The 280070-nt window shown below is 33.5% G+C and overlaps 35 protein-coding genes, 3 long non-coding RNA genes, 1 other non-coding gene and 4 pseudogenes across 55 annotated transcripts in view; 21 read left to right on the top strand and 22 right to left on the bottom strand.

Annotated features, from left to right (window-relative positions):
- Positions 1-285, top strand: part of LOC133700629 (protochlorophyllide-dependent translocon component 52, chloroplastic-like) — a 2342-nt gene extending 2057 nt beyond the window's left edge. Inside the window, exon 7 of the mRNA XM_062124208.1 lies at positions 1-285. This exon is cut by the window's left edge and continues 162 nt beyond it. Within this exon, the coding sequence (XP_061980192.1) occupies positions 1-76 (76 nt within the window). The 3' untranslated portion in view covers positions 77-285.
- Positions 286-6659: 6374 nt separating this feature from the next.
- On the top strand, positions 6660-9687 carry LOC133700796 (cytokinin riboside 5'-monophosphate phosphoribohydrolase LOG8-like). Its single transcript, XM_062124455.1, has 7 exons — positions 6660-6807; positions 6898-6995; positions 7125-7155; positions 7245-7344; positions 7455-7525; positions 9134-9277; positions 9365-9687. The coding sequence occupies exons 1-7, from the start codon at positions 6712-6714 to the stop codon at positions 9437-9439; spliced, it is 615 nt and encodes a 204-aa protein (XP_061980439.1). The 5' UTR covers positions 6660-6711; the 3' UTR covers positions 9440-9687.
- Positions 9688-10531: 844 nt separating this feature from the next.
- LOC133700795 (uncharacterized) lies at positions 10532-12970 on the bottom strand (annotated as a pseudogene).
- A 2559-nt stretch (positions 12971-15529) lies between these two features.
- LOC133701180 (uncharacterized) lies at positions 15530-18168 on the top strand. 2 transcript variants are annotated; one of them, XR_009843522.1, is made up of 4 exons: positions 15530-15952; positions 16720-17034; positions 17151-17912; positions 17992-18168. It is a non-coding gene; the product is annotated as an uncharacterized LOC133701180 (long non-coding RNA). The 2 variants fall into 2 exon arrangements; XR_009843521.1 differs by having other exon boundaries at positions 15530-17034.
- A 1987-nt stretch (positions 18169-20155) lies between these two features.
- LOC133702364 (protochlorophyllide-dependent translocon component 52, chloroplastic-like) lies at positions 20156-23306 on the bottom strand. The gene is made up of 6 exons (XM_062126701.1): positions 22714-23306; positions 21800-21987; positions 21458-21547; positions 21030-21369; positions 20688-20875; positions 20156-20588 (listed from the first exon to the last, which is right to left on the bottom strand). The coding sequence occupies exons 1-6, from the start codon at positions 23233-23235 to the stop codon at positions 20333-20335; spliced, it is 1584 nt and encodes a 527-aa protein (XP_061982685.1). The 5' UTR covers positions 23236-23306; the 3' UTR covers positions 20156-20332.
- A 408-nt stretch (positions 23307-23714) lies between these two features.
- Positions 23715-29086, bottom strand: LOC133702229 (protochlorophyllide-dependent translocon component 52, chloroplastic-like). 2 transcript variants are annotated; one of them, XM_062126515.1, is made up of 7 exons: positions 28414-29084; positions 28090-28277; positions 25618-25703; positions 25356-25543; positions 24873-25061; positions 24291-24478; positions 23715-24200 (listed from the first exon to the last, which is right to left on the bottom strand). In XM_062126515.1, the coding sequence occupies exons 1-7, from the start codon at positions 28930-28932 to the stop codon at positions 23963-23965; spliced, it is 1596 nt and encodes a 531-aa protein (XP_061982499.1). In that variant the 5' UTR covers positions 28933-29084; the 3' UTR covers positions 23715-23962. The 2 variants fall into 2 exon arrangements, with proteins under 2 accessions (XP_061982499.1, XP_061982500.1); XM_062126516.1 differs by lacking the exon at positions 24873-25061 and having other exon boundaries at positions 28414-29086.
- Positions 29087-33169: 4083 nt separating this feature from the next.
- Positions 33170-36903, bottom strand: LOC133702228 (IQ domain-containing protein IQM2-like). The gene is made up of 8 exons (XM_062126514.1): positions 36660-36903; positions 35479-36000; positions 35194-35374; positions 35007-35095; positions 34818-34905; positions 34503-34733; positions 34293-34394; positions 33170-34184 (listed from the first exon to the last, which is right to left on the bottom strand). The coding sequence occupies exons 2-8, from the start codon at positions 35955-35957 to the stop codon at positions 33393-33395; spliced, it is 1962 nt and encodes a 653-aa protein (XP_061982498.1). The 5' UTR covers positions 35958-36000; positions 36660-36903; the 3' UTR covers positions 33170-33392.
- Positions 36904-56036: 19133 nt separating this feature from the next.
- On the bottom strand, positions 56037-59168 carry LOC133701018 (transcription initiation factor TFIID subunit 7). The gene is made up of 6 exons (XM_062124768.1): positions 58987-59168; positions 58331-58450; positions 57392-57525; positions 57184-57303; positions 56950-57019; positions 56037-56376 (listed from the first exon to the last, which is right to left on the bottom strand). The coding sequence occupies exons 2-6, from the start codon at positions 58443-58445 to the stop codon at positions 56213-56215; spliced, it is 603 nt and encodes a 200-aa protein (XP_061980752.1). The 5' UTR covers positions 58446-58450; positions 58987-59168; the 3' UTR covers positions 56037-56212.
- Positions 59169-60616: 1448 nt separating this feature from the next.
- Positions 60617-65303, top strand: LOC133701845 (serine/arginine-rich SC35-like splicing factor SCL33). Of its 4 annotated transcripts, XR_009843627.1 has the most exons (7): positions 60617-60762; positions 61556-61738; positions 62272-62349; positions 63171-63341; positions 63830-63973; positions 64361-64621; positions 64820-65303. XR_009843627.1 is itself a non-coding variant. In XM_062125976.1 (6 exons), exons 2-6 carry the CDS (start codon positions 61596-61598, stop codon positions 64560-64562), a joined length of 738 nt encoding a protein of 245 aa, XP_061981960.1. In that variant the 5' UTR covers positions 60617-60762; positions 61556-61595; the 3' UTR covers positions 64563-64741. The 4 variants fall into 4 exon arrangements, 3 of the variants coding, with proteins under 3 accessions (XP_061981960.1, XP_061981963.1, XP_061981962.1); XM_062125976.1 differs by lacking the exon at positions 64820-65303 and having other exon boundaries at positions 64361-64741; XM_062125979.1 differs by lacking the exons at positions 60617-60762; positions 64820-65303 and adding an exon at positions 61850-62160 and having other exon boundaries at positions 61602-61738; positions 64361-64741.
- A 703-nt stretch (positions 65304-66006) lies between these two features.
- On the top strand, positions 66007-70966 carry LOC133702312 (glucan endo-1,3-beta-glucosidase 4-like). 3 transcript variants are annotated; one of them, XM_062126629.1, is made up of 6 exons: positions 66007-66372; positions 66704-66747; positions 68115-68226; positions 68684-69928; positions 70509-70536; positions 70642-70966. In XM_062126629.1, the coding sequence occupies exons 3-6, from the start codon at positions 68172-68174 to the stop codon at positions 70793-70795; spliced, it is 1482 nt and encodes a 493-aa protein (XP_061982613.1). In that variant the 5' UTR covers positions 66007-66372; positions 66704-66747; positions 68115-68171; the 3' UTR covers positions 70796-70966. The 3 variants fall into 3 exon arrangements, with proteins under 3 accessions (XP_061982613.1, XP_061982612.1, XP_061982614.1); XM_062126628.1 differs by lacking the exon at positions 66704-66747 and having other exon boundaries at positions 66008-66372; XM_062126630.1 differs by lacking the exons at positions 66007-66372; positions 66704-66747 and adding an exon at positions 66770-67102.
- Positions 70967-71778: 812 nt separating this feature from the next.
- On the bottom strand, positions 71779-73495 carry LOC133702313 (uncharacterized). Its single transcript, XR_009843703.1, has 3 exons — positions 73342-73495; positions 72148-72188; positions 71779-72026 (listed from the first exon to the last, which is right to left on the bottom strand). It is a non-coding gene; the product is annotated as an uncharacterized LOC133702313 (long non-coding RNA).
- Positions 73496-80016: 6521 nt separating this feature from the next.
- On the top strand, positions 80017-81645 carry LOC133700685 (F-box/kelch-repeat protein At2g44130-like). Its single transcript, XM_062124297.1, has one exon. The coding sequence runs from the start codon at positions 80147-80149 to the stop codon at positions 81182-81184; it is 1038 nt and encodes a 345-aa protein (XP_061980281.1). The 5' UTR covers positions 80017-80146; the 3' UTR covers positions 81185-81645.
- Positions 81646-82466: 821 nt separating this feature from the next.
- On the top strand, positions 82467-83087 carry LOC133702043 (EG45-like domain containing protein). Its single transcript, XM_062126217.1, has 3 exons — positions 82467-82596; positions 82707-82989; positions 83081-83087. Exons 1-3 carry the CDS (start codon positions 82467-82469, stop codon positions 83085-83087), a joined length of 420 nt encoding a protein of 139 aa, XP_061982201.1.
- Positions 83088-84020: 933 nt separating this feature from the next.
- On the bottom strand, positions 84021-85639 carry LOC133702278 (probable pectate lyase 4). Its single transcript, XM_062126591.1, has 4 exons — positions 85186-85639; positions 84736-85091; positions 84476-84611; positions 84021-84369 (listed from the first exon to the last, which is right to left on the bottom strand). The coding sequence occupies exons 1-4, from the start codon at positions 85612-85614 to the stop codon at positions 84145-84147; spliced, it is 1146 nt and encodes a 381-aa protein (XP_061982575.1). The 5' UTR covers positions 85615-85639; the 3' UTR covers positions 84021-84144.
- Positions 85640-86892: 1253 nt separating this feature from the next.
- On the top strand, positions 86893-89806 carry LOC133702276 (uncharacterized). Its single transcript, XM_062126587.1, has 3 exons — positions 86893-87103; positions 88258-88632; positions 88931-89806. The coding sequence occupies exons 1-3, from the start codon at positions 86944-86946 to the stop codon at positions 89632-89634; spliced, it is 1239 nt and encodes a 412-aa protein (XP_061982571.1). The 5' UTR covers positions 86893-86943; the 3' UTR covers positions 89635-89806.
- A 3899-nt stretch (positions 89807-93705) lies between these two features.
- Positions 93706-96652, top strand: LOC133702277 (phytoene synthase 2, chloroplastic-like). Of its 3 annotated transcripts, none has more exons than XM_062126590.1 (6): positions 93706-94781; positions 94909-94980; positions 95242-95414; positions 95586-95635; positions 95764-96097; positions 96186-96652. In XM_062126590.1, exons 1-6 carry the CDS (start codon positions 94445-94447, stop codon positions 96348-96350), a joined length of 1131 nt encoding a protein of 376 aa, XP_061982574.1. In that variant the 5' UTR covers positions 93706-94444; the 3' UTR covers positions 96351-96652. The 3 variants fall into 3 exon arrangements, with proteins under 3 accessions (XP_061982574.1, XP_061982572.1, XP_061982573.1); XM_062126588.1 differs by having other exon boundaries at positions 93712-94781; positions 95586-95821; positions 95905-96097; XM_062126589.1 differs by having other exon boundaries at positions 93715-94781; positions 94909-94959; positions 95586-95821; positions 95905-96097.
- Positions 96653-98537: 1885 nt separating this feature from the next.
- On the top strand, positions 98538-100698 carry LOC133700341 (phytoene synthase 2, chloroplastic-like; annotated as a pseudogene).
- Positions 100699-102971: 2273 nt separating this feature from the next.
- LOC133701798 (serine/threonine-protein phosphatase PP2A-2 catalytic subunit) lies at positions 102972-107963 on the bottom strand. Its single transcript, XM_062125892.1, has 11 exons — positions 107666-107963; positions 106224-106280; positions 105950-106033; positions 105587-105658; positions 105228-105299; positions 105033-105073; positions 104291-104357; positions 103937-104128; positions 103751-103840; positions 103531-103638; positions 102972-103438 (listed from the first exon to the last, which is right to left on the bottom strand). The coding sequence occupies exons 1-11, from the start codon at positions 107756-107758 to the stop codon at positions 103373-103375; spliced, it is 942 nt and encodes a 313-aa protein (XP_061981876.1). The 5' UTR covers positions 107759-107963; the 3' UTR covers positions 102972-103372.
- Positions 107964-113961: 5998 nt separating this feature from the next.
- On the top strand, positions 113962-121156 carry LOC133701428 (DEAD-box ATP-dependent RNA helicase 37-like). 3 transcript variants are annotated; one of them, XM_062125340.1, is made up of 7 exons: positions 113962-114191; positions 114891-115781; positions 115875-115958; positions 117325-117567; positions 118150-118317; positions 118541-118654; positions 120082-121156. In XM_062125340.1, the coding sequence occupies exons 2-7, from the start codon at positions 115020-115022 to the stop codon at positions 120586-120588; spliced, it is 1878 nt and encodes a 625-aa protein (XP_061981324.1). In that variant the 5' UTR covers positions 113962-114191; positions 114891-115019; the 3' UTR covers positions 120589-121156. The 3 variants fall into 3 exon arrangements, with proteins under 3 accessions (XP_061981324.1, XP_061981325.1, XP_061981326.1); XM_062125341.1 differs by having other exon boundaries at positions 113962-114300; XM_062125342.1 differs by lacking the exon at positions 113962-114191 and adding an exon at positions 114262-114286.
- A 4615-nt stretch (positions 121157-125771) lies between these two features.
- LOC133702144 (F-box/kelch-repeat protein At1g55270) lies at positions 125772-129623 on the top strand. The gene is made up of 2 exons (XM_062126384.1): positions 125772-126151; positions 127775-129623. The coding sequence occupies exons 1-2, from the start codon at positions 126086-126088 to the stop codon at positions 129023-129025; spliced, it is 1317 nt and encodes a 438-aa protein (XP_061982368.1). The 5' UTR covers positions 125772-126085; the 3' UTR covers positions 129026-129623.
- Positions 129624-136116: 6493 nt separating this feature from the next.
- On the bottom strand, positions 136117-138664 carry LOC133702321 (uncharacterized). The gene is made up of 2 exons (XM_062126642.1): positions 138096-138664; positions 136117-136493 (listed from the first exon to the last, which is right to left on the bottom strand). The coding sequence occupies exon 1, from the start codon at positions 138572-138574 to the stop codon at positions 138098-138100; it is 477 nt and encodes a 158-aa protein (XP_061982626.1). The 5' UTR covers positions 138575-138664; the 3' UTR covers positions 136117-136493; positions 138096-138097.
- A 1745-nt stretch (positions 138665-140409) lies between these two features.
- Positions 140410-142104, bottom strand: LOC133700369 (uncharacterized). Its single transcript, XM_062123875.1, has 2 exons — positions 141470-142104; positions 140410-140782 (listed from the first exon to the last, which is right to left on the bottom strand). Exons 1-2 carry the CDS (start codon positions 141956-141958, stop codon positions 140738-140740), a joined length of 534 nt encoding a protein of 177 aa, XP_061979859.1. The 5' UTR covers positions 141959-142104; the 3' UTR covers positions 140410-140737.
- Positions 142105-144686: 2582 nt separating this feature from the next.
- LOC133700428 (uncharacterized) lies at positions 144687-146003 on the bottom strand. Its single transcript, XR_009843394.1, has 2 exons — positions 145496-146003; positions 144687-145370 (listed from the first exon to the last, which is right to left on the bottom strand). It is a non-coding gene; the product is annotated as an uncharacterized LOC133700428 (long non-coding RNA).
- Positions 146004-147246: 1243 nt separating this feature from the next.
- On the bottom strand, positions 147247-148224 carry LOC133701143 (non-specific lipid transfer protein GPI-anchored 14-like). The gene is made up of 3 exons (XM_062124964.1): positions 147803-148224; positions 147604-147702; positions 147247-147472 (listed from the first exon to the last, which is right to left on the bottom strand). The coding sequence occupies exons 1-3, from the start codon at positions 148143-148145 to the stop codon at positions 147342-147344; spliced, it is 573 nt and encodes a 190-aa protein (XP_061980948.1). The 5' UTR covers positions 148146-148224; the 3' UTR covers positions 147247-147341.
- A 4050-nt stretch (positions 148225-152274) lies between these two features.
- Positions 152275-156416, top strand: LOC133700617 (uncharacterized). 3 transcript variants are annotated; one of them, XR_009843447.1, is made up of 9 exons: positions 152275-152699; positions 153095-153200; positions 153546-153609; positions 153692-153762; positions 153855-154050; positions 154488-154666; positions 154895-155142; positions 155517-155670; positions 155783-155885. XR_009843447.1 is itself a non-coding variant. In XM_062124192.1 (9 exons), the coding sequence occupies exons 1-9, from the start codon at positions 152357-152359 to the stop codon at positions 155948-155950; spliced, it is 1545 nt and encodes a 514-aa protein (XP_061980176.1). In that variant the 5' UTR covers positions 152276-152356; the 3' UTR covers positions 155951-156416. The 3 variants fall into 3 exon arrangements, 2 of the variants coding, with proteins under 2 accessions (XP_061980176.1, XP_061980177.1); XM_062124192.1 differs by having other exon boundaries at positions 152276-152699; positions 155501-155670; positions 155783-156416; XM_062124193.1 differs by lacking the exon at positions 153546-153609 and having other exon boundaries at positions 152276-152699; positions 153670-153762; positions 155501-155670; positions 155783-156416.
- A 1075-nt stretch (positions 156417-157491) lies between these two features.
- LOC133700587 (uncharacterized) lies at positions 157492-162780 on the top strand. Of its 2 annotated transcripts, none has more exons than XM_062124157.1 (9): positions 157492-157635; positions 158405-158760; positions 159093-159218; positions 159332-159371; positions 159456-159538; positions 160154-160231; positions 160374-160427; positions 160672-160806; positions 161007-162780. In XM_062124157.1, the coding sequence occupies exons 2-9, from the start codon at positions 158500-158502 to the stop codon at positions 162570-162572; spliced, it is 2343 nt and encodes a 780-aa protein (XP_061980141.1). In that variant the 5' UTR covers positions 157492-157635; positions 158405-158499; the 3' UTR covers positions 162573-162780. The 2 variants fall into 2 exon arrangements, with proteins under 2 accessions (XP_061980141.1, XP_061980140.1); XM_062124156.1 differs by having other exon boundaries at positions 157501-157635; positions 158395-158760.
- Positions 162781-163418: 638 nt separating this feature from the next.
- On the bottom strand, positions 163419-165679 carry LOC133700588 (uncharacterized). Its single transcript, XM_062124158.1, has 4 exons — positions 165281-165679; positions 165099-165185; positions 163845-164017; positions 163419-163714 (listed from the first exon to the last, which is right to left on the bottom strand). The coding sequence occupies exons 1-4, from the start codon at positions 165594-165596 to the stop codon at positions 163520-163522; spliced, it is 771 nt and encodes a 256-aa protein (XP_061980142.1). The 5' UTR covers positions 165597-165679; the 3' UTR covers positions 163419-163519.
- A 1450-nt stretch (positions 165680-167129) lies between these two features.
- On the bottom strand, positions 167130-170554 carry LOC133702042 (E3 ubiquitin-protein ligase BRE1-like 2; annotated as a pseudogene).
- Positions 170555-175716: 5162 nt separating this feature from the next.
- LOC133702230 (uncharacterized) lies at positions 175717-177206 on the bottom strand. Its single transcript, XM_062126517.1, has one exon. The coding sequence runs from the start codon at positions 177012-177014 to the stop codon at positions 176073-176075; it is 942 nt and encodes a 313-aa protein (XP_061982501.1). The 5' UTR covers positions 177015-177206; the 3' UTR covers positions 175717-176072.
- A 4878-nt stretch (positions 177207-182084) lies between these two features.
- LOC133701148 (uncharacterized) lies at positions 182085-183357 on the bottom strand. The gene has a single exon (XM_062124968.1). It carries the CDS (start codon positions 183289-183291, stop codon positions 182353-182355), a length of 939 nt encoding a protein of 312 aa, XP_061980952.1. The 5' UTR covers positions 183292-183357; the 3' UTR covers positions 182085-182352.
- A 5582-nt stretch (positions 183358-188939) lies between these two features.
- On the top strand, positions 188940-189726 carry LOC133700897 (dirigent protein 19-like). Its single transcript, XM_062124628.1, has one exon. It carries the CDS (start codon positions 188963-188965, stop codon positions 189572-189574), a length of 612 nt encoding a protein of 203 aa, XP_061980612.1. The 5' UTR covers positions 188940-188962; the 3' UTR covers positions 189575-189726.
- A 2328-nt stretch (positions 189727-192054) lies between these two features.
- LOC133702302 (dirigent protein 22-like) lies at positions 192055-192816 on the top strand. The gene has a single exon (XM_062126616.1). It carries the CDS (start codon positions 192081-192083, stop codon positions 192681-192683), a length of 603 nt encoding a protein of 200 aa, XP_061982600.1. The 5' UTR covers positions 192055-192080; the 3' UTR covers positions 192684-192816.
- Positions 192817-202523: 9707 nt separating this feature from the next.
- On the top strand, positions 202524-203440 carry LOC133700696 (dirigent protein 22-like). The gene has a single exon (XM_062124321.1). The coding sequence runs from the start codon at positions 202614-202616 to the stop codon at positions 203193-203195; it is 582 nt and encodes a 193-aa protein (XP_061980305.1). The 5' UTR covers positions 202524-202613; the 3' UTR covers positions 203196-203440.
- A 5817-nt stretch (positions 203441-209257) lies between these two features.
- Positions 209258-210112, top strand: LOC133701222 (dirigent protein 22-like). The gene has a single exon (XM_062125064.1). It carries the CDS (start codon positions 209332-209334, stop codon positions 209911-209913), a length of 582 nt encoding a protein of 193 aa, XP_061981048.1. The 5' UTR covers positions 209258-209331; the 3' UTR covers positions 209914-210112.
- A 7824-nt stretch (positions 210113-217936) lies between these two features.
- On the bottom strand, positions 217937-219217 carry LOC133702041 (F-box protein At5g07610-like). The gene has a single exon (XM_062126215.1). The coding sequence runs from the start codon at positions 219215-219217 to the stop codon at positions 217937-217939; it is 1281 nt and encodes a 426-aa protein (XP_061982199.1).
- A 2261-nt stretch (positions 219218-221478) lies between these two features.
- On the bottom strand, positions 221479-225987 carry LOC133702040 (DNA (cytosine-5)-methyltransferase CMT1-like; annotated as a pseudogene).
- Positions 225268-227353, bottom strand: LOC133702038 (DNA (cytosine-5)-methyltransferase CMT3-like). Its single transcript, XM_062126214.1, has 4 exons — positions 226970-227353; positions 225685-225792; positions 225479-225577; positions 225268-225372 (listed from the first exon to the last, which is right to left on the bottom strand). The coding sequence occupies exons 1-4, from the start codon at positions 227351-227353 to the stop codon at positions 225268-225270; spliced, it is 696 nt and encodes a 231-aa protein (XP_061982198.1).
- An 829-nt stretch (positions 227354-228182) lies between these two features.
- Positions 228183-234908, top strand: LOC133701691 (casein kinase 1-like protein HD16). The gene is made up of 16 exons (XM_062125714.1): positions 228183-228963; positions 229735-229863; positions 229953-230026; positions 230123-230192; positions 230269-230324; positions 230684-230755; positions 230900-230994; positions 231081-231147; positions 231237-231366; positions 231524-231742; positions 231826-231971; positions 232495-232669; positions 232804-232894; positions 233101-233258; positions 233935-234123; positions 234638-234908. Exons 1-16 carry the CDS (start codon positions 228544-228546, stop codon positions 234695-234697), a joined length of 2151 nt encoding a protein of 716 aa, XP_061981698.1. The 5' UTR covers positions 228183-228543; the 3' UTR covers positions 234698-234908.
- A 5309-nt stretch (positions 234909-240217) lies between these two features.
- Positions 240218-243575, bottom strand: LOC133700687 (metal tolerance protein 4-like). The gene is made up of 7 exons (XM_062124305.1): positions 243242-243575; positions 242549-242718; positions 242203-242401; positions 241685-241863; positions 241445-241595; positions 241214-241344; positions 240218-240743 (listed from the first exon to the last, which is right to left on the bottom strand). The coding sequence occupies exons 1-7, from the start codon at positions 243441-243443 to the stop codon at positions 240570-240572; spliced, it is 1206 nt and encodes a 401-aa protein (XP_061980289.1). The 5' UTR covers positions 243444-243575; the 3' UTR covers positions 240218-240569.
- Positions 243576-249220: 5645 nt separating this feature from the next.
- LOC133701277 (E3 ubiquitin-protein ligase SINAT2-like) lies at positions 249221-251822 on the bottom strand. 2 transcript variants are annotated; one of them, XM_062125140.1, is made up of 4 exons: positions 251565-251822; positions 250584-250900; positions 250080-250466; positions 249221-249693 (listed from the first exon to the last, which is right to left on the bottom strand). In XM_062125140.1, exons 2-4 carry the CDS (start codon positions 250809-250811, stop codon positions 249373-249375), a joined length of 936 nt encoding a protein of 311 aa, XP_061981124.1. In that variant the 5' UTR covers positions 250812-250900; positions 251565-251822; the 3' UTR covers positions 249221-249372. The 2 variants fall into 2 exon arrangements, with proteins under 2 accessions (XP_061981124.1, XP_061981125.1); XM_062125141.1 differs by lacking the exon at positions 251565-251822 and adding an exon at positions 251460-251551.
- A 3954-nt stretch (positions 251823-255776) lies between these two features.
- LOC133700693 (serine/threonine-protein kinase GRIK1-like) lies at positions 255777-260257 on the bottom strand. Of its 2 annotated transcripts, none has more exons than XM_062124316.1 (11): positions 259758-260257; positions 259532-259606; positions 259403-259447; positions 258764-258838; positions 257685-257772; positions 257448-257572; positions 257247-257342; positions 256860-256926; positions 256409-256524; positions 256243-256330; positions 255777-256039 (listed from the first exon to the last, which is right to left on the bottom strand). In XM_062124316.1, exons 1-11 carry the CDS (start codon positions 260007-260009, stop codon positions 255939-255941), a joined length of 1128 nt encoding a protein of 375 aa, XP_061980300.1. In that variant the 5' UTR covers positions 260010-260257; the 3' UTR covers positions 255777-255938. The 2 variants fall into 2 exon arrangements, with proteins under 2 accessions (XP_061980300.1, XP_061980301.1); XM_062124317.1 differs by having other exon boundaries at positions 256252-256330; positions 259758-260256.
- A 1536-nt stretch (positions 260258-261793) lies between these two features.
- On the top strand, positions 261794-261866 carry TRNAA-AGC (transfer RNA alanine (anticodon AGC)). Its single transcript has one exon. It is a non-coding gene; the product is annotated as a tRNA-Ala (tRNA).
- Positions 261867-262678: 812 nt separating this feature from the next.
- On the top strand, positions 262679-267320 carry LOC133701628 (formate--tetrahydrofolate ligase). The gene is made up of 5 exons (XM_062125618.1): positions 262679-262927; positions 263158-263307; positions 264461-265636; positions 266284-266430; positions 266883-267320. Exons 1-5 carry the CDS (start codon positions 262766-262768, stop codon positions 267156-267158), a joined length of 1911 nt encoding a protein of 636 aa, XP_061981602.1. The 5' UTR covers positions 262679-262765; the 3' UTR covers positions 267159-267320.
- Positions 267321-280070: the final 12750 nt, after the last annotated feature.

The raw sequence follows: 280070 nt of genomic DNA, 5'->3' as shown, positions 1-280070 counted from the left end.
CGCTGGTTCAAGATGGTTGGCTCGCTTCATCTCCAAGAACTTCCACTACCATGACTATAATCATGCTTTTCTCTGAGTTCTGTTGAAAATATGGCATGGTTGCATGATTTTCCATGTCTGGGCAGAACTTTGCTCTCACATGTGCTGCTGTAGAATAAACTTGACAGCTGAATAAACTTTAGGTCAGTGTAGAGTTTTCTTGAGATTGGGGTTTGGGTTTGGGCATCAAGTTCTTGTAAGGTATTTTCTACAGACACTGTATGTTACATTTCTCGTCTTCCTTTACTGTGTTTGAGACTTGCACAAAATACAGCCGGAATCAAAATTTAGGTTGTAGAAGCATCGGCCATTCTTGTTAAACGTGGCCCGGTTTGACATGTTAAACCAATGATCTTGAACAAACTCAAAAATAGACCAGCTAACACTTGGAAGGGCATAGAAATAACTTAACAAAACCCCAAATGGCATACACAGCAAAAAGAAAAAAGAAAACAAATGGAGAGCAAATAAGGCAAGCCAAGTCCAATAAACCCCTAGGCATGCATGAAAATTGCAGGACAAAATAATGAAATGGCCGAAACACCCAAAAACCAAGCCTAAACATGGAAGTTACAGCCAGCCCACGATATACATGTAAGAGGAGCACAGTGAGTCCACAACGTTATTGTGTTTGATGCATGATGCACACCCTCAGTCAACTTTAGATGTTTTTTTTTTTTTATGAGATTTAGGGTTTGGTTTCTTTCTTTAAGTGTTGGATTTAATAATTACATAAAGTTTAATCTGTTTTCTCTAAGATGAATAAAATTAGATTTATTTAATTAAAGCTTATTAATAATTAAATCTAAATTCTAGAGCAAATTACAAACTGTATAGAAAGCAATATATAAAAATTAAACTAGCATGCCAATAAAAAATATTAAAGGCTTTAAATTATTAACAAATCAAACTATATTTTCTTGTTGAATTGTAGATTATCCGTTTCAGCAGAAAATAATAATAGTTGTAACAATTATATATATTTTTTTAAGATAGATCTTATTCGCTGATTGGTGCAAGCAAATTGCCTTTTAGAATTCTACAAGCATACAACTTGGTGGAAAAATTAAGAAAATCGACCTTTTTTTTATTTACATTAAACTCGAAAAACTACAAAAAAAAAAAAGAACAGATATTTAAGAGTTTCTCCCTTTCTAACGTGGAACATAGGCTATATACACATATATAGACATTGGAAGAGAAGAAGAATTTCTATTTTTTTTAATATGAGACATAGTTTCATGGTTGAATTTTGATATATTGCCGACTCTGTTAATTTTCTATTTATATACAACTTATTTTTTATATTTTAATACCTCATGTTATAGTTCCAACAAAATTCTAATTAAAAATGAATGTATTTAGCTTTTAATTAATTCTCAAAAATGTCTAAAAGCCAACTTTTCCACCATCTTGTTCACAGGTCCTGTTCTGATAATCGGATGACAAGGATCCACGGGAACCCTATGAACTTGGAAGATTGGCTGATTCCGTTCCCATTTTTTAATAGCGTTCTCCGATTAGATACTGGCTTGCACTCTGCATCTGATATCCAAATGAAGTTCCTGATGGAGCATTCTTGCTTGTTCACAATGGTGGCTGTGGTGCTTGAATCTTGTGTTCGATAGTTCACTGACAGCAGATTCTTTCATATGCTTCTATAATGACTTGTCCAGGAATTCCTGAGCCTAACAACCCCAATCTTCCTAACTATGGATTGCAAGCAAATATACAAATTGGGGGTTCGCATTTAGTAGATGTGAAATCAGGATCATGATATAAGAACCAAGATGGTGTTCTGCAGATTACTTTCCCATCAACCTGAGCTGGACATCCTGTTTCTGGTAGTTGTGAAAGTTCCCTCAACACATCATGGCGAGGCTCATCATTTTGTGTCTTAGCTTTGATTGCCTCTAACAGGAGTCTCTGTTGTCTTCATGTCCCTAATCAATCAAAGTGGCAAGATTAACATATGCGGCATGTTCAAGGTATCCGAGGAGTTAAGAGAGCAGTGATCAGAGTCACATGCCACAATTGCCTAGCAGAGACAAATTAGAGAACATCTAACCATCATCACATCTTTGTTTTCCATCAGTTTTGGTGATTATTTTCTGAAACTTACGACCAACAATAGCGGGGGAGTGGGATTATTGTCTGAAGTAATCTATTATTTTTCTACCTCGTACGACAACCACGTTAAAAAGTGTTTGATTTTGACAGCTGAAGTTACTTGAACTATTTCATGAACAAGCAATTATCAAATATAGTTTTGTGGCAGACCATTGAAATTTCCATTTAAAATTGTTCATTGCAATTAACAACGGGAAGCCATTAAACAAAAACGAGACACACATGATTGCTATAACTATTGTAAATCTTCCCTTTGAAGCACTCCCGAAAACCTTTTCCAAATCATGTACCTGGTAGTAAAAGTAAAATGATTAAGTTCATCTTAGGCATTTCGATATATTTCCTCCCTCTGCTGCCAGAAAATGGTTTATCGGATCCCTTTATTAACATAAAATCGTATTGTGTGTGTGTGTGTGTGTCTCTCTCTCTCTCTCTCTCTCTCTCTCTCTCTCTCTCTGAGCTAGTGCTTGCAAATTCAATTTAAATCTAATCGAGCAGTTTGGAAGTCTCCCGATTTGGTTTTGGTTTTTTGTCCTACTTTAATTTTGAATTAAATAGTATAAAAATTAATTTAAAATAAATCATTCAATTTAATAAATTTAAAGACAACTTAAATAATAAATAAAAACATATCTTAGCTTTTAAAAAATTATAAAATGATAATTTTTTAAAAAAATATTGATATGATGTCAAATTGAATTGATCTCAGTCACTCTGTGACCTGAGTCATAGACTTTAATGAGTTTAATAACTTTGTTGTTTTTGTAAATTATTATTTTTATTTTTATGATAAAATTAGATGCTTACAAAATCGAGCATCAATTCTAAAAAAAATATTTATTTGAAATCATGATAATCCTATAGAAAAAATAAAAATAAACCATGAATTCTATTTCCCAACCAATCCAATATTAAAGAAGAATGAAATAAAAAAACAATTAGAAAAATTAAAAGATCATAAACTAAAAAACAAACATATCAAGTTTGATAGGTAAACTCGCTAAACCTGTGGATCGGATAACCCGGGTCAACACGTCAAACTCGCAAACTGGGTAATGAATTCCATCAGGATTAATAACTTGTTTTTTTTAAAATTATTTTTTGTGTAACTATATGATAACAAAAATAGACGATTGCAAAATTGAGTGTCAAACCAATACTAAAAGTTTTTTTCAAGACTAAAATAACTTCATAAAAAGTAAAACGAAATAAATTATAAAACTTATTCTCAATCAGTTCAATATTGAAGAATAAAATTAAAAAAAACAGATTAAAAAAGAAAAAAAAGTTAAACTCGTTAAACCCATTAACAGGTTCATGGATTTTTCTAAAATTTAATAACATTTTTTTTTCGAAACTACTTTTTTTTAACTATATAATAAAAAGAAAAATAGACGATCATATAATCAAGTACAATTAGTAAAAAAAAAAATCACGGTCAAACCCGTCAAATCCACAAACCGGATCATTGGCTCTATAAAATTTATCATCCTAGTTTTTTTTAATTAAATCTTTTTAAAAATAGATCCGCGATGTTAAAATATATTTTTGAATACCTATAAATATATCATGATTAAATTAAAAAAAAATCAATAACCAAAGTAAGAAAGAGGCTAAAAGGTGTGTGTGTATATATATATATATATATATATAGTTATTATTATAATATTCTACGGTGGTACTGAGTGTGGGGCAAAATATTTTGTCCTATTTTTGTCCACAACTTTTAACTTAATAGTTAATAGTATGTCGGTAGCCCTGATTCTTTATGGATTTTGTTTTCTTTCTTTCTTTCTTTTCTTGATTATTTATACAGAAGATTTATTAAATCATTCGGAATGTATTAGATCGATTAATAACTAAACATATTGTTGATGTTAATTACTTTATCACATAAAGATATTTTAATAACTACACTTAATTAGTGTAAGCTTCAAGTACACAGTACCATTAGCGTACGTGGCAATTAATTGCCATGATTATCTAGAGCAATTAGATGCAATATCTCCCCAATAAAATCAGTACTTAATACACTTTTCTGGCATAAGACGAATGTCCGAGTCTCTAATTAATTCTCTAATTATTTATTAATTTTTTCTACTATAATCTTTAATTGGGGGTTCGCCTCCTATATATATATATATATATATATATATAAGTAAGATTGAGAAGATTCAACTTCCAGCGTTAAAAGAAGATTGAGAAGGCAATGTTTCTATTAGTTTAAGTAATTAATTAATGGCTTTGATATATTACCTAATCTTTAATTGTTTCTATTAATTTAGATAATAGTGGTTCCATCAAATATATATTAATTTGTTCTGATCAGGATGAAAAGAGGGTTCAACATAAAATCCTAGCTTTGAGCAGGCCGAAGCCTTTGAAAAATTCAAAGGAAATAGAAAAAGAAAAGAAAAGAAAAAAGAAATCCCTTTAAAAAGATATGGATATTGACAGCACCTTTTTCTTATTAAGAAAGAAAATAGAAAAGTTGAGTTCAAATTAAAGAATTAAAATAATGTTTGTGTCGGTGGTCCAATCATGTTTTAATTTCAAATTAATTTTTTAATAATTTTAAATTACTTTAACACAAGTGTTGATATTAAAAATAAAATTTTAAAAAATTAATATTATTATTTTAATATATTTTTAAATAAAAAATATTCACGTTACCAAAAACTTCCCCGTAGTCAATGACGCCGCCTCCTTCCGTTTGCGAGCTGTTCTTCGAGGATGTGTGTGTATATATATATATATATATATATATATATATATATATATATATATATATATAGCAAAGCTAGCTTTCATCTGTCACATATGAGTGAAAAATATTGATAATTGATGAAGTAAAAGAGAGAGCGTAATATTTATTACACTCTTGACAACTAATTCAGAAAAAGTCAAGTTAATTAGGGAAAAAGGGTTCTATATATATTACATCGATGAAGTAAAAGGTAGCATAAGTTTATTCCTTATTAGAGAAATATAGATGCAGAAATATTCTTCCATCAAATTATATATCAAGTATTAAAAAATAATATAAAATCATTATTGATTATTTAAGATTCAAATAATTAGTTGATATACTATTATAATTTAATTAACCTAATTCCATACTCTTTATCCTTCTAATTAAATTAATAAAATCTTAAAATAATACATTTGTGAGTCTATATAATTAATTTTCAAGTAAAAGATATTTCATTAGAAGAAAACGAATAACATCAAATTATAATTAAAACCTCATTTAATAATTTAATTTCTCAGACTAAAATATATTTTTAATTAATACAATATTTGGCTAGACAAGAAATTAAGCATACCCTAGTTAGTAAAGTTTGATAACAAAACTCCATTGATTAGCCAGCACAGAAGGGCTACGCAGCAAGAATTTCCTGAAATGGTCGTAGGGTATGCCTATTTTTCGATACAAACCATCCACCAAATACAAACTCAATTTGTAACTTTTTTTATATTAACATTTACGTTTGAATCAGCTTATGTATATCTCAATTAATTTTATAAATTCTAAAATTAATGATCATGTAAACTCCAATAGGCCTGAGGTTTGTGAGACTTGAACTGATAATTTCTAAAAAACAAATCTAAAATTTGACCAGTTAAACTATACCCTTTTATAATTAATTAGATTTATTTTTAATTCTAAAGAAAGAGGAGAGGAGCCTATATCTAATTCAAAGAGGGAAAAAAAAGAAAGAAAAAAGAGCAATATATATTATTGGTGTGCCCGCCAAGCAAAATGGATATACAAAACAAAATATTGGAAAGAAAGGCAGAATCTTCTCTGACTTAAAAAGAACTGCATTATTGTTTTTTGGATGGACCATGAAGCATCCATCTTGGCTCCCATGTCATAGGCCCTATCCTATATGAACAGTCGTTGATTGCTCAGTGAATTGTCTTTTTTAGTCCTGTAATTTTCAATATAGTCATAGCTTAGTCCTTCATGTTTTAAATTAGTTCCTTGACTCTTGTTGATTTATGTCTTCTTGAAATGTCAATTCGTTCTCTCTAAACACTTATAGTGTTGGTTTTCGTCTAAGGATTTAAATTGCTCAATAATAAATTTGAATAATTTAGATGTTTGAATAATACATAACAGTTTAAAAGGTTGTATTTAGTTAATGTCTAATATTATAAATAGATATAGATAATACAAAAACATATTTGGATGAAGAAACATATGAAATAAATATGTTTTTATAACAATTTTAAATAGAATTTAACAAGGAAACATGTCTCTTCTGTTTAAATTTACGTACAGTCTCCATCTTTTCTTATCCAAGACAGAGCCAAACGTTACCTTGAATAGCCAAGAGGCTCTTTTTTGTTTCTGTAGCTTTTCAAATATGAAGGACCAGGTTATAGTCCTATTGAAACTCGGGGACTAAGATATAATTAATTTGCTCTTGATTATTTAAGCACTTCTCTTGCTATATAATACAAAAAAAGTGTGTAGACTTGTTGAAGGACTTTTGTATCGTGATCAATTCTGTGGAGGTGAATAGAGAACCAATTATGGGAAAGTTCAAAAGTGTTTGTGTCTTTTGTGGAAGCAAGTCAGGGAATAAAAAGATATTCAGTGATGCAGCCCTTGATCTTGGAAGGGAGCTGGTTAGTATAGTACTCCTCACTCTCTTTCTTTCAGCTTTTTTTTTTTTTTTTTGAATTTGGAGGGTATTTTATGAAAAGGGGAATTCGCAGGTTGAAAGGAAGATGGATTTAGTGTATGGAGGAGGGAGTATTGGACTGATGGGGCTTGTTTCTCAGACTGTTTATGATGGTGAATGTCATGTCTTAGGGTAAGACACCAATATCTTGAATCATGGTAAATGCTTATATATATATATATATATATATATATATATATAGTCATTATACTCTTAATTCATTTCGTTATTAATATTTTTTTGTTTTTGTTTTTTGGATAGTGTTATCCCAAGAGCTCTTGTACCGATTGAGGTATGTGAACCCTCAACTCCACACTCACTTCACTCTTATCCTTCTCATGCACATGCATGCTTGCATGAATGATTACGATTTGTTCTCAGATTTCAGGTCACACAGTTGGAGAAGTGTTGATTGTATCCGATATGCATGAAAGGAAGGCTGAGATGGCTCGGCGAGCTGATGCTTTCATTGCTCTTCCTGGTATTTACATGTTCAAGTCTCACAAGCTTCAAGCATTTTTAGTGTTGATGAAAAGAAGATTGTTAACTGCTTACTGTTCTCACTGGGTTTTTTTGGGTCAATCAATGAAGGAGGGTATGGAACCTTTGAGGAGTTGCTTGAGATGATAACATGGTCTCAACTTGGAATCCATAACAAGCCAGTAAGTAATTAATTTTGCATCTGTTTTATCTTCATATGATATCTTCTACTTGTTACATAGAGAAATTAATCCACGTACAACTTGTAAGAATAATATGTAATTTCCTCGAAAGAAGCAGCAATGAGCTAGCTAGCTAGCAGCCTCATCTTTGAAAAGCGCCTTTAATTCCCATGGTTAAGAAATTACAAGTTTTGTAAACGATCGTATACGATATTATAAGTGGCCAAGTTGTAAGGCAAGTCAGAAGTACCCTACTAGTTAGCCTCCACTTGTTATTGTTACTAATGAAAAATCCAAGATCCAATCTCATATCTATAAAAAAAATGTATTAGTAATGCAATTTGAGTCATTATAATGCTTTTGACATTGATTAGTTGATTGGATTAAGGGGCTAATTAATCTTGAAAATATGATCAAGCTCAATAAGTTTATATGAGAAATGGAAATCGGGATCATAATATACACAATTATGGAAGATCATATGAAAGGGGTGGGGGTGTCGAGATTGGTATGGTGCTGAGAGGAATGGGATGTTTTTTGTTTTTGGTTTAGGAACACGGATTGCATCGCAGCTGTGCCCTCGTTCCCATATGAACATTAGCTAGGATTCAAGCTCCGGTAGGTAGCTGGAGTGCTAAAACTTTTAAATCCCATATTTCATAAACCTAACACTGATCAGGAAACGGGATTAAAAGGCCATGTTGATGATGTTGAAAAAGCTAATCACTTTTCTAAAAGCTATTGTTCCATTAAAAGTTATTCAAAACCATCAAATCAGGGAAGATATTAGCAGTTTGTGACTTTGTGGTTATCAGTCTGGCTATTGGCAGTAAACTTGACAATCGTCCAAATACTGAGGGGGCTAGCTGGCTGGGGGATCATGAATAAGACTTGACACCCATTTTTAGGCACGTGGTTAAAGCTTAATCTTTGCTTTAGCAAGTGTTTGTTTTCAGTGTTTTTAACTGCTCATTGTCAAAGCAATCAGTAGGAGATGCAATGTATGCAACTCAAATGAAGTTGAGCCTTAATTATTTGACAAGAAGTGATAACAGGGCAAAGGGAGGCTTGACTTTCTTAGCTTCAAGAATTTTAATTTAATGTTTAAATCAATCATCTTCACCAGCAACTAATTTGTTTCAATGCGTGAAAGATAATATAAAAATACTCTGACTGGTTAAAACCAACGTCGGTGTTAAGCTCACATGATGGTAAAGTATTTGTGACTGTCTCTTAGGCTGCTGTGGGATTTCAAAATTGACTTTCTACATTCTCTACAATTGGCTTTTAGGGTGGTGATTCATCTAAGTGTTTTTTTAAAAAAATAAAATTTTATTATTTTTTTCTTTGCTCGAGCAAATTAATATTTTTTAATAATTAATGGTGTGGCAAATTACCTCTATTTAGGTGTGACAGTATAAGAAAATGGTGTGGCAAATCACCACCCTAGCTTCTAAGAACTTACATGAGGTGCAATTGTTGTTCTAGGATATCAGCAGGGGGGTTGGTGAAATTATGTGGAATGAATTTCAACGATTTCTTTGATAAGCATTGTTGAATCTATCTCTCCCTATTTCTCAAATTAATCGGGGAAAAAAATAAATACAGGTGGGTCTATTAAATGTTGATGGGTACTATGATAGCTTGCTTGGGTTTTTTGACAAAGGCGTAGAAGAAGGATTTATTGGACCTTCAGCCAGGAGCATTGTCATATCTGCAAGGACGGCTACAGAGCTAATCCAGAAAATGGAGGTACAGACATGCACTTCTCATCTCATATGCTACAGATTATATGCCGGTTCTCTTGCTTTAACTCTTTGTTTAATGTGTTCTTTGTAGGATTATATACCTCTCCATGAACAAGTAGCACCAAGTCATAGCTGGAAAGTAGAAGGGTGCAATGGAAATTTGTAGCTGTTTGCTTCTTCAGATCTTCAAAGAGGAAAAATATTTCTCTTCTTGTGATGATAACTTTACAACTGATTTCTTGAAGTGCGTGTGCAAGCCTCCCCAACGTAAATTGAAGGATATAATGCACAAAAATGATGTATTAAATAGGAATAAGTGGTATTTATGCATGCAAAACCCTCTTGTGATGGCTATATTTTTTACTTCAAAATGAGTACATCACTTGGAAACAAAATGCAGACTAGCTTTTGTTAGTTTTTGGTGTAAACCGAGATCTCACAGAAGATGCTTTGTGGTTGAAGTGCTCATCCTGGCACTCAGGACCATGCCTGGGTTCTCACAGCAGAGTTGATTGCAAGGCAAAAGCAGAAAACATTCACTTGCTTTAAGCATACAGAAGTGAATGATAACTACTAGTTCTACTACTGATAAAATCACACGTACAGGCCATAAACATCTCAATAATCTCACATACAAGCATCACATAATTTCCTGTAATTTTCATGAGCTATGATCACTACTCATCAAAGTGGAAATAACGCTACCTGCTAGTTCTGGAATGGTACATAGTCGACACTGCATGCAGAAGCAGGTGCAGGAACGTCCTCATGAAGTTCACAACAAGGAAACAGGTAAGTTTCTCACTCCGCTTCTGTTTTGGATTAGCGTAAAAGATGATCTCTCCTGTTTCAAACCTTCTTTGAGTAGTGAGATATACAACATGCAACCAATTTCGGATGAATTAACGAAAACCTATAGAAACTCCTTCTCAACCTTTTAACAATCATTTATAAGAAATCCAGTATATTTGACTTCAAAAACATCAAATGGATACGCCACAGGAGATGGGAAACAAAAACAGCATTTGTTCACATCTTCAGAAGATAATAAAGGGGCAGGACAAATTAAATACAGATGCATGCACAGCTTGCTATCAGTGTGATGAAATGAAGAGGTTGTTGATTCACTTTGAGAAAAAAGCACAGAGCAGATAAAGACCACAAAAATGAATTTATATTTTACAGATATAGAGTTGTCATGATCAACAGGAAATTCCAATGGCCAATGAAATAAAAGAACAATCAAAGAAAAAAATAAAGGTCTAAAATGAGCTCAGTTTGTATCATTCTGTGGCTGAATCAAGAAAACGAGTGACATGAATCATTTTTATGGAAAAGAAAAAAAGTAGCACCCAAACCTCACTAGCATGTATTGATTCCATCCTTGCAGTCGCTGATCAAGTTAAAAAATGTTTCCACGCGAGTTTTTGCTCTGAAAAGAACCTCAGTATCCACAGCAACTCTCATGTATCCGTCAAACTCAACTGGGTGACCATTATTCAAAAGAATTGTCTCATTGTACCAATCACTTGTATTTGCCCACAATTCCTTGTAATCACCAATTAAATGGACCTTGAAGTGAGACCTCAATTTATCAAGTAATTGTAGAATGGCTCATTGGTTGCTATATACAGATTCCTCCAAGGTTGAATCATCCCTTGAAGCTTTGTAACAAGCTCGTAGGGTGATGTATCGGCATCCAAATGTGGCCAGAGCTCTTTATTTTGAGCTTTCTCCCCACGAACCACATGTACCAAAATCCCAGTCCATTCTCCCACTGATGTCTGTAACTATATTCATCAATCTTTTTGATTTACAAACTGCATAACACGGTCTCTGAATGTACTTTGCAACCCGCCCTTCACACATCCTATGCCAATAATTTTCTGGCTCCTGACCATCAAACTGCCTCCATATGATTGTGCTCTTAACTTTCCTTGGTTGCATTGGTGTCGTCTTATGGGCCACAACCTTCTTAACTGGAACTTTCTTCTTACGGGAGCGATTCCATTTCTTCCAATCTCTCAAAAATTCACCCTCTTCGGCAATTGACGCCGCCTCCTTAAGATGCTCAAAGTCAAAATAAAACCTAAAATCCGTCTACTCCTGATCCTTCCCATCCGGATTATAACTAACTGCCAAGCACATGCTCAAGTCCATGACAAATGTTCAAATACATGGCCTCCCCAACCCCCATAAGAACTCACACATGTACTGATTCATTCCCTTACAATAATCCCCTCCTCTAGAATAATACGAGTACTTCCCATTTCTAAAGTTCGTTTCTGATCCCAATCTTGGGATTGTCTCATTTATCTCATTGTCCTGAACCAATGGTGCAGCTTTCGGATTATTTCTACCACTCCTGGAGGAATTAACTCTAATCCTTTTGGCGTTGAAACCAGAATGCCAACCATCAGCATGCACAATTTTGTAAGAACAATTCTCTTCAATTACAAACTTAAACCTCCTAAAATCCCTATACTTCCTCTACGACTTCTCTTTCTTATTCCCAAACGTCCATGACACGTCAAACTCATCCTGCTTCGATCCATTAACCGGAGTTTGATAATGCAAAAACACAACTGACTTAAACAGCCACAAATTGAACTTCTCAACCGTAATCAAAACCCTTGGATCCGAACAATTCACTACCTCCAAATCCTCACGACCAGATGACTTGAGGGTCATATCGCTCACTTCCTCCTCCTTTCTCTTGATCACCTCCTCAGTAATTGGCTTGATATCAGCAGTAGGAGGGACAGCAGGGGCAGTCCCAGTTTGCAAATCCTCACCAGTTTTGACAACAGAATCATCAATTTTAAAAGTGGCATTCTCAGTTTGTGTGAAGAGTTTTGCGAAAGCTGGAGCTGATTCCAGCCATGGATTTGGTGGTTGGTATGTGATTGCAGTAACAGTAAATATCAAAACTGAGACCACAAACACTGAGAAGCATAAATTACTTGTCAACTTTATCAGGTTCTGCCCTATATGATCAGCTCCTAGATTGGTTTCTTTCATGGGTTTTCTCTAGCCTTTAAAACCCAAATCCAAAATCTACTCGGATCTTGAACTCAACCAAAAAACAAAAACAACCCAAGTTTTCTGAGACCAAATCCAATAATGGGTTACCTTCAAAATCCAATCTTTTCTTAACTAATAACAGAATCAAGTACAGGCAAAAACAGGAAAACAAAGCAAAAAGGAGACCGTTAAACAAGGTTTTACTTAAATTGAAATGAAGAGAGTGAAAGCAGCGGAAGAGGATGTACCGATTGATGAGGTGAATTTAAATGGAGAGAGTGAAAGCAGTGAAATTCAGTGAGATCTAATAGGAATTCAGCATAAAGTTATGAACTTCAATGGAGAGGAAGAGAGAATGGAGTGTTTGTGTTGAAAGTGTGAAGCTTTGGTTAGAAGGAAAGAACAAGACTGTCGTCAACTGTGATTTTTTCTTGTCTGAAAGTGAAGTCAGACAAGAGTGACTTGGAGACAGAAGGACGTAGAAGAATGATGATGGATTATTGGAATTTGATTGCAATAAGTTTATCAAAACTCAGATTTTGAAAATCTGAACCATCCCTATCTAATTAGAACTAGAAACAAATTAAATATTTTTTAACCACATTTATTTTCAAGTTATATCCAAGGCTAAATTAGGGTAAAATATGCAAGATGACTGGAAATTTTTGAATTTGGATATGATACTCATAAGAGTGAAGTGTGAATATTGTCGTAATTACAATTTTATTTTTTTTTATTTTTTTTATCATAATGGGTCGATATCGGGTGATCTACTGACTTTCGAAATCAAATCTCATATTTACGCTACTTTGAGGTTTTTATCTTCGTACATCCTTGTATTATTTATTTCGTAATATTTTTTTTCTCTCTTCATTTCAATATTGCGTATTGCAATTGTGTCGTCATCATATTTTCTTATTAATAGATAGAATTAAAATCGTTAGAATATTCAATCATTAACATCACAATGTGTTGATGTATCCAAAACAAAAAAAAACCAAAAAATGAATCTGTCTCATAGTAGTTGCACAAATACAATCTTCTTGATTTTGATAATGAATCATGAAATTTTTCTTTACTTATTAATAATTTTGTTAAAGAATAATAATTGGCTCAAAAAATCTTCAAAGTCTAATCTGGAGGTTTTCTAGAGCTGCTGGTTACAATGAAGCAAACCTCTTATAAAAATGAGCTTGTAGATCATCGTGTAGTTTTACATGACAAGCACCGTCAAGAGGGGAGCCTAATTCCTACAGAAAATCAATCAGTACGATCAAGAAAAAACAAAAGAACTAAAATAATACTGCAATAAACTCACATTTCTAGATAGATATTTCATATCACCTCTCGTGTGTCCTGTCGAGGGATAGAGCACTAATCAGTAGGGTGTGCCCTTGAGTTAATCTGGCCCAGTACGCAAAACAAATGCAGTGAGTTGATGGAAAATCCACAGTTTTTCAAGGATAAACTTGACAGACAGTTGAGTTTAAGATCAGCAAACCATCTGCTCGTAGCTGTCTTGCAAGCCAATTTTTATTCCCCCAGCCTCGGAGTATACCTGCAATACAAAATGAAGAAATCTACTTCACAAACTTTCGATTTCCAACAGTATAACAGTCATTTCTTGTATGCTTCAATAGCAACACTCGGCATGCCTTTGTTTTTTTCTTTCGAGTTCTCTTTTTCTTAGATGACTTGGCTGAACAGTTATTACAGTTCTCTTCTTCGAAGCCGGGAAAACCAAGAACATCCAATGTGTTGGGCTCTAAAACACTCTTAACAGAGTTATTTAGGCCTATACAATTTTCTAAGGCTTCCCCTGATGTCCGAAAAGTTATAGCATAAGCCTGTTTTAGATGAAGATTTGCATAAATCAGTGAACATTGTACCCTATAATGAAGAAGACTGTTTGATACACTTTATCAGCAGCTTGACTAATCCTTCGTCCAACGCTTCAATGTGCAGTGTGAGGGTATGTTGGAAACACCAGGCATTTGAAGAGCAAGAATTGCGTGTTTACAGAGAAAACCTCTGTATTCAAAAGAACGACATAAACAACAAATATCCAAGGCCGCTTTATTCCATGCTTACAAGAAAGTCCCGATGTTCTTCAAAATCATCAACTCGAAAGTTAATAGATGCCTCATCTTCACCTTCCTTTCGAAGATGACATGAAACTAATCCCAAAACCTCAACCTGGAATTTCTAGAAAATGGCATCTGTATGTAATGTTGATGCTTGTTTCTCAAAAGATGAGATCTTCATGCAGGCTGTTTGTTTTATGTTTCAAAATCAGCTTTGGCTTCCATCTCATACCTGTCTTCCGAATATGCTTTCTACTGCTCCATGAACTCCTTGAATGTAGCTTCCTTGTGAATAATGTACTCGTCAACAAAAAAAAAAAGAGGCAATGCTTCCAGATTGCTCAGTTGTGGACATTCCAGATTTCTCAACCATCCTGCACCATCTCTTTTCCGACTGCTCATCTGACCAAGACTGTTAAATACTTTCGTTGAATTTCAACATGAAAATTGCACTTTGACTAACAACAACAACAACAACAACAACAACAACAACAACAAAATAAAGTTGAATAAAATAGACTGGAATTGGCCATTACTACACAAATTGGAGGACCAATACGGGCAAGGCTGCAAAAGATGGCGGTTAATTTTGTCAATTAAGGGCCTAATTAATGAACAATGAAAGGTTTAAGAGTTTAAAATAGCGATTTGGAGGAGCCAAGGATTTAATTGAAAGTTGAAAGGATTTATTTGGATTGGTCATGGGTTTAATTGAAAGAATAATCAATTTTCAAAAGGAAATTTGGAAAAAAAAATTAAAGGAATTAAAAGTTTAAGGATTTGATTGAAGCCTGGAGTAGCATAATTAATTGAACCAGGGGTCAGATTGCAAGAACTTTAAGATTTAAAGGTCAATTAAGGGTCTTATTGAAGAATTTCAGAAACAAGGACTAGAGTGGAAAAGCAGCCAGACTTGGAGAAGCGAAGTTTGTTAAATCAAGGACTAGATTGCAAGCAATTCAAAGTTTAAGAGTCAATAAAGGACAAGTTGAATGATTTCGATAAGATAGACTGCTTTGCAAAAGGAGCTTAAATATAAGGATTCTAATTGAAGTACCAGGGATGCAATTGAAAGGATCTTAAAATTTCGGTAGTAATTGAGGGGTTTGAGTCGTTTGACCAACCAACATATCTCTCAAGAATAAGGAGTAAGGACTGAAAGAGAGTTGAAAACCATTAGCACATTAGGGATTACTCAAACGACGTCGTCTTGAATCCTTGTACATCGTCTTCTACCAAAAGAAAACAGAGAGGGTCTGGTTCGCTGGATGATTTCCAGACCTTTCTACGCTCTTTCCCTCGCACAAATCGAACCAACAACGACCCAGACCCTTAGTTTTGATCAGCCTCTACAAGATCAGATGGTAATGGATGGTTTATCTCATCTGCATTGCTCTCGAGAAATCCATAAAGACATCATCCCATTAGTGTTTCTTCAAAACCAGTTGAAGAAACCACCTTTCACCCTCTTTAATACCTTCACACCTCAGTCCCAAGAGTACCAGCTGGAATCGTCAAGGTCCAAGTCATTCTTGCATTAAACTTCACTATCATTCTCCATTGATCTGAAGGTATAATCCTTTCAAATCCTCCTGGGTATAGTGCATAGTGGCATACTACTCTTTTAAATTTCTGCTTGAATAAGTATGTGATGTTGATTTGATCTTGAGTTTTTGACCCGTTATTATGCCTTAGATGGTTATTTGAATATGTGTTTTCAATGGCTATACAGTATAATACCTTGTGTGTTTAGAGGATTTCTAAATGTCAAAGATATGGGTAGTCCATAGTGGCATGCTGCGGTCTTGTTCTTGGGAAACTGTTCATAATGTCTGCATGTTTCTAATGGGAATGACTCCAAATGGAAGGATAGAATAAGGCTAATCAAGCGTTCAGATGTTTATCTTGCATTTTCTGAAGTATGAATGTTTTGGAAGACCATTTTGAATAATGATCTGAAATTTTGTATCCAATGTGGACATGTCCTTGTCGAGTTGGTTTAAAAGTTTTATTTAAATTTCATCAAGAATGTTTGATTTAATCTTCAAAACATTAAAGTTTCTTTTACATTTTGTTTATGGGTTAAGTTGAGTCACATAAAATCTGCATTATCCGTATTCAGTTCTCATTAAGGATAAGAATAAGAATATGGAAATCTATTAACGTTTCGATTTTTTGTCAAAATTTAGAGTAATGTGACCATTAAAGGAAATGCAGAGAATTTTTTGTCAAATTTCTGTCATATAAAATTTATTTATCGAAACCCATCTTCTTACTGCCCGTATTCCGAGACAACAAAGTAGTCAAGATATTGAGCCTACAACGTTGAAATCTTCAGGCTCTTGAAAGACAATTACATTAAAAAGAACTGCTAGTTTTAAGGGGGGAGAATTGGAAAGAATGATGCCAATCACTGGCTCTCCTTGGGAGAAAGAGATGGTTGCCTCTACTAAGACAGATAGAATTGACAACAAAGAGATGGATAATGAATCCCTAAACGCAGATGATCATAGCGTAGAGACGATACGGAAATTGGGAATTTTTTATCCCATCGTCCCAAACACCAAGCTGCGGTGAGATTGCTGAGAGTTTACAGAAGCTACCCAACGAGGAGAATACTTGCAGATTGGGAAGTTCTTGTTGAGCAGAGATGGTATGTATCTATTGATCAGTACAAATTAATCCTGGTTTTCTTTCTTCAAACAAAAACATAAGAATACATGCATAGCCTTGTTCTAACACAAGTCTTCGTTACTTGTTTAATCACAGGTGGAAACTTTTAGACTTCGTTGAACTCCAATGGATTTCTATTTCATTCTTTGATATGAAGAAACATGAAGCTGCCATTTCTAAATGGTCAAGAGCCAAAAGGAGAGCTGGATGAGTTGGAAAAGGCTTGTCAGTTGATGAAAATGCCCAAAAACTTATTGATAAGCACTGGCTTGAAGCGGACAGTAGACTGTCAAATTTATAGGGTTTCTGCAGTTATGACTTGTTGCTCTTTATTCACTCTTAGAGCCTGGTTGTTAGTGCGAGCACTAAAAGCTTCAATTTGAATCTTTAATGCTTTTAGTGTGGTGCACCGCCCAGTCCACCACACTTGCAAACAGGGTTAAATCTCGCTTTGTGGCCATCCGCTCCCCTCGCGAATAAAGGAGATGGAGCAGCTCCTCTTCTTGCTCCCAGCTTTCCCGATGAGATCAGGTTTCCTGAAACTTACTAATTCTGTATCTGTTATGTCTTTTGCTTAAAACAGATCGATCCACGACATCGATATGGGCATAACCTACATTCCTATTTTGAGAGATGGCTTGATTCTATAAGCAGACAGCCCTATTTATACTGGCAAGTTTCTTGGATCCTTATTGCTGGACTTTCAATTTTAGACATGATCAAGATTTCGAAGCTGAACTTTCATATGCATGCTTGGTTTGGAACTGAAGGCTAGATATAGGAGAAGGCAAGGAAGTAAATCTTGAAGAATGCCCTAGATCAAAATTTCAAAAGCAGTGCATCAAGTATCTTGGTCCAGTGAGACTCCATGCACTACATTTTATTTGTATTTTAACCTAAATAAAATGCTTTCACTGATAAACATCTACCATTACAGATGGAAAGGAAGGCCTCTGAAGGTTGTTATAGAGGATGGGAAGCATCTCTATAAGGAGAGCTAAGTGGATTTTTGTCCTCAGCACATCGAAGTTGATTATTTTTTTGTCGTCGCACTTCAAAAAGAATTAATAAACATAATTTCATAACCTCAGCACATCAAAGTTGATTCTTTTTATCTCTTGATTTTATTAGCCCCACTTGGAGGTCGCAAGAATCCATGAAAGCTTCGTATTTTTTTTCGTCTCTCCTTTGTTTAACGTACCTGAGAAACATAAATGGAGAAGCGGAGAATTCTAGAGAGAGCATGGGATTGCAAGATGTTAAGAAGACATTCAGCATGTCAGAAACTCAGGATTGGTGAGAATGGTAAAAAAATAAATAAAGAAAAGTAAGGAAAAGATGTCTATTGAGGGGCCAAACAACATGAAATTGAAAGCCAAAAACATCCTCAATAAATCGGCAGTATTGAGGAATATAGGAAATAACTCGCTCGAGAGTGAGATAATCCGCACAAACTCGGGAAATACGCGAGGAAAGTGGGCGATTAATTTCCAAATCATCGGAGAAAGAACGTGAACAGAAGTAATCGGTGTTTAATTGGAAAACAATTGGCCGATTACTCTGAAGCACCGGGAACAAATATAAAAATCAGTGATTAGTGAAAGACTCGGCGAACGAAACGTGGTCACAATCGGCGATTAATTAAAAAACAGTCCGTTCATTGCTAGTCGGCGATCTTCTAAAAAATAAGAGGCGGTTTTTAACGAGGAAGGTTGTCGATTCATCGGCGATCTTTTTTAAGTTAATGATCGTGAATTCCTCGGAGATTTAGATGAAAAAAGGATCGGAGGTTACTCGGCGATCGTTTGGATTGAAGAATCGGCAGTCCCCCGCCATTCTTTTCAAGTAAATAATCGGCAACTAGTCAAGTGAAAATATCGGAAGAGGTTTGGGCTTTATAGGCTTCTGTCGCTTTGTCTTTGAGCCTTGAAAACATCACGCCTTACTCTGCCTTTAATTTTTATTTCAAGGACTTTGAAATAATTAAATTGCTAAAATGTAAAATGAAATTTTGTTATGAGCTGAACCATAAAAGAACCAGTTGAAACCGATCTCTTAGCATTAATATAAGATTTTCTTAGTATATAATAAAGATTTTTTAAGTAATGTGTTTCTTAAAGAAAGTTATAATCTAATAACTTTGTCATTTCTTAATTACTTTATAATTACAGCAAAATCAAATTATAAAATGCAATTACATCTCAAGAGGTATTTTATTTTAGGTTGAAAATCACCAAATCCTAAATCACTAGATTATAGGTGGCTCAGTATTAAAAGGTTGGGACTAAAAAGTTTGTTCTATCTATAATTTTAGGTTTGAGCCCTATGATTGCTCGTATGATAGTCACTAGAGGCTTATATAGTCATTAACTTCAGGTCTCATGGGATTAGTCAAGTTACGCGCAAGCTGGCCCGGACAAGCACATTAATAAAAAAAAAATTATAAAAATTCTAATGATATGACAGTTAGCTGCTTCAAATAAAAATTCTAAATCATGTCACGTGTAGGATTATAATATATAGAAACAATATTAAATTAATAAAAGTTAAATAAATAATTTTTTAATGAAAAAAAGAAAATTTAAATTGAGATTGGAAAAAAAATAAAAATAAAAAGGAGGCACGTATGCAATAAACAAGTCTAGCGTGAACCCGTATTTTCTTAAACTTGGTTCTATTTCACTAGTTCATAAATAAATTTATTAGGGTTTTTGCATGATCCTCTAATATCAGATACAGTAATAATGCAGGAGCATCATCTTCTTCTTGGAATGGAGATTTTGGTGGCAAGACCTGTTATGGAATATGTCTTGCCCACTGGTTATGTGACCTGTGCTTCATTTTATGGAAGCCTGGCTTCATCAAAATCACAAACTGACATCACTAGATACCACTGAGAAAACTCATCTAACTTCTCCTCTTTTTCAGCTGGTTCAGGTTCTGCTTATGCTGGGACTGTCCATGGTGATATGGTGGTAAGGAGCTTGGACTTTGATATATTTTTATATAACTAGTGAAAGTGATGAAATTGGAATTGAGAAAACAGGGACTCGTGCTCTACTTCATTCTGTTCTCGTCTAATCATGCCTTACCCTGTCCAATGCACCACAAGCACACTAATAATATCATTCAACAAACAAGTAAATATACTGTCTAGCAAGCTCTCCAAGTTTGCTCGCTCCCTATATAATTTTTTCACAAAGACTCTGTAAGTTTTCTCGTATACAATGCAATATGGTGTTTCCAACACCACGAAATTGATGTTCAAAACAATAAAATTAAAGAAGGGCATGATTGTAGTCATGAAAATGAAAATTCTTGTAAATGAAGTGAGCCAACCATCTTGAAGCTGCAAAACACAGGATTGCCATTAATACAAGCGAAGTTCTCGCGGCTGCTGACATTGCATGCTGCTTGGTTGCTGCAACAGCACCGATTGAACCAAAGGAGATCACCTGCAGCGCAACCTCAAGTGCATTAAGACTCTTGTATGCAAGGCTGCAGCTGCTGCAATTCACTACATGTGACCTGTACCTGCAAGAATCCATTGCCAATAGCTTCATATGAATTATGAAGCTAAAAATAACTAAGATGAACTTTGAGTCTAAACTTTTCGGGTTGTGCATAAGTTACCTGTCCATTAGTTGTTCTTTCGGAGGAGTTGGAGGGAGTGCTCCGCTGAACTTGCCTCCCCAGTTAATCTGACCACCTGAGTACGTCTTTAACCACCTTCTGAAAGCAACAACTTGAGCATCTGACTTTGTTGGCACAAAACAGGCCTTTTGCCAGTTGGTAGGGCCAGCTTCCATTATCCTACGCTCCTGCGAAAAACAGCAGCACAAAACAGGCCATTAGGAACCAGTTGTTCTGATTCTCCAGAACAGAACTTCACTAGATATCCGCCATACCATGATGGTTTCGCATTAGGATTGTGATATTGAGACTATACTTTTACTTTTATGGTAATGGTGTTACCTCTAAGTGGAGAAGATACAAATCGGAATCTAGAATCCGATTTTGCGACAAATGAAACACCCATCTTGGCATAATCCGGTCCATCCACACTCCAAAATTTCTTGGGAATGTGTATATTAATCTGCTCTTACCAGGACCAACTGGAACACAGAAAAAAAGAAGCAGCCCTCTTCTCTGTGGTTCATTACCTTTCTTCGGCGGCAGACTGAAAGCAGATTTATATACACAAGGTGCCATAAAATTAGTAATTCCACCAAATCTGCTGGCATGAAAACCTTCTTTATCTAACTTGTTTATGGTTATATCAATCGGCGCGCCACCTTCTCTATCGAGCTTGACTGTGAAAGAAAAGAAAATATATGGTGTTAATCAGATATACTAACCGTTTATACAAGGCAATATGAGCACAATGTAGCAGTAGTTCTTATCTGTTCTTAGCTGGTGGACCTGGCAGCAGCTTAAAATGTGCATATGGAACATGAGCTGGGTCTACTAGATTTTCAATCAAGATTTCATACCTGAAAATGATAACTTGGCTTACCTTAAAAAATCCGAGGACAATTCGTTAAGAACTACTGAATAGAACTTTAATCTTTCCTCATAATCATGAATGCTAGATGGAGATATAATTTGGAGAAGAATATATTCCACAGATTTCACCAAAAAAAGAATATATTCAACACGAGCATTAGAAAGGGTCCCAAGTTCAGCTGAGAAAGGAGGAAAATGTAAGAAGAAATCTACACATGGCAAGAGAAAATCAAGCGTACCCAAAAGGAAATTCTCTGTTTCCCATTGTTTTGATATACGATGGGTCATCCAACTCTGCAATGTAAGGGGGCTTCTTACTGGAAAGGATATCTTTGTATTCAGGACTAGAATTTGGCCAAAACCAAACAATGTCATTCTGCACAGTAGTTGGATATGCAGCTACACAAGCTTTCTTGAATGTGTGAACCTGGATAAGTAATGGCTTGGAAACGTCAGATATATCAGCTTCTGCTCAATGAACAACAAACGAAATTTCCAAATTATTATGTTCTTCGACTTTTCTTACAAGTCAAGAATGAAATCATCAATCACATAATCCAACAGCTGTGATTCACGAGTACTCAAGAATCTATTATAAAAGCAGCAGTCTCAAAGTTTAGAGGGTCAAAAATAAAATGAAAGCTACTAAGAAGTACATATTAACAGATATGGTCAAACAAGAGAGCCAGCCATGGATGAAGCCAAAGGGCTGCAGCCAAGTGATTTAAGACAGCCTTTCAGTTAGGATGAGAGTGCTCATTTATGAACTTTTCAAGTCCAGAATAAGAAGTATCCAGGCATGCCACACCAGTCACAAGTTCATCACATGGAGGAAGTAATGAAAAATGCTCCCTTGACTTCCTAGGTTTAAAGCTTGAAGCAGCGCTTAGAGGAATTTATTAAATTCCTTTGAATGTATCAACTTGATATGGGGAATGCGCCCTTAAGATCGTCCATGAAGGGACTTATTCATGGTTGACGCGCAAACTAGCATGAGAATACTTCTTGTTGTCGAAAAAAATAACAACTAAAGATACTGTAAGGGGTGCCTGAGGAAAAGAACACTTTCTAGGTTCATATCTTCGTTTTCTTTTCTTCTCAACAAAAAAGCAAGAAAAAGAATCTTATCATTCAAATTATGAGGATTCAGTACCGGAGGACCATCTGGGGGTGCCTGAGGAATAAGTTTGCAATCACCAGAGCCATTGAAACACCAGCCATGGTACACACACTGCAACCTCCCCCACTGATCAATTCTTCCTTCAGACAATGGTGCCAATCTATGAGGACAAGTATCATCAAAGACCTTCCATTCATTCTCATTCCTGTCCCACCACACCACTAAATCAAGTCCCATCACCTTCTTTGCATGTGGCACTCTCTTATCCAAGTCACAAACCGGCATTACTGGATACCATTGTGCATACCAATCAAACGTCTCTTGCTGGCTATCGGTTTCAAGTGCTGGCTCGGTTGGGTCTAAGGTATCGGTTGAAACAGATGAGGACAAGGTAGTAAGGATCTTGGAGCTTGACTTGTTTCTGTCATATGATTGAACAATTGAACTGGGTACTGAACTGAACTGAAAATGCAAGAACTGGGATTTGCGGAGTACTTGAGCTGGTGTTGCTGGAATGTGAGGTGAAGGGACAAAGGAAGCATTGAGAGCTTCCATTTCTGCTTGTGTATGTGAGTGAGGTCTTTACTGCATAATTATCTGTAAGCACTTTACATTTTGAATGGATTAGAGATTTTTTGTGGTTTAGACACAAAACAACTTATGATCTGCACCATTTTGTGTGGTTGTGAAACACTTCCTTTTTTGTGGTGGTGTGGCACTTGCTTTGCCTTCTGTGTGTGTTTTTTGCATCTGTTTTTTTACCTTTCTTATTTTTCTACCGTGGCCCTGATTTTTGACTATCATGCTTTTTAAGGATTCTCATTTCATTAGCTACGAACTTTTATCTATAGCCTTTGTCTAAAATTATCCTACAAATAAATTTATTTATGAATTTATTTTTATTTTTCCAACCAAATATGTTTTTATTCATTCCAAATATCTTTTCTATTTTAAAACACTAACCAAACATTATCGTATTTATCATTAACCCTCTTTAATCAACCTAAATTGTTGTTCAAATCCATGCAAGAAACTACAAAATTTAAGTCATATTACTTCATTATCACTAATAATAGTAGAAACTTCAAATAAGATCCTTACAGAAACTTGTCACTCACAAGCCCAAATCCCAATTTCCCACAAGAAACTAACACTGCTCCTCACAAGAAAGCTGGGGTTCTTGCATACAGAACTGCTAATGCCTCACAGAAAGTCTATCCAGCTGCCACAACTTATGAGCACATACGAGATCAGGAGAATCAAGCCATATTTCCAATACACCTTAGTGTAAAGCATGCTTGTAGTCATGGTAGTGGAAGTTCTTGTAGATGAAGTGAGCCAACCATTTTGAACCTGCAAAGCATAATACTGCCACTGCTACCATTACCTTGACATTCTGCTTAGTTGCAGTAGCAATCCCAATTGAAGCTAGAGAAGCAACCTGCAGAACGACCTCTAGTGCATTGAAACGATTATATGCAGCACTGCAACTGCGACAGCTTACAACATGAGACCAGTACCTGAAAAATCAGTTAGAAGTTTAGGAAACATTAAGAAAGTTCCCCACACTGAAATCTTGAATGCTCGTCTTTAATTGTAACAGTCATTACCTGTCCATCAGCTCTTCTCTTGGAGGAGTTGGGGGAAGAGCCCCGCTGTACTTTCCTCTCCAATCAACTTGACCGCCGGCATACTTCTTTAACCATCTTCGGAAACCAACCACAAAGGCATCTGATTTTGTTGGCACAAAGCATGCCTTTTGCCAGTTTGCAAGGCCAATATCCATTATCTTGCGCTCCTGCGAAGAAAATTCTGGGGTCAGTTAATGCTTGTGGAGTCCAAGATCCAACATTGTATGATAAATGGGTACTCCATGCAGCATAAATGTCAACCGAACAGGTTCTTTCCTATCAAATAAATTTCCATAGAGGTGCTGGATGAAATAGATTTGAAATATACCGTTGTTCCAAAGAAAGGCAAACCATAGGAATTTAGATTTCTGTTGATCCTGCAGGATGGATACCCCATTGGCAACCCATTAACTATCCACTTTGACATCTATTGACCTTTCTAAAGGGTTATCGTTCAGTTATTTCTTACAGATATAATAGGGTATTATAATAACTGAAGCTTTAATAAATCAGCTCACTGCATGCTGTAGAGAAGAACGCTTTGATAAACAGAAAAATTACCTCCAAATGAAGGAGATACAGATCTGAATCCACAACTATGTTTACTCCCAAATGAGTCAAGAACCGGGGAAAAACTTTGAAAAACCAAATTCCAAAGTTTTGTGGGAAGACCCATATTAATCTGCTTCTCCCTGGACTAACTGGAATGCAAAAAAAGACTAGGACAGCTTTCTGTTGCCTGGAAGGTGGCTGCACCAAGAAGTTTTTTATGAAATAAGAAGACAACAACAAGAGAAGTAACAAGCCTAAAATAACTTTGACTTGTGATTCTAGTACAAGCAGTGTCATTCTTGTTAAAGTAAACTACATAGTAGGCTTCTGTGACTATGGGTGATTATGCAGACAAATTCGCAGATGATCTAAAACCGGCCCGGCAAGCAATCGAATATTTAGACATGGAAACATGTGGCCTTGTCATGTGTTCCTATAAATGGCATGCTAACTATGATACCATTTCGTGTCTCTTATCATGTAAATGCTTACCTTTTCTGTTCCATCTGATGATACAATTCCTTCACCTTTGTCAACCACAGGACTACTGTATGCATAAGAGACACAGGGTGCGATAAATTTATTAGTACCATACTGATCCTGATCTCCAAGGAAACCATCTATGCCTAGCTTCTTGACACTCAATTCAACTGGGCAGCCCCCTTCTCTATCAGCCTTAACTGCAGGGAAAGTTTTAGTTTGAATCATATGAACTACATAAACAAAGAGAATGGAACACGATGCCTTAAAATACCTTTCGGTGGTCGAGTTCTGATAATTCCATAATGTGCATAGGTAACATGAGCAGGATCCATCAGGTTTTCAATCAAGATTTCATATCTGAAAGTAGTTTACAAAAGTAAAGCAAAATCATCAACGTTTTATCTTACATCAAATATTCTCCTTCCAGAGCAGGAAAGCATATTAAAAACTCTAACAAACATTACATGGAAGGTAATTCTTATCGGTATTACATCTGTAGGACCCAGATTTTCAACCAAACTCAATATCAGAGTCATTCCAAACCCAACATAAATTAATCTAAATATATAGAAAATATCATAAGAAAATTGTTTTTCTTTTTTCTAATTCTTGTGGCTGTCGTAATTTTAATTTTTTATCTTGAATTTTGAGTTCAAGAAAAGTGAAAATAACAAGTAAGTAGTTTCCTCTCATGTTACTTTTAATTATGATTTTTTATGGAAAAATTAAAGAAGAGATTAAGGTTTATAAGAATTTAAAGTTTATGTTGTTAAGATTAATTCATGATTATTGTAGGTTTAAAGTTAAGTGATTGATTTTGGGTGTGTTGTTAAAAATAAAAATTTGTAAATTGATTTGTTATACATTAAGAAATTCATTTCAACTTTGCTGAAAAATCCGGAAAGAATGACCTTGAGTTTGAAGATGATGAAATTTTATTTTGGTCTTTAATTTATGAAGATTATAGTTTAGTTCCTAAACTTTTAAAAATTATAATTTAAACCCTAAATGTATTTTGAGAATCTTAGCGGTATTATCATGAGGTTAGGATGATGAATCTCAATTTGATAATTGATTTGGAATATTTTCAGTTTGGTCCCTCAAATTTAGAAATTTACATTTTAGTCCTTGGACTTTAAAAAATTACAGTTCGGTCTTTCTGGCCATGATTGAGGATGGTTTATGAGTGAAATTTCAGTATGGTTATGTATTTACAGTTTGGTCCTCCAATTTTGGTAAAATTATGTTTTGGTCCCTATTTTTAGAAAATTATCATTTTAGTCCCTAAACTTAGGAGACTAAACCTGGTTTTCTGCTATGTATTGGAATCATTTATTTGGGTTGTTTTTTAGTATATTCTGTATATTTGTTGTAGATTCGCATAATAATACTCAATAGGATTTTCGGGTCTTTTATCTGATATTTCTTTTAGTTTATATTTTCTAGGTGAGTGAGATAATCTTTAATATGTATATAATATAAATAAATATGAATGTTGATTATATGATGAGTACGACTAGTTAATTTCTTGAATATTTATATTTATTGTTTAATTTTTTGAGTATTTATATATTCTTGAATTTGCACATGTATTTTGTTAAACTAAATTTTATTTAATATAATATATATTGCATTAATAATTAGCGTGAGGGTGTGTGCCTACTTAACTCCTTCACTGACGCGTCACCCATAGTCTAGCTTCGTCCTCCTTAAGCTTCGCTTCAATTCTTCGCTAACCTCCCCATCTTTCAGTGCTTCAAGGCCCTAGAATTCGCTGGACATCTCAGCGGTGGGATTGAATACCCGCATCCTTTATAGATTTCATCTTCGTTAAAAGAGCAATCTAGCTTTTTCAAGCAAAGGTAAGCTTGTTGACTCAATTAAAATGACCTTCGACCACACGGAGTTCTTCAATCTTTATAAAGTCAAGTCCATAAGATACCACAGCTTTTAGTTACTTCAATGAGTTCTCTTAACAAGTTTTCCCACACTCTGTCTCCCATTGGTATGGTGGGGAAGCCTTAGTTAGACATCTCAAGACTTTCAGAGGAAGAAGAGAAACTGGAGGTCACAATCCAGCGTTTGATTGCTAAAAAAAATAGTATCATTTTGAGTAGTATGCCTTCATATAGAACTTATCAGTAACTATATACTAATACAGAGTAATTAATTTATATGTATATAATATTATGTATATTTAGTTGGTAAGAGAGATATCAGTCTATGGCAACTAATCTTTTCATAATAGTCACTTTCGAATGTTATCTGGTCTCTGACATATATTTCATTATTTTATGATAATATACTTAGTATGTATATATGTAAATTAAGATAAATTGACTTACAAGATATATATATATATATATATATATATTAAATGTTATTTTCTCACTAAATTACCTTTTATTTTTAATATTATTTAATGAGGTTCTTAGTTTTTTTTAGTAGGTGAATTTGTTGAGTTTTCCTACTTATTCAATTTTAAATTATCATTTGATTTTATGAAATGCTGCTTGAATTTTATACAATTTTGTTTATAATATGCATGTTCTAAAGCTTAGCATAGATGAGATGTACTTGCAACACTTCTAAGTCATGATCCCATGATTCGGTTCTGTGACAATTTAATTATGCCCCAAAATCTACATGCCGAAACAGCAAACTAATGTAGCCACATTACATCAAGCCAAAAGGAAAATTATAGTTTTGAAATAAAAATGAGGAACACGTGAGACTTGCATACCCGTAAGGAATATCTCTACAACCAGTTAACTTGATAAAAGATGGATCATCCAATTCTGGGATGGTGGGAGGCTGCTTCTTGGTAATGATATCTTTGTACTGAGGATCGGAGTTTGGCCAAAACCAGACGATGTCATGATGCACTGTGCTTGGATAAACTGCTACACAAGCTTTCTTGAATGTGTGGACCTGCATCATGTGAAGAAGGATCCGATTGTATCCAAAATAATAAGACGAAGTTAAGCTTCAAAACGATAAATTAAGAAAACACATGAATGATGAAACTTGCTAACTAAAGTTGTATAGAATTTTGAGGACTGATTACTGGAGGACCATCTGGTGATGCTTGAGGGATGAATTTGCAGTCACCAGAACCATTGAAACACCAACCATGGTACACACACTGCAACCTTCCCCATTGATCAATTCTTCCTTCAGATAACGGAGCCAGCCTATGAGGACAAGCATCACCAAAGACTTTCCATGTATTCTCATTCCTATCCCACCACAGCACAATATCAAGACCCATCACCCTTTTTGCGTGCGGCACCCTCTTGTCCAAGTCACAAACTAGCATAATTGGATACCACTGTGCATACCAGTCAAACTTCTCTCCTTGAGAATCAACTTCAAGTTCTGGCTCAGGTGTTACTGTTGGAACAGAGGATGGTGATGATGATATGGTTGTGAAAAGCTTGGATTTTGATGATGTCTTCAGATGAATTCTTGAGAAAGACGAACTGTGTATTGGATTAAACTGAAAACTCATAAACTTGGGTTTGGAGAATTGGGTTTCGCTCACTAAACTCGGGATACAGACGTAGGGAGTTCTTACACCTACCATGGTTGCTTGTTTTCAGTGCTGAAGCTGGAGAGTGAGAAATGGTAATAGTCAAGAGAAGAGTATCAAATTTTCTTTTGGAGAAGTTGGAAGAGGTGCTCCACAAAACTTACCTCCAAAGATACCAATACTTGAATCAACCACTCTGATTGCTGTTTTTGTTGGCACTTGACCTTTTGGCAATTTGTAGGGTAGCACACTGATCCAGTTGGTTCATAAAAGCATGTGGTTGAAGGGTACGCACACTGCCATCGAATCTCTACCACCACGAAGAATTACAAACCACTTCAAATTGCGCTGCTTTTGACAAAAGAAACAGCTTTAAATTAATATTTTTAACATAATAATATCAAAAATAAATTAAAAAATATTATATTAATTTATTTATAAATAAAAAATATTAAAAAAAAAACATATATCATGCGTTTCTTTTAAATAGAGTCCTAAGCCAAAATACTATATGCAAGTAAATGGTGCACACTTAAGAAATCATGGTGGTTTGAAGCTCCGGTTAAATTATTTTTTTATTATTTAGATATATTGATATTAAAAATAAATTTTTAATATTGTTTTTAAAAATAAAAAGCTTTCTGTCTGCTTGATTTGAAAATTTGTATCTGGTTAGAGTGAACTTTCTGCCTATATATATATATATATATATATATATATATATATATATATATATATATATATATATATATATATATATATATATATATTGTTTTCCTAGTAGGTTTTCTATCGTAGGTGTTTAGTTTTCTACCTTAGGTGTTTAGTTTTCTACCTTAGGCTTTATATTTCAAAGGAGGTCACCTATCAATGTTGTCTCCTGTATATATTCACCAGTTTTCTTCTCTCTTTCTTTCTGGACTAGCAAAATAAGATAAAATATTTTTAAAATTAATATAGTTTAAAAAATTATTTTGAAAGTAGCACAATAATATTTAATTAATATGTGCATATAGATGTGTTGCATGTAATATATGCGCAGCTCAAATTTCTCTTCTCCAGCAGATTAATTCATCCTCTCGATAGTCAATATTCATATTTTATATAAAATAATCAATGGCTATGAAATTAAAAAATAATAATTCAATAGCCATAAAAAAAGATAACAAGGCAAGGAAGGAAAGAAAAAATAATAATAATGAAGAATGACGCGTCGCATAGACACTAAAGCTTCGATGATGATACTTACAATACAATCAGAACGATATTAATGAGACTAATTCCGTAGACACCATAGAAAGTCAACTTTAAAGCTAATGATGAAATGTCGGTAAATGACCATGTCGTTGTTTTTAGATGGAATTAATGTACAACTCACTACTAGCTTTGAAGTTTTTTTTTGTTGTTTATGGATTTACCGTATTGATTATATTTTTTTATAATACTAAGATTATAATCGTCGGAACTCTGGTGTATCTCCGATACATCTTTTTTTTTCTTTTCTCTCTTACTTTTTTTGTGTCATGTCATCTTTTTTTATGGCTTTTGAATTATTTTTGTCCATTTTATACCCATTGATTCTTTATAAAATATACATAGTGATTTTTTAGAGGATGAATTAATTTGTAGGAGAAGAGAAATTTGAGTTGTGCAGATGCTATATGCATAACATACCTATTAACTAATGTGTTAATTTAAGAATTTTTTTTTTAACTATATTAGTTCGTTTGTAAAATTTTTTACCTCACTATAGGGAAAAAAAAAACTCTCTTTTTAACCGCAGTCACAACATAAGTACCCAGCAATGTGCTAAAGTAGTTTATTCAGCTGCCCCAATTGTATAGTCAAAAAACACATGGGAGCAGAAGAAGAAGAAGAAGAAGAAGATGATGATGATCAACCATCTGCAGTAAGATCATGCACGCACTCACCAACCAATTAAGAACATATTGTCAACAAACCTCAGCGAAAAAGCATGATTAATTATGGACTTCTTTTCAAAAGAACTATTTGAAAAGGAACAAATCGTGTTTCATTTTCTTTCACTAAAATATAATAAATATTAACTCTCTCTGATTAACCTTGGCTTGTACAACCTAATTTTTTATAACAGTGCTCTGTACGTAAAGCCATTAAAACACGAGATTGAATTAGAAAAACAAGCTATATATATACATCTAAGACATAATACTACTATACAACCTTCAAATTATTATAAATCTTTCTGGAAAACACTCGGACTCTTGAATAAAGTCATGAAACTCGTCTTGATAGCGGCTGTATGTTGTGCGTGCAAGTCTCAGGCACTGAAGGAAGACGAGAAGCGTAGCTTGCAGTGTCGGTCGTTAACAATAAAGCTATGTAGAGAGTACCTTACAAGAACATGATGATGCACAACCCGAGCCCCAACAACAACATAACTCTACACTGAGAGAGCTAAAGTTTATTCAGCTGTCAAATTCTTAACTATCGGCTCGGAAAAAGGCATCAGCCTTTTACTGTGGAGTGCACAGTGCAATCCACTGTAAAAGGCTGATTGGTGCCTTTTGGTTAGAGGCATGGAAAATCATGCGTTCGTCAGTACAATCAAAGCAATATTTTCAACACACCTCAGCGAAAAGCATGAATTTATATAATATAGTCAATCTATGGTATATGCTCCCCGAGGAATGTTGTTTACAAAATAAAAAAACCTAAAGACTATATAATTAAAATAAGGTATCTTATTACTTAAAAACCCTTTCATCTTTTAGATGCTCTCTCTCGTTTTTTTACATTTTCTACCATAATAATTGTTTTTAAATAACAACTTATTAGAACCATAATTAATAAAAATATATAAAAATACTTTTTAATAATTTGACGTGAATATCTTAGAAAGAAAACGAGTAATATAGTGCTAGGCGTTGTTACGCTGGATCTTTCAGAATTCATCGTTTAATTAATAATAAGATAATAAAAAAAAATGCATGAAAGATAATGAATAAAATTATATAAAAATTTTATTTTTCCATTCAAATATTTTTTATTCATGTGATTTTTTTAAGATAAAATGATTTTTTTACGAGAAGAATAATTTATTGAATAAAAAGCAACTATAATTCAAAAAACAAATATTGGCAATAACTATAATTACTTGAACTTCATTTCTTAAAAAATATTCATGGCCACAAACGTAAAAAAAAAATATGCATAACATGTTCCATATAATAATTTAAGAAATGATCACTAATATTATATAAAAAAAATATAGAATCTCATTTGAAAATAAATATCTAATTAAATAATACCTTAAATATATCTTTATTTGTTTTTTCATAATTAATTTTAATTGGATTTAAGAAAATAATTAAAAAATAATCATGAAGAGTTGTATTAAAAAAAAAACTCTTGCTAATATTATAAAATAATGGTACAATTTTATCTGAAAATAAATTTAAAATTGAATGATATTTAATGAAATAATATTCTAAATATAGTTTTAATTGAAATTTAAATATAGTTTTAATTGAAATTTAAGAAGGGGCCTCGTATACAACTCAATTATGGGCTGCTATGTTATCAAATCAAATATGAAATACCCTCTTCCCCACTGGGCCAAATTGAGGTCAATTTTGAGGTACTTGTGATTTTAGTGGGTATTAGGAATAGTGATGGCGGTTGTCTTCAAAAAATATTTTTATTTTTTTTAAATATTATTTTTAATATAAATACATTAAAATAATCTAGAAAAATTAAAAATTAATTTTTTAAAAAAAACAAAATTTTAAAAAATCCTCTGTTCCAAACACCCAGTTTTGGTTGTGGCATAAAATCCCCATCAATTATTCCATTTGATGATAAAAAAAGGTAAAAGAACTACCAGATGTTTGAAAAACTGTGAATACAATTCAAGAGTTCTGTCACCTTTTACAAGGAAAAAAAAAAGGAAAGAAATAAAAGGTAGTGGCATTTTATTTGAAGAATTCCATTGATTTGTATTGAGATAACACTTAAAATCACACAAATGAATGGCTTGCTTTTTCGCTTTATCATTATGAGCCAGAGAAGGTAGTTTTTGTAATTTGATTTCTGTGGTTTGACAATTCATGGAGCTTGATTTGAACGAGTCCAATGGAGCTGGATTTGAAAGAGTCCAGTACAGGAGTTTGAGTGCCAGCACGTTTCCAAAACCAAAAGCATCAAAAATTATAATTTTGGCCTTTTGGGAACGTGACCCATTCTTAAATGGAGCCTACTTTGAACCAATGAAGTTAGGAATGCATGAACAGTAAGAGTTATGGTTTGTGAATTTGGTAAGAATGAATGGAGATATCATTTTTGTATAAAAAGGGTTTCAAACCCCAAAAAGATTTTACAATTTCTGTTCCAACTTGTACAGGATGAATGAACAGGGAAAAAGAAAAAAAAGAAAGTGTATAAATGATTTCAAAAGGGGAAAAAAAAGATAAAGAATTTCTGTATCATCTTTTCTATACACAGAAAAGAATAAATCAACTAGGAGCTAGCTACCTCTACCGAAGCCTATGAGGCAATGATTGTGCTTTATAAAGGGGATGTGTTCTTTGCAAAACTTCCTCCCCTGCTACCACTGGTAAGCCTGTAATCGGTCTTAATTCTCCGCTAAAATTAGTAGTCGGTGTGGACACCTTACGATTCATTAAACCAGTACTTCTTGAATGGAGAGAGCTTCTTGGAGACAAGTTCACTTGCTCCAAAGCTCGGAACTGAAGTTCTGAAGGGTAGTCCCTCACACAGCCAATCCGCGGTCCAGCTCCCGTTGTCCATTTGCAAGACAACTGCTTCCCCAGTTGATATGACGCGATTCCTTTCTTAGAATTAATCCTTTCAATGATCGCTTCATCGGGAACATTTTGTTCATCTTCCCCTTGTTCTTCATCAAACAAGTTGTCATTCGGCTCCAAGGAATGCTGTTCTGTACCTAATCCTTCTTCTGCCGATTCATAACCATCTTCCACCGAAGAAGATGTATTACTGCCACGTGATCCAACCATATGATTTTCACTTTCCATTTTCTCAACCAATTCACTCTTTTCTGGCACTTCAAGATTGGACAATATTCTACTAAAGTTGCTGAGTCGCCTTGACTTCTGCTTTTCTACTACAGAAGAAGTCTCTTCTTCAACAGAATCGGTATTTTCAGGAGTCAATTCTTGAACATTGATTTCCTCAGTTTCTAAATCATTCACTGCTTGACTCAAATCCTCATCTGATGAGTTGTTTCTAAGGTGTTTGCTGCTTCTTTGTTTGTAAAGAGCATTGTCTTCCTCGTCCGTGGGACTTGTCTGCAATACCAGGGAAATAAAAGGCTCAGCAAATGACCTGCTAGTTCTTATCACCACAATAAAAATTTATATCATATGAAAAGAATAAAAGTGCTTTAAATTATTTACCTTCACATCTGTGAGATCAACATTGTTTTCTCTGAGGAATGAAAGGAAGTCCTGAAAGTTTTCTTCTGTAGGCCGATAATGACCACTGTGAGGCCAAACTGCCTGTCAAAAATAGAAAGTAGCCACTGTTAACAGATATGTTGTATATCAGAAGACCATTTAGGAACTTTGGCCTAAATGCAATGAATTATTGCGTTATGGTAGCTATACCTTAAGAACTCCACCTTCAACCACTAATCTACCAGCAGCAGTTGCGACTCCACCAGCCAAGAAGCTAGAATGCTGAAACTTGCCTTTCAGCTTCTTGCCAATATACAAGTTCATAGAGGTGCTGAGAACAAAAATCCACTTAGCATCTTCTGTGGTGTGGAGAAGCTGCCTTGACTCCTTATAGAGAAGTTTCCCATCCTCTATAACAACTTCATAGGCCTTTCTTTCCATCTGCAATGGTAAATGTTTATCAGTAAAAGCACTCACGTTATAAAATAAGGGGCTGAGTACGAAAGTGTTAATGAGAAAGCTCACCGGACCAAGATACTTGATGCACTGTTGTTGAAGTTTTGATCGAGGGCATTTTTCAAGATTCACTTCCTTGCCTTCTCCAATATCTAACCTGCAGTTGCAAAGCCAGTATACACAAAGTTCAACTTTGAATCCAAGGTGTCTAGAATCAAAATTTTAATTACTAAAGTAACATGGATAAGAAAATCTTACCAGTAAAAAAAGGGTTCTCTGCTTTTGGAATGAAGCCATTTAAGGTAATAGAAATGAAGATTATGCCCATATCGATGCCGTGGGTCAATCTGTTTTAAACAAGATGCAATAAAGATTCAGAATCAGAGTGATCGGAGAGCAATAATTAACTAATATTGTTTCCATAGAAATCCTGCATTTGACTTACCGCTTCAAGCCAGTGTTGTAAAGCAAGTTTTTGTGCTTTATCGTTCTTTGATAAGCCTTTTCCAACCTTTGCAGCTCTTGTTCTTGCTCTTGACCATCGAGAAATGGCAGACTCGTGTTTCTCAATGTCAAAGAATGAAATAGAACTCCGCTTGAGTTCAGCAAAATCTAAGAGTTTCCACCTGAGATTATAAAAACTAATTTTGTTAGAACAAAGGTTATGCATCCTTAAACTTTTTTTTTGTAAAAAGAGGACCAGGATTAGCACTCATCAATAGATACATACCAGCTCTGCTCAACAAGAACTGCACAATCTGCGAGCTTTCTCCTGGTTCGGAAGCTCTTGTACACTTTCTGCAATTTTACAGCAGCCTGGTGTTTGGGGCTGGTGGGATAAAAAATTGCCAACTTTCGTATCGTCTCCAAACTATCATCTGAGATTAGGGACCGGTTATCCATCTCTTTGCTGTTTATGCTAACCAACTTTGTGGAGGCATCTTTTTCTTTGTCTAGTGGAGAAGCTCTAATAGACACCATTCTTTCCAATTCTCCTCCTTTAAAACTAACAGATCTTTCTACTACCATCTTCCCAGAACCTAAAGACTTCAATATTGTAGGCTCAAAATCTTGACTGCCAAAACTTACTGATCGTACCGGAGTTTTGGCTTCATTGTCTCCAAAGCTGATGGATTTTACAATAACAGATTCTAAGCCAGTATCCACATCGCCGTACTCAGAAAATGGGCAGGACAAGGATATTCCCATTCAAGAAGGGAAGGGTTTCCAGCAATCTACACTTTCTGGATTCCTGTTCAAACAAAACCAATTCACAGAAGTTAATTTTAAATGATAAAATGTAATTTGTCAATATTTCCAAAATCTGACAGTATTGATTTGCATGTTCTTATAACCAAATGCAGAAATCTCAGAACACTAATGTTTTCTCTTGGTAGTATTGCCTAATGAGGTGCTTGGTTTAAACACCAATACCATATCACAAGAAACAGGAGATCATTTAACTATGAAGATGAATGTATCATAGCAGAGAACAACTCCATGGATCTGCAAAACCCATTTTGCAAACTAAAAATAATTTCTTTAATCAACCCAAAACTCCAAATAAACAAAGTCGCATACTTTTATTCAACCAAGTAGAACATAATGAAGAAACCCCAGAACAACAAATGTCCATAAAAATAACATCTTTCTGCATCAACTTGGAAAAAAAAAAGATCAACAAAACCATTTCAAAAAATACGAAGTCCCAAAAATGACATTACCAATTTACCATGATAATAACTGTAACCAAGAATGGCCAAGAACACAACTTTTTGCAGAAAAACAAAGTCATCAAGAATGCAAAAGGACCAAACATTTACCATTATAGCACACAGGGTTACAGAACAGAAAAGAAACTAAAAACAGAAAAAACAACCAAACCCCAAGAATATATGAATGAAGCATTACCTTGAATTGTGGATTAATAACACAATTATAGGTACGAAAATCCGGGTTAAAGGGGGTCAGCTTATTTGATCTTTGATGATTTTTCGAGCTTGTACTTGAGAGAGAGAGAGAGAGAGGGAGAGGGCGAGATTTGAGGTTATCAAAGATTAAAACAAGGAATACAGAGAGAATAATAGGATGCTTCACTAAAGAAAGGTTATATATAGCAACAGACATGGGAAGTGGAGTTTTTAAGGCGTGGGGAGAGAGAGGGAGGGAGGGAGGGAGGGTGACAATCAGTCAGTCAGTCTTTTGTTCCAGCCACGTGGAGTAGACTCTGCTTATGTTAGAATCCAGGAGGTTTCGTTTAATCCCAAAAAAAAAAAATTATTAAGGTTTTTTTTTCTTGTCTCCAAACCAAAAAATAAAAAAGATTAATCCCACAGAAAAAAATTATTGATTGCCATCAAAATTAATTTAATCTCATATTAAGGTATTTTTCTTACTTAGAGTCCATTAATTTATAGCGTTTTAAACTGAGTTACCACGTAAAAAATATTAAAATATTAAATTTAAAACAAAGTTAACTGTGTAAACAAGCAAATAATTAAATAAAATAATAATTAACTTTTTTTCAGAAGGGGTGTGAACGGGTTTTCTTGTGTTGCAAGGCTTAAGTAATTTGGAAATTACCTATTTCAATTATTATTTATGTTGTTGACCGTGTGAGTTTTAGAGACGGATGTGGTTTTATTAATTTTTTTGTGTTTGCGTTGAACTTTATGAATAAATTACAAGAACTTAGAAAGTCACTTCGTATTTCTATGTCTAAAATATTTTAAATTTGACTTGTTTTTTATTCATTGAATATATAAATAATATATACTTCGTTGACATAAGATGTCACTCGTAAATGATTTATTAACTTTACTCGATTCCTAGGAGATTACATTTAATTAATTTTTATTTAATTATAAAATTTTAAAAAAAATTACATAATTTGTTTTGTTAATATTTTTTTAGTCTCGAAACACGGTTTGCACTGTAAACAACACATAATCTTAACATGAAAAAACTAAATTAGTTTGAGACTTTCATTATGTAGATAATTGAAATATATAGTCTATCTAGCAATAAAAACAGAAGAAAATATATTATTTCATTATTATATTACTATAATTAAACATGCTAAGTGTATTGCTGAAATTTAGTAATTATGAAGCTCTCAAGAATGGCACATAAAGTTAACGAGAATATATAATTAATTAGGCTACCGAAAAATACCAAAAGAAAAATGAAAAAAAAACATGAAAAGGATTTAAAGCATCCGATCATTTACTTCCTTGCACATTTTCTTGGAAATGTAGGTGACGTAAAGTTTGATGTCTTGATGCTAAAATGTGTTGAGCAAAAATGTCTAGGTAATTTCTATTTTCATCCCTTTTCCCAAGCAAAATTAAATAAACAAGTTATTATCTTAATATATATTTTCCTAGAAATGAGATTACTTTAGTTAATAGCAAAGCATTACCTTTTTAATGAAATACAAACTATTCAATTACATATTAGATAAATTTTGAATAAATTGGCGACTAAACTGACTCAATTATTTATTGAAACAAAAAAAACAAAAAACCGATAGATGGTGGAAAAAAATAAAAATTACATGTATATATACATTGAATCATAATTTTAATTATATTTTTACCTACTTCTCAACCCTTTGAGATTTCACTAGAGTTATTAAATTCATTTTCTTATAAGGCTTGAATTTAAATCGAAAAAGTTAATTTAAGTTGATATAGATTAATTTAAATTTTTCTTATAAAAAAATACATCAAAACAATATTGTTTTGACACAAAATATTAACGAGTTTTTTTTATTGGTTTAAATGAATTGATTAAATCACAAGTCAATCGAGGTTTTTAACCAAGTCAAACCAAGACAATTTCTCATTTATATTTTGTTTAATTTATATCTTCTCACGTTATGAATCGACAAAATAAATTCTAAATCAATCTAATATTTCAAATACGATTTGATAACTATAGTTCTTACAAGTCATTCTCACACAAATTATATATAGTTTATTTTCATAACAAAAAAGTGAGAGATTGGACTTGTTCTTGCAATATACATCCCCAGCTCACACGTCATTGAACAATGTTGAAGTCATCACTCACGTTATTTGCTTAACTTGCAAGCTTCTCTGTTTAACCCTGTCGACGACCTTTAACTATTATTGTTTATCCACCTGGAACCATAACGAAACTACTAATCAATCCCTCTTGAAGGTAATTAATTAATTAATTAAGATTGAATATTAATGAGGGTGGATTTGGTAGATTGACGTGTTTGCACACGTGGATTTTTTTGGATGGATATGAATTATGGAGTTTTTTTTAATTCAAATTGCTAATATTATTATTTTTTTTTCTATTCTTGTAGAAAGTGGAAGCTCAAAAATCATGAGTGAAACTTCCATGCATTCTTCTTCAATGACCCACTAGTTGACTGTTGAATATCCCACAAAGAGGGATTTTTTATTGGCTAATAACAACAAAAAGTCCCTGTGAGGTCTAAACCTTGTCTCTAGTTTAATAATCTTTAAATTAAGAAATAATTAAAAGTATTAGAGCTTTTTGGTGGTGGGCGCTTAAAACACAAAAATATATTATCTGTCCTGAGATTACTTTATGTCTTCGAGTGATGTGTTCGATTTTAGGAGGATTGTGCATGCATTTTGAATCCCATCAAATCATGGATACTCCAAGACTTTTTCATTCAATTCAATTTCCAAATTATTTGCATTTTGGAATTCTGGGTCTTGGAGGATATTTCTAATTTCTAACTTGTAAGTGTTGGTTTCAAAGCAATGATAAGTTATAGATAGTGTTTTGTTACCGGTTTAAGATAAAAAAATAAAAAAATTAAATTAAACAGTGAAAATAAAAAGGTGTTTAGTGAAAACGATAGAGATAAAATAAAATAATAATTTTAGAATGGATTTTTATATTTTTAAAAATGAAAAAATAATAAGATGTATTTCCTCTATTTTTATTTTTTTTGTTTTTTTTTGTTTCGAGATAATAATCGAGTATCCAAATTTCTACCACCAACTTTCTCCTTTTTTTTAATTTATTTTTAGTTTAAGATGACACTTTTAGCACTTACTAATGACCTTTTCTTTTCTAATTCTGGTTGTCGTGGCAGAACCTTCTTTATAATCAGAAAGAGTCTGGCACCCCATAAAAACTCGAGTTGTCTCTTAAGAAGTGGTACAATTAAATGGTGCTTAATTACGCCTAATTACGTGATCAATGATCCCACATGGATTAACTAATATATATACACAAAGTTATGGCAACGGCGCTTCCACGTTGATTTTTCTGCAATGAAATTAAAGTGAACAAGGTTTCCTATCCAACCCTTTACACTCACTGCAGTGTGGTTATTGTGAACAAGGTTGAGTGGGATTTTTTATATAATAAATAAATAAATAAAAATTTATTTGATATAACTTGCTCAATTTAATAAGTTAACTTGCGATGTTATTGACCCGTTGAAACCAATTCGATTCATAAAAAAAAAAATAGTAAAATAACATTATTTTAACTAGAAAAAAAAATCGTGAAACCAGAACATTTTAATTTACGGCCAACCCTTTACAATTCAATCTTTTACACATGATTCTAAGCTTAGATTTGCATTAACATTTATTTAACAACGCAAATCACATCACGCGTAGCTAAAAAAGAAGAAAAAAATCAATCATGCCAAGGAGAGAGTATATATAAACTATATTTATGTGTCGGAAAGTAACGTACAGCAAGAACATGAAATTAAATATTAATTAAACATGTTGACAACAATATCAAGGAAAATTTTTGGATTTGGGTGTGGACAGCTGTTTTCATGCATCAAAGATTCTCCGTGCAATTGTGATAGCTCAACCATGCATGTAGAAGAGAAGGAAGGAGGGAGATTGCTTGATCTTCCATGAATGCATTTAATTAATTGTTTCCAATTTCCATGAGTGATGAAGCATTGTATAATTTAGGGCACAGAGCATATTCATCCCCCAATTATCATCTCATTATGAACTAGCTTTTCCAATAAAATATGTTAATTATTCATCCATATTTAAATAATATAAATTAAAAAATCATATATATAAACAAAACATCCACTCACCTTGCTCACATTTAACACTCTGCCACGTACTACGTACGGGAAACTAATGTCTCTTGATCAGCTTGATTCGGGAAGAAAGGGAGCGAATTAAAAGGGAAATTAATTTAGAATATTCTATACACTGATCCGTTAATAACTTTGAGCTTTAATTAATTAACTCCATGTATACTATCAAATTCACATGCCTCCACCAATATAAAAGTCTGACCACAACCGTTATGCCACGTTGTAAAATTTAATTTAATATCAGGTAATTAAAGATCCTGGATTCAAGATTTAATTCAATATATGACCTGTAAAATAAATAAGCACATCGTTTGCAGTGAAGATCTATGTAAATTACAGAATCCTTCTTACTAGCAGTGTTGCGTTTTGTCAGTGTTTTTGGAGATAAAAAATAAATATAAAGGGAAATAAATGTGTTCGATTAAAAAAATAAAAATAAAAACATAAAATAAAAATATATTTAAAACAGTTTTGGAGAGTGAATTTTTCTTTTTTTTACCTTTCAAAACAAGATTAAAAAACAATCCTCTTATTTTATTTTATAGAAAATTAACTAGCCATGAACATGTTTAATGGATGTCTAAGAAATACAAGACGTGTTGTTTTTAAAAAATATTTTTAATTAAAATAATATTTTTAAAATTTTTTGATATTGAAACATTAAAATTATATATATAAAAACACTTTAAAAATATTAATTTTATTTTTTAAAATAAAAAATAATTAGAAAAACTGCCTTAATCAATCATGTAATCATAATGATGATAAAAAAACAAAAGGGACAAAGCATTGTCACTTACAACTGGCATTTCAGATCTCTGTACCTATAAATTCAACAATATTGAGATGGGTACTTTGTACCGTACAAGCTGGTTGGGCCTCTTTGAAACTCTATGTGTCAAGTGGGTATTTGACCACGTGGTGCTGCTTGGTATGAGCGATGCATGCCTCACACTTAGACAGACATATCCCATGACAGTAGCCGGTGTAGAAAATTAAGTAGAATAATTAGTTTAAAGAATTTCATGTGGTAATTAACGGTGGTGCCTGCTGACAAGGGAAATGCTTAACCCTAATTTATGCTGTTTAATTTCTTATCCAATGAATACAACCCAAGCGCCCTTAATCTGGAATTGATACATGATCATCAATTAGACGTATTTATAAACCCTAATTTAGCTGGATCGGACACCACAAAACATTGAGATCAGGAAGTGATTAACAGATGAGCCACGATTAATTCAAATTTTGTATTTAATATAATTAAAAATTTTGACTTTTAGGTGTGCTTATAATACAATTGCCAGTACCTTTACGGAGTTCTTAACATCCAAAAAGTATTAAAATTATGATTTTTTTAATGTTTTTAACCTTTCATAATAAAATTATCTAAACAACTATTAACTTGATGTTTTTTCAAATAAAAATGATGTTAAAAAAAATCAAATAACAAATACCAAACAATATTTAATTTATAATTGCTAACTTGTACTATATTTTTTTTTTAAAAAAAGAAGGTGTTTTAAGCTTTTTTATCACATACATTCCTAACTTAAAGTCATTTTAACTTACTTTTATTATAAGTTATATATGAATTATAATTTAAAAGTAAGAATCAATTTCATAAATCATATCCGAAAAAACTTTAATTTAACATATCTTAATCATGTTTTTTCTTACAGTTAAATGTCTTTGAATTGTTTTTTATTTTTATAGGCATGTTCTTCAATAGATATCGATCCTATTTTCATTTATATCTGAACTAATATATTTTAAAAATATTTCATATATATATATATATATGATGATAATAAGAAGGTGGTGTGAGCATAACAATAACAAGTACTAGGGACGACAGCAAGCATAGCTGGAAAGCATGCGAGCAAATTAAATAAAGCCAGCTGTCAGTGTTAACAAGTGCGATAGCCATAGCGGTAGTAGTTCGAGAAGCAGTCTTCGGCACAGCAAACCAAAAGAAACGCGGTTGGCAGTGCCACCGACGACAGCCAAAAACATAAACAATGACATGAAAGAGATAGCTGTGATGGAGAATAGTAGCCAGCCGAGGGTGACAGTGGTGTGGATGCCGGTGGTGACCACTGATGAATAGGATTTATTGCGTTTTGTAGACCGGTTAAAAAAAAATAAATCTAAAAGCATGTTTATATAGTAGGAGTGACAAAACGTACATATAAAATAAAGTTTTTTCAGAATAAATTTGGAATGAATTTCAATCATTTAAAAACATATTATATTATTTTGAAATGCAATTATGTACAGGACTCAGTGTAAAATAAGGGAATTATCTGACTAAGTAGCCAATTTTTTCTCAATAGTCGGCCGAAAAGCAAAAGCTAACTTATGTTTTTATATGTTTTCTAAAAGCTAATTTCGAAACATTATATTAAAAATAAATAATAAATTAAGAACACAGTCTACATCGCACCAGTATAATTTAGTTAGTACCGCACATGTATAGCATACACAGGACAATGAATATACTAGTAACGTACAAGACTCCAAATAAAAGTCAGCTCTTTTTTATTATCACTGCGACTGCTAAAACTAGATCAGGTGTAGCCTACCATTCATCAAGATCATGTTGTTGACGTTTGGTCATTGGTGGCTCTGAATTCTCTTCTTTTACCGCCTCTCTCTCTCTCTCTCTCTCTCTTCTACATCTCTCTCTCTCTCTCTCTCTCTCTCTAGATCTCTGTGTGTGTGAGAGAGAGGGAGAGAGGGAGCCCTTTTAAGTTATAATTATTCTTTTTATGGATTGGTCAAACCTTCCTTCACACTCTTCTTCTTCACCGGTTTCTTTTCTCTCTTTCCCAGCTGGATATGATACCACTGTTCGCGATGACCACTCCTGTTTCGAATCTCTCCTTTCTTTTGGGTCTACAATTATGAAATTAACTGTTGTATTTATCTAAAAACAGAAATCGGACTATTGACCTCATAGCCAGCCCGTAACATGATTTGTTTTTATGGTAGAAATTATCCTCGATATTATTATTTTAAAATTCAAGCCGACTCAGGTTATTACCTAGAAGAGTCAAAATCAAGGGATAATGGCTAAATTTTGATTAATTATATTATTATTTTTTTTAAAAAAAAGAATTTGCAATTCATTTCCTTAAATATTCTTCTGTGTGTTTAAACTGTTTTTTTTTATTTTACTTTATTTTATATATAAATCAATCTAGGATTCAAATTAATCTTCCATTAAAATAACAGTGAACGTCTCTATAATGGGGAGCAGAGGAAAGGCCTGCCAGCACAACAAGGGAAGCATGCACTTCCCAGCCACACATGGAGACTGCAACCCACTGAGGGATAATGAGTTTCATGTATTGTATACACATGGTGGTAGCCAGGGAAGACGGTTCATTGAGCAATACTTTTGCATTAATCAGGATTGGGTAAATTATAAATTAGTTTATGTAGTCTTGCAAAATGAATTAGTCTTAAGAATAAATAATTAGTTCTTACGTTCTTAAATATATTTCTAATTTGATCATTTTATATATGATATTTTTAATTTTTTTAAAAAATCTATTTGTAATCTTTTTTAGAAATTCAAAAGTAGAAAATTGATGATGTGAAAAAAATGATAGTTTTAAATAAAAAATATTAAATTAAGCAAAATCAACACAGGTTAAGGAATTGGTTAATTAATCTTGAAACTTACTTGGGTCACGAGTCCTTCAACATTGAATTTGCTGTGCCGAAGACTGATGAATAGGATTTATTGCGTTTTGTAGACCGGTTAAAAAAAAATAAATCTAAAAGCATGTTTATATAGTAGGAGTGACAAAACGTACATATAAAATAAAGTTTTTTCAGAATAAATTTGGAATGAATTTCAATCATTTAAAAACATATTATATTATTTTGAAATGCAATTATGTACAGGACTCAGTGTAAAATAAGGGAATTATCTGACTAAGTAGCCAATTTTTTCTCAATAGTCGGCCGAAAAGCAAAAGCTAACTTATGTTTTTATATGTTTTCTAAAAGCTAATTTCGAAACATTATATTAAAAATAAATAATAAATTAAGAACACAGTCTACATCGCACCAGTATAATTTAGTTAGTACCGCACATGTATAGCATACACAGGACAATGAATATACTAGTAACGTACAAGACTCCAAATAAAAGTCAGCTCTTTTTTATTATCACTGCGACTGCTAAAACTAGATCAGGTGTAGCCTACCATTCATCAAGATCATGTTGTTGACGTTTGGTCATTGGTGGCTCTGAATTCTCTTCTTTTACCGCCTCTCTCTCTCTCTCTCTCTTCTACATCTCTCTCTCTCTAGATCTCTCTCTAGATCTCTGTGTGTGTGAGAGAGAGGGGGAGAGAGAGAGAGAGAGCACTTTTAAGTTATAATTATTCTTTTTGTGGACTGGTCAAACTCTTCTTCTTCACCGGTTTCTTTTCTCTCTTTCCCAGCTGGATATGATACCACTGTTCGCGATGACCACTCCGGTTTCGAATCTCTCCTTTCTTTTGGGTCTACAATTATGTGATGTTATTAGATATGAAATTAACTGTTGTATTTATCTAAAAACAGAAATCGGACTATTGACCTCATAGCCAGCCCGTAACATGATTTGTTTTTATGGTAGAAATTATCCTCGATATTATTATTTTAAAATTCAAGCCGACTCAGGTTATTACCTAGAAGAGTCAAAATCAAGGTATAATGGCTAAATTTTGATTAATTATATTATTATTTTTTTAAAAAAAAGAATTTGCAATTCATTTCCTTAAATATTCTTCTGTGTGTTTAAACTGTTTTTTTTTTAATTTTACTTTATTTTATATATAAATCAATCTAGGATTCAAATTAATCTTCCATTAAAATAACAGTGAACGTCTCTATATTGGGGAGCAGAGGAAAGGCCTGCCAGCACAACAAGGGAAGCATGCACTTCCCAGCCACACATGGAGACTGCAACCCACTGAGGGATAATGAGTTTCATGTATTGTATACACATGGTGGTAGCCAGGGAAGACGGTTCATTGAGCAATACTTTTGCATTAATCAGGATTGGGTAAATTATAAATTAGTTTATGTAGTCTTGCAAAATGAATTAGTCTTAAGAATAAATAATTAGTTCTTACGTTCTTAAATATATTTCTAATTTGATCATTTTATAGATGATATTTTTAATTTTTTAAAAAAATCTATTTGTAATCTTTTTTAGAAATTCAAAAGTAGAAAATTGATGATGTGAAAAAAATGATAGTTTTAAATAAAAAATATTAAATTAAGCAAAATCAACACAGGTTAAGGAATTGGTTAATTAATCTTGAAACTTACTCAATTCATTTTGTAAAACTAGAGGGACTAATTAATTAATTTATAACCTATGAATTACAACCCATTTAAATATCTCTCTTGGATCAATCTTTAAGCCTTTAACTTAAATTGGAAAAAAAAAATGAAAGAAGGATTGAAAAACCAAGTATTAATTAATTCTCATAATTCAAGATCTCTGAAACCTAACAAACTCAAGAAGTAATGAAGGATTAAGTGTGATGGTTAAATACCGTACCAAAACCCTATTTTCTGACCCAGCATGCATGTGTGTGTATTAAGTGTCCAATTATATATATATATATATACACACACACACACATCAGTTGCTAATAATACATGGTTTTTTCTCTTTAATTTAACAGATATTTCAAGCCTAAATCTCTTATTATAACACCTTTCAAGGCTTTAATAAATTAATGGACCCACAAAAGGGTGATTTTCCAAGAACACACAAAGATGACCCGGCCCCTCTGTAAATGAACCATATCTCGCTATTTCTCCCCCTATCACCGTCCATCATGGTTGGTCTAGGCGGTGGTTGATGTGAAGTGCCCCCCCGTGATATGAACGAAGCACTGGCAGAGTAGTGGTAGCTAGTACTTTCTGCATAAATTAAAAACTTCAAAGGGATGGGATGTGGTGTTGCCTTTCTAACAAGAGAAGGTATTATGCATGGAAAAGAGAGTGGTCGGTCTGCGGTGGGGAGGGGTGGAAATAGACGGGGTCGCTGGCAACCTTGACCTATCCATATAAATGGATGGAAGTTTCCTCTTTCTACATTAATATTGATAGTATCCAATTAATTAATGATAGGAGGAAATAACTCCTTCATTACCTTAACCAATCTTATAAATTGTTGATGCAGCTAGGTCAAGATTAATTGTAGATTCCCAAAGACACAAACTTTATGACTTTATTTATTTACATTGATGCAAAGGAGGTGAATTTCAAAGTCATTAAACCTAACCTCATTTATATATTCATATCTAAAGCTTAAAGTTATGTGTTCTTCGAGTCATTCAAAACAACATCATTCCAACTTATGTATTTATAAATAAACCATTAATTATAGACTAAAAGAGGAGGCGGTTTTACTTTACCCCTCCTCACAAAACATTATTTATTGAAATAATATTTTACTTTTTTTTTTGCTTTGCATTTTTCTTTCTTTATTTTTTTCTTTTCAATTAATTGTTTTGTTTAATTTCATTCTTTAATATTAATTTTTTTCTATTTAGTTATCACACTCTCATGACACGGATACCAGATTTGACGGGTTCACCAAGTTGACTCATATTTTTTCTTTTTTTAATTATTTTTTTCTTTCAATTTCATCATTTAATATTGATTTGATTGAGAATTAAACTTCATAATTTGTTTTGTTTACTTTTCATTAAATTATCCTAATCTCATGACACGAGAATAATGCTTAACGAATTAACCCGAGTTAACTCGGGTTGTTTTTTGTGTCTTTTATTTAATTGATTTTTTTTAATTTATTATTCAACATTGGATCAGTTGGAAATTGAGCTGCATAATTTATTTTAATTTACTTTTTATGAGAATATCTTGATCTTAAAATCAAGGTCACGAGTTTTGACATTTTAACCCTAGTTAAATCAAGTCGTTATATATATATATATATATATATATATATATATATATATATATATATTCATTACTTGGGTCACGAGTCCTTCAACATTGAATTTACTTTTTATTGGGTTGTCCATGTCTCATGACTCGGGTCGTAGGTTAATCTAATTGACTTATTTTTTATCTCATTTTTAATTGATTTTCCTTCAATTTCATCAACTAATATTGTGTTTAATTGAGAATTAGACTTCATGATTTGTTTTGGTTTGTTTTTAATTAGATTATTATGGTCTCATGACTCAATAATAGTACTTAACGGTTAACTTGGGTTAACTTGGCTTATTTTTTATGTCATCCTTTTAATTAAGACTTTTACAATTTTTATTATTCAACATTAGGTCCGATAGGGACAATTGAGAATCGAGCTTTATAATTGTTTTGACTTTCTCTCTATGGATTATTTCAGTCTCAAGATCAAAGTCATAGATTTGACAGGTTAACCCAAGTTAAATCATGTTATTTTTTTATTTTTTTCTAGAAGATTATCTTAGTCTGATAAATCAAGTAATGGGTTTGGTGGATTGACTCAAATTGTTTTTTATTTTTTTAATCAAATTTTTTTTTAATATCATCCTTTAATATTGAGCTAGTTAGGGATTAAGATTTGTAATTTCTTTTGATTTGTTTTTCATAGAGTTATCTCGATTTTATGATCCAGCTTGCAAGTTTGACATATTAACCCGAGTTATTCTTTTAGATTATTTTTTAATTGATTATATCACTATTTATCCCCCTATCACCGTCCATCATGGTTGGTGTAGGCGGATTGGCCCCCGTGATATGAATGAAGCACTAGAAGAGTGGTGGTAGCTAGTACATCTGAATAAAAACTTCAAAGGGATGGGATGTGGTGTTGCCTTTCTTACAAGAGAAGGTATTATGCATGGAAAAGAGAGTGGTCGGTCTGCGGTGGGGAGGGGTGGAGATAGATGGGGTCGCTGGCTGGCAACCATATAAATGGATGGAAGTTTCTTCTTTCTTTCTGCATTAATATTGATAGTATCCAATTAATTAATTAATTACTAGAGGAAATAACTCCTTTGTATATTACCCTAACCAATCTCATAGATTGTCGATGTAGGTCAAGATTAATTAAAGATTCCCAAAGACACAAACTTTATGACTTTATTTACCAATTGATACAAACAAGGATAATTTCAAAGTTATTAAACCTAACCCCATTTATTTCCTTATCTAAAACTTCAATCATGGGTTGATCTAGTAGTTCAAAACAATTTTATTTTAATTATTTTTTAAATAAACTAAAATAATATTATTTTAATTATTTTTAAAGTTAGATCGACTTTCAACTAGATTGTCTAGACCAACTTGTATTTTTTTTATAAAATAAAACTCGAATCAAATCTCGGATCAATTAACTCGGATAAATCAGATTTTATAAAATTAAATTAATTTGAAATGATTAAAAAAAAAAGTAATGATACTAATAACAAAGAAGACAATTTTAACGTGGAGGTCATCACTAGAATTTTTCCTTTTCCTTATAATTTCATGAATTGTATGAATATCTAAATGAGATCCAAGCAAATATATACTCACCAACCCCTACGATTTTCCCTCTTTGCAGTCCCTTTCACAAGAAGTTGCCAAGCTCATCCTGAAGAACTTGTCAAGCAAGACTAGTAGACTAGTATTAAATTGGTCGCAGACAGCTTGTCAAGCAAGGAAGACGAGTCAACACCTTAGGCAGAGAGTGAAACGATAAGAACGAAATGTAATTCACAGAAAAATGGCCAGTCAACACTTTTGCTTAATTTTTCTGTAAATTTAAGGATTTTTCAACTATCCTAGAATTCTGTAAATTTGAAAAAATCATTCAAACTTTTCAAGGAAAAATGATCGACACAATTAAAATTTGGTGAAAAAAGAAATTGACCAACAATTCAACTTTTGGACTCAAATCTTTAAAGAGGAATTTTTCCATCACTTTCGACAAAAATGCAAGGGCCTTTTTTTTCAAACCCTAAACCCATTCAACATTCAATCCCATATTCTAACACTTTAATGATTACTTCAAAGTTAAAAAAAATATTATTACTATTATGAGAAGATACCCCCCAAAAAAAGGTTAAATATATATATGGTCGGTGGCAACCAAGATTGGTTTCATGGTGGGTTATATATTTTCAAGATAATTATGTATATTTTCTAGGGCTGAGCATTTCCGGTTCGGTCCGGTTTTGAACCAAAATAAACAACCAAACCGATTTTATTTTTTTTAATTTTTTGAACCGAACCGAACCGAAAACCGGTTCAAACCGATTAATTTCGGTTCGGTTCGGTTCGGTTTTTTTAATATAAAAACCGGAAAAACCTATATTCAAACCGACCGGGTTTTTTTTAACAATCTTCTCAATAGCTTCTCCAGCTTCCCTCTTGTTCTTCCCTACAAAGTACAAACCCTACAATTTCAGAAGTCCAATTACTCAACAAACAACAAATCTCAAACATGTAATAACTGCAAGCAGATAAAATACAGCAAAGAACCATTCCATTATTCTAAATCCATCTTCAGTAACCATAAAATCGTCTCCGCGCATTACAAAATGGTTATGAAAGAAACTAAACGACCTTAGCAGGAATTACATCAGGAGCTGCGTCAACCTTAAAAAAGAAAAAAAAAAAAGGGACCCAAAACCGCGATGAGAGGAAACGAACATTGAAGCCGTGAAGATGAAGATTTGAAGCATACACTAAACCAGTCCCTGGGTCGTTAGATTTGAAGATGAAGATTGAAGCCTTGTTGAAGTTTTGTTAGATGACTAGAAGTCTAGATCTGGCCATGAAGTTTTGTAAAGTGATGGAGAATTAATTTTTTATCAGGTCGAGAGTGAGAGAGGTTTAGATTTGAGAACATTTGAGAGATTTGAGAGAGAGGTTTAGATTTGAGGGCTGGGGGGGCGGCTGGATGCAAGGGAATGCTAGGGTTAAAAGTTTAGATTTGAGAAGATTTGAGAAGAGAGGTTTAAATGTGAGAAGATTTGAGAGATTTGAGAGAGAGGTTTAGATTTGAGGGCTGGGGGGGGGGGGGGGGGGGGCGGCTGGATGCAAGGGAATGCTAGGGTTAAAACTTAAAAGTTTAGAAATGGCTTTTATAGTTTTTTTTTTACTGAACCGGTTCGGTTCGGTTCGGTTTTTTCGGTTTCAGGCTTATCAAATCGAAACCGAACCGAACCAGCCGGTTTTTTAAAAATTCTAATCGGTTTAATCGGTTTTTTTTTCGGTTCGGTTTTTTCGGTTATTTTTTTTCCGGTTTTCTCGGTTTAATCGGTTTTTCAGTTTTTTTGCTCACCCCTAATATTTTCAAGCTAATTTTGTATACTTGAACTAAAATTTCATTGATAGTGTGGTTGTTTGGCATTTAAAAGTATTTTCTGAAATACATTTAGATCAATTCATATATTGTTCTAGATTATTTTAAATAATCTAAATCTAAATCATTGAAAAATATTTTTAATCACAATATGAAACGCTTATAATATTTTCAAGCCAATTTTATATATCGGAACTACATTTCTCATTTGATAATGAGGTTGTTCTGCTTTCAAAATTATTTTTTAAAATGCATTCATATCAATTAATATAAGATATTTCTAAGAAAATAAGATAAGTAATATTATGAATTTAAGTAGAGTTAATGAACAAACTAGCCCTGGTCTACGTTACCTGTGGGTCAGAGAAAAAAATAATTAAGCGCAAAAAAAATATCTAAATAGTGACAACATGTCTCTTAAAAAAAATTAACCATGAATTGAATGATATTGTTATCTAATATAGAGATGGACACACATTGAATCTATATGGGTTAATCAAGGTTGACAGAGAACTTGCAGAGATAATTTAAAAAAAACAAAATAAAAAATTTAATTTTCAATTAATTCAATATTGAAGGGCAAAATAGGTAGAAAACATGTAATTAAAAAGAATTATGTGAACTCGAGTCAACCAAGCAAACTCGCGATACAAGTTATGCATGTCATTATATTCAATAAATTTTCTTATCCTGAAGATTATTTTTTCATTTAATTATACAATAATAAAACACATAAGAATTTTTTTGTATGAAACATTTTTTAAAAAAAGGAAAAAAAATTCATGATAGGCTCATGGGCCCGAGATAGCAAAAATAGATTATTGATAACAAATGGTGGAATTTTATTTTTTTTTTTAGTTTTGAGATTAAAAAAAAAGAGCATTGATAACAAGGGGTAAATTGCCTTTTTTAAAAAATTGAAGGACAAAAAAAGCATTAAAAAAATAATAGACTAGATACTGCAAATTAACCCGTTAAATCTACAACCTGACTCATGGACTCAATTGGTTTCATTGATTCTCTTTATCAATTTTTTTAACTCAAATATAAAATAGCAATTTAAAAAAAAAGACAAAAAAGAACCCAAGCAAAGGAGATTTGGTGGCAACGTGCCTGGACATTCAAAAAATTAACAACCCAGCTCGCCCACATGGGCTTGGCTTAATTTTTAAAAAATTTCTTAAAATTATAGATGAATTGTTGTTTGTCCTTTTTTTGAAAAAAAAAAAACAACAGACAACACGTCGTTTGTTTTCTGCAGAATTCAACTGCCAGAAAAATAGGGTCTCAGGTTTTTTGGTTAAAAAACTCATTTTCAATCTTTTTTGTATCCAAAACACTTAGAAAATATCATAAACATCTTGATAAACCTATCCATTACATAAAAAAATGATTTAAAAAACCAAAATCAACTTGAACCCGAAGATATTCTCGTGATCAGATCTGCCTAGCTCTTTGAACAAGGATAAGGAAAAAAAACACTTGGGTAAAATTCCTCTTATCAAAAGAAACTCATTGACACCGATATCGATTATTTTGGTGATCGGAATCATTATCAATTATAACTTACTCTCTCTACACCAGAATTTGATAAGTCTCTTTTTCCTTTAAAATTTTTTTGAAAAATTAAGAAAATAAAATTTGATATCAAAATTAAATTTCTGACAACTAAAGGAATCGACTATCTATTAACTAAAAAAGATAAAAGGACTAAAATAAACTTTTCAAATGAAACTCAAAGTTGCCACTTGTTTTCCTTGTTTTTTTTTTTTTTGATTATTTGTCTTTCAACTCAATCTTTTTTCCAAAGAAATGAGTAATTTGACACCAATTTGGAGTTAAAGTTTTTAAATGTGAAAAAAAAAATTAAAAAATCAAATTAAAAATTTTTAAAAATAAATTATTATAATCTACAGTAATTTATGAGCGAATAAACAATGACATATTAATAGTAAAACAACCACATGACTTAGTTTTTTCTTTCTTTTTAATAATTGCACCTTCTCTCTACCTTAATTACTAATTTATTTTGCGCTGCTATCTACCTCGTTTAAAAATTCCAAATAAAATCAAATAAGCCTTCTATGTACAAGATCTTCCCCTCACCCAAACTTCACCTCAAATTGCTTGTTTTTTTACATTAAAGAACACTGATCCTTGAACCTCAAGTTCCCGTCCAAATTGCACTCAACATAACCCTTGCAACAAGATTTTGACTTCCTCTTATTAGACTAAATGAGATTGAATGGCATTTCATGGGACTTGACGAAAAAACTTATTAATGAAATTGAGTAATTTACTTGCAAATGGGTTTTGCAAAGATAATGGGTGTTGACTTTGGTAATGTAACTGGTCAAGAAAGTGAAGTAGAAAATACATGGGCAATGAGTCGATAGATACACTTCCATTGATATGGGTGTACGTGGGCATAGAGAAGAAGTCCCTTCTGAGAACTTGAAGCAAGAAAACGCGTCAAGTGATTGAATTGCCCACTTCTAAACCAAGTTTCTAATTCCTTTCTTGCATGGTTTGATTAATCTTTAATGAAGAGGTTGAAAATAATTTTCTAATGTATATATCATAGGATTTTTCTCCATAACTTACAACATGGTTTCCTTAATATATATATATATATATATATATATATATATATATATATATATATAGATCTTCATTAGATAGGATGATGATGTAGCTTTCCCCAATGAATTTGGAACCAAGACTTGGTAAAGATTATTAAGTTGATCACTACGTGCGTAACGGTTGAAGATTTTTCAATAACACTTCAGGTTTTGTAATTATTATAAGTAAATTGACCTAGTAAATCTATTACTTGGAATCTAATCTAGGTTGGAATTCAATTTAAACCAATCTAGATATTGATTTAGTGTTCTAACTTGGTCAAGTTAAAACCAATAATAATTATTTTTTTAAAATAACTGAAATGATGCTATTTTAAATAATCTATCATCCACCCTTCATATTTTGTCATGTTTTTTTTTTCTTTTTAAATTTTTAAATCTTAGTTTAGATATCACAAGGCTTAAATTCGTTTGAACAATACATAACGTGAAAGTATGGATCAAAACAATTAAATTAAATTAAGAGGCCGAAAGAAATGAAAAGAAAGGGGGATTGCTCGTCCGCAATGTTACATCCATGGTGCGAATAAGTCTTGGACAACAGTAAAATACAATGTTCTTCGCATAATGTTTTTGACAAGATTAAGAAGGTGAACTTGATCTTCATAAAAGCAAACTACCCGAAAAACACCACTCAATTCTCTAATTAAAGTATTACAGCAAAAACATTTGACCCAACAAGAGTAATGGAGGGTCCATAGATTGCTTTTGATCCACCATCACACTCTCTAATGGCTGCGTCTTGCATTATACATCCACTGAGACAGTAACTCCGTAGTGTGGCACATCATAGCTAATGGGGCTTGACTGGGACACTTCTTCAGAATCCTTAAAGAATACAAGCTGACCTATGCCTTTTGCCTGCCTGCCTGCCTGCCTGCCTGCCTGCCTGCTTGCCTTTGCCTGCCCAGGCACAGCATAGGACCAGTTGACCATCTATATTTTATTATCTCCTCGACAAAGGACTACATTTTCAATTCAAATTTGGTGGGATATCATCAGATGGGAAGTTAAAATGTCCTCAGGAAACGATGTGCCTTTTGCTTGGTGCTTTGTGTTCAAATCCTTATCAAACCATACCTACTAAGGCAAGCTGGCATCGCCAAAAACCCCACCAATTATTCCCAAATCCATAGCATTACTGCATTATTTTATCTGCATGGAAAATCACGAGCTAGCTAGGAGGGCATGTTTGCAGCATTGAATTCTCAAGACTTGGCATAGATATATTGTTTGCGGTAGGCTTAATGCCATGTGAACAATCATGTTGTGTAGACAATAGTTGTAACACCTGGCTAGAACTGTTGAGCCAACTTGTTTACCCGCTGATCTAGAGTCTTATGCTGAGTTTTACGCCAAAACTTTTTTTATTAAAATAATGTTTTTCCAAGGTTTTCTTTTTTTAAAAAAAAAACTCATAAGTTAAGTTAACCTATGGATCCACAAGTCAATATACTCAACTCATAGGTAGGCTGACGCCTCAAGTTGGTCTTATAATTATGGTGTGGACTGTAGAGTGTGCTACTTGTTGTACACTTCTCCAAATGTCAAAGGCTAGTGGCAAAAAGTGGGCGAACAAATTTCAAAAGGACAGCAAAGGCAGCAGCTGCATATGGTACTACGGAGAATCAGATCTGGCATTTAATCCAATAACCTGTTCAGTTGGGGGAGTGGGGCACAAGAAAATTGATAAGAAAGTTTGAGAATACAAGATCCCGATTATCCAGCATGCAAGCCAAGAGAGTTAGCTGGCTGAGCAGACCTTGTTAGTGTCTTGTTCATAAATGTCATAACAAGATTATTAGATTGATCTCAGATCCGAGGCTGCCTTTTAGCGTAGACTTTTTCTCAGTGAAATTTTCTAGTTGCAATCCTGAGGATTACAAAGCTTTTCTGCTGGCAGGGGTGATGATTTCACCCGCTATGGATGTGGCCATTGAATCCAGTTGCGGTGCAACTGCTAATACCCTAGTCCAATTCATAAGCAGACAGAAGTGGAGCCAGGCCCAGATTGGCAAAACCACAAAATCTTTGGTGTTTGCATTAGGTCACCAGCTTCCTAGACCATGGAGTATATTCTTATGAAGCCCAATGGTGGCCACCAGCATTGAACCTCATCATAGATTTCCTTGTTTTCATTCTGCTGTCTTCTAGGAAGCATAGGGAGGATTTAATACTGATAATATTATGTAGTAGTACTCATTCAGTATTTTAATAAAAACAATAGAAACTACAAAAAGTACAGGCAATTTATAAGTTAAAAAAAGGCAAAGTGGCTAAGCAAGTAACAAAGGATGATTGGAGGCCAGTACATTGCGTGCCATAAACACACACAGCATTAAAATACAAGCTGGATTAATCACATTCACCATTTCTCGACATAGGAGGCAAATTATAAGACATCCCATTACATCGAATCATCGGACTCATCTGAATCACTTCTCTCAGGTTCTTCTGCATTAGCTGTTGTTTCTGGTACATCAGGCTTTGCTTCAGGAGCAGGCTCAGGTTTCTTATTTGCTTTACGAGCATTCTGTTCACCGTCTTCCTCTTGCTCATTAGCTTCAGCTTGTAAGAATTCAGTTAAGGATTTACTTGAATGATTAAATAAACACCTTCAACAATTCAAACAAAGAATACTGTATTACTGGTGGGACTCCACTGAACATGAGCCACCCTCAAATTCTCTATGGGGAATGCTGCATTAAAGCAGTGCTGCGCACTTGCCTTGCTAATAATTAACATAATCAAATTAAATTTTCAGAACACAATGTACCAACAATTAATGCAGTTGCCAATGAGCTAAGTTTGGTTATTGGCAAATTACATAGGGCGTGTGCTTGGCATTGCAGTCCCATAGAATGCAACACAAATTGGAATAGAGGACAATTGCCTGGCTGCTAAAACCATCCTTAATAATCTGCATGCCAGTAAGGGACACTTCCTCAAGCTTCTTGTTTTTGCAATGGATATATAACCCATTTTTGCCAAGAGCATGCATAAGTGCACCGAGAGGAATTTTATACTCCTGATTGTAAGCTAATCCGGAATCGTGAAATCTATGGTTTGCTAGAAGCTAAAGAACTTCTATTTCTCTTTAAGCTGAAAAAACAAAATCAAAGATATGCATAATACTAAGGATATCAGCATTTTCAACTGTGCCCCCGGTCATGATGTTCAGAAGATCTTTCTCAACACGATGTACAAGCTCGGGCTGTCAAAAGTTACACCACCACAGTCAGAAAAGGCAGCAGGTTGAAAGGACAAGAATAACAGTTGCTACACACAATTGATCTCATACTACTTCAAAATGTCCAAAAAAGTTCTTGATTCTTAGATTTAACATCAAAGTTTTGCAAGTATTGAGATCAATCGTACATTGAGGTATGGCTCCCTACGAAATCTTCTCTTTCGAGCATCCCTCATAGGAGGAGTGAGCCCATGTCTGTACTCCACCACATCTGGAACAGTATCACCTGCTTCTCTAACCATAATCATCTGTCAAAATCAAAAAGTCATCATAGCAGCAACTTAGAAATGAATGTCTTTTGAGATTATAAACTGAAAGTGTTAACAAGAGCTATACTTGACCAATGTCTGCAGTTTTAACTAGCGCACAATCATCATATGTTTTGTAGGACTCTACAACACAAGGAAGATCCAAGAGAGATGCAGGGAAATGTTCGTTTCCAATGACAAATGTGCCACCCCTTCCATCCTCTGCAAAGCAAGATATTCCATGTTCATGAGTATGCTAAGGCTCTAGTCAAAGCAACAAGAATGATTTCATACTACACTTAATGTTCTCTGTTCTTAATCGAATTGCATATCAATAAAAAAAATTGAATTAGAAAAAATAAGGAAAGAAGGGAGAGAAAAATTAAGTTGTTTCAGAGCTCTGGAGAATAGACGCGATGCTGTTCTGGCAGCGACCAACATATGGAAAGGATAGCTAACTCATATACAAAATTGTATCAACTGTTCTATCAGTAAGGCATCTGTTGGAACAGAAAAACTGACACCAAATCGATACATGTCCTGCACTTAATACCAGATTAATGTAAGATCACACCCCAGGTCCAGAAATAACATTTGAAGGACATATAGCTTCCCCATATAAAAGAGGCATTTTTCTGTATCAAGATAATATATCTATCCCAGCAAACTAAATTCGAGAAACCACCACGAGATCTACCCCAAATGTATTTTCATTAGAATCTTTAGCAGCATAGAGTATGACTTGGTTCATACAGCCTTGTCACAGGGTAGATAAATAAATAAATTAAATTGCTAAACCATAAAGTTAAGATTGAAAGGGTTGCACAGATGGGCCAAATTTATGGATCATAACCATGAAGTGATCACAAAATGTAAGTTTCTAGTGTTATAAACTAAACCTCATTATCGATTAAGGAGCACTGCACTGTGGATTAAATCAATTGTCATAGAGATCCTAATTCCTAAAGTACTATGCATGTAACAACAACCAAGAATATCATAAAATGCAAGGGAAGGACGTTCTCACCAGAAAAAGACAAATCCAATGATTGTTCTTCAGAAGAAGAAGCAGTGTCACTCAAAAGTCGATCCAACTTCTCCGCAATAGAAGGTGTAACTCTTAGTATAAACTGTTCCTCCATTCGTACTACACAACAAATCAGTATAACATCAACCTCTACACAAAATAATCCACCCCAAATCAACACAAGTACAAACCATCCTCGAAACCTCCATAAAGATATTTACAATTTTTCTTCTAAAGCTATAGCAATTTAAAGTAGATATCTTTAACAAAACTTGACTGCTATAATCTTGCTTCAATGACAGGAAACACAAAACAAAAGGATTAGAATGTGCAAGAAATTAAATTCCAAAATTCAAAGATGCTCTATATCTCAATTTAAACTGATGGGCACACACGATTTTTTCTAAATTCTACACATAAAATAGATTTTTATCCTAAAATGCAAGCTAAAACCTCAAGAAGACACAAGAACAACCCTGTACACATGCATTTAATCTATAAATATATACCAGAACAGAAAGCAATCAAAACCCAGTTCAGATTACACCCAAAAAAATTTAAAATAGCATGGATAGATTAAAAGAAAAAAAAAGATTATTCTTTGATCATCTAAATTTAAGGCGAAAAAAACAAAGGAGGAACAAAGGTTTTTTAACCTGCGTAAAGAGCTGCTTAAGGAGATGGGAATGATCAGCCTGCTCCTGCTCAAACGTATCTGTTTCCGCAGAGATCGTGTGTAGTGTATGTATGCGGGAGACACAAGGCAGAGTCTCTCTCTCTGTGTTTTGCGGTCTCTGTTTTGCTCTAAGCTTGCAGGGTTTTTTTGGGCAAACTTCAAACATACCCTCCAAATATATACGAAATCTCAGTTTACCATCGAACAACTCTTATATCAGTTTTACCCTCAAACTTTTAGAGATTCTCGATTGAAATTTTTGTTCATTTAATTGCATTCCATCCATCTTTCCATCCAAATTATTATTTTTTTCAAGAAAGGATAGAATTTAACGGTTTCATTAAGTAAAGCCATAATTGAGAAATCATTTAAAAAACACATTCATGTTTGGTCTCAAATTTACATTTTTACGAATGTTTTGAAGTGAATTGTAATACTTTCAAAATAAGAGGTGTATAAAGGATATGTTATTATAGACAAAATTTATTTATTTTTACTAAACATGTAAAAATTAAAATAATTATTATCATAGTTTTAACACCTAATTTAGAGGTTGATCCAGAATAAGACCCAGGTCACGGGTTGAGTTGACCGGGTCAGGGTATGAATAAAAATAGTTATTTTAATAGTTTAAAAACTCAACTACGGGTTGATCTGGGGCAAACATCAAGTTACGAGTGAGATTGATTATTAATCCAGGTCAATATAAGAATAAAAGTAGTTATTATCACAGTTTTAAAAACCCGACTTGAAGGTCAATCATGTGTAAGATCCAAGTCACGCGTTAAGAGGATCAACCCGAGTTGACCTTGCTTAGTATAGAATAAATATAGTTATTATCATGGTTTTAAAACTTGATTCAAAGATCAATCTGAGACAAAGCCCCGATAATAAATCAGGCGAGTCAACTCAAGTTGACCCAAGTTAACGTAGGGATAAAAGTTGTTATTATCGTAGTTTTAAAACCTGATTCGGGGATCAAGCGAAACAAGACTCGAGTCATAGGTTGGAAGGGTCAACACGGGTTGACTCGAGTCAATATATGAATAAAAATGATTGGTATCATAGTTTTAAAATCCGATTCAATAGTCAATCTAAGATAAGGTTCAGGTTATAGGTTAGAAGGGTCAACTTGACTAACCCAAAATGTTTAATTTTTTTTAAAAAAGTTAACAAGTTTTTGATCAATGTTTTATCCTGAGTTGACTTAGGTTTTTTATTGGACAAGGTCGAGTCAACCCTTCATTTATTTTTTCACAAACTCTGATCAGTTGAGGCCACAGATCAACTCGTCAAATCAGTCATTGTTTTATAACTAGAGTTATTATGATATTATTAATTTCAACACTCAATATAAATTAAAGTAAAAAAATAAAAATTTATTATTTTTAAAATATATAAATTTAATAATAACACATATTAAAAATAAAATAAATTTTTTTATATTTTTTTTATATTCTATACACCATAACCAATTATAAATAAACATGATATAAAAATAATCATTTTAACTTATATGTCATTATCATATTTCAAAATAAAAAACTCTCTGCCACTAGATTATAGACCCAATGGGACCCACAAATCTGAAGGCATAGAATACCTTAACTGAACCGTAGTTAATCCTTAACCCTTGCTGTGTGCTATATCTACAACCTCCTAACGCTCCCTTCCTCTTTGTACCCGTTATCGCAGCCACATCGCTGTCTGCTCTCAAACTCTCTCCTCCGCGGAAGCCTAATCTTCCGATTAACAGGTCTCTCTTCCCCTCCATTGCGTTCTCTGTTACGATTCAGTTTAGATTTTTATTGTCGTTTTGATCTCTGTCGACTGTTGCTTTTTTTTTTCAACGTGTTTATGGCTTGAATATTAATGTAAGTAGTTAATGTTGATTTTGTTGAATTAATTGATATTTTTAGGGTTTAATGCTCTATTTAGGTTAATGGGTCTTTGTTAAAACAATAAGATAAATAACGGGTTCTTCTTCATTTTGTTGAATTAATCGATATTTTTAGGGTTTAATGCTCTATTTAGGTTGTTGGGTCTTTGCTAAAAAAGAAGATAAATAACGGGTTCTTCTAAATACGTGTAAATTAATGAAGGAGAGGAATGAATTTTGAGTCTGATGCTAGAAAAAAGATGAAGTATTTAACGGGTTTAATGAGTTATTAGGAAGGAGATAATGGGTTAGGTTTTTTATTACATTACATGCTTGGGTTATTGGTATGATTAATGGGTTTGTTCCATATTTTAAGGATGCTGAGTTAGTTATGTGCAATATTTTGTGTAAACGCTGTCCAAACTTGGAGGAGAGGAGCTAATTTATGGCTTTACTGCAAAAAAAATGATGGGTTACGTATTATTAGTACGTTAATGGATTATTTTCTCAGGCAGTGAACTCTTCACTTGTTGCATCAGGGAAGCTATCTGGTCAAAGTAGATAACTTTATCATATGAAGCCAGTAATTGGATTTTGTTGCTGCACATGATTTAATAGTTTCTTACTCTGGCCGGGGTTTTTCTTCATCGTGGTACTATTTCCTTCATAGGTAATTTTAAATTGGACACAGAGCAAACAATTTTGTGGAGATGAGAGGAAGGAGTTATAGTCCATCACCTCCAAGGGGCTATAGTAGAAGGGGACGGAGTCCTAGTCCTCGGGGACGTTATGGTGGACGTAGTAGGGATCTTCCTACTAGCCTTCTAGTTCGCAACCTCCGTCATGATTGCAGGTTTGCTTTCCTTTCACAACTGATGTTCTTTAACATTTGTATTAGATTTGCAAGTAGTGAATGATCTAAAAAATGTTGCTTCTATGCTTTCATGCTTTTATACCTGTCCAGCCGAGACCTGGCTAGACACAGGAATCGCACGTGCATGTTAGAATGCTAGAGAGTGAGTGCCTAAAGAGTACTGCTGATCTTAGATGCATATTAATATACAATGAGCATTCATCTGCGTGGCCTTGCGGCTTTGTGCCAGTGGACCATTGCACTAGTTGCCACTTAAGGAAAGTTTTACGCTTGCACAAGAGACAGTAGGAGTGATGGAAGAGTTATTCTGTCTCCTTGCGGAGAGAAACTCCACTCAAGTTAACGATGCAACTGGTGACATTCATGTTGCTGAGAGTGGGAACCTATCCAAAACTAAACTTGTAATAATGCAGTATGCACCACTTCCTATCAATAGCTGAATATTTTGTGACCAAAAAGTTTATGTTTCTTTTTTCATCAGCACATGACAATTATGTAAATGCTATTTGCAGGCCAGAAGACCTTCGCAGGCCATTTGAACAGTTTGGTGCTCTTAAGGACATCTACTTGCCTAGAGACTATTATACTGGGTGAGCATGTCTTTTAGCTGTTGATAGATAAAGCTTGCTGATATGATTTTTTTAAGTATTTCTTTAAAAAAACTCAAGTGGGGTTTTGCATTTTCTAACTATCTTGTCTTGACATTCATTGGGATTCATGCTGTCAATGGTCTTGTTTGGTATCAATTTCAAAATTAATCCCCTTTTGAAACTGTTGGGACTGATATTATGAGGCTATTTCCCCAGCGTTATGTTATTTGTTCTCTCTCCTATCATCTGATTTCCTTCCTACACTGCATCAGAAACTTATTAGCTTGAGCCATAGTTTCTTAAACTTTTTAATGTTATCTTTCTTATAATTTTTGGGAAATTCAAATTATGTTTAGCAGTTTGTTCGGTTTCATCGAGCAGGCCCTTTAAGCCCCCTGTTCCTCCAAATTTCTTTTGGGTCATCTCTTCATGATATAATACTCATCTGTAATCAGAGGCTGGGTTCATTAATTGAAGTTCTTGAGATTTAACAGTGAAATTAAAGTTTTGAAGACACCAATCAAGTAATTAGAGTCCTTTTGAAGATGATGTTAATGATAGTGAAGATTTGAAGGAAGTTGGGTTTGAATACATTGTGGAGAGGTTCCAAGTCTTGAAGAGTTTCAAGTCATCTTTAAACTGACACTTGCAAGGTCAGCAGTGTGCTTGCTTTTTCATATCATGACCTTCATATAATGGGGATTGTGTTGGTAAATTTCATTGGCAAAAAGGTTTATGGTTCTCGTGCCCGATTCCTTCTTTTGTAGCTGATATGGTGGTACTAATCTTCAATCTGTTTCATTATCGTCTTCTTTTGGCAGGGAACCCCGTGGTTTTGGTTTTGTCCAATATGCAGATCCTCATGATGCTGCAGAGGCAAAACATCATATGGATGGTCGTGTCTTTCTTGGCCGGGAGTTGACTGTTGTATTTGCCGAGGAGAATAGGAAGAAGCCAATGGATATGAGAGCAAGGGAGCGCACAGCCACTAGGTAAGTGTTATCTTTTGTTTCTTTGCTTGCCTGACAGGGTTGATTTTGAGTGACATGAATGCTTTCATTGAACAGCTATTTTTCTATTCAGTTGAGATAACTTAGATGGTTGCTGAATGTCTTTTTTTTCCATCTCTTTCTTCCTGTTGTGTTTTTCCTTTCAAGTTGGGTTGGGGCTCAATGATTTGAATTATTCTGTTCAGAAGTGAACCTAAACAAAATCAAAAGATCAGATGCATTTTTAGATTGCACTGATTTCAGAATTTGTGGAAAGTATGGGGAAGTCTTTCACATGCCAATCATGCCATGACATGATATAAGGATGTTTACAGGACTTGTATTTTTGAATCTATAAATTGTGTTCATGATTTGTTTTAAAGCTCACTTAGTCCAAAATCTGGGTTGTATTTCATGATTTTCACTATATGTATTAGTCTTCCAAAGTTTTCTGGTTTGATAATCTTCAAAATGTCTCCATTCTGTTACAGGGGTCGAGTTGGTGATAGAAGAAGATCACCTCCTCGTTATTCTCGGTCACCACGCCATTCCCGTTCTCCACCGCCACGCCATGCAACATCCCGGTCTCACAGTCGTGATTATTATTCCCCTCCAAAAAGAAGGCATCACTCAAGGTTTGCAATTATTACTTTCTGGTTCTTGTTTTTTTCCTGTAGGAACCCAATATTTGTCTCTTATGGAGGAACCTGTATGCCTTTTGCATCCAAAGCAAATGCATTAGCTGTTCCAAACTGCTTGTGAAACACTGCCAAGGATTCCTTTTTAGTTCTGTATTCTATATCTCGTCCCTGGTTTCTTATTTACTGTACTTATTCAGCCTTAACGCCCCAAAACTGAATTGGCTTGTTTGATGTTGGACTATTGATGTAAAAATAGGATATTTTCCGCTACTTCTCACACGTCTTGTGATTGTTTCCCTGAGGCGCGTATAGTTCTGGTACTTTTTAATAAGTATTGCTTCCTCTTTTAATGGGCGTGTCTGACCTTTTGCTTTGAAGCAGATCTGTTTCACCCCGAGAGAGGAGGTACAGTCAACAGAGGTCATATTCACGATCAAGGAGCCACAGCCAAACTCCAAATAGGGGTCAGATCCGGAGCCCAGTTAGGAGCCGAAGCCGTAGCCCAAGAAAAAGCAGAAGCCGTAGCCCAATTCATGATGAATATCCTAAAGAAGTAAATGGAGACAAGTCTCCTAGTCCATAATCCTTGCATGGAAACAGATGGTTGTATCACCTGCTTGTCCTTTGGATTATGTTTTTGATGTGAGTGCTGTTCTATCAGATGTTATTTGATCTAGATTTTGTTGGCTTTTGGTTTCGACTTTGTAGAATGCTTTGATTGTTATTGCACTTAATGTTGCGTGGAAGATTTTTAGTTCAAAATCATCTAAAAAATTGTTAATTTAGTTATTTGCTCTTCGAGCCCCGTATCAAAAGATGCTTCATTGCTCCATTATGCAGAATGTTGAGAGGCATTTCCTCTGTGATGTGTTGTGCCCTGCAAACGGCCCAGTGATTCAGCTAAGCTTTTTTTTTTTAGTGGGGGAGCAGCTGTCTTGGATCTGTCTTTATGGGAAAAGTGTGGTTTCTGCGGGACCAAAAAGTATAAAAAGGGAGATGATTTTGACGTTTGGTACCCTCAGCATTCCACTTTACAACTAAGCAGGGATATAATTTTCTTTGTGTGCAGTGTCTGGTCTTTATCCAGGCGGATTTGGCATCAAACATTCTGATGTCAAATTCATGTGCTTTACTTCTTAGGGCTCCACTCTGAGATTATATCGAGATTTATGGAGTTGCATTGACGCTCCCATCAAGTTTGGTTCCCTTGAAAACCTGTTCAAAAGGTATCATGGTAGTAAAGCTTGCTTCTTTGAGCTTAAACTGTGGAATGTCTCTCATCTGGGTTTCAAAATATGAAAATGAAGTAAATGTTCCTTGTTCCTGTTTTTGTCTCTCGCCGCTAATCAAAGCTAACAAAAGGAGCACCATGCCAATCCTTTCATCGTGTAACCTCTTCTCCTTTTACCGGCATTCCCTAGCATCTGTTATTGAGTGGGAAGCATAGCTTTGAAACTCAGCCTGGGCTGAGGGTTGGGCCAGATTAGGCCAGATTAGTGGAAAAATGATGTTGTTTTAGTGTTTTTTTTTTTTAAAAGCCTAAAACAAATATTTTTAGTAATGTTTTTTTTTTTAAAAAATATTGGATCCAAGCTTTGATTAGATTTAGCGCCGGAGGAAATTACCAGTGAATGGCTCATGCTCCCTATAGGCAGCATGTATTTAGTGGCAACAAGGGACCCATGAAATAATAAGTCCTTGATAACCCATTTGAAAAAATCCAGTTGAAAAGGTCTAGGAATTATTTATTATTTTTTAAAATATTTTTATTTAAAAATATATCAAAACAATATTTTTTTTTATATTTTTTAAAATTTATTTTTAATATATAAAAACAATTAAAAAATTAAAAAAAATTCAAAGCAGAATTGGTTTATCTTTCTCTTTGGTCCTCAAATAAAATTCTGAATTTGGTCATTATGACAAACATACTCATTAATGGCCACTGGAATTGAATTAAATCCCTTTTACTCTGCTTTTATCACCAGCCTGCCTGTTTTCACCGCCTAAACCGTTTCCCTTTTGACTTTTCATATCCCTTCCAAGCTCATAAAAAAGACTTTTGGAGGGAAAAAAATCACATAAAAAAAAGTCTCACTTTCTTTCTCTTTTCTTGATTAACCTTCTCTTAATTTAATAATCCTAATTAACATATAATCACCATCCATTTGAGCTGAGAATAAACAATGATGATATCTATGTGATTTGCATTGCCCCATAAAAAAAAAAGGAACATATTTTTAAGTTGTATAGTAAACAAAAATCGCAAATAAGACGAAACAAGGCACAACAAAGATTTGCAGGGCCTTTTGTCTTTGGTCTTGTTGGCTATCTAACATCGGTCAAGCTTAGTGACAACAAAGCCTGCCATCAGAAGGTTTCTTTCACATCTGGTAAGCTTCTTATGAAATCTGAACTCATTTTCTAGTGTTGGGGGGGGGGGGGGCTACTGTTTGAAAGGGTACTTAATGTATTTAATGAAAGAGTTAACGTTTAGTTAAGTATTCGCTCTAGAGACTGGAAGGATGTTCTTCTGGCTCTTTGGTTTTTGATTCTTTCCACTGAAAGATAATGCCTTTACTTTAGTGGGGCTAGTTTGATATCCGTGTAGATTGTCTTTCAGATTCTGTGTGCTAGGTTCAAAAAGGTTTAGTTTTTGGAGTTGATTGTAGCTGTTTTTTTGGTTATATAAGGGTTTGTTAACTCTCTGAAAGTTGCATATAGGGCTTGGTTTTTTGGAGTGTTTCAGCCTGATACAGTTGGATCAGGTACTGTTTATGGTCTCTTTTCCTGGTTTTCTTATCTGGGTTCTGTGCTATATGATGTTTTCTTTCAAGTTTTGGCATCTGGGTGCTTGTTGTTTAGGGTTTTGGCATATGGGTTTTTTTAAGATTTAAGGATTTCTGGGTCTTTGTTTGCTGTTGTGTGGAGTTTTTTGGATTCTTGAAGTTGAAATGTATGTCCAAAGTTTGTCTCTCTCCCTTATTCCCTTGAAAGAGCTAGTGTGGGTATGGGTTTTTAATGTCTCTCTTGCAGTCTGGTGGTAAATTTGTACTAAATTCTCACTTAGTATGCGTTTGGTTGCTTGAGATTTGCTGCATTGAGAAATCTCACATATTAAAGGTAGAGTCATTTCTTCTTGTTTACTTGCATCTTGTGCTTCGAATATGATTGTTGAAATGATTGTCCTCTTATTTTCTCATGTGGAAAAAATCAAGGTCTGAAAAGTTCTTAGACTATGGTCGGCCTTGAGTTTGTGTGAAATGAGAAGTTACTTTCCTTATAAAACTGGACCTATGAGGATGGCCTTGCATCTCTTTGCTTACCTGTGGTTTTATCTGTTTATATTGCTGTTGTCTCTTTTTTTTTTTATCTTGTTTGTAAATTTTTCAGCCCAGCTCTAATTTTAGTAGATTTGTCCACCTGGTTCTATGCCTTTTCTCTTGGCTGAGAATTGAAGAAAGCAATCTGAATTGCTGTGCACATGACATTTCTTTGATGTTTCAATATGTGAGTTTCAGAAGTCCAACATGTTTGGCTATTGTTTTTCATTTGGAGAACGAAATGGCAATTGTTACTTGTTAGGTAACATATAGTTGGATTTAGATGAAATCTAAGCAAATCCCTGGCTAAACTGGGCTGGTTTGTGATTTTCTTTGTTTGAAATGAACTTTAATTGGAATTTAGGCATCTGGTGAAGTATCACTTTTTCTCTGCTTAAGAGGAGTTGCTATGAATTTGATTGTAGGGTCTTTTGAATGGGCAGAGAAGGTAGGTGCATTCTCAGATGGTGAGAACTCAATAATTTTCTGATCTATATGAATATATGGACATGAATTCCGAGTAATCTTTTCCGTATGGGTTTTATTTACCACCTCCCTTCCCCTTTGCACATAAACGGTTTTGATTTTCGTATTTGCCTGTGCAACCTATTTTGCTGTGCTTCTTAGTTCTTTCAAACTTTTTAGGTGAGCTGGTTTGCTTGTTATATACCTGGCATATTATCTAGTCCTGGAGGCAATTGATTTACGATTTCTGGGTTTCTTTCTTTGTATTGCCAGCTTCAGCTAAACCGTGCTTTCTGGCCATTTGTTTCTTATAACATTTAGCATGTTTTTGCTGAACCTTTTGGCAGTTTAAGGCTAAGAGATAAAAGACGAGAGTATATTTGCATTGAAGTTTCTTGGATAGGATGGTGTCTGGAAGACTTCTTTTGCTTATTGTTACCACTCTCCACTATGCATCAGGTAACTTGGTAAACTTGTTCTGGATCTTTTGCTACTGTCCTTATCAAGGGCAAAGTCAGGATTAGATAAGGAGCTCAATCTGCTTTAGAAACGTTGAGCCCTTACCATGAGGCCTCGGACTTTCTTGTAGGAATTAAAATGTGAAAACCATGTAGTGTTATTTAGCTTCTTGGAAGATTTTATCATAATATGTGCTAATTCACTTGAGAGTCCTTAGGGTTGTGGTTTATGTATTATACGACCAAAAAAAGTGCAAAAGTGCACTCAGAACTTTTCAAACATACTGTGCCCCTAAAGGATTTATCTATTTTTTCATCATCTTGAACTTTAGTAATGCTTGCGGGGACCTGAAAATTTTCATTTTCAAAAAGAAAATGTGGGTGAGATAATTCATGTTTCTAGAATAGGATTACCCATCTCACCATTTGTTGCTGAAATCACAATCTTGAATTTGCAGGTGCATTTGTAGGAATAAATATTGGAACTGATGTTTCAAACATGCCGTCGGCTCCAGATGTGGTTGCCATTCTGAAAGCCAATCAGATTACTCATGTGCGCCTCTATGATGCTGATGCCCACATGTTGAAAGCCCTTGCAGACAGTGGGATAGAAGTGATGGTTGGTGTTACAAATGAGGAAATCTTAGGAATTGGGGAATCTGCATCAAAAGCAGCAGCGTGGATTAATCAAAATGTTGCAGCTTACTTGCCTTCAACCAACATTACAGCCATTGCAGTTGGCAGTGAGGTTCTTACCACAATCCCTAATGTTGTCCCTGTTTTGGTTCCTGCCATGAACTACCTCCACAAAGCCCTTGTTGCTTCAAATCTAAATTTTCAAGTCAAAGTTTCAACCCCTCAAGCCATGGATGTTATCCCCAGGCCTTTCCCGCCCTCAACTGCCACCTTTAATTCATCATGGGACTCTACAATTTATCAGATTCTTCAGTTCTTGAAAAACACTAACTCATACTACATGTTAAATGCATATCCATATTTTGGATACACATCTGGAAATGGCATTTTCCCTCTTGATTATGCTCTTTTCCGATCACTTCCTCCAGTCAAACAGATTGTTGACCCCAACACTCTTTCTCACTATGACAGCATGTTTGATGCCATGGTGGATGCTACCTATTATTCTATAGATGCTCTGAATATGTCTGGAATCCCAATTGTAGTTACAGAAACTGGGTGGCCTTGGCTTGGCGGAGCCAATGAACCTGATGCCACTGCAGATAATGCTGAGACCTTCAATAATAATATGATTCGGCGAGTTCAAAATGATTCAGGACCACCTAGTCAGCCAAAGTTTCCCATCAACACATACATTTATGAGATGTTCAATGAAGACAAGAGGCCTGGGCCTGTGTCTGAGAAAAACTGGGGCTTGTTTTTCACCAATGGCAGCTCTGTTTATACATTTAGTTTGAGTACTTCCAATCGAATTACTGGAAATAATTCTGATTTCTGCGTTGCCAAACCAAATGCGGATCCTGGTAAGTTGCAAGTAGGCCTGAACTGGGCTTGTGGGCAAGGAGGGGCCAACTGCAGTGCTATTCAAGAAGGGCAACCATGCTATCTTCCTAATACTTACCAGAACCATGCATCTTATGCTTACAATGATTATTATCAAAAAATGCATCTGGCTGGTGCAACATGTGATTTTGATGGTACTGCTACAACAACCACAGCTAATCCCAGTAAGTCCATCTATCCTTTTCTCATTATTTTTTTATCTTATTTTTCTGGTCTACTAGTTCCATGCTGGGAACTGCTGGGTTTTCCACCACATGGAATTTCATTTAGCTCATGCTATTTGATTGTTGTGGCATATTTAAATCAATGGTTCTAGAGCAGTCGCATCTCAAGTCTTGGAAGATAGAAGCATAGTGGGATTTTACCACGTGCTTTTTTGATGAAAGATAGGGTTATGCTACTTTACATGATGTCCATGGCTATGCCTTGTATTCACTAAGTACATGTTCTGAGAATCTAATTGAAACACCATAAATAGCTGGAAATGAACTCATGAAGCCAGGAAGTCCAAGCTAATAGTCTCTGAAAATGCCAATAATTAGTGGTGAGCTCTGTTCCTGATAAAACCAGACTTTGGTCCCGCCAAATAGGCTTTTCACATTGCTTTCACTTTGCACCTTGTCCTTTGTCTGATTTTCCTATCAAGAAGGGAGTAAAGTGATGAAAGACATTGCTATTGTAGATCGAGAATTTTTATTGCTTTTGTTCCTTAATCATTTATTCTTATATGGTTTGTTCTTGCAGGTTATGGATCCTGTAAATTTACTGGGAGGTAAGAATCTGAATCTGCTTGTAGTTGATCCATTCTGCTCTAAAATCTCTTTCAGCAATTCACTTGATTTTGGCGTGTTCTAAAGTTGTGAATATCTTGAAACAGTTCAAGTACCACTCCGAACTCAACTGGAGGATTCACACCATCTGTGGCACCTGGACCTGTGTCTCCTCAAGGAGGGAGCGGGACTACGAACCTGCAAGTTTTGAGAATTCAATTTGGAATATCATCAATGTTTCTAGCTCTAGTCTTGCTTTGACCCCTAGAGGTCCATTCAGTTTTGCATCTTGTTAGGTGATTTGACTAGTGCTGAAGATGATTTCCTCATTGAAAATGATTAAGATGCGTGATGTACACCGATTAAAGAATATATAGGAATGTTCATGTGTTAAATCATTTGGTTCCATTAATTTTGTTTCAGTTCAAGTCATCTTTTTTGTTTTCTAGTTTCCTTCCCCAGCTTCCCCTCCCTTCCCTCCCCCCTCACCTCTGCCCTTTATGCTGCTGCATGTGCTTAGGGTTCTGTAGAATGTGCAACATTCAAGCAACTAGACCTTCATTTTTTTGCACAATGGGATTATTCAGACCTTCATCCTGTTACAAGTTTTAGAGAGACAGTCTCTTCATGTTGGCGCCATTCTTGAAACAGATGGCTAAAAGCCTTCTGGGAATGGAATGCCTTCTGTCGATGCCAGGATTCATAAGGTGGCTTGCCACTGTCATGGAAACTCAACGGCCAGTTACCTTGAGACATCAGCAGGAAGTGGGTTTGCTCACATGTTATCGTTTTGAATCCAAAGGAAAGTTTGGAGAAAGAAACTTATCATTAATGCTCTAATATGGATGTTGATGCTTGTTTTAAGATTTAATTGAGGAACCACACTTCTTCTCTTTTGCAGTCGCGTTGTAGAAGCTAATCCTTGCATGGCAATTGTGATCCCTGTGATTGGAGATGATGTAGGGCCTCAATTAAGAAATTGGAGATCATACATGGATAGATTTTTTTATCTGGAGTCAATCACCTACCAAGGTAATGTTTGCACTACAGTATCTGTAATAGAAGGTTTATCTCCTATAACCAATTCTTAGAACTTGACCTTAAGAGTTGATTTGAGAACCAGCTCGAGTCTTATGGGTCTATTTAAAAATATAATTGTGGTTATTTTTTAAAGTGTTTTATATACCGAAATGTATCAAAATAATATATTTTTTTTATTTTTTAAAAATTATTTTTAAAATCAATACAACAAAAATAATTCAAAATATATATAAAATAGAATAGTAAACAAAAGCTCAGCAAAAGCTCTTAACACCGCCAAAACAAATTTTAAGAAAAGAGATATATGGATACAAGAATTCTTAGGAACGTATGGAGGTGTGTAGCAGGCTGCAGTCCCAGAATCTTGAGCTGATGCCAATAACGGAAACTATCAAACTACACAGCAGCACTTCTCACTGTTTTAAAACCCAACTTCACCTGACGGGCTGTCCTATAACTCGGAACAAAGAAATGCTATAAGACAGTATAATTTATATATAAATATATACATATATTTAAATATTTGATATTTCAAATTATTAATTAATTAAGTTTAATCATCTAAATGATACCTTAGATGTTGTTACTAAAGAATTACATGCTTCAAACCCATCTACATCAAGAACAAAGAAACCAAGAAAATCAACTTCATGAATAAATGCTATAAGACAGCCAATCGAGTCAAATTAATGTAGAAAAAGTAGAACATCAAGTTAAGATGATTATCCCTCAATAAAATAAGAAACCACAGGTATAGTTTATGCACAGTTAAGTATTAGGATGTATAATTTTATGTTTTAAAAGTTTTTAAAAAAATTAAAAAAAAATTCTTCAAATTAATTTTGTTTTAGTGTTTTTTTTATGTACTGATGTTAAAAATAATTTTTTAAAAATAAAAAACCATTAATTTGATGTATTTTCAAATAAAAAAATATTTTAAAAAATAACTGCTATATACCACACATCTAAATACTCTTTAAGAAAATACGAAAACACTTGACCTTTTAAAACAAAAAATAAGAAGAAAATAAAAAACCCATGTCGTAGAGATAGAAACAAAAAATAAAAATAAAAATAAAAATATCTTTAAAATATTTTTATCCTTTCATCACAAAAAAGAAATTCACACTTTCTGGTCTTTTTAATTCTAAAACAATAATCCAACATTAAGAAAGCTATATGCTTGTGGAAGGATAGATTAATTTGTAGAGTCCAAGAGTTTGCTTTTTGGACAGCCTTTGAAGCTTGGTCTCTTGCATAGGTTTATTAATTAAAACATGATGTTGACACTTGCTCATATATTCAAGAACCTGAACTCAATATTCAAATTAATTAACAGTACTGTAACAAAAGATTGAAGAAGATAATCATACTAAATTTAACCAAGAGGGTAAAAAGTTGTGAATCTCTTTGCTTGATAGGGTTACACTCTTACAAATAATTTTCTCTTAGGGTTTGACAAGTCTCGACGTCGGCTGGAATCTAAATAGAAGAGAAAGAGAAGGGAATAAACAAGAGGAGAAGAGTTCCATTCTGAAGATTTGCCAATTAATATCTATAATCAAGCTATCAACCCTAGCTAGCTAGCTAGCTAGCTACTTGGTCAAGATTCGTAATGATATTATAACGTGGTGTGGCTAACTTAAAATACTTTTAAATTAATCATAGCTTTAAAAAATATTTATTTATTTAACTCTACTTTTCACCTCAAAACTGCAGAAAAAACTTGGAAGTAAATTAAAACTGTATGTATCCATAAAAATTACCACAATATCGTGGAACACGAAGCGATTGAAAAGAGAGCTGCATACTTCGTGCCTGCCCGCTGGGTCAATGCTAATTAATCTCTTCTCCAGTGCTAATGATTCCCCCCACCTCAAAAATTAGGCAGCTTGCAAGTATAGCTGATGAAAAGCATTAACTACAGGCGTAAAATAAACTTCGAGCAAGTGGCGATGATGAAGGAAGATATATAGACGACACGTTTCATTAAAATCTGAATATTTTCTTTTTAGATATAATTAAGATTTTTAGAGAAAAACAGTTTTTCTTAATCTTTTTCAGTCAATTATATATGATAATTAATCACAGATTTTTCAAACCGGCCCAATATTTCCAACGAAACCTCCACGATTAAAGGCATTAAGCATTGATTTACGGCAAGACTAATATGTTTAAGGAGAATCTTACTCGTGGGGTAGTGTTAGTATCGTAGTAATTTTGTTTTTTTTATTTAGAAATATATAAAAATAATATTTTTTATTTTTTTAAAATTATTTTTGATATAATTAACCACGTTACAATGATCTAAAATATTAAAAAGAATAAAGTAATTTTTTAAAAAAAAAATCACTAGATTTGAACAGTAAAAACAATAAGCAGCACTTACATTAATTAAGCATTTGCATGTTAGTGAATGATTAGAAATTGAAGGTCTTTTGAAGGATGAAAGGATATTTGAGCCACTTGCTAAAAGGGAGGACTTTGGAGTCCAAAAGCTAACCTTCATTTTCCACGAAGAAGGATGCATAATTCTGGGATAGGTTAGAAGCTGTCAAAGCATGATGTCGACTAGAGAACCATAGTCGAGCAGACAAGCTCATGGAACGTGATCATTCATTTAATTTACAAGAAAACATTGCTGCCACATGGAGTCGATAATATATGCACAATATTGTTTGAGCTTATCGATATCCATAAAGCTTTTCCTTGAAAACTGCCTTGCCCCACATGCATTGGTATTCTGAGATCAAAAGTTATTAAATCCTGCTATACTTGTACTTGTAACTCGATCATTGTTTAGGTTAGGGATTAGATATATTGGTCTCAATCAATTAAAATGATGTGATTTTATATATTTTTTAAAATATTAAAACAATAGAGCTTTGAATTTTTTCAAGTCATTAAATTTTGATCGGGCTCAACTCCTACCTGATTCTTTTAAAATCAAACCCAAGCTAGATCCTTGATCTATATCTCAAGACCAAGATATATAATAAAAAAAAAATACCAGTAATCTTACAATTGGTTACTAAAATACATAGTTGCTTTGATTTCATGCATGAAAAGATACGATTACTTGTGGGATGATGCCATAATTTTTCACTTTCTAGTCTATAAATTTATTGTAAGAAGGCTTCTATAGCATTATTGTTATCTTTCCTTTGTTTTCATCCAAAAAAACAAAACTATATATATTCCTAATTTGATTGAACAATCAATTTAGCCCAATAAGAAAAGTTTGCACTCCATAAATACCCAGATATTTTACATGTCCTTCCTCTAATTAATTTGAAGAAAGCTTTGATTGTTCATCTTCAAGACCATTCTTTAACCCTCTCCCATGCATGGACATTAATGTGTCCATACATGGCTGGATTAATGCATGCTACATGGTATCTGAATTGTCCATCCATCTCCCTTCGTATAACACATGAATGAGTTGTCAAAACACTATTGTTAGGTGGAAAAAGGAGGAAGAAAGGATAAGAAAGACAGCAATGAAAAGACAGGAGGGAGATGAACAGACGAGATGGGATTGCCTCTTTAGCCGAAACTAGAGAATAAATCAAAGCATCTCTTCATGTCCCCATCTTCTCACATGATTGACACTCATCTAGAAGCAAGTAAAATGCTCTCAACGGTGAAAACAAACAAAACAGAAGCTTTGGAACCTTTGCTATTTTATCACCATACTTAGACTTGGAATAAGATTTTGTTTGTTTTTGTATTTTAAAAATATTTTTTTATTTTAAATTAATATATTTTTGATATTTTCATACCATATAATATTAAAAATAATTTTTAAATAATAAAAATTATTATTTTAATGCATTTCCAAGTTAAAAAGATTTTAAAAAATAACTTTTGCGATACTTTCAAGTACCCTCTGAACGTCGAGCTACAAATAGGAAGGGTTAATCCTCAAATTCTTTTTAAAAAATCAAAATAAAATTGCTTTTTATATAAAAATAAAAAATTAATAAATTAAAAATCAGGTTTTGACAAGATCGGGTTGACCAAGTTAAACATATCATTTACTATACTAAATAAAAACCAACGATGTTATTTGCTATTTCTTTTGGTTACATTTCATCCCATAAATATTAAGTAGAGGAAAGTTAAGCATATATTAGGGGAAATGAAGTTGCCCCACGATGAAAAATAAAATAAAATAAAAGAAACTATTTTTATTTTTCTTAACTAAGAGGAGCCAGATAACGAAGGTAAACATTGTCCTTCTACTTCTGTAATGCAACAAAATTAATTCATATACTAACAAGCTGTGAATTAATTTTTTATATTTTAAATTATTGGCTATACTAAATAGTAGCCAGATAAGCAATATATATCTTAATTATTTTATGATTTTTTTAAATTTTAAAACAAATTAAATAGAAGGTATATAACCAATTTACAAGGCGTGGACAAGTCTATGTAGCTGATTCATTCTGCTTCACTGATCTTCCAAGTTTATGACTAGAGCTATCCACTATAAGGCACTAAATATTAAGAGTCAAGAGAATTATAGGTGCAAATTAAACTTAAAACAAAAAGAAAAATAAAAAAATACTACAAGTTATTTTGATTTTCAACCCAAATTAAGAAGATTTTAAATATAATATAAATGAATTTTATTCTATCATTGATAAGAGATTTCTTCATAAAAATTATGAATCCTCAATCCTCATAACAAATTGAGAAATATTTATTCAATCACGTATTTTGGACTCCTAGTAGACTAGTGTTAGTGTTGGACTAGTAGTAGACTGGTGTTAGTGTGACATTGTGGATTCACATTGTTTTTCTAATAAAATATTTAGAAGTGGTAAGCATAATTTTTTTAATAAAAAGAATTCAACAACTCGGTTTATAGTCCCCATCAACTAAATAAATTGGCTTTATTTGCAAAACAATAAGCAAAGATAGAAAATGAGAAAGCAATCATGATAACATGAGAAAAAAAACTTTTATCCAAAAACAAAAAAGCAGTTATCTAACTAATTGTGTTTAATGAATTTATTTATTAATAAAATTAATTTATAATAGAAATCGACATAAATATAAAATTTATTGAATAAAAAAAATATTATGCAAGGTTACATATGTTAAAAATATAATAAAAAAATATTTAATCTATATAATATAAAAAAATTATAAATGAATAATACTAATATATTAAAAAACTAAAAACACTCAATGTAATTAAAAACATAATTGATATTTAAAAAAGGCTAAAAAACCAAAAACAAAATAACAGAGAAGAGGTATTAATTAAAGCATAAATTTAAAAAAAATTAAAAAAAATACATATAAAAAAGGAATTAATAAAAAAAATGAGAATTTAAGAAGAAAAAAAAGGAAGGAAAGAAAAGAACCAAAATGAGAACAAAAAAAGAAGAAGAATACACTATCAACTTGGATTAAAGGGTGAAATTGAAAATAAAAAAGCATAAAAATAAGGATCAAATTGAAAACTTCAATACATGATAAAAAAAAAAAACAATTGAGCATGTAGAATTTTTTAACGTGTTATTTTACATAAAAACATCATAGATGTAAATTGAAAAACTTATGCACCCATCTAATTAAATAAAATACAAACCATTATGTAAATAAATGAAAAAAAAGTCATTGACAACAAATAAAAATGTAATTGAAAAAATTGAAAGATAAATATAGATTAAAATATTTAATATCGCAATACGAGTTATTTACTTGATTGTGTTCAATGAATCTGTTTATTAAAATCAATTTATAATAGAAATCGACACACACAAAACTTATTGATTAAATTAAAGGAAAAAAATATTTTGCAAAGCTGCACATACTTAAAATACTATAAAAAATAAATATTTAATCTATATATTATATATATAAAAAATTACAAATGAATCACATTAACCTCCTAAGAAATTAAACACATCAAATATAATTAAAAAATAACCGTTGTTTAAAAAGGGCTAAAAAAGCCAAAAAAATCACGAAAAAAGGGCATTAACTAAAACATAAATCAAAAAATTATTATTATTATTATTATATATATATATATATATATATATATATATATATATATATAGGACTGACATTGCTGAACATGATAAATTAGGTCAAACACCTTGCCCATCAAGAAAAGCCTACACATGAGCCTGACAAGTCAGGCTCACGCATATATGCCTTTTTGTTTTCTTAATTCAATGGGACGGATGATATGTTGTCTGACCTAATTGTAAGAAAAAATGGATGATGCATTATCAGCCTCAGCAAACGATGTGTCATGTGGAACTAGGCCAGAAAAATGGTGTTCATGGTTTTTTTTTCACCCAAAAAACAATTATGAACCAATTCATAACCCAAAAACCTATGGAACATCCTAGAAGCCTTGTTAAACCAATTTATAGCCTTCAAAAGCATAAAAAAAAATCCTAAGACCAAAAATCTTTCCAAGCTCAGATATGTTTTTCTAGTCATTTTCAAGGTAAAAAAAACACTTAATCTTAACCCTCTTATCATATGGAACTATTTAACATAAAAATCAACTGTTTTGATAGCTGATATCATTGCCAACAATAATTTTCTCTCTCTAAGCTGGAATCCAGCAACCCCGCTCTCAACTCCATAAAAAATGACTAAAACATGAGGGAAATGTAGTCTGGTACCAAAATTTATTTTTAAAAATTTACAGGAACCAATCACTTGATGGCTAAAAAAAAAGTTGACAAAAATGAACTTTTTAAAAAAATCTCAAAGTCGATACCTATGTTACTCAAATTTTTATTTTAATCCATTTTCTTTCAATTCAACCATGCCTTCCAAAATAATGCAATCTAGTTCAAATTTGGGTTCTAGATAACCCAATCATTGGAAAAAAAAGTTTGAGGACCAAAATTATTTTTTAAAAATACACTATTACAATTATAGTAAATTGTAAAATGATGAACAGTAAAAATTAATACAATATTTTACCCACAAACTTTATTTTTTTTAATTAACTGCTTCTCTCAAGCTAGCCATGAATTGATTTATAATAATCATACTCTTAATTAATATTTATACACTTCAAAAAAAAAAAAAACAAAGCACGCACAAGTGAATGTACATATGGCACATCCACTAGTTTCTACTTTCTAGAAAGGATAAAAAATTGAAAATTAATTAGTGAAGATAATGCCAAGCATATATATCAATAATTAAAAGAAGGATGGTGATTGATAGTGGCAATTTCAACTATATTTTTGAAAATTATTGGAGGGAAAAAATAAAAAAAATATTTATTTATTTATTCTAGTCAACTAAGATAATTAATAATAATTGTATAGATAACACATGATCCCTTCATAGTCACAAAATATCCATAGTCATCCTCTCTTGGAAAACTCCAAATATATATATACGTAAGAAAAAAACATCCGCTTGCCCCGCCACGTGACAACTAGACATCAAACATGATTAACCTTATCACATCTTGGACGTCCACGTGCAATGCATACCATATTTCTCACAATCACATTCATGTCACAGCCAAATTGCACCACGTAATCAGTCACCTCCATCTTATCCATAGGTTTCAGCAATCAATCATAATAAAAAATTATGTTAAAATAAAAACTCACCATTTATGATTTACTTCTTGAATTACCATTTTACGATTTTAATTTATTTTGATTATCTTGTAATCATTTTATTTTTCATCAAATGTTTTCAATTCAAATATAAAAATTATACTTAACCCTTTAAAAAGTTATCTTTATAAATTATAGATATTGAATATACTTTAATCACAAAATGAAATAAAAATATTATCTCATTGTTACTAGCATAGTTAAATTATGAATCGGATAAAAAATTTATATAAGATATGCAACTAATAATGAATCGGATGAAAAATTTATATAAGATATGCAACTAATATCATTCTCAATTGAATTTGATTTAAGAATTTAAAATAAATAAAATTAGATATGATTTGATTAAAATTAGATGCGAGAAGGGAGTAGTTTATCCGAATCATCATTTAAATTGATTTTTATTTAGTTTTTTAATCTATTTTTTTATTTTATAAATTTGAAATTTTATTTATTAATATGTATATGAATTTAAAATTTATTTTATTATTTTATTATTTTCAAATAAAAAAATATATTTTTTTTATTTTTAAAAATTAATTTATAAAATAATTTGGATAGATAAAGGAAATCTTTCAGCTGCCTCGACTAAATTAAAAATATATTTAGATATTCTGGAAAAAAAAAATTAACTTTGACTTGTACCTAAATCTATCCATTATAAATATCCATTATAAAAGGAAAAAAAATATTTATAGAAGAATATAAATCTATTTATCAAAATAAAAAAATGAAAAGTTATATAGAGAGAAACAAAAATAAATGAAAAATATTTTAGATATTAGTTTTGAGGTCTGCCACGTGTCAAGATTTAATAGGAGCAACTGTTTCTGTTATTTAACGATCGTCTGTTAATAAATAGACAGTTGATTAGGTCCAGAAAACAAAAAAAACTACGCTCAAAGAGAGAAAGCTATAATTCAAGAGCTTCAAAATCTTTCTGTAAATGGAAACTACCGTGCTCACCGAGTTGATCCCGAGTTTGCCTCAAGAACTCGGTCTTGAGTGCATGACTCGGTTGCCTTACACAGCTCACAGAGTTGCTTCCCAAGTTTGCAAGCAATGGTGTGACTTACTGGAAAGCAAGGATTTTTATTACCACAGGAAGAAACTTGGCTACACCCATAAAGTTGCTTGTCTTGTTCAAGCTGTTCATGGGGCTGATGTTTTACAGGGATCCAAACAAGGTAACTCACCGTGTTTTGGGATCTCTGTGTTTGACTCAGCGAGTCAGACATGGGAGAGACTCGACCCCGTGCCCAATTATCCGATCGAGTTGCCCTTGTTTTGTCAATTGGCAAGCTGTGAAGGGAAGCTGGTGGTCATGGGTGGGTGGGACCCGGTGAGTTATGAACAGGTGAGTCATGTTTTTGTGTATGATTTCACAACAAGGAAGTGGAGAGAGGGGAAGGAGATGCCTTCCAAGAGGTCCTTTTTTGCTATCGGGTCCTATTCAGGTCGGGTTTATGTCGTGGGCGGGCATGATGAGAATAAGAATGCATTAAGAACTGGGTGGGTTTATGATTTGAGCAAGGATGAGTGGACTGAGTTAGCTCAAATGAGTCAAGAGCGAGATGAGTGTGAGGGAGTGGTGATCGGGGATGAATTTTGGGTGGTTAGCGGATACGGGACCGATAATCAGGGGGCATTTGAGGGGAATGCTGAGGTATATGAATTCGGGTCGGGTCAATGGAGGCAGGTGAAGAAGGCATGGATTCCGGGCCGGTGCCCGAGATCTTGTGTTGGGGTAGGGAAAGATGGGAGATTGATGAGTTGGGCTGACTTGGACCCGATGGTTCGAGCCGGGGTTCGTGGGATCCCGTTGGGCTCTCGGGTCATGCTTACCGGGTTGGATAACCAAGGTTCACCCGAAGAGTTCTATTTGATAGAAATGAAAGATGGTCAAAATGGGAAATTGGAGAAGATCATTGTGCCTGATGAGTTCTCAGGGTTTGTCCAATCTGGCTGCTGCGTGGAGATCTAATGGAAAGCTGCCATTTGTGGGCATGCAAGATCAAGTATAAAAAGGGTTATTAATATTGTATGCCATCGATCAATTTTTGTACCCTATAACATGCATGAACAATGGGGGATCGAAAGAAAAGGGAAAACACAAGCCAGATGTGTCATGTTCAGAGAGGAGTTGAATTTGGCCGGGTACCCAAATACATACACAGAGTGCCCCTCTTTGCACAAATTCAACCCTCTATGCTTTCTTGCTGTAGCAAGTGCTCGTTTGGCAATGCGATGCACTATAATATAACCTATGTTTCCTTGACAAAAACATTAAAAATGATGTTTTTACTTTGATATACACGCGTTTGTAACCCGAAAAAAGATGGTATATATGATGTGAATATTAGCTTGTATACTGAATGATATTGCCATGTAATGAATACTTGAGATGAAAGGTAATGATATTGCCATGTAGGCTTGTTTTGGATATGTTTAGCAGTCTTTATCCTTGGTTTTCATTGCTTTTTATCATATAGTTTTTATCCATTCAATTTGGGCTATCCATTTCATGATGGAACCCAATTTTCAATCCATATTGGTGTCCAGAAGAGGTTTCTTCACACGCCCATAGAACAACATTTCCGAGAGCAGGAGGGCTGAAGCTACGAGGCATGATCTTGTCGTCTTGTAATTTTACATTGTTCTCGCTACAAACTCTCTCTCGAAACCTTAATTATAAAATAATTTATAGTTCTTTCCTACGCCTATTTTTTCAAACTATAACAGCAAAAACTACACAAAAGCTGGTTTAGCCATGTGTATTTTGAATTTTCTTTCTCGGTATGCTTTGAAGCCAAACCAAACAGCAACCATCTTTTTTTTAAGAAAAAAAAATTCAACAAGAAGAGGCAACGAGAAAAATCATTTAGATGGTCTGGGCAATTTCTTAAATCCAGGCATCACAAAAGGTTAAAAAACGTTGTGCTTAATCACTCTAAATTAAAGAATCTTTCATAGTTCAGGGGTACCTCTTCTTTTCCTGAGGAGACATCACTCTATACCTTAATTTGTTGCTTTGTAAACTCCCAATGGCCTGCATGCATGGCCGTCTAATTATTGCTGGACACCGAAATTCTAAAAAGCTTCATAGTTTTCTCTTTAACAAGACATAGTATTTCACAATATGCCGCGCATATACTCATTCCATCAACTTGCCGTAATCTCTGCACTCCTATATATAAATATTCTGATGCTTCCTCTCACCCCTCGTGCAAATATTGTGCTGTGATTAAGCTCTAGCTCAAAAAACCATGGTATCCGTCTTCAAGAGTTTCATTGCCTCTTCTGTTATGACATTGTTGTGTTTCAGTTTGTGCTTTTATCCATTCGCATTGGCTCAAGATTCAGGAACTGCGACCTTCAACACACCCCCATACGTTCGTAAGAATCTCTTTTCATCCCCTAAAAAATTAATCAAGTATAATAAATTAGCCATGTATTCTTCTTGTTTTCTCTATCCCTTTCATGATTTAATTTATTTGTAAACTCAGCTTCTAAATGCTATGGATATGAAGATCGAGGAGTGATGATTGCAGCAGCAAGTGAAGGGATTTTTAACAATGGGGAAGCTTGTGGGCGATATTACCAAGTAACTTGTGTTAGCGGGACAAATGAGGGCACTCCATTCCCTTGTTTGGTTAATGGGTCAGTTGTTGTGATGATTACAGATCTTTGCCCTGCTGATTCTTGTAGGGGTACCATTGATTTGTCACAAGAAGCTTTTGCCTCCATTGCTGACCCCAATTCTGGCGTTATAAACATCTCTTACCAACAGTAAGTCGCTCGAGAAATTAATTCTTGTTAATTTGTGATATATTTCAATGCTTTTAACATGGCTGATATTGTATGTTCAATTACTATGCAGGATTTGAGAGAAGAAGCATGCATTGAAGAAAGAACCAGCACGGATTTTGGTTAATGCATTCTGATACTGATCAAGAAATGAATGGCTACCTGATCGATTGAATATTGTTTTTTTTTTTATTATTATATCCAATAATTGGACAAGAAATTGTACCAAAGATTACAAATTAAAGGAATTGATTTTTTTTCCCGCTATTTATATACTTTTAGTATTGTTCAGGGGTCAAAATACAACGGAATTTAAGACAAGTGAGCTGGATATTGTTTTGAATCTTTTGAAGAATGCATTAGGCATCAGAAAGATAATTTAGTCCCTCGGACCTCGTAAAGAACAAAAAAGAAAAGACAAGGCGATTACATAAACCATGCCAACCTGTTTGCCCTTTGAAGGAAATTGTGAGCATTGCGTTCATACATAACTTCGATGCCAAGATAAGCACGGTTTATAATATCCGCGTTTCGTTGCTAGCAACATTGGCTTGTTTCAGCCTTTTTCGACTACCCGAGGATCTAACGGATAAATGGTATTTCCAAGACAAGAAGTATAAAAAGAGTCAATCTGTATAGTATTTTCATGCATGGACAAGAAGAATGGCAGAAGGAGCCATAGCAGAGGAAAAACAGAGTTGTTAAAGGGAGAGAGCCAGGGCCACATAAATTTTGATACCAAACTGTTCATACACATTGCCCTTTGGACTTCTTCTTATCTTTCTGTGTCATGTCCTCTTGGACAAAGATGCAAATGGGTACAATGATGTGCTTCGTAAAATGAAGCGAATATTTTTGTTCAGATTCTACAAAAAGTGTAATGGATCTTCTACCGGGTTCTGTTGCTGTAATTTGAGGAGAATCTGTTTTACTACCGTTCGAGGAAGCAAACAGAAACAATGAAATAACATATTTGATAATAGAAGCTTATTTATTTTTATTTTTATTTTTATTTTTCAAAATTTGTGAAAATTAAGAGTTTGGAGTTATAATGCTTTATAACATAGCAATTTTTCATGAACCATTGGACTGGTCCTTGGAGAAAGAAGAAACGATTTTCATATTCTGTTGGACTCATCAGCATCTAGATCTTCTTGAGCACTTCAAAGCACCTGCAGAGCTTGTCAATGCCTTCACATACTTGGCATCTCCAACCTTGAAACTTTGCTCCTTATTGTAGTTAGGCTTTGCCATACCTCTGCGACCTGTTTGGAAAAATGAAGCTCCATTTGTAAACAGATCCCCTATGGAGTAGAAGTTCCAGGGCTTGCTTTTCCCACTGATCCCATTTCTCCATGTTACCTGTTATTTCAAGTGTCTGGTTATAGTTTTTCGTATCAATATTTAGCCATCCTTCCTCCTAATTTTGTAAGAGGAAGAACAAGCGTTTGACAATTGTTATTATTACCTCCTTCTTTCCTGATGTTGGTGCAATGAAATAGTTGGATTCGCTCTTGATGCTAGGACTCATGCTTCCCCCAATTGCATACTGTTCCCATCCTCGGTACAGATTGTTGGCTACATGTGCATATCCATGGCGAATCCTGTGTTACATAGTTTTGAATTCTTCAATTAAGATTCACCATTTATACATTATGCAGAAATTATGTTCAAGAAAAGCGTCCATATTGAGGGGATCGATGGAGTATCTAGTGAACTAAGAATTACCTTGGCATTCTCTGGTTACAATTAGGTCCGAAACGATTGAAGGCAACAGTGACCTTCATGTTCTTGTCCCTCAAGAACCCATCATCATGGCCAAGTAGCATGACCTTGTCTTGGTCTCTAAACCAATTGTTAGAGACAGTAACAAATGTAGATCCTCGAGTGACATCAAGAAGACCATCCTGGCATGAATACAGTGTGTTGTGATCTATCCAAACCTTAGATGCACTGACCAGCCTTATTGCATCCCCATCCATCTGACCTAATTGCATTTGTTTCCCATCTGGTCCCATGACTGTGCTAGGCCCTTGTGCATTGCAATGGTGAATCCTTAGGCCATGGATGATCACGTCCGTTGCCTAAACAAACAGCGTAAGTACTGCAAATCAAAATTATAGACCATGCATTGCGTATTCAATCACGAAAGTTGGCAACTAGAAAAAATTAATCTACCTTGTACACCAAGAAGCACCCGAAGCCTTCAATTCCAACATCAACACCGCGACCGTCAATGGCAGTATAGCTGCTAATAAGAAGAGGTTTCTCAAGTTTGATATCCATGTTCCTTTCGAAAGTGATCCAGACTTTGCCTGTGATCATGGTGGCTCCATGTCTTAACGTCCCTTGTTTGGGGTTCACAGGGTCATCACTAGGATCGGTGACTTTATACATTACAACATCTCTTCCAACATTGCTAGTCATTTTCCCTGCAAACCCTACAGAACAAGATGCCAGTTGTTGCCGGCTTCTTCGCCAATTCGGACTCGGTTTCCAACATTGATCTATGGCATTCATTTTGTTGGCAGCAATACAAGCACTGGGGATGAAGGAAAGGATGGCAATAGAAACGACCACTACTACAAGGTGCCTTAAGACAACCATGATGATGTCTTGAATAAATTATGGGAGAGGGTTAGAGATATGCAATGTAAGAGTTAAGGAATGGCGGAGGGTTTTTATAGAGGAGCTCACCAATGGTGGCGTTGCAGTTTGTTCTGTTGGTTACAGTAGAATGCAGCAGTGATAACTAATTTTCTATTTTTGTAATTACAATTATAAGTGGGTGTTGTATCCTAAACATAGATAGATTACTATAAAATCTCCCATGATTTGTGTACTAATACAGTTGGTTTGGTTGTTGATGAGACCATTCCATAGATATAACTAACATTTATATATATATATATGGTTATTAAAAACAGAAAATAAACCTTACAAAATCTAAAAAAATGTAAATTAAATGAAATTATAAATTTTTATCTAACTTTACTAATATTTTATAATTAAAAAACTGAGAAATATAATTAATTCTAATAAATATTCCATCCAAACTTATTTGAATTAAATCTTTAACCTCATGTTTTGTCTAGATATTCTACATATAGTGATTTATTTATTTTGATAAATTATTAGGTTAATTTACAACTTTATCATTTCAATCACAATTGCACCATCGTCTCCACATTCCTCAAAAATCTTCAATCACGTAATATCTACCAATTTATTATTTTCTCTTAATATTTAATTAATACTTTTATTATATCAGTATTCCTTATTAATTAATGTTTGGAGCTATTGAAAATAAACTCCAGAAAATAAATTCATATTGTTTCCTCCACTGTCTCATTTTTTTTATAACAATGCAATCCTGGAGCAATATCTTCCATTAAATCTGATGCCATTTATTATTTCTCTAATATCTATTTGTATATCTAATTAAATTTATTTTTATTTTTTAAAATATCTTATATCTATAATCCTTGACGTTAAATCTAACCTACCAAATTAGTTATGTGATAATAAATTTATATTTGAATATATGTTAAATTTTCAAGTCATATGCTTTTAGCTTACAAATTATGTATTTTCAAAACAAAAAACTTACAAATTATGTGATTAATTTTAATGGACTTCTCCGAAATATATTCAAAATAATAAATTAAATACTTAATATATATATTTAAAATTAAATTTTAGTTAATTTAATTTTTTTTTAAATAGATTTAAAAGAGCCATTTTTTTATATAAAAAAAAGCATGAATTCAGTACGTAAAACATGCCGTTTTGCACTTAAACGACTTGTCATATTCGAAACAAGAATCCATTTTTTATTTATTATTATTATTATTATTATTATTATTTAAGGCAGTGAGCTTTCCATTTTGCTAATATGAAATATCTCCCTCTCTCTTCTCTTTTGCAGCTGTGGCAATGGAGTCTGCATCTCTAAAGCATGTAATCTTTACAAGAAATCAGTACAGTATCTTCTCGAAGAATCAAAGAAAACACCACCCACTCATCCCAAAAACTCATGTTAGGAGAAGATTGGGCTTTGGCAGCGTCAAAAACTACAAAAAATCAGATTTTCAAGGTAGAAACTTTGATGACTTACATGCTTAGTACATACATGGCCTTGGTTATAGTTATTTAGCAGTCCGTTCATGTGATATGGCTTCTTTTGCTGCTTGAATTAATGGGTTTTCTTTGTATTCTTCAAAAGATGCTAAATTTCTTGGATTTTTGCTGTTTCTTGAACCTGTGGACGGAAAAGGGACCATTTTGAATACAAAGATTGTATCTTTAATGTCTTCTGTTTTTATTTTTTAACTTAATTCATGGAGATTAAGAGTTTATAGTATTCATATAGCTGAATTGAAAGTCCATTGATTGATTTCAAATAAATTGGTGGAGAGATGGAGGAGTTTTATGTTTGGAAGTCTATGATTTTGTTGTGGATGGCTATATATCCTACTAGGGAGGTACTAGAAATGGTTTCTAAAATGCTGTAGTGGATAGCAAATTGATGCCTTTCTGCTTTCTGAAGTTGTTATTTAAGCACCCACGATTCGAAACTGAAGGTAATTTGTCCAGTTAACACTATTAAATTTGCAGATGGAAATTATTGGTTGGGGTGCAAAAGTTTTTTTCTTCATCTGATTAGGAAAAATGACTGGTCCTTGAATTCATTATGTGATGTTAGTAGTTAGCTTTTTTTTTAAGCAGCTGCAATAGTGTGAATGTGTGATGTTAATGAGCTTATGCTTGGGGTTTTTAATATGATTAAGTGCTTGCTTTGTGTGCATATGCATGCAGCCTTGAATTATTTCCAAAGTCATGTTTTCAATCCTTGCCTCCTGTTGCTACTTTGATAGTTGCCTCTTGGAAAAACTAGGTTTCCCACTTGGAATTAAGATACAAACTTTGTTTGAAATATGCGCTATATGGTTCCAGGAAGTCTAAAAAAAAAAAGGCTGGGCATATGTTCAGTATGAATCTTTTATGTACCTTTGATTTGTATGTGGTAACTTATGTTCTAGAAATCAAACTCTGTATATCTCCCTAGGTACCATTTCGCTGTGAAATTGCATAGACATGGAATTGAAGAAATTGTTAATGAAAGACATTTGTTTATAATGCCCTGTACAATCCTTTCCATGTCTATTAACATAAAATTAAGTTGTGTTCATGATTGCTGAACTTGGCTATAAACTTCTAGTTTATAAGACTAATGAGTTTTCATTTCAGATTTTCAGGGCTATGCAAAACCTTTGCATCTTTTGCCAGCAACAGAAGTGAAAGTTTGTACAGAAACCTCACAAGAAAAGCTTCTTACATCTATCAAAGGATCTTGGTCTTTGTTCAAGGTTAAGCTATGTACGAGTAATGTCTATGGCTCAAGTCTGAGTGATCCTAATGCTGGAATACTCTTATGTTTGATAGACAGGAATGGTGACTCAATATTGCGCAGAATACCTGCAATTTCGGAGTCCAATTCTGCTAACTTGATGGACATGGTTGAGTCTGACACACTTCATTTCCAAAGAGGTTCAGTTGATGAATTCACCTTTGAGGGCCCCAAGATGGGGAGGATCGAATCTCTTTGGGTCAGTGTTGAATCAGGTAAGTCCGAGATGGTTGTGAAAAGCCTTAGGATTTGTAGTCTAGAATGTCTTTTCTACTCCATGACTCAGAATTGGGAACAATATACCATGAATGCTCAACCTAGACTTCTACCCACATTGTATCTGATATATGCTTGTCAACTCTCATAGTTAAATTGGCATCCAGTGCAAAACATCCTCATTTATATATCCCTGGGATATTAGTTAGGAGTAACTCATATAGTATTGATTAGGCTTGTCTTGAACATCATAATAATGGTTTTCCTTTTCTTTATTTCTCAAATTTCTAAGGTCAGGTCAGTGGAGATTAGATGGTGCGAGCCTGACTGTCATTAGTGCTTCTCAAGCTTCCCCTGAAGAAAATGATGGACAGGAGATCCGGTATACTGGTTGCCAGTATGAGTTTGAAACTGATGATGTTTTGCTTGGGGAGGGAAGTGACATATCCATGGTGGAACTTAGATCTTGCCATGTATCTGATTTATCTGGGGTTGATCCATCCACATTGTTGAGTAAAAGCCCTTCCATGTCAACTTCCCCACCTGGCAGCAACGTTTCTAACGAGGAAAGCATGAGAGAATATGCGGACTTGAAGTTATCTTTGTTATCCTATGATGCAATGCTAATTTTTGTGGGTACAACAATAACAGGTTTCTCAGCTGGAGAAAATGCTGCTTTTGCTTTCTTTATCGGTGGAATTGGTGGCTTTTTATATTTGTTGCTGCTACAAAGGTCTGTCGATGGATTACCAGCTTCATCAATTCCCAGCAATACCAGTGGGATCGATCGCCTAGTTGGAGGACTTAAGGGTCCAATATCAAGCTTGGCACTGGCCGTAGGGTTTACTTTTCTAGCAGTGAAGTATAGCTCTGGCGATGCTCCCTCAGTGTTCACTCCAAAAGAACTTCTGGCTGGAATGTTGGGGTTTCTTGCGTGTAAAGTGGCTGTAGTAGTGGCAGCATTTAAGCCTATGAAACTGGATTTCAAGGAAAATGAGTAATGTATTTCATTTTCCTTTTGTATAGAGTTGGAAACCTATAGTTCGTACAGAACCTAATGGGAAACACTGAAGTGCGTGTAAACATAGGAAATATTTGTTCGTGTTTATTCTTCTCATCTGAACGTAAATGATACAGAAGTTACTAAGAAAGGATGAATCATTGGACTACAAACGCTTTTGCTGGTTAAATTTTGTGTTTAACCATTCTATAGCACACACACTTAACAGTCCTAGCAAGCAGAGAGAGCATGTTATTTGACAGCCAGAGAGATTGAAATACGTTGTGTCAAGTACATTGTACTCACATTTTATGTTTGTTCACAACAAGCATCAACCTTATCTCTTTGCCTAACGATTAGAAAATAATTGAAGACAGGAAAAAAGAAAGTACAGATGATTTGAGCTATTGATCAATGATAAGTCTATAGCTGGGAAGAGAGATTTGGGAGTTGTAAATTTTCTGTTGTTTCGGACGTAGTCAGTTAGCTAGCTAGTTTTATTCCTATTTGAACCAAACAGGCCTGAAAATAACCACACATTATAAGAAAATCGAAGGCAGAAGACACCTTTTGATAGGATTTTCTTTCTTCTGAGGAGCACATGTTACTCCAATGTCGAGTAAGAACATTACCAGACAGCACCAACCAATCCAAACATTCAGCAGTGGTACCAAAAGGTTTGAAATTACAGATTGATTCGCGATGAAAACAGAGCAGTTAGCTAAGGAGATCCCGAGGATAATTTTATATTATCCTCTGACAGCCAGTTGAGTATCTGCAATGTATCATTTAGAATAACAGAAGGCTAATAATTAATTCACTTTGAAAGCCGCCTCTGAGTATTGCAGATTCAGCAACTGCTAGTGAAGTGCTGCGAGAGTTTGTACAAGATGAAAGAAAGTAGTTCATCATCCATCATAGCCTGTTTATCTAAAGATTTTAGTCTCTGCAACTGTTGGGGTGAAATATAATATATAGAGAGAGCTTAGAAACCATGTGACTTCAAAGAGAGAAAATCCCTATGAAGTGACATTTGCCGCCACTACCAATATTGCAGTTAATTGCCATTTGGATTCATGGCAAAAACATTTTCAAGAAGTTCAATTGATAGCAAACCAGGCACTCCTCTTAGAGCTTTTCAAAGAGATTTTTTTAGGAATAATTTTATATCATTCTCTAATCTTTCTTCCAAAAAAAAGAAAAAGAAAAAATGGTTGAACATATTAACCAACAAGTTATTGCTTGGATGCATGGGCTATCGATGCCATTAAATCCTTAATTAATTAGCACAAGATTGAACTAGACTGATAATTGGAAAATCAAAAAAACAAATTCTTGTTAAATGAGAAATCTTTTCTTAAAGATCAAGTTTATAGATTTTCATAGATTTCTTTAATGGATTTGTGTTCATGAAGTTCCTAGTTTGGTGAACTATTGCCTTCTTTAATCATTAAGTTGCCAACCGATTTATCTATGGCCAGCATCATTGTGTCTCTGTTATCTATGAAAACCATTTTTAATTCTCTCTCTCCCACTCTCTCTTCAACTCTTAATAATCTTCCCAAATTTCTTCTCTTAACATTCCACATGGAGATTTTTAAGAAGCTGAGCTGCCACGTTATATACAGAGTTGAAGACGTTATATACAGAGTTGAAGGCATTGGACTACTTTGATCAGGAAGCAAATCGATGCAAGAATGAAAGTGTTTGGTGTGGGTTTATTTTGTATCTCTCGATCGATGCATTGGATTAACTGGTTTGAATTCTGTATTTAATTCCAGATTTACTCATGTAATTTTAAATTTGCATTACATTACTTAAATTTAAATGTAAAGGAAACTCAAAAATTTAGAAAATAAATATTTACATTCATACAGTGATCCATACTCTGATTACATCTATGAATTCGAACTCGTGGATTGTGAAAAATCTTTTTTGGTGTTTTTAGTTTATGAAATTAAAACTACATGTTTCTACTGAATACAAAAAATTGCAAGTTTACTTGATTATCGTCTATATAATTATTGCCTATTATTCTATTGCCTATAAAAGTATCGCTTAAAATTACATGCTTACTTGATAAACAAGTTTTGAAGATTATGTGAGTTTGATTGAATTACAATGCAGTTGTTGTTTTTTATTGTTGTTCTTGATTGTCTTGCCTCTTTTTTTAAATAAGAAAGTTGAAGATAATTTCTAGTAACTACCCACTTAACTTATTCAAGATAACTTCTAGTAACTACCTACTCATCCTGTTTAAGGTAACTAGCGACTCATTTCTTATTTTAAGGATCTTCTACCATATAGACTATTTATATACCTTCAATTTACCATCCACATTCTTGGACTTTATCAAATCTGGTTTGCAATCAAGTTTAGTATGTTCTTCCTAGTCCGAACTTCTTAACTCTTTGGTCAATTTTAGTGTATAACATAAGTGAAACAATAGTTAGGTCTAGTTTGGAATGTTTTTATGCACTCTTTAATATTTTGGCTATAATTTTTATCTGAATGTTAGAATGATGTAAATTACTCCAATTCGACAAAGCTCATTCATAGATGCAGGTTATGGGTAGGCAACTACGCTTCTTAATCATCATTCCAGACACACATTTCAATGTTCAAGTCTTTGTTTTTCTAGTTTTTTTTTTTTTGGAAAATGTTTTAGACATTATTTCGAGGTGATTTTTATTTTTATTTTTATTTCGACATAAATTTCTTTGATTGACTAGTTTTAGATGGTATTTTTAATTAGCTGGCTAATTAAAATTTGTCCTTTTATATATATAGATAGATAGATTTTCCAACCCTTATGGGTTGTTTTTGGACATCCACAATTTTATTTAGAGTTAGTTTTTCCTACATGATATTTTATATCAATGTTTAAGTCTAAGATGTATATTCTTGGCCCATCAAAACCAAGCTTAAATTTCAACCCAAACCCAGCCCAAATAACCTAGGTATTTAAATAAAAGGTTTTCAAAAAATTGTTTTTCTCTCTTTTATTATTTTCTTCTCTCTATCGTAACTTTCTCATAAAATACAAGAAAATCAATTCTGAACTTAAGTTTTGGTTCAAAGAATGTTGAAGAAACAATTAAGTGTCTTTCTCTTTTGTTATTTTCAATTAGGAAATTGATTGTGGAATGATTAAAAAAGTGTTTAGGGCTTTTATATTCATTGGGTGATTGAATGATTTAAGGGAGTTAATTGAAATATTATGGTATTAATTGGCTTAAAACTGATTGAAATTATGAGTTTTTGAAGAACAAATTGTTTAATTATGGGATTTACATATTTAAATACCGACATATCAGGATTTTAGAAATCTCGATCAACCAGTTGAACGGTTGGTATGAACCGGTTGAACATTTTGATCTACTGGTTGACCCAACAATAGGGGTTAAATGGGTCTATTAAGTTTGATCAATTTGGGATATATCCGGGATCGATCAGGTGAATCAGTTTGGATTTATAATTATGTTTCGGTCTCTAATATTACAGTTGTAATATTTTATAATTATTTGCTTCAATTCATTTTTTAGTGTATTTCTGTATCCATATAGGTTTTGTTGACGTTCCTCCTAACAATCTTCGGTAGTCTTCAGTTCTACATCCGTTTGTCTTTTACTTTTGTTTTCTAGGTGTGTGGGATCATTTTTAATATGCATGTAATATAAATATTTTATGTATGTTGATTAAATGATGAGTAGAATTGATAATTTCTTTATATATATATATAATCATGTGAGTACATGTTATATTTTGATATTGGTATTCTTGTCAGAAACTTCATATTAACAAAAAGTAGTTAGTCTTTGTGTAAATCATACATGTATACCTAGCTGGTGAGAGAGACAACATCCGGGTGTCATCTGATCTCTAACAAGTTTTCTGCTACCTTATGTTAATATGCTTAGTATGTATATTTATATTAAGATATTTACGACTTGCTAATTATTAATATCTAAGATGTATATTAAATGTTATTCTCTTACTAAGTTAGTTGAACTCACCTCTCTATTTTAATATTATTTTCAGGTTTTTAGTTTCTGTTAGCATGAGATTTTGTTGAGTGTTCCTGCTTCTTCAGTTTTAGCCGGTATGTCTTACTTGTTCCGTGAGGTTTTCTTTTTAATTTTAATTTGATGTCTTAGATGCTCTATTATTATATTTTTTTTTAAGTTCAAGGAATGGATTTAATCTATTGTAATAAGTAATTTAGACTATTGTTTTATTTTATGTAATGATGAGAAGTTTTGAATTATTATATAATTTTATTAGTTTTAAATAATATAATTTTTTTAAAGATTATGAAATGTTGTAAAAAATTTATATAATATGTATGTTTTGAGATTTAGTACTAATTGGGTGTTCTTATAACATTACTCCTGTATTACCGGTCATGAGTCGTGACATTAAGGATCTTGCAGCCCTTCTATTATTTCCTTCGTGTTTCACTTTTAATCCTAATTACCGATTTCAGGTTGGGTTAACTTTAAGCTAAAGACCCATCAACCCCCCACCCAATAACCTATTCTACTTTATGCAATTATCGAGAACATGTGGAGATTAATTGATTCATTAATATATGTATGACCTGCCAAAGATCAGATCTAGCCACATAATAGTTTTCAATATTGCTAGAGAGAGCAACTAGTTTGGCTAGTCAGTGCTTGAGTTATAGTTGGGAAGGGAGATTAGGGAGAAGAAGGTTCATCTTTTCTACATTTTTCTGCTTTTTTGGAGGAGTTTTGTTCTTATTTGATCCATAACATACCTGAAAATAGTTAGCTCTCTGAAGTTGTAAAATGTGTTCAACATTTTCATTTTCTACGAACCCTTGCAATTATGGAGCAAATAATGCCAGATTCTTGCATTCAAAATCCCTTGTTACAAGAACAAGAGCTCAAGGGATTAGAGCCCACAAATGCCCGAGCAGTGGTGCCATTCCTCGGCCATTGATCAAAGAATTCATTCCTCGTACTGATCTTCGCGTGCATGAAATTGTCGAGAGGCAGTCGCAGGCTAACAACTTAGCCAAGCAAGATGCCTGTAGAAGGGTAGAGATGAATCTGACATTACTTGAAGAAGCGTATAAAAGATGCAGAAACATCTGTGCAGAATATGCTCGGACGTATTATCTAGGTGGGTATAACATCCTGTTTCTGATAGGATGTAGTCCTTTACTTGCCTGTAGTTTATTCTGATGTGCTATAGGGGTATTGCCATTCGTGACTGAATTTTGTCACTCATAAGCCCTCTTTTGATGCAGCTTCTTTGCTGATGACAGAGGAGCGACAGAAAGCCATATGGGCAATTTATGGTGAGAGACTAACATCACTGAGTATGTAGATTAGCTGATTACTCTTTAATTATACGTTCCTGATAACTTATTTTCAATCAGAATTGGTCTGTTTCTTCTGAGTCTTGAGGAATCAGGATGGTTCCAACTCAAGGCATACCAATGGACTAAATGATCATTTGTATTTAATCCTAAAGGCTAGACCTTTGATTACCTAGCTAAGAAATTAAAGATAATTCATCTTCTGTTAATTCTTACAACTTATTCTCAAGTTGTTCTGCTTTAACTGATATGCTTATGCAGCTTGGGGCACTAGGATGGATGAAATGGTGGATGGCCCAAATGCTGTCTACATGGGCACTTCTCTTCTTGATAGGTGGGAGGAAAGACTGCAAGACATCTTCGACGGCCGCCCCTATGACATGCTTGATGCTGCACTTACTGATACAGTTTCCAATTTCTGTCTAGATATTAAGGTACCTGAAACATTTTCCCCTTTAGCCTGATTTCATTCCAATCTGTTCCTGCAAGAATCGTTCTTTTATTCCATGGCATGTGAAAAACAAGCCACAAATTTTATGAAGATCCTTTCAGTTCTTAGCTTATTTATTTGCGTTAGTAGTTTCCTTTGTTTCTTCCATTCACAGCCTTTCAAGGAGATGATCGAGGGTATGAGAATGGATACCTGGAAAAGTCGGTATAAGAACTTTCAAGAGCTCTACCTTTACTGCTACTATGTTGCTGGAACAGCTGGAATCATGACTGTTCCAGTGATGGGGATTGCACCTGAATCTTCTGTTTCTAATAAAAGCATTTATAATGCAGCAATTCATTTTGGTATTGCAAATCAACTCACAAACATTCTCAGAGATGTGGGGGAGGAGTAAGTTTTCAGTGCCTCAGTTTTGCAATTGCAACATGTTCTACTTGGTTTCAAGATCGTTCTTTTCCATTTTCCCTTCTCAGTGCATGGAGAGGGAGAATTTATCTTCCACAAGATGAGCTTGAACAATTTGGTCTATCCGACGAGGATGTTTTCGCAAGAAAGGTCACTGACAATTGGAGAGAGTTCATGAAAGAGCAGATTGCAAGGGCAAGATTCTATTACAACATTGTAGAGCAAGGGATCTCGCGTCTTGACAAGGCTAGCCATTGGCCGGTATCTATCTACCTTCACACCATTGAAACACCAACATAAATCGAAAACTTTTCAAATCTTTGCTGATAGATTGATATTTTATTTGCAGCTATGGTCATCCTTGCTCTTATACCAAAACATCTTGGATGTAATTGAAGAAAATGATTATGATAACCTCACAAAGCGAGCTCATGTTGGAAAGACTAAGAAACTTATCATATTGTCTCATGCATACAAAAAAGCTCAATCAGTTCCAAGCTCAATATTTCACTAAGATTGCGTTTGGTTGGTGTTTCAAAACCGAAGAGACAAGATACAAAAGATATAGGAACAAAACCATAAAATAAATTTGCCACAAGAACATACTCTCTCTGTCTTAACTGTTTCCATCTCTTTTGTCTAATCAAAGCTATCTAAAAGAAGGTTAATTCTTGTAGCAGTTAGCATAGAGAAGTGAAGCGTGCTTCAATTATACCAAGTGAAGTTTGTGTCTGACATTGCATCACCTCTTCAAGATGTGAATGCTTGTTACATGGATTGGCATTTGAGACTCATTATAAACAAGGATTATGAAAATCAACACTTTTATTTGCTATGTTGTTATACAAGAAATTTAATGGGAGGAAACAAATTAATTATAATTAATAAGCAATAAACTATGTAAAAAAAAAATCAAATGAAACATGATAGCAAGGGGATAGAAAAGAAATATATACAGCATGTCACATGACAACCTTGGAAAAGAATAATGGTTCTGTTGCATCTGTGCCCATGAGGATAGGTATTGGGATATATAGGAAGGAGAGGGCATCAAAACAAACAAAATGTCAAACACAATAGAATTGAGTGAAAATATATCATTCACAAAATATATATTACCTTTCACCTCACAAAAACCCACCATGAAATTTGCTTGAATAGACTCAGATAATCTAGACTCAGGTGAACAACTAAAACCCGAGTTAATATTGTTATTTTTGAATTAATTATAAAAAATCATTTATCAATAATTAATAAAAATAAATAAGCATCGACTTAATCATTTATCAATAATTAATAAAAATAAATAAGCATCGACTTAATTCTTCAGATCACAAGATTATATATATAAAAAATAATTTATTTGTATATTTTTAAATTTTTTTCAACCAAACATATTTGTGTCTAATAAGATTATATATAATTGCTTTTTTGAATACCATTTACTTTAATTTATTACAGTGGGTGAAAACTAAATGAATTTTATAATATTTTAGGCTTATTGCAAATTACCTTTCACTATTTTATTTTATTTTTATCTTATTAAAGAAAATTATTTGGTTTGGTATGAGGCGAAACCAATTGAAATATCTAGTGAAATCAATCATTATTTTTTTTCTTCTTTTGGCTCAATACTAAGAAAATTAAACGGTCTCTATATAGCCATTTGGCATTGTTTTTCACTGTCCCAAAGATGATCATTCTTCAGGTCACACTTTGTCTTTCACTTCGGCTTTTACCTATTAAATTTCCTTTCTGGTTCTGGCAAGCATGGTGAGATCCCAATGGATTTTTAGTGCCTTTTCTCATATTACTATGCTGGCTCGGTTAAGCCATTGCAAAAAAGGCCTCAAGTCTCAACTTAAGCTGCATCACATCAATACACAGTCCATAAACTGCCAATAAGTAGCTCCAAACAGCAGCTTTCATCCTCGAAGATGGATTGAGTCCTGATGCTGAGATGTTCAAAATGTGTTGTCTTAGCTCCATGTATCATATAAGACTAAACCAACTGTTCATGCATCATGGCCTTCACAAGGGGAAAATGACGGCAACATGGCCTATTCTTTGATTGCACACTGTAAAATTCATATGGGGGAGGTTTTTATTTTACTTGAGGACTGCAAAATGCACTCCATTGTCACTTCAGGGCATAAATAGAATTAAAGTTGTGTTATTAAGGTTGCTATTGGACAAAATCTAGCATCTTGGTTAAACATAATATGCTCTAGCACCAAATCTAGGTGTTTATGTCTTTGCTGAAAATTAAAAACTATTAAGTTGTAACAAGATTTTGTAATGCAAATTGTTGTCATCGATAAGAGCAAGCCATTTAATTAATCCTCCATTTTGGACGTAAGAGGTTCCAATTTTTTATCGCATGTTCTTATTTATGCACAATGGAAGAAGCATACAGAAACAACAAACTTCAGAAGAAGAAGAAGAATCTAGTAAGCTTAAACTAGTGGGCCATTTGCATGATGCTCTCATCAATGTCCTTTTCATATAGAGATTGAAAGGGAGAGAAATGGAGGGAGAGATACAGCTGTTTAGTTGACTTGATATTGCTAGAGGGTGCAAAATATTTGAGATATTCAATCCTTCATCAAGTTCTTAGGTACTTTTCTGATATTTTGAAGGGAGTTATCGATCATTTTAGAGTGATCTGATCATTCTTCAGGAGCCTGTTCGTACCTGGATAGAACTTGTTAAAAGTCGCCAGATGTGTTCTAAATTTTCGCTTTCGGCTAAGCCTTGCGCTGGGGCACATATTGGCAAATTCCTGCATTCAAAATCCTTAGTTACAAGAGCAAGAGCTGGAGTGATCACAGTTCCAAAGAGATCGAGCCGACAGGCTTTTCCTCAGCTATTAAAACAAGGAATTCCTCATACTGATCTTCAAGTACATGAAATTGTTGAGAGGCAGTCTCAAGCTAACGTCTTGGGCAAGCAAGATACGTGTAGAAAGTCAGAGTTCCATCCCATGTTTCTTGAAGAAGCTTATGGAAGGTGCAGAAACATTTGCGCCGAATATGCCAAGACATTCTATCTAGGTAACATCCTTAACTATTTCTAATTTTTCACTAGTTGTATAGTCCTAGAACACATGATTCAAGGATTACTAGATGATAACAGAACCATCACGTCGTTTGAATCCATGCTGGATTGCTTACCAGTCCCTATTAGCATAGGTTTCCAAACTGTTTTATGATTTATCACAAGATTTAATTTGCCTCTATATCTTGACACAAATTGTGTAGCAAAAGATTGATGTCCATTCTCTCTTGATGCAGGAACTCTGCTGATGACAGAGGAGCGACAGAAAGCCATATGGGCAATATATGGTAAGAGATTAAAGTCCAGAATACATAAATTTGCAAGAAAATTAAGATAATGCAATACACGCATAGAATTATGAGTATGAAGAGCTCATCAGGTTTCTAATCCTTAAAAAGTCGGATCATATCCTGGTGAATAACTTTGACACATTCCACAAAAAAATATTCCGAAAGAAGCAATTCGATGGATCCTAACGCTTGCATTAGAGATGCATTAAGCAATGAGATTTACCGAAAAAGTAAACTGTTATGACTTCAAATTATTTTTAACTGGAATGTTTGCTGCAGTATGGTGCAGGAGGACAGACGAACTGGTCGATGGCCCTAATGCGGTGCACATGAGCACTGCTGTTCTTGATAGGTGGGAAAGAGAGGCTGCAAGACATCTTTGATGGATTCCCCTATGACATGCTCGACGCTGCACTTACCGATACGATTTCCAAGTTTTCTTTAGACATTAAGGTACTTGGAATATTTAGTAGCTGAATTAATTTCTATTTTTGTGTATGTTCTCAATCTGATGATAGAATCTTTTATTATCTCACAGCCTTTTAGGGACATGATTGAAGGTATGAGAATGGATACCAGAAAATTTCGCTATGATAATTTTCAAGAGCTCTATATGTATTGCTACTACGTTGCGGGCACAGTCGGCCTTATGAGTGTTCCAGTGATGGGAATTGCAGCAGAATCTTCGGTTTCTGCTCTAAGTATTTATAATGCAGCACTGTACTTGGGTATTGGAAATCAACTGACAAACATTCTTAGAGATGTTGGAGAGGAGTAAGTCTTTTCCAAACAACTTCCATTCAGTTTCCTCATTTGAATCTCTTAACTTAGTTCTGTCCTTTTTTCTTTCAGTGCTTTGAGAGGGAGAGTTTATCTTCCACAAGATGAGCTTGCACAGTTTGGTCTATGCGACAAGGATGTTTTCGCAAGAAAGGTCACTGATGGATGGAGAGAGTTAATGAAGGAGCAGATAACAAGGGCAAGATTCTATTTCAACCTTGCAGAAGAGGGGGCTTCACAGCTTGAAAAAGCTAGCCGATGGCCGGTGTGTGTTGGAAATTATCCTTTCACCTCTTGAAAAACATCCAAATCTAACCTATATTGTACGCGATGATTATTCGTATGTTGACAGATTGGCCTGTGATTTGTTGCAGGTTTGGTCATCCTTGCTGATATACAGAAAAATCTTGGATGCAATTGAGGATAATGATTATGATAACTTCACAAAACGAGCTTTTGTTGGAAGAACTAAGAAACTTCTCACATTGCCCCTAGCATACTCGAAAGCTCAACCGATGTCTAGCTTGATCTTTCGGTAAATCAAGATTTTGTAAGCAGCCCTAGTGTGTGGAGGAGTGGAGTAAATAGTGAAACAAGGTTGTGTTTGTGTATCATGGAGGAAGTCTTCGAAGTATGAATGTCTATAAGATTGATTACACATTCCCCTAATAGAACTAGAAATTTTCATGGAAAGTAAACTGCAATACATTTCTTAGTTATTACAAATATAAATTATGTTCATCTGGACAAAAACTGCTTGCACTACAAGTCTCACCCTTCTTTGAGGCAATTTATATATGTTATTCTCTATACATTCACAAACAGAGAAGAGATGCTACAGTTTCTGACACCATGGAAGCAGATGCAATGATAAGGCTGTAGATCAACCGGCATCGATCTACTCTTTTCCTCTGAAAAGTTTCGAGTTCAGGTATCTCCTTACTATAAGCCTAAACACATGGTCCAAATACTGAAACACTCTAGGAGGGTTATTCACATCACCTCTAATCCACGGTTGAGGTACCACGGTATTACACTAGTTTTTTACCCGCAGGTCGGGTCATTTTTTTATAACCTTAGAAAAAAAATAAAAATGCTATGAAGTCAAAAACAAAAAAAAAAACTTTTTAAATATTGAAAAGATACTTTTTAAAAAAAATATATGAAAATAGTGGCATACTAGATAGATTCAAGTCAATCATGTTTATCTCATGAAAACTCCAATCTGATATATAAGTTTGTGATAATCTTGTAAAATCAAAAATCAAAACAAATTAGAAATTTTAATTTTAATTAACCAAATATTAAAGGTCTAAAAAAACATATCAATTAAAAACCATGAGTCATTGCACATGCCGTTCGAAGATTGCGAGATGGCTCACTTATTAGACGTGCTACGCATGTGCCGTCAACTTTAAAAAAAAAATATTAAGTAAATCACCAAATCATTCCTGAGACCACATGATTATTGCAAAAAAAAATGATGAATATGCTCCTAAAGTCAAGCCTAAGTTTTTTTGTTTGCAAGGGCAATAGAGTAATTACAATGTGCATGGTAAAAGGAAATTTCAAAAATGCTTATAGATCATTTTTTTTAAAAGTTAACCAAGTAATTTAATTATAAAAAATATTGTGAAAAAACTGAGTTACCCCTAAATAATTATAGAATGACTCATCTATCCTTGATGCCAGTTCATTGATTTTTAAGTGAAAGGTAAAAATATTATCTTACTATTACAATTCACAGTAGAATATGTTATATGTATAAAAAATTTTCCACATCCTCACTTCCTCCCTTTAAAAAGCATCGATAGGCTTATGAAGTTTTTTTATATATATATTTTAAAATTAATAGGCTTTGTTTGTTTTGTAAAATAGTATGGTGTTATCTGCATTTTATTTCAATTATAAATTTAAAAGTGTTTAATTAATCAACACATGTATCATAAATCACACTGAAAACTCTCTCAAAATCTTGATTAGAAACAACCTATAATTATTAGTTTTTTTTAACCTATTTTTTAAATTATAACCGGACAATATAAAAAATTATGTGACATGTTTTCTAAGAACCACATTACTTGAGGAGGGGGGGGGGGGGGGGCACCTAAACAAAATGGCGACCTATGGCCTTGCGAGAGACTTGCATCCTTTCATATTTGAAGGGAATCATCTTCTAAATCTCAAAAAAGGATCCCTCGTACCCAAATAGAATTGGGTTCTAAAGAAAAAAGGGAAAAGAAGACGTGTACGCTAGCATTGCACCTTTAAGTCTCTTTAGGGTTTTTGGTCTTTATCAGAGTCATCTTCAAGCCTTTCCCTTGTTGGAACTTGCAAGTATCTGAAAATAGACATGCTTTCATGGTTGACGTCCTTGCAAAAGATTCCAAGCTCGGTGAGTAAGCGGGCATTTGAGAATGACATACCCATTGCAAAAAGATTCCGGAAGAAGAATCAATGGGTGCTATTTGCCTGAAGGTGACGCCTCAACACTTTCAACCTAACTGTTGTTATCACACAGGCAGTGACTATCTCTTCCACAAACCAATTTCATTTGTTCATCCACACACCATAAATGGCATATATACCGTCCACTCGCAAACCAACAATCTCTCATCCATCAACAATCCAAAATATCAAACAGAACAGCAACTTCAGCTCTCCACAAAACCATTCAGGGGTGGGAGCCAGTTGACAGAGACAATTCCAGATCAATGTTTGAACTTCCTGAAATGAAATCGATTGCTTCCTTTCTGTTTTCGATAGAAGACAACAATTTACGAAATCTAGCACCGTTGACATGTTCAATATTAGAGTGGATAGTAGGAAAAACACCCTGCGTTCGCAGGAGCTTGTTCAATGCAATTCTGCCAGAAAATTGCAACTGAATCCTGTAATGAACTGTCATGGGAAAGGGGGGTTTAGACCAATTCATGGCTCGACTATCGGATGCAAAGTGCAAGTGAATTTTATCTAGAGATGTTAAGGAGGCACCTACTGGAAAACACTTGATTAGAACTGCGTGAATGGAGATAAAATATAAAAAGCAACCATTATAAGTCAACTCATTGTCTCTCTACACATCCCCAACCCTGAAACAACCATCCTTCTACAAAAGGGAAAAAAAAGGAATAAGAGAACAAAATCAAAATCAAGGAATAAAAAGAAGCCCCATTGTTTGCTGGAAATGGTACATTTGCTGCTATTCTGTTGCAGCTCCATTGCTCCCTCTTATGGAAACTCAAGCATAATCAGCAAGCCAATTGAATCAAGGAAGCCCCACTTGCCCATTATACATGCTTTCTTGCCACCTGCCCACATAGCAAATTTATACTTGGAAATAGCCCTCAATAAGTAAACCAGCCAGGAAGCGCTCGCTAGGAGGATTCAGCATCTCATACAGCTTGAATCATAGGAAGTAATCTGGTGTTCTCCGGGTCACATCTGGCTCACCCCTCCTTGGAGCAGGCTCAAACTGCAAACATGATTTGACAATTTTCAAGATATAATTTTGCACCTAGTGTATGTTATGATTTCCTGTAGAGTCCTCTAGCATCATAAACCAACCTGAATGAATGTGTGGCCCTTGCAGTCATCAACTTCCAAGATAGATGCCATGTTTCCACAGCGATAGCAATAATTGGGTGCACTGAAGATAGTGACCACCTTTTGTTCCTGTCACAAGAAAACAAGCACAATCAACCACATGAAATTTGCAAAATGAAGCAAGAGATTTGCCAAGAGGGAAAAAGAAGAAGAAGAAGAAGCATCAAGGGGAAGTAGTTACGTGGCCCCAGTTATACCCCTCCATAACCAGCTGGTGAGCTCTTGCAATCAGCTTTAAGTTGTTTGTATGATTAAATTGCTCAGATATGTCCTACAGAAACAAAAGAAGCAGGCTAAGAAAAAACCTGTTTGTTCTGCTAAAAATTACAAACACAAGAGAAATAAATGAATATGGGGAGTATATTACTTGACCGAAGGTATATCCAGCACCCCTAGGTGAGATGCCCCAACCACATCGATCATCAGGGTCAGACCACAACAGATCACACATGGGACCCTCATGGGGAACTTCTTGAACACGGTCAAAATTACGAATGTTATCAAGGGTTTCAATGGAGGGTGACAATCCACCATGGAGGCAAAATATTTCCGACTCAACCTTCAAAAGAGGAGAAAAACAGCATCTCCATATTAAATGCCCAAACTGAAAGGTACTATGGCACATCCACAAAGGTAAATGTAAATTTAGTATTCTTTCTTCAATTATATTGGTGGTAAAAAAATATGTTACTCAGTATTTGTTTTTGCCCCCAGCACTCACCAATGCTGTAAGTGGAAAATAATCAAACAGGTCTGTAAAGATCTTCCAAACATTAGCATTGCCGTACCTGCAAACAAAAACCAGGGATACTTATTCTTCCTGTACATACCTGTGTCAAAACAATTCTATACAACTATTTGAATAACAGTGGGCGAGATATAAAGTTAGATGAAATAAGATGGGATATACAATTCTTCCTGTACGTGGAAGTCTATTTTATTACTAGTAAAAAGTCCTACAGCTATTATCAAGTCCACTTCCTTTCAATTTCAAAAGTTCTTGGGGTTAAGATAGACATAGCTACTGCACTTTGGTGGGTTCATCAGACGTAGTAGATTTTTTTTCCTGAAATTATATTGTTTAAATTGCACAAAGAACTCTACTTTTCTTCATAACAACCTATATTCATGCATCTCAATGTTACAGATAATGTAATAGTCATCCAAGCTAAAAACATAGAAATCCATCCACAAGAAACCTAATGTGCTAGCATGCAACTTGATTGCTATGCTTTTATCATCTCTTTTTTCGTTTTATTTTTGTTATAGATTTTCATTTCTACAAGCAGACTCAATTCTCTATCCATGTCACTCACAAAATCACATCCAACTTGAAAGTAATATTTATGTTTATGCATAATATACAAGAGAAACATTAAGCTAGAATTACAAATCAGGGCCGTAGGATTACAAACTAACTTAAAGATGTATTTCCATTAGAATAAGGATTCAGAAGAACTCACTTCCGTAGGCATTCATCATAGAAACCATAAACTTGAGTAATCTGAAATAGGGAATAAACATCCATGATCAGCCCAAATGATTTCATGATGAAAAGATAGCTAAGATAAGGCATTAAAGCATTGAAATCATAACAAGTCAACCTAGGATAAAACAATTTATAGCATCAGTTGGCAAAAATACATTTGGAAGCATACCTGACGACTTTCGTGATTTCCCCTTAGAATTGTAATCCGTTGAGGATACCTCACTTTCAAGGCAACCAGGAGCTGGAAAAAAAATTCAGTACGCAGTAAGAAGTTAAGAGCCTCAACCAAACTGAGGTCGAAATTTATCAAAATTTATGTATAGCTAAGAGAATTTTATAGGTGTTTTGTTTAGCAAAGCTTAATTGAAATTTTTCCCAATTCAAACCAGAAGACCTTGGCATAAATATGGTCCCATAGGCAATGCCATAAACAGAACCTAATATAATGGCACAGTTACATAAAAGGAGAAGAGAGAAGACACTGAAGTTGAAATGCATGGAGAAAAATAAAAGGATGGAAATGCTTACTGTTACAGTTTCCACTGAATAATAGCCACGGTCAACATAATCTCCCATGAACAAGTAATTTGTATCTGGACACTATAACAAACAAAAAGGTCCAAGTGAATAATAGCACACTAGGCAGGCAAGACAGGAGTGGTGGAAGCTTAATACCTAAGATGATGGCATGATAAAGAAACAGAAATTAAAAACATAATCAGTGATAGAAAGTGAAGTAAAGTGATTCAATTGTATTATCCTTAACAAAAAAACACATGAGAGATCATGACCATTGCAACAACTACAAGAAGAAAAAAAGATAGGAGATAACAATTGGAATCCCCATGTCCGCAAATGTTACTGCACAAAATTGCTCAATCAGAAACTTACCTTCCCGCCAATGCGAAAAAGCTCAGCTAGATCATGAAATTGACCATGAATATCACCACAGATTGTAACAGGGCTTTTAACAGGCTGCAAGTTATACAGACAAAGAAAGTTAATTACAACTCAGTGAATTCAAGAGTCCTAATAAGCTCATAGCTTGCATTTAAGAATAGATAGCAAAAGATAGATGCTAAACCGCAACATAAAAATGGCATATAAAAAATTGCAGAACTTATGCTCTTATAACAGAACAAATCAACATAAACAAGTAGAGTACCTGAACGTTACTTTCATCCATCAGTATCTCCTTAGCTTTCTCACATAATGCCCTTACCTGAATCATAAAAACATTTTCATTGAAAACAACATCCCCAGGAGTAATTTGCCACTTCAGACAAAGGAAATTGTGCGGCACAATGATGATTTGATGAAAGATTGTTCACTTTATTTCACATGAAAAAGAGGGAGGAAATTGAGGTTATCGAATGGCGTGACATCAGGATAAGGAACCATCACTGAAGATGAAAGTCATGTAAGAAAAACTACCTCAACCAAGTACAGAAAATAGGAAATGAGAAAAGAGAGAAGGCCTTAGGAAACCACCATCATACTCATTAATAATTAGGAGTTGTCATACCCCACTCCATCCTCACAATCAACCCCAATCCCCTTCTACTAACAAAAGACAAGAGAAAATAGAAAATCACTGTCCCATCTATATCGATCCTTCAGCTTTTATCAAAAAGGTAACACAGCCAGCAACACCCTTAGACAGTGATTAGTTCTTCAGAATGACCAGACTAGTTATCAAGTGAAAGCGTGCCATCATCATTTAGTTGATCACAAGTAGATCTCAAGGTCCTTAACACCAATTCTATCTTAAAAAAAAGTTATATGAATAGAGCATCAACATACAAACTAACCCCAACAAATACAAAGGAACACCCTCCTTCAAGCGATGCTGTTGCTATGACACTAGGTATTCCAAGATTGAAAGCAATCTTCCTAAAACACGCCTTAATATTACACGCTTAACTCCCAGACTAGGACATCTTAGCATCACCACAAGAATCCACCTTCATTAGTACATCTAGAAAGCTCAAGCTCAAGCTATCCACTCCAAGTTAGAATACACCACAAAGATCCAAATTTACATTATGGCAGCTTAAGCAGCATAATCCAAAAAGAAAAAACCACATGCCCATATTATCTTAACCATCCAAAATATTTAGATGTCTTCAAATCTACAACAACCATAAAACAAAAATCCAAACTTTTTCCCCAAGTTGACACCTTCACTTCAATAAATCCTAAGAAAAACATTCTAAAAGCAAAACCCATGGACAGATCTGCTCCAACCAGCCACAAATATGCCTCAAAATCCCTTCAAAACACAGATTACACCACACACACGAAACAAAAAAAAATCAACAAATCCCCAATTTTGACCCTCACAAATCCAACCAGATCCACACCATTTCTCCAAAAACAACCTCAAAACCCCAAAATAACAAAAACTCTTTTAAAATAATCCAAAAAAATTTCAAAAAACAGAGATTTTTATCATAAATTCCCAATTTCAACCCTGACAATCCCAACCAGATCCACACCATTTCTCCAAAAAAAAAATTGAAAACTCTCAAAACCCACAAGAAAAATTAAAAAAAAAATCAGAAAAGCAAAAAAATAGAAACTTTTGACAAAAAAAAAAAGGGTTACCTCTTGTTCTGATAAGGGCTTGCACTGCATAAGCTGACTAATTTGCTCATCAAGGTTTCCATGTGTGTTTGAAGCCACCGATTCCAAGGTCATTTTTTAATAATCGTTTTTGTGTAATCACTAATTTCTCTCCAATTTGGGATCCAGAGATTAAATCTCCTAAATTAATTACAAAAAATCGAAACCCTAGATTTCAATTTTCTCTTTGAATTTTTCTTTTTCTAGAGAGAGAAAGAAACAGAGAAAATGACTCATGAGAGAGAGAGGGAAAAGAAGAAGCTATGGTGGAGATACCAATGGCTATTTTAGAGGGTTCCTCCTTTTTTTGCTTGATTGGACTGTAATTGGAAAACATACAGAACAGTCCTCCATTTATAGGTATATTGTATTAATAGTACTTAAGTTAACAATTTATCATTTTTATCCTAAAACTACTGAGTTATTCATCCCAGAATCTCCCTTATTCAAAAACTGCTAAGAAATTATTCATCTTGAAATCTTCATTCTTAAGTAATATTTTTTATTTTAAATTATGATTTAAATATATTCATTATGGATGTTAGATAAGATTTGTTAGGTCATGATATCTATAATATTACAAAATAAGATGTATCATGATTTTATTTAAGGAAGTAGTTTATAATATATGATAAATAAAGTAGTTGTAAGTGAGAGTAATTTAATATGTTAATTACATGCATTTTTAAATATTCCAATATTAGTATTTTTTTGTTGATGGATGTTAATTATTGATTGCAAGTGAAAATAAAATAAAATAAAATATTCATAAGTTTTTTTTAAAAACAAAAAAAGAAAACAATAAATTTAAATGATTTTATCATGATAATTTATAAGTTCAGATCATGCTAGTTACAGAAATTAAAATAATGAATATAACTTTCTAAGAAGTTCAACTTATGAATGGCATTTCCAGCACTCTATTAAAGAAGGGTGTAGACTCTACCTAAAAAAATTAAAACCATCAAAATCAATACTTGAAGGGCTAAATTATAATAAATCATAAAAAAATAAAAATAAAAACTATTAGTGATTGTTTTCAATTTGATTTAAAATAATAATAATAATAATAATAATAATAATAATAATAACATATTATTTCGAGGACTGGTATGTAGTTTGCCTTAACAATAACCACCACAGCTTTTCTTTTAAAAAATATCTATTCGTTGTTTTTGTTTTTCCAGGGAGGGAGATTTAATTTGTTTTTAAATTTCGAAGTAACTGTGAGTTGCTGGGAAGCGCGTAGTTTGACTGGCCAATGAGAGGGGGGTTTGATTAAAGGTGGAGATGTTTGATTGGAGAGTGAGATGGAAACGACCAAGAGCGCATGAGATGAGAGACTATGTGGTGAGTTGTGATTGGTTTATTCATTGATTGGCTTTAGTTTCTCCCGAAAACTAGTTGAGATCCACGCTTCAATGATATTGCAAATCAAGCAAATATCTTCTTCTTTTTTAATCCTAATATCATTGATTAATTGAAAATAAATATATATATATTAACATTATTATTGAGTATTTAAGGAACTGTGTTTTATTATATTTATTTTTTACTCATTATGCATCAAATAAAATATTTAAATATTTATACCGAATTGTGTTTTGAATATTCATTATTTAATATAAAATAAAAGGATAATTTATATTTGATATATATAATAAAATTATAAATATTATATGTGTGCACGGTGTTAATATTAGAATATATGCATGTTATAGTAGATTTAAAAAAAATAAAAATTCTTTATACATATCTATATATATCAAATCATATCTAAATTAGATTTCAAGTTAGATTTAAATCTAAATATCAACTTGAATGATTTGAATATATATATTCAAATCATTCAAGTTGATATCTATCCAGAGATCTTAAAATTCAAGAATATTTTTGTTAGTCTATACGTGAAGGTTGGAATTCATCCCTAAATGATATATATACTTCAACTTAAGACTTTAATTCATTGAGATAATAAAAAAATTATATAAAAAATATTAATTTAATATATTTTAATTTATAGTTGTTTTTCAAAATGGTTTTTTCTTGAAAATATATTAAAATATTTTATTTTAAAAAAATTATTTATAATATCGATACATTAAAATATTCTAAAAACACCTAAAAAATTAATTTAAAATAAAAACAAATATTTTTAAAACAGAAAAGCAAGTAGATATTTAGCGACAAACAACCTCTTTGCTTTCTAATATGCGGGATATATCATGTTTTTAACATAAGAAGCCAGCTTTTAAGCTCCAAGTATGTAAGATTACCTTAAAAATCTCCAAAATATTCTAATGAATGCCATTAGGTTTTTGCTTGTACACAATTAATTGTTCGTACATCAATCATGAGCAAACCCAATCAATGTCTTCAAGGGGAAAATAAAAAGGGGAATGCATGCAGGTTATACGTAACTGGGGAGATGAAAAGATTATGATAAATTGTTGCTGGTGTCATGAGTTTGTGATTCGTATTTTTAGTGGAGGAGGATTGCTTTCAATCAACATCTCTACGATTGAGCAAAATCATAATCATGCAACCTTGCCCTATTGGGCTCCGCTTTTGATGAGTGCAGTCGAGTCAATTAGCAAGACTATAGATTCGTCATCAATGGTGATAGTGAGAACAATGAGAACACGAAAATACATCAGAACATCCTCATTTTTAGTAAATGTTTGGTATTGCGTATTAAAGGTTGGTTGAATTTTATTTTTTTACAAAAAATATTTTTATATATTTTTTAATCATTTTAATATGTTTATATCATAAATAATTTTATATATATATATATATATATATTATTTTAATAAATTTCCAAGCAAAAAACACTTTGAAAAGCAACCGTTAGTATATTCTCAAACATCTTCTTAATATTTTGTTTCCTTTTTTTTCTTCTTCCTCTCTTGGAGTGGAACGCAGATGTTTTCAATTAAACTTTAATCCTCACAAGTTTTTGCTTGGCACGTCGAGGTCTTCAGGTCAAGTCTTCTAGACATTGTATACATACCAAGAATTTTTTAAGGATAAATCTTTAATGCATAAAAGAAAATAAGGTTTAGTCTCTCCTAAGTTAAGAGACTAAAACGATAATTTTTAGAAATTAGGGACCAAAATATAATTTTACCAGAATTGGATGATCAAACTGTAAATGTAAAAAATACATAATCATACCGAAATCTCACCAATAATCCACCCTCAATTTTGTCCAAAATCTCAATTTACATTCCAGGGATCAAATTATTATTTTTTCAAAGTTCAGAGACTAAATTGTAAATATCTAAAATTAATGAACTAAACTGGAAATTACACAAATCAATTATCAAGCTAGGATTTATCATTCTTAACCTCATAAGAAATTAAAAATACTGTCTAGAATCCCAAAATATATTTTAAGGGTCAGAATATAACTTTTCAAGTATTAGGGACCAGACTGTAATTTTCATAAATTAATAATCAAAATAAAATTTCATCATATTTAACTTCAAGACCATTCTGTCAACTGGCTATTTGACTCACCTCCGTTGCGAGTTAGATTTTTTTTTCCTACAAAAACATTATACGTGCAGGTTTTTTTGATGATTTTTCCTGACATAAAAAAAATTACAAGTGCAAACCTAAAAGCTTGTACATACATATAATCAAATAAATCAAGAACTACGTGTGTTCAAAAATAAATAAAATCATTAATGATAAATAAAGACAAAAATCAAAAGGCATATAAAAGATCAAGATATCTGGCTCCACAACATGGGTTTGACCCGATTGTATTTAATGATTGTTTTTACCAAAATCAAATTTTATTTAATCAATCAATAATATAAACAGACACACATGAAATTGATTATATAAAATAAGAGAAAATAATATTATATAAAGTTACACATATTAAAAATATTATACAAAAATAAATATTTTTTTTATTCATATAAGACATAAAAATAAAAAAATTATAGATCAAATTAGAATACTCTCTTGAAAAAGTAAATGCATACAAAATAACTAAAATATAACTATTATTTAAAAGAGGCTAAATAAAAAAAAGAGAGAAGGCATTAATTTAAATATAAATTAAAACACTGTATATATAAGCGTAAATTAAAAAAAAAAGTCAAGAGTTGTTAGGTCTAACAAGCTAGGCAAGTGTGATTCGTCATATGATTTTATCCCAATTCTAGACATGTGGTGGGAAAAAAATTAGAACTGAATTTAAAAATTTATTTTCAATCAATTTTAACCAAATATTTTTAGAAAACACTATAAACCCATATTGTTAAACTCATCCAAGGCCTAAAAAACCTAAAAAAACCCCTTCCAAAATCCCCCCCTGCTCGCTACAACTACGATACCTGAATTATAAAAACCCATTGCTTAATATCATTATCATGTCATTGTTCTCCTCCATTCACAGGCTGTTGCCTCTGCTACTTTCTTGGAGACCTTCACTCATCACAACTCCTACGTTCTTATATGCCATAGTATTTTATATTTTATTGCATGGCATGAGGGAACAACTTCATTGATCCTTTACTTTATATATCCACCAACATATTTTTCCACCTCGGAATAACACCAGCCCCTTTCCCATTCATTTTCAACATATTTTAGCTGAGCAATGCTTAAAACCCTAAAAAAGAACAATTGTATCAACTTAGCATGGTTTGAGTTAGGTTCTCGTCTTTTCAAGCAGTTCAAAGTTTCTTTCTTTTTTTTTAAAAAAAAAGGTGTCTTGACAATTAGAACATCATCAAGCAATATTACATCTACAAGCTCGTGACAACGATCATCAAGCAACATTACATCTACAGGCTCGTGACAATGCGCGTTGAGAATAAAACTAATATATTACATATCTTGTTTGCTATTGGTATAAAAGTGGTACCAACAACAACATATATTTAGTTATGTTTTTTTTATTAACACGGGAGTCCAGGTTAATTTACGCGTACCTCAACTAATCCTATATGTTCTGAAGTTAACGACCATATAAGCCTTTAGTGACCCTGAAATTTGCAGGACTCGAACTGGTGATATCTAGAGAGCAAACTAAAAATCTGATCAGTTGAGCTATATCCCTCAAAATTAGTTATATTTTTCTTTCTTCTGCATGGTGCATTCCATAGCTTACGCGTAGGGAGCATCACAAATAAAATGTTTAGCAATTTTTACTCTAAAACATACATAAACATTCAACATTAGGTCAAGAATCTTTAGTAAATAATAATTTTTCTTATTCAAAATATACTATATCAGCATAGATATTATGACCAATCCTGAATAATGAAATACTAGTCGCTGTACTTAAAGATCACAACAGTCATACTCGATTAAAATCCTGGATTGATATATATATAAAATTGGTTTTCCGGGTCAAAATAAACTTTTGATCTAATTAAGTATTAATCAAAATAATTGCCTAAATTAAGTTTTATCTCATCAATTTCTTATTTAATTCAACTTCAAATCCATCTTGGATCATGTTTAGAGCTACTAAATTGTCAAAATCAACCAATTAAACAAGATTTGATTAAATAATTATGTTAAAGAATTTATTTTTAAATATTAATCAAAACAATCGAGTCAATCGACTTTTATCAAATCAATTTTTTATTTAGTTAAACTTTAAACAAATTGGATTAAATTTAACAACTATATAGAGACTCTATTCTACAATTCATAGAAAACCCTACATAGAAAACCCATTTTTTCTTGAATGATCAAGTCAACTGATAATTGATCACAACAGTCGTCCATGGAATTTCTTATTTAATTTAGCTTTAAATTTAATTTAAAGTATGTTTATTTTGGTGGAATAATCTATTTTTTAAAAGAAGTTTTTAAATTGTTTTTCACCTGAAAAAAATATAAAAAAAATTTTTAAAGTATTTTTTAATTATCTTGATATGTTAATATAAAAAATAAAAAAACTAAAAAGAACATTATTGAAATATATTTTAAATTAAAAAATATTTTTATAAAAATATTCTATACCCTATTATTAAATACACACTTAGATCAAATTTTCAGCCACCAATTTTACGAATCAATTTGTTAAATCGAATCAGATTTAAGTATTTAACATATACGCCGGAGACTCTATTATCCCCACTTTTTCTTGAGCATCGAAAATACAAAAAGAGTGACATATTAAAAAAAAAAAAACATAAACACCCCCTCATAAGTACCTTAACTTGGTGTCCCAACCCTCCAAAATTAAAAAGAAAAAGAAAAAGAAAAAGAAATTCTCCTTAAAAGAATATATATATATATAGAGAGAGAGAGAGGAGAGAAAACCTCCACAGCTAGCATAGCAAGCGTACACACAGCCCCTCCTTCCTTCAAAAGATATTTTTGCGTTTCCGTCTAAAGAAGATTTCTCCTTTCTCCACCTTCTTCTTCAATTTTAGGGTTTCTTCGTCCTCTTAGATCTTCTCCATTCCTAACACACCATCTTTCCTTCCTTTCAAATACCTCTCTCTCGCTCTCCTTTCCGTTTCCTTCTCAGGTTCGCTCTCTCTCTAAAAAACCAGTAGAATTTTCGTTAGGTTTTTGAATTAGAGTTGTTGCATTTCAATTTTGACTGTTGGTGAACCAGATCAGGTTTTTCATTTCAGGTTTCTGTCTCTTCAGGGACAATTTTGTCAATTTTGCTCTAATTTTGTTTTTGTTTCCATTGTTTTTGTGGAATATAATGATTGAGAATGTTTTTTTATGGAATTCTTTCATGTTTTGCGGTTATTTTATTTTATTTTTTTGCATTTTTTGTGGGATATAATGGTTGAGATGCTTTTTCTGTCAGTTGTAATTTTTGTGGGTTTTGGATGAGATTTTGTGTTTGATTTTTAGGTTTTTGTGATTCTGATTGGTTTTTCTTACTAAATGATATGATAATCAGAGAAATGATTTTGTTTTGTTGTTGGTGTTGTTGGGTTAAATGCGATAATGATTGTATTCTTTGAAGATTGAGGATTCAATGGAATTACAATTGTTACATTGATGTTGTGTGAAAAGAAAAGAGTTTGTTGGAGGAAAGATTTGATTTTGGAGAAAGTTAGAGACGTATTTGTTTCGTTGTGTTTAGAAATTGGAATTTCAAATTGAGGTATTTTGGTTGTGATTGATGTTGTTTTGTTATTGTACTAAATGTAATGATTTTATATTTTGGAAGGATTGTGAATTTGATAAATTTGTGGTCTGGTTTCAGGGTTTTGTTGAAATTGTGATATCAAGAAAAGAGAATTGCGTAAAGTTTGATTTGTGGAAGTTGAAGTTGATTTTGTTCAGAAAAAGGGAATTTTGTGTTGGAGATTTTACGTTTTGGTTAAGAATTGTGATGAATACGAGGAGTTCATGGGCTGATTTGGCTGCGAATTCTGCAGCTGAGAGCACAATAGCTGGTTCTTCTGCTAACAACGGAAGTGTTGGTACTACTTCAGGAAATGCCCCTACTCGACCCACATACGTCCCTCCTCATCTTCGCAACCGTGTGCCATCTTCAGATCCACCAGCTGCTGCCTATAGTGGGCCCGCATCGAGTAATGATCGTTCTGGGTATGGTGGTGGATCTCGCTGGGGTGTTCCAAGAAATGATTACCGTGGTGGGTATGGTGGTGGTGGCGGCGGGAGAGGTGGTTGGGGAAACAGAGGTGGTTGGGATCGTGGGAGAGAGAGAGAAGTGAATCCTTTTGGAGATGATGACGAAACAGAGCAGCCACTAAGTGAGCAAGAGAATAGTGGCATTAATTTTGATGCATATGAAGATATTCCAGTTGAGACAAGTGGGGACAATGTGCCACCACCTGTAAACACCTTTGCGGAGATTGATTTGGGTGATGCATTGAATCAGAATATCCGCAGGTGCAAGTATGTGAAGCCCACACCGGTGCAGCGGCATGCCATTCCAATCTCTCTTGCAGGCAGGGACTTGATGGCCTGTGCCCAGACTGGTTCTGGGAAAACTGCTGCTTTCTGTTTCCCAATAATTAGTGGAATTATGAAAATGCAAGATCAGAGTGCACAAAGGCCGCCTCGTGGAGCACGAACTGTGTACCCACTAGCTCTTATTCTCTCTCCAACCAGAGAGCTTTCAATGCAGGTGCATTTTTTTTCACTGGCTGTTTAAATGATATGCTTCTATCTTTCTTACAATATTGTGAGGAGATCTAACATGCTGCAGTCATGATTGCAGATACATGAGGAAGCTAGGAAATTCTCGTATCAAACTGGTGTTAAAGTGGTTGTTGCTTATGGAGGAGCACCGATTCACCAACAGGTTTTGTATTGTTCTCTCCCCCTCCCTCCCTTCCTCTCCCCTCACTTGGTGGTGCGGGTCTTTTTTTGAACTGGTCGTGTTGGCTCCTGGCATCATTCTTTGATTGATGATACTTAATACTTTCAGATTCTATTTTATATATTCAACTTTGTCACATTTTCCGCTGCATGTTTCTTGATTCTGCTGTTGAAAAATAATGGATTTTGCTCTGCTTTCCATGTAATACTGGTGGTGCTATCTGGTAAAACATTCAATACAGTTACCAACAAGCAGCATGTCATCGAATAATCATTGCATGATAATCAGCTAGTTGCATTTCTTCATCTTTGCTGTGCTTGATAAAGAATGTAGTTGGCAGAATTTGATCATATGTTTAGTTGCATCAGAAACCATCTGTTCTTCATGGATCTTCATTCTCTGAAATCGAATGATCACAGCTTGGTTGGATTACAGTCTGCCTTGTGGTTAGAGAAGTCTTCAATGGGTCAAAAGCTTCTATAGAGAATAGAAGTTATATCTTCAACCAAATTACCTTTTGCAATTCATGTTCCAAGTACTCTTCTTTTAACTAATCCCAGATCTTAATTTCTTGCCCCTTCCCATGTCATTATGAAACATAAAGACCACCATCCTTCCTAGTTTAATCCTGTTCAATTCACCAACCAACTGCTCATTAGAAAAGCTTATCTCCTAGCTGCTGGACATTTTGTGTGACCCATCAATTCTTTTGTTTCAAAGAAAGAAAATAAATAGAAGTTCCATTGTCCTTTACCTTTGCACCATCAGGATCCTTTGTTTTCCAACCACACCAAAGCCCCAAAGGGTCTGAACTGATTCTTCCAGAATGCTAGATTTCAAGTTGGTACGTTTCAGGCCTTTGCACTCCACAGAATCATACAAAGATAGATTGCTCAATTAATGCTCTCAGGTTTTGGTGCTTGGTCGTTTACAAGAGTTGGAATAATGCTAGCAGACTCTTGAAAGCCCAAGTATTTTCGAGACCTTTAAAGATGTTATTCATAATTTTAGAATGAATTCAAGTAAATTTGCAACTTGGTGCTATATTTACTCGTTCTTTGGTGGAGGCCACTTCATCAATCTTCGGGTTGATGTTGATGTTTTATCATCTCTGTACAGGCAGTCATGTTGAATTAATGTTTTAAAATCAAGCAGTAAATTCTTCTTGTTGTGAATGTGCATCATTTCCTCTGCTATTTGCAGATTTATGCTTCAGCCTTTTGCTGTGGCAAGTGTGTAATGAGAAATTCAATTTTTAGTCTTCTTTATGCAGTGGTGCTATACAGTGATATTACGTTGCAACATTCCACTGTTATTCTATTTTTAATCGTTATATTTATGTGGCCAGCTGCGAGAACTGGAGAGAGGTGTTGATATTCTGGTGGCAACTCCAGGAAGATTGGTAGATCTGTTGGAGAGAGCTAGAGTTTCACTGCAGATGATCAAGTATTTGGCCTTAGATGAGGCAGATCGGATGCTGGATATGGGTTTTGAGCCTCAAATAAGAAAAATTGTGGAACAAATGGACATGCCCCGACCTGGTTTAAGGCAGACAATGCTGTTCAGTGCTACCTTTCCGAAAGAGATACAGGTCTGTTTTCTCTTATTTTTTTAGGAGGAGAATGCATCCATGAGATCCTAAAGCTTTTATGGTGTTTGGATAGAAACATTCTTAGATTTTTCCCCATTTCTTTTGTGAGGCAGTCGATCCATGGAATAATTATAAGCAAATACGTTGTGACTTCCTTTGAAATTTGAATACCCCAAGTGTATATAAGGCGGTGCCCATCTTTGGCACCCTGATTGTTAAACTCGGCTTGCTGACAAGAAAAGGGTTTCTTTTAGGTTAGATTGCATTTCATGACCAAAATAAAGAAACCTTGATGATGCTATTTTCAGAAACTTGATTTAAAATCCCTATAAGCACATCTGTGAGTGTCGTTTTTGATAGGCTAAATAGGTGTAATGTCTGTAATGGCAAATTGCTTGCAAACCTATACTGCTGCAAAGTTTTTCTTAGTCTTGTATGTGTCGCCGTGTTTTTGACATGTAGTGAGGCAGAATTTGGTTTGAGATACAGATCATGTACAAGAACCTTGGATCCTCTGTCAAAGATTTGCTCATGATACTTGAAATTTTATCCTACTGATTTCAATCTTTTGTTGTTATGCAGAGACTAGCCTCTGACTTTTTGTCAACTTATATCTTTCTGGCTGTTGGACGAGTGGGCTCAAGTACAGATTTGATTGTCCAAAGAGTTGAGTTTGTCTATGAGCCTGACAAAAGAAGTCACCTCATGGATCTTCTTCATGCACAACGGGCGAATGGTGTTCAGGGCAAGGTAAAACTGGCAAAGACAATCTTTGCTCCCTAACACCTCCTGCTACTAGAGACTGGGATGAGGGGTTTGCTTTGACTTGTTAGTGGCATCCCTGATATATCCTGGACAAGCCTTTTCCATGGATGAATAATAATTAGAAAATTGTGTAACCTTGTTAGTTTTCTGATTCTTGAATCTTGATATATCTGTTGTTGACTATTGCACATCTTATATAATATTTCAGCAAGCTTTGACATTAGTTTTTGTGGAGACTAAGAAGGGTGCTGATTCTCTTGAGCATTGGCTATGCATTAATGGTTTCCCTGCTACTAGCATACATGGTGATAGATCACAGCAGGTAAATTTTTTTCTCTTCATTGCTGTAGATATTCTTTCATACATGGTATCCATTTTGATTCAAACATTATATCGCATGATGTTGATTTTAATTGCTGAAATCTTTGATTGAGACCCTTTTATAGCTGTTGATCATGTGAAGGGTAGTAATCAATGCTATTCAATGACATCCATATAGTAACAAAAGATTAAATAAAATATGAAAGATTGCAAAAGCAGACTTCCTAAATTACTTTCTAGAGAAGTAAAAAACATCATTGGAATGTGGGGTTTGGAAATTTTCATTATTATGGATGATGTAGTATTCATTGCGAGTTGATTTTGCCATTTTTCTGTTCATGATTTTGCCTATCTACTTATTATTCTTGACAAATTGAGATCATCCATAAGTGCCAAGTTCCTATATAGTCACAACCAAAACTGTAATGGAAGTTTTAGTGAGATGAATTGAATGACTGAAAGAATTGGGTAAAGTTTTGTCTGTGAAAGATTCCTGTTTGTCAATGAAAAACGTGAGAGAGAATGTTTTCTGGAAAGAAGGTGCCGGACTGGTACACCTCTAAACTAGGTGGTTCAGGGCATAATTTTATCTTGTTTTTTTGTTTCTTAGGGAAGGGCCTGTTGGCATTGCTAGGGTTTGTGATATGGTGGTTCTAGACTTACTGTAACTGTGGCATATGGGGGAAATGCATCCTCTCCTTTTTCCAAATTTATCTTTTAGCCTTGTGTTTTCTCCTTCTTTTTGGGGATAAAAGTGCTGCATGGGGGTGATAGCAGTAGCACATCAAACACCTAGATGCCATGCAAGTAACAAGACTACTAATTTTTTCCCAAGAATAATAGGTTTCAGATATTTTGCTTAGGGCTTCTGATTGAGAAAACATCTTACTGCTAGAAACTCTCTATAAAGCATATTACATATGCATGAAACTTTCACTTTGGTTTCACCATGTGATTAATTCTGTATGGATTTGCCATTCATCTGTTTGTCACTCGATATATTCAGTCGGACAGGATTCCAGTAGGTGCATCTTTTGTATGTTCCCTTCATTACACCGGCGGTTGTTCTTTTTATGTTCTCCATGTCTCTTTAAAGTTGTGTCCTTCAGAATTTTAATGTATTCAAGTCTAATGAGGATTAACAGAGTGAAATAATGCTGTTGGGTTGTTTGCTAGCTCAATGCACTGTATAATCTTTACATATATGCTGCGTCTTTCCATTTCATCTCACTTTTAAGGGTGAAATAAGTTTGATTCCTAGATAAGCCCATGTCATCTGTATCAGGGATGCTGATGGTTATGTTATCTTGTTTCTGATTTTGTTTGTTCACTATTGAATTATTACATATTCAAAGTTGCTAGCATTTTAATCATTATTGTCATATTCGGAATGCAGTACTCAATGTTAAATATTCCCAAATCATGCAGGAAAGAGAACAGGCATTGCGCTCATTTAAAACTGGCAATACTCCAATCTTGGTAGCAACCGATGTTGCAGCACGCGGTCTTGATATCCCTCATGTTGCACATGTGGTCAACTTTGATCTCCCAAATGACATTGATGATTATGTCCATCGTATAGGGCGTACTGGACGAGCTGGAAATTCTGGTCTGGCGACTGCGTTCTTCAATGAGGGCAATGCATCAATGGCAAGGCCATTATCTGAACTAATGCAAGAAGCAAATCAAGAAGTACCTGATTGGCTCTCTCGATATGCATCTCGTGCTTCTTTTGGTGGAGGGAAGAACCGCCGCTCTGGCGGAGGTCGGTTTGGTGGCCGTGACTTTCGAAGGGATTCATCTTTCAGTAGGGGCAATTCAGATTATTATGGTGGAGGAGGAAGCGGCGGCGGATATGGCTCTTCAGCTGGATACGGCTCTTCAGGTGGCTATGGTGGAGGCTATGGCCCTGGGGTGACTAGTGCCTGGGATTAAACCCTGGGGTGACTAGTGCCTGGGATTAAACAAACAATTGAACATTTTAAGCATTTACATGACTTGGTGTCAAGTGGTTGTGGACTTCTCCCTTCTTTCACAGGGGACATTTCTCATTTTTGTCGTGTCTTTTAGTTAGGTCTCTAGTCATCTTCGTACTATACTCTTAGAAGTAACTATCATTGAGAGGGGTATTTAAGTTTGGGTTGTGCTGCAGGAGTAGAGGTGTATAATGTTTGGTAGTTTTTGGTGAAAAAAGTTCTAACAGAGTAGGTATTACTTGGTGCCGTTCTTTTCTCCTTTTTCTCTCTTTGCTGTAAACTGTGTTGGGGTGTTGATGGGTTGTAGAATATGTGGTGGGAGAGGCATAGGTTTTCTTTTCAGCCATTTCCGTGTTATTCTCTTAGGCATGTTCTTTTCAACCCAATTCGAGGGCATATTATTGAGGCATCTACTCCTGTTTCTCATGTTTTATCTTCATCTTCCCCTTTGAAAGGAGCTTTTAAACAGGCTTTTGTAATATTTTGGTGGTCGCTGAAATGAACACCAAGCTTTCTTGGAACATTAATGTTTTGCTGTTGTTAAGTTCTCACTCCCTGAAATACCTGGAAATCTGTCCATGAATTATCATCCTGTGGCGTTTTTTCCTGCTCTGACCCTTCTATCTGCCCTGTTTGGGAACGTGGCTGTGGCTGCATTGATGCTTCTGGTTTGGAAATGGAGGTGCAACTGAAGTTATGGGAACGTTCCCAAACAGGGCCTATTACCCTGATATTCTTGCACTTACCGTATAATATTACGTTGTTGACTTGTATGTTTAAGGTTGTCAATTCCGTTTCGTTCCGCCCAGAATGGCCGAAACATTCCATACCAATTCAAAAAACGGAACAAAACAGAACAAATTTCATCTCATTTTAAATCTCGGTCCGTTCCGGATTTTTCAGCTAAATTCCGCCCGAAACGTTCCGGTTTCATTCCACATGTTCCGTTCCGCTCTTGAAAAGTCATTGAATCAAATTGAACCTTATTCAATTTAATTAATTAAACCATCCAATTATAAAAAGCTCTTTTTATTACTATTTTCTATAACAATGATATTAATAATAACATTGAAAATTATTATTACTATTTTCATTAACAATAATATTAATTTTTTAAAATTAGATTTATCACTAATATATATGGTTTATATTCATGTTGTTTTTTTAATGTTTATACTTTGTAGGAATTTGAGCAAAACAAGGGATGCTTTAGATTTCATTAGCCTTAATAACACTGACCTAACTTTATATTTAAAATATTTGTGTTAAAACATTTTACTTTCATAATATTTTGATATTTTGTTTAAGTTGAATTACTTTAAGTTAAAGATCTATTTAATCTTGACTATTTAGAAATATTTTAAATTTTGAAATTATATTTGTTTGGCATTGTGTTTGTATTGCATAATTTATAATTAATTTATCTTGAATTTAAATTATGTTTGTTGAATATATATATATATATATATATATATATATATATATATATATATATATATATATATATATAAACAGTACAACCCCGAAACGGCACGCCGAAACACTCCGAAACTGAAACATTCTGTTCCAATTGAAAAAACAAAACCCCTATCAAAACAGAATTGACAACACTATGTTATGCTTAACATACTGTGCAATAAAGTAAGAGAGGAGAAGAAAAAAACTCCATAAACGTTGTTGTGTGTTGTCATGCGTGTAAGATGGGTCCAAAACAGAGAAGATGGAGCGGTTGTAGTCTTGGTTTTTAGGAGGAAAAGGAAGGAGACCCCTTAAAATTTGGTCACGTAAAAATACAGATGCCATTCAACATTTAGGTGGATTTCTTTTATTTATTATCTTCTTGACATGTAGATAGATGAGCCAAAAGGGCAAGTACACCTGCATCTGTACATGATCACATCATTCTTCACTATCCTTCTCACCTTAAGGTAGGGTTAGGGTTTGGTATCCTTGAGTGATTAAACAAGATATGAAATTTCCACTTCACTTCTGTGAATTTGCATTTGAAATAAGTTGAGAAAGGAATAAATATAATGATATCCTATATTTTTTATAAGTCTGATTTTTATTTGATTGAGTTTCGACGAATATTATAGAATCATTTAATTATTATCTTGTAAATCATTTCAATTTAGTGGATGTTATGAAGTATGAAGAACTATTATATGATATACTAAAAAATGCCAGTTTTTTGAAATTATTGTGCATCCTCTCATAATGTACCTTCTTATAATAACCTGTAGATTGGAGTAGTGTTTTTTTTTGTAATTTTTATTTTGTTTCTCAAATTTTTATTTTGTTCAATTCTATTCTTTTGATCCCAAATCAACATCCAATTGTATATTTTTTTTTGGGGAGGGGGGGTGAATTTTTTTAATTTCTATTTTTTTTTAAAAAAATAATGCGTTATTTGATATGTATTTTTTCAAATAAATTTTGGATTTATGTTTTAATTATATCATGATTATTTTTAAATAATATTAAATGTGTTTAATTTTTAAAGAGGTATGTATAATTTATCTGTGATTTTTTCTTAATTTTATATAGATTAAAATTATTTTTTTTGTACTGATTTTCTTATAAGATTTTTTATATGTGCAACCTTATTTTTTTTAATTATTCAATAAATTTTATGTATGTGTTGGTTTTTGTTATAAATTTTATATTTTTTTATTATAAAAAAATTGACCCATGACATAGTGCACGCCACCTAACTACTTAATACTAATATACATGCTTCCTATCCCATGCTCAAAGTTAGGAAACGGTCAAAGGGGGCATGAAATTATATGTTAGTTTGATTATGACACCATTGCAAGTGATCAATGCTGAGCAAATCGAAGCCCACAGTTAGGCAAAGTATGAACCGATCGATCAACTACGAGTGATGAATTGACAAAACACAATGAAAGCAGCATAATGTCAAATTTCTTTCATATTCCACGTAAAAATAACCTTTGACTCTGTAATTAACGTATCTATGGGATCTAGAATAGACTAGAAGAAACTCCATGTGGTGTGGCAAGACCATGACCTCTTCTTCATCTAACTTAGATTAAGAAATGATTAATATGAGAGGTTCCATGAGCTAATGACGATGACTACAAAGAACAGTATGCCAAGTGCTCTCTCTAATGGAGATGGCCCTGTGACAAGTTTCAACTGCTCCCCTGAGTCCTATTTCTGGATTAATTTGTGCTAAATTTAACCCCTATTTTCTTTACTACACTATAAAACATGATATATAAAACCAGTAGACCCAAGTTAAAGATTTCAATAAGATGTGCTGACAAGTGTTGAAAGATGATTATACATCACTAATGCATTTGCTTATAAGCAATTGATGACAAGGTTGATGGAAGAATTTGGTATTCCTTAAAAAGCAGTCGATTTGAAAATCTACTCGGAATAAAATCTAAGTTATAAATTTGGGTGATTGACTTGATTTGATTTAATTTTTTTTAAAAATAAAATAATATTATTTTGATTAATTTTTTTAAAAAATGAATGAGTTGTTTTGATATAATTAAGTCATATCAATTGAGTCAATCTAGATTTATAATCAAGTTAATTAAATTTTTTTTCAACCCAAACCAGCTCAAACTCCTAAGCTTGAATCAACCCTTCAAGCCTTTTCGGGTTTTAAAACAATGTTAAAAAGAATGTTTTTCCCAAGCCATTTTTAGCCACTCGTATAATGCCAGCCATTGATTTTTATAGAAGAAATACTGGGGAGTCTCCATACTCGAGGGAAAGATTAAAAACCACACACCTCATGGAAACATTCCTTTGGGTTGAACTTTGAAGGGTCTTTTAGGGTTGGTAAGGAAGCACTTTCAATCATCCATTTGAAATCTCTCACACACATTCCTTACACATTCTATAGTTAAATCTTTATCATCATTTCTTGTTGCCTTTTTTGACATAGATCTGCAAAGTTATCCTGTGTATAAGTAGTAGTAAATACTATTTTTGCCTTTTTATTATACATGTATATTCTGCTGACCGCCTGGTCAAACTTTTTTTACCCTAAATCCAACTTTTTCATGAATTAAAGTGAGTAAAGTAAAATTTACATTTAAATTAAAGTGAAACTTTTTTTTTACTGTCATTAAAACTACCTCAACTGGACAAGTAAATCTAGCCCAAATTAATCTTTTCAAAACTTATTTATTTTAATTCTTCAAAACAATGTTATTTTAATTATTTTTTTAAAAAAATCTTGAAACAATACTGTTTTAGTTTAACCAATTAATTTATCAAATTTATAAACTAATCTTGATTTGAGTTATCCCTCAGTTCGGGTTTAATTATTTTTTTTTTTTTTGAATGAGTAGTGTTGTCTGGTGGATGAAGATACACTAACTAATTGGCCTCATAAATAAAAAGCAATAACAAGGTACTCTGTACCATTAGTATAGACTTTGGGTAGATGGGGTATTGATTTGAAAAAATAAATAAAAAAATCTAAAAAGATATATGATTCCTCCATTAATCCATTGAGAATGATGGATCCCAATTCCCATACCATCAAAGAACTGTGCCCCTTATAATGGGGTTTGACCCATACATGTAGTTAGTGATTGAGTAAGCAATAACAAGGCCCCACTGGTTACCCTTTGTCCTCTCTCTCCCCCTCTCTCTCTATCTTTCTTTGAGAGCTGAAAAATTCAAGCCTTTGAAATCTAACAACAATAAATAAATAAGCACCTGAAGTTTTTGTCAAACTTGACTATAAATGATAAGTAAATTTGTTTCTCATTTGACCATCTAGACTTTAAATTGAAAATATATATGTAAAAAGGTAATTTTTTTTAGTGAAATAAAGCTAAAATGAAATAAATTAGGGGTAAATATAAGTTTTAGATGAATGAAACTTACCATGAACTAATAACTCACAATTTTCTTCAATTTTTTCTAAATATTTTTTAGCATTTTTGTTTCTATAAATATATTTAGAGTTGATTGGAAAGTTTTTTAATTTGGAATATGAAAACTTTCCTAAAATATGTAAAATTTAAAAGAAATATTAAAAAATAAAGAAAACAAATTATTTTCATTAAATAAAAATGGAAAATAAACTCTTTGTTAAGACAATAGTCTCAAAACCCATGTACATTAAAGAAGTTGTTGAACCCGATGGGACCAGCCGCTAATGTTAGTAAGAGAAACAAACTCTAACTGAGGTCTGTGAGAGAGAGAGAGAGAGAGAGAGAGAGAGAGAGTTGCTCTCATGTTTTGTTGGGTACAACAAAGTTTGTAGCCTGTTTTTTGTTTGCATTTGTAAGAGGGTAAAAAAAGACAACAATATCAGCAACAAAACACAAAGCTCCTTGTTTTCTTTGTTTGGTGTCAGATTTGACTCTTGAATCTCTCAATTTTGGTTTTCTTGATCTGTTTGGTCTCATAAAGGAGCTCTCTTTTCTTTAAAGCTCTAATCTTTCTATGAATCTCTGATGCAAAAGATGGAACATCATGCGTCATCAAATGGTCCAAGAGGGTTTAGAGTTCAAGCTCCCCTAGTAAGCTCACTTGATCTTCTTAATGTCTTTTTTATTGGTTTATTTTTGTTGTTTTGAGGAATTAATGAGATTTTTTAGATGCCCAGTTGGTGAATTTGGTGATAAATGTGGAGACTTTGAGGGGATTATGTGGATTTTGATGTTTCGTAATTGGTTGCTTCTGTCTGTGTTTGCATTTTGGTTGCTGGGTTTTTGTTTTTATGGTGTTTTGAAGATACCCGGATAGAATGGCTTGTTAATTTTGTGATCTGGAGCAAATTTTTTGGGGTTCTTGGTGGGCATGCGTGGTTTAGAATCTGGTTGCTTGCTTGCAGTTTTTGGTTAATGGGTTTTTGTCTATTTGGAGAATGTTGAATTTTACAAGCGTTATAGTTGGGAATGCTCTCCCACTTCTGACTTTTGTGACTTGGGTTCCCTAATCAATTTTGGGTGTCTATGCCATCCCTCTTTTATTAACTCAGGCATTTTGTATTAAGATTGCTGTGCAAAATGATTACTTCTGTATTGAGCGTTGAGATGTTGCTTTTAAGTTTTGAATGACGGTTTTGAAAGATGTGTCAGGTAGAAAGTACAATTTGTTGGTGTTTGGATTGGTTTTGAGCGAAAATTTTGAGAAAATGGTGCCTTGTCTGAGCTCTTTCCAATGTTAGAATAATTTGTGGACTAGCTATGGGTCTAGCTTCACGTACTTGCTAAATTGTTCCATGCTTGAAGATGTCAACGAGACACTGTCTTGAACTCAGGTCATGCTTCAAGGGCAATAATGTTTATCAGAAAGCCAACATAACGTGTCTTTGATTGTTGATGACCAAATTTAGACTCTTAATCTTTGATGCAATTTTATCACTATCCAGATCAATTAATTTATTTTTAGAATGGGAAAGAATGAACAAGAGCCACATCCTTTTCTAGGCCTGAATAATGTCTCACTTGAAAGGGCTCCATACAAGATCTAGCCGTACAAAAATCTCAATGCTTGAACTTCTCAGATGAAAAGTTGAAAACTTTAAGCAAGTGGTGCTCTAATAAGAAATTTGTAGTTTTGCGCTGAATCTCTGACTCAACTACATGAAATGATTGTTAAGCTGGAGACGGCATGGATTGCAAGGGGAAAAGATTGATTTAGTATCCCATCAATCCACATAACAATTGGCTGTATAAAGGACATAACAATTGAAGAATAGGATTGAGATTACACTTAAGCCTATCTGGTTTGGGATTAAGATTTACTGGAGATGGATTGAATTATATTTTTCAAAGACAAATGTCTGCGGTGATCTACAACCTTGTATCCTGGATCGGGAAGGAGAACTGAAGATAAAGCAAAAATTCTTTTTCCTCATGTTAACCACCTTTTGTTTCCTCACGTGCTTTAATATTATAATTCTTTCACTGAGACTTTTCTTATGCTGATGCGATTGAAAGAAGTTTGTAATGTGATCTTTGGTACGACCTTTTGTTGTTAAGTAAATTACACGCTTTTCCAATTTGTCAAATGATTGCATCCATTGTTTTTATTGTGTTAGCAAGTCTAATCATGTAAGCAGAAATAATGACATGTATCTCTGCAGAATTTGATCATATGCGAAACTTTCTTGCATTCTTACATGGACTGCTTTGCAGGTTGATTCTGTATCATGTTATTGCAAAGTAGATTCTGGTTTAAAAACAGTTGCCGAGGCAAGGAAGTTTGTCCCAGGATCAAAACTATGTATCCAGCCTGATATCAATCCTAATGCACACAAGAGCAAAACCTCACGCAGAGAGAGGACCCGTGTCCAGCCACCACTTCTGCCTGGTCTTCCTGATGATCTGGCCATTGCATGTCTGATTCGAGTTCCCCGAGCTGAACATCGAAAGCTCCGTCTAGTTTGTAAGAGATGGTACCGGCTCCTTGCTGGTAATTTCTTTTATTCTCTTAGGAAAAGTCTTGGAATGGCAGAGGAATGGGTTTATGTCATCAAGAGAGACCGCGATGGAAAGATCTCATGGAATGCTTTTGATCCTGTCCATCAGATCTGGCAACCACTTCCACCAGTTCCTCGTGAATATTCTGGGGCCCTTGGTTTCGGTTGTGCTGTCCTAAGTAGTTGCCACCTATACTTGTTTGGAGGAAAGGATCCACTTAGGGGGTCCATGAGACGAGTCATTTTCTACAGTGCCCGGACAAATAAATGGCACAGGGCACCGGATATGCTTCGTAAGCGTCATTTCTTTGGTTCTTGCGTCATAAATAACTGCCTATATGTGGCTGGTGGAGAGTGTGAAGGAATCCAAAGGACTCTTCGCTCAGCTGAGGTTTATGACCCTAACAAGAACCGGTGGAGCTTTATTTCAGATATGAGCACGGCTATGGTGCCTTTCATAGGGGTGGTTTATGATGGAAAGTGGTTTCTAAAAGGCCTCGGGTCCCACCGTGAGGTGATGAGTGAAGCCTATGATCCAGAAACTAGTACCTGGACCCCAATCAATGATGGAATGGTTGCTGGCTGGCGCAATCCTAGTATCAGTTTAGATGGACGTCTCTATGCATTGGATTGCCGGGATGGCTGCAAGCTTAGGGTTTATGATGAAGCCTCAGATACATGGAACAAATTTATAGATAGTAAGCTCCATCTTGGGAGTTCTCATGCTTTGGAGGCTGCTGCTCTTGTACCTCTCAATGGGAAGCTTTGCATTGTGCGGAACAACATGAGTGTTAGCCTGGTTGATGTTTCAAGTCCTGACAAACATGTAGAGAGTAACCCTCACCTCTGGGAGAATATAGCCGGGAGAGGTCATCTCAGGACCCTTGTTACAAATTTATGGTCAAGTATAGCTGGTCGAGGTGGTTTGAAAAGTCACATTGTGCACTGTCAGGTGCTTCAAGCATGAGAACCAGAGGCATTTTTGCTTTAGCTCGCTATAGACGTTCAGCATTTCCTTCAATTTATAATGATAGATCATCACAAACGCGGTTCACCGATCATTAGTGTCTGCCCTTTCTAAACCAGAAAGCTGCCTATACTCTGTTAATGTTCTGCTATTTATACTCCTGCCAAGGTTGAATCAACAGTAATCTGTCTTGGGTATGGTTCTGATGTTCTCACAACATATGGTGAGAAGTGACTGGACGAGCTTAAACTATCCAATGACATGGATGAACGGAATCATCATTCACATCTAAGATTGATACAGGAATTGGTGGTGCCTTTTGTGGTGTGCAACGTGGACAACTACGAAGAAAGAACAGTTCACTGTTGATTTCGGTGATAGATGCGTTCATTTCCTTACATTTATGAAGGGAGAGCAGATACTTGTAAATCTAAGTCATTTTCCAGGGCCAAGTCCCTTGTCGTGGGATCTTTCCTTGTAGCATGTAATCTTTGGTATGCTTTGTGAGTGTACATGGGGTTATTTCGAACTAGTCAATGTATACTTTGATTACATCTCAATCGCTGTGGATCAACTATGCTACCCATTTGTTTTGTTACTTGAAAGATGGATCTGATGCACACCTTCAACATCTGTACTGTATGTTGTTAGCCTTCTAGAAATTAACTGATCATGAAACTGGTCAGTTTATCCTTGCAGTCTCCTCATTACCTTTCTATTACGTGCTGGTTTAGATCAAAGATGTGAAGTCTACCAAATACCACTTGTCATTATAACAGTGTGAAGTCCATTACATTTAGAGCTGGGGATTATTTCATCTCCATAGCTTATTATCATCTACTAATACTGATACATTGCAAGCTGCAACAACATTTCATATACTTCAACAGCAAGCATGGTAAGCCCCCCGTGCCACTATTGCAAGCTGCAACAACATTTCATATACTTCAACAGCAAGCATGGTAACCCCCCCGTGCCACTATCTTCGTATAGTGCTTCATTGAATCGTCGCGCTGAATTTTCAGCCTATCACGGAAGTTCTTGATGAAATTTTCTGCCAGGCCATTGATGTCTCCTCCCTCGTCCTCTGTCATCCCTTGCCTCCCGGCACTCCCTTTCCTCTTCGCATCACTCCCCTTGTTGATTTCATTGCTGCTGTGAGTTGGAATCTCTTTCTTATGCTCCATTATAGCTCAAGCTTATAGAGAGTTTGAAAAATTAGGAGAGGAAAGAGGCTGATGGAGACTGTTCTGTGCTAAAAGAGCTTCTGTCTTGTGACAATAACGAAGAAGTAACAACCTTTTTATAGCCAAAATCTAACTCAGAAACATGGGTTTTGCATGTATAAAAGCAAAAGACAACGGTAGAGAAGCCTCGCTGTTCTATATGCTTATTCTTCGACTAAAATAATCCGGAAGAAAAGTCTACATTGTCACCATAACTTTAGATTTTGTGTAATCACGTTTTGTAAAGAAGATTGGTTCAGAATTTCTTAGCAAAATTCAGACTCTCGAGCGTGTATTATGACAGATTAAGAACCTAATTAGGGCCAAAATCAATCGTTAAATTTGTTCTCTAACAATTAAAGTGATATGACTTGATTTTTCATTTGTGGGGTATAAAGAAAAATTGGCTCAGTAGAACATTTTGTTTCCAACCTTTCCCTTTCGTATTGGCATGAAAACACCTTAGGCCAAAAAGGAAATATGATGCTGGTATAAATTGAAGGTTCTAGGACACCATATAAACTTTGAGTGTGTTTGTTTACACGGTAGCTTTAGCTTTTAAAGCGAACCGCATAAACTAATCTTTAATTTATTTGATGGGTCCTATAATTTTTTTCATTAAATCGGGATTTTGCAAAAACAGCCGAGAGCTGCTTCTCTCTAGAGGTGTTCAAAAAAACCGACCAACTGATTAAACCGAAAAAACCGAGAAAAAAATAACCGAAAAAACCGAACCGATAGAAAAAACTGAATAAACCGATTAAAAAAAAAAACCACCCGGTCCGGTTCGGTTCCGGTTTAAAAAGGCTTAAACCGATTGAACCGGACCAAACCGAACCGGTTTAATTCAATCTCAAAAAAAGTATAAAAGGAAACTAAACCTAAATAATAAATACCCTAACCTAACCCTACACTTCCAACCCCTCACCTTTCCAGCCGCCGCCCCCCCTTCCCCTTCCCCTTTCTCTTTTTCCACTTTCCATTACAGCTACCCCACCTATCCCTCCCTCCCCGCTCTCTCTCCCCCCCTCTTCCCTTTCCCTTTTCTCCCTTTCCATTCCAGCCACCCCACCTATCCCTCCCTCCCCGCTCCCCCCCCCCCCTTCCCCTTCCCTTTTCTCCCTTTCCACCCACCCCACCCCACCCCTCCCCCTCTCTCTCTCCTCTGTGCACAAGGGAGGCTTAAAGCAACTCATTTTCTCTTATATTGTTGCCTTTCTACTCTCTGCTTTACTTTATGGCAGAAAACTTGGATAAAATCCTTGTTTCTGGTTTTATTAACATGCAATTGTGCTAGCGAGGTCCCGGTAGTTTGCGCCTTTGCAGGATGTTATTGGAATCTTTGTTAACATGTAGTTGTGCTTGCTTTGATAGATCTAGTGATTGTGATTCAGCTAAAGGAGATCTTTCAGATCTTAACCGAAGGGCTTGGATTCAAAGTTTTCAACAACGATTTTTTTGAATGTGATTCGGCTAAGTTTGTCCAGTGATTGTGATTCGGCCAAGTTTTTTCTTATTTAATTGGTTTTGGTTTTTCTGGTTTCTAAGGCTAAAAAACCGACCCGAACCGAACAAAACCGGTTCGGTTTGAACCGGTTCTCGGTTCGGTTCGGATTATATTAACAAAGAATAGTATTTTCCGGTTTGGTTGATTTTTTATGTTAAAACCGGACCGTGAACACCCCTACTTCTCTCCAGCTACTTCTCTTTATTTACTTGGGCACTATTCATAATAGTGCCCATGCCAGGTGAATTATACTTCACCTGCAATGCGAGAAGCATTCACTGATAGTGTTCACGTGAACAGTGCCAGGTAAATTTTTTTTTGTACTATTCATTGAGTAGAATTCATTGGACCGCGTTCGACCTGGTAAAAAAAATTTAATTTTTTTAAAATTATGTTTTAGTCAAAAAAACTAATGTTTAATATTATTTAATAACACTACATAAATTAAAAGAACATCGCATGATGACGTAACATTTGTAGAATTTTATCGCAATTCTAATTTTGTTTCTGATGATATTTTACTTGATTTTGTTGCACGTTAAAAAAACCATGGAACCTATAGTTCTTATTGAATGAATTTTGTACGTAATAGAATAATAAATAATATTTTATATAAAAAATTATTTATTTTATGATGTAATAGGAGTAATTAATTCTACAATACTTAAATTTAAAATCATCAATATTAATATATATTTTTTAAAATTATTTTATAACCTCAATTTCAAAAGCATTCTTAACCAAACATCTATTTTTTCAAACTAATCTAAACTAAAAGTACTTTTTATAAAATAATTTTTTTCAAACTACAATTACAACAGTTACTGCAATACCAAACACACTATAAAATCTATTATAGCTATAGCTAGGTGATAATTTGCCATAAATAAATTATAAGAATTACTTAACAAATATTTTTATGAACCACTAAAATAAGAATAGGTTCAAGAAAAAGTTGGGTTGTATCATACCATCATAATAGCTTAAAAATATCATTAATTTCAATCCAACAATTAGATAAAATTTAAAATTTTCAAGAAGATTTTTGAGGCCTCCTTCTATGGGCAAACCACTTTACCGGTTCATTCATTATACAAATTTTCTTAAGTTGGACTAAAAAGATCATGTTTGAGTCAATCTTGTTTTTTTTTCTTGATTTTTCTGTAATTTATGTTATTTTTATATTTTTAGCCATCTTTCCTTTTTATTTTAGAATTATGATTATTCCACTTTATTAAGGCCGGTTTCAGGCTTATATAAAAACTTTTAAATCTTCTAAAGATGCAGAGCTTATCAGATTATTATTTCAAAAATAAAACAAAATTTAGGGTTTTTTATGTTTTAATCCTATTTCAACTAGTTCTTTGTCTTTCTGTGCTTGCTGCTATTCTTGTTGTGCTTCCGCCTGCATCAAAAGGATAGTCCATGCATGTTCCCATGATTCTCTCATGTGTTCATATTTAGTTGAGAAAATGCTTTCTCACAAATGAGATCAAAGGTCAGAACAGATCAATCAAATCATCTCTTTTCCAACAAATTAAGGTTGATGTGGCCGAGAAGCTTGAAAATGGAACTGAAAAGTTAGAGCACATTAGAACAAGAGAAAGAACAAACAAAAAGCCTAAAGACGGAGACAACAGATAACCAGGAAAAGCCAAAACAGTCCTGCAGAATATTAAGAAAGAAAGAGAGAATCTTCAAGAAAAGTTGTTCACACTTCACTAATTAGACAAGGATAGGATGGAGAGAAAGCATTATGCAGTATCGAATATGGAATAAGGCATCTGAGTAAGTAGGCACTTTCAATAGCTACTCGTGACTTTGTGTTTTTAGCTGTAAACCAATCTTCATGTATGTTAGGGACATGAACACCTGACACATATCATAAAATGTTGTAGCATTTGCCATTTTTAGCCATTTTGAAAACCTTTTAGATTGCTGAACCCACAATTTTAAAAAATGGAAACATGATGGTAGCAAGAATCAAATTGGTGCAGTAACTCCCGATCTGCTTATGCAAAAATATAGAGCAACATCTGCTATTAGAGGATACAACTTAGTGGGTTTCTGATGCCCTCCTCTTCCTCTTCCTCTTCCTCACCTTGTATTTCTAAAGCATGATTGTATCAGTCATGACCATATCATTAGCAGCAGCAGCAGCAACCGCAGCTATATGAAAGAATACATGACACAGATCAGCCTACGTACAGCAACCTCCCTCCTTTAGCTGGGCTTGGGATCGGCTGATCAGCTATTCTAAGTTCTAATTAACCTATGTTAGCACGGTTAAAAAACCATTTCAATTCAAAAATTTAAACTGTGAGGAGGACTGTTGAATAGCTTTATATTGTTTTATGTTATACTCTAACAAGCATTTATAAAATTATGATTATTAGCACAGGTCGAAAAATTTGAAGTGAGAACTGGTCAGTCATGACAAAGACTTGGCAAAGAAGCATCAAACAAGCTGTAAAATATATCTTTCATAAAACGTTATTGATCAACACCTTTACATGTACATTTCATCTTACAATAGAAATTTTTCTAATAAATCCTGACATGCTATACTTGCTGAAATCTCTTAAACCCTCCAGGAGATCATCTAGTGGAAGCGTTTAAGCGAATCTTCGCGCTGAATCTTAAGTTGATCGCGGAAGTTCTTAATGAAAGCATCAGCCTTTTCATTTATATCTTCCCTATAGTCCTCCATAATCAACCGATTTTGCAGCCTTGTTTCCCTCCTTTCCTCAGTTTTCTTGTCATCAATGTCAAGACTATCATGCTTAGAAACTTCTTTATGATCTTCCATTTAGTCTGCTTGGTTGGCCAAGGTTTCTAGCTAAAGAGAAACGGAGGTAAAGAGAGATGGATTGAGAAATTCCTTGTGTGATGGTTGGAGAAAGAGAGCATAATCTTGTATTTATATGCATAGGAATGTAACCTTTGAAGCATGTTTTAGACATGGGTCTAGGCAAAGAAAGCTCCAACAAAGTTTTTATCAAAGTTATTAAACCTAGCCGGTTTAAGGACCGGGTCACGGAATGAAAAAATTAACCCGGCTCAATCTAAAATGATATCATTTTAAAAATTTTTCTTTTTAAAAAGTTTAAATGACATAATTTTATTTTATTTTTAAATCAAATGAAGTTTTGACTGATTAACTAATCACAGATTTACCTATTAAATTAATAGTTTGATCATGTTTCAGGTTAGTGAGTTACTGAGTTGACCTGTCAGACCAAGCCGGCCTAAATTTATTCCAGATTTGCTTGTGAACAAGATCACCACAAGTGGAAGAAAAAAAACAGTTAAAGGGCTGGTTAGATTCAATTATTGACGAAGTTGCTTTTAGGCTTTCTATGATCTTGTTTCATGCAGCATTATTCGAAGTTTTTTAGGGGTAATGTTAAAGAATAAAGAATTACCTTGTGAAGAAGAAGAGGAAAGAGCGAAACCTTTATGTCTAAAAGGAAGGATCTTATGGTAGCAGCATAAATTACACAAGCTAAAAAGTTAAAGATAAAAGAGACAAGAATCAGAATTGAGTGTCTGCATGTACAAGTTGGTGGCCATGAAAAGCAACCTTCTGCTTGTGAGAAACACCTTAATCTACTGTTGCCTGCTTTTTTGGTCAGAAAATAAGTGATTAATGAAATATTTATGACATTCTTCTTATGATTTTTATTTCTTGAATTTAGTATATGACCTATTACATGATTTTGCTATCACAAGTTCATTTCTACAAATCTTGATCCTTGATTTGGGTGTTTTAAGGTTTTAAAATCTTGAATCTACAAACTAAAATCCAAAATTTTGTTTTGATTAGAGTTTTTGAATGATTTTTTTATATATACTAGAACATTGCTTGCAGGGTTGAAAGAATTGCTTTGATGGGTATTTTTTTTTTGAAGAAATTTGATAGATAAAAAAAAAAGTTTAAGATAAAAAAATATTATATTTAATTGAAGAAATAAAAACTCATACTAAAAAAGATAAAAAATAAATAAATTAGATTTTGAGTATGAGTTTTTCTTGTCCAAGTATATCTTGTGGGTAAGGTAATTAGAGTGATATAAAATAAATTTTTCATTGAAACAAGATTTTGTTTTTCTCTCTTTTTAAAACAAAAAAGAGGCTGAATCAATTTCAGGTCCTATTGTGTAATGGCAAACACTGCAGATATCCACAGCGGACCCAACAGATCATTCTACCCTTCCTTGAAATCAAAGACGCACGAATGCTTGCTCAAAGAAAGACAAGTAGCAAGTTACTGGATTCACTTCTACTAACTCATATCATAAAACTGCAACTCTTTTGCTGCAGAATTTCCTGTAACCTACCATTTTGTGTATGAGAAATCACACAAGAGCTTTATCTTCAAGATTTCACAAACTAATGCCTCAGGCTGTATCACATACCAGCTAGTCCATAAATGTCAACTAAAATATGGCCTTGGACCTGTACTTAAGACATGCCCGAATGGCTTAATCCCTATAGTTTGATCTACTATTTCATCTACAATAGTTTCTGCAACTATGCCTATCCATATAATTTCTTAGCAGAAGATGAGCTCCCGACGTGAAAATAGAAAATTAATAGAAAGCATCACATTCACATCATAAATGTTGAGAGTATCTATCCATGTTGCATTAATTTGCTTCAAATTTCTCAAAGATTACGCTCCAGAACTTCAAAGTAAGCAGGCACAACATGAGAAGATTTGGTCTGCTTCCACCTGCAACAAGAACAGGAAACCATCTTACGTTGTTGAAAAACTCCACAGGATATAACTTACAAATTATAACTTTTCCCTATAAAAATCTACCGGATGGCAAAACTTCTAATGAAACCAAATTACATCTCTCATTGTTGATTGTATAATAATATGAGTGAGTTCTTGGCCTCAGATTACTACATGAATGACATATTAAACTGAAAGACAATTGAAGTTAAATAATTCATAATGGAATTTGGAAAAATTGGCATCAATTGAGGTGATATAGGAACAATCTTAGAAGGATGAGATCAGATGTTATATAGATCATCATGCAGCCTGTTAACACAAACTAAGAATCCGTTGTCAACTTTCTTTGCTCGAAGACAATTATGATTCACCTCTAGGGTGCTCAAGCGTCCGAAAAACACAATGGTTGAGATGTTATGGAAAGAGGGAACAACACCCTTGCTCCTTCCCGCCCGGGCTTTGACTTGATAAGAAATCAGAGTAACTGAGTAGTCAAGTCAACTTGCGAGTCACCTGGTCAGAATGGGTCAATCCTTTTTATCAAAACTACATTGTTTCATTCTTTTTTAAAAAAACAAAATTCCTTGGTTTTGAATCGGCTGGGTTTGGGCAATCAAAATTCCTCAAACTTTAGCCAACAACTCCCCAATTTTGAATGCTAATTCATTCCGAAACAACAATTTCACATGAAAATTCATAATCCCCTAACCATCGACTCTGTTCAACGAAATTCAGTAGAAACAAACCACAAAAGGTAACAAGATAACACCCACTAATTAAAGTCGGTCAAATCATGACAAAACACAGCAACCCATTAATCCAAACACTTTGAAAGATCAGAAGAAATTTGAAGCTTTAGACATTAAAACAAAGTGCTTGTTACATTTTGTTCTATAAAGTTTGCCTCAAAGCATATCACGTTAATGACAATGAGCCTCCCATCCTTAGACACCTTATCTGATCCTAACAGACTGACAAAAATGGAATGCCTTTTCCTCCCTAACTATAACATGCGTTGAATAATCTCTTTTGTTTCCTGGAGTATCACACAAATTTCCATTCACGGATCGAAATGAAGATGGTGAGAATTGTGCATTACTGAGAAAAAGAGAAGGGATTTATCATTCCATAAATTATTAGAAGGCATAACTGCAAGGTACATTTTCAAATGCTCATTACTCTTCAGGACACCAGAATAAGAAGTTCATATTAGATCCTATCTATTAGTCCCAAGATCAAATCACACCAACTACAAGAAAGCTTCCAAATCTCCTTTCAGACTAAGTGATCATCACATGTTTGCTGACACCTAAAAGGAACCCAAGACTCCAAATGGATCTCATCAATCATCCCTAAAGTATCCAGAAACCCCATAATCACCAAAATTTCTCAGCTGCAAATTAAAATTCCCATCAACTTTCTTTGCTAATTCACTGACAAAGCATAATGTGAAGGAGAACTCATTGCATCAAAGTCTAAGTAGTAGCATTATCAAACAACAAAATAAACTCAATCAACTCATAAGAAAACAAATAAAACCAAGAAATTCAAACAATTCAGAGAAACAAAACCACAAAGATCACATCTCTTTACCTTCATATGGACTCCAACTCTGCCCTTAGCCCGCCAACCTTCCTCTTACAAGCAGGAACAACCTCAAACTGCTTAGCAGGCAACTCCTCAGAAATAGAACCTACAAAGAACTTAATCATACCACTATCAACCTTACTAACTTCAATCCCAGTAACAGCCAACCAAACAAAAAGCTTCTTTGCCTGAATCCCTGACACATCATGCACAGAACCATAACTCAACTTCCCTTTGATCTCTTTACCATAGTACACAACCTCATTGAAGTGAACATAACATGGGTTCTTAAGTTTGACTTCAAAGGTCCCATCAGATGGTGATAGCGTGTAGGATTCTACGTTGTCTGGGAGTAAGCCACGTGGCAGGCCATACTGAGGGAGAAGTTCATGGATGTCTGTGGTGGTTAGGGGGAGAGAAATATGGGTTCTTGATAAGAGGAGGAGAGAGAGAAGGTATAGTGTGAGGATGTTAAGGGAAGCCATTGTTGATGCAGAGAGAGAAGGGAAGGTGGTAATTTAAGAAGGTTGTGAAGGGTAGAATGGGAAGATAAATTTGTGTTCCGCTTCGAGGAATTATTCGTTGGATTTTGGATGATGACAAAGATGGACAAGAATTCTATACATAGTTAAAAATAAATCCCTCCATTTTTAATAAGTTAGCTAGTTAGTCCTTATACTTTTCAAAATGATAACTTGATCCTTTTACAAAAAAAAAAAACTAGAGAGAGTAAATTATTTAGTTCTTAAGAACATAGGGATTGTATAAGACTTATATATATATATATATATATATATATATATATATATATAATCATCTTAATGAATGATAAATGTAGGGAGAAACTTTTTTACTATACAAGACAATCCTAAAAAAATATAAAAATAAAAAAGCATAAATAAATAAAGCGTATATAGCTTTTTCCCGACCATAAACAATATTTTCTAGTGAATTTGCATGTAAATTGAGTCTTTTTTTAAAAAAAAAAATATATCTTATGAATGCATGTTTCTTATTGATTTGATGTATCAAAACAAATTTGATAAATTATATTGGATGTTAATTCTAAGATTTGAACCTAATAAATTAAGAAATTGAACGTCCTTCTTTATCAAATCAATTCTTGATCCAATACAGTAAATCAATTTTAAAAATAAAAAAATTATCTTATATAACAATTAGTTTTCATTTATAAAAATTACATAATTAATTCACAAAGGGATGAAACGAGACTCCACTTACCATGTAGGTTCAATGATGGACCACTCTTGTAAAGAAAAATCATATTCTTTATTTGAAAAGATTAGATATACTTGAATTGCTAATTCTTTTTTTAAAAAAGTATTTTTTAAATTATTTTTTCAAGTATTTTTTTAATAATTTTGATATAATAATATCAAAAATAAAAAAAAATATATAAAAAATATTAATTTAATATATTTTTAATTGGAAAATACTCTACACGCAAAATGAGGTTACCTTGTTATTATCAATAGTTTACCAAATTAATTAGCTTAAGAGACAGAGATGAGCTACCCAGAATATTAAGAAGAGTTTCACAAGAAAAGACAGCTCCCAAAAGATTAGTTAATAAAACTCGAATTTGCTTGGATTTTTCAAGTTACGCTTTTTTCGTCGTATAGTATAGTTATAAAGCTTAAACCTATGGACCAATCCAATATCTGGACAGATCCATCTTTAAAAAATAAAAGAAAAAGAAAAAATTTGATTAATCCAATCAACCATTGATTTATTGACTTAATTTTTTTTTATTTATTTATCAAAACATCATTTTAATCTTTGTTTTTTAAAGGTTATTCTCTCAACGTAACTCATGACCTCAATCTTAACTTGAATTTTATATCCCAAGACGGGTTTTACAACCATGATATACAGTTCACAAAATGTCAAATTAACAATGCCACATGACCACTAAAATGTCACAAAATCATAATTCTTGGCTCCACCATCTTTCTACATCAAATTCGTCTGCTATCATTATCATTAGTTCTATGGTTGTTAAGTGAGGCAACTATTACGAAGACATGTAATTTGATATGCAAAAGAGATTACCATCAACAGCTTGTATAATCTAATAGCTACCACTGTTATTATGAAGTGCCTGGTGCTTGAGGCAGCACTCTTGCCCTGCCCGGAAACGCCATGTCCAGCGGATTTACTGTCGCCCCACACCAACAGAACCCGTCTACACCTGTAGACAATGGTCACCTGCCTCTAGCAGTCCCTTCCTTGCCAAGTTCGTCCAAAACAGCTATAAATACTTTACTAATTGTACTAGTTTTGCACTAGGACATAAAGATTGAGCACAAACTATTCCATCCAATATTCATAAAATCACGTTCTAAAGTAGTTCCTTCTTATAACTTTCCAGACACAGAGTTGAGACACATAATATTACATTTGCTACATGTCCAAGCGCTGATATATATATTACGACATTCCCCAGCTTATTGATGTTCATAAAGCTCAATAAGAGGAGGTATGCTCCACAACTAGTTTACATAATACTCTGCCAGACTCTTACGTTGTGAGTCTTGAGGCAAGACACTAAAACTAGAATGCTAATTACTTGGATATCAAGCTCCCTCAGCTACATTCCCATACAGCAAAAGCACTTGGTTGTATATCTATTCGGTGAGTAGCATTTGAACATCATTGTTCGGAGCTGGGAGCTGCAAATTGTTGAGAAAAGAAAGCAAACAGCTTAGGATAAGTTCAAAGAAGGGAAACAGAAATCGCCAACAAATAATTCCTAATACAACAAGAAGAAAGTATATGCATTAATGCCACATTTATACAACAATAGTGATAACATTGGAAGACGTTAGCTTACGAAACACAAAGGAAGCTTAACTTATCAACTACTAAAAGAGCGGAATTCAAACAACCATCAATTGTACCAGAAATGAATCCCTCACTCTTGAACAAACCCTACTGGAACAACGTCATGATCTATTAACAGTAATGTTTTTGCAAAATGTGACGTCCTCGATGATCATTAAACTCTCTAGAACATAATGATTGATATACTAAACAGACATAGAATTCCAAAACATAGTAACAAAAAGAGGTTGACTTTCAATCACAGAAGGTAATTCCATAGTAATTCTATGGATGGACGGCTCAAGATCAGTCTTTCAATCTTGCAGTATATTCTATGAATTCAATCCCAACCAAATCCCAATCAAACCAAGACAAACTTCATAAGCATCAAATAGAGGAACTACAAAACTACAACACAAATCCAACCAACAAAATTAAGAACAGGACACAGACAACAAAAACGACAATAATCAACCTCAAATTCCAAAACAGCTTTATTATCAAACAAATATTGATCTAATAGAGCAAGTTAGTACCTCAAGAAACTGCTTCCACAATCCACCACCACAAGACCCAGAGGAGACACCAGCACGGCAAGAATGAACGGTCTTAAACTGGTCAACATCAAGCTTCTTATTAATCCACCCCACTTGAAAATAAATCGAGTCAGACGGAGGTAAATCAACCCTGATGTTATCAACACCAAGCCAAAGGAAGAACCTTTGAACCTGAATCCCCTTCAAATTCGAGATAGATCCATAGCTCAACTTCCCAGTTATTTTCTTCTCGTAGTAGACCAGGTAATCAAACTCAACATAACATTCCTTCTCTAAATATACAGTAAAGCTACCATCATCAGAAAGACTGTAACTTTTTACTGTTTTAGGTAATAGCCCACTAGGAAGACCAAATTTTGGCAAGATTTCAAAGACTGTAGGAGAAGGGTCTTGTGAGAGAGTGGGTCTTGTGAGAGAAAAGAAGAGAACTAGAGAGAAAAGAGTTAGACCCAGATGAGAATTTGCCATCAATTTGAGTTTTCCTTGATGAGGGGTTTGGATTTGAGAGAGCGAGAGAGAGATTCTTCGGAGAAAAAGAAGTGTTGTGTTTCAAAGGATTTTGGGCAGTTGTGTCGTGTTTGGATCTCTTTTTCAAGGAGTTTTTTTCAAACCCCAGTGGTAGTCAAGATGGTAAAAGAAAAGTTTTTTTTCCCTTATATTTTAAGAATACTTAAGATGATTTGAATAAATTATTTAATCTATATTGATATGTAAACTCTGACTTTATTATAACAAAAATTAATTTGAGTAGAGTGTTTCATCTTGATTTTGATTTCGTGATAATAAATTTATTATTTTATACATTAATTGAGATTAAATCTTTTTAAGCTCTAATCGCATAAAAAAATATAAACTTTATTTACATCCCATTTTTAGGATTTTCTTATCAAGAAATCTTGAATTTTAGAGTGTCCAATGAGTATTATGGAAGAAAGAGAGATAAAATAAATAAATGTATTTAAGTCTTGGTGGGAATATATAAATTTTAAATTCTAGATGTGATGATTTTTTTTTACAGCATCTCTTTCTTTCTTCAAAGTAAATATATATTGTAATTAATCATTAATCTTATCTACTATTTGCTGGTTTTTTAAGTTACCATCATAGTAATTTCAAGAAATCAAAGTCATCTTGATTCACTTCTTTGAAATAAATTCATACTTTCGTCTCTCTTAAGGATCAAAAGTGGTGAGGGGGCACATGGAATTACATAAATTACTGATTTATTTTAGATTATTGATTAGTTTTAGAGTGTGTTGATAAACCAAAAAATAATTGATTTTATAATAATCTTGTAGGTATAATAATTCATGTTGATAATAGATGCTAAGATCCCTATAATAAGCCTAGCTAGTTTAAAAATTCTTCCACTTAACATGAGGTTGAAATCTGAAGAACAGAAGAAATCTTACTTTAAAATTGCAGTTTATTAGCAAAATAATTATTTTCAAAACAATGTACTAACATTAAAATTCAGAATTTTCGATAAAAAGTCTTAATTTGAAATCTTGAAAGAGTTGAGTTATTAATATAATAATGTTATTAAACTTGATCCAATCATGAGTTAACATGTAAATTCAAAACTATATTATTCTAATATTATTTTGAAAAAAATAGTTAAAATATTAAACTGAATTTTTAATTTTAACCATTTGATTAAGTTAATTTTTATTTAATTTAATATGAAATTTAATTTAGATTAAGTTCCGAGAAACTTGATTTAATAACACAATAATATAAAATTATAAAAGAATTATCCCATATTATAGTTCAGATTAAATCCATTAAATGGAGAAACTACTAAAAACTTTCATAATCTTAATCGTAAAAAAGAGGTTAAAAACACATAAACAATCGACACAGATCTTATAAGCATCACACTCTTAGCCCACTAGCACAAACAATCTCTGCCTCTAACCTAATTGGAGCAGTTTGGTATGAACTTTGAACCTTGAATTGCAAAATTCCCGTTAGTCAAGTTGGGATAGGTAGGAGGATGTGACTGCCCGACCCCATGGCCGAGATCGAAGGAATATCAAGAACAAGGAAACAAAACCATTAACCAAAGCTTATGCGTATACTCTACTTCACAAAGTAGCAGACATTTTCTTTTCTTTCCTGTCCTTTTCATTTGTTGAGCCTTTCTGGCACCCTAGGCTCTAGGCATCTTGCAAGTATAAAAAAAAAAAAAAAAAAAATTGAAGCCTAAAGATGGAAAAGAAATGCCTTACTCAAAGGCATCACAATCATGTTTGATATAAGAAGGCAAAAAAAATTATTTTGATCTTCATCTACATAACATAAATATGTAAATAATTTAAAGCTTCCAAACATAAAATTAAGTTCGATAATATTTTAAAAATTCAGATAATTTAGAAATAAAACTCTCAAATTAAATAATCAAGTAATCAATTATCCTAACAAGCTTGTCTATTTTCACTAACCAATATAGTGAATAGCTTATACTTGTTGTTTAGTAGGTTTAAGTGGTTTGTAACTAGTACCTGCAAAGAGTTTTTTTTATGAAGACGAGGACTATCCAATACTTAAATAAGTATTTTTTTAGAAAAAAAATACAAAAATATTCTAGAGAAAAATGCTCTTAATATATATATATATATATAATATAGAATGAATATTATGAACCTCTGTTTTAAAGGTCTTATGGTGTATTTATAACATATGAGTTTTGTTATTTTGTGGAGAAAATGGGCTAGAGTGTAACTTTATATTCGTGATATTTTGAGTTGCATTATGAACTGTATTCCACTCATTTTATCCAGTTAAAAGATGGTGTTATGGTTGGTCATAAAAGACTAACACATCTAATGGTCTTGGTAAAGTATATACTTATTTAATTAAGCTTATTTGTTAAGAAATAATTTATCTATGATTTTATATAAAAATCTATAGAAATAAAGGTGAGACCGATCATTTCTTGGGTTTGGCCAGTGCCAAACCCAGCATATCTGGGGGCTTGATCCACTGTCGAACTTAGTACATTTTCACTGGAACGTGCTTGTTTTCTAAAAAATTTATACTCGTAAATCTTTTTTAGTCCAATGTTTTTTTATTTAAGATATAATAAAAAAAAACATGGTTTATCAATGTTTTAAAATCATTTTAATTAGTTTTTTTTAAAAAAAAAAACAAAAAGCCATCGTTCGCCCAGTTTACACAACTCAAAATAAATCGAGACACGAAAACATATCGGTCATTTTTACCAAAATTGAAATTTGAGACGAAGTAGATACAAAGAGCGAGAGAAACAGAGCAAGCCTTTTCTTTCCTGGCACTCTGTTTTCCCACAATAACTTTTTTTCCCGCAACCTCCGCACCAATAACAAATGACGAGTGCTACAAGCTAATACATGAGGTTATTTGAGGAGCAAATATGTTATGGGTAAGAATCATACATGCTAGCTATTACAGCTCAAGATTCCTACCAAAGAGCATGGAAACGGAGGCGTCTTACATCCTCTCCTGTAGAGAAGGAACGAGTCCCTTGGAAAGGGTGAATCAATGAAGGAAGGTAATTTCTTTTTTTATTAATATAAGTATTTAGATGAGCTTGCATCAACCTCGCCGACTAATTTACTGGGCCGAAGTTAACCAATGAAGATAGTCCTTTCTATGGCAATTGATAATCGAGAAATCAATGGTAGCGGGGGCTTTTCCAAATCTCCACGCTGCTTTTCCCTGGGCAGACCGAGGAGATGGTCATAGCCCATTTCTCCACAAGTTCTTCTGGTCCTGGTCCAAGCCAGCACCGAGCTCCTGGCCATGCCTTTTATCTGTGCCCTAGGCCTACTACTTTTTGAGAGCTCCTCGTAGCCTTCTGTGCAAGGGCTTGCACATGTTTGTACTTTACACCAATCATCTGGGAAAACAAAAAACCACCAAAAAAACAAGAAGCTCGGGATTAGATTGCGTAGCATGGCATGCCCTCTGACTAAGGTAAATAATTAGAAGTTCAAATATTTAGATTAAAATGTAAACATTTACCTTTAGGGTTCCATAGCCCCCCACTGCTTCCAAAACTTAAGATCCTGACTACCTAGCTATGTTCTTTAGTTGTTGTGTTGTGACGAGGGATAAAAATAGTATTGACAATTGAATGCTGTGTTTTTTTTATAAGATTGTATTTTTATTTGATAAAACAATGAACTCAGAAATAAATTATTTTACTTTTATTTAAGATCATGAAATTAATATCTGCTTTATGTTAAAAATAAAACATATTTATTTTAAATTTTATGTGATTTGATTTTTATTTTTTAAAACCAAACACTACTTTTATATCCGAAAACAAATAAAACCAGCACTTTAAAAACACAACAGCATGGATTAGACACTTGAAATCTAGACCTCTTATTATGAATCAAACTATATATTCTAAGCAAGTATATATTATATTATTCCAAAGTTTTATCTTGCTAGCATGAATCAATGTAGGATACTAACAGGTAACCAATTGATTGTAATATATATATATATAGCTATAAATATGATGTGAAATTAATTGACGAGGACCACAAGATAATATATATATATATATATATATATCTTATTTATTTAGAAGCTAATTAATTTATCCACATTAATTTCAACAAAATATTATATCATCATGTATGTATTATATAATAAAGCATAATATAAGAGACGGACCGCTGCATATATATTTAAATCCATGACATATATAATGTGCTGCTAAATTTCTCTTACTAGCAAAAGATCAAATATTGGTTTGAACGAGTTTTTTCTGCCCGGTAAAATCTTGTTTTACTTTTTGAAATTCCTTGCTTCTACAAGGTCCAGACCTTATTCAATAATTTTTTAAAAATAAAATAAAATATTATTTTAATGTATTTATAAGCAAAAAAAACATTTTAAAAAATAAGCACTATTACACTTCTAAATACCTCTAAATTCCAAACCTTCAAATTTTATCATTAACATCCCTCTCTTATTATTAGTTGTAATTAATAAATTTGTATATGATTTTTATGAACTCATTAATTTTATCATTAAAAGATAAATAATTTGTATATAATTGGAAAGCTTTAAAGTTGCTTTAAATTTATTAGAGTTTAGATTATTATATTGCTAAGTTAACCAGTGAATTACCGAGTTAATCCTTATCAATCATGATGCATTTTCATTTATTTTTTTAATTTTTTTTAGAGTTAACTAAATCTCATCACCAAATTAGGAGTCAATTTGTCAAATCCATCCAAATTTAATCATATTAATATTCAAAGCGGTTAAAGATAAAAGCTAGTTAGACTTGCATCATCGAGTTGCTGGATCTGAAAAACTGTTTCATAACCATGGTGTATGCATGGATAGACTGTTTCAAATAACCTTTTCACTAAGACCAAAAAATCGATGCAATCATCACTCAGCACCTACAGTTAGCATGGACTTCTCTCGATCTGGAAGCATCACACAATTTGTCTGCAAAACTTTGAATGACCCTTACCTCAGGGAGCTGTTTTTTGTGCAGTACTATGAACACCTAGTAGATAAAGATACTAATTAAATGCAAGAATTGATGGGTCAAATTCAATTTCTTGAAGAAATGGAAATGACTCAAACGAGGAGTTGAAACTTGACTGAAAATCTGCTCATCAAAACATGACCATTTAATCCATGTAGGACCCCTTCAACAACTATTACAGTTGGGGATATAAACGGGAGAATTAAGCAATTAATTTCTTCCAAAAATAAAGCAACGTCAGAAGAGACAGGAGAGATTCATAGTAATAGAAAACAGTCCATAAATTAAGATACATATTCGATGAACATGTTTAGGGATAACGATTTTTCATAGGCATGCATAGAGAGCCTTTCAGAAACCAAGAGATGTGAAAGCCAGTAGTAATGATCCACACACGATCTCTGCCACAAGCCATCTATTTGCTGGCCTCTCATCACCACTCTTCTCTGCAGCTGAACTTGGGTTACTGCCAGTTGAACTCCCTTTTAAAGAAAACAAACAAGGAATCAAAAGGGCTAAACAGTAACATCAAATATTGCAGAAATGAAGCAGAAAAATCATAGTTACTGAGCTGTAAATATGGATGTGGAGGTCAAGGACTTGAGTTTTCTACCACTGCCAACTGGGGCATCGATACTTCCAGATTGTGTGATGTTTGCAAATCCTTCGAAGAACTTTGCGTCTGGTGAGTTAGCAGGCAAGTGCAGAAGATCTGAAGAAAAAAGTTAACCCAAAAGGTTAGTAAATTGATCAACCGAAAGGGTTTGTATCAATGGACGACTATTCAATTCCTTGTGTTCTCGTCGACTTACCGATGCATTCTGTTACATTAACAGGTGAATGGCACAAGCTAGGAAGTTTAGCAACAAGACTAACATTGAACTTGATACCAAGATTGGGATTATCACGATCTTTAATTAGGACACAAAGGCATTTCTTACTCTTATCCAACACCTGTTTAAGACCACTGCAACAATCTAGGGTAGGAGCTTTAGCATCACCACTGGCATATGGAAGACATGTGGACAAACCCACTAGTTGGTCTGCACATTCTGCTCTGTCTTGCTGAAAGTCTGATTTTGCAGAACCAACTAGCATCAACAGCACCAAAATATATGAAATTGCTGAGGTAGTCACGCCATTTTTTGAGCCCATCTCTGGCTGAGATAGAGAAAAGGGAGTATATGGACTTCAAAGAAAAGAAAGGACACCTCAAAAGATAAAATTCTCATGTTTCACCTCTCAATATAAGGGATGTGGAAAGAAATGGGTACTGGTGTGGGGACAAGAAATAATTAATAATGACTAGCTATTTCAACTGCTACGTGGCAGGTTGATTTTTTTTAAAAAAATATATATATGTAAAATTTTTAAAGTGTTTTTTATATAAAAAAATAAAAAATAAAAATAAAAATAAAAAACTTATGTATACATTTAATAAAATAAATTGAAAATAATCTATGTTAATAAATAAATCATTACCAATAAATAAAGATAAAAAAAATGAGAGTTATGTATAGATCAAGATATATGGACTCGTAACTCAGGTCTTTGACACAGTTGTATTTAATGATTTTATTAAAAAATTATTTTTATTTAATTAAATGATAATAAAAATAAACACATGATAAATTAATTAAATAAAATAACAAACAAAAAATATATTATGTAAGGTTATACATATTAAAAATATTATATGAAAATAAACATCTTGAACATGCAACCTTTTCAACATGTTTTTTTTTCCCAAAAAAATATTAAGTGTAAATAAAAAAGCTTATAAATAAATCGAGAATAACTTATGTTTATAAATAAATAAAAAAATAATTAACAATAATTAAATACATATCTAAAAAAGTTGAAAGGCGAATAAAGATAAGGATATTTGATTTCATAACATGGATCATTTATTCGATTGTGTTCAATGACCATGTTTATTAAAATTAATTTTTTATTTAATAAAATGATAGTGAAAATAAACAAATAAAATTGATAGAATAAAATCAAAGGGAAAAAAATATCTTGAAATGTTGCACTTATTAGAAATACTATAAAAAAATAATTTTTATTTCTAAAAATAAAATTCAATTATATATAACATAAAAAAAAATATAGATGAATTCAACTAACCTCTTCAAAAATTAAATAAATACAAAATAAAAAAACCATTATTTAAAAAAAAGCTAAATACAAAAAATAAAAAAAATAAGAGAGAAGGGATGTTAATTGAAATATAATTTAAAAAATTATTAAAAAAACACATAAAAATACATGATTTTTTTAAGAAATGAAGAATTATAAAGAAAGAAAGAAAGAGTCTAGCTCATCACTTGTCATCCGCTCTAATATTTTCTAGAAAAAAAATAATTTCAGACGACTTGTCGTTTAGGATTCTTCAAATTCTAGCCATTATAGTAGTTGAAAAAACATGGTATATGTTTTTTTTTACAAAAAAATTTATTTTTCAACCTGTTTTTTTACCCAAAAATACCTAAAAAAGAGTATAAACACTTTTACAAACTCATAAATAACCTTAAAAAACCAAGAAAAAACACTCAAAAACCCGAAACAAAAACTCTTTCTCAGCTTAGACCTAGTTTTTAGGTCATTTCAAGGTAAATGGAACTCTCCTCATCAAATGGAATCCTTTGACAATAATATCGATCATTTTTATGGCCGTAGTTGGTGAAAATATCGATTTTCTCTCTTTATTGTTGAATTTCGGCAACCTCTCTCTCTCATCTCTTAAATTAGAGACTAAAAAATAACAAAACTAAAATGTTATACCAAATTTGGATTGAAAAAATTATTGAGGGACCAGATTTATATAGGTTGTAAAGTTTGAGGACCAAAGTTAATTTTTTTTGTGAACTTTAAAACCATCACCTATTTTAGGTGCTTTTTTTTAAATTTTGGTCCACTATCTTTCAATTTTATCTTTTGTCAATAAATTTGATTTAATTATCTTTGAATCTGGCTAAAAAAAAATGTAATAGCAAAAAAAAAAGTGAGGATTAAATTTTTTAAAAAAAGCAAAAATCTAAATAGTATGTCTATAGTAAAATATGAGAGAGTAAATGGTGCTGAGTGTCCACAATGTTTAGTTCACCCATTTTAGATTATAGGTAATTATGCTAGCTAGTAACCTTGAAAATCTATAAGCAGATTTCACATTTATTTATTTATAAAAAAAAATAGGATTTAATTTTTAATTAGAATAGTGTTTTGTTTATATTATTTTCCTTTTTTTCCCTTTGAATTTTTTCCATCAATGATTTTTTTCTTTAATTTCATGATTTAATCTTGGATTTGCTTTTTATTATGTTGTCATGGTCTTATAACCCGGGTTGTTGATTTGACGAGTTAACCCAGTTGACTTAAGTTTTTTAATCAACTTTTTTCTCTAATTTTATCTTTTAATAAAGCCCGAGTCATGGATCGGGAGGGTTGGCCTCAAAATTTATTTTTTTTAAAAAACAAAAATAACATAGTTTTGATTAAAAATATTATTTTTAAAAAAATTAATAGGTTGATAGTTTTGACCGAATAAGGCTTAATTAAATTTGATCGGGCAACCAAGTTTTTTTCTTCAACCGAAATTGGTTTAAGCTCAGGTTAATTGGGTCCTAGATCAACCTGCTAGACCAGTCTAGATTTCGAGAGCAAAAACAATGTATTTTCTTTATGCATGGCATGGCGCTATTATTAAGCATGCATCTCCACACCAGTCTCGTGTGATGTGAGAGCTATTAATTCCTCCATCTGCGCGCGTCAAGGCTTGAAGAATTCATGTCCTTGACAAAGCAATGAGGCCCACACTCTTTAAGACCATTACTTTGAAATGAGGTAATTGCACCTGCTTGTCTACTTCGATCGGTTCAAGCCTTTACTTTATTTTTTAACCCAAATTGCTCAAATAGATATTGATGGATAGCAAAGCTTTTTCAATTTTCACCTCTTTTTTTATATAAAAAAAAATCTAATATGCAGCCCTGCTTAACATGTTAACATGTAATCCAAAACTTAAATTGAATCAAGTTTTAAATTAAATCAAATAAAAATTAATTTAATTAAATTTTATAGACTTTGTTTGATTTTTTTTTCAAAATAATATTACTTTAATTTTTTTAAACGACATATTTTTTAATTTATCGAGTTAATTCCTTGATTTTATGACTGAGTTTTGGGCTGGAACATGAGCCATAGTTTAATTTTGCTCTAAATAAAATGTTAATTGTTATTATAAGCATAGTTTTGAAACCCGGACCGGCCTGGCGGGTCGATACGAGACCTGGCCGACCCAGGGTTGGAATGAGGCCGGGTCTAAGAAAAAATGGGAGAAGAAAAAACCCGGTGTAACCTGGCAACTCGGTCAAAAACTCAGTTGTAACCAGTTGACTTTTATTTTTACTAAAACGATGTCGTTTTGATTTTAAAAAAATTGATCCGAGCGACCCAGTAACTCAGTCAAAACCCAAAACCCAGACCTTAGACCGAGCCGGGTTTAAAAACTATGATTATAAACACCTTCCCGGATTACTATTATAAGCACTTTTAATATTATACTTCTACCTCTATAATTTAGGATTCTTCAATACTATTCTTATAGTTTCTAAAAAGTTTCCAATTATATATACCTCATCATTTAGCTACCAAAATTAAATTGAAAGCTCATTTTTCTTCACTTTTCCTCCCTCAATTTCTCTAATGTTTTCGCCTCAAATTCCCAAAGATTTAATAATTGCTCACGAAAGCGTACAATAACTTGAAAAGCAAATTATTGAAGTAGATTTCAAGTTACATTTCATCAGCTAATTAATACTCAAAGTGAATATTAAAAAAATAAAAAGATATTAAATCATAGAATTACAAGAGGAACACCGATGAACTTATAAACCAGAAAAACAAAGTAATCAAAAGGTTATTTTTTAATCCTATTTATGGTTTTTTACTCTTTAATCCATGATTTTTCGATGCTATTTCTATGATTTTCTACTACTCCCAATCATTTAAATAACATTTTTACCCTTCTCTAATTTTATCCTCTAAGATCCTTATATAATATGATAATATCTCATAAGAGTAATAAGAAAAATAAAAATTAGAATCATCACTAATTTTAAGCTCCCATTAGCTATTTAAAGTTTTAATAGTCGAAACTCTTTTGAACTTCCAAGGATCATACTGAGAACTTCTAAACTATAAGGGTATAATTAGACATTGATAAATCTACGGGGGTGAAATATAGTTTACCCAATTGGAAAAAACCGTTATCTTCAAATTTTGCCCCAGAACAAGAAAAATCAAACCTTGAAATCTCCTTCGTTCTCTCTCTCAATCTACAATTACAAACCCTAAATCCCCAAATGTCAAAAACCCTAGAATCTCCACGAAATCACCAAACCCTAAAAATCATCAAATCAGCAATCACTTCAAGACTTCTCCTTTTATCACTAATCCTCCTCTGTCGCACCCTCATTGATCCATACGACACGTCGTCCCCTCTGGACCCCAATTGCCTCTCCACAGACCATCAACAACAAGAACGACATGTCATTCAATTTCCTCGAATTGGGTCTGCAATAGAGGACAGTATTGTATGGGATAGTGTCTATTTTGTGAGAATTGCTCAATGTGGGTATGAATATGAGCAAACTTATGCGTTTTTGCCTTTGCTTCCTGCTTGCGTTGTCCTCTTGTCACGTACAGGTGCGTGAAGTTTCGTGCTTTTACATTGTTTGTAAGATTTTTGAGGTTTCTGGATCCTAATATGAATTGGGTTCTTCTTGTTTTTTGGCTATTTTGCCTTATTAGTATGATTTTGAGCTTTTTTAAATCGTAAGTGGAAATGGTTTTCTTCTTTGGTTATTTTGCCATATGAGTAAGATTTTCGAGCTTTTTGGATCATAAGTTGTAATGAGATTTTTTTATTTTTGGTTAGTTTGCCTTATTAGAATGATTTTTGAGGTTTTTGGATGATAAATTGAAATGGGTGGTTTTTGTTTTTGGTTGTATTTAGCTTATTAGTGAGAATTTTGAGCCTTTTGGATTATATATCTGATTGCTTATTTTTTGTTTTTGGTGAATTTTACTGTTGATTTCAGTTTTAGTGCCGCTGGTTTCAGTTATTGGGCACAGGGCTGTGCTTGCATTGGCGGGTTATTTGGTTAATAATGTTGCATTTGTGCTCGCGGCAGTTTATTTTCACAGGTGAGTTGTTGGTTTATGTTGCGAGTGTAATTAGAGTTGATGTGGCTGTTTGTAGCTTGTCAAAGTCCAAAAAATTGCTGGTAATGAATGTCATTTGATTGGCATGCTATATTGAGAATGAGACTCGAGTTTGTAGAGTCAGAGGTCCTAAATAATTTATTGAAGTAAAATTTTTAATTGGTCGTATTTGGCGAGCCTTTTGTTTGATATAATATACACCCAAACAATTTTTTATTGTGCTATAAAGAAGGCTGGTTTTGCTTGTTCTGTTATTATCTGTGTTTAATGTTGAGATTATCTTCTGAATTTTTTTAGACTATTGACTTTAGCTTCATTTATTTGGAGGTTTTGCAATGGCATCTGGGAATGGATTTCATCGCTTGAATACTCTGTGTTTGATAATCGGCATGTATGATTCTCCTAGTATACAATTTCTGATTGTTGCCTTTGTATTTGGTTGTCCTAACAGGGTTTCAGTTATTATTTTGAAGGACCCTGAAGCAGCATTTCAAGCTTCAATTTTGTTTTGCTTCAATCCAGCTTCCATATTTTATTCATCAATGTAACTTCTCATTCTCTTTTATCTTGAATTGAAGTTTTAAAAAATTCAATTAGACCGAGCAATTTTATTTCTTCATGTGCTTGTTGCTGCAGATACACTGAGAGTTTATATGCCTTATTATCTCTGGGAGGGTTGTACTACTTAATAACTGGTGCAAGTAATGTAGCTGTTCTTTGGTTTGCTCTCTCTGGCTGTGCAAGGTCAAATGGAGTGCTTAATGCTGGCTATCTCTGTTTTCAGACCATGCATCAAGCTTATGATGCTGTATTCCTACAAAAACGTGCTCATGTAAGTATCTTTTATTCTTTACAGGCATGTTCTTTTTGGTTCAGGTGTTTCTGCTTGTTTATACAAAAATGTGTCTGTTGGCCAACTCTTCATTTTCAGCATAAAGCTCACAATTTGGTTGTTGTTTCTGTTTGTTTATATGGAATCTTGTATTCATTGAATCCAAGGCAAATTCTTTCTCCCGCGGTCGAAGAGAATCTCTTCGACTATTTCCGGCTAGTACTATCGGGAACGCACACTCCTAAGCGTCGACTTCGGGCTTCACCTAAGTCCTTCTAGTGATTAACTTGTCATTTTCAGCATAGAATACATATCCACACACGACATTACATGTGCATTCCAGTTCTTTATTTTCATTGCTATGTGGTGCATGTTTTGTGAAGTTTCAATTACTTGTGACGAGGTGGCATCTTTAATGTTCTTTATTTCTGTGCTAGTTGGCAGTGAAGGTTCTCATTGTCGGAGCACTGCGTTGCATATGTATTTTCATTCCCTTTATTGCGTTTCAAGCATATGGCTACTACAATATCTGTCATGGGCATTCCTTGGATGAAATGAGGCCTTGGTGCAAAGCCAAAATACCTTTGCTGTACAGTTATATCCAAAGTCACTATTGGTATGTTCATCTTGGACTATGGATATTATGGTCTCTTGCCCCAATAACTCATATTTTCAATGCAGTATTGACACCTAGAGTTTGATCAATTGCTTTCCTTATTAGACCTTGGTACTGACTAGAATAATTTTTTTTTATAATTTGTATGTACTGTGACTAGCAATTAGCTCCACAAATGTGAAATTCTTGATCTGTTATTCTTATATTGGTGGCCACTTTTAATGCTAGGGGAGTAGGTTTCTTGAGATATTTTCAGTTGAAGCAGCTGCCAAACTTTCTCCTTGCATCACCAATATTATCTCTGGCAGTTTGCTCCGTTCTCCATTACGTGAGGTCACAGCCTGAGATATTTTTCTCACTGGGTTTTCGAGCTTCTAATGGAGAGAAAAGGCCTACAGCTTCACCGTTGTCTCTAGATAGAGTTCCAGAATCAACCAGCTCTCATTTGAAGGAGAAATCCTCTGCTAAAATGCAAGGTACATCTTTCAAACTGAACCGTATAAATTATCTGTTCATGTATATCTTTTTGGCTGTGATGATATTAGTACCCTTAATCAAAAACAATTTCTTCATTGAATGATGGGTAGTTGATGCTTTTGGTTGACAGCCAGCAGTTAATTGATATCAAGTGTGCACTATTTATGTATGTCTGATATTTCCTTCATAATTACAAATGTGCATCCATGCTGTTGATATAGAATTTAACTCTCTGCTTTAATATACACATTATCATTTCTATTCTGTCCTTTACCTTATTGTCATTGTTAGATTGTCATCTCTTTTGAATATGTTGCCATGTATGAACAACTTCTTGAAAGATCATGCTTGTAACAGATAAATACACTGTTAGGCAGAGGAAGCAGAGGATCAAAGGGGATAATTATGTACTCCTGGATGAATATGATTCATTAGAGAAGCCCAGATACTTGTCTACATTTATTGTCCCATGCACTCTGCACCTGTTGTTCATGGCAGCCACAGCATTTTTTGTCATGCATGTACAGGTTAGTCTGATCCTTACTCACTATGTTTAGCATAATTTGTGGCTTCCAAATAATGGATCAGGTTTTTCACTGTAACTGTGAATGTTTTTCTCTGTTGCTCGATAATCAACAGGTGTCCACTCGTTTCTTGTCAGCCAGTCCTCCTCTCTATTGGTTTGCATCACACTTACTGATATCTCCTGGTACTGGTAAGAGATGGGGATACATGATCTGGACATATTCTACAGCCTACATCCTTCTTGGCAGTTTGCTCTTTTCAAACTTCTACCCTTTCACTTGAAACTTGAATGGACTCTTCCTGTTTAGCAAGATGCAAGCTTCTCCTACTTGTCGATTGTTTCCATTTTACTTGGTCACTTGATTGTCTGGATGCAAAACCACGGTGGAATGGAAGTGCTTGTAATCATCAATCATGTTGTTGAAAATGCCAGCTTCAAAGCTCCTGGGGTTCTTTCTCCGCTTTTCTTGTAAAACCATGCAGTGAGATACATGATTCACGAGTGGTTTTGAACAGAGCTCTGGCATGAGTTTTTAACATATTTTGTGGGTGAGAGCAACCTTTTGCACTGTAGCGTGATTCGAAGAGTTGCTTATAGAAAAGTTTTGATCAGAAATTTCACGAGTTCTGGTTTAGTTGATGAACTGTAAATCATTGTATTTCTATGCCACTGTCATGGAATCCTGAGTTTTTGCATTACAGGAAATCATGAATAATAGATGAAAGTGTTCTCTCCTTTTCTTCATAACTATGCTGTAATCAACATCGAAATACAATATAATCTTGAAATCAATACTCTATAAATTAGTAATGTTAGATTACATAATGTTTTTGTTTGGTCCCGACTCAAAATTGAAGTTTAAATAATGTCTTGATTAATTAATAAATTTTCATGGTCTCAAGAGTATTTAGCCGTGTATGAATAAATAAGCTTCACTTGTGTCTTTTTTTCCTTAATGATTATATGATAAGAGATATATTTAGATTAATTTACTGGTCATCTAAGATATTAAGTTCTTTCTTGAGTAATTATAAGCGCGTGTCTTTTATATTAGTGAAGTACATTTAAAGAATTTAATGGTTCTGATTCATCAAAAAATGATGTTGGTGAAGATTTTCATTAGAACTAGCCATTTTTTTGTTTAGTTATACCTCGGTTTTAGTTGTGAAAAGCATTAATGTGTAATTTTAGAGTTGTAGTGGTTGGTTTTTAAAATGTTTTTTTATAAATATATTAAAATAAATTTTTTTATTTTTTTTAAAATTATAATGATTAAAAAACATAAAAAAATAATTTTAAATAAAAAAATTTACCCAACCTTTGTTTGGAACAGAATAACAGGGGCTAAATCTCATTGAAATGCAATGCTAAACAGGAGTGGAGCTAAATCTCTTTAGAAACGGTTGGTGCAACCTTTTAAACAAATGAATTCTAAATAATATCTGGGTTAACTTAAAAATTCTTAATATTTTAAAAAAATTCTTAACTTGGAATTTAATATGATTGAATTTTAAATTAAATCAGAAGAAAATATTTTCTTACAAAAACTTGGATAATATAATTAAATTTGGTTCAAAACGGATGGAATTAACACTAATATTCCTTCTTATATAAAAAATAAAATGTTATTTTAATAAAATTAATTGATTTTGTTCGTTCAATGAATTGATTTAATGATACAAGTTTACAATGGTTGCCAAAATTCTAAGAAAAAAAGTTATTATGGGCCCGTATTTTGGCCCATTCAAGAATGCTTTGGAAAGCTCAAGCCCAAGCCCAAAGTATCCAATGAAAAACAAAGCAGCTTGAGCTAGACACAGAAGAACAACCTTACGCGTCTGCTGAGCTCTGCTTAGAACACTGTAAGAGGGATTGTTACTGTATTATCTCTCTCGAGCAATCGCTCTTTGGAATCACGTCTTCCACTTTAAGGCACCCTTTTCCTCTTTCTAAAAATTATTCAGTGGTAGGTATTTTTTTTTTTAGAACAATAAGTTTTTTTTTCCTTTTAATTTCACTGTTAGTTCTTTTTAATTTCTCCTGAATCAGTAATCAAACAGTTAACTAAAAATTTTTTTCTCTAAATTTTCAAAGAAAAGATCTGATGCTGTTCTTAGGTAAATAGTCTAACAAAATTGCTGCTTTTTTTTTTCCCCTTCTTTGTGTTAAAAAAAGGTTATATTTTATCTATTATGAGATACTTATTTCAATTCTTTTTTTAATGTTTTCAGGTCTTTTTCTTTCTTTCTTTCTTTTATTTTCAATCCCTTTTTTGTATGAAGAAAGCAAACCCAGATTATGAAAGTTTTGAGTATTTTTTGGAAACATGGATATTTCTTGATGTTGCATTGTATAATAATAATAATAATAATAATAATAATAATAATAATAATAATAATAATCCAAGAAATTTATTGGGATTTTTCTGGTAATCATTTTTTCTTGTAGTTGCATTGATCGAAGCAAGTGTAATTTTGTCCAATTTAACAATTTGGGGTTGAGTATTGTATGTATAGTTGTTAACATTGTGAATATATGGTAAGGATTTAGTTTAGAATCTGATAAGAGGTTGTGAGTTATAATGTATTAAGAAATGAATTGACCTGCTTGTGAATTTGATGTTTTAGCTTTTGGACTGTTTTACTTTAGAATTGATAGAAAACGTCTTGCTTATGTCTCTGAGTGTGAATCATTTGAGTATAATTAGTTTGTGTATTTGTGGTAGCTATGTTTAGTTTGCGGTGCAAAGGTATTCTGAGAATGGGATGACTGTAATGGGATGGGTGTGAAGGTAAACGAGACATTTTCAGTTTAACTTCAAAGTATTAAGATGACTGCAACAAGTGCTTCATCCAGTGCATCGACAACTAGCGGTCCAAAGGTGTCTTTATTTGCTGCCAAGTCAGGGTTTGTTATCCCGAAAAACAAACTTTCAGGTTCATTGGTTCCTATCTTCAAAGGAGGTAAAAAACCAGGTAGTAATGATGCTGTGAATGGAGAAAGTACCAATCAGGTCCAGAGGAAAACGAAATGGGGTCCTGATTTAACACAAGATCCTGATGTTAGAAGGGGGAGAGCCTTGGCTTACCAGGTAAAATTGGGAATTCATTGCATGCAATATGCCATTTCATTTTTTTTTCAATTTTTTTTTTCTGTAGGAGCATAACCCTCTCATGTGTGCTTTTAATTTCCAAATTCAATTAGTTGCCAGGTTTTCTTTTTTATCAAGATTTAGTTTTTTGAATTTAAAATGGGTTGGAGGCATCTATAGCCTCAGTTTGTGGGAGGAATATGTTGCTCAGTTGGAGGCAACTGAAAATTTCCCCTTTCCCACTGGGTGCTAAAATGTCTTCTCTGTGTGAATGGATGACATGGAAGCTTCCCATTCCAGGTGCCACTAAGTGATATAGAAATTTTGGGCAGACTCGAGTGGATCAAATTGTGCAACAGCTGAAATCAGAAATTTCAGAACCTGGGGGAGATAGAGACTCACATGAACCCAATGAGCTTGAAGATCTCAAATCTTTAAGTCCACTAATCCAAAATAAGGTAGAGTGGCTGTTGATTTTACATTGATTTTCATATTCTATTGACATCATTAGTACTTAAATCACTTCCTTTTGACATTGAGAACTTGTTATTATTGGACATGCTGTGTGTAGAACTCTGAACTTTTGGAACTTGAAAAACAGGAAGCTATAGGTATGTTTTATGCATCTCACTGAATCATGTTACCTTTTCCATTTTGTTATGTGCGGGTTGATGGTATCTTTCTCAATTTTCCAGGTGAGATACTTAAGTTGAATCCAACCTACAAGGTACCACCTGGCTATAAGCCTTTGCTAAAAGAGACCACAGTTCCTATCCCTGTAAGTCATGTTTGGATGGCTTGGTTTCACGTGTCTCCTTTTCCTGAGCCTTAATTCCTTGCAGAATTAAAAGATTCCTGTTAGTTTACTAAAGGCATTTTTGTGACTATTATTTGTTGTAAATTGTCCAGAAATGACTAACAACATTTGCTTTTTTCTAGAGATTTTATCATTGAATGAAGATAAGGTCGAGGATTTTTTATTAACAGGACTTTATTAGCTATTGCTTAGTAGTAGTTCATTGTTATTTTTTTATTCTTTATTATTATTGTCTGCTGTGTCTGCGTTACTATATAAAGCTAGTTGCTACTTTGGCTATAAACTCATGAATACTAGGAGCAAATTTCTTAGATTTTGAATGGTTACACCTGAAGCCAGATGGGGATTTAATCTGTGCTGTCATTAGAAATTAAGTATGCACTAGATATGCTGGACACAATTAGCTCAATTGGGTGTGTGTGGGTTTTTTTTTTATCCTCAGTATGTGTGCTAAGTGAATGCCACCCATAAATGTGATATATTAATCGTGCACTTATTTTGAACTTATTTTGATATTGCTTGCATCATCATGACAAGTAGTTGCTAATGGAAGGGTGTGGTATATTGCTTCTGCAGGTCAAGGAATATCCTGGATATAATTTTATTGCTCTAATATTTGGGCATGGAAGCGAGACTCAGAAGCGATTAGAAAAGGTGATCTAATATCCTTTGGCTGGCATCTGCTTCTGAGAAAACATTTGCTCCCCCCCCCCCTCTCTTTTTTGATGGGGGTGGCTTCTTTGATATCACTTGTGCATTTTGGCTATCCTCATTCTATTTCCTATCTTGTGAATAGGAAACTGGAGCCAAAATACTAGTACATGGTACCACAGCACATACAGGAGAGAAGGTAACCTATCCTCTTAAGTATAAAGTTATTCTCCTAAGATAATTGGTCATAAACTTGCTCATCTTGCTCCTCTTCTAATTGTTCTATTCATATTACTATCTCCTTGTTGTGTATATATATATATATTTTTTTTTCTTTTTCTTTTTCTTACTTTTGTCCAACCGAAGAAACATTAATATTGAAATATCTTCTTCAAGAAACATGTTGTGCATTCAAATCCTTGTTCTTGAACTCTTTTTTCCAGGTTGAAATTTCTTCATCTGATGGCACTGAAACCCAGGTTGTGTATGAAGAGTTGAGTGTTCTTGTAACAGCGGACACATTTGAGAAAGTTGATGCAGCTGTTGTCCTGATTGAATTGCTACTCGCCTCAGTATCAGTGAGTTCCACTAAACTGAACAGAAAACTTCCTGTTTGTTTATTTATTATTGTCCATTTGCATCTTAGGTCTGAATCAGGGTGTAGGTGTTTTTTTTTATAAAAAATTCTACATCCTGGGAGAACGTGTTGCTGATTTTTCCAAGCTCTACACCTGAGCATTATGATTTGGTCTTGGACTAACCATCATCTCCTTTGTAGGGAAATTTAGCAGATAATGCAAATGTTAGCCAAAACCAGGAGGCCTCTACTCCTTTCATGGTCTCTACCCTTGTAAACCAGGGAGTTTTTCCACCTGTAACTCCTCAACAAGGTCAGTTCCAATATCAAAATTCATGGTTCCCTGCTGCCACACCTCAAGCTCATGTACACCAGCCTTCAGGCTTAATTTCCCCCCAGACTTCTTCAGCACCAATTTTAAACAATCCTGTACATGTACAGTCATCATCTTTCAATTCTCCAACCATGCCTTCTTTATTTGGGCCTCGGCCAGTGCAGGCCTTTTCAAATCCATATCTACCTAGAAACTTTCCCATGCCAGCTCCACAGCCTCAATTTACTGGTAGCCTGCCCCAACCAATAGGGCCGTCCTCTGTTGCAAGGCCATTATTACTTCAACCCCTGTCAAGCGGTCCAACAGGACCACCACCTGACAGGCCATTAGGTCCTTCGGGGTTCTCTTCTGGGTGGCCTGGAGCTCCTTCAAGTGTTCCAGCATCTTTAGGTTTAGGCAACATGGGACAAACAACTCCTTCTATGGTTCCTCCACCTGGTCCTAGGCATGCTGTACCACAGCTAGGTTTTCCATCCCCTGCAGCACCTCCAAATGCAGCTTCTATGAACCGTCCTACCACAGCCCCAACTTTTACTTCTGTTCCACGACCTCAAGTGGGACCTTCCTCTGCTCCTACCCCAATCCAATCTTCACTTGGTACGCCATTGCCTAATTCATCAACAACTCCGGTATTTGGTTCTGCACCAATTTCATCACCTATGATGCCTGCATCACAGGCAACTCTGCAGACAGGAGTTGTAGGAGCTTTTCCTGTAACTACCTCAAATTTTGCTCCCATAAGATCACCCACAATAACAAATGCAAAGGTGCAGCATTCAGGTACTGCTGATTTTACTTTCCGACCTCATCACCAGCAGAATCCAGCTCCTCAAATTGTTCCCAGCTTTAGCAGTCATCACGCTACTCAGAATGGCCCCCTTCATAGACCCTTGATGCAAACAATAACACCTCAAGCACCACCTTTCCACATGGATGTCCCTAACTCAACCACTCAACCTGGCAGGCATCTGTTTCCTAGACCACAGGTTGGCAACCAACTGGGTCAAGTTCCCTTTGTTGGAAATCCTACCGGTCACTCGCATCACCCCAGACTTCCAGCATTTTCAAATGCAAGTCCAGTGGGACCACCGGTCATGCAGATGGGATCCCGGAACTTTAGCTCAACTCCCCACCTACCCAATTTAACAGGTCCTTTACCTCCCAGACCAGGAAACCCCATGCAACTTCAGCAAAATTATCCAGCTCCAATAGCTCCTCGAGGACAATCAATTGCTCTGAATCAGCAGCCTTTCATCTCCTCGGCATCTGCTAGACCACCTTCATTCCAGGGAGGGCAGCAGGTTTATGATCCATTTTCTCCCACTTCTGTTTCAGCTGCGTCTCAACAGCAAGTAGGTAATCTAGGAAAGGGGAGAAAGCCAGAGAACGATCCCGAGTATGAAGATTTGATGGCCTCGGTTGGAGTAAAATAAGATTTTCTCCTTGCAATGAATCGGTTTGTAGGAGCTGGATTAACACACAATTGTAATGGTTTCTTAGAAATTACTGGGACTTGCTTCTCTTCAAAATTTATCGTCGGATATGAGAATCATAAGATGTTACAGAATTTTACCTGAGATTACCGATTGTATTCTATTACCCTATTTTGAAATATGAATATATGACACAAAGTTGGTGGCCTGTGCCTATGTAGCTTTTGAATGCTGTCATTTTTATCTGGTGAACACATCATTTGCATATGTTGTGTTTAATTAGAGAAGAATGACTAGCCTTCAACTAATGATTTGGTGCTTATTGAGACCCTCCTCTACGCGTCTGTGTTGTGTTTCCTGTTCCAAAATAAAAGATTGTTTCAGTCTGAAGATATACCATATCAGCAAGGTTGACCATTCATGGAAATCCAGAGGAAGATTTGTTGCTTGACCTATCCAATTAGTGAGATCAACAGGTGCCGGGTTAGCGTGCCCACACACATGTTAATAAAATTTTAACATCTCATAGCATTAACCCTCTATCATCCTTGAGTTGTTCCATAATTCTGGGGCATATAGCAATGGTAATTGCCATGCCTAAATATCAAGTTGCAGCCCTAATCCTTTCACAGAATGATTTTAGCTGAAGCTTTATGAGGGAAATGAAAAAATAATTTTTTCTGGGTTCTTCCAAATGAAGCAGCTGAAAGTCTAGAAATTAAGCATGCAATTCATAGCGAGTTTCACACTGGCTATGCTTCAAGCCTCGAGCAACTTCTAGAGGAAGCAAAATATGCAGCCGAATCTGATTAGGTAAATACTGCCCCCCTCCAAAAATAATCGAAGTTTTGTTAACCAAAAGAAGAGATTTTTGTTTCATGATTCTCTTATTTACAAGTCAGAGTTTGGATACATACAAAAGGTGAGCAGAATATTTTAAGAACACTTCAAATGGAAGGACCAGATCTGAGAACCCTCTCTAATTTCTCGGCCTTGACGTAATCCTTCTCTGTAAGAGGCCCAGCAGGAAAAGCTGTAATTTCCACAAGCAAATGTGGGGTTGGGAGTTCATCAAAGAGAGCCCTAACATTGTTGCAGCACACACTCTCACCATGAGCACTCTCCCTCCTAATTTGACAGCCCTAGGAACAGTGTTTAGAGAAATTTTAATAACATATCACATCATACGTTGTTTCATATTGCTGTGTTACTGATTATGCTTAGAAGAGGAAGGAATTGGAACTCTAGAGATTGTTTCATAGGTTGAATTACCTTGTGAGAAGTTGCATCTACAAAGTAATCATCTTCGGATAGCAAAGCTGCAATTGCTTTAAGGCGCCGCTGCCCTTCGGATTTGGAAGGCACCCTATAGTTCCTTCTGAGTGTACCCTTAGTTGTGGGATGCCATTTGCTTACCAATTTCCTTTTGTCAGCTGCTTCTTTATCTGCTTAAACATTACAATAATGAAATTGTCTTCCTAAAGAAAACGAACGATCCAAATCAAAATTTTGGAGGCAATACAAATAAATAAATAAAAGGAAACTTTAGATCAGCATAGCCATTGATCAATTCCAATAAATACATACACAACTGTTGAACACATGAGCAGAAACCACCACAAGATTCCTCAGTCGGCAAACTCTTCTAAACAGAACATTTTTTGCACAAATATATCCTCTAGAAATAAAGCACATGATCCCAAGAGTTGAGAGTTTTCAAGGACATGTGTGTTAGTTCAAGTTTCCAGAGACCAAAAGTTTTAGAGGCTAGCACTCCGTCCAGATTATTCATCAAAGAATCCAGCATAGGTCAAAGTGAGCAGTTATGGTCATATTCGCTCTCTCTTCTACAAGATCAAAAAAGAAAAGCGGCAGAGGACAAGCTAAGTAGCCTGAATGACAAATTTACATGGTTGAACTTAGTGTTTTAACTTTTACCATGTTAAGATGGAAAATTTTACGGGGGAGATGAAATGTGTTCTTGTCCACATCAGATAACTAGCATGAAGACTCTCTTATTGAAACAGATCCCAGCAATCAGAATGACCAGAAGTTGCTTCCAGACTTTAGATAAATGATCAACATTGACCTTGGAGTACTGAGCTGAGCGCTCGCCCTAATGTAAACCAGGAAGTCAAGGAATGGATCATACCTCCTTAACCACCAGGCCAACCTCTTGGGGTTATTATATTTCCTTGTTGATTTCCAGTCATTGCCATTTCTCATTACTATCACATTAACACTAGAGCATTCTAATTGCACGAACCAATGTAAAACCACTAAGGCCTCCTAATCCTTATCCATCAACTTCACAATATCCAATTCATGAAATTCTCCAGATTTAGCCATAAATGTACAACCTGATTTCAAAAAACTTTAGCAAAAGTTAAATCTTGAATGAAACTGAAATAAAATCCCAAACTTTTAAATTGGCACATCTAAAATCTAGTAACATTTAGAAATGGCAGAAGAAGAAAAATTCAACAAAACATAAATGTACAATATACAACTAAGGAACCCACAAACCTGGTTTGCCTTGTATGGCCTCAATCCACTTAGAAAACCCCAGGTCACCAGATTCACCACCACCACCACCACCACCACCACCCAAACCTAAACAAATGTAGACCTCAATCCATAAGAACCCATTAAAATACATCCAAAAAAGAAGCAAGAAATTTAAAAAATCCAAACAAAAAAAGAAGTACCAGAAACAAGTGGGTTAGCCTCTGATCCAGCTAAACCAGCCTTTAACAGTGCATAAAAGATACAAAGCCTACCAACCCATAAAACTGGAGCCTCAATCAAAGAAGCATGGACAGTAAAGCTAGCACCAACTGTCAACTTTCTATCTCTTGTATTGCCATTAAAAAACAGTCTTGAAAGGGTTTTTGATGGGCAGTCAAAGGTGGGAAAGAGTGATTTTGGCAACAAAGTTGTGGACTTTATGACACTGTTGAAGCGGGTTAGCGTTTTGGATTGAAAAGGTGATGTGTAAATTGTTTGGACAAGTGAGAGTAGCATTCTTTTGTTGGACAATGTTTCACTGATAAAATGGAATTGGAGCCTAGGCAAGAAAGAAGATGAACTTGATGATGGTTGTGTAATAATAGTAATGGGGTGGTTGACGTCATGGTGCTTTAGGTACCTCTATTCTTAACTTTTGTGTCATTTTAGTCCTTTTATATTTTTTTAACTTAATATCATCCTGCAATCTTTATTTTGTATAATTTACAATCTTTTTATCAAATGTTAATTAAATGTGATAGATCATATTTTTATTTGCTAAAGAAAACCAACTTTTTTTTTCTTATAATCACCCCTTTATTTTCTTTAGAGAGACTATTGGTATGAGGATTTTTTTTTCTTATTACACTAAATTCATGAGAAACACCTTCTTAAAATTGTTTACAAAAATGATTTAATTTCGATTTCAAGCATTAATTAGTTTGAAGATATCCCTGATAGTTGAATAAAAAAATATTAAATACTTTTATTGCATTGCTCTCTTATACACGTAAGAATAAAGATTCATATATAATTATCATGATGGATTTTTTATATATATATAGTTATTATGATTCACATATATATAATCTTTCCATCTAATTCAATTATTTAATCATGGTTCTTGGGCGATAGAAAAATGGAAGGACCAAATAATCATAGAGAAAAGGAGCTAAGGGATGATATTAGGAAAAAAACATCAATAGGTGACCAAACTATAACCAAATTGGGAGTCGAGATACAAATATGCCACTTATCCCTAGGAAGGGAGATTTGTTGATTGACTTGATCCCAATTTCCAAGCACAAAAACAACTTTTAGGTGTTACAATGGGCTAATGAAGATCTAGGCTTATACTAGATTTTAATTTGGATGAATGTGCGGGTCCCAATGTAGATATTAAAGGTGGATGAGCAGGTGACTCATTTCTATCCATCAGACTTCTTGTGTGGACCAGATACTGAAATTTGCTGGTGAGAGCTCATCCTGTTGGATCCTATCCAACCCCAGTTGATACCTCAAGGATTCAAGGTGGGCTCAAAGGTCCCCCTGTTTTGTTATCTATCAGCTCATGGCTATAGCACAAGTATATTTCAACAGTCGAAGGATATGCATCTCTACAAGGAGCCAAAAGAGTGCAAATCAATCTTTGGCTCAAATTCTATGCTTCCCAACGTGTCCTATTGCCAGTTACAAGCTATAACTCCTTCCAAAACCATGACATCAACAGCAATAATTGAGATGGGTGATGCATGGGATCTGGGATTTACAGATGAACTATGGAACAATACCACCTAGGGCTGGGTGATGCATGGGATCTGGAATTTACAGATGAACTATGGAACAATACCACCTAGGGCTTTTCGTTTTCGTGTTCTATATTTACAGATACATGATTGGTAAATGATTACATGGGAAGAAAAAAATCATCTTCAATCCTGTTACATGAGATCATGAGTTCCCACATCAGGGAATCAACTCTGGATATCAGGCTTCTATGATAACGAGTACAAGTTAAACCTACCTCTGACTACAAAATATGAGGCTTGTTCATATCTTAACAAACCGAACATCATTCTGACCAAATGCAGTTCCACATCCAGGGCATCTCCGATGGCGAATCTCTAAATTCCTTTGGATACATGGATTGCAGAATAGATAATAGCATTTCACAATCACAACCTGCCAAATATAAAGCAAAGAGTCTAAAATAATCGACCTTTTAAAGTTAAACTGCAAGAACAATGACGGGTAATCATGGGGATACAAACCAGCAGAAAGTTCACTCACCTCCTTAGGCCGGTCCAAACATACACTACACTTGAGCATACTTTTGCAATCTTTTATCTCATCTTGGAGTCGCTGTATTGCAGCCTCGCCAGTTTCAGAAGTCAACTCAGCAACTCTATTGTTCAACTCCATGAGCTCTTCCTCGAGCATTTTCCTTTCACTCCTGGCTTAAGGAAAGTCCCTCACCAGATAAATACTAGGTTTGCAGAAAGTTGTTTTTCTACAAGATACCAAAGGAAGAAGGCACAGAAAAAGCCAAAATGATTAATGCATGTTTATTCTCCTCACACAATTAACAGAACCTACCACACCTTCACCGAACATTAAACTTCAATTGTAAACTATAACATAATTTGTGAAGTGTATGAGCAACACAAGAATTACAAAAAGGCCCAATACAGCATCAGCTAGACCAAAATAAAAATAAAAATAAAAATTCAGCTTAACCAACACTATAATGCATATGCAATGCGAAGGAAGTATAACTACCAACATAAGCATAAGGTGAAGTTGTTCAAATAAAAGAAATGGAAATCTAGAGCAAAAACTTTGTGGAATGCTGGATATATTCATCTCCTGTCCTCTATCAAACGTATAAAACACAACCTGACTCTGCAATGCATTGAAGTTTCATATCTAACTGCCACAAAGAAAAAGGCCTCACCTTTCACTGGCCAGTTCTGATTGGATTTCATCTATCTCTTCTGGGTCTGGTCATACTCCTTCTGAGAAGAATAAACAGCATATTTAAGCCACTTCAACTCCTTCTCAGCATCCATTAATTCCAACAGTGCACTTCCAAGATTGATTGCTAGATATCTGTCTTCTTTAGTGGATCTAACTGCCTCAATCACATAATGTTTCATCTGCAAGATTCAACAGCTGGTTGATAGGGAAATCACCAAAAAGACAAGTCCTGCAGAATGTTTTCAAACAAAGGTTACCTGCTCTTCACTGTGAGCAATCCTCGATTTTAATGATTCCACTGATGCATTAACTTGTTGAAGGTGCTTTGCCAGTGCCTGCTTCTCGGATAGCAGAAAGCTTTGCTTGCTTTGTCTTCACACTCTCAGATACCAGCTGCATTTTAAAACCTCAGTCAAATTAAGGACCACCAACTTTTCGACTACTTCATATTTTGGTCAAAGCTAGCAGTTAGCATTCACAGTTAGTAGTAGTTAACAGAGTAGGCATTTGGGGGGTGTTGGGCTTATATTGCCACGACAGGGACCAAAACTGACAACCATGGCAAAGTTGAGGGGCTAACTTGGCCACCTCTGGCATGGGACAAAGAAAAGCTGAGTCCCTCTCGGGGGATTAAAACACATGAAGTGTTGCTTCTGGCAGCAACTTCTCTACCACTGGCCTCGAAGGCCATCGATTTTCACCCCGAAGAATTTACAGAGTAATAAATAATGTTTTAACAATTATTAATACAGAAGATAACTATAAGATAAACCTTGATATTGCAGTCATCCCTCTCACCGACTTGCTGCAATAAGTGTTGGTTTTGTGTCTGCATATCTTTTTTTTTTAGTTTAATATAGGTGTCCGGACCAGCTTGTGCGTGACTCAACTAATTCCACGGGCCCTGAAGTTAACGACCATGTAAGCCTCCAATGACTATCATATGAGCAACCACAGGGCTCAAATTTGAGATCATAGAGGGAGCAAATCTCTTGGTTCCAAGCTTTTACCACTAGATCACCATCTAGATGGTTGTGTCTGCATATCTTCGTATGCTTGGCCAATGCTCTAGATGAGTAAGAAATTAAATATGAGGGTGAGATATGTGAGAAAGGAGATTTGAAGAGGAAATGATGGCGGCAGGTACTAAGGAACCAGGATTGCTGCAAGTTGCAAGAATTTATGGCTTCATGGCAAACAGATGGCAAACAGACAGGACATGAGCAACATGCCTCGATTTCAGAAATATATACCCAGCCTCCTTATCTTTACTTTTGCTGGCTTCTTTAAGCTCAAAAAAATCTCTGCATGTAATTAGTTAGCAGAGCATTGTAAAAAAGAATAGGGACTGAGAAAATATTTGTAAAGTATACAGGAGTTTGACAATAACTAAATAAAAAAACAGATCTTCCTGTCAATCAAAATATAAATGATGAAATAGCAAAACCAACCGCTCAGAAGCATCCAGTTTAGCTCTTAATTCAGCTATTTGAGCTTCAGTAGCAGAAAGCCTTTGATGGCAAGCAGCCTCAGCCTCAATAGCAGCTTTGACTCTCAACTCTAGACTGTGTTCATTCAATGAATTTTTCAGAACTTCAGCTTGGGGAGTGAGCCCTACATTCAGATTCTTTTATTTCAAGAACATTTCTACAAACAACAAAGTTCAAAAAATGACATCATCAGATTTGAAGGACACAACGGAGGACAAACAAGATCAGGCATGTGTAGAAAGAAACAGGAAAAAAAAAATCCTAAATTAAGCAAATTAAAATTTGAGCTATCATCATATTCTTAAACATAATGAGGAAGAAAAGGAAAACCAAGGTAAATAACCTGCAAAGAATTTTGTATCTTTCCACTTCATCATTCCAATGCAGGAGCTGATCCTTTACTAAACTGTAGAGATGAGATGAATGTATATGTTTGTCATCCTTGAGTTCATCTTGTGCAAAAAAAAATCACTAGTTAGGTCCACAAAAAAATAATAGCTACTTGACAAATCAAGCACACCACCTATCCTATCAAATCATACAAACAGACATCAAGATCTTCCAATTCTTTTGATAAGGTCTGATTTTAAAGCTCAGAAAGACGGTCAGCTGCCAGAATCTGCAATATTTGCTCAATAGGATATCTGATCAGTTAGTGTCGGTGTGCAGTGTGTATAAGAGATGGATGGCCAGGTGGTTTAACTAGTACCTTCATCTCGTCAAGGGAATCCCTCAATTCCCAAAAACGCTTCGACCTATCTGTAGTCTTTTCAGGTGACAAGTTTCCATTTACTGCACTTGGAGCTGGAGTATGCACCCCAACTGCAGCATCCCTTTGCATTTTCAAATTGACTAGTTTTCTTCTACTTTCTTCAAGTTCAACCATGATCTCTTCCAAATCACCTTAAAGCATAAGAAAAACATACACATATTCAACAGAACTTCAAGAAGTCCAGTTATATAGAAGATGGAGAAATGTTCTAATGACCAACTATATGGTAGTTTACATCCTAGAGCTGTATTTGTGTTTAATTGTATACATTTGATTCTTAAAAATATAAAAATGTTCTGAATTTCCCCAACGAACCAATCATGTCGTCGTACCCGATATCACGGCGATCCTAAAAATAATCTTGATTATGGAAAAAGAACATATATTTAACATCTTATTTTTTTAGAGAAAATGTCTTATTTAAGGAGTCATCATTTAGTATTATAGTCACTAGAAATCCTAACTGGTCAATAAAGATTCTATGGTACAGGACTGATTATGTAAAAAAAAAGATATTATTAGCCCTTAAACATTCTGCCTGAAGCAGACTGCATTGCTGGTTTTGTCTTAAATTGCTAAACATTTATTAACTTATGCTATGATGATTTGTTTATAATATTTTTGACTCTGACATCAGTAAATATTCGATTTCAAATACTTCCAACACTAGTATTGGTAAATTGACGTTGGTAAAAATTTCACCACGAATAATTCTAACTCTGGTACTAGTAAAAATTCCAGCTAAAAAAAATCAGTATATTTTTTTTATTCTCAATCCTGATATCAATGAATAAATTGTTAAAATATATTTTTTATAATACATGAAAAGTTTTTATTTTTAAATTTTTTTTTTAAATTTTTTTTTTATTTGTTTTTAATTTTTAAAGCTAGGCCAGCCAGCCCGGCCCAAGCCAGTGGCCAGCTGGGTTAAGTCGGATGCACGCGTGAAGCAATTTCACGCGTGCATCAACTGTGCGAAGGTAATTAAATTACCTTCGTACAGTTCTTGCAAACTAAACAATTTAAAACGACAGTGAATGGAAGAGAACGAGCTTACTTGTTTCTGGAGATGGCGAGGAGGCTTGCAGCACAGTTTTTTTCTCTGTTTTTCTGGGTTTTTTTTTTTCTCCTCCTACTCCTTTTTTTCCGTGCCCTGGTCACTCTCTAAATACTCTGTCTATCCCCTGTTTTTCTTCGTCTTTTCTCTGTTTTTTTTATTTGTATGTTATGCTTGAATTCTGGGACTAAACCAAAGCTGGGTTTAGCTCTCTGTTTCCTTCCTTTTGTTCACTCTGCCAGTTCCCCTCTCTTTTTTTTTTTGTTCCAGTTCTCTCCTCCTTTTCTTTTTTATCCCCCTTCTCTCCCCTGCGCGAGGTTGCCTCTGCCTAGCTTTTATAAGGCCAGAGACAGCCCCGGTGGTGGTAACGGCCAGCCTCCTAAATGCTCTGTAACCGATGCCTTCAATGAACAAAACGTACGCGTTGGCTGCCAACGGATGAAAACGGAGGAAGAAGACAGTGAATAGTCGTCCAAGAAAACGGCTCCGTTTTCACTGAACCGCTAATTTCTATTTAGTCCTTGAAGTTTGGAAATTGTTGTAATTAAGCCCCTAGTTAAATTGTAATTGGACCCCTGCATTTTGGAACCTTTTACAAGCTAGTCCTTAGACTTTAATCTGCTGCAATTTGAATCCCAATTAAACCCAAACTTTAATATTTCTTTAATTAAGTCCTTGACTCCATTAATTAAATTAATTCCAAGTTCAATTAAGTCTAAAAACTTATGAATACCTCAATTAAGCCCTTGATTTAATTAATTAAACTTGTCAAGAGTTTAATTAATCTCTAAACCTCTAAACATTGCTCTACACCTAAATTTTAATTTATTTTTTATTTATTTTATTTTTACTTGTTTTTTTTTATTATTTTTTAACTATTTTTTTATTGTTTTTCAATAAATAAAATAATAATAATAATAATAATAATAATAATTAAAATAAAAAATAAAAAATTAAGTTACGACACCGCAATGATCAATCACCATCGGAACCCTGCATGTCTGTACAATCAGTCCTCAACAAACTGCTGCAGACGACAACAACAGCAACAAAGCCTCAAATCCCAAACTAGTGAGGGTCAGCTATACGTATCTATTTGCGCCCTTCATCGAGAAAATAATGGGTTTCATTCACAGGCCACTAATCATTAAAAAAATCATGGGTTTTAGTCATAACCATGCCCTGACACCGCCAAACCCAATCACTTCAAATTTCTAAAAAAAAACCCAACACACGATCAGCATTGTACCATGAATAATTTTTTATAATATTATTTAATTCTATTTCAATACCTAAATATTAAATTTTGTGAAAAAAAATAGTTTGACCTTACAAGAAAGCTCGGGCAACAAGCTACTAATCAACTATAAAAAATTGAGATAAAAGAAAAGGGCATAAATTATTTTATTGTGGGAAGCATTATATATGTTCAACATGCATTTAGATTAAATTTTTCTGTGTATATATATATATTCAATTCATGATAATTGTACAACAAACAAACAAACAAATGACCTTGAAAATGATTTTTGAAGAGCATTCGTGTAGCCATCAGTTTACGTTTTTATACTTTATTTCTTCAAGCAATCGAACTCCTATGTGGATAATGCTAGAGGCATTTCACGCAAGAGAAAATGTAGTCTATATCTCCAGATATATCTTATCCTAATCATGTGGTGATGGGAGCTTATTTATCGGCTGAGCACTCTCGATCGTATGATTATCAAGTGCTAGCTAGTTCGTGCCATCGCAATGACTTAACTAGTAATTAATATTTAATTTTTTCTAATATAAATTAATTAAAACTTGGATTCTTATACTCTATGGTTACAATTTTAAATGGTAGAAAAATAGATAAAGAAAGCTATGATATTTTCTTAAAAACTCTAATTCAAACGGTTTATATTGAGATGAATACTGACATGCATGACCAAAAAAATTCAAATTAAATAAAAAAATAATATTTTCTAAACCTAATTTGAAGATTTTTTAGATCTTGTAAGCTAATCTTTTTATAGAACTGAGTCTATAAAATCTTTTTATTAAATTTAAACTGAATTGAACAATCAATTATAAATGATTGCTATTTTTTTTTTTTTGTTAAATTATGAGTTTGACATGCTCAAACTTCTTTACAAGCTTTATTTTAAATATCTAGTTTATAAACGAGTTCAAAACATATTTCACATCATGTAAATTAATTAAATGTTTGAGTCCACGGCAAGGCAATAGAAACAGCGACCTTTTTAAGGAGGAAAGATGTGTTTTTACTTCTAAAAAGAAAGTCAGCGAAAGCTACTGCTTTGTACATTTTTTTTTAAAATAATAATGAGATACTTAATATTATTCGTGTTCAAAATTTAGGTCTATACTAGCTATCTAATCTGTGTTTTCTGGGAGTTATATTTTTTTTTCTATAAAAATATTGGATATGCAGTTACTGAGATATATATAAGTATAAATTAAAAAATATATACAAACATCTAATTAAATAGATCAATATATATAAATAAACAAAAAAAATCATTAACAATAACAAAAGAGAAATTAAAAAAAATTAAGAGATGAATGTAGATTAAAATATCCAATCACATAAAATAAGACATTCATCCACTTGTATTAACTGAATTTATTTATTTAAATTAATAAAAAATAAATCTACACCATTAAAAACCTGTGATTTAAAAGATAAACAAAAATAAAATTGACTGAATAAACCTACACCCTAAAAAAATTTACAAAAGGATAAAACCTAATGCATAATGAAAAAACTAATATTTTTTTTAAGAAAATTAATGCAGAACGATAAGATCGCACGAAGCCGAATCCCTAGCAAATCAAATATTGAAAGATAAAACCAGGGAAAAGAATCAATCACACAAAAGGATATAAAAAATGAGGGTGAAAATAAAAAAAAAATTAATTAGAGAGCAAATAAAAAATTTTAATTGAAGGGTTAAATTGAATTGAAAAATAGCTTTAACAAAAGAAAAAAACAAATCAAGAGAATAAGGGTCAAATAAAAAAAATAAAACAACAAAAATTTTGATTGAAGGATTAAATTGAAAAAAAAACTTTAACATAAAAGCCAAGAGAAAAAATTAAAAATGAAAAGAATAAGAATCAAAATAAAAATTAGAAGAATAAGAAATTGTAGTTGAAGAACTAAATTGAAAAAACAAAAAAAAACTTTTATAAAAGGAATATAAATGAAATAAAAAATTAAAAGAATGAGAATTGAAATTGAAAAAAGAAGAAGAGGATAATCATGGACTTTACCTGCGATGAGAATGTTGGCTCATTCTCAACATGCCTCATTGACTTTTTTTATTAAAAAATAAAAAAATCAATCTAAAAAATACCAAAACATCCTTATAACCTTGGTAATTACCCAAAAACCTCATGTAAAAGTACAAAAATACCCACAAAATACAAATTTTTTTGTCTTTTCTAAGGACAAAAACATAATTTAACTATACATCAATAATGGAAAAAAAAACCCTTGTTTAATGATCCAACAATTTATTAATCTTGGGGTATAAAAATATTTTTATTATTTAAAAGTTTATGAAAAGTCAAAAAAACTCTTGGTTAACAGCTCTAAGTTTTGTTGACTTCAAGGGTAAAATAATATTTTTACTATACAAAAATAAAAAAGATTTAGATACCCCGAACAATTTTTTAATAATTAATATGCCAGTGAAATAGACAAAAACACCTCAACCCTCAAGGCTCTCTTTTCCACTCAAGAGCAAAGAAATAATTTTATTGTAGCAATATACAATAAATTATATGTATGGCTATAATAAAAAAACTCATACTTTATAATGTTTTGGTTAATGTGAGAAAGTTAGCTAGCCTTATTTAATTATTAATTATGATATATAAAATCAAGTCGAAAATAATTAAGAAGAAACATAAGAATTAGGAATTTTTTTCTTTCTCAAAACTATTAATCTTCCCAGATGTACCGCTTCCCATGGTAATTAACGAAGCTAAGTGTTAGATGAAACTTCTCGTAATGTTTTTGTATGTAATCACTGATGAACTCAAGTGCTGCAAGTTAGAAATACTAACGTGTACGTTGCTCTAATGCTAAGTTAATTAATCAATTAAATAAACTTATAGACCATTTTGAGAACGCAATATTCCTAAAAAAAAAATTAGAAGCCGTAAGATTTTTTTATGCTTTTTATTTTTAAAGACACGGGTTACACCACGTTATCAAGCAAATTTTTATTATGCAAGCACCGAGAATTTTTTTAAAATAATTATTCAAAATTTAATCAAATTAGTAAGAATTGATAGAAAAATAAAGATTAATTTGCAGATCCAAATAAATAAAATAACATAAAATGAAGATTTCATACATGCTTTTGGATTGAAGATACAATAAATAAAATAACATCTATTTTCTTTCCACACTTTTTTTTTTCCACTATAAACAATCAACCACAAATCACCCACCCCTAAGTTCTATAAGCTATAAAACCCATGAACATATCCAGGACAAATAATTTCACAGCAATTTCCCCTCAACAACACACTTCACTTTTTTACCCATGCCATTGTTTTTCATTAAGCAAACACTATTGAGGGCTTAAATTGAACAAAGTGGGATACCACCAGCCTAAATTATCAATTTGTACAGATACCTAATCACATTTACCCCATCAACTTTCCCTCCCATCTAGTCCTTACCTTTCCATGTCTATTGGTACAAAGCCTCTTCCAATTTCCATAAAGCTCTTCTTTTCACCAACTTTGCTACCCTTTTGTGATTCAACATCATCCGAGTCTTCTTCATACAGCAAGTTTTCCTTTGTCAATGTTGAGTACTCAGCCTCGTCACCATATAACTTGACCAAGAACAAATAAAAGGACATCACAAAAATAATGATCGCAATCAGCAACCAGCTAAATTGAATATTAACGAGTGATTTAGCACGATGCAAAGCCTCTTCACCATGGCATCTAACCACTTGATGTCCTTCTTCTAAGTTAAGGAAGCAACCTTTAGGAATCAATGAAGGGGTCCATAATGCATAGCCCATGACCATGAACCAAACTCCTTGGAACGTAATACTAGCTGACCTAACAAAGCTAACCATGAAACTTTTCCGGAGACCGATCCCCATGAGAGCGGTGGCTAGAGAAACAACTATGACAATTTGTAGAAGCAAGTGGTACTGGCCTTCAACTCCCATGTGATCTGCTGAGTGAAGGTGGAAGAGGAAAAGTTGTTGACCAAAGGCTAATGCGCCAAGAAATTGTGTTAGACCATACTGTGCTTTAGGCCCAATTCTATCAAGAAGAATAGCAAAGGCCGCATAAACAAAGAAAGTAACTGATATCGAGGAGTGCTCAAAGTTGTGAAGGTGGTTTGATGGTATGGTTCCATCAGTATCAAATGGTTGGTGATTTCTAGGACCAATAAAGAGCTCCATGGATACAGAAATAGAGCTGCCTAACATGATGAGAAAGAGCTCCAAGTACCTTAATCTTGAAGTAGGGAACCATGGAGAGGATGTGTAGGAGTTTGGTTGTTGAGCATGGAGTTTGATATGGCTAAAGAGGTGCCATAAACCAAGAGCAAGGAAGGCAAAGCCCGGAGCCACATGACCCACTAAAGTACCCATTGACACGAGCACAATTCTTTCCTTCGAGGTATGTTTCGTCCTGAGGGAAAAGAAATATAAAAAAAAGTGGTCTTGTTGTTGATGGTTTTGGCCAGAAAGCAAGGAAGAGGAGAACGAGGAGTGACCTGCTAGGATTGGAGGAGAGGGACGCTATTTAAGAGGGAGTTATTGTTGAAATCTTAAGAGGTCTAGAGGGTTCTGTAAGGACTAAACTTTGAATATTTGCTATGGCTCAAGAGAATATGGTTTTAATCCATGGTTGACCTTATGGCTTTGGCGCATAAGCTATGATCTAAGACGAGGTAGCTAGCAGCCGGTCTTCTAGAATGGAATGGTGCGTACAATTGACAAGTATAATCCCTTCTTTAATCCAATCTTTTCCAATGACAAATTTGCCCTTCTATCAAGTCTAAATGTCACATGAAGTTATTGCCGAGGCTCATGTCTTCGACGTCATAATTTCAAATATATTATGGTGGGGTTCATATGCTTGCTACTTAGAACATTGAAATGTATTGATTTGGAATTTTGGTGATTTGATTGTTGTTCATCAACCCCCTCCGGCGATATTTTTTTTTAAAGGAAATAATCGTTTTTATAACTTTAATTTAAAAGACAAATTTATTGAAATGACATTTTATTTAAAATAATAAATGGCATAATTCTCATCAAGTTAACACCCCAGCTGAACTGTCAGTGAATGTGTTTTTTTCCTTCATGTTGCCTATCTGTGTGCAAAATAAATGGGTATATTAATTATTCCCTACCTTCAAAGAAGTTTCTAATTTGAAGAGGAAAGATTCCCCTTCAAAGATGTTTCTAATTTGGACCAAGAGGAAAATCATCATCTTCGTAGATGTTTCTAATTTGAACTAAAAAAGAAATTCTATGGATTTTTCTATGTTTTACTGCAGTTACATGCACGGACGGATATTGCTTTTTTTTTTTAAGTTAATTTATTTTAAAAAAAATTATCTATATTTTCTTTAAAAATAAATGATGCCATCTTCAAAAAAAAAAACCCTTAATGTTACAGTGTTAATAATTGATTGGATAATAAAATTAATTACACCTTCAAAAGTGTTAATCCTTAAAGTTATCCTCTCAAGGCAATCCATGGCGAGAAAGTCACGTTGAAAGCTGAGGTTGACTCATCCATCTCCATACATATCCATGATCCAATTAATAAAAAAAATAATTATTTTATATTAGTCCCAAGGGTATTCTCGTCCAATAAACATTCCACGGTCAAATTGTTGATCAATTTCTAGAACTTAAAATAATTAATTTCCCGTGTACAATATTCAAAAACCAATTTGTTTTTGCATTTTCTTCTTGGATAAGCACACAATCCAGCTATACCTAACACCGTACAGAAACTCAAACATAAAATAATAGCATAGAAAAGTCAACCATATGGAAGTTGTGCTTGCCAAAAGCCTCAAGTAAAGAGAAAGACACAGAGGAATAAAAAAAATTGTGTACGCAAATGAAAGAACTATGAATTTTCCGATTTGTTGATTAAAATCTTAATTAAAGATTCTATTTTATGTCCAAAACTTGATCAACAAGAAACGATGTTTTATGAATTTTTTTTATTTCATCTTCCTTTATTTTTTTTCTTTTAAATTTACTTTTTTTTCTTTTAATTAATATTTATTTTATTTAAGATAAATTTTTAAAATTATTTTTATTTATTTGTTTTTTATAGGATTTTCACTGATTTTAAAAATGACTCGAGTTTTTTTAAATTTTTTTAATTGTTGCTCTTTGTTGGACTTTCTCTGGCTAATCAATATTAAATTGATTAAGAATTTAATTTATTGATTATGCTCAAGTCGATGTTTTAGAAGGTTCGCCCAAGTTTTCTTGTTTTTTTCCCTTTCTTTAAAACTGATTTTTTTTTCTAGTTTTATCATTCAATATTTATATAATTAGTGATTGGATTTCTTTTTTTTTATTAACTGCCTTTTATATTATTTTTTTAACTGCATATTTTTCATCATTTCTTATATTTTGTTTTAGTTTGTTTATGTATCAACCTTTTTTCTTGGTCGTGTCTGTGTTCCAGGTCATTTTTTTTTAGAAAAAAAATTAAAACACACTTGCGTCATAAATTTACAAATGTTTTTTAATTTCATTATCTTTCATTTTTTATATTTTAAATTTGATCCCTATTTTTTTTATTGTTATTTGTTTTGTTTGGCGTCATTTTTTAGATTTTCCTTTTACATTCTCATCCTCCATTATTTTTGTTTTCCTATCAAATTTGACCCTTATTTTTTTATTGATATTTTTTTCATAATTTCATCATTCCAAGTTAAATTGGCTGGATATTAATCTACTTGATTCAACCCGAATCCAAGATTTCATGGGTTACGGGTTTTAAAGATTAGACCAGGTTTAAGAGGTTTGCTTGAGTTCATTTTGTTTTTTTTCTCTCCTTTTCTAAGCTAATGTTTTTTTTACACTTTTCTTTTTAGTTTTGATTTGTTTTTTTTTTGTTTGACTTCTATAAGGTTAGTTTCAGATTTATAATCATAGTCACAAGTTTCAAAGGTTAATGTGGGTTGATTTTTTTGTTGTCATTTTTAAATTTATTTATTTTAATTTTATCATTCAATAATTGATGCATTAAAATGATCTTCATGCTTTTTTTTTTCTTTCCTTTCAAGTGCTCTTTTTTTCATGTTCTTTTTTTACAAGGTTATCTCAATTTTATATCCATTATCACAGAGTTTGTGAATTAACCCAATTTAATTAGGTTTTTTTTGTGGTTTTTCCTTTTAACATTGAGTTTTTTTTATACTTTGGATGAGCTCATGTCGGATTTTTTTATACTTTTTTTCATTATCATTTTAAATTATTTTATTTATTATTTTTACTCATATTATTTAAATTACTAATTCTTTCGATGATTCAAGTGTCAAATTTTCTTCCTTGGCTTTTTTTTTACATTAATTTTGTTTTAACCGCCCGTGGTGAAACACATGCCACGTATAAAGTCAAAACCTATTTTGATATATTAATAATAAATTATTTTCTCGTCTACTCTTTCTTATTATTATGAGAACATGAGGGATGTACCACTTAGGCGATGTTTAAGAGTATGATAGGGGTTGCTTTTTAAAGTGTTTTTCACTCAGAAATGCATCAAAATAATGTTTTTTATTTTAAAAAAATTATTTTTGACATCAGCACATTAAAATAATCTAAAAACATAAAAAATATTAATTTAAAGCAAAGAAAAAAATAAAAAAAAATTAATTTTTTTTAAAAACACTTATAAAACATAAAAACAAATATGTCATATAACAAGATTCTTGAAGGTATGAGATCATATAAAACCATGTCTTTAAATTCTGTGGATCATTTCTTATCCGGTAAAACTGTGGACTTGATGATGTTTTGTAGTTGTAATCAACGAATGATGATGTTCAAAACTGGGGATTTTTCTACCGCGAAAAGAGAAAAAAACACCTGAAGAGTCAAATTTCAATCCATCAGGGCACTTGATCCTTGAGTCAGTTCCATTATTTATTTATTGCGCTAAATTGACATTCATTTGATCTACACTATATGTGCTAGTTCAAAATCTTTTTTTTTTTTTTTTGAAGTAATAAAATCTAGAAGAGCTGCGTTACAATTTCAAAAGAAGGGGAGCATGTCCGGTAGACCAGAAATCAAGCTATGAGCTATGGTGCAAGGTATAATTATAAGCTATATTTAGATGGGCTGATCCCAATACAGGAGTCAGTGAAATTGCAGCTTCGCATTTCAAAAGAAGGGGAGCATGTCCGGGAGACCAGAAATCAGAAACAAAGGAAACAGCAGCCAAGAATCGGCAGCAGCGGAAATTCCAGCAGCTAGGTCGGTGCAAGAAGTCCTCGCAGGAGGAGGATTTTCAGCGCTTAAGTCAGCAACCTGAGGTAGCTAGTATCCAATGAGAAATTAGAGAGGATGAAAGAGGAAGTATCATACAAGAAAAAGGAGAAGAAAAATCCAGGTTTGAGAGGCTTTATATGTGGCAGAAACAGTCTTGAAGTCAGCTACTCGACCGGCCCGGCAGAATTAGGTCCATGAATTGAGGACAATTCTGACTTCAGCTTGTTACAATAGTTATAGATTAGATTAATTAGGATTATCTTCACCACTTATTTTTCATAATCCTAGGATAGGATTATTGAACATTCAATCAAGAATTAACCCAAAAGAAAATATCAAATAATATATCTTGTATTTTTACTTGAGTTTTCATCGAATTTTCTCAACTCAAAAATTTAAACTATTAAGGTAATATGTCTTTTAAAATAAAAGTTTTTTAGATTAAAACTTGCACATAATCATAATATCATGTGATATTAATTATTTTAATTAGAAACTTGTACAAACTCTCGATGCTATTAATTAATATTAATTAAAAAAATGATGAGATTTAAATTTATAATTATTATTTTTTTATAGTAATCGAGATGTATTATTAAAACAACTCCATTAAAAAGATGACAACTGAGAAAAGCTTACAATAGAAAAAAAAAGGAAAGAAAAGCAAAAGCTAAACATGCATATTAGAAAACAATAAAACACTATTAGAACATCTCATTAAATCTGATAAATTCAACTTATAACCCTGATAACTAAGCCATCCCATGAAATGGGTCCAAAACCTCTAGGTTTCATAACAATGAAGAAATAAACTTATAATTATATGATTAATAAAATTATAATATTATGTCATAAAATTATTTTAATTTAATATTTTAAGTTAATTATTAATTGAGATTTCAATATATAATTTATATTATTTTATAAAATAGTCAGGTTAAGCCAATATCCTCCTGTACTCAAATTATTAAATCTGAAATTTGTTGCATCTCCTGCAAATTAAGAAATGTTTATTTTTTCATGACTTCAAATTTAACATGACTTCAATAAAATCATTTCTTGTAAATAAATTACATGAAAAAAAATTATGTGAGAACAAAAAATCATCAATTATTTGAAATTATGGTTACAATCACCAAACGTAAAAGAAAAATAATAATGAATTATGAATGATCGACTAAAGGATTACAGAAAACCAACGCAAAGACTCATTAAAACGAAATAACATGAACATTTTTCAACGAAATGGAAATATAACATCTGGGTTTAGCTTTTGTACACACAAACCCAACGATGAACCCAGCCCCAAAGAATATATAATCCATTAGTGCAAACCATACAATTTCGACCCTACCAGCACACTTTTTCAATAGCCAAATACATACCACAAAGATACAGTCGATTTTAATGCGTAAGGAAAAGATTACTACTTCAATTTAATTTCTTACATCTTCTACCTTTCCATGTCAAAAGGGGCAAACCCTCTTTCCACAAGCAAACTCTTCGAGTCCTCTAATTTGTTTTTCTTCAGAGATTCAATGTCGCTAGTCTCTTCATGTATCTCTTCAAATTCCTTTGCCAATGATGAATACTTGACATTCTTGCTATATGTTTCAACCATGGCCAAATACAAGGTTATAGCGAAAATGGTGATTCCGATGACAAACCAACCAAATTGAATATTCACTAGTGATTTGGCACGATGCAAGGCCTCTTCGCTAGTGCATCTTACTATTTTGTGACCATCATCATTGTAAAGTGAGCAGCCCTTAGGAATCAACCCTGGGGTCCATAACATAAACCCCATGACTACGAACCATACACCTTGGAACAATATACAAACGGACCTAACAAAGCTAACCAAGAAACTCTTAGGGAGGCCAATTCCCATAAGAGCGGTGGCCAAGGAAATGACTACAACATTTTGTAGAAGTAGATGGTATTGGCCTTCAAGACCTTTGTGGTCAGTTGAGTGGAGGTGGAACATGAGGAGCTGTTGGCCAAAGGCTAATGCTCCTAAAATGTGTGTTAGACCACGTTGAGCTTCAGAACTAATTTTATCAAGAAGTATAGCAAACGTTGCATAGACGAAGAAAGACATTGATATTAAGGAGTGTTCAAAGTTTCGGAGATGGTTTGATGGTATAGTCCCATCAACATCAAATGGATGATGTTTTTCTGGCCCGATGAAGAGCTCCATTGATATGGAAATGGAGCTCCCTAACATGATCAGATAGAGCTCCAAATACCTTAGTTTTGTGGTGGGGAACCATGGAGAGGAAATGTAAGAGGTTGGTCGTAGAGAATAAAACTTGATGTGGTTAAAGAGATGCCATAAACCTAGTATAAAGAAAGCCATGCCTGGTAAGACATGCCCTATAAAACTGCCCATCTTTGTGTGTGTGATGTGAGGTAAGAGAGAGTGCAAGAAGTTCAATTTGTTTTGAATGGGGAGGTAGAGGAGTATACAAGTTCTTTTATAGTACTTTGCTTTGGGAGTATATGACGATTTAGATTTTAATCTTTTTTTTTTAATTTTAGAATTGTAGGTTTTCTTGTCAAATTAATAAGTCTGTGTTATGATAATTTTAGATTAGATTCCAAAAATCTATCAAACAAATTCTAATAGTTTTCATAAAAACAACTAAACTATCAACATATATATAAAAAATAAAATTAATATATTATCTTACCAAAAGATAATATGATTTTAAAAAAAACAATAGTCTTTACACTATAAGTAGGATGTTTACGAAAAAATAATTTACAATATTAATTATAGACTTAAATTGGATGGTGCTGAAACCAAGGCAGCCATGTAGTGGCAAGAGGTATATATATGGTCTCTGTGAGGTATGTTTAGAGCTTAGTGAGTATAAGACGGGGGTAATTTTATTTTTATTTTTGTTTAAATCATCACCTATATTTGTATCTTATTATAGAGAAATTTATATATTCTGTAAAAATAGAAAAGTGATTAAATCCTGTGAAATTATATATATTTTATCGAATATATATATCTTCCCAATTTCTATATATTAATTTGATTTACATGTTCATATAAAATATTTATCCCATGCATCGTCTTAAACTAATTTATCCCGATATCAAAGAGCAAATTTGTGCAAAAGGTATTGAAAGTAAAAGTATCACTCTTGAATTCTCCCACCAAAACCTTACTTCAGTGCTAATCATTTCTTTTTATCCTCCTTTACTTGTAATTTAAAGAACAAACTGTTAACAATTGTTCACAAGTACTTGTTCCTTGATAAGTTAACTAATAAGCTGCAGCTTCCTGGCAGTTTCCTAAAGCATTTCCTCCCTCTTGCTTACACAAAAATCTTCATCATTAGCTGATGTCCAGCTTCATTGTACAACAATTTGTTGTGATTGGCATAAATATTATGCTTGTATAATCACAGAACACGAGACTAATTAGCTGCCGCTGCTTTTCTGAAGCTCCAATCATAATGCTATATCGTATTTCGAATGAATTATTGGATCTCTCTCTGTATTTGTCACGCATGCCATAAGAATATACATAGTAATCAATCTAAGAATCAACCTGCTATAAGACAGTAAAGACTTGTTGGTGAAGTAAAAAGTTTGCTTTTGTATTATAGGTTCTTCCTCTCCCATATGCCACCTATCGAATTGGACAAGATTTCACTCAATAATAGACTGATTTTGATGCTCAAGTAATTGAATATTGATTGTGAATATTCACATTTTCAAACTGGTGTTCATATTAGAAGATGTAGCAAATCAACGAGAAAGAGTAGTTGTTGAAGTGAAAGTTGATATGCAATCAAAGGACAAACACTATATATATATATATATATATATATATATATAGTGTTTGTCCTTTGATTGCATATCAACTTTCACTTCAACAACTACTCTTTTTCGTTGATTATATATATATATATATCAGATACTGTCCTAAGGTTTAAATAAAAAATAAAAAAGAGATTCTTTCTTAACTATGAGGCCAATCTTTACAAGGTTTATTGATGGCATAGGAAATTACAAATTAATTAAAAATTACAAATATTTAGGGGCCATAAGTGAAGACTTGTATCAATCAGGGATGGCCCATTGTAACGTCCAAGATGTGTGTGAAGCCCTAATAAAAAGCCTGTTGGTCAGGATGTGGCCTAATGCTGGGTCTTGAGAGAAGAGATGACCCTGAAGCAAGGGCTTAATGGGTGGAGAGAATGGGCTTACTGGCTTTTAAGCCCGTTCCTACTTGAAATTCCAAGTTCTTTGTGATCGAGGAATTGCAAGAATTTAATTATTTTTTTTCTGAACTTAAAGCTTGAGAAAAATTGAATGAAAGTAAATGTTTAATATTTTGCACGTCATATTGGCATAATGGAAAGGCTAATACCATTGATTTGTCGTATTTTGTCATGGATTTTTGTATTTGTAACTATTAATTATAAAACAAGTCAATGCAGACTTAATAAATAAATAATAAATAAAAAGGAGTTACTAATTTAATTCTGCTTCTTATCATAATCATCATGGCCTTGGAAAAAAGTAATTTCTTAATAATAAAAAATTAAAGATTACCTAATATCAGCACAGATGCTAGCTCCTGTTTAAATGTTGTCCCTCGCTATTGAACAAGGCAACAATTTCCAGGGCTAGAATTTGTCCACGTCATTCTCAGCACCCACCCTCCTCTCTTCCCTGGCCATTGTTCTCAGAACCCTAGACGGCAAAGCTATATATATACCTTCAAGAAATAAATGTTTTTTTTTTTACTATGAAAGTTTAATAATTAAATAAATAAAAATTAAATATTAATTAAATTAATTAAATAAAAATGCAGTCCACAGTCAAAGGCATAAAAATAATAAAAAAGTAAAAACAAAAAAACAACTAAAGGCATCAGCCGATAACTAAATAAAAAAAAATTAATACTAATAAAAAAAATTAAATAAAAAAATATTAATAAAAAATAAAAAATAAAAGAAAAAAACTTATAAGAAGAAAAAAAATCTAAATTAACTGGGTTAATCGTCAAACCTGAGATCCGTGTCATGAAAATTTGATAACTAAATAGAAAAAAAAATTAATATTAACAAACTAAATTAAAAAAAAAAACATCAGCCTTTTCATCATGGACTGCACTGTGCAGTCCATAGTGAAAGTCATAAAAAGAAAAATAAAAGCAAAAAAAACACAATAAATAAAGGCATCAATCTTTTTACTGTGGATTGCACATAATATTAAAAGATAAAATTAAAAGAAAAACTAATGAGTAAAAAGAAAAAAAATTTGAATCAACTAAATTAACCCGTCAAATCAGGTTAACCCATCAAATCAGGTTAACCCGTCAAACCTGAGATTCGTTTCATGAAAATGTAATAACTAAATAGAAAAAAGATTCAATATTAATGAACTAAATAAAAAAAGATTAATTAAAAAGAAAAAAGCAAAGAGAAAAAAACCTACATGAAGAAAAAAATCTTAATTAACTGGGTTCACCCATCAAATCTAGGATCTGTGTTATGAAATTATGGTAATTAAACAAAGAAAATTTAATATGAAGAAACTAAATTAAAAAACAAAAAAAAAAGAAAAAAAAAACTAAAAGCATTAATTTTTTCACTGTAGACTGCACTGTGCAGTTCATACTAAAAGGCCTAAAAAGGAAAAAAAAAATAAAGGCATACTCCACATGTTAATTTTTTTTTTTTGCATAAAAAATATAAAAAAGGCTAAAATCTAAGAGTGTTAGGTCTTTATACAAAGATATACCCAAGAGCTTTAGGTCTAGCTGCAACGCTTGACATAAAAGTAATATTTATAATATTAATAATAATATTAAACTTACCTTACTCAAGTTTAAGTAAGTTTGACTGTAACACTATACCCAAGAGCCTTGGATGTGAGTCTGCCTGCAAGGTTGTGTAATAAAAGTGTGATAATTAAATAGATTAATTAAAAAAACGAAGAAAAAAAACCAGCAGGAAAAAAAAATTAATGAAGAAAAAGAAAAAAATCCGAATTAACTGGGCTAACCCTTCAATTCAGGTTAACTCGTCAAACCTGAGATTCGCATCATAAAAGTTTGATAACTAAATAGAAAAAAAATTAACGGGTTAACTCAAAATTAACTGGGTTAACCCGTCAAACCTGGGATACGTGTCATAAAAATATGATAATTAAATAGAAAGAAATTTAACATTAACAAACTAAATTAAACGAAAAAAATTAATTAAAAAGAAAAAAAGCAAAAAAAAAATTCGGTTTAATTCGTCAAATCCGGGATCTGTGTCATGAAAGTCTGATAACTAAATAATTTTTTTGAATATTAACAAACCAAATTAAACAAAAAAAATCATTAAAAAAAAAACACAAAGAAAAAATAAGAAAACCATAAAGGCATAAAAAAAAAGAAAAAAAAACAAATAAGCGTTTTACTTTGAATTGCAACATACCGTATAAGTTTATTAGATAATAATAATAATAATTGTAATATAATATAATATAATAATGCTCTTTTGAAACTTTGGGTTGTGAAGCACACCGAACTTTTATTTCCATTTGGCTCCCACTATGTTTAGTATTAGTGGTCCAAATTTGTTCGTTTTCTTTTCAGACAGTTGCCTCCAACTTTAATATTCCAAGTAATTAATCCCATGCAGTTTTCTAAATCCAACTTTAATATTGACCGAACTTTTCTTTCAAGACGTCGACAAAGAATTATGGAGGAATCAAAACTTAATAATTATAAACAAACAGGAGAGTATTGTATTTTAAAATAATTTTTGTATGGAAAGGCCCTAAATTGATGTGTGTGAAAATTAAGAAATTAAATTAATGTTGTTTTTTATATATAATTTCAAATTAAAAACATCAAAAATATTTTAAAAAATTATTAATTTCATAGTGGGACCTATTAAATTAATTTTTTACATATTTCATCTTATTAGCTAGAGCTATACAAATTGACAGTGTTTTGATTTTTAATGATTTAACAGCTACTTGCTGTTTTTTTTCCTCCAAATTTTACTCTATATTTTACAACCTCTAGATTTTTTAACAAATAACTTCTTGTTCTTATACTTCTGGCTCTTCTCTAAATGACTATTTTAATACTTCTTTTATTATTATAAAAAATATTAATTTAATCCTATTATTATCAAATATTAAATTTATAGTGCCTCATTGTCTTTTTGTAGCGTGGAGGATCAAAAGCCGAAGGGCCTACCAGAAAAGAAGAAAGTGCATATAATGATGTCGATAATGGAGGACAAGTGGTACTTGGTTTCTGTAAATTAAGGTCCAACAACCCTACGTGGGACTTTTCAGTCGCGGCCACCTCTGGCTGGCTTGACTGAAACTACGTGTTTGCTTTGATCTATGTTTAATTCTTTTAATAATTAATAATAATATTCATGTCAAGAAAGAAGTGTGAAATTTGAATATCTTGAATGGGATTAATAGTTTTTGTATTTTTTGAAGATCTTCCTGTGTAGCCCAGCTTGAAAAAACGAATAAAAAATCAGAATTATTATGCTATCTGATCATAAGGAATTATTTTTAGTTGAATATATTTTATTTAATAGCATCTAATAGAAAAATAAGGAATTGGAACTTCCTCGTATATGGCACAAGCACACTTAAATTTATTCATAAATTGATTGAGGGAATAATATTGTAGGTACGAAGCACACCACTTGGAAGGCCAATTCTAGAAAATGATTGATTAATTTCATCCCATCTCTTAATATAACCATCATCCTTCAAATTAGATGCTTAATCAAATGAATAAAAGCTAGTAATACCTAATTAATTAGCATATACGCTCAAGGTAACATAGATTTTTATATATATATATTTTAAAATGATTTTAACGATATATCTCTATATTCTATATTTTTATATCCATATGATATATTCAAATACAATAAATTGTTCACTATGCTAACTTTAAAATAAAAAATAAAGAACTCAATTGAGCGATAAAAAATCATTTACTACTACACCAACCCCTTGGTGGTGGTCTCCTATATATAGTATCCAAACTTACATACATTTACTATGCTATGTACACTATTGATCATAGCCACACAATAATGTCAACTAAGGCTAGAGTTTTCTCTACTATAGTTTCTCAATCCATCCTCCTCACCCTCCTCTCTTCCTTTGTCACCGGAGAAAACCAAGATTTTGTCAGAAGCCTAGACCGCAAGCTATATGGGTTGAAGAAAGAAAAGCTAACGCATTTTCGTGTGTATTGGCATGACATTTATAGTGCCCCCAACCCTACAGCCATGCCCATAGTGAGACCACCTTCCAACACATCAGCAACTCTTTTCGGTTCTATAAGCATGATCGATGATCCATTGACAGAAAAGCCAGAACTAAGCTCGAAATTGATAGGAAGAGCTCAAGGGTTTTATGGATCAGCAGGACAAGAAGAAACTGCCCTTTTGATGGCCATGAACTTTGTTTTCCTTCAAGGCAAGTACAATGGTAGCACCATTAGCATACTAGGGAGGAACCATGTTTTTTCCAAGGTGAGAGAGATGCCGGTGATCGGAGGCAGTGGGCTTTTCCGGTTTGCCAGAGGATATGCTCAGGCCAGTACTCACAGTTTTGATCTAAAATCTGGTGATGCTGTCGTTGAGTATAATGTCTTTGTATTGCACTATTGATGCCATGCCCGGCCCCCTTGTCTAGAAAGTTATTTTCTTTTGGCTTTGCGGTGTCTTTCAATAAGTTGATGTGTGCAAAGTAGGTTGTCATTTGTAATCTGAGTTGTACGAATGCGTGTTCAAGTTATTGGAAAGAAAAAACAAATTAACAAGTGGGAATTTCTTACCTAAATCACAACTAGAAAATTGATTTATGATTTACACGGACGGAATATTTTCATTGGAATAAAAATCACCGATCCAGAACATGTGCAGTCCAACCACAATGCGGCTCTGCTTAGCTCCTTCGGGAACCGATTTGAATTCTGCTGCCACCCGATGGTGACTATCATCCTCCCAACCCGTTCTGAAGCCTTGATAAACTCTCCCTTGCTCACTCCACATGCATCTTCCAAATGTTTTTTCACAAATTCTTTTTAATAGAGGCCATTAAGTTCCACAGTGCAAACTGAGATTTGTAGTGCATTGGATTGAGATCTTTCTCATTGAAAAAATAGAAGAAAGAATGGGAAAAATGCTGTGTATGCAACAAAATTCTCTTATTTCGGTGCAAACTGAGATCGGTAGTGAAATCCATGTTACGGCGAGTTCGCTGTGTATTTCTGTCATCAACAACCAACCCTCTATTTCACATCTTATATGCCAGCTTTTGGTTGCATCGGAACCAAGCAAGAAGGGAATGCAGCAAAATGATCAACCCTGCGATTCAATTGATAATAATAAAAAACTTAACTTAAAAAAAAAATTAAGATAATAATTTTTTTTAAAATATTAAAATAATAATAGATTATAACGATTTCAGTATTCTAATAATTCGTGTCATGGACTCTATTAAGTTAATAATTTTTTAAAATTATATAATAAAAATATATAATCACAAAATTGAGTATTAATTTAAAAATAAATACTCATTTGAGACAAAGATAACCCTTTAAAAAAAAAACAAAAATAAATCTTATAGTTTATTTTCCAATCAATCAAATATTAAAAAATAAAATAAAAAATAATTAAAAAATAAAAAAAAACATATCTAACTAGCAAGTCAACTTGTCAAACCTATAAATCATATAATTAATGCCAGCCTACAAAAACCTTTAAATTACACCTTATAATGGTGTCAGCATTAAACCGAGCCAGACATCGCGTTGAGACAGTGTGTTATCTTGTTCTTCTTGTACATTCTTAAAAGCTGCAAGAAATGGATTAGTTACAAGCTATATATATATATATATATATATTAAAGGTCTATCTTGGTGACCTAATCTCATCGATCAACGGGTCCGATTTTAATATGGTATTTAATTTATCATTTTGCAGCCTGGTGTTATACAAGCAAATGACATAGCTAGCTAGCTAACTGGTTGCCATGATTTCTCTAGGAATCCATTGGAAGATAACTGGCTGGTATTAAATTTATCGTTTATCTTGTAATCATGCAAATGCGATGTTGTCTCCGGCTGTTAAAAACCCAGTATGTTGGAATCCAGTCAAAATTGAACAAAATGTTAACATAAAATTTGAGTGATTGGACCAATTGAATTAAGCTCTGACTGGTTTTTTTTTTTAAAAAAAAGAAACGTAAAAGAAAGAAAAAAGTTTGATCTTGGAAGACTCAAACTTGGCGAATATCCTCCAGAAAATGATCCCACCACTTTATCATTTTATACTTCTAATATAACAAAACATATTTATAATATAATACAATTTATTATGCGATCTAGCTAATCAATGATTTAGTAATTAAACCGATAGCCCATTAAGCTTCTTAAAATGGTTGATTTTAATAATATTGGTGCTAAGAGTGTTATTTAAAAGGTTTTGGTGCCACAATCCTCCATGGTTTAGCGATATTAAACCTTTTTCTCAAGTGTTTGTTTTAATTTGCGTTACAACAATTTGTGTTTTAAATTATTTTCCACTTCAAAAAACATTGGATTGAGATTTTTTATATGTTTTTGAATGATTTTAGTGTAATAATATAAAATATAAAATAAAATTATCTGAAAAATTTATTTTAATATAATTTCAATTAAAAAATACTTTTAAAAAATATAATGCATCATAATATTAAATTTACTTTTCACGTATATTAAGTGTTGAAACTCATCGTATCATATCAAATCATTGTGTTTTTTTAATTATTTGTTTTTTAACAAATAGTAAATAAAAATAAGTTCTTTTACATTAAAGTAGAATCTTTTAACTCTGTTTTGTTCTTCAAGTTATGTCTTGGAACAATTATTTATTAAAGAAATAGCACTCACATGATGGGCATGTATATCGCAGGTCCAATTTAAATACTACTGATGGAGCCAACCGTACAAAAAAATGGAGTTACTGAGTTCTAACAAAAAAGAAATAGCACCTACTACTCTTGTTTCTTGAAGTAATCATCACGGACTTGGAAATAATAATTTCTTAATAAAATAAAATAAGACTACATACCTAATACCAGCACGATGCTAGCTTTGATGCTTTATATAAATGCTGTACTTCAATAGTGAACATGGCAACAATTTCCATGGCTAGAATTGTCCCCATTATGGTTTCCAAACTCATCATTCTCAGCACCATCCTCTCTCCTTTAGCCATTATTCATGCTTCAAAAGAAAATCAAGGCTTTGTAAGAAGCCTAGACCGCAAGCTATACGGGTTCAAGAAAGAAAAGCTAACCCATTTTCGGGTTTATTGGCATGACATTTATAGTGCCCCCAACCCTACAGCCATGCCCATAGTGACATCACCTTCCAACACATCAGCAACTCTTTTCGGTTCTTTAAGCATGATCGATGATCCATTGACAGAAAAGCCAGAACTAAGCTCGAAATTGATAGGAAGAGCTCAAGGGTTTTATGGATCAGCAGGACAAGAAGAAGCTGCCCTATTGATGGCTATGAACTTTGTTTTCCTTCTAGGCAAGTACAATGGTAGCACCATTAGCATATTGGGGAGGAACCAAGTTTTTTCCAAGGTGAGAGAGATGCCGGTGATCGGAGGTAGTGGGATTTTCCGGTTTGCCAGAGGATATGCTCAAGCCAATACTTATAGTTTCAATGCAAAGACAGGAGATGCTGTTGTTGAGTACAATGTGTATGTGTTACATTATTGATCACGGTGCCCTTATTTTTTGTGTTAAGTGATTTATATTGGCATTTTGCTTCAATTACTATTTATAGTCTGTCTATCTTTCTGCTATATGGTAGCTTTGAATGATAGTGGCTTCATCTGATTTATTCTGTGTCGATTTGTGAGGTATTTCGTCCTTTTTAGTGTTTCTTTTTTTTATCCTCTTTTAGGCATGTTAATTCTTCATGGGTCCTCCCTCTTTCACAAGAGGAGGCCATCAACACTGAACCTTTACCACTAGCCATTCATAAAGAGGTAGCTAGGTAATGCTATTTGATTCCATGGGAAAATACTAGCACAAATTTGCAAGTGTTGTCAAGATGGTAGATGGCAGGCTGCCTAAACTCTAAAAGTCCGAATGATTCGCAACAAAATTGCACAGCTCTTGGAAATTACACAAAAAATCATGGCAAGATAATTGTTAATTAATACAACTTTGACAAATCGGAGAGTAGATGTGTGAGTGGGTAAGCGAGTCTTGACAAGGGGTACCAAATCCAAAGTCATTTCTTTTGTAAATTGCCTTGCTATTTGCACAACTTTTCCCAAAACCGGGTTACTTTGCTGATGCAAGAAACAATGAAACACTCTAAAATCTGGAGTGGACATAGGCACTTAATTCGTCGGACTTCATTTTTTTTTTTTCTCTTTAAAGATATTGGAAGTAGATCCAATGGTAACGATGGCATTTCCCAATTGATAATGGTATTGAAATGCTGCCATAGAACCATTATCAATGAGTCTGCTCATCGCCAAAACTTTTAACTACTCCGTAAGTTTTCAGTTTTTGGACTTGGATTGCTTGTACTTCATCTCATTCTTGAGTTATGGTTGAATGTAATCGACCAGCTAAAACTAATCCAAGTAATTTTATTAATTATGCATTTTAAACCAGAGAACTAGAGAATTTTTTATATATATAAAAAAATGAGAAGATCAATATTAGGCAGGCGGTATCTCACTCAACTCGGAGGGGAACATTGACTGCATATATATCACGCCATTTTTTATTTGAAAGGACCTCCACTGCACTTATATTAAGATTAAAATTTAAGAACATGAGGAGAGCACCAAAAAATTAAGAACTTTAGGATAACACCTAAGATCATATATAATTATGGCATTATTTATAAAGTGTAACAAATAGGATTTGAACTCTCAACATTACGAGTGACCACTCTATAAAACACTTATATTAAGATTAAAACTTGAGAACTTTAGAAGAGCAGCTAAGATCATATATATATAGTTATGATATAATTTATAGAATGTAACAGATAGGATTCAAACCCTCAATCTTACGAGTGACTACTCTATAAAAATCTCATTTACCATAGCTAGAGAAGTTCTTCGTTGTTGAAAAAGAATAGTTGTAATTTGCATTAATCAAAGAAAGTTGAATGTTTGTTTAAAATGGGTACGCTATTACGGGAACATTGAGAGTTGATATCACACCATTTTTTACTTAAAAGGACCTCCACTGCCTTATATCAAGATCAAAACTCAGGATATTTAGAGAATACTTGAGATCATTTATAGAACCTAACATATTAGGATTCGAACTCTCAACCTTACCTTATGAGAAACCGCTCTATACCAAAAAAACTCGTTTATCATAGGTAAAAAGGGTAGGCATAACGTGAAAGTCTATTTGTATATATATATACCCTGCTTCTATCTGCTTAGCCATACTTGACCCAGTGCCTTCAATCATGTACCTTTTGGCCTTCCACAAGATATAAGTGATTAAATGCATGCCCAAGCTCGATTCATCTCCAAGGGGGTGAATGGAGGAAACAAGAGGTTGTCTTCATTCTTTTGTTTCTTTCTTCAACGCTTTAAAAATGACATTAATTTGATGGACTGATGCATGCCACGATCCATTAAAAAAAAATCCCACGAGTGAGTTGAAAGTCGTATAACTCTTAATGTCTAGTCCACCGACTAAATATTATATACATATTAAAAAATCTAGATGTGAAATGGTTGAAATTTCTGTACAAGTTCTTGAAACCCGAGGCGGAAAAAACGCCAGTCAAACACTTAGAAAAAAAAAAGAAGAGTATAACATGTGTGTGTGTCTCAGTAGCTGTTGAAAATTCAAGTGAAGTTCCTATTAGTTAGAAGGAAACAGGAGTAAAAAATCATAACAAAAGAAAGGAAAGGTGTTAGTAAATTGATTGTAAAGCTTCTGCAATGACTTTTGCAAGCATGCTTAGGCTTTGGTGCGAAGTCTTCCCACTAAGTACAGCAGGGCGACTAGTATTATTACTCTCGAAGCTTTAGGACATGCGTGCCAAAATTTGACATCTTTGTTTGCACGGTAACTATATTTACATTCTACGCTATCGTTTGAGATTTAAATTCAAGATCAAACAATATCTCAGAAGAGAAAAGAAATTTATTTTGCCAGCTTTGCAAATCCAAAATATGAATAAATTGTTTAAGATCCGATCAAGAAAAAGGTTTAGGTTCCATTTGGTAATCTGATTGTAGACAGTTGAAGGTAGTTTTGAGATTGCGTTGAGATCATAAAATCATCATCATTTTTTTTAATGATTTTGATGTATGGATATCAAAATTATTGAAAAAATATAAAAATTATTAAATTGATTTTTTTATTAAAAATTTTTTTACAAAAAAACCTACATCATATTACTAAATAAGCATGTATATAGTCTTGTGGCAATAAATCTAATTCAAAATACTTTTTATTTTCTTCAAATTAATTTGTTGTCAAGTCAACTAAAGTTTTTTTTTCTTTACCAATAATCTTAAAATAATGCACATTTATTACGGAATACTATAATGGTTAAAAAAGAAGGCAATAAACATGTCAAAAGTGATATTATTATGATGGATAATAGCTAGGAAGTCTCTCCGGAAGGCCTGTCTTTCGACTCCCTTACGGTGTCCTCCCTCAGTTTGCTCCGGGCCTTTTTGCTCTTCTAACGTAATCTCCACGGCTTCACACCGAATTTCCGATAACAAATTATGCATGCTCAAGTAGGTCAAGCAGCAGAACCATTGTTGCCTGATGGGAACTTCCATGCAGGTCCTACTTATTTATTGTATTTGGCTGAGGAAGCATCGGAGAGAGTGGAGCTCTTACTTTCTTGGGACTAGATGAACCAAGACCTGCTTTTATTATGTGGGCAATATCGATCTACTTTGGCCCACATTCTAGTAAGTTTCTTGAGCTTTAATGCACAATGTCCTTGGACATGTCAAGAAACTAGAAAAGTCTTGGTCTTTGGTCTTCCCAAAGGTATCAGAATTCACAGGATGCTACCTACAATGACAAATTTACTGATTCAAGCTGTAAATTCTTGAAGAAATTCACCACTTGAAATGCATCAAGTCATCAAGTTCCTTAACTCATTGTATATCTTGAGCATTTACGGAAATTTTGTTAAAATTATGAGTTAACTTGTATATTTAATATGAAAAATAACTTTAAAAACTTGAAAACAGATAAAATTAAATTAAAATCAGTAAAATTAAGTAAACTCATAATTTTATTTTTATTTTTATATTTTCATGTAAAATATAAATATTACCTTATTTTTTAAAACGAAAAAAAAACCCTATCTCTTCAAAACTTCCAGCAGCCGCCCCTCATCTATCTCTTCCCCACCATCCATACCCACCAGGTCGAGATCAACACAGCAACCCCTTTGTTTTCTTCAGCCTCCACGAGTCTCTTCCCGCTTCTCCTTTATTTATTTATTTATTTATTTATTTTTTCTCTTTGGACTCTTCCTCCCCCACTTCTTCATGTCCTAAGGTATAACTCCCTCAAAGTAAACTCTTCAATCATATCTAGGATTAGTGCCCTCTATAAAAGTATTTATTTTTCTGATATGCCAAATCTGAGTCCAAATGACTTAATATTTCCTTCCACGATCTAGAGTCGATTTAAAGATGAGTAGGGTCTTGGATAAAATTATAAATAATTTTTTTTAAAATATATATATATATATATATATATATATATATATATATATATAACAAGTGGGATCTAGAGTAATTTTTATTTTGTATTTGGACCTTTTATTAAACAAAAGCAATTCTCATTTTATAAAACATAATTAATAAATATATTTTACTTATTTTTAGACTTTTTTTGTTAAGTAGGTGCCTTATATCATTGCCCAAGTTACCCACCTACTCTGGCCAGCTCTGCCACGGACTCATCTGATCCTAGTAATTGTCAATCTGATGACTCGCGCAAGGTAGTAAAAATTGAATTAATGGGATGTTGAATAGTAGGTTTAGGACAAGAAATAGAGAAGAGGACAGTGAGTTGGGACATCCAGTAGGATCTCGTGATATGAACGCCATAGCTGACTAAAATATATGCCCCTACTAGTCAGGCAATTCATACATGAAGATATGCCCGCGGCAACCAGGTGCTTTCTGGCATTTCCAGGAAAAAAAAACATCATGTTATAGTTTATACTAGTTACACGATCCGCGCGATGCGGTGAATCAATTTATTTACATAAAAAATATTAAAAAAAGTTAAAATCTAAAAATATTAGGTCTTTTTGTAAAGCTATATCCAATAATCTTGAGTTTAGCTGCAATGTCTTACCCAAAAGTAATATTTATAATATTAATAATAACATTAAACTTGCATGACTCAGGTTGAAGTGGATCTGACTGCAATACCAGACCCAATAGTTTTGGATATGGATCTGGCTGCTAAATCGTGTCATAAAAGTGTAATAATTAAATATATTAATTAAAAAGAAAAAAAACCAACAAAAAAAAAGGAAAAAAAAAAGAAAAAAATTTGAATTAACTGAGTTAACCCTTCAAACCAGGTTAACCTGTTAAACCTTGGATTCATGTCGTGAAAGTTTAATAACTAAATAGAAAAAATATTTGACGGGTTACCATGGAATTAACTGGGCTAACCCGTCAAACCCGAGATCCGTGTCATGAAAGTTTGATAACTAAATAAAAAAATGAATATTAACAAACTAAATTAAACGAAAAAAATTAATTAGAAAGGTAAAAAACAAACAAAAAAGCATCAGCTTTTTCACTGTGGACTGCACAGTACAGTCCACAGTCAAAGGCATAAAAACAACAAAAAAGCAAAAAGAAAAACTAAAGGCATCAGTCGATAACTAAATAGAAAAAAATTTAATATTGATGAACTAAATTAAAAAAATTAAATAAAAAGAAAAAATAAAAGAAAAAAAATTTATAAGAAGGAAAAAACTAATGAAGAAAAAGAAAAAAAATCTAAATTAGCTAGGTTAACCCGTCAAACCTGAGATCCATATCATGAAAGTCTAATAACTAAATAGAAAAATATTTAATATCAACAAACTAAATAATAAAAAATTAATTAAAAAAAAAGCATAAGCCTTTTCATCGTGGGCTGCACTGTGCAGTCCACCGTGAAAGGCATAAAAAAAAGAAAAAAAATTAAAGATATACAATATTAAAAGATGAAATCGGAAGAACAAAACTAATGAGGAAAAAGAAAAAAAATCTGAATCAACTAGATTAACCCGCCAAATCAGGTTAACCGGTCAAACCTGAGATTCGTGTCATGAAAGTGTGATAACTAAATAGAAAAAAGATTTAATATTAATGAAATAAATTTTAAAAAAGATTAATTAAAAAGAAAAAAAACCAACAGGAAGAAAAAAAACTAATGAAGAAAAATAAAAAAAATCTGAATTAACCCTTTAAACCAGGTTAACCTGTCAAACCTGAGATTCGCGTCATGAAAGTTTGATAACTAAATAGAAGAAAAAAATTGACGGGTTAACCCAGAATTAACTGGGTTAACCTGTCAAGCCCGAGATATGTGTCATGAAAGTCTGATAATTAAATAGAAAGAAATTTAACATTAACAAATTAAACTAAATGAAAAAAATTAATTAAAAAGGAAAAAGTAAACAAAAAATCGGGTTAACTCTTCAAATCAGGTTAACCCATCAAACCCGAGATCATTGTAATAAAAGTTTGATAACTAAATAAAAAAATAACATTAACAGAATAAATTAAACAAAAAAATTCAAAAAAAAAAACCCCATGAAGGCATAAAAAAATACAAAAAAAAATAATTCAGCGTTTCACTATAGACTATGTACTGCACCGTGAAACACTAAGCAGTTTTAGTAAACACTAAGCAGTTTTAGTAAATGTTATAATTATAATTATAATTATTCGTCCACCAAGTGTTTCCCTAACTTACATTCTCTGATGTAAAAGGGCTGAGACTTGATGTATTTGTTCATTCACTATGAGTTTTTGCTCTTCAAGATCCAAAAACAGAGGGCAAAAAAGAGAGGAGACAGAGTTGAAAAAATAAACATGGTGAACATCTATTAACTCTTTTCAAGCAACAGAAGTTAAGAAAAATAAAAGAGATGAGAGTTAAAAACAACGCGTGAGAAAACCTGCAAGAAAAAAAGCTTTAGAACGAAAAACACTATTAGAATCCACAGTAAAAATAAAGTAAATATACAATGTTTTTATGAGCTCTTTTAGTTTTTTTTTAATTGATTGTATCTATGCTCTATTGAACCAAGTATTTTTTTTTTATTGACCCGTCTTGCTCCTCTAGCATAGATACATCAAGATCATACTGAAAGATATTATTAAATAAGAAAGAAATTCGTTAAATTGATTGAAAGGTAGTTCTCTCCACTCACCAAAGATGCTACATCTTATCTCTGAATAGTATGCCTGTGGTTTCTATTTCCATGTATCATTGTCGAATCTGTTAGTGGAGCTAAATTTTTAATACAAGCGTAATCCGGCAACCAAAAAGTAGAACATATACACAAGTTCATTACTAGATAGTGACTAATAGCTGCCATTAAGTCTTCCTATATTCACAAAAAATTCAAATGTTACTGGATACATGTCAAACAAGCTATAATTAATTAGGCTTTGCATTCTTTGTAATACATGAATATATAATAGTTAATTGAAAGACATATATAATTACTTGTACTAGGTATGAATTTTTACATGCATCATGTATTTTAAGATACTTGAACCATGTTTAAAAAAAATTACTTATAATTTTACGATTTGAGTTTATATTGTATCAAAAATATATTTTTGACGATTCTTAAGAACGACTACATAAAGTTTTGAAGATACTAATGCTGGCGAAAGCATAATAAAAATAACAATAACAAAGGAAAGACAGAGTTTTAGCCTAAAATAAGCACTGCTAGAAATTTGCAATATTATACTAACAAAATATTATGTTGGTAGTTGGACACTAATTTCATCGGCCTGACTTTTACCGACAGGATCATAGACGGTTACAGCTCATCAGAAAAATATTTCCTTAATGATCTTTATTTTGTTGGTCATTCCGTTAGTAATATAATCACTGATGGATTTAAAAATGGAATAAGCACACTAAACAAAAAAAATTGTTGGTCGAAGTATGTCTGTATTTCTATTGGTGACAATATACATCAATAATATATTGCTATAAACCAATTGATTTTATTTATGATAAGTTCTTAATATTAAACTTACCCAATTCCTTTACTTTCTAAATTTCCATCACATTACTAAAACTAGTAAACATTTAGAAACCTACCTTACTAAATACCAAATCAAATGGAAACCTCTCCACCGTCATTAGAATATACCAAAATCAAAGCCATTCAAATCAAGTTTAGAAATTTATTTTTTCAAAGACAAGTCTTCAATTTCTCAATTTTAACCCATACTCATATTGTCATACACATCATAATTTACAAACAATTAATATAATTTATCATTTCTCTTTAATATTCACTTAAGTTAGAAAGATTGTTGTGTTGACTGCTTTTGAGGTTTTACTTTCAAATGGCCTGTCTTAAATAAACCAATGAGTTGTTAATATATTTTTATATTCATAATTAATTATGAGTTGCAATGTCAGGCCTAGTCATGCAATCCTTTATTAGTTTTTTTTTTGTTAGATAATGGGGTGGATGACCAACTGAATTTCCAAAAAAAAAAAAAATGCCTTATATATTTTGGTCACAACAGTGGTCAAAAAATCAGGGTGGGTGGTTTTTTCTTCTAGAAACTCATTCTCAGCCCAAAACACTTAGAAATAACCCTAATAACTTTTTTAAATCAATCCTTAACCTTCAAAAGTGCAAAATACTGGTTAAAAACTCAAAATCAACTCGGAAACCAATTTCTTCCTGATCTCATATGTATATCTTTAGGCACTTTCAAGGTAAAAAAAAAACACCCAAGTCAATTTTCCCTCATTATATGGAACTATTTAGAATAAAAATCTAATGTTTTGGTTGCCAGAATAAAAAAAATAACATTTTCCTCTCTCTAGACTGGATTTTAGCCATTTCCTCTCTCTCTTCTCACCTACTAAGAACTAAAAAATAATAAAAATAAAATTTAGTACTGAATTGCAATTGTTAAAAATTCAAAGGATCAGTTACCTTATAGCAAAACAATATAGGGGACAAAACTATAATTCACAAATAAATTTGAATGTGTCACCCATGTTATCATTACTTTGTATTTCAGTCTCATGTCTTTCAATTAAACCCTCACCCACAAAAAAAAAATAAAAATTAATTAGGCTCTTATTTGGGCTCAAATGAGCTAAAACAAAATTCAAGGGTCAAGTGAAACGTGAGAAAAGGAAACGGTAAAGATGTGTACAGTATAACAGCCAAGGCAATTCGGCCGAGGAAGCATCGGATAGGTTGGGTTTTTTTTTTTTACTTTCTTGAGACTAGATGAACCAAGATCTGCTTTTATTGTAATGTCGATCTATTTTACTATAACCCCACATTCTAGTAAGTTTCTTGAGCTTTAATGCACAAGGTACTTGGACCTGTCAAAAAACTAGAAAAGTCTTGGTCTTCCCAAAGGTATCAGTATTCACAGAATGCTACCTGCCATGACAAATAGCGTTAACCCCACATTCAAGCTGTAAACTCTTGAAGAAATTGACCAATTGAAATGCATCAAGTCATCAAATTCCTTAACTCATTGTATTTACTTGAGCAATGAAAGCTCCCAAGAAAGACTAGAAAGTTCTGAAGAGATACCCTAGCGTCAGTTGCTAGACTTGTATAGGAACAGCAAGATTACATGGTCAATGCTTGTCTGGCGTGAAAAAGTTGGCCTGTGGGGGGCCACACTGGTTGAAAGTTGAAACATCTTGCCCCTCGACAATGGAATCGACCATTGTGAATTTAGTTAGTGTTACCATGGAAATGTTAGGTGGAAACGAGCCATTTACATCTCTGCATCCCACCCATCCGCCAATTTAGCCCTTACGGCTGTCTCAGTTCACAAAATATAATCCCTTGTCAAATTTATCCTGTATTCGTTGCCTTTTTATCTTCTAAATCCAAGTGGGTTATATTGTGAACAAACTGTGATGAATTTTTTTACCTTATAGAGAGAGGTTATCGTATTGTTTGCAATCCAGTGGATTGAAAGAACTTGATCAATCTAAGCATTAGGGCCGGATATGAGATTGAAAGTTTTACCAAACCAAGAAACCATTGGCACTAGCTATTATCTTCACGGATCTCAATAGCACTCCATTAAATTGGAGTGCATACTTGACAAATCCTATAAAATGGACAAAAACCAACTAATCCACTTTTTTTTTTTTTTTTTGACATCGTCAAGACATCAACATTAATTGAAGTGAAAATCACTGAGAGTTTGTGGTTGGTAACTATAAATAATGACAGAGTAAAATATAATTAATAGGCACAATAGGTTAAAAGAGCATGCATGATAGTCAATCACTAATTCTAGATGATTTATTGCAAAATCCACTATATATAGAAGAAGTTTTTGGGATACACAAGTTAAAGTGCTCTCCATCATCACCCCACTAAAATATTTTCCCAAAATTTTTCAATTCCCCATATCTTACTCCATGGCTAGATTTCCCATCTTTGCTCCCAAATTCATCTTTCTCTCTCTCATCTTTTCCTTTGCCACAATTTTGGTCAATGGAGATCACGATCACGAATTTGTGAGAAGCATGGACAGGAAGCTATTAGGGCTCAAGAAAGAAAAGCTCAGCCATTTCAAAGTATATTGGCATGACATCCTTACAGGCCCTAACCCTAGTTCCATCCAAGTTGTGCCGCCATTGAACACTTCAATAACAGCTTTTGGGTTAGTGAGAATGATCGATAACCCTTTAACGTTAGGGCCTGAAATGAGCTCAAGGTTGGTAGGAAAGGCGCAAGGGTTTTATGCACAGGCATCACAACAAGATCTTGGCTTGTTAATGGCCATGAACTTTGCTTTTATTGAAGGAAAGTATAATGGTAGCACTATCACTGTTCTAGGGAGGAATGAAGTGTTCTCGACGGTGAGAGAGATGCCAGTGATCGGAGGAAGTGGACTTTTCCGGTTTGCTAGAGGTTATGTTCAGGCAAGAACTCACATGGTTGATCTCAAGACAGGAGATGCTACAGTTGAGTATAATGTCTACGTTTTTCATTATTGATGACTGGATCCTTTTCTTACCTCTTTTGCTTGGTTTTTATTCGATTATATTTGCTTTAATTTACGAGGTTCTACGATCTATTTTCAATAATGTTGACCTCTTTGGATGCTTACTTCCATGCTGGTGGTGTAATTGCCTTCGTTTCGGGCAATTTATGTAGAAATCAATATTTCTCAGTCCTAATTATGTATTTACCCTTTAATTTTCCTTGAGAATTATCATAAATTGAAATCTCCTATTACATATGTCTTTGCTTTCTAGTACAAAAATCATGCAGTTAAAAAGTCTGCGTGTGTAGATATGATGCTGATCATGTCTTGATAAGATTCATCAACACATGTGGATCACTAACCTTCGAGATAAAACAAGTCATAGTAGGTATGCTTCAAAACTTTTTAAGTAGAGAGAATATTATTCTTCTTTATTAAGAGATTTTTTGTCTTCAATGGATTTTAATAATTGCACACGATGCCTAATCTCAATCTAACTACAGGAGAATAAAAAAAAAATTAATATAATTTTAAAATATTCATATTAAAATCATATAAAAATATTAAAAAAATAAATCTTTTTAATATTTTTCTTATACATACAAATATATTTTATTTAACAATTTCAAATCCAATCCAATCACCTAACATAAATATATAATCATGTTCTGTCTTAACTTTCAAGTTTTCATCATCAAGTATAATTATAAAATCCAGCTGGTTCATAACTTCATTTATACCTTAGTTAAAAGTTTGCATCTTCAGTTAGGTATAGGGCTAACTCGAGTTGATTTAAATTAATAAAATTTAATATTATTTGAAGAATTTTTTTAAAAATTTAAAAACAAAATTATTTTAATAAAAAAATCAAATTAATTCTCATTTACTCCATCAAGTTCAACCAGATGAATTTTTGAACTCATCCCAAATCTATATTTTAAATTGATAAATCATCATATTGATTAGTCAAGTCGAGTTGAATAACAATTATTAAAATAATAGATGCTCTTCTTAAGGAAAAGCTCACCATTTTGTTTTTGTCGGGCATGATCATGAACGAGTGGAGTGGAAAACACCTGGAAAAAGGAATTATTGGGGGCATTTTTTTATATTAGTCACGGGCTTTACTTAAGCTCAAGTCTCAATCACAAAAGGGGTTATAAATTACACCTTGGATTCGCTTAATTGACATTGAATTTAACATCTTGCACGAACATTATGGGCCTCGATTATGGGCCTTCATTAGGCCTATTAATAAGGTTCGAGCTGGATCCCATCTTGTTGGATCGAAGACTTGGCCGCCCAAATTAACTTATTTCGATCTCACTTTGAGCCCTGTTGAATTGGATTCTTCAAGGCCTACTCAGAATCAAAGATCACACAGCTTGGAAAACATAATTTTTAGCTTCAAGCTCCTGCAAATCCAGCACACAGCAACCTATAATAAATCTCATGTGCAACATAAAGACCAACATAAAGTACAATGAATTTTTAGCAGAGAGTCCATCTTCAAGAAAGTGGAGTTATTAGATCATATATAATTATCATATAATAATAGAGATTGAGACGCAAATCATTGCCTCAGAGCCAAGGGGGGCGAAGCACTTCAAGAAGATTTATGAAATATTTAGAACAATCCATTTTCATTTTTCTTTATGAAATATTTAGAACAATTCATTATTGACCTATAGTGGAGTTTGGCTCAAGAGCCGCTTGGGATATTTGGGAAAAAGAAATCTCATGTGGACCTTCATAAATAATATTTGTCACATGCTTGCAAATGGGAATGTCATATAAATGTACATAACAAAAGAAAGGAAAAATGTTAGTAAATTGAATGTAAAGTTGCTGCAATGACTTTTGCAAGCATGCTTAGGCTTTGGCTCAAAGTCTTCCCACCAGGTACAGCAGGGCGACTAGTATTATTACTCTCGAAGCTTTAGGAAATGCCTGCCACAATTTGACATCTTTGTTTACACGGTAACTATATTTACAACATTCTACGCTATCGTTTGAGATTTAAATTCAAGATCAAACAATATTTCAGAAGAGAAAAGAAATTTATTTTGCCAGCTTTGCAAATCCAAGTTATGAATAAATTGTCTAAGATCCGATCAAGAAAAAGGTTTAGGTTCCATTTGGTAATCTGATTGTAGACAGTTGATCAAGGTAGTTTTGAGATTGCGTTGAGATCATAATATCACAAGTATTTTTAAATGATTTTGATGTATGGATATCAAAATTATTATAAAAAAATCTAAAAATTATTAAATTGGTTTTTTTATTAAAAATATTTTAAAAAAACACCTACATCATATTTAGTAAACAAACATGTATATAGTCTTATTCTTGTGGCAATAAATCTAATTCAGAATACTTTTTATTTTTTTCAAATTAATTTGTCCATCAAGTCAACTAAGGTAAATTTGTTTTTACCAATAATCTTAAAATAATGCACATTATTACGGAATACTAAATGGTTAAAAAAGAAGGCAATAAACATGTCAAAAGTGATATTATTATGATGGATAATAGCTAGGAAGTCTCTACGGAAGGCCTGTCTTTCGACTCCCTTACGGTGTCCTCCCTCAGCTTGCTCCGGGCCTTTTTGCTCTTCTAAGTTCTAACGTAATCTCCACGGCTTCACACCGAATTTCCGATAACAAATAATGCATGCTCAAGTAGGGTCAGGCAGCAGAACCAGTGTTGCCTGATGGGAACTTCCATGCAGGTCCTACTTATTTATTGTATTTGGCTGAGGAAGCATATCGGAGAGGTTGGAGCTCTTACTATCTTGGGACTAGATGAAACCAAGACCTGCTTTTATTATGTGGGCAATATCGATCGATCTACTTTGGCCCATATTCTAGTAAGTTTCTTGAGCTTTAATGCACAATGTCCTTGGACATGTCAAAAAACTAGAAAAGTCTTGGTCTTTGGTCTTCCCAAAGGTATCGGAATTCACAGGATGCTACCAACAATGACAGATTGATTGATTCAAGCTGTATACTCTTGAAGAAATTCACCACTTGAAATGCATCAAGTTCCTTAACTCATTGTCTATCTCGAGCATTTATAAAAGTTTCGTTAAAATTATGAGTTAACTTGTATATTTAATGTGAAAAATAACTTTAAAAATTTTAAAACCAATAAAATAAAATTAAAATAAAGTAAAATCATTAAGCTCCTGATTTCCTTTTTTATTTTTATATTTTCATGTAAAATATAAATATTACCTTTTTTTTTATATAAAAAAAACCCTATCTCTTCAAAACTTCCAGCAGCCGCCCCTCATCTATCTCTTCCCCACCATCCATACCCTCCAGGTCGAGATCAACACAGCAGCCCCTTTGTTTTCTTCAGCCTCCACGAGTCTCTTCCCGCTTCTCCTTTATTTATTATTATTATTATTTTTCTCTTCGGACTCTTCCTCCCCCACTTCTTCATGTCCTAAGGTATAACTCCCTCAAAGTAAACTCTTCAATCATATCTAGGATTAGTGCCCTCTATAAAAGTATTTATTTTTCTGATATGTCCAAATTACTTAATATTTCCTTCCATGATCTGGAGTTGATTTAAGATGAATAGGGGTCTTGGATAAAATTATAAATGAAAATTTTTAAAATATTAAAAAATATATAATTTTTTATTTTTATATATATCTAACAAGTGAGGTCTAGAGTAATTTTTATTTTGTATTTAGAGCCTTTTATTAAACGGGAGCAATTCTCATTTCATAAAATATAATTAATAAATATATTTTACTTATTTTAGACTTTTTTTATTAAATAGGGGCCTTAGATCCCTGATCAAGTTGTCCATATCAGCTCCACGAACTCATATGATCCTGATAATTATCAATCTGATGACTCGTGCAAGGTAGTAAAAATTGAATTAATGGGATGTTGAATAGTAGGTTTAGGACAAGAAATAGAGAAGAGGACAGTGAGTTGGGACATCCAGTAGGATCTCGTGATATGAAGGCCATAGCTGACTAAACTATATGCCCCAGCTAGTCAGGCAATTCATACATGAACTTATGCCCGCGGCAATCAGGTGCCTTCTGGCATTTCCAGGAAAAAAACATCATGTTATAGTTTATATTGATTGTATCTATGCTCTATTGAACCAAGTTTTTTCTTTTTTTTTTCTTGACCCGTCTTGCTCCTCTAGCATAGATACATCAAGATCACTCTGAAAGGAACTATTAAATAAGAAAGAAATTAGTTAAATTGATTGAAAGGTAGTTCTCTCCACTCACCAAAGATGCAACATCTTACCTCTGAATAGTATGCCAGTGGTTCCTACTACAATGTATCATTGTCGAATCTGTTAGTGGACCTAAATTTTTAATGCAAGCGTTATCCGGCAGCAAAAAGTAGAACATACACAAGTTCATTACTAGATAGTGACTGATAGCTGCCATTAAGTCTTCCAATATTCACAAAAATTCAAATGTTACTGGATACATGTCAAACAAGCTATAATTAATTAGGCTTTGCATTCTTTGTAATACATGAATATTTAATAGTTAATTGAAAGACATATATAATTACCTGTACTACCTATGAATTTTTATATGAACCATGTATTTTAAGGTATTTGAACCATACATGAAAAAAATACTTATAATTTTATGATCCGAGTTTATATTGTATCAAAAATATATTTTTGATAACTTTCAAGAACGACGATTGCATAAAGTTTTGAAGTTACTAATACTGGCTGAAGCACAATAAAAATAGCAACAACAAAGAAAAGACCGAGTTTTGGCCTAAAATAAGCATTGCCAGAAATTTGCAATATACCGCCAAAATATTATGTCGGTAGGTGGACACTAATTTTTTCGGCCTAACTTTTACTGATAGGATCATAGAAGGTTACAGTTCATCGAAAAATATTTCCTCAATAATTTCTATTTTGTTGGTCATTCTGTCAGTAATATAATTATTGATGGATTTACAGACAGAATAAGCATGCCAAACAAAAAAAATTGTCGGTACAAGTATCTCTGTATTTTCATAGGTGACAATATACATCAATAATATATTGCTTTAAACCAATTGATTTTATTTATAACAAGTCCTTAATATTAAACTTACCCAATTCCCATTACTTTCTAAATTTCCAACACATTACTAAAACTAGTAAACCTTTATAAACTTACCTTACCACATACCAAATTAAATTTGAACCTCTCTATCATCATTAGAATACCAAAATCAACACCATTAAAATCAAGTTTAGAAATTTATTTTTCCATATACAAGTCTTCAATTTCTCAATTTTAACCCATACTTATGTCATACACATCATAATTTACAAACAATTAATATAATTTATCATTTCTCTTAAATACTCATTTAAGTAAGGAGGATTGTTGTGTTGATCTTCTTTTAAGATTCATAGTTTTAAATGGCCTTTTGTCTTAAATAAATCAATAAGTTGTTAGTATGTTTTTATATCTATAATTAATTTTAAGTTGTAATGTCAAGCCTAGTCGTCTGAGCTTTTATTATTATTTTTTAGATAATGAGGTGGATGACCAACTGAATTTTTTTTAAAAAAAGACGTGTCATACTTATATTCTAGCCATTATAATGGCCGAAAAGCAGGGTAGTTGGTTTTTTTCTTCTAAAAACTCATTCTCAATCCAAAACACCTAGAAATCACTCTAATAACCTTTTTTAATCAATCCTTAACCTACAAACACGCAAATTACTAGTCAAAAACTCAAAATCAACCTGGAAACCAATTGCTTCCTGATCTCAGATCTGTTTTTTAGTCACTTTCAAGGTTAAAAAAAACACCCAAGTCAAATTTTCCTCATCATATAAAACTATTTGGAATAAAAATCTAGTGTTTTGGTGATCAGAATCGATGAAATGATATTTTTTTTCTAGACTGGATTCCAGTTATTTTCTCTTTCTCTTTTAATTTACTGAGAACTAAAAAATAATAAAAATAAAATTTAGTATTAAAATGTAATTATTAAAAATAGCATGATAGTCAATCACTAATTCTAGATGATTTAATGCAAAATCCACTATATATAGAAGTTTTTGGCATACACAAGTTAAAGTCCTCTCCATCATTACCCCACTAAAATATTTTCCCAAAATTTTTCAATTCCCATATCTTACTCCATGGCTAGAGTTCCCATCTTTTCTCCCAAATTCATCATTCTCTCACTCATCTTTTCCTTTGCCACAATTTTGGTCAATGGAGATCACGATCACGAATTTGTGAGAAGCATGGACAGGAAGCTATTAGGGCTCAAGAAAGAAAAGCTCAGCCATTTCAAAGTATATTGGCATGACATCCTTACAGGTCCTAACCCTAGTTCCATCCAAGTTGTGCCACCATTGAACACTTCAAGAACAGCTTTTGGGTTTGTGAGAATGATTGATAACCCTTTAACGTTAGGGCCTGAAATGAGCTCAAGGTTGGTAGGAAAGGCGCAAGGGTTTTATGCACAGGCATCACAACAAGATCTTGGCTTGTTAATGGCCATGAACTTTGCTTTTATTGAAGGAAAGTATAATGGTAGCACTATCACTGTTCTAGGGAGGAACGAAGTGTTCTCGACAGTGAGAGAGATGCCAGTGATCGGAGGAAGTGGACTTTTCCGGTTTGCTAGAGGTTATGTTCAGGCAAGAACTCACATGGTTGATCTCAAGACAAAAGATGCTACGGTTGAGTATAATGTCTACGTTTTTCATTATTGATGACTGGATCCTTTTCTTACCTCTTTTGCTTGGTTTTTATTCGATTATAATTGCTTTAATTTACGAGGTTCTACAATCTATTTTCAATAATGTTGACCTTTTTGGATGCTTACTTCCATGCTGGTGGTGTAATTGCCTTCGTTTCGGGCAATTTATGTAGAAATTAATATTAAAATAATAGATGCCCTACTTAAGGAAAGCTCACCATTTTGTTTTTGTCGGGCATGATCATGAACGAGTGGAGTGGAAAACACCTGGAAAAAGGAATTATTGGGGGCATTTTTTTATATTAGTCACGGGCTTTACTTAAGCTCAAGTCTCAATCACAAAAGGGGTTTATAAATTACACCTTGGATTCGCTTAATTGACATTGCATTTAACATCTTGCATGAACATTATGGGCCTCAATTAGGCCTATTAATAAGGTTCGAGCTGGATCCCATCTTGTTGGATCGAAGACTTGGCCGCCCAAATTAACTTATTTCGATCTCACTTTGAGCCCTGTTGAATTGGATTCTTCAAGGCCTACTCAGAATCAAAGATCACACAGCTTGGAAAACATAAATTTTTAGCTTCAAGCTCCTGCAAATCCAGCACACAGCAACCTATAATAAATCTCATGTGCAACATAAAGACCAACATAAGGTACAATGAACTTTTAGCAGAGAGTCCATCTTCAAGAAAGTTGAGTTATTAGATCATATATAATTATCATATAATAATAGAGATTGAGACGCAAATCATTGCCTCAGAGCCAAGGGGGACGAAGCACTTCAAGAAGATTCATGAAATATTTAGAACAATCCATTTTCTTTTTTCTTTATGGAGATAAAGATAGACTAAATTGATACCATGGTGATGTTATCTTATCAATTGGTCATCTCGAAAGTTGTAGTTACAAATCGAAACTTCATTATTGACCTATAGTGGAGTTTGGCTCAAGAGCCGCTTGGGATATTTTGGGAAAAAAAATTCTCATGTGGACCTTCCAAAATAATATTTGTCACATGCTTGCAAATGGGAGGACACCAAATGGGAATGTCATGTAAAATGTACATAAAGATTCATCTCATCATCACTTCATTAATCATGTTGATGATGATGCTGAAAGGATCTAGAGTCATGGGTTCATTTCAATATTAAATTATCTTTTTTAATTGGCAAGGGATCTTTAAATTAATATCACAAAAATGTAAATTACTATGGTATAAAACATTATTATAATTTATTCATGTATTGATATCATGATTCATCTTTAACGAATGATATATAAGAATCAAACTAGAATGTTAAATGCATATTTAGTAATATATATTTTAAAAAATTAATGTTTTTATATGAAAATACATTAAATTAATGTTTTAATATACTTACGCTCTTATAAAAACATTTAAAAAACATGGAATTATCAAAAAAAAAATTAATAAGATATTAATAAGATAAAAAGTACTTTAAAAAACACTTAAAAATTAATATATGAAATACAATATCAAATAAAGCCTAACATAAAAACCCATAAAGAGGAGGAAATATCCTACTTCATCTAGCTAGCTAGTATATTAAAGAATACAAGCTCATAAACTAGGAATATCCACATCCCTTTCCTTACTACTAAGAATTTAAAGAGGATAGATAAAGCTATCAAAGCTGATTTGGACCACCATGGCAACACGCAACTTTCCCAATAAGATGTTCCTTTTTCGTTTCTGCTTCCCTAAATTCTATGCTTTTGCTTCATTATTTTTCTGAGCAATCCATGTTATGGTCCATGGTCGGTAGTAGGTGGCACTTTCTAATTGGCTCAGACCTTCAAGACTGCCATGAAAAAATACAAACCGTCCTTGGTATTATCTCGATGGGTAGGCAAAAAGAGAGAATCCCCATGATTCAAGTAGAGCTACGTACACATGCCCGCATTTTTTTTCAATTTTTTTATGGTTTCTGATGACCCTTGTTACCTGTAAATGGAATTGCTAATCGATCTTTTATATATAATAAGTTCCCAAGGGCGGTGTTAGGCACTCTCTTGTTTCAATTATCTAGCAGATTATTCATTTGATACTACTTTGAACATAAAAGAATTTGTTGTATTGATAGGTGTTAAACGTTATCCGATCGTGCGGTATATTTTAAAATTTTAAAATCAAGAGCTCAATTTAGATTCAGATTTAATTAAATTAGACAAAACTTGATTAATCTAACTAAATTAAAATCTTAATGACTCGATTCAAAATTGTGTCGGGTCCCTACCATGAAAACCCTTCTTTTTTTCATTATTTCCCCCTCTAAAATGCTGTTTTATGCAAGCAAAACAAATTTTTTTTAAAAAAAAATGGCTAGGGAAAATACTTCAAAATTCTTTCTTCATTTATAATAATAATAATAACAAAGAAAAAACAGATAGCAAAACAAGTGCTTTGGAATGTTGCTAATGCTTTATAGTTTCGGATCTTGAATTGATACACTTTTTCCTAGTGGACCTTCTACAGATTTTACACTCTTTTATTCAAGAAAAAGGAGAAAAGAATTCCATTTCTTAATGTGAAGGGTCAGAGAGTTTTCTCACTCTCTTTGCAAGGACGTATGGGGTATACACGCTATCTCCAAAATATTAAAAATCAAAATCATTAAAGAATCCCTCATCTCCTCGCTATAAAAACCGAGGTCACTGCCCACCTTCCTTCTTGAAGCAAAATCCAGTCCACTCTAGAAAATACACTAAAAAAATATTCTTCTCTCTTAAGTCATCACATCTTTCCGGCTACATAATAAATCCCCACATTTCCTCCATAATCTCTTTCAAGAGATTTTTGTGATATTCTCTAAGCATGGCTAGGTACTACAACCACCACTCCTACTTAGACTACATTTCCTACTTCTCCATGCCTCTTCACTTGTTCTTTTTTATCTTCATCCTCTTTTCCATACTATGTTTCTCATGGTACATAAACTACGAGAACAAGCTTGAGGAGTTGATAAACCAAGTAAAATTGCTCCTCATGCTTTCTCCTCTAGTTTTACTCCTTGTTGTCCACTGCTTATCAAGTAAGTTCCCGATTTTCATGCCATTTCCTGAGAGAGATTCACTTCATAGAGCAGGAGGGTCTCCATGGGGAGTTGCTCTTTTGCTTGTGTTCCTTCTTTTCATGATCTCTTACCAGTCTTCTTTTCATGAACGGTGGTTCCCTTTATATACAAAGTGATGTTAAATATTGCTACATCTGATCAAGAGGGCCGGGGTGTCGTGTAATAGCGAGAGCTGGCTTGCCTTGTTCATTTTGTTGTGCAAGACTTGCTCTTGCTAGCTTCTGTATTTTAGTTTTTCAAGTGCTAGCTTTTGTTATATTATTGGAAGACACTATAATTATTCTCGAGTCTTCCTGATTTTGTGGTGTTGATATGTTACTGTATTACTAATTTGTAATGAAATGATTCACTTTATGAGTTCATACTTCAATATCTTAATTGTGGTGTTTATATATATATAATGAGTTTGTATCTTAACTATAATATTATTTATATCCTAGCTTTTATTTTAGAATAGAAGAGATTAAGACATTATAGATAAAAATATGTTTGTTTAAAAAATAAAAATAAAAATGCAAACTAAATTTATTTTTATAATAATTTTAAAGTGAAATTTTATATTTTTAAAACACGAACGAAGAAATATAAAGAGGCATATCTTATTTATTCTGATTGTATTTTTTTCTATCTCAAAATAGTAATATAAACTTGCACAATCTTTTTCTTTGAAGTTAATTCATTTAGTAATTTGATAGTGGTTTTCAAGATCTTGATGTGTATATTAAATGATATTATTCGAATCATGCATTTTATATAATATAAATAGTGCTTTAATTAACCTAGGAGAACATTCCAAAGCAGATCTTACTCTCTCCTAAATTGCTGAATATCTCTATATTTTAGATGCCTAGTGATCTAATCTTACCTTCCAATTTGTCATATCTTACGACAGTACTTGAAAAAAAAAAAACTATAGTTTTATAGCTAAAGAAATCCATCACTCAATTGATATTCATATTATGTTATCTCAAAAAAGAGAAGAGAAGGAACAATATTGTGTGACGGTCGCTTTTAATTTTTAATTTTATTTTTTATTTTAAGGATCATATCATTTTCTCAAGTTGCTTTCCGATCTGATTTTTGATAAACCATTCACATACATTTTTTTTTCTTTTTTAGAATTACATCCATCCATGATTGTTCACTAAAAGTTTTGATTTTCATCTCATCCATGATTATTGATGCTAATTTATATGCAAAAGATTAAAGAGGAAAGTAATAAGATATTATTTATGACACTCAGCTAAAAATCATCAATGTACTTGAAGAAGTATAAATGCAACGAATAATAATAACCCCAAATATTCTTCATTGAAAAATGATGGAACTTTAAAATACATTAGAGTTACAGCACCATAACTCAAAACACAAGCTCTCCGGAGAAGTTAACAAAGTAATTATCATTGTAATTTTAAAATTTAATTTAAAATTTATTTGGAATAAAGTTTATATCATGGATAAAAAAATGTCAAATTTAATAAATAATTTTTTAAAAAAAATCACAAGATTGATGGTTATATTTTGACCAATGAGCAAGCCCTTTGTTATCGGGAAATTATTGGTGCTCTTCAATGAATAACTTCAAGTTCTTGTGTTTGAGTAACTCTTGTAACAAAAGTACTATAGTAACTGATTTTTTTATTAGTTTTTCTATCTTTAATTAATTTATTTTTTTATAGGAGCTCGTTCACCAAATTGATCAAAATACAGGGGTGAGTTTGGTATTCTCTAAAAGGTTGGTGTGGATTTTTGCCTCCACCTAACCCTCATATTTGGTAGGAACTATGCAAATGTTCTTTGAAATTATAGTAACTGAATTAGAATTTTTTTTTTAAGACTTATTTGGTTAGCATCACAAGAAAAAAATACATACACTAAGGATATAAAATTTATTAATAGGAGGAATAGGGATAAAAACATAAAAATAAATTTATTTTTTAAATAATTTTAAAGTAAAATTGTCATTTCAAAACAGAAAAAAATCTTTTTTTTTATACCGATTGTTTCTGGATTTTCTATTTTGAAACGTAAAGTTTAGATTAGGAAATTGGTATATGTTATAGATAATTCAAACACTCAGCATTAATCACATTTTTACACTGAATAAACATCTATTTTTTTACAGGTGCTTAATATCTTAATTCTTGTATTACTTGGATTGATCAAGGGTAAGGCAGGTGTGATTTTTTTATTTTTTTTTATTTTTTTTACTAACATAGGTATTTGGGTCAGCTTGCACATACATGAACCAATTCCACGGGCTCTGAAGTTAATGACCATATAAGCCTCCAGTGGCTCTGAAATTTATAAAACTCAAACTAGTAACCTGTAAAAAAAAACAAACTCAAGATCTGAACAATTAAATTATAAAGATTTATATTTTTTTACTGTACAACTAGGTGGTCCTCTCCACCATTACCCTTTATAGGCACTCTTTTTTTAAAATGAATTATTGGTTCCTCTGTGAGCTATGTAAAGGGTGGTCACACTCAAAAAGATGAAGTGCTACTACTTCAACTTATTTACACAATCAAATCTATAGTCAACTTCAAATAATATGAGATAGAGAAACTAGGCAGAGTTAATTTTGCCACATTGAGTCCAATACCATATTTTTTTTTATTTTAAAATGATATAAATTCATTCAAAATTGTTTCAAAAACAAATTTATTACATGTTTTTGTTATATATATATATATATATATATATATATATATATATATATATATATATATATATATATGCTCTTTTTATTATTAGATACTAACCAAATACAATCTAAAAAAACAACTAATGAGGCAAGAGGAAAGACTTACAGAGGGAGAGACAGAGAGATGCCCCAGGAGGTCAAAAAATATTCCATTCTTGTGGTTCAAAGGACATGTACACTTCTCATTCACTTTATCATCTCCTATTAAAGCATTAAAATCTTGTGGTTGTGCAAGTTCTGACCGGGAGTTGCAAGACCTTTTTTTTTCTATATATTTATCTTTATTCATCTGATCTGAATTATGTATTTTGTAAATTGATCCAAAATATTTTTTATTTTTTTTAATTAATTTATTTTTCATAAGGTTATCTCGATTTTATAATCTGGATCACGGATTTGATTAATTAACTCGAGTTGTCTTTTCAAGTCTTTTTTAATTAATTTATTTTTTAATTTTATTTTTTAACATTGATTTGTTGATAATTACGTTTCATAATTTATTTTAATTTTTTTTATAAAATTACTATAGTCGTGAATTTAATATGTTATAATGAGTTAATTTAATGCATTATTATTTTAATATTAAAAAAAAATATTATATTGAAATTTTTTTAATCAAACATTGTATGGATTGTTTTTGAACATGTTAACTCAAATAATTTATATTGAGTCAACTTTTATATGATTTAAATTTTTTTTCTGGAAAAACATTAACTATATCAAGAAAAATCTGACCCGGATCAACTGACAATGATCCAGTAGTGTTCTAGACCTCAAAAGAGGCTCAACACGTTACAAATCTGAAGAAAATACAAACAAATTTTTTAATGGAAAACCCCTTCAGTATTAGTTTCCTCACAACATGCTCAAAAAAATTCCAGGTAGCAGACTCACATGAAATTGGCAGCTAAACAAGGAAAGCTCATTATATTCCTGCTATGGTAGTGTGAAAATAATTAACAAGAGAGCATTTTTAAGCACAGATTAATACCAACTAGATAAGATTATACCAATATTTAGTTGAAGCTAACTTACATGAACAGAGCACCCGGCTCAAAGCATTCTTAACTATGCTTGGACATGAGTGTAGAACTAGAAGATAAGGCCGAGCAAGGAAGGTTGGTAAGATACGAGAAAGAAAAGAAGCAGCAACACAAAAGCTACACCCCAAGGCGAGCCTCCAGCTCTATGGATGGCACCAGGCTCAGACCCTGGAATAGGAATGCTAAACTGGCTGCCTGCAGAGAGCCAATGTACTGAAATGATCAGAATCAAAGGAGAAATGACCAGTAACCTTTGTAGCATCTCAGATGCTGTGGCCATTACTGCATCATAAACTACATAACCCAAGAATCCACAGACGATTATTGTGGCTGCCATTAGGACCCATTGCTCTGAGAGGGTGAAATTTGTAGGTCTTGGCCTTGGAGCTGAAGCCATGAGTAGAAGAACAACTCTTTAATGAATGATCCTTGCTTGAAGTCCTAGTCAAAACAGTGAGGTTTGAGGAGTGAATGGTGTGTGGCAGAATATAATGCATAGATCCTCCCGTCCTTTTATGTTTGTTGTGGGGGACTCACTATCCACTACTGAGTTAATTTTTAGTGGTGAAAACTATTTGCATTTCTGACTCTTGTCCTAAATATACTCTAATTTCTTATAGGGGTAAGTAAAATTTCACAAAATCTAGAACCCAAAATTTTGACTCTCCCTTGTGAAGGCATGTATCAATTTAACTAAACTCAGTTGTTAGTACCGGGTAAATAAGTTAATAAAGAAATTTTAACTAAATCCGGTTAATCTTTGATCTAATCGAGTTAATCTATAACTTAATTGACTAAGTTAAACTCGGTTTAAATTTGATTGGGTCAATTTTAAGAATTTATTTAGAAAACATAAATCAATTTTATTTTAATAAAAAAATTTACTCGATGACATTGTTTTTTAGATTAGGTTCCCAAATGGGTCTAACTATAGTTACATATACAATATATGCTCACAAGTCACAACCATTGAAAGCATGAAAAGCATGGAAGCAATATCAAAGGTTTAGACACCTTTTGGGAATGCAGGTTGACAGAATCAAAAGCAGTAAAAGCATGTTTTGCTGCTTCTCAGTGTCAAAATGATAACAAGAAAACACATGCATTTAATTTCCTGAATTCTACATTACTGAAGCTGCAAAGAATTTCAAAAGATGTGGGACAACAACAAACATATACACCATTAAACACAAGATAATGTCTCAGTGTAGTTGAAAGCATAGCAGGTAGCATGCTTAAGGGGAAAACTCAAAATCTTCTTCAATATGTTGTTCTTGAAGCTGTAAGATATGATCTCACCGGAGGTTCTCATCACAAGCAATGCCCCATCTTCATCGTTCCCCTCGATAAACGACAGTAAATCAAACCATTTCTCGGCCGAAAATGGTGAGGCTGTAAGATCTTTATCTCCTGTTATCTCAGGGTTTGCCATTACAATGGCATTCATATGGAGACAGTACTTGGCAAACCATTTTGAGCAGCCTCTCTCCATGGAATAAACTACTATGGATTGATCAGTACTTTGGTCATGAGATATATCAGGGGAGACAATACCCATGTTCAAATCATCAGGATTTTGGTTTCCTGCTAGAATCCCTATAAAATGCAATTGCCCCCCAGACTCTCCAAAGTACCTGAAATTTTTATCCTGCCAATTCTCAGGAAGTGGAGGCCTTGGAATTGTCTGAAGGCATTCCATATCAAGCAAGAAACTTAAACCATTCCCCATAGGACTCATCCAATGAACAGCACCATTCCAAGAGACACCATCAGTAAAGTTGACAGATAAAAGATCAAAATTTTCTAGCTTCACAGAAAGCTTCCAATCCTTGGTCTCGGATGAGTACACATAAATTTTAAGCTCCGAATTAAAGAACTGAATGCAAACAACCCGATAACGAGGCGATTCCAAAGGATCAAACACCAACTGAATCCGAGTAAAATATTTTCCATCGTTAGGTGGTAGTGGCAGCAATGCGAATTGTCTTGTGGTAGGATTGAATATATAATCAGTTGGTTTAGACCTCTCTGTTGAACACCATCTCCATTTAGGACACAGAAGCAAGCCATTACAGGACTGAGAAACATATGTACTAAAACACCCTAGGTTGTTGGGGTCAAAATCAAGAAAATCATAGGACAAGTAGACTAATGATTTCCCATCAAGAGAAACATATTTGTGCTTAGATGGTTCCTTGAAAAATGAGGAAAAATTGAGAAGAAGAGCAGAGACGGTATGGGGATTGCGGCGGGTATGGAGGATAGCAAAACTCGTGGGGGAGATGATAGAAAGCCATTTCTTGGAAACTAACTTGAGTTTCAGGACTGCTTTTGCAGGCACACGCAGTAGAATCTCAGTGACAAGGTCATCATTGCCAAAGACAGCATCAACAGATGAGAAATGCTTCTGCGTTGGCAGGGTCATAATGGAAGAAGGTAAATGGCTTGAACAAGAGGAAGCCATTGATCCTGTGATTAGGTTGCAATTGTCTTAAGCAAATCTCTCTTTTTAAAGGGTTAAGTTCTTGAAGTAACAAAATGGAGGGCAGATTATTTCAAGAAAGAAGATCAGATTACTTTGGAGTTCTAATTATTGTTCTAATCGCCTAGAGCATTAACCTTACAAAAAAAACTTGGTGGCATTTTCTATAATTCCATCTCATAGAAATACAAGAATCATAGAAACTTAGATGTCAAGTTCTGAACATGATAAGGTCTTGGACCTTCACGTCTTATTTTTAACTGAGCCTGGGTCTAACCTGACCCAACGATTGATTATAGATTAATTGTATCAACTCAAATTTTATTTTACTTTGAATTTAAAAAAATTAAAAAATTAGGTTTAAAATAAAACTTGACCACACTTAGGTTCCAGGTCAGCATGTCATTAAATTAACATTGTTTCTAAGTTTTTGGCCTTTTAATTTAATATTTGATATTGAAATTAATATTGTTTCTCGTTTTTTTTATTTTGAATTACACTCAATGATTTTGTGATTGTTGAATTGGATATTTTTGTTTTTCCTAAAGACTTTCAACAATCAACAGATAAGCAGCTCCAGGTTTAATTAAGTTGAAGGTAGATCAATCCATGAATCAGCGAGTTAATTTAGATTTATTATAAAACAATATCATATCATATAAAAAAATAACAAAAAAAATTAAAACAATGTTGTTTTTTTTTTTAAAAAAAAAAATCCTAAGTTGATACAATTAAATCTCACTTTCAAACATATCAAGTTGTGAGTTTACTTGTTAATTCACTTCAATTTACCAAGTTAACTTTTCTAAACAAGTAACAGTGGCTTAGGCCCTGGGCGGGCCTAATTTGATAATGCAAAATGCAAAACTTCTACTGCTTTAAATCCAATTTCGACACTAGACAGATACTGGTTCAGTATGGATTGTGCACTAAATTTTTATGGCAAGAGATGAGAGGGAGTCCCAGAGTTGTTTGTTCCAGGAGATATGAAGATTGAGGAGGGCAAAAGCAGAAGACCCTCATCATGGTTCATTTTGATTTCAAAACAAGCAAGTGAACAATCTGAGCCTTTTATTTGAATAACAAAGGTATATGGTGATCAGAGATACTTTGTTTAATGCAAATAAATAGGAAGTGAAAGAAGTAATAATTGGCCATTCCGAGTGTTTACAACCTAGTTATAAACACAGACCAACCCAGCAAGTAAATTCTAGACTTGACCGATCTAAGCCTAGACTGATCTAGTTTTTAAAAAATAAAGTAAGGTATTAACCCGGTTAAAAACCATAATTATAAAAATGGATTAACTTGGATGACTCAGGATAAAACCAAATTCTCCAAACTTGTGAGATGGACTTCGCTCCGAATCGTGTTTTAGAAGTATGGTTTACAATTGATCTTAAGATGAGGAAGGATATTCAGTAATCTTAGGGAATTTTTTTGGCAAACTAAACACAGGATCATCACCAGCGAATCCTTGAAATGCTCTCCCTAAAGCATACCTGAGGCTGAGAGCCCCAGCTACAGGAATTGCAACTACATTTATCCTTCTATTAGTTACCTGAATCTTATATTAAATTAATTTTCACGTGAAATTTTAAAATTATGATAATAATTTTTTTATTTATATATTAATTTGGGTCAACTCGTGTTAACCCTCTCAATTCATGACTTAGGTCTATTCTAGTCGACCCCCGAATCAAGTTTTAAATTATAATAATAACCACTTTTATTTTATGTTAACCCTCTTAACACATGACAAAAACCTTATCTCGGGTCAACCTCTAAGTTGGGTTTTAAAATTATAATAATAACTATTTTTATCCTTAACGATCAACTCCATTCGTGACCTAGGCTTTGACCTGGGTCGACTCCCAAATCAAGTTCAAAACTATAACAATAATATTTTTATTTTTATGCTGACTCTAGTAACCTGACTCATGACCTGGGCCTCATTAGCCTCAACTAATGACCTTTGTTTTATCCTGGATCGACCCCCGAGTTGGGTTTTAAAAATATAATAATAATCATTTTTATCCTTACATGTCTTAATTAGACAATTTTGAAATTAAAATTTTTTTGCAATAATATTTTAGAAATAAAAAATAAAAAATATTATCTCTTAAGATATTTTTCTTTTATACCTCTTGTTTTAAAAGTATAAAAATTCACTCTAAAATTATTTAAAAAATAAATTTATTTTTATATCAGTATCTCTATTTTTATTTTCTTAATCAAACATATTTTTATTTTTATTATTTCATTTTTTTCTATTTTAAAATAATAATTAAACACTATCTTCTATCTTTTATCTTTATGTACATAACAAACAAGATACGAACTTATTGAAATAATAAAAGCCACTCAGTCAATCTCTTCAATCGAATCATCATATGCTGAAATTCTGTCGTGGGAGTTCTACCATATGGCATTTCGTCCCGCGTTTCATTGTTGGTTACCTAAATACGTTAAGATGAATTAAACAGTAAAATGCATGAATTTAAGCAAATATAATATAAAAACATGAACAACTAATATACCTAACCGCAGGTAGATCTGATATTGCATCCTTCAAAAATAATTTATTTTCCAATTGTGCCTGAACGCCCTCCTCATAAGCCACGGTATTCCCCTGCATATCTCAACAAAATTAATACAATAAAGCTAATTGAATACTAACATAAATGATATGATTATGAATAATAATTGCACTCACTCACCTCAAACTCTACAGGTGCGATATCTCTCCCAAGCACATCATGAGTGGGGAGAGGATATTGTGGTGGCTTCTGCAAAACATAGGAGATGATATGAGAAAAAATATGAACTCTTTCATATTACTGTAAAAAAGCATATTTACCATATACCATAACTCAGTTGCGCAAGCACCCCATTGAAAAACCCGCATACGAAACTGCGGAAAACCATATGCCCCAGCATACCAATCGAGCTTGGTATTTCATATTAGTAAGGCATCCCATGGCATATCGTCCTATAAATCCATCGGCAAACTTCAAGAGATCAACAACATTCTCCATCAACACAAACTTTGGCCTGAGAAAATCCACTGTATCCATAAAAACAATGAGTTGTTTGTTTTTTGGATCATCTAAAGGACTTTTAATATTCCTGAAACGATTGAAGCCACTGATTCCTTGACATGGAGGTCCACCACAAATTACATCAACATCACCCTAATGATGTAATTAAAAAAACGAATCAATTAACAATAGAAGTTATATAATTTAAAATCAGAGTACAAGCTAAGTAAACTCACGGGTAATGGTAGAATATTTGACAGGTAGCCATGCATGACAAAGTTCTTTATAGCTTACCCCCAACTACTATCCAAATTACATAATTGTTAGACACGGTGGGAGGCGGGAAATCAAACAGCAGCGTACAACAAGAACAAGTACGATGAGAAGTCTGATTGCATACCTCAAACCACTAATTGGTTCCTAAGTATCATAATCAGGTCCACAATTCTCCCAACTAACCTACATTGCGCAAATTCAAATTGAAATCAGAAAATCAAGTTATAACAAAACAGGGCCAGAAGATCTAGTTATAACATATATACCATCTCCTTGGGTCACCATAGCAGATCTCCAATATTTTCTCCACTTCAGAAACATCCTCGTCGTAGTCATTATCATTGTTGTCATCTTCATTATCCATATCAAAACAGTATGTTTGTTTCTTTTCTGGGTCATCATTTTTCACGAGAGAATGTTGAGGATTCCGACCGTTAATGTTCTGATAGTTGCTCATTGAAGACTAAACACAATATTTAACGTGGTTCAACAAATTGTCTACATCCACGATAGAAGTTAATATTATTAAAAATAGAGAAAGGGAACAATATAAATATATGGAGGAGGAGGATCACATTTACTCTACTCCCATTGCTCTCACACATATTGCTGCCCTTGGCAGCAACTCCTCTTTCTCTCTCACGTGTTTCTCTCACACTTTCTAACTCTCTCAATTTGCTCTCTAACTTATGTCTCTATTTATAGGCATGAATGGTGAGACAACTTGGCCATAAATTATGACAGCATATGGGTTGCACCATTTTATCAATGGTTGATGCAACTTATTTGATAATACCCACCTACCATTGTAGCATTTTGACAATGACAACCCTCTTCTAGAGTAGGGTTGCAGATGTTGTTGCCCATTAATGGCAACATCCCAACAATCATCCCCTTTCCCATTTATATGGGCAATTGTGCTCTGACTTTTTCAGCACATGCTTGCATTCTGCAGCTCTTCCAAACTTACCATTTTAAGAGCATCTTTGACCAAGTTTACAGGTACTCGTCAAACCTTTCAATCACCAGAGTCACCCAAACACACCCTTGCTCACTTCAAAGGATTACTTCAACTAGATGATCTATCATATCTCATCTGAAGAGTGTTAATACTTGTCTCTGAGATACACAACATTCTCCTTCGAGCGTATCAACCATGCTCGGTTCGGAATGATTTATCAAGCCTTACAACAAGGCTTACAACACCCCTTTAAAGGGAAATTTCTATTTCGAAATACGACAGTCATTATCTAAGTATTTCAATGTGATCACGAACTCACCACTCTTCCAAAAGTCTACAGAGTTGTGTCCCAGAAACAAGCATTAACACTCTTCAGATGTAATGTGAGAGACCATCTGGTTGAAGTGATCCTTTGGAGTGAGCAAAGTGGTGTTTGGTGACTCTGGTGATTGAAAGGTTTGGCAAGTACCTGTAAACTTCGCCACAGACGCTCTCAAAATGGTAAGCTTGGAAGAGCTGCAGAATGCAAGCTTGTGCTGAAGAAGTAAGAGGACGATTGCCCATATAAATAACAAAGGAGGTGATTGTTAGGATATTGCCACTTATGTGGCAGCATCTGCAGCCCTACTCTAGAAGAGGGTTGTCATTGTCAAAAGACTACAATAGTAAGTGAGTATTATCAAACATGTTGCACCACCCATTGATAAAATGGTGTAACTCATGTGCTGCCACCATTAGTGCCATAATTTATGACCAAGTTGTCTCACCGTTCATGCCTATAAATAGAGACATAAGTTTGAGAGCAAAATGAGAGAGAGTGCAGAGAAAGATGTGAAAAATATAGGAGAGAATGGTTTGCCAAGGGCAGCAAGCAGTGGCTGCCATTACAGCACTGCAAAGAAAGAAAAGAATGAGGTTGAGAGTTGCAAAGAGTGGATGATTCCTCCTTCTCTATTATTGTAAATCTTGTTCTCTTCCAATATAATCAAATGGCTTCTCCTGTAAATGTAGGCGATTTGCCGAACCACGTTAAATATTGTGTTAGTGTGCTTAGCCTCAAATAGGCAACTATCAGAATATCACCGGTCAGAATTCCCAACAGAAAAAACCTTACGCGGAGTTTTTCCCACTCTTTCAGTAAAACTAAGAAGTCTTCAGCAGCTTCATTTCTCACCTGATCCACAAAGGTGACCCGGTTAAAGTTCAACATATTGAATAGGGTGAAGTAACAATAGAACGCGTAAAAATTAAATACAAAAAGGACAACCTGTGTCTCCGGATGATTCAACCTCAAGCTTTTGACAAGCGTTCTTATTCAAGTCAACAGCCCATTTCTGCAATTACCAAAGAAAAATGGGAGATGTCAATTTCTGATTAAAGTCCAAAATAAGGAATTAAACCCACAAATGTGACTAATATGTAAAGAAACAATTGTGCCTGTAGCAATCAAATTACACAAATATGAAAAGAAGAAAAGAGAAACTTACGGTGACCAGATTTAAACCAAGGCAAAGACCGGTAGACATGGGTCCACAGATAGAATACAAGTCCAGTAAAGCAACCTCTGATTTACTACTGCCACTGGTTTCACAAACTTCGTCACACTCAGACTTCAACCCAGTATCATTGGATATTGTTGAACTCTCGGGTCCAGTTGTATTGTTTTCTACAAGTCGAAAATAATAAGATAACATAAGATAACAACTTGCAGAGGACTTAGATTTAAATTAGTTTACCCTTGAAAGCGAAATATTCTAAACTGTTGGTAACTTGAGAAAGGTAGAATATGGAAGCAAATAAAGCATGTCACAATAGAAATCACAACCGGAGGACCTTGCTCGTCTATTCTCCGGATCCACCTGAAATGCAACTCCAAACTTTACCCATTTTGTGAAAATAAAATCAAATAATAATAATAAAAAGAGACCAGAAGAGGAGTATCCATGCATTGAGTGCCAATCTAACAATGTTCAGCTTCCATGTAAGACACTCCAAGGGATTGTAATTTCGAATCTCAGAAAAGAAAACACACTTTGGATCCGAAATGTACTTATCTTTAATGATCTGTTGCAAAACAGTATAGTTTTAACAATTAGCTTTATATCACACCAAAAGTGAACCCTCAAAAAAATAATACCATCAACCAACAAATATTCCTTCATTTAACATACCGCGTCAGTGGATCGATAGTACCATTGAGTAGTAAAATATAGGGTCCTGTCTACAGACTCAAACATCTCACTTATCCTGCATATATAGTCTGGATCTCCATCAGAAGCCTAAACACGAAAAAGAAAATCATTTAGGTGGAGTTAAAACTATATATATATATATATCAAAACTCAAGAAACCAAGAGAAGATGAATACTCACTTGGACATGAGCATCATAATAGAGATCATAGATGATCCTATCAACCTCTGCCCGTGTGTAGTGACATCTAGCTTATACGATCTCTTCGGAATCATCCGAGCTACAACAATTTCAATAAAATGAGAAGATATAAACTAGAACTCACGAATGCATAGAAGGAAAAGGGAAGTGATGAGAGAACGGTTAAGCTGTACAATTAAGCACGTAGATTACTAGTTTGTACTTTTCGAACTTGATGCTTTGTTCTGCATCTGGGAGAACAAAAAGGGAAGGTAAACACAAAAGTTAAGGTAATTTCAACCATAACTTCTAAGAAACTAACATTCAGTTTTCAGTAAAAAATTAAAATACACACACACATATATTTAATAAATTGTTGTCAAAAAAGCTATCATTTAATAAAACCATCACATCACATTACTGCATTCATTTATAAGGAAGGCATAGAATCCCCTCCCGGAAAACCCAATTAATCAACATTAATTGTTTTTCTAAATTAATTACTCAATAAAGGACCAAAATATCTCCAATTTCTATAAACATTCAAAACTATTGAAGATACCCAGAATCAATAAATTAACTTTGTTATTCTCATAAACCCAAATCCAATTTACACTAAACACACCCTTATATTAAGTCTTATAAATCAAATCCTCTGTTCTCGTGCTACACGCTCTACTTAGTCAACGACTTCAACAACAATAGACTCAAAAACACCATCATCATGAAACTAAAATCAACATCAAGCCAAATTGTCCTTCTAAACTCCATTCCAAAACCAAATAGAATATTGCTAATTTCTCTTTTTCATGCAAAATCCACTTAAAACATTATAAACAAGCAGAATTAACCAAAAAAACTACATAATTTCACTAAAACACAGTCCTCGAGCCGATTTCTTTCATATGTTAATACACAAAAAGAAAAAAAAAGAGCCCCTTCTATGAATAAAAAAAATATTTTTTACACTTATTTCAACAAAAGTATAAAAAAGCATATGTTTTTCATAAAATTGTCTCATTTTCGCACCAAAAAAAATAAAAAACAAAGAGAGCTACTGATAAAAAAAGGAGCAGAAAGTTACCTTATTAGCATATCGATGAGGCCACTTCTTTCTAGCTTCAGCACCAGGAATCTGAGCTCCGACAAACCTCGCCGGCGTTTCATCCTCCTTAACCTTCACAGGCGTCGATATCTTCTTCTCAGCTTTACCAGATCCACGCTTCTCCTTCGTGCCAGGTCTAGAATCGGCATTACCAGTCCCCATCCTATCTCCGACTTCTTCCACCGAGTTCGTGTCATCCTCATCTCCTTCCAAAACAAACACCTCCTCTTCCTCTTCCTTCTCTACTTTTCTCAACCAAGTACGTTTCGGCGTCGCCGCCGTCTTCTTTTGCTTAATTGAAGAAGAAGTAGACGCTGCCGCTTCTGGTTTTGTCGTCGTGCTGCGCTGTCGTTTTCGCGGCATGGTGGTGGAGGAGAAGGAGAGGGGAAGGGGGCGCGGTTTGAAGTTTGAATGGAGATGGGGGGGCGGGTCCCAAGAGGTAGGGAGGGATTTGAGGGACTTTTTTTGTTTTTGAACGTTGGTGGAATTATTGGTATAAATATTTATTTTCCATAATGAAATAATAAATTTAAATTTATAAAGAAATTAAAACTATTAAGTTAAGAAATAAATTTGTCAACAAATTACATAATATAATAATAAAACCACTTTTATACATATTATTTTTCCAAATATAAGTCTATTAACAATTGTATTATTCATAGCAAGAAATTTATAATACCAAGAAAATAATTATTTATATTTACTTTCAAGAGTGTAAAGGTTAACTTATTTTTTAAAATATTTTTTTATTTAAAACATATTGAATTAATATTTTTAAATAATTTTTTATGTAAAAATTTAATAAATAAATAAAAATATTTTAAATTAAAAAAATATTTTTACAAGAATATTATACACTACATTATCAAAAACATACTAAAATAAATATAAATACATTACTAAACACATACTAAAAAAATATTTTTATTTTAATAAGTTAAGTAATGTTTTTTTTTATCATATTTATATTCCATTGAATATTATTAAATATTGTAAGCAAAACAATCGTAATTGCCAGTAAACTTTATGAATAAGATTAATTAAATACAAATATATTAATCTCATAAACCTCATGAACAACAATAATTAAAAATAGATATGCCATCTCATAAAAGATTTCGTTTGCCATCTGAGATCCGAACCTACCCTTGGAGGCTCACACCAACTAACCGAACCGTGGCTCCACGGCTCAAAAGCTTACACGGTCGAATCCATACCAAACAAGCGAACCACCACCGACCCAAAACTTCCTTCCCATTCGTTTCCACCATTTCTTTTTCTCTCGCAGCCACCCCTTACCCCACCCCTCTCTCTTTCCGCTTTTCTCCCAATCAAACCCTAACCCTAAAAAAATCCCCAATTTCACAACTCTAATTTTTCTCATTTTTTTCATCAAATTGACCCTCAATTTCTCAATCTAAACCCCATTAAACCCTATCCAGTCCTTTTTTTAAAGCAAGCCATGGATTCTAGCTCGATTTCACTATAATGATAATCAAAATAGTGGTGCTAGGGTTTTTAAGGGACGGATTGCATGGGCTTGATCAGCAATGCCTGAGCTTAGAAGAAATCGCGCAAGGTTAGCGCGAAATCAACAACAACAGAAGCAAACAGACCCTCCAGTTGCGAGAAATTACGTGAAGACCCGTGCTGCTGTAGCTAGAGAAGCGAAGAAGAGACCGAGGACAAGATTGGAAGCGAAAAGGTTGAAAGAGAAGGAAGAAGAAGGTGATAATAGTAATAGGAATAAGAATAGTAATAGAAGAGTTGAGGAGGAGGAGGAGGAGGGTAAAAGGGTAATTTTGATATCAGAGAGTGATAAGAAAGGAAAGAATTTGCTAGTTGATATTGAAGAAGAAGAGAAAGTTGAAAAATTGAAAGGTCCAATGGCTGATGATAGTGGAGGTTTAAGTGCTAATAAAGCTGGTGGCCAAGAAGAAGAGGGGAACAATGCTCCTTTCCCTGATAAGGTATGCTTGTTTTGTTTTTGTTTTTGTTTTTGTTTTTTAATAATTTTCTGGCAAATTTGATGCTTTGTCATCTGGGTTTACTTTATTTTGTTGTGATTTTGCTAATATATGGAGTTTGGGTCAAATTTTGGTCATTTCGGTTTAAAATGGGATGTTTTTGTGTGAAAATGTGGTTTTTATGGCGGGTTTCTGTTGTAGCTGTTGTAAGTTGTTGAAGTAATGGTGATGTAGTGGTATGTCAGCAGAATGAATGGTTTTTTTTTTTTTTTTGCGGGGATTTTGATTTTTTGTTGGTTGGATGCTATCTCAATTTGGTTGGTGGTTTTTGCTGAAATATGGTTTCAAATGTTGGTTTTGATTAATTGCTGTTGGTGATTTATGCTTGTAGCTACAAAAGGATGGTTTCATGGGGGTTTAATATGCATTTTATTTAGTGTTTCTGAAATCTTGAGTGAAGTAAGATTTTCAATCTTACACTGTTTTTGGAAATGTTTTGAGTTTTTTTCTTTTTTGTTGGTTGAGGACAGTTGCTGATTGTTCAGTACATGCATTTATTAGTTCAAGATTTTAAGCATAGAAGCATGTGCTGAAATTTGATGCTTTGTTTTCATGGCTTTGTTTTGTTGTTGCATGCATTTGGCATTATAAATCATGAAAAAAACACTTTGTTTACTTTGAAGTTGACTTTAATTGATTCTCCAACATGTTCAACTTCTAATATTGCCTTTTATTTTTGTGGTAATTATAGAGTTTATTATTTTCTTATCCAAGGTTCAAGTGGGAGGGTCACCTTTATATAGGATAGAAAGGAAGTTGGGGAAAGGTGGTTTTGGTCAGGTGTTTGTTGGTCGTCGTGCTAATGGTGGAAATGAACGTGCAACGGGTTCTGGTGCCCTGGAGGTAAAATTAATCTAGCTATTATTTTGTGTTATTTCATACAAAAACTTAATCTTGCTTTAATTTTCTTTTTCCTTGTGTGTTTCCTCTAGGTGGCCCTGAAATTTGAGCACAGAAACAGCAAAGGCTGTAATTATGGCCCTCCGTATGAATGGCAAGTTTACAAGTGCGTAAATTTTCCCTCTAAATTAGGTTGTTGTTGTAGTGTTTTCGATTTATCATAAATATTTAAGTTTTTCTGCAACGTGTTTTTGTTTGACAGCACACTTGGTGGTAGTCATGGTGTGCCAAGAGTACACTATAAAGGAAGGCAAGGAGACTATTATGTAATGGTATGATCTGCAAGCTCACTCTTTCTAATCTGTTCATTATATTTCCTGGTTTAACTTCAGCTTATGGGTTTTTCAGGTAATGGACATGTTGGGCCCTAGCCTCTGGGATGTATGGAATTCTTCTGGGCAGACGTGAGTATTTTGTGCATATATACATGCCTCTCTCAGTATTTTTGGTGTGTATGGACAGTGTTGATTTAGATGTTCTTTTCCTTGGAATTGGTTTGGGTGGTAAATCTCTTGAAATTATTTTTATGCTCACCACAAATCATGTTATGCCAACTGATATTGTTTCTATTTTTTCTCCCTGTATGCATTATTTTATCCAATTGGTTTGTTCTTTATGCTTTTATTCCTTGCCAAAAGACTGAGGAAGAGTAGGGTGTTTCTTTTATTGCTAAGCTGACATTTTTTTCCCGCAAGACACATAATGTCTCAATTTGCTTTCCTTCTTCTACGTGTTGATTGGTTGTCATTCCTTTTTGATGTAGGATGTCCTCAGAAATGGTAGCTTGTATTGCAGCTGAGTCTCTCTCAATTTTGGAGAAGATGCACTCAAGAGGGTATGCTATTTAGTTGTGTATCAAATTGTTTTCTTGGTAAAACTTATGGTGTCATAAGGATATTCATTTGGTAGCTTTATTAATTCTTCATTCCACTTTTCTCTGCGAAAAACTTATGAATTATGCAACCTTGTTTGATTTTAGCTATGTGCATGGAGATGTAAAGCCCGAAAACTTTTTACTTGGTCAGCCATCTACACCTCAAGAGAAGAAGTTATTTCTTGTTGACCTTGGATTAGGTGAGTCAAAGTCATTAATCATTGAAGTACTCTTATTGCTATTTTAAAAAAAAATCCTTATGTCTTATCGTTGTCCAAAATTGCAGCAACAAAGTGGAAAGACAGCAGTACTGGACAACATGTTGAATATGATCAGCGCCCTGATATGTTTAGGTGGGACTTAATCATATTTCTTCTTGAGTCTTGTGGACAAAATATGACCTTGACCATTATTCATGATACCTTTCTGCTTGATTCTTTAGGGGAACTGTTCGATATGCTAGTGTTCATGCTCATTTGGGAAGAACTGCCAGTAGGAGAGATGATCTTGAATCTCTTGCTTATACACTCATCTTCCTTCACAAAGGCAGATTGCCATGGCAGGGCTACCAGGTACTACAAGGATATACACACAAGCGCATGTACCATGAACATGAGTATATAAATACATGCAAAGCATGCTTGCAAAGGGTAGTTTGCCATCCTCATGCCTTTCTTTGTTAGAATGATATGTTAACTCTATTACTTTTTCTTGTTAAACAAACCTTAGGGTGACAATAAGTCCTTCTTGGTTTGCAAAAAGAAGATGGCAACATCTCCGGAGATGCTGTGCTGCTTCTGTCCTCCTCCTTTCAGACAGTTTTTTGAAATCGTGGTGAATATGAAATTTGACGAGGAGCCCAACTATTCAAAGTTAATATCTTTGTTTGAGAGTTTGATAGGACCAAATCCAGCTATAAGACCAATAAACACAGAGGGTGCTCAAAAGGTAGGGGTAGAGCTCAAATCCACGAGGAAGAAATACTTTTATCTTTTCTCTTACTGTGTGAATAATTATATATCCTTTTGCAGATCATTTGTCAAGTTGGTCAAAAACGTGGTAGGCTGAATATCGAGGAGGAAGAAGATGATGGGCAACCTAAGAAGAAAGTCCGTCTTGGAGTTCCTGCTACACAATGGATTTCTATTTACAACGCTAAGCCACCAATGAAACAGAGGTACGATGTTTTGATTCATTATTTCTCATTCTTTTCCCTCTAAAAATTTGCATTGTATTTTTATGCTAATTTACCCTTCATTAATTTGAGGCAATGAGAAATCATGCAACTCTGGGTATTTAAATAAAGAGTTTTGGTTTTGTAACAGTGAAGTGGCTTCCTAAAAGGACTGCTACAAGCCTAACCAAGCAAAGATTTGAAGAAAATGATTGATATTTCATTTGTCTGTTTGAACAATCCTTTCATAACTTCATTGAGTCTCACACTTTGTATGGTCCTCTATACAGCCACCTGGTCTCAGATTAGGTGCTCTTGTTTGGCCATTGGTGCAAGGGTGAAGCTCTCCTGTGGCTTCTCCCCCCTCTCCCTCTCTCCCCTGTATTCTTAAAAGACTTGACACTGAGGATACTGGGCTCCATCCTTTATTCACTGCACAGATCTTCTGAGGAGATACCCTTTTTGTCTTTTGAATGTGGTTTCCTGACCTTGACATGACCCGATGACATGTCTGTTCTTTACATAGGTACCATTATAATGTTGCTGATGGAAGGCTGGGTCAACATGTGGAGAGAGGAATTGCTGATGGTCTGCTTATAAGCTGTGTTGCATCTTCTTCCAATCTTTGGGCATTAATAATGGATGCTGGAACTAATTTTACAAGCCAAGTTTATGAACTATCACCTTTTTTCTTACACAAGGTAAACTACATAAACTTAAACACTGCATGGAAATATGTTATATATTCATGTGTTACTATGCTCAGGTTTTCTTTTCCTAATCATGTAAGTAATTTATTATAGAAACAATAATCAAAATTGTTCCCAAATAATAGGAATGGATAATGGAACAATGGGAGAAGAACTATTACATCAGTTCCATCGCTGGTTCTAACAATGGAAGCTCTCTCGTGGTGATGTCCAAAGGTTGGTTTGCTTTATCTCACAAGTTCTGTGTATTACTGCATAACCTTTGTTAGTTTTTGGGCCACAATTTAACAGTTCGCTATGACTTAGCTATGGTTGTTGCCTTTGAAACTGAGCCTTGCTGTGGTCAGGGTGTTGCTGGGGTGCAACTTTTAGCAAAATTTCCTTTTGGCAACTGAAACAAAGTGATGTTTTAATTTATGCAGGCACTCAATACACTCAACAGTCTTACAAAGTAAGCGATTCTTTTCCCTTTAAGTGGATAAACAAGAAGTGGAGAGAAGGGTTTTATGTGACTTCAATGGCTACTGCTGGAACCCGCTGGGGTGTTGTCATGTCACGCAATGCAGGCTTCAGTGATCAGGTCAGATTTTTCATATCTACTCCTAGGTGTCCATTGCAAATATATAAAAAGCAGCAGCCACTGCTATTCCCACAAATTTGCATGTTTGTGTGCCCATGAGTTTTTAGAGTTGAACAAAACTTTCCATGGTTTGAATGAGATCTATTCGCCTTGGACATTTTAGTTTTTGGTTTTCCTTTTTTATTTTTTTTGGAAACTGTTGCTATTTAAATGAAAGCTTGATTTAAAAATAAAATAAACAATCTGTTTAAACTTGAACTGTGGATTCTAAGTTAAATACCTCGTAGCCTGAAAGCTCATTTTGCCATGCCCTCTGGATTTCACTTTCTATTTGTGATATTGCAGATTTAGTTGGAAATTAACATTGATTAAGAGGTTGTGTTTCTTCGATAGATGCTATTTAGATGGTTATGGATGCCAATAGACATTGATTTAGAACCAAGGTACAAAAATAGATTGACCTTGGTCGCTTGTTGACCATTGCTTTAAACCAAGTATTTTGACACAAAATTGTGGTTCTCTGCAGATTGTTCTAGTTTAAACCTTATTTTAGTATGTGTCAGCATATTATAAAAAGTTTATATGTTTTCTTGGGCCACAGTTGAATGGTTCTTGCATGTAACTTTGCTTCTGACTCGAGTGGGTTCTGTGTCTCACTTGTCACTGGCTTCAATAGGTTGTGGAGCTTGATTTTCTGTATCCAAGTGAGGGCATTCACAGAAGGTGGGATACTGGCTTTAGAATTACATCAACTGCTGCAACCTTTGATCAAGCTGCTCTCATCTTGAGTGTCCCTAAGCGCAAACCTGGAGATGAAACCCAGGAAACTTTACGCACATCTCTATTTCCAAGCACTCATGTTAAGGTAATACATTCTGTTTGATTTTGGAGCTGTTGACCATGTTCTCCAATCCTCTGAATATGGGTGTGTACTTTATATCTATCATGAAAGACATACTTGGAATCCTCCCCTGTTGCAGAAGCAGACTGCAGCTTCCTTGTTGCTAGAATCATTATGCAGTAACAAACAAGTCCAAACTGATTTCCTCATCACTACTGCTGTAAAATTGTGATGTTCCTCCACTGCATGATCATTGTGCCTTGGCTATTATAAAAAAAAAATGCATCTTGATTCTTCTTGTTTTTGTGGCATGCAATTTTGTATTGTGACAAATTCTAGAAATCAAGGTTTGCATAACAATTTCTTGCTTGTGTGTGCATCTCTCATGTTTTGATATCTGACTGGTGTTAGTTTTGGTCACTGAGCAGTATGAAATTTATATACACTGTTTTGCATAACAAATTTGTATCATTGATTTTTGTTATGGTAAATAAATTACGAGACAATATCTCACCTGAGTTTTTCTTTTAATGTACAGGAAAAGTGGGCGAAGAACCTCTATCTTGCGTGTTTGTGCTATGGGAGGACTGTTTCTTAAAATATCAAATTGCAGGGGGCAAGAAAAAAAACAAAAGGATCTTGTTGATTCTCGCCCTCCCGGCCTCATATTTAGTTTCTCATGTTAATTGTACAAATTGGAGTAAGAGAGCTCTAGCTGCAGCAACAGAGAATTGCAGTTTTGTGTATGATTAATATTAATGATGTTGATGCTGTAAATTTCTCTCTTATGCAGAAGGTTTTAGTTTGCACTTCTTTAGTGCATTTTATAACTTAGGTAAGGGGTAAGCATTTTTGTTTTGGTTTGGTTTGGTTTTTTGGTTAAAAAAGCTAACCAAATTGAAATTTATATTTTTGAAAAATTATAAACCAAACTGAACCGATCAACAAGTTCAAACCGACCAATTCAGTTGGGTTCAGTTTTTTCTTTCAAAACTTAACAAAGTTTAAGGACTTTGTTGAAATCTTTGAAAAATAAAGACTGAACTAAACTTTGACTGGCTTCTTCAACCCAATCCTCCTACCAGCCTTGTCAATGTCACTTCATGCCATCACCCTTTTTTACCCACAATATGGTGCCCGTCTGGAAAATGAAGATGCTTGATTTAAATAATAAAGTCAAGCATTACTACACTGCCAGGATTTAGCATGACATGGATAAACTAGAGATTGGTTTAGAAGATCCATGTTAACCCCAGCATCCATCATTTTTTACAGCAATCATGAAGAGGCAGAAGGGCTGCAATTTTTCACAACATCAACAAGAAGTCCAAAGATTTTACTTGGGCTTCATCCATGGTAAAATTACTTTGTCAGCAAACCTCCTCTTTGACCTTGCAATTCTCCTTCATGATATTAAAAATAAATAAAAGAACAAAAATATAAAATCATTAAATAAAGTCATTTTCAAGTACTTTTCACTCTTTCATTTCTACGAAAATCATCCTTCTTCTCAAGAACCAAACAGAAATTGAGAGAAAGCTTGGAGGAGGTGGGGCTGGGTTTTATTTAGTCTCTAGGGTTAGAAGAAAAGTTTATATTTATACCTTTTTTTTTGGTGCCGGATGAATTGATCAGTTCAATTGATTTTAGATTTTTAAGACAAAAACTGAACTAAACTAATTTTTTCTTGGATTTTTTAATTGGTTAATTTGATTTTTTTTATTGGTTCGATTCTTGCAATTAATTTTTGTTATTTTCTTGAGATAATCAATTTTTAAAGTTTTTGTAACTTGGGGATATATTTTCATGGTCAAATCATGCTATGTAATGAATACATTGGCAATTTATTGCTCATTAACCTTCCCCAGGAGATTAAGAAGAGTTCACTGGTCACTCTTTTGTAGAGATGTTTAAGAATCAAGCTTGGATTTGGGTGGCCAAGAACCAGAAAACTTGTCTATTTGTTAACTAAAACTTCAAAAATTAAAGTTTTCAAATTTTTAAGTATTTTATATGTTTTAATAGATATTTATTGGTGTATAATATTTGGACACAAAAAAACACAGTATGACAATATTTGTTTTGAAGAAATTAAATTTGTTGATATGTAATGATTGAAAAAATTGGAGATGATTAAAAAAAGGTTTAATTTCTATCTTTGCTTAATATTTAGTAATAAAGTAGAAGTTAATTTAAGACAACGATTATAGACAAAAATAGAAATCCCATCCCATCTAACTCGGTGAAGTTAGTATATATTATGGTGTTATGAACAACTGGTTGCAGAGAGGTGAAGTGACCATCCTTCTTTCCAAGATTACAGCAGTAATATAATGGCAGTATATATTGAAACACTATAATGGCAGCAAATTCTAGTAAAGATTGAATCCCAAGATTCCAGTCTTCTTTCTTAGCATGAATGATTCCCCAGAAATTTTAGTAAATATGTGTTAATGCCTGCCATGACATTAATGGCTTATGGAGTGATCCTGACACCTTGAGAGATGTATTTTTATTTCAAAATCCATGGAGTATGGATGATCTTCACACCTCAGAGGATACATTTTATCCATGTATAAGACACAAAGCAATATTATGGGACACCCTTCTTGCATCATCGTCACCTGGGCAGAGAAGGGCTTGGTGGCCTTCAATCTTTCCTTTGCTGGGCTTGGAAATGGCATGAACTGCAGGTAGAGGCAAGTGCCAGGTTGCTCTGTTTTAAGATCAGAATTACGAATTCTGGGTTTTATATTTTCCTGACAAGACCTTGGGGAAGCAAGAACAAAAGGGTGACACTGACAAAAGAGCACCACATCGCAGGAATCAGATTATCCCAGCACCCAGCCCATGACTAAATTCTCAGTCTAGATTCCTCAAATTTCCAAATCTCAATCAACTCTGCAAATCATGAAGATACCAGTGAAAAGATTTGATGAACACATTTGAATCTGAGAGGGGACAGACGGACAGTGGAGAATCATAACCAAAGTCAAAAGTGAACCATTGACAGTGACATAGACTAACCAATGGAACCTCCAACATACCACTGTCTAATAAAAAGTCACAAAATCGGACAAAAAAAATAACTTTTAAGTTTTCAAAGCAACCATTGAGATGAACGAAAGAGCATATTTGGTGACCAAGTACAATAACTTATCCATGATGACAGACAGCGGGCTATGAACTTGGCATTTAAAAAAATATATAATATAGTTTACTAAAAGTTTTGGGACAATAATACAAGTTCAAGAATTATTTGAAAAATAACTAGTTTGAACACAATTGCATTTTAAAATATTGTTTTTACAATTATATTTTATTTTTATTTTTATTTTGTACACAACAGAAAATAGTGGTTGTTCAGTGCATGTTTTTTTAAAAAAAATTAATTAACTTAAACAAAACTCAACTTAAAATTTTAATGAAAATTCAATAACTAAAAAAATTGAAGGTGATAGACAAAAGAGAGAACTGAAAAAAATAAAAAAAAAAAAGAAGAAATGCTCTAATTTTTACACTTTAGAGAAATCTATACGAGTTAATTATAATTGTACTTTGAAAAAACACCAAATAAAATTGTAATTAACTCCTAATAAAATATCTAATAAATTATTATTATATTTGATGATCTTTTAAAATGTGATTAGAATCATTTTGTTGAGTTTTTTTTAATGGTTTTAGATTTGTCAAAAATAAAACTCTAGAATATTTCAAGTAAATCAATTTTTTATCATTAAATTTTCATAAAATTTTAGGTTGCTTTTTAATATATGTTAATTAAATACAAAGAGACATAAAATTTTTAAATAATCATTGAAACCACCGTTATTAACAGTAATTCTATTTAAACTATGTGTGTAATATTTTTCTAACCAAAATTACTTTCCCAAAACTTTTATCAAATTTTGTTATTAAAATTCTAAAATACCCAAGAACTTGAGCGAAATAAATAGGCCTCTTGCTCTAATCACCGGGGCTAGGTCGAGCGATGCTCAAAGTTGTAATGGTTGATCGCCACCACTGCTTAAGGAATATAATCACGCAAAACATCCTCCTTGCAGGGTAGCGTTTGAAGCATACCAAAAGCGAAACAATTGGTGATGTTCACGATATCAAATCCCTGCACACATGCACATCCAGCACAAACAATCCAATCTCAAATTTTTTTAATTTCAAATATCTTGGACACTGTCGACGGATTGTCCTTTTCTTTTGTACTTCTGCTTCGACCATTTTGAAAATCACATGAATAAACAAAACTTACATCACTTTCGTTGATCTGTTTGGGATAAAAAGCATGTTCTTCATAGGTAATGTCATGACGACCATAGATTTCTTCATCGCATCTTCTGCAGAGACAGAAGACCCACAAGCTGCTTTAATTTCAAAAAAAAAACTGTCATAAATACTTTTGATGTTTAAGAGAAAGTCTTGCCTTCGGGCTGCTCAGCAGCAGGGGGGTGACAGGGACAAGACATCTATTGAATCCTCGCTATAGTGTTTTGTCTCTCTTGTTGTCTTGGTCAAGATAATAACCTGCTTTCTTGTTTGTTTTTCTCTGGTTTTGTCGAAAAGCTAATCGTTCCTGCCGTCCTTGGGGTTTCTTCTGGCTTTGCAAGGAAATATCATTACCAAGGCAAGATTTTTTATGCTTATTTCAAGCTGGGCTCGGGATGCTATAGCTAACTGGGCTCAATGATTTCTGTTTTTAATTTATAAAAAAAATTAATACTTGTTACATAATTATTTTTTTAATTTCCTAATATTTAATAAGTAGTTGTTTGTCTTTGCACGGGTTGGATTCATCATGAATTTTATGGAAAATCTTATTGGATTTTTTTTAAGTATTTTTATTTTTGTGGACTTATTTTGATTTGTTTTATATTTGGTGATGTAAATTTGTTTGATTACTTTGTTGATCTCCTTTAGATACTTAATTAAATGATAAAAAGGAAAAAAAAAAAGAAATGCACGTTTTCATGCTAAAAAAAGAAACTTTTTAAGATATTCAAATAAAATTAATTTAGCTAAATATATGTATTTTGATATTCACTAATAAACTTTTTATCAATATAGATAAATAATTCTTCTATTATATTAGCATAAGCTCGGATCGTGTTGATATGCTTGACTTCAGGGTGCCTAGCAACAAGATATGCCAATTTTCTGCAAGAATTTATATATTCTCCAACAAGTGAAGCTGCTCCAAGCGGTGCTTGCATTGCTAGAGGACAGCATTGTTTGAAACCAAGCTGTGTTCAAGAAGTATATATGGGTGAAGAAGGCGCCTGCATTTTCCATACAAGTTCCAGACCAATTTATAGCTGTGTAAACTGCAAGGAGGATGGCACCTGCAGGGTCAATCCACTAGTAGGATTTATCGCCAAGAACGGCTGCAATCAATCCTACTACGTTCGAAATAGTGATCCTGGGCATTGACATTTGGTTTAGCTAGAATTGATAACCAGAGTCTAGTACTAAACGACACAGAGTTTGTCAGTGACAAGGACAGGAACAAAACCTTTGCATAAGCAAGAACAGTCTCATTTCCTGAACTTCTGCAGTAAAACGGCAAGCTTTACTGCTATTGCAGTTTGCATAATTGCATATAACCACAATAACTGATTTGAAGAAATCTTTTCAGCAAGTTAGGTTCATCGTTAATCAGTCCTCAGTGAGCTCACTGAATTCCTTCTACTCTGTCTCCTGCTTCTCTTTCCTTCACTCACCAATGGTGTTTTCGGGCCAGAACCTGAATTCCCCTCCCATTTAGATCTACACGACTGGTTCCAGTTCCAGCTGAAACATCTATAATTAGAGGTTCGTCTTTTGCTTGGTAAATTATTTATGCTAGAACTCTTGGCTCTTGTTCATGTTAAGAGGTCATGGACCCATAGTCCAACATCAATTTTTTTTATCACAAGGAAAAAAACAAATCTAGACTATCAAGCCTTTGAATACTGGTCCCTGTCCATGTGGTTTACGTTGTTTTGACACAGAAAGATCTAAATTTTGACAAGTGCTCATCAATTACTAGCTAAGATGTTAAGCAAGAGAGACAGTTTGGTAATGACAAAAGCAAACAAAAGTATCTATAAGAAAGTAGGCTTTCAAGTTTCATAGCAAAGTTTGTGCTTGTATTGTTTGAAGAAAGTAAAAAACAGAAAGCATCAAAGGGCACAATGAAAGTGCCACAACCATCAGCCAAAGCATGCCGACCAAAAATGTACAACAGCATAACTTTCATGTATCAACCTAGCTGCCTTGCAAGAAAACAAATGGTTGCTCTGTTTAATACACTACAAGTACCACCTTATACAAAACCAGGGCTCTCAGACTAAACCGATTCACAGTGAAAATGACACTGGATCCCAAATATGTAACAGTAAATGACACAAATGAAATCAACAGCAGTGTGCAATTTACACATGATGTTATCTATATATGTATTTATATATAGATCAAGGCTAACTGTTGGGTAACCTGCTGAGAACAGAGTGCTCTGGTTTGTGTTCGCATTCGAAATCAAGATGAACAAATGCCCGCTCAACTTCCGGGAGTTTTTCAATCTTGTCCTGCAATGTCTCTCCAATAGCATGTGCTTCCTTTAGAGGCAGTTCCTCTGGAAGTTCAATGTCAACCTGTTTCAAGTGGGGGAAATAGGAGAGAAAAATCTAATTGGCCCATTCTTAAACAGCAGGACAACATGTTAAATCATGCATGTAAAATAGACTTGAAAATTTTCCCATTTGAACAATTGATTAGCAGTTAAACCTTTAGACTTTACAATGATAGGATTAAGACCGTTGAAATGTTTGCTGATTTAATAAAAATGACCAGAAAGCAGTGCTAGTTCTAAAGTCACGTAATACTGCGGGCTTCCCAAGATTTGAATAAGGAAAATTGAGACGAGACAAACAAAAAAATTCAGTGTCCAGAGTTCAAATCAGAATAGTCAATAGTGGAAGATTCATTGACTATCGAATTTTATTGGGCTAACTAGTGCTTATAAATGCAGTGCAGACTTATTTATTTTTATTTTCAAGTCCTTGTTACAAGATAATTCGCTCAACAAGCACTAGTTAATCACAAACTAAGCAGGCATGCTTACCTCTACAAAATAAAGAACACCAAAGGTATAAGCACGGACTGTGTCTACACGCTTGACTTGAGGGTGCCTTGTGACAAGATATGTCAATTTCTGCAAGACTTCAGGTGGAGCTGTTTGCCCAACAAGAGAAACTGCACCAAGAAGCCCATCTTAAAATGTTGGCAGGTATAACCTTATCTGTGTATCACTTCATCCGCTCCTTCCAAAATAACCAGGAATGAAGAGTGATACCTGCATTTTCAATGACAGTTCCAGACCAATTTGTAATTGTGTAAACAGCAAGAAGAATAGCACCAGCAGGGTCAATCCACCAGTAGTATTTATCCCCAAGAACAGCGGCAGCTAATCCTACCACATTCGTCACCACATCAAAATAGTGATCCTGGACATGAAAATTGGTTTAAGTTACGAAAGTGATAACTAACAGCTCAATAATAGAAAGCTAAATATTTAGAGAGTAGAGCCAAAAACCTTTGCATAGGCACGAACTATACTATTTCCTGAGCTTCTACAGTAAATCCAAAGGGCCAGTTTCACCACAGTAGCAGTTAACATGATTATGTAAAGCCATAACAGTTGATTTGAAGACATCTTCTTATGTGTTTCATCTTCAATTAATTCTTCAGCAGCTAGGACCAATATCTGAAAACCTGTGAAGAAAGAGTGTTACGATTCCACACCACACTCAAAGAAGCAAAATTGATGAAAACCTTTTGTTTCCCTAAAGTGTTCAACTGTAAAGCAACTAACCGACTCCATGACTATGGGAGTGAACCGTTACCAAAATTCTTATTCCACCGAGACTTTATGCGCATTAAGAAAAGTTAAACAAACAATTGATTTTGGATTTGTGATAGATGGAAGAAGAAAATTATCAATATAATATGTGGTCTAGATTTCCCTTTTCTACTTGGCATAAATCATTGCTTCTACAATCATTAGACAAAAAAAAAATCAATGGAACACAAGAGTAGGCACGACAAAATTACCAAGTGTGGCCATGACAGCAGCAAAGATGATTATTCCCACTGGCTGCATCCTTAATTTTCCAATAGGGTACTTGTAGATATTTATGTTTTTCATCGATATGTGAGTGAACCAGAGTATCCCACCAGCCATGAGATCAAGCAAAGAATCTAATGTGGAGGCAGCAATTGCTATGGATCCTGTCCTTATTGTAGCATAAATCTGGACATTACACAAATTATCAATCTCAACAGCTTAAAAACTAAAATTTTAAATATAACTAACATTAGAACATGCAATTGAAGTAGGAAAAAAAAAAGACTTCTTTCAAGTTCGATTTATCTCAAAAACAAGCATTGGTGAGTTCACCTTAAACACCAAAAGCACAATGTTGGCATAATTAGAGATCTTCATAGCCTTTTCAGCCTGCACTTGTTCTTCATCATCTTCTTCATCGATCGTATCGGTTGTCATCAAAGCATCAACTTCCTGGAAGGATTTTAACGTCGCAAATTGTTTTTCATAGTACTCCCTTTCATCTACAAACGCCAAAACAACAAACAAGAACTCAATCACTGCCAAACATAACCTGTCCCTATTTGGTTTCCAATAAATTAAACAGCATTTTAAGAGCAAAAATCAAAACCAAACAAAACTTGATCAAAATTCCTCTTTACCCTTTCATTTTCTCTTTAGTTTCCAAACAGCCAAACAAGTCCTCAACTTTTTACCTTTATGATGCATAAAAACACATCTACTCAATAACCCTCGTACTTTTCAGCTATCTTTTTCTCAAGAGCCACCTCAACAACAACAGAGACAGCAAATTCCATTCTTTTTTTCACTTTCCTTCACTTTCTCGGTAACCAAACAAATCTTAAGCTTTTACCTTTTTATCCACAAAAATTAAACACAAACACAACAACCGTTTAACGTTTAAGTAATCTTATGTGTGTAAAAACAACACAGATTCCATCTCTTTCTACATTTTCTCAAACTTTGCTCAGCAACCAAACAAAACTTTTAAAGAAAGCAAGAAAAAGGGAGTGCAAGACTACGTACCTTTGCTAAGCCCTTTAGTTTTAGAGGCATTAAAGTGAGAAGGAGACTCGACATCAAGAACAGACCGAACCTTATCGGGCAATCTTGATAAAAATCCAGTCCTTAGTGAGTGGCACGAGTTACCTCCACTCGGTCCCCAACGCTCATTAACATTCAACAATGGCTCTTTAGGACTCAAACAACCAGAATTCATATCCTCCATTATTGGATACAATTATTGATCCGGTTCCTCTCTCTTTCTTGCAAAAAGGAAGCTAACTGTACTTTTTTGTAAGAAAGAGAGATTTATTAGAATTGACCTGTTATTATTGACTGGATTATTTTATTAATTAATAAAAAAAAACATAATCATTACTTTTTTTTTTCTTGTTGGGATTAATGTGGGTAAGTGCCTCGTCGAAGGCTTGTGTTTGGAGTCTTTTGACAGGTCTAAATTTTTTTGTTGGATTTTTGCTTCTTTTTTTTTTTTCTTTTTTTGATAATTTGCATGGCAGCATGTTAGAAAAATTATTTATTAAAATAATATGAAACAGCGATTACCACATAAAAGGAAAGGTTTGATATTATTTTTGGTGCATGAAATTTACGTGTTTAGACACATAGGACCTATGGAGATTCAATTTTTACAATCAACTTTTTACACTGTAGTTTTAAAACTAAATCTAGCCCAACCCAGTCAAGACTAAAATAATAATATCAATAAAACAAAATATTTTTAAAAAAGTCTTGAAGTTTTTACCCGAGTCGATCAAATCGTTGATCAATTTGAATTTTTTACTAAATCAAAACAAGTCAATTCAATTTTTTTTTTTCAACTCAACTTGTTATGCTAGTCGGGAAAATATATTCATAGTATTACATGTTGACAATTAATAATATATATTAAGATTTGATGATACGAGTAAGTGATCCTTGAAATAATTAAATGATATCTTTGATATCACAAATTTTTATTCAATACTAATCTTAAAATTTAAACCAATAAAAGAATATGTTTCCCTAATCATCAGGCCAGTTTTTTGAATAGGACAAAAATGCTTTTAAAATCCAAAAGAGGTATTTGTCATGCAATAGTTTTTAATTAATGGTTAATTTACCCATATTTTTATTAAGAAAAATAGTCATGATTGTAATTAATTTAGAACTCCAAAAAACGATTGTATAAGCCCTTTTAAAATGCAGAATTGACATCGATCCTGTCGCCGGATGGATACTGTGCCGCCGGTGCAGATTCTATCCATGATTAAGAGAATTATTGAAAGAAATAATATTATTTTCTCAATACATGTTCTGGCAACTTGACAAACAATTCATCAAGTCTATTGACTAAGATTTTTCAATCGAAAGTACAGCAATCTATGATCTTTGTGTCCCTTTTTTTTTCTTTTTTCTTTTTTCTCTTTCATCCCTCCTCCACCCAAAACCTTGTTCCTCTACCATTATATTTTTTATTTATTTATCATCATCAGAGTCCATATTTGGCTGTAAAGAGATTATACGCATTTGGGAGAGAATAATTTCTTGTTCATTATTAGTCAATAAAATAAATCCAAGGATCTCATTAATTTTCATATAATTTATGCATTAAACATCAATCTCAGTACTGGTTCATTTCTGTTTAGAAAGGAATAAAAAAACGATATCAGTGCTTTGATATTCAGTTTAAGATAAATCAAAGAGGATAATTAACAATATTCTATATAAATATATGCACTAAATATCCTTGATGATCCAATGATATATAATCATAAATTTATTGTCTTTTGTTTTTCCCTCCCATCACCACGCGGTAACTCCTAGTATCATGCAAACCCATGCATTCTTACAAGGAAAGGGAAAAAATAATAATTTCTGCATCCCTTAATCTTATGTAATTTAATTCAAGATTATTATATTAAAATTTAGAGATTTCTTTAACATTAAATTGTCAACTTGCATAGTTGATCAAAATTGTATCTTCGTGGAATCACCAAGCTACCTCAAATAGCATTTTATATATATATAAAAGCCGAAGGTTGGCTTTTCCCTTACCCTTTTATATATATCAAACAATTTTTTTTAATTTTTTTTGCCATGATCATGATTGTATGGGGGGGGGGGGGGGGGGAAGGAACCCTTAGCTGCTCCTTTATATATATATATACTCAAAAATATATATAATTGTCGAGATAACATGACATGAATGGGGCAGTGCCCACCACTCATTGACCTTGGTGCAAAGGAGTGACGTAGCTAGATATAGGTGGAGGTTTAAAGAAAGGAAACCAGAGGAGATAATTCTGAGATCAATTTCTATCTTGCTACTAAACCTTTAAATTAAATACAAAATGTACATTAAATCGTGGCCTTAATTATCTATGTATATATCTTTCTCTTGTGTTGGAAAAAACCAAAATGTATATTATCCATACAAAATGTACAGAATTTTAGGGCCACTTGGTAAGGATAGCATGCACTAGGTTTGAGATAAATGACAGGGATAAGTGGGTGTCGTTCTCTCTTGTTTTGCTTTTAAGGAATATTTTTAGGTTATCTTCCATTAATGCATTGTGACCATGACATGCCAAGTAGCATAAATATTAAACCAGTTAACTGATGAGATATAATTGACTCGTTTAATTAACTTGAGATTCAATTAAAAAAACGATTAAATTTATAATATGTAAATTTATTATATATGTATTTAATATTGCGAGTAAATGATCATTTTGGAGATGATGGAAAAAAAATCAAATAAAATCTAAAACTTATTAGTCGTTTCTAAAACTAGAAGATTAATGATATGAATATAATTTATTGATATTGACATTATCAAATATTTAATTAATTAGTCGTTTCTAAAATTGAAAGATGAATAATATCAATTAAATTTATTCATATGAGCATTACCTAAGATTTAATTAGTCGTTCTAGGAATTGAGAGACTAATGATATTAATGAAATTTATTGATATCGATATTATCTGAGATTTGATTAGTCGATCCTGAAATTAGGATACTAATGATATCAATAGAATTTATTGATATAAACATAACCTAAGATTTGATTAGTCATTACAAGACTAATGATATCAATAATAAACATTGATATCGGTATATTTTGGGTGAACCATATAGAAGAATGAATGGATAAGAAAAAATATAAATGTGATTAACTTGAATTAAATTATTTAATTAATTATTCTTAAATAATATATTATATGTTGTATTCTTTTTAGGTCATCACATTCACGCTAGTAATTTATTACTTCCTTATCTTTTGATTTTATAGATTAGTTCCAGGATATACATTTTAAATTGTAATATTATTTTACTCTAGTATATAAACATAACTATTTTGAGTTTGGTATCCAACTAACTAAGATTGGCAACAACAAATTTTAAAAGGTGTAGCTCAACTGACCAGGTCTCAAATTTATTTTCTAAAAGTCATTAGTTCAAGTTTCATGGACCTCAGAGCTATTAAAAACTTACATGATTATTAACTTCAAAACTCATAAAATTAGTAAAGGTATACACAATCCAACCCGAATAATATTCATATTAAAAAAGAAAAAAGAAAAAGAGAGACCGGCAGCAGCAGCAACATCTACATAACTTGAGTCTCAGCTGCTCCCAGGGACACGGGATTCTTGCCTTGCCTTCCAAGCTCTTTAACTCACTGTCATACAACTCTGCCTTCCACCCTAACAATCCCCAACGTCTACCAGTCAAAGGAGCCTCCATCAAACAATTAACCTTCCTGTCATTTCAACCAACACACTTCACCATTGCATTCGACAATCTACTCTTCCCTGCATTCTTTACAGCCCAAACATGATCTCTAGCCCCTGCCGATTCATCACATACTCAACCAAATTCTTCATCCAATCCTCACCGAGCACACAACATTTTCTTTATAGCACCACCTCCTCGCCTAACCCATTGTTCAAACCCCCTTGGTGACAATGAACTAGGCAACAAATCAATTCTAATAATTATAGACATGTTTGTTTTTATGTTTAAAAAATATTTTTTAAATTTTTTTGTTTTTTTGTTTTAAATTAATATTTTTTTGATGTTTTCATACCATTTTGATGTGTTGATGTCAAAAATAATTTTTAAAAAATAAAATAAAATTATTTTGATGCATTTCTGAGTAAAAAAACACTTTAAAATACAACTGCAACTACACTTCTAAACATGCCTAGTAACATTCCCTTGACTTCCCTTATTCCATGCAGTGAAATGTTCCTTGGATGGTATATTAAATCAGTGTTGAATATATTTCATAGATGATCTAAAGAGTACAGCCTTACATCAATTCAATGTTTATAAAAAATAAAATCTTCCATGACGCTAACTTCAAAATTTGAAGTAAAAAAACCAAAATATTAAAAAAAAAATCTCCTTAATCACAGCCTAACCATTAGATTTTTTTGACAAAATAAAATGATTAGAGTAATTTCGAGAAGATTCCTTTTACTCTATTTTTGAGGGGGGGATTAATGTCTGTTCATGTTTTCTAGATTGGTAAAATAGGTACAGATTGTAACAAGATCGAGTCTGGTCTTAATCCCTTGTCTTGTATTCTATGGCCAGTCTCTCTAAACTAGAGGCTAGAGGATTTAAGACTTCTTCAAGTTGCTTTCGATCCCAGGTTTATATTTTATCAAACTTATTGAATCCAGTGGCCCGTCAACCCAAGTTCTGGCGGGGCTGGGTTTTGAGAGTTGTTCTAGCGAAACAGGTCGACTATTCCCAATTGAATGTCGAATCCGAACCTCAAATGCCGAGGAAGTCCATAACCAAGATACCACGTCAATTTGTGGGGTTTGATGTTGCAGAGTATAAAATTAAATGTTTTGGTTGTCTTCCCTTTATCCTTCATTTTTTATCGAACGTTAATTAGTATCAAATTCGAATGATCATTTATAGTTATTTTGCTTTATTATATGCTATAAAATAATCATGAGTAAGAAGATTGCATAACACCGTGTATATAAGAAGGTTTTCATTGGAAAAAAAGACTTCTGAAAACTATTGTTTTGTTTTCATTTCCATTAGTTGCAGTCATTTGAAATCTTTATAGTGAAATTTATGACATGATAACCCAGAAGATGTTGTCTAAAAGGAACTCTTGATGGAACAAAATCTATAACGAGACGGGCGCGTAAACATATTAGGTTAGAGATCTATAGTAGAATGTTTCATTTAAAGATGTTGAATTATGAACCCATAATAAGATGACTCGAGTAAAAATACTAAAAATTTGTAATAAGATGCCTCATACATAAATATAAATAAATAAAAAATAAATATTCTAGTTGTCTCTCCATACTTATAGTGTTTTTGGTTTTTGAAGGGTTTTGATATATAATAAATCTTATTATCTTTTGCTTATGTCTGCATTTATTATTATCAAACCCCAGTGATCCTTGATAATTATTTTGTCCTACTCTGTGCTACAGAAGAACCATTGTTAAAAAAGCTTGCATAATATAATATGCTTGTGTAAAAGGAAATGTAAAGGTTCTCTTCTAGGAAAAAATAAATTTAAGAACTAATATATTGTTTCTGTTTACATTAGTTGTTGTCTTTTGAAATCTTGGACACAAATGTGTTATGTTAGAAATTCACTATGGGCTAACCCATACAAAAATATTGTGTGATCCATAATGAGGTGACATGCACAAAGATATTAGTAATCTATGATGCGGTGGTTTATACATAAAAAAAATATTTTTGATGAAAAATAGTTTTAACTAAAAACTAAACTCGAATGTGAATTCCTCCAAACTAGAGAAAACTAATGCATAAGTGTTTTTAGAAAATATATATTTTTGTTTTTATTTTTATGATACTTTTTATTTTTTTAATTAAAAATAAATTTCACAGTTTTTTTTTTATTCCATATTATTAGAATTTCTAGTTTTTACTGTAATCGCCTATCTCAAACTATTTCCACACCGCCCCGACGTAGAAAAACTAACACAAAATCAATCTGAAAAGATAGCTGCCCACTTGAACCTGTCATATAGACGAATTTAATTCTCTTAAAATTGTAAGCAACTTATGCTACTTATTTACAGTGCATATAAATTTCCTATCGTCCATTTATTTTCCAAGTACATTAAGTTTCTATGTTATATCTCACTGTTCTTTCCATATCCGTCCAGAAACTTTCAGTTTTAACTCCTGCCGTTCCCCTCCAGAAAAGAAAAGTGCCAAGTTTCTCTGAATGATCAGTCCATCTTGGCTGTCTCGAACTTTCTGATGGCTATCCCGGATACTTCTCGGAACTCCTTGCCATGTAAGCTTTCTACCATTTCCACCAACTTCAAGACTGTAACTAAATTCTCTTGCCTCATCTTCTGCACCCATGAATCTCAGGAAGGCCATGTAAACAGGTGACATTCCTAGATGAAATGTCTCAAAGTGCAGGCAAAACTGTCGGCCGAAACAATTGAAAACCTGTTGGAGAAAGAGAACATTAGGATTTACAGATCAAAGTGCAGTTCAGACAGAGCAGACTACGAAGATGTTTAACGTCTATTGCTCTACCAAATGGTTTTACCTAAGCATGTTGGGAGATGGAAAATGGCAGACAATGCCAATCAGTAGCATCGTTCCTGATAACTTTGCACATAACCTTATGGTTTAATTACAAAAAACAGTTATTTGAAAATGAGTTTACTGGAGAAACAAAAGATGAAACGGGAAGGAATTGTTGCAGTCATAGAAAGTTTTCGGAGTTATAACTCATTACTCTCATCATTCAGATTAGTCTAATCGTTTGTAATTTCAACAGATCAATCACATAAGAGAATCAGATTGTATTAATATTAGAGATATCTTACAGTTAACATCCATGTGGCATTGTCGATTTCTCGGGGATCAGACTTGACATATCTGTGATTGAAGGTGCATCCATCATGCATGTCAACTTTGTGTTCGTTTCTGAGATGCTTGACAAGGAGCGGGATGTCACCGGTGACAGAACATTCAGCTCCAGCATAAGGGCAGTTGTATGGGCGATATTTGCAGTTCTTTTCATGTTTTGGCTTGCTGTAGTAGGGAAATATGTCACAACATCCCATACTTTGGTATTTGCAGGGGAGTTCTATTGACTCGGCAATTTTCTCCAGAGCCAAGCACCTTATATTTCCTAGTTCTCCTCGGCAAATTGGGCAAGAGTTCTTCACTCTGGCCCTGCAGTGTGAACATAGAGTGTGGCCATTTGGACACTGACATATAAGGAAATCAGTAAATTTGTCATTGTAATAATATTAAATTGGAATTTTTCTGGTGTTATAAGTGCAATGCTGATGATCAAATGGCATAATATTTTGACAGGAGCATACCTGGAAAATTGGAGGATACATTATAGTGAAGCAAACAGGACAATCAAGAAGGTCTTGCATGTTACTAGTTGATTGTTTTCCAGGATTCCCAGTGGAAGGTGTTGCAGCTTTTCTAAAAGGGGAGCCTCTTAACTCAGCATTAGAAGTCGCCGGATGGCCCGTATCATGATCCAAGTACGCAATGCGTGACTCGATCTCTTCCTTGTTGATGATACCTCCTGGGGCCATTGTTTTATTCCCCTCGACCGTCAATGCTAGTAAGACTGTCTCTCTATCTAAATCAGGAACACAATTTTATCTCCCCTCAATTGTCTATCCTGATAAACACAATTAACACAAAATCAACTTTCTGCAAGTTACTATTTTCAGGGATTCTGTGCTAATTAATCTGCCTCCTTAAGAGATTAGACAGTAACTTGGATTTGCAGCAAGGACTGAAAATCAAGAAAAACAGCAAAAGGCCCTATAACACAGTATCATGTTTCCTCTTGTATGAACAAAAAACAATGAATCTTCAACTAGCAAAGGCAAGGTTCAGGTACAAAATTGTTAAATTGCTCCTGCTACTTGCTCACCAATCTCAGTTTCACTACACATGATACAATTGTTTGATGATAGATTAAACAAAAGAACAGCTGCAAAACCATTGTAGCATTCAACTACTCAATCTCAAAATGGAAGGGAGAAATGACAGGGTTACCAGCAAATCTAACATTCCAACATGGTGTTAACTCTACATTTTCAAGCAAATTCCAGGAGAACAAAGACTACCCAGATGAAAACTATGAATGAACTAGCAACAAGCAATTCAGCACTCAATCCAAGTCAAAACAAGTTCATGTATTCAAACCAAAATATACATTATCAATCATAAACCTGAATAAACCAAGCAATCAACACATGTATATGAAAGAAACTCGAGAAACCAACAGTATTGAGCAAAATAACAGTAAAAAAGTAGCAGATGGAGCAAAATCTAACCAAGAACTGCAACACCCTGATGAGAATTTGAGCTTATAAACTTGTTAAACAATCAACAAAGACATGAAAAAAGAGAACAAGCAGTGCAAACTGGCAAAAAATTGGTGGCAGCTCTGATAAGACACCAGGTCCAAAATGTAAAATCTTGAATATTCAATCCACTTTAAGCTTCCAATAATTGCAGAACATTTGACACCAAGAAAGAAATTAAAAAAGACATGTAACAAAGAAACTAGTGATGTGTCACAGTGAGCGGGATTATAGGGCCCGGAAATTGCGTGTCTTAAAAAATTTGTCAGAAGCAAACTATCATACATACAAGAGTCAAAGCTACTTGGAAAAAACAAATGGTTTCAATTAATAAAATAATTTGAGAATATCTTAATCATAAAATAAAAATATTGAAATTAAAAGGGTTATGAATTTTTTTATAAAAAATAATAATATATTTTTCCGATATATATAAAATTGAGAAAAATTAATCATTCATGATTTGTCGTAAAGTTAAGGATTCATTCAAAATGAACCAATATAAAGTCTTTAAATATATATTTTAAAAAAGTATTGAACTGATTTTTTAAAAGTTAAGAGAAAATGACACAAAATAAACCATATATTAAAGAAAATATTATGATATTTTATAAGAAAAAAAGAAGACGCTATAAAGGATCTATCCAAATATTTCATGCATTCACTCGGTGACAGGTATGCCTAGTGATAGAAGCAAGTGTACAGCTTTGCATGTCAAGACATTAATTTAGATTATTTTTGGTTGTCTGATACTTATTTATTAATGGGGTCTGTCTGGTCTCTAAATAGTGACAGATTGTGCTGGCCCATTTGGCTTTGGATTTCCCAATGCGAAGGTGACATTTCCTTCACGCAATGTTTTTTTTTTTTTTTTTTTTCCCGACCGTTAAAGGTTTGAAAAAAAGGTGGTGGCAATTATGTATGGTGGGATTTAGGTAATTTTATTGGGTTATTGAACATTTATTGGTTTGTGGGTTGAAGGTCAAAGGAGAAAAAAAAGAAAAGAAAAGGAAAGGGTGATTGGGCTTTTGACATTAAAATCAACTTTCTTGGATTCATGTATGGCTGCTGGCTACTTGGCTAGTGCTTATGTGATTATGGAGGCAATAAAAGTTTGTGATGAAAATCCAAGGAATCCAATGCAAATTGAAAGGAGATTTGGATGTTGAGTGGTTGATTGCTAGTTTAATTTCCACTTGGTGTGATACTATGAGTTCTAACATGGAGAGGCCAAGCTAGGAATATCAGAAATTATTATTATTATTATGTTATATATTATTCATATTTATTAAACCAGGTGAAAATCAAATAGGGATAATTCAGGACTTAACATATTTTAGTTAGTATTGAGTTTTTTAAAAAAATTAAAGTAGATTTGGTTTGATTTGATTGATTTGGTATGTATCTTGTGAATAGCATAGCACATCATTTCTAGGTATTTAGAAATACTAGGCTACAAACCTTATTTGACAGATTAAAAAAAAACTAAATTATATCACTTTTTATGTAGCTCTAAAAAATTAATATAACAATATAAATATGATTTTACCATTTTTTAAAAACTAATTAAGCCTGTAATTGAAGTTAGAAATGTATTTTTATAAGATATATACATCATTGAAAAATTAATTAGGGACAAAATGATTCATGCATTTTTATTTGTTATAGTGTAATAATTATTTTGCCATTAAAAGCAAAAATTACTAATATTTAGATGAGGAACTCTCTTATCTTTTCTTTTCTTTTAAATAACAGTAGAGTTACAATCATGTTCTTGAAGAAAAAAAATACATGCATAAAGAGGCCTTTTTGTCCTTTTTTAAATAGTAAAATAACATAATTAACCTTACAATTAAAAAAAAACAAAGATTATGTGCGAGGGTGTTTTGGTCTTTGTTGACCGGTTATGTTATTATTTTTAGGTTTTGTAAGGGACGGCTTGATAATTTTAAGATTTTAAATATTATTAAAAAAATATTATGCATACATCAACGTGTTATTTAAATGGCGTGTGAGGGACCATGAGATGATCAAAGTCCTGCTTTCACTGTAATGTTAGGAGCAATGCATCATCTTTTTTCTTGAGATGCGGTGTGTGTGTAAGGAGGAGATTTAATTGGATTGCGATAAATATTAATTTTTTTTTCTCTCTTATTTTCTAGAAAAAATACACCTGAATTTTCAAAAAAACAATTGTTTTCTTTGATTTGTAATCTTATCTATTTTAGTTAATAGATTAAGATCGCTTCAATATTTGTTTTTAGTGTAAAAAAAAGTTTAGCCTAACTCCCGACATTACGCGGCCATCTATGGAGTCCCACCACTGCATCCCACTGCATCGACAATGAATCGCAAAGAAATACAAGTCCATGAAAGCCTATCTGTCTTGTCCACTTACTATACACTACTCATGGGCTTAGAGAAAAGTTAAGAAAAATATATTTTTTATATAAAAAAAATCACAAAACAATGAAAGTAAATAGGAAAAGATTTATGGTTTTAAGCACACTGTTAAATTAAGCAATAAATATTTGTGGTTCTTCTTTCTTTCTTTTTCTGCCTTTCAAGAGATTTTTTTACTAAAAATTAATTTTTTATGTATGTTTTGGATAGTTTTAATGCACTAATCTCAAAAATAATTTTTAAAAAATAAAAAAATATATTATTTTAATACATTTCAACATAAAAATATTTTAAAAAATAACCACAATCACACCCCATCTTAAACCAAATTAAAAAGGGAAAAGAAATCCATCTTATAAATACAAAAAAAAATCCTTCTCGTATAAGCCGATGTCTTGGTGTTATCGCATCAAGCCAGATTTACTTTGTCTTTTCTTTTCTTGTTTTCAGCTAAAAAGTCAAAAGTTTCAGGAAGGAAGGTCCAACTGACCACGGTGGTCACCGTCAGCCCAGGGAGACGCATTTTTCGTTCTAGGAGGAGGGTTCTTGCCTCGAGAGATCTTCGTGTTATTACCATGATAAGAAGGAAGGCATTAGGCACAGGATTTTGTGTATTTGGAAACAACTGCATGCTTTTGTTTTATATTAGGAGTACCATGGTCCACCTAACTAATTAATTAATTGGTTTTATACTATCATAATTACATTTAATCTCTATATTTTTAATCTTCACATCTTAATTATTTTCTTTTTTAAAAAAGGAGAAAAGATAGAAAAAAAATCAGATTATATGAAATAATTGATGAGAAAATAACACATTTTTTAAAATAACATATAATTAAATTAAACATAAACAATACTGATAAAAAAACTAATTAATTAGTTTTCAAAACTAAATATTTGAATTAAAAAAATTAATTTATAATTTACTCGCTCACATGTCTAAAAATCATATATATAAACTTGAACTAACTTCGCCAAACCAAATCTAATTTTAAAATTTATCTGAACAAAATTATAAGAAAAACACTCTCAGGAAAATATAAAACAAATATTAATCTGATAAAAAAAATATTATTTTTATCTTTTTAAAATTTTATCTACTTATCACACAATCAAATAAAATTAAATATTAACTTAAACATCGTAATATCTCTAAGCAACCACGAGTCAAATGCGGCTTCTCTAGCAACAAGTTCTTCTCTATATAAGCAGCTAGCATCGTGGAGCATCATTGTCATACGTACACAGACTGATCACACATATCACAAGACTACATTGGATATTCTGTAACTTGAGAAATGGAGGTGCAGGAGGCACCATTAGCTGATTTCTTGATCAAGTTGTCCATGTTTGTGCTTGTACAAGTTTTGATGTATCTAATACTTTCAAAGTGATCTAATGTCTTCTCCAAGAACAAGACAAGATCATTCAGCTTCAAACCTGCTCGTTCTCTTAGCATTCGCAGTTTCTTGGATGCTCTTTCTGACATCCCACTAGGCAGCGGTGACCCATCACCATTATGAAGCGGTTCAAAATCATCCATCCCCCAAGATTCTATCTTTGATGATTATGGATCTTAACTTAGTGCTTAGCTAAAAGTAGCACTGTAATTTATTTATGTTTGTACTAGAAAATTTCTCTGTTATTAGCTATGCTATGATGATGAATTTCTTTTTTTGATTGAATTAACATATTGCTGTATACAATAACAGAGATTAACCAGCCTGCCAGTGGCTTGTAAATAAATGAAAAATTTCTCTGTTATTAGCTATGCTATGATGATGAATTTCTTTTTTTGATTGAATTAACATATTGCTGTATACAATAACAGAGATTAACCAGCCTGCCAGTGGCTTGTAAATAAATGAATAATTTCAGAAATTTACAGGACTTGAGAACTAATGATTTTTGCTGTGGCCCTTTTTGTTGTCAACTAATCTACTTGCTGCTGCATAAGCAGTTTATAGGGACTGGACCACCCTCTTTGACCACCCATGGATGCTCAGCTACATCATCCAAGGTAATTCTTTGCATTGGATCTGCATACAAAAAGACAGCAAGGAGAGAATTAAAATTGGAAAGTTTTTACACTTAAAGACTTGTAGAAATTCCTGCAAATTCATTCAAAATAAACAGCAGGAAAGATTCTGCTGCTTAAGATTGTTAAGAGGCTAAGAAGTCTGCATAAGAATTTAGGTAGTTAGTGCATAAGAACTAGGAATGATTGTCCTTATGAGCTTGCCTGTGTTACCTTTGGAGAGAAGGCCTTGCAGAAGATCTTTGAGCTCAGAATCTAATTCTTCTGGAAGTGGTAAAGGACTATTAACAATCTGTCAAAAGGTAGCCAATATTTCAGGAGGCATAAATGAAAAAGAAACACACGAGAAAAAAAAAAGTGAGGAGATTACCTTGTCACAAGTTTCAGGTACACTATCAGCAAGAAAAGGGCAGAAACCGAGCACCATAGAGTATAAGGTAACCCCCACAGCCCACATATCAGCAGCTTTTCCATGGTATACTGTATCTGGTATAATCCAAGAATCCTTGTTTCTCAGCAATGTGATTGATTTGCTTCTTTATAATCCTACATTATTGAATTACCGTCGTTTCGTTGAAAATAAAAAACTTATTCTGTTTCACTTCACACCCATTTTTATGGTTATACATCCCAAATTCTCTACATCATCTAGCTCCTGAATTCCAAAACCCTACACTACTGAAACTCTGGAAGTATGTGAACATGTTGTTTTCGATCTGATATTCGTATGCATTTGAGACGTAAAGACAGGCGATGATCATAACGTGTAACTAATTATGCAGCACATGAGCCCTTGGGGCTAGTGGAAATAATGAACATACCTGAACAACACTCTGGTGCAGTGAAAGCTAGAGTTCCAGGACATCTCAATAGCTCATCATTGTCATCCTGCAGATTATAATTCCTAAATAAGAATAGTTTGTTGTAGGTCTGCACAAAAAGCTTAAAAAATGAATAGCAGTCCACGCGGAATGTGGTAGCTGTAGCTCTTTATTGGTAGATCTGCAGATTAGAGTTGTTGTTGTCTAATACATCAGATATAGTTTCACCAAAGGAATTTTCTAGATTAATACTTAGTGGTAGTGGGGTTCTTGAACTGTAAGAAAAATGATTTTAAGACAGACAACAAAAAGAAGAAGAAGAAGAAGAAGAAGAAGAAGGAAGAATCATGAAAATATTAGCAGATGAATCATCATGAATAGCATTACCTCAAAGGCATGGCCAAAGCTGAAATCAACTATTTTCACCCTTCCACTAGCAGTGACCAAAAGGTTTTCTGGCTTAATATCACCATGCACAATATTCTGTTACCAATAAAGGAGAAAGATTCAGCTTTTTGCTAGAAAGGGACATGTCTTCAAGAGGGAGGGAGCATCACTGAAAGATGTGTTCTATAATAAGTAACTTACATGATGATGCAAATAAATGAGACCAGCAATTACATCCTTGAAATATCTTCTTGCAGTTGTTTCATCAATCCGTCCTTTCATCTCCAAAATGTTGCTCACAGTACTGCTTTCCACATATTCAAGAACTGGATAATAGCAACCACATGACAAAAGAGAGATAGAAGTGCATCATTACAAAACTCCTTGTGACATTCTTGACACAAATGCTTCAAAACATATGGAAGAGCCTATCAGTACCCATATACAGATAATCTGATTTTTGGTCATCAATCACCTCAACTAGGTTGATTATGTTTGGATGTTCCAAAGTTTTCAATATGGATACCTGAAAAAAAAATCAAATCATCAACTTTCCTACTACAAACTGGCCAAGGCGCGATCCAGAATATGGATTGAATGGTGATAAAAAGATCCAGTTTCAGAAGCCTACTAATTATGAACTCAAATTCAGAATGCATCGACTGGCAAGCAATTATATGGGGATTGGACCAGCTGAATAAGATTGCATATGGGGACCAGCTGCTCTTGTATGAAACCGAGTGAGCAGCTCTGGCCACAATCAGAACTTGTCAAAAACTTGCAGTGCCACGAATGAAAATGCTCATCAAATAAGCTACTTGCATCTAGAGGAAATCTTTATGTAACAAATCCAGAATGTGTTCTTGAGAAGATAGAGGAACAACTGAATGCAGGTTGTGTAAGTACCAATGCATGGACAAGAGGCAGACCGAAAAAGGACTGCATTGAGCCAGAAGAATTGAAAAAAACAGAAGACATGAAATAATGGACTTGAACCCAGAAATCTGAATGGTGGAAATACTTTTACGCAGCTGATTATCCGAGCCAGTTGCCAAAAAAACAAAGCCACTGAGAGAAGCAAGAATTATGATTGCTACATGGTAGAGGCACAGGCAGGCCTTAAGTTTGATGCCATTGTTGCAAACTTCAGATCACTATTGACCATAATTCTATAAGCATCGCACAGAATGTTCCTTGTTCAGGCAGTGTTTTGGGAAAGAAAAAGTATAGTGCAACAGGGTCATTTGGTTTGTTTGATGTGAACTTTGAAGAGATGGTCTGAATAAAACATAACTGAATTATTACAACTCAGAACCTTTGGCTACTTTAAGATAGTAACTGCTAAGATGTGGAATCACAGTAGATGAAAGCCTAAACAATATAATAAAAAAACTGAAAGGATATTGCTTGAAACAAGAAATAAAACAACATAACAGCATGATCAAAATAGAAAGTAGGCCTTGAGTTTGAGAACAGATGAAAACGAAGAAAAACATCAATGAAACACAGGTTCTTACTTCTCTGAGAACATCAGCCATTGCTGTTTCTGATCCTGTGATGCGAAATTTGCGCAAACGAGACTTGCAAATAACCTACAAGAACAGTGGAATCCTGGTGATGGATGTGCAGTTAAATAAAGAGAAAGAGAGCATTCATCATGGTTGAAGATATTAAGAGAATCAATGTCAATGTTTTGGTTGGGATCAAACCATAGAAGATAGGTATGTTAATGTTTGATAACTCAAAGCAACGAATTGAAGCACCATAGTGCAGGATCAATGGAATGGAACCTGGCTGTATCAATGAGCTAGTCTAATAGCCATTTCACCCCCACCCCTAATACCATCTTGATTTACAGAAAATCCATCAAGATATTGCCATATATCTATCAATTTCATGTATTCAGCAAGGGAATTGCTGTCAATATTGCAAATCTTGTTATATATCGCAAAACTTCCTGGTTAGTTAGTTGTTCATAGGACAGAAGTCCTGTACTAGCAGAAAGTGAATCCATAGCAATGAACAGGAGAGGATGAGTACTTCACCGATACTGTTTTGAGGTTAGTGTCTTTTTCAACCATACTTATGCTTGAAAAAAAATTATAATTCTGGATAATTCTAACAAGTAATCCTTAACCATAAAGAGGTGTATTTACCTTAATAGCATAAGGAGTTCCACTGTTACTGTTTCGATAGAGTACCTGCACCAACTCTGTTATTACCTCAAGTTAAATAGAAAGCAAGCAGTAGAAAGTAAGGAATCTGTATGTTGTATACATGCTTACCACTTTACCATAGCTTCCTTGGCTAATCCTCCTCTCTTTTACATACTCGTTGATCATCTTTCTTCCATTTGAGTGCTATCCTCACCATACAAGTTTCAGTAAACCATGTTTGATAATTTCCGAACAGGAGCAAACGAAATTGGTCAGTAATCGTGCCGAATCGATGCTTTCTACACAAACACTAAAGGCAATAACTTGTACTTGATTCATTTGTGCAAGTTCTTACCTTAGAATGCCTTACAAATGTGGTAACTGTAACAGGGATCTTCTTACAAGCCTGAGCCTTCCTTGGTGAGCATGGTATTGATTGTTCTTCATTCTTATCAACAGGAAAATTCCCACTGGATAAGTCTTGGTAGAAAATGTTCTCTGCATCATCTTGTCGACAGTCAATGTTGCTCGCACACTCTTGAGAGAACAGATTGGATGTGCAGGTCATGGGTAAAACAGGCCTCTTCGGATTCCGATGATTTGTCATCGAGTCGCGGCAGCCTGAATCTTCCTTGAACTTGGAGTGTAGCAAGGTAGATATCGTATTCCTGAAAAATCCCTTTACAAACTCCTGCTAGCTTCAAAGATTCATCTTCTTTGCATACATGATTAAAACCTTAACCACAAGGAACTGTCCTCTTGTAGCAAAGCTACACCCAGCAAGCAAGAGGTGCAGCTAACCCCACACCCTGACTTGACTGGTAGCTGAGCAAAACCTATCAATGTAGACATGTCTCATATCACATCTACATTAACTGAACCGAACTTCATTTTATATTGCTCTATATATTTTTCAATTAATATTTTTAACTACAATCTTTTAAATTTCAAAGGTTGTACTGCTCTCGTAGCATAATTTGATTATGTTATTGCAAGTGTTGAGCTACTAAAAATTGCGTAACTAATAAAATTTCCAACAAAAATATGTTATTTTTTCAATTTTTTTTGCTTCTAATATTTTTTCAACAATGTTTTTTTTTTTAAAAAAAAATCTCCAAATCTTAGTTTGACTTTTTCTTTATCAAACTGGCCCAAGAAGTCGTGTGATCTGTCCCTTGCTTCCAGAAATTGAAGTCCTCGTCACTCCTAACTTGATAATCTAGATTGTTACACATGTGAACGAGAAGTCTAGCACTTACAAGACGGGAATGCTAGACATAGTCTAAGCTCCAGTAATAAAAATTATATCTTTAAAACTTGATTGATTAGTTAGGCTTTTGGGTGGGTACGATTTATTAACATAATATCTAATAATATCTTAGTTTTGTTAATACCACAAGTTTTTGAATATTATTATTCTGTTTTTATTTGATATAATTAAACACAAGATAATAATAAATATGTTCAAGTTTTAAGTTAAAAAAATTTTTATTTGAAAGAATTTGTGATCAAATAATATAAATTATATATTAAATAATTTCATTTAATAATTTAAAGTTTTGAATTGAGATAGCGCTTTGATAATTAAAACAAATTAAATTCTTGTATAAATATATACATAAGCTAGTATGCATAAAGATGATTATCTTGAGACCATAATGTAAAAGCTTATGTAATAATTTTATGAATTCAATAATTTCTTTTAATGATATAGATTCAGTCTTAAAGTGTATTTAGGTTGGTGATAGATTTTATGATTTTTGTTTAAAAAATAAATTTTAAAAAATTATAACTTGTAGCGAGAGTTTTTTCAAAAGATTTAAAAAAGTAGATTTAGAAATAATTAAATTTTTTTTACTTGAATCAAAGGCTTGAACAAAATTGAGTCAAAATCTTAATTTAATTAAAATTTAAAGCTTTTAACTCATTAATTCTAACTTGCACTACATCTATTCTTTTTTTTAAAAAAAAAAAAAAAATTGATTTGAAAATTTTTTAATAAACATGTTTCTAACTTGAAGTCATTTTAACATATTTTTGTCAAGTTATTTATGAGAACATATTTTAAATTGTGACTCAAAAGTAATTTTTTTTTAATAAGTACACCAATCAGACTCTAAATGCATCAAATTTTCCCTTATTTTTTCTTTATTAATGTTCAAATATTTGATTATGCTCGTTCAAACTGCTGCACAATGTTTTCTATATATGTTGTAAGTTGATGATGTGAGAAATATGATTTTTATATAGATATGTAAATATTCTTATTTTTTATGTACAAAAACTTTTTAAATACAATAATATTTGAATAATGTTTACCTATGAACTTAACTGAAAATCAATGTCGTTTCTTAGAAATAATTAGTAACGTTTCAAGGCAGGGTTGCAAATGGGGATGTAGCTCAGATGGTAGAGCGCTCGCTTAGCATGCGAGAGGTACGGGGATCGATACCCCGCATCTCCATTCTCTTATTTTTTCCCCTTAGATTTCCTTTTCATTGAAAACCGCTAAATTCACACTGTTCTACAGCACTTTCCCTCACTGCTCCAATCAAGAGCCAATGATGTGGGACCCACAGAGCGCCTCATTCAACGCACTTATCCCGCTCACAACCTTAAACCAAGCTGTGATTTTATCATCTCTCTCTCTCTAGACAATCCAATCCACTTCTTCAGGCACAGCCTGAGCCAGTAAATCAAGGATTATTTTATTTATTCAAGTAATCTCGTAGACCCTAAAATCAAGAAACATTCACAATTCAGTCCCTCTACTCTTAATGTTTTTCATTGACCCTTAATTTGCAGAAAAATTATATTTGATAACACGTTATAAATATTGATGATGCAAGAGCCTCTTTGAAAAAAAAAATTTTCTTATTTTTTTTCTTATTTACTTTTGATTGTCAGTTGAATTCTATATTAACTCCATAATTATTTACAGGGTTTAGGCCTAAAATTATTATAAGTAAAACTATCTAGTTTAGTTTTCAGTGAACTTATTTTATTTAATGAAAACTAAAAAGAAGAAATAAATTATTATAAATAATTACAGAGTTGATATAGAATCCAACTACAAGATTATTTATACTTTCTTTCTTAGTTGCTTAACTTTTTCAGCGTCAAATTTGAATTTGTTTCACGAATTTTAAGATCACAATTTGATGACACCAAAAACATATAATCCAAAGTGAAACTATGAAAAAATTTAAGGGACTAGAATATATTCTTTCATTGGTGAAATGATTTTTCTCCAACTGGTTCTTGAAATAACACTATCATAAATATATTAGTGTAAGCTATAGATTGCAGGTGCAAAGATTTGAAATTTCTGGCATCAAATTCACCAAACTGAAACAAGAAATAATGAGTGCATCAAAAACAGTGAGGAAGGTGGAGGTGTTGTCACCAGTACCTGCAGACATAGACATTGCTAACTCAGTGGAACCTTTTCACATATCAGAGATTGCTAAAGACCTGAATCTTAGTCCTAAACATTATGATCTTTATGGAAAATATAAGGCCAAGGTGATTTCTTTTTCCTTTCTTGTGATGGGATTTATATTATTTTTTCATACCCCAATTCATTTTATTATCAAGTGACTGTTTTCTTGCTGTCTTGTGGTAGTTTTGTGTTGATTATTTTGATGGTTTTAGATTTTTTCTTTGAAAGATTCAATATTTTTTTTGAAGGTTATTAGATTTTCGTGTTTTTATAGAAGAAGCCAAGGAAATTGATTTGTTGGGTTGTTTTATAGGTACTGTTGTCTGTGCTTGATGAGCTTGAAGGATCAGGAGATGGGTACTATGTGGTGGTTGGAGGGATTACTCCTACACCACTTGGAGAAGGAAAGTCTACTACTACTGTTGGCCTCTGTCAAGCTTTGGGTGCATTTCTTGATAAAAAGGTAGCATTTTGTTTTGTTTCATTTCTTGTTTTTTACTGTTATCATTCCATTCTTTCTTACTGTCCATGTTCTGTGCGGTCAATGTTGTTGAGTTTTATCTGGGCGATAAAATTTTTGAACTTGTATTCCATTATTTTCAAGCTACTAGTGTGGATTTAAAATCTTGTTAATTGTAGTCAAGAATTCATACTGAGTTTTTTACGGGCTGATTACAAGGAAAGTGCCTTGTAGTATCTGTGGAACAGAAATAAGAGAGGAGATAAAAATTCAGCTCCAAAAGTTATGGTTCCATCAGGCGATGTTCCAGAAGGATGACTGTGGAGATGGTTCTACCATTTTCCACTTTTTTGCAAGAATGGAGTGTACTCCCATGATTTATTTTTTCACAGTGGTTGTTGCAAGGATATGATGTTGCTGAGTCATTGTGCATTTGGCCACATCCAATCTAGTTATTAAATATTGTGTTTATGCACACTCTCTAATCATGTTTAAATTTATACGGTACTCCTGTTTAAGTTAAAAATGGATGGCCACAATGTATTTGACCATATTGGATATGAAATGATTACTGGATTGTCTTAAACCTTCGTGTGATTGAAATCACTGAAGTCTGAATGGGAAACAGGCTAACAATCGATGAAGGATTCCTTTGTGTAGATTTGCCAAGCTTGACCAGTTGTTGATGTAAGACAGCTTTCATTTCAGTATATCAAAGGCTGCTTCTTTTGGTTGCTTTATACTGAGGCTCATGCTGTTGTCATTGTTAGAAATTTGGTATGTTTTCCTCGCATTCCTTTGCAATGATAGGTGAAAAGAGCAGTAAAGTCGGCTCAAGCTTTCAAATTTCTCAAGGAGAGAAGTCCAAATTTTGCAATCTTGAAAGCTACCACATTTCTTCTGTTGCTTTTTAGTCAACAACTCAGGAAACTGATCTCCAGTTAAATGTCTGCAGTGCCAAAGTCAAAATTTTAATTCTTGTTTCCTTTTGTGCACGAGGATGTTTAGGAAACTAGATATGAATTTTTCTTTGCTGTAGGCAGTGTTGTTTCGTCATTGTTTTCTTTTAATCTTTGGTTTAAATGATTGTACGGATACCAAATTCCAGATGTGCCTCTGTTGTTATGATAGGAATTCTTTCTGTTTCTGATCCTAGGTTGTTACCTGCCTTCGTCAACCATCGCAAGGACCAACTTTTGGAATAAAAGGAGGTGCAGCAGGTGGTGGTTATAGTCAAGTAATTCCAATGGATGAATTCAATCTTCATCTAACAGGAGATATTCATGCAATAACAGCTGCAAATAATCTCCTAGCAGCTGCTATTGATACCCGGGTTTTCCATGAGTCTACCCAGTCAGACAAGGCTCTTTTAAACCGCTTGTGCCCACCAAACAAAGAAGGAAAAAGAAGCTTTAGTGACATAATGTTTCGGCGGCTGAAGAAGCTTGGTATCTCCAAGAACAAGCCCGAGGAACTCTCACCACAAGAAGTAAAGAAGTTTGCTAGGCTTGATATTGACCCAGCTTCCATAACATGGAGGAGAGTAATGGATGTCAATGATAGGTTCTTGAGAAAGATTACTGTTGGCCAAGGTCCTGAAGAAAAAGGGATGGTGAGAGAAACAGGATTCGATATTTCTGTAGCTAGTGAGATAATGGCAGTTTTGGCCCTCACAACATCTCTAGCTGATATGAGAGAGAGGCTTGGTAAAATGGTGATCGGAAATAGCAAGGCTGGTGACCCTGTAACAGCTGATGATCTTGGTGTTGGAGGTGCCTTGACTGTACTGATGAAGGATGCTATCAACCCTACTTTAATGCAGACTCTTGAAGGAACTCCCGTTCTTGTTCATGCTGGTCCCTTTGCGAACATTGCTCATGGAAATTCTTCCATTGTGGCTGATAAGATTGCACTGAAGCTGGCTGGACCAGGTGGGTTTGTGGTCACAGAAGCAGGTTTTGGTTCTGATATTGGAACTGAAAAGTTCATGAACATAAAGTGCCGATATAGCAGTTTAACTCCTCAGTGTGCTGTTATTGTTGCAACAATTAGGGCCCTGAAAATGCATGGTGGTGGGCCAGAAGTGGTTGCTGGGAAGCCTCTTGACCGTGCCTACACAACTGAGAACGTGTCTTTGGTTGAAGCTGGTTGTGTGAATTTAGCTAGGCATATTTCTAATACAAAGGCTTATGGTGTAAATGTTGTTGTCGCTGTTAACATGTTTGCAACTGATTCAGAAGCAGAACTTAATGCAGTCAGAAATGCAGCTTTGGCTGCTGGGGCATATGATGCTGTTGTCTGTACACACCATGCTCATGGTGGGAAAGGAGCAGTAAGTTACTTCTTCCTGTTTGTCCATTCCTATATTGAGCCAGCATTGCTCTTCTTTCTGTGAAACCAAATAAGTGAAGGTAGAGCTGCATGGTGCTTGCTTTTTCCCTAGAAAGAACTACTCCATGCTTACCGAGTTTTGAGCTTTACGGAAGATATTTCCCTGTCAGCCATTATAAAGTTTTTCGTTATAACTTCAGCCTCAATATAAACACCAAAGTTACCCTGTTTCTTAAATCTTACTCAATCAATTCAGTGGTAGTGTCCCTCAGTTTCCCTTCTATCGTAGCACTAATATATTATTCACACTTTATTTCATGTGCTATATACTTTTACCATTGGTGTTTGGAGGCAGATTTTTATGCAAGTGAAATCTTGCATCCTCTGCCCTACTTCTTGGCTGCCTCATCTGCTCACATCCCTTACAAGTTAAAAAATTCTAATCACGTCTTGGATCCAGATCGTGGAATACATGTCCCACTGGATAAAAAGTTCACTGCCTTGTATGAACTTATTGTCACGTTTAGTTGCATTTAAGCTGGTAAATGGTCCTCTTTTGACAGTGGCACATATCTGACTCTTAACTTCTTGAGTATCTGTATTAGGCAAAATGAGTGATTGGTTAACTTACTGTATTGTGTTCCTCAGGTGGACCTTGGAACTGCAGTTCAAAAGGCGTGTGAGAATGTGACACAGCCATTGAAGTTCTTATATCCTTTGGATATAAGTATTAAAGAGAAAATAGAGGCAATAGCAAGGTCCTACGGTGCTAGTGGTGTTGAATACTCAGAGCAGGTATAACATTCATATCTTGTTATCTTATTATCTTTCATTTTTTCAATTTCCAAAATGATTCTTTTAAGTTTTATCTGAAGATCATTTCCTGATGTGCACAGTTGTGCACTTGGTAGTTGCCTCTAGTCTCAAATTTTCACTCTCAAATTTTCGTTCTCTCTTCTCACCCAAAAATGATTAGCTCATTTGCACCCAATTTGTCAAATTGTGAAAGGGTTAAAAAGAGTATGGTTTTAAGCTTTTCTTGTGTTGAAAAATCGTTGTGGGAGATTTTTGGTGCATTTTTCCTGGTATGAAGCTCATTTTCCATGCGAGATAATTCAAAGCAATCCATTCTCTATCTCATTTTAGTCATCCGGGATTGTAAAATTTCTTTGCAAATTGCCAATGCTGCAATTTATGAAACTTGGACGGATGTTTAGAGACTTGACCATCTCTTTATGTCTAACCAGGCTGAGAAACAAATTGAGATGTACAGTAAGCAAGGGTTCTCCGGTCTGCCCATCTGTATGGCCAAAACCCAGTATTCATTTTCACACAACGCGGCTGAGAAAGGAGCCCCCACTGGATTTTCTTTACCAATAAGAGATGTGAGGGCAAGCATTGGTGCTGGTTTCATCTATCCTTTGGTTGGGACTATGAGTACAATGCCAGGGCTTCCCACAAGGCCTTGCTTTTATGACATTGATCTCGACACTGCCACGGGCAAGGTCATTGGTCTCTCTTGATGCCAACTAAACCTTATGTTTCATGTGCTTCTGCATACGCTTCCGGGGCCTGCCTTTTCAGAAGTACAAAGCCTCTGTGTAACTTCTGTTTGATTTTTAATGTAACTTGGATGCACAAGAAACTGAATAAATTAAAAGTTCCTGGTTTCTTTCTGCTCTTAATCCAATAGTCTGATATCAATCATAGCTCGTAATACTTCAGGTTTCTAGTTAAATTCTTTCTTTATCTTTAGAGCTTTGGTCTGAGGAAGGATTTTAATCCAAAGTGAGTGATCAGCAGAAGAAAGGGAAGATTACAACTCATGCTTTTTGAGATGGTTACCTTCCACCCTTCGGGGCACCACACAATTCATTTTGAGTTCACAAATTTCAGAAGAAAGAATTACATGCATGAGTTGTTAACGCAAGTTCTTAAAAAGGACTGACATCTCTCTCCATCCCCACACAAAAAATCTAGTTTTTGACAAGGGCAGACTCTTTGAGTATCTTCAGCAAAACACCATCTACACAATAATTCTCCCGAGGCATCAGTGCCTATTTTCACTTCCTTTTTAACAACAAGAAAAGGTTTTCCCTTCGCTTTTGTTTTCACGTTTGTCTTGCACATTTTTCTTTTTCCCTAGCCTATCATTTCCTGGCCTTACTTTTTCACTTTTCTTCCCTCAGGTCTCACTTCATCACCAGTTCTTCATCTCTTTCTAACCAACCAAACACCTTCTTTTCATGTTCCCAATGAATCTCTGTCCATTATTGGTAATAGTGATGCTAAAAATGGGGTTCTTTCTTTATCTCAAAGTCTCAAAATAACCCTTTATTAAGTGATGGTTCAAATGACAATGTACCACCAGGAAAGGTGGATGCAAGAAATGATTTTCATGGTAAGGAGCATTATGTTTTGAAGAGAGAAAAAGGGAATAAAAAAAGCGCTGTGGAGAAAGAGAGAGTGGCAAGCAATGCTCTGGCATTGGGTTACCAATGGTAGAAGGATGATTCATACCCTATATTTGCACCAGGGTCTGATGAAATCCTTCAATTGTTTTCTTAATGGAAGGCCTGGCAGTGAGTATCAAAATATAGATAGGCAACCAAGGCACTGCAATGCTCCTGGTATATTTTGAACCTGCTTTTACTTTTACAATTTCCAGTTAAAATATAGTGGACCAATTGTGTTTAGAAATGTAAGGACGTTTTGCTTTCTTTGCCATCAAATTATCAAACAGTTCTTGAAATATATGTTAACCTCGTTCTCTTCATAGCGAACTTTCTGTTGTTGGCACTGATTATCTTCTCTGATAGATTCATCTTTGCCGAGTTTTGTAAATTTTTGGATTACATTGACCGTAAATGATTTAGACCACTTCGATTTGCAGGCTGAATGGTCAACTCATGTTGGAGATGTTAAGAGGGAAGAGATTAGTCATTCTTGATGATTCTCTCAGTAGGAACATGTGGGAATCTCTGCTTTGTGTTCTTCAAATACAGTGGAAGATATTAAACTATTAGATTAAGATAGTTAATTGGCAGATCAAACAATTAAGATACTAATAATAATAATAATAATAATAATAATAATAATAATAATAATAATATTTGCCTTCCCCATGCTTCTTATTGTTAATCAATATTTACCATGGCTGCTAAAAAAAAAAAAAAACCAGATCAACCTCCTTTCCCTTTCGCTTTGCCTGTGTTCGCAGCCAAAGAATTTGGTTTAATCTTTACAATCTCAGATTTTTTAATGCAAATTATTCATGCGTCAAAGACATAAGTTTGTGTTTGTCGTTTAAAGAAGTTTGGGCTGCTTTGGCAAGCCCGTACGTTTTCTTATGTGGGTTCTAGCAACCGGGCTGGCTTTGAAGCCCTAAGGTATATTCAGAACGGGCCGTTGGTTGTGTGATGGACTGTGGGCTTAGATTTTCTTTATTGAATGTTGGGCTATAGCTTTATTAATTTGGGCTAAATTGTTTAGGTTGTATCCATGGGTTTGGGTTACGTAAATACATGGTCAAGAAAAATTTAAAAAAAAAATGATAAAAAAAATGTATATACTAAAAATAACATCAAAGGTATATACTTAGCATCACCTCCAGGTCTTTCCAAGAAAATAATAATTTTCTTTGCATATTCTTTCTAGTTATTTTGTTTGCAAAAAATATAAGAAAAGATTATTTTTTTTAACATTTTAGCATCCAATAATAATATTTGTCTCAGCATTAAAAAATTAAAATAAAAAAGTTTTTATTTGGTGTTAGCATCTGAATAAAATGTTCTTATATTTTAAAAAAGGTTTATACATCTATATTTACTTAATAACGAATTCATTGAGCATACTCTAACTGGGCCAAAATCAAAAGGGCCATCAAGCCAACATACCCAATAAATAAAAAAACTAATTTTGTGTTTTCTAATAAATTTTTTTTTAAAGAAAATAGGATCTTAGAAATTAATTTGTTTAACCTTTTTTCAAGAAGTCTCTTTTTTTTCAGGGTCAATATCAAAGGTTTTTGTGAAGGGAAATTTCCTTCTTTAAGGAATGATGCTAAAATTTTGCTATCAATTTTTTCTCAAGTAATTAGAAATAAATTGGAAATAAACTAAGAAATATTATGATAAGGATAATAAAAAAGATAAATTTATGAGAAATGTATAGTAAAGATAACCTTTTATAAAAAAGAATGATATAAGGGTGACATTATTTTTCCCTTGCATATGACTAACTCCTTATATGAATCTTTAAAATCATTATATATTTTAGGATTTTTAATTTCTTGAAATTACTAGATGGCAAATCCCGGTCTTTCTTGATATATACATTCCACCATGATTTTGTAGAAACAAAGCCGATGTTACGGTGTGACAAGAAGTGTGAATATTAAACATTTTTTTTTATATATAATATTTTTTGTTATACATTTCACTTTATTTTATAAATGTATATTTATTAAATATGAATCAAGATATTTATTACAAAATGTTCGTATATTATTTTTCCTGTGAGAATAATTTTAATTTCAGTGTTCACTTATGTGGCCATGGGAGCTCATTGAAGTAAATTCAAATTTATAAAGTGACAAAGATCATTTTATTTGTGTCATGTACTGTCATTTTAATAGAATTTTCCATAGAAGACAAGTAATATTAATTTTCGTGGGTTCACATTTGACATCTTATTTTAATAAATGTGTTAGGTGGGGTAAATAAAGTACTGAACATTATTATATTTGTCACTATCAACTTTCCTTGGATTATAGTAATTAATTCTATTTAAACACGGATTCAATTGTATGACCATCCAAAATTGAAGGTTTAATTGAGTTCATTGTAGTTCTAATTCCTAAAAAAAAAAAAAAGACTTGACCTAGACTACGTTTCCTAAGTCAATTGATTCGTTTTTTTTTTTTTTATGATGATAAGCCAAGCTTCCATGTATATAATAAATGATCATTCAAACAAGAGAGGTTTTCGAGATTTTCCCCTATGTAGGTCATTGTTTACCTACAAGGGAACAATAACTTGTCATACCGATGCTATATCCATCATCTAGATAATACTATTATATCACTTCTAGAAAATATATATATATATATATATATGTATATATATATATATATATATATATATATGTATATATATATATATATATATATGTATATATATATATATATATATATATATATATATATATATAAGTTTTGGTGTGTTTGGTTTTTTTTTTTTATCAAAAACCAAATTGATTCAAATAATAATTAAAAAAAAAACAAAACTCACCAAAATACTGATGTAATGATCGAAGAGAAAATGTTTAATAGATTAAAATATTAGAAATCAGTAGCTGTTCTCTTACTTGGTCAAAGAAGTAATCCTCAAATTAGTTAAGAGTGTGTGTAAATTAGGGCCTCTAGGAGGCATACATTGACAAGTACTGAATATATTAACAAGTTCAATGGTATCATCAGCCCCACAAAGCTTTCGAAGAAAGCTGTTTAATCAGTACTGAATATTTTAACAAGTTCAATGATATCATCAGCCCTAGGAGTCAAAAATAGTTTTTTTTTTTAATATGAACGTTTGAATTATTTTACGTGTATTTCGATTAATCTTATAAGTCCTAACATTAATTATCATGTAAGCTTTCAGTAGTCCTGAGAGAATTTAAATTTATAATCATTAAAAAAACAAATTTAAAATCTAATACCTTTTAAAATATAGTTCTTGATTACTCTAAAGAAGGCCTTTATTAGCTTGAAGATTAGAGAAATAGTTATTATCAGGTGTTGTGGGATCGAGATCAGCTAGCACAGTCCCATTTCCTCGTTGGGGACACAATTGCGGAAGTGCTGCTAGGGAAGTTGTGTCCAATGTTTGGTCTGGAAGACCTGTACTGTTGTTGAAGTTGTACAATGGATCAATGAAGGTTCTATATTATTTTTCCTAAAATAATATTTTCCTATCCCCATATAATCCTTAAAAATTCAAGTTAATTAACCATGAATTAATGGAAGAAAAATATAGCGGAGAAAATATTGTTTAAATAGTAAGTAATCTGGATACATCGATCGTAAAATGTTTTTGGACAATAAGAGATTAGTTTTTTTTAACGTTGAGCTCGACAGGGGAGGACTGTTAAATACACAAATAGGGGGTTACTCTTTACTGTTGCCTCTTTGATCATAGTATAAATCATTGTTTAAAAATTCAGACCAAATTCATTGTATTAAAATTCATAGTTTATCTTGGAGATCTGAATTAATTTGAGAAAAAAAAAAAAATTAGCTAACCTGGTTAGGTTTTAATTCAGATCTTGGAGATCTGAATTATTTTGATTTTGTTTTTATTAAATTAAGTCGATTCTCCAAATACATAATCTAGATCTTGCCCAGGCTAACCTGGTTAGGTTTTAACACAATAATAAAAATAGACTCTTGCTTTTCCTTTTAAGTAAATATTCTCAGTTGACATAGGAAACGTAGGCTAGGTTAAGCTTTTTTATAAGGAAACAAGTTGTAGATATATCACGTTCATGTAAATCAAAATCAAAGGATCAAGCCTCCATGTTTGAAACCAGAAACTTGATATTAGATATATAGATGAATATCCAAATGACAATATTATATTACAGTGACAGCTCTTTTAAACAATAAATATATTGCAATTGAAACCTTAATTGAGTTGGTTAATTACTATAATCCAAGGAAACTTATGTGCTAACATGTGACAAAAATAACGTTGGCCAATACTATTTTACCAACCCCACATGCTACGTTCTTCACGATCTAAGTTAAAAAAAAAAATGATTTCATGGCACAAATATAATATATACATCACCAATTAGCTTCAAACCTTCTTTGTCTCTCTATACTTAGTGCTAAGACGAACTACAATAAACCATATAATCTTCGATGATTGTACAATTGAAACCATATTTAAATAGAATTACTTGCTATAATCCAAGGTTAGTTATACAGTGACAGCAATACCGGTGTCGAGTAATCTGCTTACCCCACTAGCCATATTCATCACCACCTAACAACATGTCATGCATGTTGTCGATACACGACGTCGGGCGACGGCTCCCGCTTTTTTTGTTTTTTTTTAACAAAAAGGGTTTTTTTTCTCGATTGGGGGAAACAAAGATTTTATTGGAGTCGCCATCTAGTAATTTGAGGGAACTAGAAATCCTAAATTAGACACTGGTCCCAGATATTCGGGAACGGGGTTAGTTATGATTAAGGGAAGGTAGACACCACCCTTAAAACATCCTTTCAATAGAAAGGTTACCCTTACTTGTGTGTTTTCTATTTGATTCAAATGCGATTATATTTTGGGCTTATTTGTAATTATTTTTAATGATTAAAGCCGGTCCCTAAAAATAGGAGACACATTAAAAATGACATCAGTCCCTAAAAATTAGGAGACTCGTCTAAAATATTGACGTTTGTCCCTAAAAAGGAGAATTACGTCTGGGTTACCAAAAGAAATAATGGATATAATCCATTATATTTTGGGTTTATTGGTAACTTGTTTTTTTTTTAAATGGTTAACGTCGGTCCCTAAAAATAGGAGACGCGTTAAAAATGACATCAGTCCCTAAAAATTAGGAGACTTGTCGACTTTGGTTTTTGTATTTTTTTACAACATGTAAGAAAATTTACAAGCATTTATATATAAAAAATATCCAAAATACCAGTTGAAACCCAAAAAATTACCTGAGTGTCAATGTATAGGTAAAAGACTGAAATACCCTCGGATTTCTCGAAAAATTACGAAAATGCCACTGGCGGCGCGTGTGGCACACGCGCGGTTACTGTGGGCGGCGGCGAGATTTCCCGGCGAGATTTCTGTCCAACCGACGGTCGATCCTGGTAGATCTGAGGACGAGGATTCTGATGGAGGTGGTATCGTCGGCCTTTGATGGCTGGCGAAGGAGAATCGACGACTTGAAGCTTCGGTGGCCGCCGACAATCGCGTCCCTTTTCCGGCCAAATGAGGCGGCGAAATCAATGACAACCACCGGGGTTTTTCTTTACATCAGGGGAGAAACCTTTCTGTGGTGGTGCGGAGGCTGTAGACGGCCGGAGATGGGAGATCGGGGGAGAGAGAGAGAGTCGCCGGCGAGAGGAGAGAGAGACTCTGAGCTGTGCTATGATGTGAACGCGCGCATGGTTCACCGGTGCATCTGAAGGCTGCGAACCGTTGGATCGTCGTTTAACTGATCCTGCGGCTGCGATTGGATGGATCTACAAGTTGATCGGACGGTCCGGATGAGAGGAGCCTTGATCTGGTGTGGCGCGGTGCACCGAAATCTCGGTACACCGTATGACGTGGCGCCACTGGATCTAAAGGAGAATTGTTTTAAGGGCTGAGATTGATTTGGGTTTTAATTTGGTGTGGTCAGCTCTATTGTACCCTATTAAATCAACGGTTCAGATCTAAACACTATAGATCTAACGGTTAGGATATATTTGGTATTTTTCAAATTGTTTTTTTTTTAAAATCAGTGAAAAAAACGTGAATAGTATAGATTTTTTCTTTGTTCTGGTTTTTCTCTTTTCTTTTTTTTTTCTTCTCTCGTCTTTTCTCCTTTTTTTTCCGAACTGTCACTAGCTATTTATAGCCAATGACAGGAGACAAGAAGCATCTCCTTTAAATAAAAATTGTATTTCATCCAACTGCTCCGCCTACAATAAATATAACTGCTCCGCCTAATATGACAATTCTGAATTATTAATTTTGTTTTATTATATATAATAATATATATATTTATATAGATAAAATTAAAAACTCAAATCAGTATTAGAAAAACCTCGTTTCAACCGCTAAAAATTAATTTTAATGACCGAAAATAATAGTTTTGACCCAAAATGACCCGAAACTCATTTTTTACCCCGGTCGACATAGTTTGACCCGTATTGACCCGGTGAACTCGGTTTTGGTCAAAAATGACGGTTTTGACCCGAAACGACCCGAAACTCATTTTTTACCGTGGTCGACATGGTTTGACCCGTATTGACCCGGTGGACTCGGTTTTGGTCAAAAATGACGGTTTTGACCCGAAACGGCCTGAAACTCATTTTTTACCCTGGTCGACATGGTTTGACCCGTATTGACCCGGTGGACTCGGTTTTGACCAAAAATGACGGTTTTGACCCGAAACGGTCTGAAACTCATTTTTTACCCTGGTCGACATGGTTTGACCCGTATTGACCCGGTGGACTCGGTTTTGATGGAAAGATGCGGTTGACTTGAGAAAAGTATATTTTGAATTTTTAAACTTTTTCTTAATTTTTTTGGATTTTTATAAATAATAATAGAAATAAAATAACATTCGAGAAAATCTTGGTGGATCCAAAATTGGGTTACAACAGTTGCCCCCTCTTTACAATGCTTACGGTGCAAAGGCATTGGAAAATTCATTTTCTTTTGACTTTGCATAGTAAGTTTTGTAAAGAAAAACGATGGAAGTGTTGAAAAAATGCACAGATTTTTCGGTTGGTCTAATTGTTATGGGCGACCTGCCCAAGTGAAAAACATGAAAGTGTTTTCAATACTGGTTTTATGAAATACATGAAAGTGATTTCAGATTAATGTTGTGAAATACATGAAAGTGATTTCAACAATGGTTTTGTGAAATACATGAAAGTGATTTCAAAATTGATTTTTTGTGAAATACATGAAAGTGATTTCAACAATGGTTTTGTGAAATACATGAAAGTGATTTCAAAATTGATTTTTTTTTTTTTTTTTTTTTGTGAAATACATGAAAGTGATTTCAACATTGGTCCTATTTTCCAGGTGACCACCCTGATGATAAAATGCGAGGAAACTCGCAAGTGGTCTAATTGTTCCAGGCGATCTGCCCGATGGTGAAAATGCGAGGAAACTCGCAAGTGTTCTAATTGTTCCAGGCGACCTGCCCGATGGTGAAAATGCGAGGAAGCTCGCAAGTGGTCTAATTGTTCCAGGCGACCTGCCCGATGATAAAATGCGAGGAAACTCGCAAGTGGTCTAATTGTTCCAGGCGACCTGCCCGATGATAAAATGAGAAGAAACTCACAAGTGGTCTAATTGTTCCAGGCGACCTGCCCGATGATAAAATGCGAGGAAACTCGCAAGTGGTCTAATTGTTCCAGGCGACCTGCCCGATGATAAAATGAGAAGAAACTCGCAAGTGGTCTAATTGTTCCAGGCGACCTGCACGATGGTGAAAATGCGAGGAAGCTCGCAAGTGGTCTAATTGTTCCAGGCGACCTGCCCGATGATAAAATACGAAGAAACTCGCAAGTGGTCTAATTGAAAATACTTGAAAGTGATTTCAATATAATTTTGTGAAATACATGAAAGTGATTTCAGTAATAAGCTTCAGGGTTGATGAAAAAATTCTGAAGGAAGTTATACCTGTATGGTTGAAATCTGATTTGTAAATCGATCTCAGAGATGATGAATCTTCTCAAGAAAGTCTTGTATGTACGGTTGGGATGTGATTTGTAATTGGATCCCAAAGACGAGGAAAGCTTCTCAAGAAAGTCTTGTATGTACGGTTGAGATATGAGTTGTAAATCTCAAAAATGAGGAAAGCTTCTCAAGGAAGTCATGTATGTATGGTTGGGATTTGATTTATGGATCCCAAAAATGAGGAAAGCTTCTCAAGAAAATCTTGTATGTACGGTTGAGATCTGATTTGTGGATCCCAAAAATAAGGAAAGCTTCTCAAGGAAGTCATCTATGTATGGTTGAGATTCAATTTGTGGATCCCAAAAATGAGGAAAGCTTCCCAAGGAAGTACTGTATGTACAGTTGAGATTTGAGCTGTCATTCAAAACGATGGTAGGAGTAAATTCCTTATAAATCACGCAGTATTTGGCAAAAGACATCATCAACTTCTTGCATTTTCAATACTCTCAAAGTTCTTAACTTTTGAAGCTTTAATCATGTCTTCCTCTCCTTCCAATGCTAACCCAAACCCTGTTCCTGCAGTAGAGCCTGCAGTTTGGCGTACTACCTTTGAAGTGAATGGTCGTCCGGTTACAATAGAGGATACTGTAATGGACAATGAAGATATTGCTGTAGCCGTGGCTAGAGACATGATCCTTCCTCGTGATGAAATAATGCTAGCTGCCAGGACCGATATTGAAGCGGTGAATCAGTCACTTGCTCTCAGTATCAGAGCTACTTCGTCTTTGGTGAACGTTGCAGAGCGTCTTCATGCCAGAAGACTTGAGTTGAATACTCAGGTTCTTGATCTCCATCATCAGATTGAGAATTTAAGGGATAGACTCCGTGATGAGAGACGTCACAGAAACAACTTGGAGAGGAGAAACCAAGAGCTGAATACACGTGTTGACTTTTGGCGGGACTATGTTAACACACGACACCTTGAGTTCGAGGAAGAGATGGAGCGTATGCATAAACAATTTGAGGAATTCCGAGGCATGATTAACCATCAAGATGAAAATATCCCTGATCGTCCTCGCACTGTTTAACATTTGTACTTGTAAACCCCTTTTCCCATGAATAAAAATCCATCTTTCTTATCTTCATTTATGAATTTTGCTTTTGTGGAATCGCCATCCTTGATGTGATTTAAAAGAACTTCAATTCATGTGAGTCTCGTTGGATCCCAGTGGGGATATTGTTTCATGAAATATCTGCAAAACAAATATGCAATGCTCGTGAAGTTAGATGATATGCAATGAATCTTACCTGTTTTTGAAATATAGGTTCCCCCTCTTTGATGCTTCATCGTCATAGGGTGGCTTTGTTTGCATTCCAAAACCTTATTTGTTTTTCGATGCATTGGCTTATTCATGTGCTAGCCATCCGCTTAGTTGTAAATGCAGTGTCCATCTTGGGCTGTCCGCGATAATTACTGCTCTCACTGTTTATCAAGCTTGACAATGCCCCCAAGTGTAGCGTTGCTTGATTCATCATTAAGAAGTTTAACAAATCGTTCATCTCCTGGATTCTTTCAAGAATTGTTCTCTGATTAATTGTGCGCATCGTGCCAACACCCATCAAGATTGTCAATCAGTTATGAAGTCACCTCCAGTTGAAACATACCCTTCAAGTATATGCGGTCATCCACTTTCATGGAACTGTCATGTCATTCAGACCTGCATTTCATACTTTGCAGTAAAAAGCTCATCGTTGTATGCTCAGCTTCTTTCTCAATAAGTTTTTCTCAACTCATCTAACCAGATTGTGAAAAGAAGTGTCTCAGCCTCATCAATGATGTTGCTTTTATCACCCATACTCATGTGGTGCAATGCGCATTTGAGCTTTAAATCAGATGGTCCCACGGTCAGTCTAGGTGCGGTGCATTCTCCCAACATTCATTCAAAGGCAATCATGTGATAATATCTTTCAATAGTCATAGCCATATTGGAGACGATAAACCAAGATGAAGATATGAAGATGTCCTTCAGGTACATCTTTGCTCTCAATTGTTGTCGGGGTTTACTGGATCATAAACTGTTCTTGAACATCATTGCCCTTAATTGATCTGCATGTGCTCATTCACTGATTATATTTCTTTGAACCATATTGTCCTCAGTTCATTGATTCATCATTTGATCATCTCTACCCCCAGCTGATTTAAAAACTGTTTGTTTTCCTTCTTGAAGGTCATTGTATTGCCCCCAGCAGTGTCGAGGAGAATTGATGTCATTTCTGTCAGGAATCTGAGAACTCGGTCGATGTTTCTCCTATTTGAAAATCTTTCTTATTTTGGAATCAAATCTCACATTTCAAAGATCATGTCAATTCAAGTCTGATTGTTGAAATGAAATCAGAGAGATGTCAATTTTTGAAAGTATTTTTGGAAATCAAGCTTTGTTGGTCAAAGATCCAACACACGTTATTCAATGTAGTCCTTTGATTGTCTTGTATTTTTTAGAGAAAAGAAATTGACTCGTTGTAAGATTAAAATGGCTTTTTCCATGGTTCTTTGTATCCATTTTAACTCTAATTTTGGGTATATCTTTTGATTGTTTGTGATGAGGTGACCTTTTATGAATTTCAAGAAAAACAAGGTACCCGATCAAAATTTGAGGCTTAATCAAGAAAGATTGTTTCTTTTTCTTAGCACCAATTTTATCAGCATGCATAATAATCAGTAGCTTGATTCATGAAGTCACAACCTGTATGAAACAACTCTTCAAGTTTTGAGATCGCCATTTATCGGTTCAGATTGCTTACTTGATTAAAAAGGACTTTCTAAAGCACGTAATGTAGGCTATGGTTCATGGCTTTGAAAGAAAGGAATTTCACAATCTCAAAAGGTGTTTGAGGGTTTCAAGAACCTAGGATCACCATCAATTACTCATCAATCTCTTTTCCTCATGTTGTCTTTGTAGAGATAGTGACATATAACCTTGTTAATCTCAAAAATCAACATTTGTTTAACATAGGTCATAACGCAAATCCAACTTTTCTTTGATGAATAACCAATCTAAACTTTTGAGGATTATAGAGGCTTTACCATAAACACACCGAAAGACATCACACTTGAAATTTTTTCAGGTTAACTTTTGGCATTTGTTGTGTCTTTATCAATCTTTGGCTTTCTTCTTCTAGCCCTTTCTCAATTATTGGACTTTTGTTCTAAGCCTTCCCTTTATCCATCGACTCTAACATTGTCTTCGTCTTTTCTAGGAAAAGACTCTCATTGCCCCCAGTGTGGGGTGTGATCCTAGTCAGGGTTTTTTATGAAAGAAATATTCTATCAGCTCAAAATGGGACTGCAAGGGATATATATTTCAAGAATTGTGAAAGGATGAAACAAAAATGGCCTTTTCTCATTTCAAGCAAGGTCGGTTAGAAGCGATAAATTTTGACCTCATCCAATGTAATGGTTTAGACTTGTACGAATCATAATTCATGAGTCCATAACTACTGAATCCACTACGTGTCATTATGCATACTGCTAAAACTTAGCTATATGGTATGTGGTTCAATTTCATGTGTGAGCTCAAAAGTTTTTTGGTCACCTCATGTCATTTCAACAAGCATCGAGTCATTCAAGCAACATAATTTTAATCTTCAGGATTGACTAATCTTAAACGCATGTTGGAGCTTGATCAAAATATTTTGTAAATAACCTTTGAAAGAAACATCTCATGCGTTCAGAACAACAAAGGGACAAAGAAAAGACATGTTTCATTAAAAGATGAGATGTGATCCCAAAATAAAATGCAGAATGACAAAACTCATAACAAAAAGAATCGACAGTTTAACACTCTTCTTGGATAAGCTTTTCTGGCGATATCTGTGTTTTGCCAAGCATTTCGATCACTTGTCATTCTGAGGATGTTGAGGTGACAATATGGCCGATGATGTCATTTTTCACAAACTGAACTCGATTCTTGAAATTCTTGCAACTGTTCAACTGAATGGCACAAAATCCCCCAATGATAT

The sequence above is a fragment of the Populus nigra genome, chromosome 8, assembly GCF_951802175.1.
Source record: "Populus nigra chromosome 8, ddPopNigr1.1, whole genome shotgun sequence".
NCBI classification, from domain to species: Eukaryota; Viridiplantae; Streptophyta; class Magnoliopsida; order Malpighiales; family Salicaceae; genus Populus; species Populus nigra.
Note: the sequence above shows the minus strand (reverse complement) of the source record. Positions and strands in the feature narration are given on the sequence as shown.

Coding starts and splice junctions, on each gene's coding strand:
- LOC133701628 (XM_062125618.1), top strand. CDS start 262,766: ATGAGTGCATCAAAAACAGTGAGGAAGGTGGAGGTGTTGTCACCAGTA. Junction 265,637..266,283: donor CTCATGGTGGGAAAGGAGCA/GTAAGTTACTTC, acceptor TGTGTTCCTCAG/GTGGACCTTGGAACTGCAGT. Junction 266,431..266,882: donor GTGTTGAATACTCAGAGCAG/GTATAACATTCA, acceptor ATGTCTAACCAG/GCTGAGAAACAAATTGAGAT.
- LOC133702229 (XM_062126515.1), bottom strand. CDS start 28,932: ATGGTAGGTGTAAGAACTCCCTACGTCTGTATCCCGAGTTTAGTGAGC. Junction 25,704..28,089: donor TGTAGAGATATTCCTTACGG/GTATGCAAGTCT, acceptor AACTACTTTCAG/ATATGAAATCTTGATTGAAA. Junction 24,201..24,290: donor AGAGAAGAGCTGATGGACAG/GTAATGACTGTT, acceptor CTGATTTTTCAG/GTACTGGTCTCATGTTGTAA.
- LOC133702228 (XM_062126514.1), bottom strand. CDS start 35,957: ATGGGAATATCCTTGTCCTGCCCATTTTCTGAGTACGGCGATGTGGAT. Junction 35,096..35,193: donor TACAACACTGGCTTGAAGCG/GTAAGTCAAATG, acceptor TGTTTAAAACAG/ATTGACCCACGGCATCGATA. Junction 34,734..34,817: donor GCATCAAGTATCTTGGTCCG/GTGAGCTTTCTC, acceptor TTACCATTGCAG/ATGGAAAGAAAGGCCTATGA.
- LOC133701143 (XM_062124964.1), bottom strand. CDS start 148,145: ATGGGCTCAAAAAATGGCGTGACTACCTCAGCAATTTCATATATTTTG. Junction 147,703..147,802: donor TAATGTAACAGAATGCATCG/GTAAGTCGACGA, acceptor TTTTTTCTTCAG/ATCTTCTGCACTTGCCTGCT. Junction 147,473..147,603: donor CGATGCCCCAGTTGGCAGTG/GTAGAAAACTCA, acceptor TTTCTTTAAAAG/GGAGTTCAACTGGCAGTAAC.
- LOC133702312 (XM_062126629.1), top strand. CDS start 68,172: ATGGTGTCTGGAAGACTTCTTTTGCTTATTGTTACCACTCTCCACTAT. Junction 69,929..70,508: donor AACAACCACAGCTAATCCCA/GTAAGTCCATCT, acceptor TTGTTCTTGCAG/GTTATGGATCCTGTAAATTT. Junction 70,537..70,641: donor TCCTGTAAATTTACTGGGAG/GTAAGAATCTGA, acceptor ATCTTGAAACAG/TTCAAGTACCACTCCGAACT.
- LOC133700617 (XM_062124192.1), top strand. CDS start 152,357: ATGTCAAAAACCCTAGAATCTCCACGAAATCACCAAACCCTAAAAATC. Junction 153,201..153,545: donor GCGGCAGTTTATTTTCACAG/GTGAGTTGTTGG, acceptor ATTTATTTGGAG/GTTTTGCAATGGCATCTGGG. Junction 154,667..154,894: donor TATATCCAAAGTCACTATTG/GTATGTTCATCT, acceptor TTTTAATGCTAG/GGGAGTAGGTTTCTTGAGAT.
- LOC133702364 (XM_062126701.1), bottom strand. CDS start 23,235: ATGGAAGCTCTCAATGCTTCCTTTGTCCCTTCACCTCACATTCCAGCA. Junction 21,988..22,713: donor CACCCCCAGATGGTCCTCCG/GTACTGAATCCT, acceptor TTACTTATCCAG/GTTCACACATTCAAGAAAGC. Junction 21,548..21,799: donor AACAGAGAATTTCCTTTTGG/GTACGCTTGATT, acceptor TATCATTTTCAG/GTATGAAATCTTGATTGAAA.
- LOC133702302 (XM_062126616.1), top strand. CDS start 192,081: ATGGCAACAATTTCCATGGCTAGAATTGTCCCCATTATGGTTTCCAAA.
- LOC133700696 (XM_062124321.1), top strand. CDS start 202,614: ATGGCTAGATTTCCCATCTTTGCTCCCAAATTCATCTTTCTCTCTCTC.
- LOC133702230 (XM_062126517.1), bottom strand. CDS start 177,014: ATGGGTACTTTAGTGGGTCATGTGGCTCCGGGCTTTGCCTTCCTTGCT.
- LOC133701018 (XM_062124768.1), bottom strand. CDS start 58,445: ATGGAGGAACAGTTTATACTAAGAGTTACACCTTCTATTGCGGAGAAG. Junction 57,020..57,183: donor GTAGGGAGCCATACCTCAAT/GTACGATTGATC, acceptor AACTTTTGACAG/CCCGAGCTTGTACATCGTGT. Junction 56,377..56,949: donor GGGCACAGTTGAAAATGCTG/ATATCCTTAGTA, acceptor CTGAATTCTTAC/AAGCTGAAGCTAATGAGCAA.
- LOC133700796 (XM_062124455.1), top strand. CDS start 6,712: ATGGGAAAGTTCAAAAGTGTTTGTGTCTTTTGTGGAAGCAAGTCAGGG. Junction 6,996..7,124: donor GGTGAATGTCATGTCTTAGG/GTAAGACACCAA, acceptor TTTTTTGGATAG/TGTTATCCCAAGAGCTCTTG. Junction 9,278..9,364: donor AGCTAATCCAGAAAATGGAG/GTACAGACATGC, acceptor TGTTCTTTGTAG/GATTATATACCTCTCCATGA.
- LOC133700685 (XM_062124297.1), top strand. CDS start 80,147: ATGGAAACTACCGTGCTCACCGAGTTGATCCCGAGTTTGCCTCAAGAA.
- LOC133702277 (XM_062126588.1), top strand. CDS start 94,445: ATGTGTTCAACATTTTCATTTTCTACGAACCCTTGCAATTATGGAGCA. Junction 94,981..95,241: donor TGAGAGACTAACATCACTGA/GTATGTAGATTA, acceptor ATGCTTATGCAG/CTTGGGGCACTAGGATGGAT. Junction 95,415..95,585: donor ATTTCTGTCTAGATATTAAG/GTACCTGAAACA, acceptor TTCCATTCACAG/CCTTTCAAGGAGATGATCGA.
- LOC133702038 (XM_062126214.1), bottom strand. CDS start 227,353: ATGCCGCGAAAACGACAGCGCAGCACGACGACAAAACCAGAAGCGGCA. Junction 225,793..226,969: donor CTCATCGATATGCTAATAAG/GTAACTTTCTGC, acceptor TTTCGTGTTTAG/GCTTCTGATGGAGATCCAGA. Junction 225,578..225,684: donor ACTATCGATCCACTGACGCG/GTATGTTAAATG, acceptor GTTTTGCAACAG/ATCATTAAAGATAAGTACAT.
- LOC133700588 (XM_062124158.1), bottom strand. CDS start 165,596: ATGCTACTCTCACTTGTCCAAACAATTTACACATCACCTTTTCAATCC. Junction 164,018..165,098: donor GGCCATACAAGGCAAACCAG/GTTTGTGGGTTC, acceptor ATGTTTAAGCAG/ATAAAGAAGCAGCTGACAAA. Junction 163,715..163,844: donor TAGATGCAACTTCTCACAAG/GTAATTCAACCT, acceptor CACTGTTCCTAG/GGCTGTCAAATTAGGAGGGA.
- LOC133701798 (XM_062125892.1), bottom strand. CDS start 107,758: ATGACCTTGGAATCGGTGGCTTCAAACACACATGGAAACCTTGATGAG. Junction 105,300..105,586: donor ATTCAGTGGAAACTGTAACA/GTAAGCATTTCC, acceptor TTTTTTTTCCAG/CTCCTGGTTGCCTTGAAAGT. Junction 105,074..105,227: donor GAAATCACGAAAGTCGTCAG/GTATGCTTCCAA, acceptor TCCCTATTTCAG/ATTACTCAAGTTTATGGTTT.
- LOC133701428 (XM_062125340.1), top strand. CDS start 115,020: ATGAATACGAGGAGTTCATGGGCTGATTTGGCTGCGAATTCTGCAGCT. Junction 115,782..115,874: donor CCAGAGAGCTTTCAATGCAG/GTGCATTTTTTT, acceptor TCATGATTGCAG/ATACATGAGGAAGCTAGGAA. Junction 118,318..118,540: donor CGAATGGTGTTCAGGGCAAG/GTAAAACTGGCA, acceptor ATAATATTTCAG/CAAGCTTTGACATTAGTTTT.
- LOC133701845 (XM_062125976.1), top strand. CDS start 61,596: ATGAGAGGAAGGAGTTATAGTCCATCACCTCCAAGGGGCTATAGTAGA. Junction 63,342..63,829: donor AGGGAGCGCACAGCCACTAG/GTAAGTGTTATC, acceptor ATTCTGTTACAG/GGGTCGAGTTGGTGATAGAA. Junction 63,974..64,360: donor AAAAGAAGGCATCACTCAAG/GTTTGCAATTAT, acceptor GCTTTGAAGCAG/ATCTGTTTCACCCCGAGAGA.
- LOC133700369 (XM_062123875.1), bottom strand. CDS start 141,958: ATGGCAAATTCTCATCTGGGTCTAACTCTTTTCTCTCTAGTTCTCTTC. Junction 140,783..141,469: donor TGTGGAAGCAGTTTCTTGAG/GTACTAACTTGC, acceptor AACAATTTGCAG/CTCCCAGCTCCGAACAATGA.
- LOC133700587 (XM_062124157.1), top strand. CDS start 158,500: ATGACTGCAACAAGTGCTTCATCCAGTGCATCGACAACTAGCGGTCCA. Junction 159,219..159,331: donor GTCCACTAATCCAAAATAAG/GTAGAGTGGCTG, acceptor TGCTGTGTGTAG/AACTCTGAACTTTTGGAACT. Junction 160,807..161,006: donor TGCTACTCGCCTCAGTATCA/GTGAGTTCCACT, acceptor TCTCCTTTGTAG/GGAAATTTAGCAGATAATGC.
- LOC133701691 (XM_062125714.1), top strand. CDS start 228,544: ATGCCTGAGCTTAGAAGAAATCGCGCAAGGTTAGCGCGAAATCAACAA. Junction 230,193..230,268: donor AAGGAGACTATTATGTAATG/GTATGATCTGCA, acceptor TGGGTTTTTCAG/GTAATGGACATGTTGGGCCC. Junction 232,670..232,803: donor CACCTTTTTTCTTACACAAG/GTAAACTACATA, acceptor CCCAAATAATAG/GAATGGATAATGGAACAATG.
- LOC133700897 (XM_062124628.1), top strand. CDS start 188,963: ATGTACACTATTGATCATAGCCACACAATAATGTCAACTAAGGCTAGA.
- LOC133701222 (XM_062125064.1), top strand. CDS start 209,332: ATGGCTAGAGTTCCCATCTTTTCTCCCAAATTCATCATTCTCTCACTC.
- LOC133702276 (XM_062126587.1), top strand. CDS start 86,944: ATGGAGTCTGCATCTCTAAAGCATGTAATCTTTACAAGAAATCAGTAC. Junction 87,104..88,257: donor CAAAAAATCAGATTTTCAAG/GTAGAAACTTTG, acceptor TTTTCATTTCAG/ATTTTCAGGGCTATGCAAAA. Junction 88,633..88,930: donor TTGGGTCAGTGTTGAATCAG/GTAAGTCCGAGA, acceptor TTCTAAGGTCAG/GTCAGTGGAGATTAGATGGT.
- LOC133700693 (XM_062124316.1), bottom strand. CDS start 260,009: ATGACAAATCATCGGAATCCGAAGAGGCCTGTTTTACCCATGACCTGC. Junction 259,607..259,757: donor CATTTGTAAGGCATTCTAAG/GTAAGAACTTGC, acceptor TGGTGAGGATAG/CACTCAAATGGAAGAAAGAT. Junction 258,839..259,402: donor GAACTCCTTATGCTATTAAG/GTAAATACACCT, acceptor CTGTTCTTGTAG/GTTATTTGCAAGTCTCGTTT.
- LOC133700687 (XM_062124305.1), bottom strand. CDS start 243,443: ATGGAGGATATGAATTCTGGTTGTTTGAGTCCTAAAGAGCCATTGTTG. Junction 242,719..243,241: donor AACTAAAGGGCTTAGCAAAG/GTACGTAGTCTT, acceptor TGGCGTTTGTAG/ATGAAAGGGAGTACTATGAA. Junction 241,596..241,684: donor TAGTTCGTGCCTATGCAAAG/GTTTTTGGCTCT, acceptor TTTCATGTCCAG/GATCACTATTTTGATGTGGT.
- LOC133702278 (XM_062126591.1), bottom strand. CDS start 85,614: ATGGTTGTCTTAAGGCACCTTGTAGTAGTGGTCGTTTCTATTGCCATC. Junction 85,092..85,185: donor GGTGCTTCTTGGTGTACAAG/GTAGATTAATTT, acceptor CTGTTTGTTTAG/GCAACGGACGTGATCATCCA. Junction 84,612..84,735: donor TGTAACCAGAGAATGCCAAG/GTAATTCTTAGT, acceptor TATGTAACACAG/GATTCGCCATGGATATGCAC.
- LOC133702043 (XM_062126217.1), top strand. CDS start 82,467: ATGGTATCCGTCTTCAAGAGTTTCATTGCCTCTTCTGTTATGACATTG. Junction 82,597..82,706: donor CAACACACCCCCATACGTTC/GTAAGAATCTCT, acceptor TTGTAAACTCAG/CTTCTAAATGCTATGGATAT.
- LOC133702041 (XM_062126215.1), bottom strand. CDS start 219,217: ATGGCTTCCTCTTGTTCAAGCCATTTACCTTCTTCCATTATGACCCTG.
- LOC133701277 (XM_062125140.1), bottom strand. CDS start 250,811: ATGGCCCCAGGAGGTATCATCAACAAGGAAGAGATCGAGTCACGCATT. Junction 250,467..250,583: donor TGTATCCTCCAATTTTCCAG/GTATGCTCCTGT, acceptor CTTATATGTCAG/TGTCCAAATGGCCACACTCT. Junction 249,694..250,079: donor ATGCCACATGGATGTTAACT/GTAAGATATCTC, acceptor TTTCTCCAACAG/GTTTTCAATTGTTTCGGCCG.
- LOC133701148 (XM_062124968.1), bottom strand. CDS start 183,291: ATGGGCAGTTTTATAGGGCATGTCTTACCAGGCATGGCTTTCTTTATA.
- LOC133702321 (XM_062126642.1), bottom strand. CDS start 138,574: ATGGCTTCCCTTAACATCCTCACACTATACCTTCTCTCTCTCCTCCTC.
- LOC133702144 (XM_062126384.1), top strand. CDS start 126,086: ATGCAAAAGATGGAACATCATGCGTCATCAAATGGTCCAAGAGGGTTT. Junction 126,152..127,774: donor TTAGAGTTCAAGCTCCCCTA/GTAAGCTCACTT, acceptor ACTGCTTTGCAG/GTTGATTCTGTATCATGTTA.